This window comes from Agelaius phoeniceus, chromosome 19, assembly GCF_051311805.1.
Source record: "Agelaius phoeniceus isolate bAgePho1 chromosome 19, bAgePho1.hap1, whole genome shotgun sequence".
Lineage (NCBI taxonomy): Eukaryota > Metazoa > Chordata > Aves > Passeriformes > Icteridae > Agelaius > Agelaius phoeniceus.
In genome coordinates, this window is record NC_135283.1 from 11,068,317 (window position 1) to 11,354,668 (window position 286,352).

The window sequence follows — 286,352 nt, forward strand, 5'->3', positions numbered from 1 at the left end:
AAATTTTGGGGCTCCAGATTTCAGTTTTCCCCATACGCGAGGCTATTTTTGAGATCAGAATTTGGGTTTTCTCCACAAGTGAGGCCATTTTTGGGGTTCAGAATTTGGGGTTTTTCCCCATAAGTGAGGCCATTTTTGAGATCAGAATTTGGATTTTCCCCATAAGTGAGGCCAATTTCTGGGTCAGAATCTGGTTTTCCCCACAAGTCAGGCCATTTCTGGCGTTCAGAATTTGGGGTTTTTCCCCATAAGTGAGGCCACTTTTGGGCTCAGAATTTGGGGTTTCCCCATAAGTGAGGCCATTTTTGAGGCTCAGAATTTGGGGTTTCCCCATAAGTGAGCCCAGTTTTGAGCTCAGAATTTGGGGTTTTTCCCTACAAGTGAGCCCAGTTTTGAGCTCAGAATTTGGGGTTTTTCCCCACAAGTGAGGCCATTTTTGGGCTCAGAATTTGGGTTTTCCCCATAAGTGAGGGCATTTTTGGGCTCAGAATTTGGGTTTTTTCCGCACAAGTGAGGCCATTTGAGGGCTCAGAATTTGGGGTTTTTCCCCACAAGTGAGGCCATTTTAGGGTTCAGAATTTGGGGTTTTTCCCCACAAGTGAGGCCATTTTTGGGGTCAGAATTTGGGGTTTTTCCGCACAAGTGAGGCCATTTTAGGGTTCAGAATTTCAGTTTTCCCCATAAGTGAGGCAAATTTTAGGGTTCAGAATTTGGGGTTTCCCCATCAGTGAGGCCATTTTTGAGCTCAGAATTTGGAGTTTTTCCCCATAAGTGAGGCCAATTTTAAGGTTCAGAATTTGGGGTTTTCCCCATAAGTGAGGCCAATTTTGGGGCTCAGAATTTGGGGTTTTTCCCCATAAGTGTGACCAATTTTAAGGTTCAGAATTTGGGTTTTCCCCATAAGTGAGCCCATTTTTGGGGCTCAGAATTTGGCTTTTCCCCATAAATGAGGCCAATTTCTGGGTCAGAATCTGGTTTTCCCCACAAGTGAGGCCATTTCTGGGGTTCAGAATTTGGGTTTTCCCCATGAGGCCATTTTTGGGCTGCCCTCAGGAAGCTCCAGCCTCTGGACTGCCATGATTGTGTAGCTTTCTCATTTTTTGTACATTTTCCCACCCCTTATAGAAAAGTCAAGCCCAAAGGAGCAGCCAGACATTTTTCATGATTATTTTAAAATCCTTGCTGCTCTGGATGATGAACTTTTTTTATTTCTATTTTTTTTTTTTTTTCCCAGGGACACTGGCTCATCCATTTTTAATTCTTGATCTTGGCAGCGCTGGTTGAATTAGAAACAGAACAACTGATTTTAATGAGTGCAAGATTAATGCAGATGAGCTTGGCTGGGGCTGTGGTGCAGCTGAGGAGAGGTGATTGTCTCCCCCAGCTCCCTCCTTGGTGGGGCTGTCACATCCCAGCACCACTGGAGCAGGGAATATTCCCATCTCAGCTCCTCCCCTGCAGGAGAGATGCTCATTAACCAAAATCTCATAAAATGAGGTTTTGCTCATTAACCCCTGGCAGCTGCTCTGGGCCTTCCCCAGCCCTGCAAGGCACAAGGGGAGGAGGAAGGTGAGGATGATGTGCAGGAAGCTCCCTCTGGATGGGCAGGAGATTTTGGCTGTTGGGTGAGGCCACCACAGCTCCAGGAGTGGTTGTGATCCACACCTGTTGCCTGTCCCTCTGTGGAAAAATGCTGTTTTATTTTTGGGTAATACAAGCAGCAGATAGTGATAAGAGAGAGCCCAGGACATCCCTCACTGGGCTGAGCTCTCCCACTGCCCCACGTGAGCTCCAGCACTTGCTTTCCTACATAAAACCCCAATATTTGCAGAGTGAGTGCTTTTATTACCAAGGAAAAATGGGGGAGGCTGAGCTGAACTAATTCCATTTGATTCTGTGGGCAACTGGCAGCTTTTATATCCCTGTTTTATTTTTTTATGTGTTTCAATCAGGTGGTGCTTGCAGAGATCAGAGAGCTTTTTCCTCAGCTCTGTCCTTCCCACCAGTGTCCTCAGCATCTCCCCAGCCTGGCTGGGCTCAGCTCTGTGCTGCTGACTTGGCCAGGTGATGTCAAGAGAAGTCAGGTTGGGTTTTTTTGGCTTTTTCCCATTTCCAGCTCGTTACAAACCATTGTTGCCTTCCCGTCTGCCAGCTCAGAACAGGAGTGCTGCTTTAGCTCCGTGTCACCAAGGAGAAATTAAATATTGTCATTAAAAAATGCCAGCCTTGCATCATCTTCTCAGGCACAGAGGAAGAAACCTTTGCAATTAAATTCCCTCTGCTCCAGCAGGAGGGCAGAGGTTCCTCCTTTTTTTCCCCCTTTTCTGTGATGATGATATTCTGGGATTTTAGAGCAGCAGGGGGGGCAAAAAGCCTGTTTGATTTTCCTCATTATGTTAAGCCTGGTTTTACTTTCTGATTGCCAAAGCATGATAAATGGAACACAGATTACCTAGAGATTTTCAAAGATTTGCTTTCAATTTGATTTTTCCTGAGCCTTATTAAGCCTGCAGGTTTTATCTACACTTTGTTCTTCCAGTGGAGTAACATTACCTTGTATTAATAGCCATATTTTTTTTCCATTTTAAATGAAAACCAAACAGAGGCTTCTCATGCTTTGCTTTCGAATCCTATTTTAAAAAATATTGATCATGTGTGTATGTTGTTTTTCCTTTCCCCCTGACCCTGCTGGCTCTGTAAAGGACATTTCCCAGGGAAATGCTTCCAGTTGTGGATCTCTGGGCATTGCTGGGTGCACTTTTGGGGATTAAGGGATGCATTTCAGAAGGTGTAATGTATAGATGATTAAAAAAAAAAGTGCTTTCCAATAGAAAAGTAAGATTTAAAAGAATGAGCTGTAAAATCAGGGAGTACAGAGGAGCTTAGGCAGGGTAAGGTAACCCTTGAAGGGCTCAGGTGCACCTTGCAGGAGTTAATGCCAATGGAAGGGCTTGTGCTCCATGATTTCAGGAGAAACAGCCCCAAATCCGTGGCTTTAGGAGAAATGGCACAGCCTGAGTGCTGCTCTCTGGGAGAGCCTTGGAGGGTGGCAGGGACGTGGGGACAACACAGGACACACAGACAAAACCCACCTGACACACCTGGTGTGCTCCTTCTGCTGCAGCCAGGAAACCTGAGCCTCCTTTGGGGCTGTCCAGGGTGGGGCTCAGGCCAGGGAGGGTTCCAGAGCATCCTCCTCTCTCAGAGGCCTCAGGGCAGCGGGAATTGGTGATGGAAAATCTCCCTGCACCTGGTGTGGGAAGCAGCTCCCTTGTGTGACAGTGACAGGAGCTGCTGTGGCCTCTGAGTGCTGGGGATGAAACCAAGGCAGCTGCTCAGGGAGCACAGAGGGGGGAGAACAGAGCATCCTGGGGTGCCCCAGCCATGGAGCTGGTGCAGGGCTGAACCCCCATCCCTCCATGAGCTGAGCTGATGTGGCATTCACATTCTCTGGAAAATCCCTTTGCCCAGGATTCCTCTCCTGGGAAGATGAGAAGCCTCAGAGAAAAGGAAAACAATTCTGATCTCATTTGCTTCTCCTGTGTTTTGCTGCTTTGGAATGTGTTTGGAGATTGTTTACCCACAGGTGATTGTTCCATTGGGTTCTGCTGGGAGTTGTTTTCACTCTTTGGCCAATCAGGGCCCAGCTGTGTCAGGACTCTGGAGAGAGTCAGGAGTTTTCATTATTATCTTTTTTAACCTTCTGTAAATATCCCTTCTGTATTCTTTAGTATAGTTTAGTATAGCATTCTTTAATATAATATAGTATAATAAAATAATAAATTAGCCTTCTGAGCACATGGAGTCAAGTTCATAATTCTTTCCTTCATCAGGACACCCTGCAAATACAATAAGGGGCTTCTCAGGATGTTCTCCTCCACACACCAGCCCAGGAGCTGTGCTTGAACTGGAGACAGCTCTTCTGGAGAGGTTCCTGCTGTTCCTCCAGCCCCACTTGATGAACTCTAATTATAATCATATAATCACATTTATATTTATAATAGCATAATTATTATATATTTATCGAGATATTTATATATTAATAAATATATATTAATATTTATATTAATAAATTAATTTATATATTATAAATTATAATATATAATTTATATTTATTATATATTTATATAATAAATATAAATATGATAATATCTTTATATTTATATTTATATTTATATTTATATTTATATTTATATTTATATTTATATTTAGCTAGAGCAGCAAGCCACCTCAGCCCAGCCCACACTCTCCCCCTCTGCCACAAAATTCTTCATCTCCACTGCCCTTCCAGAGCCTCATCCTGTGTTAGAAAAGGCATTTCCCAGTCCTCTTTCCTTTGCATACACACACGTGGGGTGTTTTTTCCACTTGTTTACAAGAGAATGTTTTCTTTTTAAGAACAGGGATTGGTTTTGCAGCAGCTCCAGCCCCGCCTCACAAACCAAACATTGCCCAAGTGCTCCGTGGCTCAGGATGACGTTGTTGTTGCTGGAATGCCAGTGCTGAATATCCAAAATGTGTTTCTTGGTGGAGCCTGGGGGGTTTTGTGCTCTGTGTCCCCAGCTGTGACCCAGAGCAGTGGTGGGTCCTTGTGGCTGAGCCAGGGGGACGTGGCTGGACTTGGGGCTGAGCTGGGGAAGGATTTGGGTTTATTTTCACACAGTAACACAATAACCCAAGGGCAGCTCTCACCATCCTGCAGCAGGGGAGCATCCCCCCCATTTCTCAGGCTGGAGCTGGTTCCAGTGTGACAGGCACTGCACTTTGCTGCTGGTTCTGGTTTTACCTCAGCATTGCCTCTGCCCCCCTTTCCAACAGCATCAAGCACTTCTGAGAGAATGCAGAGAGCTTCCCCAGGAACATCCTCTCACTATCACCACTCCATGCAGGATGCCAGATTCCATGAAAATGCTCTGATCTGTTCTGACAAATCCTCCGTTCCTAAGTAGATAATAACCAGAAAATCTTCCTAAATAAATCCTGGTTTTGGATCTGTGCCCACACTTTGTTATTCTTTCCTTACCAATTAACTGCTCCTTCTTGCCCTGAACTGGAGCATCCTCCAGGGGGAAAGGAGACCCAGATTTATGGAGCTTGGTGTGGGACTGGCAGGAGAGTAATGGCTGCAAAAATCAGGGTCTGATCTGGCAGCACTGAGGCAGGACTGACCAGAACCTCTCTCCTCAGCTGAGCAGGGATTAAAGGCTGCAGATAGCCAGAATCCCAAACTGCAGCAGGAAGGGCTGGGATGTCTTCCCATGATACAGAATAAAAGAATGGTTTGGGTTTGGATAAAAATCACCTAATTCCACCCCCCTGGCCATGGGCATAGCAGAATTTCAGGGAAGCTGGCACTGGAGGAGAGACAGGGATATATTGGAATAACATCCATTTATTTTCCACTCTTTCCCTTCAGTATCAAGTGGATATATTTGATATTAATTTCCCTTTGGGCGAAGGGAATTCCAGAACCCGTCTGCCCCCAAACCTCTGATGCCACTGATGAGGTCAGAGCTCCACCACGGCCAGGCTGAGAAGGGAACATCCCTGCTGCTGCTGCTGGTGGCTGCTGCACCCCCGTGGCCACCAGCCACATCCCAGCACCTGTGGGGCGGCTTCTCCACCTCCTCCTTCCCAAAGCCCCCCAGCGGCGGCGCCGAGCTGCGGGAAAGGCCTGGGAATAAAAGTTGGGCTTGGGAAGAAAAGTTGGGCTGGCTCAGCTGGGCAACAAAACCAGAAACTCCTGGCGATGCAGAGCTGTGGGGGGCTAGGGTTTGGGCAGGGATGTGGGGATGGAGGGGATGCAGGGATGTGGGGATGGAGGGGAGGCAGGGATGGAGGGATGTGAGGCTGCAGGGATTCAGGGTTGCAAAGATTCAGGGATGAGGGGATGCAGGGATGAAGGAATGGAGGGATGCATGGACATGGGGATGTGGGGATTCAGAGATGCTGGGATTAAGGGATGTGGGGATGCAGGGATTCAGGGATGTGGGGATGCAGGGATTCAGGGATTCAGGGACTCAGGGATGCAGGGATTCAGGGATGTGGGGACGCGGGGCTTCAGGGATGCAGGGATTTAGGGATGTGGGGATTCGGGGATGTGGGGACGCGGGGATTCAGGGATGTGGGGATTCAGAGATGCAGGGATTAAGGGATGTGGGGATGCAGGGATTCAGGGATGTGGGGATTCAGGGATGTGGGGACGTGGGGATTCAGGGACACAGGGATGCAGGGATTCAGGGTTGCAGGGATATGGGGACACAGGGATGCAAGGATGCAGGGATGGAGGGATGTGGGGACTCAGGGACACAGAGATGCAGGGATGTGGGGCTGCAGTGATGGAGGGATGTGGGGATACAGGGATTCAGGGATTCAGTGATGTAGGGATTCGGGGACGCCAGGAGTCCGGGATGCAGGGATTTAAGAACGCAGGGATCCAGGGATGCACCGCCCGCTGCCACCAGGAGGTGGCACAGCCCGAGCGCGGATGTCACACCGGGTCGCGCCCCCCCGGCCGCCGGGACCCCCCAAAAAAGGAGCGCGGGGTGATTCATCCTTCCAGGAAAGCCAAGGAAAAGCCCCGCATCGTTTTTTCTGGGAAAGCCTTTGTGCGGAATTGCTCCCGCGTGCAAAACAAAGGAACAAAAAAAGGGCACGAACTCTGTTTGGCTTGGAGAGGAGGGGAAAAGGAGCCCGCAGCTGTCGGGACACCCTCTGGCCGTGTCCCCCCAGAGCCAGAGGCTTTGCTGGCCCCCATTCCTTGCTCCCATATCCCGGCTGTCGGGATTTTCCCTATGGAAGCTGCATCCACGGCTTGTGCCAGCAGCAGCAGCTCGCAGAGGTTTCCCTGTGACCATGTTCAGATTGAGGAAGAGAAGAGGATCTGACTCCGTGTTTCAAAAGGCTTATATTTTATTTATTATTTTATTATTTTTTATTATTTTATGATAATAATTTATTTTATTATTTTAAATTATTATTATTATAAATTATTATTTATTATTTTATGAGATATATTACAATAAAACTATACTAAAAGAATAGAAGAAAGAATTTCATCAGAAGGCTGGCCAATTAAGAAGCCATCCTTTGGTGAACAAATCTCTGTGACACGTTCTACCTGTTCCCAATGCCAGGTGCAGCAGGTTAAGATGAGAATTGTTTCTCATTCTTTTCTCTGATCCTCTCACAGCCTCCCCCAGGACGATGCCTGGCAGAGCTGTGTTTCTCTCTGTGCCCACAGAGCTGCTGCCACACTGGCCCAGATGGCTTCTGATCATTCCAAATGACCAAAACTCACCCTGAAAACACAAATGCCAGCACGAGGGGTGGATTCCATCCTCCTGCCAGTGCTGTCCACTGGGGTTACACACACCCAGGGGTGTTCCTGCTCAGCTGGGGCACAGCCCACGTCCCCCCTCACCTGCCCATGGAGCCATCTGCTGTCTGTGCCAGGATGGAGCTGCACAGGAACAAACCCAACATCTCCACTCTGCCTAGAACACGAGTTCATGAACTGCTGCTATCATTCAGGCCTGTTCTAATTGAAACATCATGTCTTACACAATCATCCCCTTCTCCATCCCTTCTTTCATTCTTTCAGAAACCATTTCCTGCTTTTCCCAGCTGGACACGCTGTCCTTCCTCCTGCTTTGAAGCAAATATTTTGTTGGGTTTGGCTGCTGCCACAGCCACACGTCCTCTTCTGCCTGATATTTGAGCCATCTGCTGTTAAAGGGAATATTTGGGGCTGGAAGTCTCCAAAGGGCTTTGGGGTGCTGAGATGAATCAGGAAGCAGCAGAGCAGGAGGAAAATGCATCTCAGCTTCACCTGCAGAGTAACTCAGGCTGAAATGCTTTACAAATTAAAAGCTGAGAGATGCTTTTCCAACAGCCTGGTACTCCCAGGCTGAGGAGCTGATCTACCCTGCTCCCCTCCACACGTGGACACAGAATCCAACCCCCATTTCCTCTTTCATCTCAAGTGAATGGAAAAAGAGAATTGGCCTCTGAGCTGTGGAGGTTGCCAGCATCTGCCTTGCCTCAATTCTGCTGCTTGGAGTGATGCCTCAGGTTTAGCTTTTCTATTTTTCAGGTTCTGTGCTGCTTCAGTGTGTGGCTCTGGGCTCACATCAGGGGATGCTGAGCTCTGTGCACAGAGCAGGGACACAAAACAATTCCTGCTCCAGCTGGGCACCAAGGACAAATGATCCAAATCTCAGCCCAGGAGCACAAACCCCGTGGGCTGGAGAGAGAAAAACAAGGATGGGACTGCAGGGGCTAAAGCTGGAATGGGACAATGAACTGCAAGGTGCAAATGGAGCAGAACTGATCCCAGGGAGAGACCCCGTGCCCGGCCGTGCATTTTGGGGCCATTTTGGTTCATCTTGGGTGCAGCCCTGGCTGGGCTCTTGTGGTGCCCAAGGTGGATCCATTGAGGTCTTTGAATAAATCCCTGCTTTATTCTTTAGCTCTGCCCAGCCTCTGTTCCAGCTCAGCCTTCTCAAGGCATCAATTAGGTGTTGGATCAGAGTTTACCCACACTCTGATCACAGAGCAGGGAGACAAAACAATTCCTGCTCCAGCTGGGCACCAAGGACAAATGATCCACATCTCAGAGCCCAAGAGCACAAACACCATGGGCTGGAGAGAGAAAAACAAGGATGGGACTGGATGGGCTAAAGCTGGAATGGGACAATGAACTGCAAGATGCAAATGGAGCAGAACTGATCCAAGGGAGAGACCCCGTGCCCGGCCGTGCATTTTGGGGCCATTTTGGTTCATCTTGGGTGCAGCCCTGGCTGGGCTCTGGTGCTGCCCAAGGTGGATCCATGGAGGAGATGCTTTGAATAAATCCCTGCTTTATTCTGGAACTCTGCCCAGCCTCTGCTCCAGCTCAGCCTTCTCAAGGCATCAGGGGAACATCTGGCTCTGCTCTGGGATGTAGCAGAGGTGATGCAGGGACAGGAGCTGTGCTGAAGGGGCTGGAGGTGCCCAGAGCAGGTGACACCCCCTGTTCACAGTGCTTTTCCTCCCAGGACACACACAAAGAGCTTTCTCCTTGCTGTCACTCCTCTCTCCTGTCATTCTGGGGTTTTTTCCCTCTGGGTTGTTTGGAACATGGGTGTTTTGTGTCCAGCTGAGCTCCAAGCTCTGGAGGTGTCTGCAGGGGGATCCAGGGAGCCTGTGAGGGGCTGCACAGGGCTGGGGATGTGCCAGGCACCTGCACAGGACACAGAGGCACAGCCCCACCTCGGGATTCCTCTGCAGGACACCAGCCCTGGGCTTGGCATCCCAAACCTCCCCCTCCTCTCATGCCGCAGGATTCGGCCTCAGCTGCTTTGGATCTTGCATCACTGATTTTTGGGAAGCTCCTTGGACTTCTCAGAAATACCACTTTTGTTGGGTTTGCTTCCTTGCACTTCGGGGGTGTTGCTTAATTAGCATTTAATGCTGATTTCATTCACAGTTTTGGGGAAACCTGGAGAACCCCAATATTCCTGTCCAGACACCAAACACCTCTTTGCTCCCCAAATCCCACAGGGTCAAACACTGTCCCCAAACTCCCAAACCTTGAGCCTGTCTCTCTTGGTCCTCAACCCCCCAAAAAAAAAACCCCAACAGGGTGAGTTTTTCTCACCTGGCCTGGAAGGCTTGGGCTGCTCCTGGCTGTCACTGCAGGGGGACAATTTGGGATGTGGTGCCTGGGGATCAGCACTGGAGGCAGCTGCTGAATGGCCCTTTGTGTGCTTTGTCCTTTGGCTGGATAAAGGGGGCATTATTAAATGTAAGAAATGAGAATCTCTCTGTTGGTCAGGCCGAGTTCTTGCTGGGTTCCTGCAAGGAGCAGTGGGAGCTGGGAAGATGGATTCAAATTTTCTAGAAAATTCCCTTGCCCAGGATTTTTCTCCTGGGAAGCCTCAGAGAAAAAATGAAAACAATTCTGATCTCATTTGCTTCTCCTCTGTTGTGCTCCTTTGGAATGTGTTTGGAGATTGTTTACCCACAGGTGATTGTTCCATTGGGTTCTGCTGTGAGCTGTTTTCACTCTTTGGCCAATCAAGGCCAAGCTGTGTCAGGACTCTGGAGAGAGTCAGGAATTTTCATTATTATCTTTTTTAACCTTCTGTAAATATCCCTTCTGTATTCTTTAGTATAGTTTAGTACAGCATTCTTTAATATAATATAGTATCACAAAATAATAAATGAGCCTTCTGAGCACATGGAGTCAGATTCATCATTCCCCCCTGCCACAGGGCACCCTGCAAATACAATAGGGAGGATGGATTCACCCCCAGGCATGGCCAGCAGGCTCTGCTCCAGCTTTAACAGCAAAGGAGCCTCGTGCTGGGCTGGGAAATAGGGAGAATAATCAGAGTTAGGGCCCTTCTGGGCTGGTTTTGTGCTGGAGCAGGAATCCACACCACAGCAGGATCTGCCAGCGCCTCCTCTCACAGGCAGAGCTCCTGGGGATGCTTCTCCTCCCTCAGCCCTCAGCTCAGGGGGGAGCAAACTCCAAGGGGAATATTTAAGGAATCAGTTCATTTCCAGGAAACCCTTCTCTTGTTCTTTCTTCTTCCTTTTTTTTTTCTTTCCCCCAATGGAAAAGTTAAGTCCTCATGAACTTTTTGAGAACTTTTGTTTGTTCCCTCTTGCTGGCTAAACTCTGCTTTGTGCTGGTGACAGAGCCCCTTTCTCCCAGTGCTGGCCTTGGGCCTGGAGCTGTCCCCTGTGTGCTGGCAGTGCCACCAGCCCTGTCCCCCTTCCCTCCAGCCTGAGGCAAAGCCCCAGCTCCAACAGCTCCATCTGGGGACTCTTTGGGGTCTTTTCCTTCTCCTCCTTGTGCACGAGGTGATGGAGTGAGCTCTGCTTGCTTCACCTTCCTCTGCAATGGAAAATGTCCAATATCAGGGGGAATAATCCCTCAGAGCTGAGGGAGGGAGGGGTGGTGGCTCCTTGGAAGGAACAGCAGCAGTGGAAGGAATTCCTCTTTCCAGCTCCAGAGATGCTCTCTCTGGGACAGGACTTGTTTGCTGGGGATTTTGGTGCTGTTTGAGTCTTTACATCATGCAAAGGTCTGCAAAGAGAGCAGGCCCATCATGCTGGGTGGTCAAGGGAAGGTTTCCCACATTTCTGTGTCACAGCAGGACCCAGAGGGCAGAGCAGAGTGGATTTCACAAACCCACTCAAAGCAGCATCTGCAGAGGCACAAACCACAAAATGCTGAGGGAAATGAAAACTCCAACAGCAACAGATCATATAAATGGTATTTATCTCTGGAGGCTCATGGCTTGAGTTCTCCACTGCTACTGATACCCCAGAGCAGCAAATAAAACTCTTCCCTTTCAGAGAATCCCCATTTCCTGAGGCTGAGTGTGTGAACAGGGGACACAAACATTTGATGACTTCATTTACCCATTTCTCAGGGGTACAGGGTAGGAAGGGAGCTGTTGTGCAAGCAACAGCTTTAAACAAGTAATAAACAAATATAATAACTATATATAATAATAATAACTAAAAATAACTATAATAATTATATAATAATAATTATCAACCATAAAGTAGTTAATAAACAATGCAATTACAAAAGTTTCTTTTTCATTATACCAAAAAAAAAAGGAAACAAGCAGGGTGTCCCTGAAGATGTGTCCTCCAACTGCCAAAATGTGTTTTGGAGCTGAGTGTGGGATGTGCACAAGCAGTGATTGCAACACAGCCACCACTGGGACTGCCTGGAGAGAACTGGAGAATTTTCTGGGAGAGTTTTAACCTTTGCAAACGAGCTGGGCACAGGGATAAAAGGAGGGAAGTCATTGAATAATTTGGGTTGGGAGGGACCATTAAAGATCACATCATCCAACCCCTCTGCAGTGAGCAGGGTCACTTTTAACTAGACCAGGTTATTCCAAACCAAATCCAACCTGGCTTTGAATGTTCCCAGGGATCCAGGGGCAGCCACAGCTCCTCTGGGCACCCTGGGCAAGCTCTCACCTCCCTCTCAGGGAAGACTTTTTTCCCAATATTCAATCTAAACCTCCTCTCTGTCTGCTTGAAACCATTCCCCCTTGTCCCATCACCCCCTGCCCTTGTAAAAAGTCCCTCTCCAGCTCTCTTTAGCAACTGGAAGGAGTTCTAAGGAATCCCTGGAACCTTCCCTGCTCCACCTGGGTGGTTTTCAGGAGAAGGACCAAGAACTACTGGCCCCAGAGTGGTGGGAGGGCAGGGCTGAGCATTTGCTGAGCCAGGTAACATCTCCCTGCCCTCTGCATCACCCCCATGCCCAGGGGAGGCAGCTGGAGCTGTTGCTCAGGGTCCCCAGCAATGATGACAGATGAGGATGAGCAGTTTGCTCTATAGAGACATTTATAGGAAGGGTATAAAAATCCTCTCAGGGAAGATTTTTTTCCCAATATTCAATCTAAACCTCCTCTCTTTCTGTTTGAAACCATTCCCCCTTGTCCCATCACCCCCTGCCCTTGTAAAAAGTCCCTCTCCAGCTCTCTTTAGCAACTGGAAGGGGCTCCAAGGAATCCCTGGAACCTTCTCTGCTCCCCCTGGGTGGTTCCAGGGGAAGGACTGACACCCACTCACCCCAGAGTGGAGGGAGGGCAGGGCTGAGCATCTGCTGGGCCAGGTAACATCTCCCTGCCCTCTGCATCACCCCCATGCCCAGGGGAGGCAGCTGGAGCTGTTCCTCAGGGTCCCCAGCAATGATGACAGATGAGGATGAGCAGTTTGTTCTATAGAGGCATTTATTGGAAGGGTATAAAAACGGTATAATTGCATTATAAAAGAATGCAAATTCCAGTAAGAACACATCACAGGCAGAGTCCCAGACATGGGTGGGACAGGAACCCAGGAGGGCAGAGCGTGTCCAGATACAGTGGTGCACCCAGATCCAGAGAGATTTTTCATCCATAGGGATGGATTGGGACCCTTTTCTCTGCAAAGCTTTCAGTCCTCCTGCTTCACCCTGCCTGGCTTGCCAAGGGCTTTCCCCAAAACAGGCACTATTGGATCAGGCAGCTTTGGAAGTGCAGCTTGGAGCAGAGCCCTGCAGGTGAAACACCTTCTGCAGCACAGAGGAGCCTCCTCCCCTCCCCATGGTACACTGAGAGTAGCAGTAAATGTGTGCACTTTGGTTAATACTGAGCAAGGCATAAATGAGCATTCAACAGTCCTCCTGCTGCAGCTGCTTCCAGTCAAAAGTCCCATCCAAAGTCAGATCAAAATTTTCCTTTTCCTGCTCTCGGGAGAGCTCCAGAAACACCTGAAATGGGCAAGGTAATGCTTGGGTTATTTATCTGTGATGCTCCTTTGCAGGAGGCACAGCTCTGCAGCCCTGGGAGGGGTCTGGGGAGGCTTTTTGGGAGCAGGACTGAGCCTCCTTTCTCTCTGGAGTAACCAGACAGGCATCCCCTGCCTGTAGGTATTTCCATACAGGTTTTTCCCCATAGATATCTGCTTTTATGGATGTAAGGATGTAGAGAAGCTGAGCCTCCTTTCTCTGTGGAGTAACCAGACAGGCATCCCCTGCCTGTAGCTATTTCCATACAGGTTTTCCCCACAGATGGTATAATTGCATTATAAAATAATGCAAATTCCAATAAGATGTAGGAATGTGCCCCCTTAAAAAGGAAATGTGTCTCCTTAAAAAGGAAAAAATCCCAGAAGTTTCTTTCCTCAATCAGCAAAAAAAGACACCTCATAGGACCTGGGAGACTTCACTTCATATTTAAGGACAGTCAATTGAACAGGAGCCAAAAAGTCCCACCTAAGCAATTTACTAGAAAAAGAAGAGAACAAATAAACTAATTGCTTTTATGAGGTGTTTTACCAGGAGCAAGAACCTCTTGCACCTGGCTTGGCTTTTCTCTGTAAAGAGTTCTGTTATTTTGCCTTTTATTAAAACTTTTTCATTTCCAACACTACCACAGAAGCCATCCTGCTGATTTTATGCCTTCTAAGGCAGCTGAGCTCTCTTGGGTGTGAGATAGATCTCCAAGAGCTTGTGAGACCTGGCTTGGGGAGACCATTGTATCACACAGGTTTTTCCCCACAGATATCTGCTTTTATGGATGTAAGGATGTAGAGGAGCTGAGCCTCCTGTGCTCTCTGGATTAACCAGACAGGCATCCCCTGCCTGTAGGTATTTCCATACAGGTTTTCCCCACCAATGGATTGACTTAGACATTCCTCATCTTTGCCACCAGCCTGGTACCAGCACCACTCAATAATCTGCTGTTTTCAGGGCACCCTGAGGGGCTGGGCATGGGTAGCTCCCTCCTTGGGTATTCTGTGTGCCTTCCTCGACCAAGGGGGGTTTGAGATTTCATCCACACTTGTCCCCACCATGAAAAATCCTGGCAGTAAAAAAACCAAACCATTTCCCACCACTTTGCCAGTAGAGAACCCCTCACCCACCAGCCTTGGACAGTTTTTTGGTGGAGCTGCCTTTTGGCCACTGCAACAGCCTGGGTTTGGCTGCAGCTTTTGTCCCTGCTCCTGCCTTTACAGCACAAATAAAATTCACCTGCCTGAGACAGAGTATTCAAGGAGAAGCTGTACTCCTCGAGGCTGCAGCTTCGTTTGGCTGTGGAGAAATGGGGAAAAGGTTGCAAATGAGCAGTTGCTGTTCTGCCTTTTGAAAAAGTCACCTGGTTTTGCTCTTACCTTCCTCCAGCTTGGAGAAGGACTGGGACAAGGGCAGGGCATCTCTCATTGGGACCTTGTAGACAAGCAAAGAGGGGAACCTTGAGGAAACAGGAGAAAAGGTGATTCTTGCTCTGTATTGAGGTTCTGGGGTCAAACCTGTATGGGTGTCCTGCTGCTGGGATCACAGGAGGGCTGGATGTGGTGACATTGTAAATCAGGGAGCTGTTCATCCCTCTCCAACTGTGTTTGGCCACCCCACCAGGGCTGTTCTCAAGGATGAGGCAGGGTTGAATCCCCTCCTCATCCCACATTTTGCAGTTACCTCTCCTGGCGGGCTGCACCAGGGAAAATCTTCAGAACCTCAGCGTGCAGAGCATCAGAGCTCTCTGCATCCTTGGCCTTGATTTCCAGGAGATATCCTCTGCCAAACTTGCTCTTCAGGTACTGGATGGAGCCAATGCACCTGCAGGGCAGGGAGGCACGGAGGTGACAGTGAAATCATTGTCACCTCAGCACCTGCTTCTTCCTGAGAAGGAAACCATGGCACACTTCATGAAATATATTGCTTTGTGATTTCAGGGTTTACCTCAGAACCTCGGATCCCTCCCTGATAATTCCCTGCCAGCTGTGTCAGTCACCTCTCCTTTCCCCTCCCAGCACTGTCTGTCAGTCCTGGAATTCCAGAAGGGCCTCGAGTGATTGGGCAGATTCAAAGGATGCCCTCTACCCCTGGGGGGCATTGGGCCATCCAGGTGTCCTTTGTCCCTTTGTCCCTCCCCTCCTGTCCCTGGTTGGTGGCTCCCTGCCCCTTCCCTGCCCCTCTCCCCGGGGTTAAAGGAGCAGCAGCCACGGGCTCAGGGAGTTCTGTTGGAGCTGGTGCTGCATTCAGAGGCCAGAAAAAAGCTCTGGATCCAAACCCTCCCTCAGAACCGACTCCTTTCCTTCACCATCCCCTTAAAGCTTCTCCACAGAGGGAAACCTGAGGAGCAGCCCCTGTTATGGGGGGAAGCTCCATCCCAGCACCACCAGAGCTCCTGCAGGCCTGGACTTGTCTGCAGTGCCAACTGCAACACCCAGCCAGGCAAAAGTGTCTGTGGGTGAAACACCACACACCCAGCCAGCCAAAAGTGTCCTTGGGGTGAAACACCACACACCCAGCAGCCAAAGGTGTCTGTGGGGTGAAACACCACACACCCAGCCAGCCAAAAGTGTCTGTGGGGTGAAACACCACACACCCAGGCAGGCAAAAGTGTCTGTGGGGTGAAAACAACACACACCCAGCCAGGCAAAAGTGTCTGTGGGGTGAAACACCACACACCCAGGCAGGCAAAAGTGTCTGTGGGGTGAAACACCACACACCCAGCCAGCCCAAAGTGTCTCTGGGGTGAAACACCACAGTGCCACTGTTTGGCTCAGCACCAAGGGCCAGACAAGCTCAGGCACGTCCTGTCTGGCAATATTGGCATTATCCCAATAAAACCCCTCGCAGGAGAGGCTGGAGGAGTGGGCTGGGTGAGCTCCAGCTCTGCCAGGTGCTGTCACCCACCGGAGCTGCCCGGACACCAGGATGGCCACACGGTCACACATGGCCTCTGCCTCCTCCATGTAGTGTGTGGTCAGGATGGCTCCTGACTCCTTGCTTTTCAGGGCATCCCGGATGGTTTTCCTGAGGATCAGAATGAAAAAAAAAATAAAAATAACCAACAAAATCCAACACTCCTTAGAAATATCATTTGGGGTGGTGTTTGTGGGTTCCCAGGATGAGGGAAGAGATGAGAATATTGACTCCATGTTTCAGAAGGCTGATAATATAATATAATATAATATAATATAATATAATATAATATAATATAATATAATATAATATAATATAATATAATATAATATAATATAATATAATATAAATTATATATCATTATATATCATTATATATCATTATATATTATTATATATTATAATATATAATATTAGATATTAATATAATATTATATTATATATTATACATAATAATATATAATTATTATATATTATATTATATTATATTATATTATATTATATTATATTATATTATATTATATTATATTATATTATATTATATTATATTATAATGATATATTAAAACTATACTAAAAAAATAGAAGAAAGGATTTCATCAGAAGGCTAGCAAGGAAAAAGAATGGAATGATAATAAAATCCCGTGACTGCTCACAGCCTCGACACAGTTGGACCTGTGATTGGTCATTAATTAAAAACAACCACATGAGACCAATCAAAGATGCACCTGCTGGTAAACCATCCCCAGACCACATTCCAAAGGCATCAGATTTTTTTCTGAGGCTACTCAGCTCCTCAGGAGAAAAATCCTGGCAAAGGTATTTTTCAGAAAATATGTCAGTGACATTCATTGTTCTTTGTCCATCCAAATGCCTTTCCCCTAAAATAAGAATAAAATTTTCACGTGCAGCAACTTTAGATTAATGAGTGCATGGTAATGCTTTGAAATAATGACAAAAAATACTTTTGACTTGAGTTTCTTCATGAATTCTCCCAAATCCCATTCAGGACTGCCCTACATCTTGCAAAAAGGATGAAGGTTAAATAGTTTTTCATCCCTGAGTTTGAGAGAAACAAGAAATGTATTTTCCAACAGAACCATTGCAATGTGAGGGACAGCACCATCTGTGGATGGGGTAAAACACTTTTCCTGTAACTTCAAGCTTCTCCTTTTGGCTTCCCATCCCTTTCCCATGGTGGGAACACCAATTAAATGTAGTGGTTTTGGTTTGCTAATTGGAGATTTCTCCAATTTTGAGATTTTCTGGCTAATGTACTAATGAGTGTGGTGTAATTAATTACTAATGTGCTCACTTCCTGCTGTGAGGTGGGGTTAGGAGAAAGGCAAAGGAGCCTCAAAACTTTAAAAGGGTACAAAGAAAAATGTATTGACACCAACTAAAAGAAAGAGTAATAAGAATCAGAATAAAGCTTTCAGAACACTTCTCTTTGTAACATTTTCCTGCTCACCAGATCCTATTGGGGATCTGGTGGGATCCATGCTGCCCGTTGGGATCCATGCTGGTGGAGGGCTCGTCCAGGAGCAGCATGGAGGGGTTGCCCAGCAAGGACAGTGCCACACACAGCTTTCCCATGGTGGGAACACTAATTTAATGTAGTGGTTTTGGCTTGCTAATTGGAGATTTCTCCAATTTTGAGATTTTCTGGCTAATGTACTAATGAGTGTGGTGTAATTAATTACTAATGCGCTCACGTCCTGCTGTGAGGTGGGATTAGGAGAAAGGCAAAGGAGCCTCAAAACTTTAAAAGGGTACAAAGAAAAATGTATTGACAGTAACTAAAAGAAAGAGTAAGAAGAATCAGAATAAAGCTTTCAGAACACTTCTCTTTGTAACATTTTCCTGCTCACCAGATCCTATTGGGGATCCGGTGGGATCCATGCTGCCCGTTGGGATCCATGCTGGTGGAGGGCTCGTCCAGGAGCAGCATGGAGGGGTTGCCCAGCAAGGACAGTGCCACACACAGCTTTCTCATGGTGGGAACACTAATTTAATGTAGTGGTTTTGGTTTGCTAATTGGAGATTTCTCCAATTTTGAGATTTTTCTGGCTAATGTACTAATGAGTGTGGTGTAATTAATTACTAATGCGCTCACGTCCTGCTGTGAGGTGGGATTAGGAGAAAGGCAAAGGAGCCTCAAAACTTTTAAAAGGTACAAAGAAAAACGTATTAACAGCAACTAAAAGAAAGAGTAATAAGAATCAGAATAAAGCTTTCAGAACACTTCTCTTTGTAACATTTTCCTGCTCACCAGACACAGCGCTGCCCGTTGGGATCCATGCTGGTGGAGGGCTCGTCCAGGAGCAGCACGGAGGGGTTGCCCAGCAAGGACAGTGCCACACACAGCTGTGACACAGAGAAAGGACTCAGCCAAACCTCCTGGCACTGTGACCACACTCAGCTGTGGACAGCACCTCCTCATTTATGGGAATTGTGCTTTATGAAATGTGGGTTTGGGAAAGGCTCAGTTCCATCGCCCCACCCAGCACGAGGCGCTCCCGGGTAGCTCAGGGCACAGCTTGGTCCCTCCACTCAGAAAGGGGAGTTTTAATTAGTGTTTGAGCATTGCTGTGCTCATTATAGGTGACCCAAAACACACCTTTCTGGTTATCCCAGGAGGTAATTTTCTGACTTTTTTGTTTAAGTAGTCTCGAAGCTCCAGAGCGTTCACAATTCTGCAGGGAAAATGAAAAAAGAACATTTTTATAACTCCAAATCAATACTCTCATCAAGTGTCCCCAAAATGACAAGAAAAAGGAACTTTTCTACCCTTGCTCTCGACTCCTGCTTGTTTTCATTAAACATTTATTGTGTTACTAAAATGCAGAGGGTATTTGAAGCAGAATGCACTGAAGAAGCCACAAGCTCTTTTCTAAACCCATCACCAGTGTCAACAGCATTGCAAATCCATTCCCCTTGCCAGTGTCAGCTCAGCACCCTTTCTTGTGGTGCCAGACTCTAACCTCAGAGATTTCAGAAAAGCTGCCTAAAGATAACGTTCTTAAAAGGGCATTAGTGATAAATTTATCCCCACCAAACACACTCAGGAAAATTGGAGGTTTTCTAAACCCATTCACTAAAGCACAAAAGCACTTTTGCAGCTGAGTTTCCTGATTTCTTTCCAAGTTTCCTCTGTGAATTTTGACTCTCTGGTCCCCTCCCCATGACTGAGGGGTGGAACTTGGACCATCCCAACCCTCCATGTGTGAAAAATGAGTATTTCATGATTGGTTTTTTGCAAGTATTAAAATGAACATTATATGTGTTATGTTAGAAGGTTATGCTGTATTAATTTTTTTAAGTAGTGTGTTAAATATAGTTCAGGTTATAACATAATGCTAAAATAGAAACTAACATAATGTTATATTATTTTATATTTTATATTATTTTATATTTATTTATGTTAAATATTTTAACATAATGTTAAAATATATATGTGAGATTTTTTTTAAGAAATGAATGAGGTACTTGCAGCAGATAGCAGCTACAGGACACCTAAATCTTTCAGAGAAAAAAGAATTTATTGTTCCCTTATCAGGAGAAACCAACTTCTTCCTGCCTTGCTCAGCCCTGAAGACATGGTCAGGATTCAGAGGAAGAAGTTGACACTGCCCAGACAGAATCTTGTGTTTGAATGGAATTTATGCATCATGTATGAGGTGTAGGAACATGCAACAGGCTGTTGTTTTTAAGGGTTAATCCTCTGTTAACGTGGGTCCTTTTTCAGGCTTATACTGCCCAGAAAAGTACCTGGACCGTCCGCAACTCTTTGTTCTATTGTCTCATATTGTCCTAATCCAAACAGTCCAAATTGCTATTACTCTAATTATATTACTACTTTATTATAACCCTTTTATTACTATCAAACTTTTACAATTTTGAAAGCAAGTGATGGTTGTTTTTCACACACATGTACCTGTGCACAGCAGCAGCCGCGTCCTCCTGGTGCAGCCCCTTGACGGCGGCGTAGACCCTCAGGTGCTGCAGCGGGGTCAGCTCCAGCCAGAGGGGGTTCTCCTGGGGGCAGCACCCCAGGAATGCAGGAGCCTGCTCCAGGGAGCCTCCTCCATCTCCCCTCTTCAGCAGCACCTGCACAACCAGGCTGGGCATTGTCCTCTCACACAGCCTTGCCCAGCGCGAGGCCGTGTTGGGGTTTTTCAGGAGCAGGGTGGGACTGCTGGGATCTGTTCCTTGAGCTTTTATCAGCCTCAGTACATGGTTGAGACAATGGGGAGATGGCAGCAGCTCACGTACAGCCAGCAGCAGCCAAAGATTTCTTTGTTACAGAGCATTTACAAAACTTTCTGGCCAACAGCTCATTGCTAAATCTTACAGACAGTTGTTCTAGACAGTCACTGACAACTGGAAGATGGCAACAGCTCATGTACAGCCAGCAGCAGCCAGAGATTTCTTTATTACAGAGCATTTTAAAAACTTTCTAGCCAACAGCACATTGCTAAAGCTTACAGACAGTTGTTCTAGGAAAAAAGCACATTAAAGTACACAAAAAGCACATTAAAGTACACCTGCTTCACAAAATGTTGGCTTGTCTGCTCTCTATTAACAATACACAATACTCCAGTATTAAGCTTAAAACCTTCTACCATAAACCTTAAACCTTCTACCTTTATACTCTAAAACCCTCAATTCATATGCTAGGCATATTTTTCTGCAGTCTTAAGGTCTATCTTAGCCAAGCCTAAAACTCAAACCATTGTTTCATATCCTTGCCTGCTGTACTGTTGTCATTTTTCTACTTTCAGACTCTGCAGTTGCAGCTAGCTCTGAGCTCTCTGCTCTCTGCTGTCACAGCTTTCTGAAAGTCTTCTCACCTTTACAATTTTTCCCCACCCAAGGGGTGGTTCAGGGGAGATTATGGGGTTTAAGTGAGGAAATCCATGGGGAGGGAGTGATTTCATACTGTTCATAAATATAAATATAAATATAAATATAAATATAAATATAAATATAAACATAAACATAAACATAAATATAAATATAAATATAAATATAAATATAAATATAAATATAAATATAAATATAAATATAAATATGGCAATTAGGGCAGATGCAGCACCTTATCAAAATTAGAAGTAGCTCACCATCACCTTATTAAGACATTATTTAATTTAATAGCACGATGGCACTCGATTAAAACCCTGATCACCAATAATGCTCTGACAAAAGCTGCAGCCTTGATAAAAAAGCCGAGGTGCAAGGTTTGGATTTTTGTCATGGGCCCATCCCTGGTCCCCAGGTGAATCCTACCTTCCCAGCAGTCAGGGCTGTCTCTCCAGTGATCATTTTGATAGTTGTGCTTTTCCCAGCCCCGTTGGGCCCCAGAAGTCCTAACACTTCTCCTGCAATCAATACACAGAATTTCTTAGGGCTATTCCCCATTCAAGAAATATAAATATATAAGAATAATCATAAATATATAATAAATATACAAGAAATAGATCAATGTATACAGTCCCACAAAAGAAAAAATAGAAAAGGAAGCATGCTAATATCAAAGCTCATATAAAATAAATGGTTTTGTTGTATAAAATACACACTCAGAGAGCCCATAAGATTTCAACTTAAAACTGATGCTGTGAATTGCTCCCAGGAGCCACTGCTAAAGTGGTCCCCTCTCCCCAGGATCTTTATTTTATCTTTATTTTAGATAATGGACAGTCCCAGGCCATCAATAGGATGCACCATTAACACATCAATCCCAGACTGAAGGTGCTTTAACGACAGAAAAAATAGATTTGACCTTTCTGTCCTTGCTCAGGTAACTGAGAATTAACTCTGGGTCCAACACAGGTCTGGCAGGACAGTTCCAGGTCTCACCTTTTTTAACACAGAAGGAAAGGTTTTTGGTGGCTGTTTTCTTCTTCTTCTTAAAAAGTGAGCCAGCTTGCTTTATTTCATATTCCTTGCACAGATTGCTGACTATAATGACTGATTCCTGAAAGTGAGGAGGAAAGAGCAAGATTAATTTATTATCTTGGCTAGCATCAATCCTTCAGTGATTTTTTTTTCCATTAGAAAAGGCAGAAAACTTTCTGAAGGTCTTTGTTTTATAGTTCACCACAAATATGAGGTGCAAGAGGACACTTTATTGGCAAGGTTCCTCTTAAGAGCTTTCTTCTCCTGAGGGAACCCACACTTTTGGAATTTTGATTTTCCCAGTGAGAACAACAGAGCCAGAGCCCTGCCCTGCACAGGTTTGTGTTTTACCAAGTAGAAAATCAAACAAAACAACAAGGACAACACTCAGGGGTACCTCCTCCTGACTGGGAGCCACCAGAGCATTTCTCACTGCTTCCCTTTCAGCTCTGACATCTTCATCTTCCTCCTCGAGCTCCTTGGGGTGCTGCTGGCTGCTTTCTTTTCTTGGGGAAATCCTGAAAACCCACCAGGTTTAGCTTAGGATTTTGTTCTTTACCTCTGTTCTCCACCAGTGCATTTTGGATAAACCAAAGAGGGAATTTCCCTGGGATTGAATTTATGCAATATTATAATGATTACAATTAAAATCATCATCATTATTGTTATTGTTGGGGATGATGATGATAATGATGAGGTTTATAATCTTTGGTTTTTACCAAAAAAAGAAGCTGGTACATCCCACAGCACAGGCAACATCCTATGGACATAACTTAAAAGCTGTTTTATATTATCACACCACTGCAGTATTTAAGAGGCTATTGAAGTCATCAAAAGATCACCAGTATTAAAAAATTATATTTAAAAATAGGGACACAAATGCAATGTTTTCAAGGAGAAGCAGTGGGGTGGGAGTTTAGATCTCATATGTGCATGTGTGTTAATACAAACCTAAATATGGGGTCCCGTCTCAGCACTGCTTTTCCATATTTTAACTCCAAAAAGCGAAGAAGAAGAACGAACAGCGCAGAATGGATGTAAGGCTGAAAAACAGAGGTTGCCACATTAACAGCCTTGCCTTTCCTCCCACCAGAGCTGGCACTGAGGTGGTGGCAGTGCTATAAAGTATGTGGGGGAAACAGAATACATGAAAATGGCCCATTAACACTGAAACTCTAGGTAATCAACACTGCAGAAAGCACTAAGGGCAGAAAAAACCCAATCCGTAAAATAACAGGACAGCATGAGGTGATCTGGGCTTATTTCATTTTGCTTTCCCCAGTTCAAAGGTGTGAAATTATTCTAGCACAGTGGGTAAAATGTCATCCAGACCCACCCAATTCCTCCTCCTGCTTCCTCATAACTGAGGAGGGGCTTTAGGATATGGTATTTCCTCATGGCAGGGAGGAATGATGAATCTGACTCCATGTGCTCAGAAGGCTGATTTATTATTTTGTGATACTATATTATATTAAAGAATGCTATACTAAACTATACTAAACTAAAGAATACAGAAAGGATAATTACAGAATGCTAAAAGATAATAATGAAAACTCGTGACTCTCTCCAGAGTCCTGACACAGCTGGGCCCTGATTGGCCAAGGAGTAAAAACAACTCCCAGCAGAATCCAATGAAACAATCACCTGTGGGTAAACAATCTCCAAACACATTCCAAAGCAGCAAAACAGAGGAGAAGCAAATGAGATCAGAATTGTTTTCCTTTTCTCTGAAGCTTCTCAGCTTCCCAGGAGAAAAATCCTGGGTGAAGGGATTTTTCCAGAGAATGTGACATTAGGAGACCCACATTCCTAAATAAAAGCAACGTTAAATGTTTTCTTACTGCAAAGACAGCAATCAGTACATGACTGCCTGAAGCCGAACTGAATGGCTCAGAGTCCCACAGGATCTGTAAGAATAAAAAAAATACTCAGTGAAGAAGTGTAATTCTTTAGTATCATTCTGTTTAATGCAGTAACATTCAGAAATGCTTTGAAAATCTGCAAAACTTCTGATTTTCCCCAGATGAACAGATACAGATGTTTGGCTTTGGGAACCCTGGTGCTACACCAGAACATGTCACAGCTCTCAGTACACAGAGCAGATTCTCCTTCCAGATGTTCTGTCCCAGGCAAACATCTCTGCTTTGGGTCCCAGTGGAGAGGAGGTGAGTGGGACAGGACAGAGGAGACTTCACCCCTCAGTAATTTATCATTTATCAGCAGTGTTGCACATAGCTGGGGGTTTTGTCAAATTCTCAGCTGACTTTCCACCACCCCTGTCAGCTGACATGGAGTAAAGCCCCTTGTGAGTATTCTAAATTTTAACTCAGGTTTGTTTTTTTTTCCAATGCAAAGACAGATCCGTGGCTTCAGATTTTCTCTTAGGATTGGTCAAGCCAAGTTGATTGACTTTGTGCTTGCTCCATCCTTGGCATTGTCCAAGGCCAGCTTAGATATAGCTTGGAGCAACGTGGTCTAATGGAAGGTGTCCCCTGACATGGCAGGGAGTGGAAGGAAATGAGCTTTAAGGTCCCTTCCAAACCAAACCATTCCATGATTCCATTCTATGACTCTGTATGGAAAAAATTAAGAGTTTTTACCTAACCTGCAGTCACAGCTGCACAAGAAGTCACCCTCAGCCCTGATGAGCAGCTGGGAAATGAGATCTGAGCTGAAAGAGTCGTTTAACAATGCGCTCTGGAAAATCCCACTCAGGATCAGCCTTCCCAGACTGCAGCGTGTGGTTACTCCCAGATTTTGGGGCAGTTACTCCCAGATTTTGGGGCAATTAACCCCAGATTTTGGGGCAGTTATCTCCAGATTTTGAGGCAGTTATCCTCAGATTTTGGTGCAGTTACCACCAAATTTTGCTGCAGTTACCAACAGACTTTAGGGGCAGTTACTCCCAGACTTTGGGGCAGGTACCATCAGATCTTGCTGCAGTTACCCCAAGATTTTGGTGCAGTTACTCCCAGATTTTGGTGCAACTACTGTCAGAGTTTGGGGCAGTTGCCACCAGACTTTGGGGCATTTACCAAGATTTTGCTGCAGTTACCCCAAGATTTTGGTGCAGTTACCCCCAGACTTTGGTGGGGGATGAGGACCCAGGGCTGTGTTTCAGGCCTCTCCTTGCCCAGAAGCATCACTCACATGGGAGTCAGTCCCAAAATCGATGGCAAAACACATCAGGGAGTACACAGGAAACAAGAAGGACAGAATATAGAGGGAGATGGGGCGGCCCAGGTTGTCGATGACACTGCTGATGATAACAGAAATCAAGCACACCTGAAAATAAAACAAGAGGGTGACTCAGCTGATGGGAAGGGTTAAACTGCTCCTTAAAACTGTGTGGGTCTAGCTCTGCAACTCTGTGTTGAATTTATTAAAATGGACAAAAAATTGAGGAAGATAAGACACAGAGAGGGCTCAGGAGATTCTCAGCCGTCTCTGTCTGAGGGTTGGCTGCTGCTTTGGGCTGCTGGGGAGACTTCTTCCCAGGGACAGGGCTGCTCCAGGCACAAAAGTCAAACATGGGATCCCATCCTGTTCATTCCCATCCCAATCCATGGCAATAATCCCCCTCCTTCCAGGTCAGGCTAGCCTGATGGGTCCTGTCCCAACACTTTACATCTCTTGGATGTGGGGTGTCAAGCAGAGTGATAAATTCATTTTTTGTCTCCATTCCTGCACCAGTTCAGGTTGGATCCAGGTATTCCCACATGTCACAGCAGGATTGTGGCAACAGAACACGGTGACACAAATTTAATACAGAATTGGCTGCTATGAATCATGCCCAGATTTTTGCTCCACATCTCTGCTTGGTGTTTTGACATCTAGCTCATCCTCAAGATCTCAGCATGTCTGCAATCCCTGCAGTGCATTATCCAACCATGTGCTCACCATTATCAGGATGAAAGACCAAATATCAGAGTTCCATCCTTTGCGAGAGTTGAAGGAGATCAGGTAGATTAAGAGAACGAGGGAAATTCCATAACCAAACATCCCCGTGACCTACAGGGAAAAAAAGGCCTTTGTTGGAGAAAATTGAGTGAGGTAAACCACCAGAAACCCATCTAAAGCAACAGGGAGCAGTGAAAATGATCACAGAGTAAGAGCAGGGCATTTAGAAATTACCACAATTTTACTCTGGGGTGTAAAGAATGCATTAAGACAAGATTTATTGCCTTTTATTTCCAGCTGGAGAAACCCAAAGGATAGGAGGTGAAACAAGAAGGTCACTAAGAGGACCAAGAGTGTTCCAGCACCACCTGCACCCACAGTGTCTCAGCTGCCCCCACACAAAATATTTTCCCTCAATCCCTTCCAAGCAAAGCACCAAGGACCAGAATGGGATGTACCAGCATGAAGGTGATGCTGGCGCTGCCAGAAATCTTGCTGTTCATGGCAAACTGGATCCCAAACATGGAGAAGAGCAGGATGCAGCAGAGTGGGATGTCCACCAGTGCCTGGCCACACCAGTAGGCCGAGGGAAAGAGCCCCGAGATCCTCAGCTGGGCACGAGCTCCCGTCTGGGAAGGAACAATTTTGAAGGGTAGTTTATTGCCCATGCATGGTTGGCCACCTGCACCCATGGGAATGGCCCCAGGAAATGAAAAGGGAATAAAATCTGTCACTGTTGTGATTCTGGGGTAAAATTCGACCCCCCTTTTGTCTTTCAATATTTGGTGCTGGCTGCAAAACTTCTCATGGGTCAAAACACGCCAAGGTGCCAATCACAGGGCTGGGCTCAGTTACCTCAGAGGTGTTCTCCAACCTAAATGATTCCATGGTTCTGTACTCAAACATTGTAGAGAGCTTTTTGGATAATTGGTTAGCTGAGAAAGGACATTTCGATGTGATACCGATGGATAAGGATAAGGGAAACAAGCTGAGAACTAAGCAACCAGTGTCCAATCACTGACAAAAGTCACAGTGACTTTCTCTGAAACGGGAAGACGGGGGAGAAAATCGCTTGCTAGAAAATGTAGATATCTTAGGTAGAGAAGCTAGAAGAATGCAAACATAGAAGCAAAATAATTATTAGAAGATAGAAGTAGGTGTGGTTGATCTAAGTGTGTTTTAACCAATAATGAGCTCAGCTTTTGCAATATGTATAAGCTTCATTAACACCAATATAAATATGTGTGAGTTTTCAATAAACTTCGAGATTTGCTATTCACGCATACGGTGTGTCGCATTTCTCCCGCCGTTCACGACAAAACATCCTTCTGGCAGCGCAGTTGTGATCCCTTCTGCCCACCCCAAACCTGCTCCATCCCAAGGAATTTACCTTGCAATCCTGCGTGTAGCCCATGGCAAAGTGAGGAGGAAAACCAGGGAATAACAGCAGCATATACACGAGGTACACGGACATAACATAATCCCAGTATTGTGGATTGCGCAGCTGAAAACAGAAGAACAAAGCATCTGTGGAAAATGCCTACAATTCATTTTACCGTTCATTTTACTGCGTTTCTTATGGATTACAGGGCAGTATGAACAAAAAGAGGGATTTGAAACCAAATTTGGGAAGGTTTTCCCAAAGCAGAGCCATGCAAAGTGCTTGCTGATGAGGACAGATGGGTGGTGCAGGTCCCACTTCTCCATCCCAGAATTGTGGGGAGCTCTCTCTTCCACCAACTGATGAGCCAAAGCTTGAATTATGTGCTGGAGAGAATAAAGAACCACCTGGAGAAACCCTCCCAGCCACCCTCTCCACCCAGCAGCCCTTGAGACCCACACGGGAAAAACCTGATTTTCCTGAAGTCAAATGTGTTGGTTCCAGAGGCACGGTGAAGGAAGGTGGATTTACATGTGATAAATGAATTAGTGAGACTTTAAACGGTTTTCTGACAGCTTCTGGCTTCACTTACAGATAAGAAGGGGTGGCTCCAGACCTGGATGTGCCTGGTGGAGTTGAGGGATCTCAGCAGGGCATTGCTGATGACGTTCACCAGCACTGGGAAGCAGTTGACAGCCTCCAAGTGGCACAGCACGGTGAACCTGTAGCTCTTCAAAGAGCAGGAAAACAAGGTGAGAACTCCTGGCTTTTCTCATCTGCAGGGAAGCAGTAGAAAAGGAGAACACCAGGAAAATCCAGCCCTGAAACAGCTTTACTTATGCCTTGTTTGCTAAAAAAAAAAATTATGAGGTATTGGAATTCTGTATTGCTATGCTAAAAATACACATTTTGAGGTGGAGGGTCAGGGAGATAAGGTCTCCTCTAGCAAGGACTTTACTGCTCAAAACACTTCCTAATTTTTGTACCTTACAAAAAGTCGACAGGGCCATCCCACAGAGAGAGCTGATGGAGGAACTTTGCTTAATTATTCAATTGTTGTGAGGAGACCGGAGAGAGAGGAGAAAAATCCTCACCTGATCTTCGCGGAACAATCGTAGAGCGCCGTTGTGTTCGAGCTCCTCTGTGATGTTTTCCTCCTTTGCTATTTCCACTGCAATATCCTGGCTCTGGAGCAGATGGATTAAGTCATCAATGTCTGTGCCTGGTGTGAGGACCAAAAACAGAGGAATTATAACACTGGAAAACAAAGGAGTCTTTGGCAATTTAATTTTTATTTTTATTTCTATTTGTTATTTTTATTTTTATTTTAAAATCCATTACCACCAAACAAAACCAGAAGAAATCTAATAACTGTGGGGATCAGCCAGCACATGTGTGCTGGATCATTGCACGTTAGTTTTTGGGAAGTTAATGGATTTCAGACTGAATTTTTGCATTGTCCTTTTTTCCCCTAGCCTCTCCTGAGTGCTACAAAATGAATTTTCCTTTGGGCCCATCTGATGAAGATACCAGCGTCATTCTCTGGCTAAATAACAGGAAATATCATTGACTCATGGGAATGTTGAAGATGAAACTCTGGAAGCAGCCCATTAATTTGACCCAGCATGAGTGAGCCTGGAGTGTGGTCCCTGCTTTGAAGACCCCACACTCTGAAATTGCTTGGATAGAGCCCTGGAATTGTGGCAGGGAGAAAACCCTGTCCCCACCTTATCTCCCTGTTGCACATCTCTCTCTCATCACGGTCTCACCAGCTGCTGAAGCCACGATAGGTTTCCTCCACAGCCCTCTAAAGACAATCCCCCCTCCCTCGTTAAAGCCTTCATCCCCCCTTGCACCCTCCTCATCTACACCCATCTGCTCTGTCCTGCGTTTTCCTTTGGAGCAGCTGGAACCCAGAGCTGGGGAGGGTGAGGAGAAGCCTCTCCCCCTCACCTGTGTGGTTGTAGAGCAGGAGGGTGGTGGTCTCCAGGTGGGATTTCTTCCCCAGGGGCAGGAAGTACCGTGCAGGGGAGAGCTGCCAGGCACCCAGGCTCTGCCAGCCTGACAACAAGCACAGTTGCAGCACCAGAGGAAGCAGAAAAACCACATAGAGCAGCAAACTGCGTTAAGAAAGAGATGAATAAACAGTCTGAAAAGAGATATTCAGCAGAAGTGTGTTCAGAATGCATTTGTGTGGAGGAAATGGTGGATGATATTCAGATTACCCAAAGCTCTGTTAAAAACTTTGGCAATTTTCTTAGAATCATGGAATATCCTGACTTAGAAGGGACCCACAATGATTGAGCTCATGGCCCTGACATCCCAAAAATCCCACCCTGGGCATCCCTGGGAGTGGTGTCCAAACACTCCTGGAGCTCTGGCAGCCTCGGGGCTGTGCCCATTCCCTGGGGAGCCTGGGCAGTGCCCAGCACCCTCTAGGAGAAGAACCTTTCCCAAAATCCAACCTAACCCTCCCCTGACACATCTCCAGCCATTCCCTCAGGCCTTGTCACCAATGACCAGGGAGAATTTTATTTCCAGAAGTCTCAAACCTTGATCATTCACCAAATGATTCAAAATTAAGCAGGGAGAGAACCTCAGATCCAGACTGCTCAACTTTTTAGGGCCATGAAATGCCTTTCAGACTTCCTTTAGATACAAGTTTCTCATAAATAAGCATCTTCCTTTAGTTCCTTGTGCCCCACCAGGAACTCCAGCTTGAACACCAGCAGGGCCAAATGAGTTCAAGCACTGGCAACATGAGAGAATTAAAAAAAAAAAGGAAAAAAAAAAAGAAAAAAAAAAAGAAGGAAGCCTGAAAACACTCTCTGTACCCACTGACTTATTTTAAAACTTCCTCCATTTGACATAAAAGTATTTCTAAATGATTCTTTTATTTGGAGAGAAAATGGGTTTCTCTTGCATAAATTATTCAGCATAGAAATGAAAATGCACAAAAGGGAGATTTTGTGTTACTGGCGCTGGAAAGCAAAAAACTTTCCCTTCCTCTGAGTGCAGATGACTGAGATCATTCCTAGCCAAGACCTCATATAAATCAATCCAAACTCATGGAAACAGGGGTGTGGAAGTTGTCCCCCCGGTGTGACCTTGTCCAATTCCAGACCTCCAGGAGATAACCCTGTAGCAATGGATTTGAACAGCTTGGGCTGCAGTGTGCTCCAGCCAAACCACTTTTGGTTGTTCTTGTCCGAGCCCTCTGGAATTCATCAAAGTTACTGGGACATAAATTGTGCTAAATTAAGAAAGAAGAGGCAGAGAAACAAAATGCCAAGACCACAAGAATTAGATAAAGGCTGTGAAAAAAGGGAAAGTCAGTGAAGCACTGGACTGTAACCAGCCACATATCCTGAAAAGTGCAGAGCATGTGGACAAGGTAGAGGCACCAATCAAGAAATGTGTGATTAGTGTGCAGCAGTGTTAGAATGTATAAATAGAGCACAATGTAAACAATAAAGTGGCTTCTGCTCAATCATACTGGTTAGCTGTGCAGGAGTCCTGCCCTCCTGCAGAACCCCCTTGGCACTTACATGGACCGCAGGTTCTTCACCGAGCTCTTGAGCTTCAAGAAGCGCACCCGTGCCATGGCAGAGACCTGCTGCCTCCAGAGGGGCAGGCCCTGCACTGATGCCATCCCGGTGTCCGAGAGCAGCAGGGAGCCTGGCCTGGCCTCCTCAGGGCATCCTGGGGCTGCTTCTCCCCACTCCTCCCCAGGGACGTGCTCATCTGCAGAGAGTTTCCAGGTGCACATTTATGTCCAAGGTTATAGAATGCAGGTGTCCCTGATGCGGGGAATGACTGGCACCTGACTCCATTGATTCAGAATGCGGAACAATTGCTTTATCAAACTATTGTCCTGGATTGTCAAGCAATTTCTATTCAATTTGCCATCTGTATGGCAGATGTTTTCTGTTCATTGGGCAGTTTTCCCTCTCTTCCACACCCACTCCTCCCTCTGGGGAGACATCTGCTGATAAGAGGCTGTTGAATGTCACTGCATGGCTGATAAGAACTACAGCATCCCATTGGGAGATGTGAGCCCAGAGGGAGGAGCCAAGCATTCCTACCTGGATATAATCTGGAGATTCTGGAGCACCAGCCAAGCATTCCTGCCTGGATATAATCTGGAGATTCTGGAACACCAGCCAAGCATTCCTACCTGGATATAATCTGGAGATTCTGGAACACCAGCCAAGCATTCCTGCCTGGATATAATCTGGAGATTCTGGAACAGCAGCCAAGCATTCCTGCCTGGATATAATCTGGAGATTCTGGAGCACCAGCCAAGCATTCCTGCCTGGATATAATCTGGAGATTCTGGAACACCAGCCAAGCATTCCTGCCTGGATATAATCTGGAGATTCTGGAACACCAGCCAAGCATTCCTGCCTGGATATAATCTGGAGATTCTGGAACACCAGCACGGCTTCTCCACTGGATTTCCCAGAGGAACAGCAGCTGCCCCTTCCACTGGATCTTCAGAGGAAGAGACTCCGCCCTTCTCCAGGATCCCTGCTCCAGCAGAACCACCCCTGGCACTGCAGGAGGGCTGAGCCACAATTCCAATGGTTCTGCTGCCAACACCCTGACCCACAGGGTGTCAGGCTGTGTTCTGACTCTGTCAGTGTTGTTTTGGTTTACTGCATTGTTCATTTTATCTTTTTATTTTCTTCCCTAGTAAAGAACTGTTATTTCCTTCTCCCATATTTTTTGCCTGAGAGCCCCTTAATTTAAAATTTATAGCAATTTGGAGGGAGGGGTTTTGCATTTTCCATTTCAGGGGAGGCTCCTGCCTTCCTTAGCAGACACCTGCCTTTCCAAACCAAGACAATACTATACTGCATTAAAGAGATACTATTCTACAAAGAACATTAAAGAAAAACCTGTGATTGTCCAAGACAGCCAGGACACAGCTTTGAGTGATTGGCCAAGGAAATAAAGCAATCCTCAGCAGAATCCAGCTGACAAATCCCTTCAGGTAAACAATCTTCTTAACACATTCCACAGGTGCAAAAACAACAGGAGTAGAGAATAGAGATAAGAATTGTTTTCTCTGTCTCTGAGGTTACTTGCTGCCATTCCCAGAAATATCCTTGGGAAGTTGTGCCTGCCTGCTCTCTGTGAAGAGAGCTGCAGCTACATAAGACCAGCTTCTAGGTTGGGATTCATGGAAGTTTAAGAGGCACCTTTGGAGGTTACTGCAGAGGAGCTGATCTCTTTGGCTGTGGGATGTAAATTGTACCTTTTTGATTGTCCATGGCTTCTCCCTCCAGCCTCAGGAACACGTCCTCCAGGGTTGTTATGCTGACTCCATAGTTGATAATTCCCTGCTCAGAGCAGCCGTCGAGGCCTCTGAACAGATCTGGAGGACAGGGATAAAATAAAGGCATAAGCACAGATATCCAGACCACTCTGGCTCAGCTGAGCCAACCTGGCTGGAGCATCTCCAGTGACAGAGAACTGCCAGGGCACAAAGGTGTGGAGGAACACAAAACTGCCAAAGCCATCCTCATGGAAGGTGCTCTTCTGCTTAGCACCAACATTTCAGACTGTTTTCATCCTCTGTGGGATGGTCAGGGTGAAGTGATTGGTACAGAGGGTGAGAAATGGGCATGGAACAGCAGAGGTTGTGTGGGGTTTTCTCTTATCTCTGTCTCGTCATTTAAACTGAACTCTCAGTAACACATGTGGCCCTGTTTAGCCTGCAGGATTTGTCGCTGCAAACAGCATAAAAGCATTTGTTGCACAATTTGATCTGAAATGTATGATAAAATTGTGGGGAAAACCCAAGCTGCATTGGTTTGGAAGTCCTGATGTGACTCCTGTAAAAAATCTCCCTTTGCATTTCTCCTTCCACACATTTGTTTTTTGTTTTTCCTCTCTATGAATAATCCTCAATTATTTTCATATACATTACCTGGGAATTCATTAATGTTTTCTAAAGGCAGTTTATATCTCAGTTCATACTGGGTGTGTCCTGAGAACGTGGCATTGGGGATGTACCCTTTCACCAGGGATGTCAGATTCTCCAGGTCACAAGACTCACTGACATGGATGCTGTTGTGTGGAAAAAAACACAGACACTTAGGTTTGGAATAAAAACAACCCAAACCCACCCAGACAAACAGCAGCCACCATTTTATGGATGCATTAAAAGAAAACTCCAGTATTCTTCATTCATTCCCTGCTCTGGATTAATTAACCCTAACCCTAAATTTTAGTGTTTCAGTTAATGGACCTGGACTTTAATGCAGGCAATTTGTTTGTTTTGATGACATCTGCTCTAGGGTTTCATGAATTCTGGTGGCCCCTTGTACTTGCATGTTGCCAGGTATTGTTGGGGCTTCAGGAGATACCTTAAATGATAGCAAATCCCCCATTTTTTCTTCAGGAACAGAGAAGAGCCAACACACTTCAGCCTCCCGTGCGAGATAAAAGCCTTGCGGTCTGGAGAAAGGAAAAGCCAAAGGAATTTCTAGTGCAGAGCAGCTGTGTCCATCTTTTGGGGCTTTGTGCTGCTGGGTTATCTGTTGTAGTGTGTTTTTATGCTATATAATGGTTTTGTCTTTGAATCCCCTTATTTTCCCCAAATGGTTTGCCCCAGGTTGTGTCCCCTCCCTTTATCTCTGTAATCCCTTTCCTTTGCTGAGATCATGCCCAAATCCCCACCCTGTCTCTCTGTCAGTCACTCAGCATCCCATCCCCTCCATCTAGAACATTCAGTCCAGGATGTGGAGTGATTACCCAGAGGCTAGGGGTCAGCCCCCCAAGTGTTACCCCATACACTGTCCTAAATGTTCATTCCCCAGTGTCCGTACCTTGAATTCACTTATTGGTCAGTAAAATGTTATCTACTTTCAGTTTCTACCTCGCTTTAAATGTAACCTTGGCACCTCTCCCAGGGCTCTCACCAGCAGGCCCCTTGAGGTTTGTAAAGGCTCCCAGGAGCTCCTGAAATAAACCTTGGATTAACCCCTGCTGAGAGTTGGCCCCCTTCATCTTCCGCCGTTGTTCCAGCATCTCCTCTGCTGCAGGAGATCAGCCTGGCTGCCTCCTGTACCCCCAGGGCAGGAGGCAGGTGACCCCTCCCTGCTGTCCACTGTCTTGGGGATGCTGGGGTTTACTCAGTTATCCCCCAGGGATGCCCCAGCGCAGCTCACCTGCCAGGATGTCAGCCTCGTCCATGAACTGGGTGCTGAACAGGATCACCCGCCCCGCCCGCTGCTCCTGCAGGAGGCTCCACACCCGGTGCCTGGAGAGAGGATCCAGCCCCGCCGTGGGCTCATCCAGGAGCAAAACCTGCAGGGAGGATGGGATCAGACATTCCCCATTGCCAGAGTGGTGGCGTGGCTTTGGGGTTTTGTGGAATGCCAGGGTGTTGGGGAAGATGAAACAAGAAAGCCTTATGAATATGATGGCCTGGAAAAAGATTTTGAGAATATGGAAACTATAAGTGAGATTGAAATGAAAGCAAGCTTTGAGATCCCTCAGTTATGAACAACTGGAAAACAATGGTGTGGCTGGCTGAAGGGAATCCTCTTTTGATGGAACAACACCCTCTGCTTGCAGACAGCTCCAAGGGTCAGAGCAGACCCTACAGCTTGGCAGAAGGGGCCCAAAGAGGAGTTTTTAGGGTTTAAAATGTAACACAGTATGGTAATGGAATGATTCTTCTAGGCTGTATGTAAATGCTGTAGGATTTGTGTCTTGGACTAGAGTGGTTAGTGAGAATTGGAATATTCAACACAGAAGAAGATTTATTGTATTGTAATGGGAACCTCACTCCCTTACCCTCTTACCCTCTCATCCTCTCTCTCTCATCCTCTGTACCACTCTCTTTACTTCTCTTGGGCCTGCTCTGAGCTGTGGCTGGCAGCTCCCAGCAGGGCCCTGCACCCAGGCCCTTTGCAGAAAACCCCAAGTTCCACAACCTGGCTGCAGAGATCTCTGGTCTCCGTCCGTCCCGACTGTTCTACCCCCGGCACTCCTACACCAGGGCACTGGGAATATTTCCCTGTCTGCTCTGGGGTGCCCTGACCCCCAGGGGAGCACTGACTTTGACCCTCACTCATGGAGAAAGTTTCCTAAACTCCAGAATCCATTAGGGTGTGAAGTAGATTGTAGAGAGTAGTGTAGAGTAGTGTAGAGGTGGGAAATTTAGATTTTAGGATTTTTAGTATGTTGTGGATGGGAGCAAGATGGAGGGCACAGGGTGTTGTCCTGGGCTTCTTCTTCATGCTTCTTCTTCCTCCTTCTCCATGGGTTTGGGTGACAGTTTGTAATTGGGTGGAAAAGTCTGCATTGCAGGTTTTTGGGGATCAGTTATTGGGTTAAAAGGGAAAATTATCTAGGTGTCAGCTCTTAATTGGATAGTTTATCTTTAAAAGACCTTGCAACAAGAGGTTGTTGGCCATTTTTGTGGTGCTTTTCCAGCGTGCTGAGCCTGGCATGGACAGCGTGCAAAACTCTGGATAAGATAACAATAAACAAGAACCTGAAGACCAAAAAAAAGATCCAGTGGGTCTCTCTTTCCTGACACAAAACCACTCCAGGAGGGGCTCCCCTGTCGGGGGAGGGCCCAGCCAGAGTCCCAGAAGTCAGGGAATTCACAACAGGTAACCCAACAGGGTTTGGGGTTCTGAAGGCAAGAGACCCTGGGCATCTTTCAGACAAGGGCAGCTGTTCTGGGGGCTGTGAGAGCTCAGGGAACTCTGCCTGCTCCAAAACTTGGCTGGCAAGGTGGGTTATGAATTTAAAAAACAAAAAAATGATGAAATGTATTAATTCTTATTATAAGCACTTTAAAGAAGTCTGAAATCCTGGAGCCAAATACATGCCCAAGGTTTTAATTGTGGTGGATCTGAGTATTTCCCACATCACAGAGCTATGCCTGCTGCTTTACCTGGGGGTTTCCAAGCATGGCTATTCCAATGGATAACTTCCTTTTCTGCCCACCACTCAGTTTTTCAGCTTGAGTATCTTGAATGTTGCTGATATCCAGCAGTTCCAGAATCTTTTGCACCTAGAACAGCAGAAGGATGTCCATTCTCAGCAGCCATTGTCCTTCTATCCTTTATTAGGGGAGATTTAGATTTAAATTAGCCATCAGAAGGAAATTATTCCTTGTGAGGGTGGGGAGGCTCTGGCACAGGCTGCCCAGAGAAGCTGTGGCTGCCCCTGGATCCCTAGAAGTGCCCAAGGCCAGGTTGGATGGGGCTTGGAGCTTGAATTTTCAGAAAACCCAGGTAGATTCTTTGACCTTTCCAGTGCAAAAGGAGTCTCTGTGGAATGGTGGGGAACACACACTCACCTCTTGCTCCACCTCTTTGGACTTGATGCCCTTGATTTCTGCAAAGGTTTTCAGGTTTTCTTTCACCGTCAGGACCTCAAACTGCGTGTTGAACTGTGGGCAAATCCCAATCATCCCCTTGATCTCCTCCCTGTCTCCCATTTCAGAGAGTTTGTAGTTGTATATGGTGGCAGAGCCTGTTCATGGGGATAAATGGTGCCCTGGGTTGGAAATGCAAAATGTGGCTGGGGGTAGCAATATTCTGGCAATATTCTATTGCCATCTGTTAGAGGTGGGGCAGTTCTCTGCTGTTCATTGGGCAGGTTCCTTTATCTCTTCCACAACCAATCCCTCCCTTCTGTTCATGGGCCATTAATCATTAATTAACTTCTTTTCATGGGCCACTGAGTGTCCCTGCATGGCTGATCCAATCCCAGCATCCCATGGGGAGATGCTCCGCCCAGGGGAGGAGCCAAGCATTCCTACCTGGATCCAATCTGAGCTTTGGGACAGCCCAGCAGCCTTTGCCCAGTGCATTGCCAGAGGAGCAGCTTCTGCTGCCCTGCATGGCCAGAGGGAGCCCAGGCCCATCTGCAGCAGCCCTGGAGCTGCAGAGGAAAACTCCCCCCTTGTGCAGGATCCCTGCTCCAGCAGAGCCACAGCTGGCACTGCAGGAGGGCTGAGCCCCCATGGGATGGGGCTGTGCCACCCCCTGACACACAGGGGGAGAGGGACTGCTCTGACTCTGGCAGGGTTGTTTTGTATTACCGCATTTGTATTTTTACATTTTCTTTTTATTTTTAATTTTTTTCTAATAAAGAACTGTTATTCTCGCTCCCACATCTTTGCCTGAGAGCCCCTTAATTTCAAATTTATAATAATTCAGAGTTAGGGGGTTTACATTTTCCATTTCAAGGGAGGCTCCTGCCTTCCTTAGCAGACACCTGTCTTTCCAAACCAAGACAATGAGATGAGGGGGGATGAATTGAGTTTTAGAGCTTTTGGATCAAGGCCATCCCATCCCAGCCTTGTCCTACCTTCCGAAGGGAAGCTGAGCCCACTGAGCACATTCAGCAGTGTTGTCTTTCCAGCCCCACTGTGGCCCAGCAAGGCGGTGATCTGACCCTCATAAATGTTTAAAGACAGACCTAGAACAAAAATAGCAATCAAGTCTGGGGAGAAATGAGGTTTGAATTGCCCTCCCTCACTGTCAAAGCAGGAGAAGTCAACAAGTACAAGAATTAAGTGATAATAATTAGCCAAAAGAGCACTGAGTGGGGCAAAGCTCTGCAAACATTTAAAGGCATAAGGAGTTGGTCTGTATTTACCAGAAAACACAGAAATAAAACAATTTTTAAAAATTAAAATATTTCTTCTCTTTAGTCTTATTAAAACCAGCAAATTAGTAAAACCTGAACAAAATAGTGATCAGTCACATCAATTAATATTTGACATTAATTTTCAAGCATTACAAGTGGATTTTTTCATTGACTGTTTGCACAATGGCGTTTCCTTGTCTTTAGCAGGAATCAATCTCACAGCTTTCATACCTCTTAAAGCTTCTGTCTTCTTGTCCTTCTTCTTATAGACTTTTTTAATATTGTGGAGCCTGAAAGGAAGGTAAGGAGGTTATCATTTGGGGATTGCTGTAAATGCTTTTCCCTGCTGCCCTTTTGCATTTTTATGGACCTTAAGTTACCATGACAGAAATGGCATGAAGAAAATAAGAGGTGCTGGGAAATAAAGCTGAGATTCAGAGGTTTGACAGGCTCTATGCCCAGCTGTGAATATCCCAATCTGGCACCAAAAATGGGGCACCAAGTCTGGCAAAGACAGGGCCAAGCCCATTGCAACACTTTCACAATGGGTGACCGTCTTCATTCTCCCTTTTGTCCCTAAAGGACATTGAAATTCCATAAGAAATAAAAAAACAACAAAACAGTTATTTTTAAATCTAAATTTACCTAAATTTCACCTTTAGTGACCAGTCTGAATTATCTTTTTATCTCTAATTTTTCTCTGTGAAACAAAATTCAAAGCCCAGCCCTTTTGCAAGAGCCTCACGAAGATGAAAGCAGCCTAGAAAAGCCCAACCCAAGCTGATGGAAGGAGCGGGGAGCCCTGAATCAGACACAAGCAGTCCCTTCTCCCTGCACCTGATGGCCTCTTTCCCCAGGAACTGGGGGGGCACAGGCTCCACATCATCCCCCAGGAGTTCCTCAGGGTTTGCTGTGGCTCTGGGCACGTCCCTGCTGGAGCCTCTCCTGCTCCTCATCCAGTACGAGGCCTTCAGGAAGAACAAAGGAGGGGCTGGGATCCCATATTTGCCTGCCAGGAAAGCAGAAAGATGGCCTGACATCAACCACAGGCACAGCCAAGACACCATCCTAGACTAAACTTTTAGTTTAGGAGTTTTTAGGAGTTTCAAATAGCACGAAATTGCTGCTTTTTCCAGTCAACCCCCTGCCAGGTTTGGAGCAGAACTAGAGGAGACAAGAAGCGTGGCTCCAGGGAATTATGTCATGAATTCAGTGGTTTTTGTAATGAATTAAAGTATTGTCCTACGTGTTATTACACTATAATCTCATCATTAAAAAGAAAAAATATTAAATAAAAAATGTTAAATACTTTGTTGTCGCTGATTCTCTGAATCTGGCGTGTGCCAGAAACAGAAAATTCACTCCATGGCATCATAAATTTCTTTTAGTCCAAACCTTATTTTGTTTGAGTCCAGGAAAAGAGAAGCCCATCATTTCCTTGATATAGCCCATGCAATCCATGTAAATAAAAATAAATCATTCCTACCTGGCAGAATTTTGTCAAAATACAGAGCCAGCAGCATATACAAGACTGAGTCAAACACCAGCAGTATGTAGGTTGAAAATAAAAAGTATGCTTCCTCCATAAGGTTGGAAAAGGAGAAACCTATTCCATATTTCTCTAAATCGAAAATCTGAAATAAAAGAGAAAGAAAAACAAATTTCAGGCTGGAAAAATATGCAAATGCCACCAAACCATGGATGCAACTCTGTTTCTTAACCCAGAAATCATCTGCAGTACTGACCAACTGTTCTTATTTTCTCTCCAAAGGGGAAGGGGAATGAATTTAATCCATGCAGAGATCTTTATGCTTTAATCCAGAATTTTCCAGAACAATCCAGAAATAGAAGAAAAATCACAGTTTTAGAGGAGACCAATTAAAAAAAAAACTGATATGGGCACTCTTAATGTGACAGAGTCACCACAAAAATGTTATAATTTACATAATGATTGATTTAACCATATGGCAAATTAACAAAGTCAGTCCCTTTTTCTGCCGCTGCAGAAATCTCCTCTCCCAGGCAGATTTTTTAAAAATACATATCAAGAAATCAAATATTAGATTACCAGAGCTAGCAAGAGCTGTGCAGCTATGACTAATGGAAAAGTGGGAAATGAATTTCAGCAGGGTGGGGATGGAGGAAGGGCAGCAGCAGCAGCAGGAATCAATCCAGAGCTGCATTTGCACCATCCCTGCTGCCAGGAAGGGGCAGGGGAGTGGCTGGGCAGCCAAGGATGCTGTCCCTGGTGTCCCTGAGCATAATGGGGCTGCTGTGTGCAGGATGGGGCCGTGTAGAAGCTGCAGACGTGCACAACAGCAGATTTTTTGTGCCAAGGGCCCTGCCTGTCTCTGCATTCAGCTGCTTTTGAGCAGGGGAATGGGATGGGAGTGTTGGAGCCCCTCTGTGCTGCCCAGCACAGCTCAGCTCACCTGGGGGCTGTGCACAGGAAGGGAAAGTGCCTGGGTGGTTTCCAGCTGGGTTTTTGAGCTAAGGGCAGGAATTCCTGCACCTTTCTCCACCAGCAGGGGAAGGAAGGAAGGTTCAGCTGCAGGGCTGGTGCCCCCATACCTTGACAATGCCAGTGTTGAAAGCAAAAGGACACATCAGGCCAAGGAACCATTTCAGGGGCTTGGGGACTTCTTCTATCAGCACTGCCAGGCTCAGGGACCCAAAGATGAAGATGATGAGGAAGCCTATGGAGCTGGCAAGCTTGGAGGTCCTTAAGAGGGAGCAGAGCATGAACACCAGGTGGATCTGTAAGGACAGGACTTTCCTTCAACCACTGAAAGAAATAAATATTCTTAACAGCAGCACTTCCATCCGCCAGGCACCAGATCTCTGCTGAGCTGAGTCTGTGTAATAAAATCCACTAAAGCCCTTCTTAGTGGGTTGATCTGAGTTTCCAGCTGGGTGTTTTGTAGCCAAGCAAGAGCCTGTCAGCCCTTCAGGCTGCAAATCAAATCTCTGCTGCTGGCCTAGAAAGCCACTCAGATGTTTCAGCCAGCGCGGCCCACAAAGCTCCTGAGCACCGCGCAAAAGGCTCTGGAGCAGTGCTCAGGCTCATCAACAGGGCAATAAATCATGTGGGGAGGAAATCTGGCTTTAAAGGCTGACTCACACAGGCCAGGCCATAGAGGAAGAAGAGGAGTAAGACTGCAGGGAAGCTGCTGGTGTAGAAGCGCTCGCGCAGCACCAGGGCCGTCAGCAGGCAGGAGAAGATCAGCACATAGAGGGAGTACAGCAAACTCCAGGACAGCCTGGGGAGGGAGAGGTGCCATCAGCCCTGGGGGTCATTAACACCTCTGCTTACAGCTTATCAGCATGTCAGAAGTGTTTAAATTGAAATATTAATTATTTCCCATGGCAATAATTTCTTTTTCACATCCTCGGGTGATCCAGCTTAGGAGGGAATGCCCCAGGGAGCAGAGGACACCACTGCCATGCTCAACCCTCTGCATGAGAAACTGAACAAAAGCACTGATCAGTTGCATCAATTAATATTTGACAATAATTTTCAAGCAATGCAAATATATGTTTTCATTGACTGACTGAAGTATTTGCACAACGGTGTTTCCTTGTCTCTACCAGGAATCAATCTCACAGGGTGCTGGAGAAAAGCTATAAACCCATTTAACTCATTAATTGGCTTCTCAAGTGCCTGTCACCGTCACATTCTCTGAAAAATCCCTTTGCCAGGATTTCTTCTCCTGGGAAGCTGAGAAGCCTCAGAGAAAAAGGAAAATAATATTATCTCATTGCTTCTCCTGTGTTTTACTGCTTTGGAATGTGTTTGGAGATTGTTTATCCAACATGTGGTTGTTTCATTGGTTTCATGTGAACTGTTTTGACTTAATGACCAATCATGGTCCACCTGTGTTGGGACTCTGGAAGCAGTCTCGAGTTTTCATTATCATTCTTTGTAACCTTCTGTCTGTATCCTTTCTCTATTCTTTAGTATAGTTTTAGGATATCTTTCTTTAATATAATATAAGGACATAAAATAATAAATCAGCCTTCTAAGAACATGGAGACAGATTCTCAATTCCTCCTTCATCCTGGGGACTCAGAATATACCACAAGTGCCCAGGAATGGGCTGATTTTTGGCAAATGTGTTCCAGTTAAAAAAGAGCTCACCAAAATGCAATGTCCTGCAGCCCCATGGTCTTCATCAATTCTTTGAGCTGCTTCTTTTCTCGTGTGACATTCCTTGATAAGAAATACATGAAGGGCAAGAAGCACATCACGATAACGACCATGAAGTAGCCGTACTCCAGGCTGACAGAGAAGATGATGCTCTGGGACTTCATTCTGGCACCAGCAATGGATTCCATTTCTTCCCAAACAGAATGATTTGTCTCCATCTAAAGGAATGCAAGGTCAACAGATCAGTGCTTTGCTTATTTCCTGCAGTGAGATGCATTTATACAAGGAATATTCTGCTTCATCCTCCCTGGAGTAACTTTTAAAAGCAGCTTTATTTTCTGACAAAGCCATCCCTTGCTATTCTCACAGCAGAGTTTGCCTTTCCTATATTATATTTAAAATGAAAGGATGTCTCCATCAGTTCCTAAATTGGATTTACCTCTATAATGGCAGCATCAATGCTGGACTGCAGGGACAGGAAACCTCTGTACCAGTACCTTGGGCTCTCACAGCTCTTCAAGGAGAAGTTATAGCAGGTGTCTGCAAGGCAAAGGGCATCACACTAATGAAAAGTGATTAATTTTCATTTTTAAATGTAATGACAAGAACACACTGGCACTGTGGGAAACTCTTCAAACCCACCCAAATTCAAACAAAAAAAAACCCCAAACCACAATTCATTCCATCACTTAACAAATGTGGATTATTCCCACCCTGTCCACACCAGGCAACCACCCTGAAATTCTCATTTTGTATTACCTACGTATCCAATGACTTCATTGGGAATAATCACATCTTTGATTGGAAACCTGAGGTGGTAGGAGAAGTTGTCCTTAAACACAACTCCTATAGTTTCCCTGTTTGAAATCCAGGCTTTCTCCATGGCTCTCTCATCATCCACTTCCACTAGTTTTATACCTGTGGAGTGCCAGAAAAATATTGCCGTGAGATTTTGTGAGTCTGGAACTGTGTCCAGAGGCACTGAGGGAATGTTCTTCTTTCTCAGCACTGCAACTCCTCCTTTTCCAGTTCTCACTTGTCACTCTTGTGCCAGGTTAGGACAGGAACAGGTGAGAGACAGGATTGTAGAAAAGGCAAAGAAGGCTTTATTCAAAAGAACCACATGGTTTTTATAGAGTGGTACGATAGATTCTATTCTATTGGCTAACTAACAGAAACATCTTTCTCATGCACTATCCTTGAGAGGAACAGAAAAATAAAGTAGAAAAACACCACCTGCAAATTGTTTATAGTCAACAAGTTATCACATCTTTCCAGCTCCCTAAAACTTCTCACAAGCTGCTGTGAGAAACATTTGTCGTTTCTCTCTCTCTGTCCCACGGCATCCACACTCACTGGCCATGGAGGCAGCTCTAAATACTTCAGACTTTACCAGTTGAGAAGAAATGCACCTCAAAAGAATACTTTTTAATGTGTTTTGGAAGTATTAGGGAATATTAGGTAAGGCAGAGCTTTCCAGTTCAGAAGGGCACACTGGCCTCACAGGTAGTTTAAATCCTAGAGAGGAAATATTTGTGAAAACTGAGGATTTAGGATGAATTTAAAACCATCTCCTGAGACTTTACCAGTTGAGAAGAAATGCACCTCAAAAGAATGTTTTTTAATGTGTTTTAGAAGTATTAGGGGATATTAGGTAAGGCAGAGCTTTCCAGTTCAGAAGGGCACACTGGCCTCACAGGTAGTTTAAATCCTAAAGAAGAAATATTTGTGAAAATGGAGGATGATCAAAGATGTTGGAGAACCGCTACGACACAGCGCATGCGCAACAGGTTCAACAATGACAAAATCCAATACCCAAAAAGCAAAACCCACCCGTCATGACGGAGCTGGAGGCCACTTTGCTCATGATGTGCCTGGTGGTGGCAGTGGCGGGGGTGAAGGTGACGGTGACCCCGGTGGCATTGAAGGCAGGGTCGTCCAGGTAGCCCAGGTGCTCGGCGGGCGCCTCGGGGTAGCGGGTTTGCGTCATAAACACAAACCCGGAGACGATGAACAGCAGGGGCAGGAAGAGCAGGGACAGAATCCACTCCTGCATCAGGGAGAGCGGGGAGGAGAATGCCATGGCAGTATAGGAGCGGGTTCTTTGTGAGATTAAAATGGGAGCAAGAGGAATTCAGTCGTTGTGGGATTCAAATGTAAATATGAGGGATTTGCTCACACCCGTTTCTTAGGTGGGCATGGAGGGATTCTCTGCATGGTGCCCATCACCTGCTCCAATGAGCCCATCTGTGCCCTGATTTGTCACAAATCAGACATAAATATCACCATTTTAAATAAAATTCAAGTCTCCAAGTGTTCATTACCAGGCAGGCTTCTCAAAAGTACTTTAAGTTCTAATTTTACCCAAAGAAGTTGGTGTCTAGGGGCATGCAGGGATTGGCCACTCTCAGTACTTAGCTGCTATTTTTGTTTTATTTTTAATTTTTTTCTTACCTGAAAGCTCTGCATCTTCATCCTCCACTTGATCAGGACATTTTTCCACAAGAGAATTTTAGTTTGCTGGAATACACTTATATTCCTCTGCACTGTCTTCATCTTTGAACCTAGAGACAATTTCTTTTTGAAAATTGCTTTCAAATACAACAAAAGCCAAACCAGCAGCAACTGGTTTTATTTGCACAGTCCTTGCAGATGTGCAGTGAAGCTTTTTCTCCCTTTTTACAGCAAGAATGAACTGGAGAAACTCAGATGTTGTGTGCTGAGCACAACCACCCCCGCAGGACAGGGTCCAAGAGACCTCATCACCCTCAACACACTCCAACCCTCACAGCTCAGCAGCAAACGCTGATAGAAATCAGAATTTCAGGCTTCCATGCTTCAGCACGGGGAGTTTGGGAGGAGTTCATCATTTATTGATGAAATAAAAAGGGACTATCACATTACATGACCTAATCAGCTTGGGTGGGCTCCATATCCAAGAAACAACAACAATATCGTCAATTAAAATCCCTAAAATCCTTTTGCTTGCAATTTTAATGTGCTTTAGGATCAACACCAAGAAGCGTTGAGCAACTCCTGGCTGAGGTGTGAGCTGAGCTCTTGTGGAAAACAGCATCTGCTGAAGGGAACTCAGAGCCATGAGAGAGCAAATTCTTGGAAGTGCGTGGGAGAGGTGTCACTGTCAGGTTGTTAATGAGAAATGAGATAAAACTGAGTGGCCACGAGCATGCACTGAGGTGTTACTCCAACAGACAGGGCAGAATCCTCAAAATGACACGATCCAAGCAAAACAAGGATTATTTTGCCTGGTTAATGCTGGTGGTGGGAACTGAAAGAAGTAAAGCACAAAGCTGCCTGTCAGATTTTTGCAGATGAGAAGTGTCCTTTTAACCATCCATAAAATATCCATGAGGACCTTTAATGAGCAAAAGGATTCAGTAGCTCCATGTAAAAGAGCTCTGCTCACACAGCCAAACTGCTCTGCTGTCACATCTGGAGATAAAATCTGCTTTTCAACAAAATCCTGATCTTCTCTAAGTGATTCAAGTGATTCTCAGGTAGAAAAATCGGAGCTGTTACAGATCTAATCCCTTCAAGCCTTCCTGTCATAGGGAAGGAAGGAAGATTTACATTGTCCTGTTCCCCCGGGGGACAATGCCTCCTGACAGGTGCTGACAGGCAAAACAGACTTTATCTTCCTCCAGATATTTCTATTCAGCCCTCAGGGGTTGAATCTTGGTGTGATGAGACAGCAGGCACTGAAATGCTGGAAAAGCAGCTGCAACAAATGGGCTGCAAACACTTGCCCTGGCTTTTGCCATCGTCTCTTAACAAAGTTTTTCCTCACTGATGGTCTCACTAAATCCAGGTGTATAAAAATTTGAATTTAGCCTGTGTAATTACCTCCTTGAATAAACTGTGGGTTTAAACTTGCTATTACTCGGTTGCTTTTTCACCCCCTAGAAGTGAAGATTAGGAGGTTGTGTGTCACCTGCACATATCCACCACTGCCACAGGGTTGGTGTCACAGCTAAAGCCCCTTGCCAGGTGGTTTTAGGAGTCCCATGGAGTAACCTCAGCATCCTAGGGTGGAGAGGGGCACACCAGGAGCTCATCCTGGACATCCCACATGTCCCTTGGGTGGTCACCCCTCAGTGCCCACTGACCCCGTGCTGCTGCAGGGTTTGGGCAGCTGGGGAAATGTGCCACAACTGATTTCTTTGCTCAGGAGAATTTTTTGAGAGCATAGGATGGACAGAACTTTTAAATCCAAACTTTAGCTTACACTGGAGGTAGGGAAAGAAATCTGCTCCTCGTATGTCCTGGATCATTTAAAATACTGAGCTGAAGCTGCTGCCTCCTTGTAGTGCTGAGAAACATTGGAAATAAACCTCTGCCATAAGCTGAGCTCCATTTGTATGTTATTTTATCTCAAAGCAAAGACTCTGTTGCCTTTAAAGCCCCCTAAGCTTCACCCAACCTATTAGAAAGATGCCCCGTGCCCCACCCACACATTGAACCCTCACCCAGTGTTATTAACAGCATTATCCTTTACTGGGGGTTCCATACCTTCAAAATAACATTTGTTATTTAGGTTTAGGAAGAATGCTTCAGCCTTACCTCAACAGGAAGGTTTGAGAGGAACCCAGAGCTTGTCCTGGAGGAGCAGGGGTGCTGAGCCTCCCTGGGCTGGACTGGCCCGAGACTCTCCCGAGACTCCCAGCTCTCCTCTGTCGTTTTTCTCCCCCCTCAGGCACTTCTGCAAAGGGCATTCCTCACACCATGGCTTCTTTTGTTGCCCTGGCTTTCTTCTTCTTCCTCCCTGGCAGGGCTCCAGCTTTATTTGTGTCAGAAGAAGCAAACAGAGCCCATTGCTGTTGAGGCGCTGGAGCCTTGTCCGAAAGGTTAACTCGGGACATTCTTGAGTGGTGGCCAAGAGAAGAAAACCCAGCCCCACAACAAACCACACAAAAATCCTTTCTCTGGCAAACTCTGCTGTGTTTCTCAGTGCAGAAAGAGGGGCTGAAGACAACAGTGATGTCACAGCACGGGCCGGGGAGGACAAAAGGTGGCAAACTCTTCCCGTGGCATCAGTCACAGAGCAGGAACAGCAGGGAAATGCTGCCTCCTGGACAGCAACAGCTTTCCCAGCTAAAAAACATCTTGGAAATGCTGAAATAAACATCTCCTGACTAACTCTGCGCTTCTAAAGGGGATGGGTTTGGTTTGAGCCCAAAGCAGCATCCCTGGGCTCATCAGGGCTGAAGGACCAGGGGTGGGAGGGAGCCCGAGCAGCTGGGACAGGATAAGTGGAGCAGCTGGATCTGCTTCCTTCTGCTCTGCCTAGCAGCATAAAACCACCCCTAAGGTTTAAATCCCATTCAGATGTGCCAGAGCGAGGCAGACAGCAGAGGTGCAGTAAGTCAGAGCACGGGATGGAGTTAAACCTGTCCCCAGAACATCTCCTGGGCATCCAAACCTTCTCCTCCTCTCCTTCCAAAAGGAAAAACAACAACCCTAAGGTGAAGAGGGGGAGATGCCAGGTGCCAGGCAGTGAATCTCAGTCTCTTCCCTGCCCACCTCCTTGGCAGAGCCCTGATGTTGGGAGATCCAGGGGGAAAACAGAACCCTGGGGTGTGGGTGGCTGCTCACAGCCCATCCGTGAGCCACGGCAGCCACCTGCTGGTACCTGCCTGCCCAGACACCATCCCTGCCTGCCCGAGGCACCTGCAGGGTCCTCCCTGCTCTGTCCCAGCCCAGCATCACCCACAGCATCACCACAGGGCAGCTCAGGGCATGCTGAGGGTCGTGCTGCTGTGGCCATCCCATGGCATGGCACTGCCCCTGGCCTCCAGTGGGTCCCCAGCCTTTGCCAGAGGGTGCTGGGGGAGAGGGCAACGGGGCACAAGGGGAAACACCTGGAGGCTCCTGTTTTCTTTAGTTTATTTTTTTTTGTTTTTTGTTTGTTTGTTTGTTTGTGTTTGGGTTTTTGTTTGGTTTGGTTTGGGTTTTGGGTTTTGTTTTTTTTGTTTTTTTTTGTTTTTTTTTGTTTTAATTTACTTTTTAACTCTAGCCCTAGGCAGGCAGATAATCCAAGAGGAGAAGCTGACCTGCTCAGACAGGGGCAGGCTGATGGAGCTTGCCCCCAGCTCCCCATCAGTTGCCCCATCCCTCCCAAGCACCCCGGGGTGCTGGTGAGGAGCCCCCCTCTCTTCCCAGTGACCAAAGCAAGGTCTGCTGTCCTTCTTCAGCTCTATTTTGGGTCAAAGCACACCTTATTTTGACTCTAATTAATAACTGGCTTTTGATGACGATGATATTAGAGCTGCCAGTTTTCATTACATTTATCCAGCCACTGCTGACTCCTTTCCTCTGTCCCTGGCCCCAGTGGGGAGGATGAGATGGGCCAAGTTGGCCTGAGCTGGAACTCACAGCAAGAGCAGCTTTTTGGGTCAAAATTTTGTGTCTCTCTCTCCCAGGAATCAGCAGCTGTGCTGGCCACATCCCACCAGGCAGAGGGTGGTTATTGTCAGGGCTGACAAGGCAGAGAGCTGGTGTCCTCCTGCCAAGGATAAGAGAGGTGTCAGAGCCTCCCCTGGGTTTGCTCCTGGTTCTCCCCAGGGACTGAGCTCCTTTCCCAGCCCAGTGTCCCTCACAACCTTGGGGTCAGGAATTCCAACATGACCCACCCTGAGCAGGGGCGCAGATGAGAGTCAGGCATCAATTTGTCAAAGGATAAAGGCTTTATTTATTAAAATAATAACTCTTTTCTTTTTCTCTGTGAGGCAGAACACCTGCAGGGCTGTGTGTGCTGTGACGTGGGTCACCGAGTGCTGGGGCTGCAGCTGACCACAGCTACCAGTGATTTCACTGATGAAATTCAGTAACACTGAAGAAATGCATGGAATATTTCCCACTGTGGCTCCAGGAGTCAGGGCTGAAGGGGTCTCTGCTCCACAGCCCCGTTGGATGCCACCTCCAGGTCGTGCTCCTCTGCATCCCTGGTGAGGTCTACAAACACCTGCAAGGGGACACAGTGGGGAGCACCCCATCATTGCCAGGGACTGGCTGTAGTTGTGCTGCTCACAGGTTATTCCTTCTTCTTCCACAGGCAATTCCCAACCTGGAGCTCCTGCACAAACCTACCTGGTGCAAAGTGTTCAGTGACAAGCTGTACTCCTCGAGCTTGAAATTCCGTTTGGCTGCGGAGGGATGGAGAAAGCATCCTTAAAAAGCAAATCCACAGAAACCATTTGAAAGTGATTTCCTTATTTAACTGGTGGTTTCCTTTTACCTGCTTCTAGCTGGGAGAAAGACCTGGACAGAGGTAGTGCATCTGCCACTGGAATCTTGTAGGTGAGCATGGAAGAAGTCCTGAAAAATTAATAAAAATAAAGGAATTCTTCATCTTGTGACTCAGCTTTGCAGTTTGGGGGGGGGGTTTGTAGGATAACTGTGCTCCAGGTAAATCACTGAGCAAGGCCAGCAGGAGGAAGAGAGCATCCCAACCCAAATCCAGGCTGCCATGGGCAGCCCGTGGGCACTGACCTTTCCTGCCGAGCTGCCTGGGGGAAGAGGTTCAGGATTTCGGTGTGCAGAGCATCGCTCTGCCCCGCCTCTGTCATTTTGAGTTCTAGGCGGTAACTTGTGCCAAACTTCCTTTTGAGATCCTCAAGGGAACCGATGTACCTGCAGAGGGGGAAAACATTGCTCAAACCACCACAGCCAGAGAATAAATCCATGGCTTGAGGGAGCTGAGGAGTGGCTGTACATCCTCTTCTTCATCAGCTCTTCATGCCATGCTACCTCCCACAAAACTGATTGTTACACACGTGGGAGCACCCAAACCAGTATTTGCCATTAGATTAGGAAGTGAAAAAACCAAACTAACCCCAATCTAACCCCAAAATAACCCCAATCTAACCCCAACCCCCAGATTAACCCCAACTAACCCCAAACTAACCCCAAACCAACCCCAAACCAACCCTAACAACCCCAAACAAGCCCCAGCCTGCAAACGACCCCCAAACTAACCCTGACTAACCCCCAACTAACCCAAACTAATCCCAAAATAACCTCAACCTGCAAACTATCCCCAAACTAACCCAAACTAACCCCAAACTAACCTCAGCCTACCCAAACATAACCCCAACCCCCAACTAACCCCAACTAACCCCCAACTAACTCCAGACTAACCCAAACTAACTCCAAACAAACCCCAACCCCCAGATTAACCCCACAATGACCCAGACTAACCCAAACCAAACCCCAACCTCCAGACTAACGCCAAACCAACCCCAATCCCCAGGTTCACCCCACAATGACCCAGACTAACCCCAAACGAACCCAAACTAACCCCAAATGAACCCCAACCTCCAAACTAACGCCAAAATAACCCCAACTAACCCCAAACAAACCCCAATCCCCTGATTAACCGCAAAATAACCCAAACGAACCCCAAACCCAAACTAACCCCAAATTACCACCAAACTAACCCTGACTAACCCCAAACTAACCTCAACCTACTCAAACATAACCACAACCCCCAACTAACCCCAACTAACCCCCAACTAACTCCAAACTAACCCCAACTCCAAACTAACCCCAACCCCTGGATTAACCCCACAATGACCCAGACTAACCCCAAACGAACTCCAAATGAACCCCAACCTCCAAACTAATGCCAAAATAACCCCAAGTAACCCCAAACAAACCCCAACTCCCTGATTAACCGCAAAATAACCCAAATGAACCCAAACTAACCCCAAACAAGCCCCAACCCCCCGATTAACCCCAAAATAACCCAAATGAACCCAAACTAACCCCAACCCCAGGTTAACCCCAAGCTAACCCAAACTAAGCCAAGCTAGCCCCAGGCCCAGCCCAGCCCCAGCTGCCGTGCCCACCGGAGCCGGCCGCACGCCAGGACGGCCACGCGGTCGCACATCGCCGCCGCCTCCGGCAGGGACTGCGTGCACAGGATGGCTGCCCTCTCCCTGCTCCTCACGGAGGCCTCCAGCATCCTCCTGCCAACAGAGGGACCACAGTCACTTCCCAGGAACAGCCACAGAGAATCTCCCGGCTCCTTTTTCTGCCCCTGCCAAGGCGGGGATTGAAGCGCTACAGGTGGTACTTCGTGTTCAGGTTTAGATGTTTGTTATTTCTTATCTATATTAAAAGTCATCAGTTCTACAGCATTCTACTAACAAGCTACACAATGGCTAACTATCTTTCTACACAAGGTGTTTTGAGGCCAAACGATCCAATTAAGGAATGATACCTAAATTATTTTCACTTTTAACCCAATAACTGGTCACTCAAAGTCCACAGACTTTTCTGTCCAATTACACAAAACCACCCAAACCCATGGAGAAGAAGGTGAAGGAGCAGCCTCCACCCTAAAACCTCCATCTTGCTCTCTATATATTACTGTATTCTAAAACCCCAAACTCTGAGTTTTCCACCCTGTGATATTACAAACTTCTAATCAAACTCCACACCCATAATCCCAGTGCTATCAATCAATTTTGGAAGCCTTCTCCACAGCCTCAGGTCAATTACAATATTTTCTTCTGGGTCTGTGCCCTTCAGCACAGAAAGTTTAAAATTCTCAGCATCCAAGACTCCAACACTGGTCTATGTCTCCCTCCCTAGAAACAACTTTTTAAAGTTATTAAAAAGCAGAGAACTATTTAAAAGACATCAGTTTTCTCGTTTAAAGATGACCTGGATGCCACTGCTATGTTGTGATTTGTCATGTCAGCATCCCTCCAAATTTTGCACTGATGAAAAGCAAAAGCAAACACCAGCCCTGAATGACTCAAGGGAGGACTTCCTACAAATTCTTCCCTTTCTTCCCTTGCTCTGAAGAAAACAGAAATTTGGGCTTTTGTACCAAATGCATGGGCTCAGCTGGTGCCTACTGAGATTTTTTTGGGGTGTATTAATGACCATTATGGGTTCATTTTTTGGGGTGTATTAATGACCATGATGGGGCCATTTTGGAGGTGTATTAATGACCATGATGGGGTCATTTTTGGGGTGTATTAGTGACCATGATGGGGTCATTTTTTGGGGTGTATTAATAACCATGATGGGGTCATTTTTGGGGTGTATTAATGACCATGGTGGGGTCATTTTTGGGGTGCATTAATGACCATGATTGGGTCATTTTTTGGGGTGCATTAATGACCATGATGGGGTCACCTTTTGGAGTGTATTAATGACCATGATGGGGTCATTTTTTGGGGTGCATTAATGACCATGATGGGGTCATTTTTTTGGGTGCATTAATGACCATGATGGGATCATTTTTTGGGGTGTATTAATGACCATGATGGGGTTATTTTTGGGGTGTATTAATGACCATTACGGGGTCATTTTTTTGGCTGTATTAATGACCATTATGGGGTCATCTTTTGGGGTGTATTAATCGCCATGATGGAGTTATTTTTTGGAGTGTATTAATGACCATGATGGGATCATTTTTGAGGTGTAATAATGACCATGATGGAGTCATCTTTTGGGGTGTATTAATGACCATTATGGGGTCACCTTTTGGGGTGTATTAATGACCATGCTGGGGTCATTTTTTAGGGTGTATTAATAACCATGATGGGGTCATTTTTGGGATGTATTAATGACCATGGTGGGGTCATTTTTTGGGGTGTATTAATGACCATGCTGGGGTCATTTTTTGGGGTGTATTAATGACCATGATGTTACAGGGCTTGCTGCCAGCTGAGTGAAGAGCTCAGCAAGCTCTCCCCATGCCCTGGGCATTGGGAAAAAGGGAAAAGTCAGACCTCCACTGTCACCTCTGCCTGCCCAAGAGTTCCTGCAAGGATGGGTGAGCTCATCCTGTTAAACCTGTCCCAGATTCCCCTTCCTGCCAGGCCAGGGCTGCTCACCACATGCGGCGCTGCCCTTTGGGGTCCACGCTCACGGAGGGCTCATCCCAAAGCATCACTGCTGGGCCTCCCAGGATGCTCAGAGCAAACGACAGCTGGAATGGGAATAACATCAGGTCAGGGCTCTTTTGTTTACCTGCAAAACTGGTGAACCTTAATCCCTGTGAATTTTTTCAAAGCTGAAGCTCTTGATTCCAAAGTACAAAAGGAAGAGGGATTTAAAAAAAATCCCACTTCAGGTGTTCTCAGTTAATGTTTTAATCTCTCAAAATCAGATTTCCCCAGAACCCCTGAGCCTGCCAAAGATGTCAAAGTGGTTTTCCATCCCATTTACTGGAAGATGAAGGTGGTGGGGCGTGAAGAGGTGATTGTAAATCCAATTTGTGGTCAGCACTTATTAAGCACACAGTGCAGAAGGAATGGGAAAAGGGGGTGAGGAGGAGGCAGGGAATCCTGCCAGGATGGATTCAAAAGGTATTGATGAAAATTAATAATGCCAGAACCCACTCAGCTGAAGTTTTTCTCTGCACCACGTCCAAGAAAGAGCGAGCAGGGTTTGGGGAAGTAGCAAATCCAACACGTACCTTTCTGGCTTCTCCAGCAGATAAACTCCTTGCTGGGGTCTTGAAATGCTTCAGGAGATCCAAGGTCCTTCCTATGCTGTGGGGAATGGAAAGGGAAAAACCTCAAATGACCATCTTGGTGTGCAACCTTGGTGGTCAGGGGTGCTGAGGAACACTGACATGTTTTGGTTGATATCCATCACCTTGGGTTACTTGGGGATTCTGCTCCTAACTTGGATGTTAAATGGAGGAATTTTTGCAGAAATTCAAGGCAGGAAGTGCAGCTAATGAGAGAAGTGTCGCTCATGCAACTAGCCATGAACTGAGACAAGTTTGATTTTTTTTTTTTTTCTGAATTTTCTCAGGTAAACTTGGACTACAATCTTCATAGGCAAGGGACTGAGAACAGTATAAAATAGCAGACCTCATCAGGAGAAGCCCCTCTCTAAGGGGAGAGGCATTGAAGATGTTGTCTCTTAACCACACGAGCCAGTTTTGTTAACAGAGAAACCCCTCCCCACCCTATAAAATCACAGAGGGATTGGGGTGGTGTGGGAATCAGAAACACAGAAACTTCCACAGACACTGAAGGATTTAATCTACAGCCTTGGAAGAAGCTTAGATTGATGCAAAAATACAATACACAGATATTAAGCAGAAAAAACATAAATTTATATTTCTATATATATTATATTTCATATTAAATTTATATTTCTATAGCTGTAGGTGAAAATATGCCTTAAGTAAGTGAGAAACTGTATTGATAAGATGGTGAAGGATTTATAATAAGGGTGGGGTTGTATGGAATAAGCTGAGAGTTTAGAAGTTATAACAGAAGCATTTGTGTGCAAGTGAGACAGAAGCCATAAGACCAAAGTATCTGCACTGCAGCAGGAGTAAGTAAAGGTGATAGATTAGAAAAGCAAAATAAAATTCTATAATATAATAAATTAATGGACAGTGGCAACTGTCCATTGGTTTAGAAAGTTCTATATTGCCTTGTAATGAAGAAACTTGTGACTACTCTTGAGCTATGGCCAAATGCTTGCTCCTCTAACATCTCATGGCCTCTGAGAACGATTTTTATCTGAGCAACAAATCATTCTGAGCTTGAAAACAGTCCCATCCCTTCCTTTCCAGCAGCGACAGACAGGCTGGAAGGCTCCCCACCTCAGGAGGGAGGGAGAACCAACAGATGAGATCATTTGGCTTCCTACCAGCTGATGGCAAGAGCAGCATCTTCCTCCCTCATTCCCCTGATGGCAGTGAAGGCCTCCAGGTGCTGCAGCACTGTCAGGTGTGGCCAGAGAGGGTCCTGCTGTGGGCACCAGCCCAGGGACCCTGGGCACGGGAGGGCTTCATCCTGGCCCCTGAGCAGCACCTGCACACACACACAGCACTGGTTGTAGGGTCACACAATCCCTTGGGTGGGAGGTATCTCAGAGCTCATCCCATCCCACCCCTAAAATGGGCAGGGACACCTTCTACCAGCCCAGGGCCCCAAGCAGCACCTGCACAGACACAGCTCTGCAGTTGTGGGCTCACACAATCCCTTGGGTGGGAGATATCTCAGAGCTCATCCTATCCCATCCCTACAATGGGCAGGGACACCTTCCACCAGCCCAGGGCCCCAAGCAGCACCTGCACAGACACAGCTCTGGCTGTGGGGTCACACAGTCACAGGGGGCTTTGGTGGGAGGTATCTCAGAGCCCATCCCATCCCAACCCTAAAATGGGCAGGGACACCTCCCACCAGCCCAGGGGCACAGGTGGGCTTCATCCTGGCTCCTGCACAGACACACAGCTCTGCAATTGTGGGGTCACACAATCACAGGGTGCTTTGGCTGGGAGGTATCTCAGAGCTCATCCCCTCCCACCTCCAAAACGGGCAGAGACATCTCCCACCAGCCCAGGTTGCCTCTGGGCATGGGGGGCTTCATCCTGGCCCCCAGGCAGCACCTGCACAGACACAGCTCTGGTTGTGGGGTCACACAGTTTCAGGGGGCTTTGGTGGGAGGTATCTCAGAGCCCATCCCACCCCTAAAATGGGCAGGGACACCTCCCACCAGCCCAGGTTGCTCCAAGCCCCATCCAGCTGGCCAAGGCAAGCAGCTGAGTGGTCAGCAGCCACTTGGGAGTGGTCACCCTCCATGAGCAGGGGGATGCTGCTCCATCTGCTTTTTCACTTTGGGTGATATTACCAACACCAGCCTGTCTTTTCCTTGTAATACTTTTCTATTTCCAACCTTCAGTCCCAAATCTGTAAGAGCAATGGCATTTCCCCTCCCCCAGCACATGCCATTAATCATCCTGCACGCAATTAATGATGGATTGTCACTGGCCCAACACTGCTCACATTCGTTTTCAATTTCCTGGTTTTGCAAGGCTGTTTATGGAGAGTGTTATTTTTGGGGTTTTTTAGATGTCAACAATTCTTACAGGGCTCAAGACATTTCACAATGGGTTTCCAATGCCAGCTGAAGATTTCCTGTTGCTCAAACTCTTAAATCTGCAACACTGACTTTGATGAACACTAGAATTTATGCTTGGCATAAATCAACACTTTTTCTCAGCTCTGTAAATATCCAGGACACATAAATTGTACATGAACATCCATACATCCCCTGGTTGTAGGAAGATTTTGCTGGCTTGTCTCATCACATTTTTAATTTATAAATGCATCAAGGTTATCTCTGCAGCTGCTCCAAGGAGCCACCTACCTCCCCAGCAGTCACTGCTACACCTCCAGAAATCATGTTCAGAGTTGTGCTTTTCCCTGCTCCGTTGGGTCCTAACAGACCTAAGACTTCTCCTGGAACAAATATGCAACTGTTAATAATATTTACTGGTCATATGACTGCTCCCCTGTATTCTATGTAACATTTAAAAGTACAGTAGGAGAAAGGGTTGTTTTATGCCCTTTCAAATTAAAACTTTGAATGCAGGAGCCCAGAGTGTCAGGTCTCAATGCCCACAAGAAAATTCTAACAAAAACATTGCCTCCAAACGAGGCCTTCCCTTTAGATTTTAGTCATTTATATTACAGGGAGTGCAGAAAAGTACTTGAACCTCTTTTAACACCAAAAGAGAGGTTTTTGACAGCAAGTTTCTTCTTTTTCTTGAAGATGGAAGTGGCTGTCTTGACTTCGTATTCCTTGCGCAAACTGTTGACAACAAGCAAGTCCTGTGAAGAGACAGAGAGGGAAATAAAAATTCTCCTCCTACCCCACGAGACAGCTGATCTGTTCTTACCATTAAGCAGGACTTTGAAAAAGAGAAAATTTCTAAATTAAAAAGCCATGAAACAGAGGTTAAAAAATAAAAAACCAAAACAGGAAAATATGCAGGATGGGAATAAAAATAACAGGGCCAACTAAAGTCCTTGTGGTGCCAGGGTGACCGTGGGCTGGACGGTGAGATCACATCTTCTTGGGATTTCTGCTGGTCAGAGTGACTCTGAGATATGTACAGGTCTCTTTTCTATCTGTTCTCATTCTCAAAGTTGTTTATTATTTCTTATTTATAACATTCTTTTTCTGACTCGCCGAGGTCAGGCCAGGTTGAGGCACACTGGCCAGCCCCAAAGGCAGTGCTGTCTTTTATACTAAAAACTACATGTAATTAATTACAACGACTTCTTAACACTTATCACTTATGTTGGACAGTGAGTTTCTACCTTAAACTAATCTAAAAGTGCCAACATCACTTAGAGCACGGAGGCTGGGAAGAAGAAAGAAGAACGATAAGGGCACGCTCAAATTCTTCTGTCTTGGGACTTCGAGCCCCCATTCTAAAAACCTCAAAATTCTACTTTTCACCTTGTGATAAATTCACTATCATTCCACTTAAACTTTTGTGGCTTGTAGATCTTCATATAAGGTTGGTAATTTTTTCCATGGGTCAAAATCAAAGGCGCAGGGGTCTTGGCCTCTGTGCCAAGGTCTCTGAGCCCCCGTCGGGGTTTTGAGTCCTCCGGGGCAGCCAGAGGGATTTCCTGGGCTCTGACAACATCTGAGCGCGTGAGCTAAGAAAGCAGAGGCAGATGTGAGAATGCAGATGATGGAGGATGGAGCAGAGCACGCAGGGCTGGGTGTGGGCTCACCTGCTCGCGCTGCAGCGAGGCCAGCGCGGCGCGCACGCGGTCCCGCTCCGCCCGCACCTCGGGGGGCTCCTCTCCGGGGGGCTCCTTGTTCTGCTGGGGCTCCTCCCTTCTCTGCTGGATCCTAGAGTGCAGCAGGGTCAGAACTAAGCCCTTTTCTGATCCACAGATGGGGCAAACTGAGGGGCGTTTTAAAAACTTTATTCCATTTTCAGTCTCATGAAGGCTGAGACAATACGGATGTTCTAATTCACAACATCACAATCAGAAGCCAACTATTTCCTAATTACAAAACACTATAAGCATTTCTTAACCTATCAACTTTGACCACACTGTATTATAAATGTCTTAACATCATGTCTAATCGTCTCAATGTCTAATCATCTAAAATTACTGTGACCGTGTTCACAGGGGTCTGAGGATGAGGGAAGAGACGAGGATCTGACTCCATGTTTCAGAAGACTTGATTTATTATTGATTATATATATTATATTAAAAATATACTAAAGGAATAGAAGAAAGCTAGCCTTCTGGGGAAATCCTAAGAATAGCAAAAGAAAGAACGATAACAAAGGTTTGTGGCTTGGACAGAGAGTCTGAGCCAGCTGGACTGTGATTGGCCATTAATTAGAAACAACCACATGAGACCAATCCCAGATGCACCTGTTGCATTCCACAGCAGCAGATAACCATTGCTTACATTTTGTTCCTGAGGCCTCTCAGCTTCTCAGGAGGAAAAATCCTAAGGGAAGGATTTTCCATAAAAGATGTCTGTGACAAATTACCCCTTCTGAATCCTACTACAATACATCTTTCATGGTTCTATTTCCCTAAAGTATCTAGTCTTATTTGCAAAACCATCTTTTAAAACTTATTTCTAGTTCAATTTCTCTTTTACCAATACCTATTCTATAACATTTGTAAGTCAGTATTCCTTATATCAAAGTTTACACACAGATACACACTATGTGAGCCTTCTGTCAAATCTTAAACATTTTCTACAAATCCTTTTCCCACAGAGGAGGAGAGATGCTTTCACTGGGAATCACTTCCAAAAAGGTTTGCATTTACAAGTTTTTTCCCAGTATAGAGAGGACATAAATGCATATTTATATCTAGAAATAAGTATAATAGTTTTCAAATTTATCTCCCAGTGCACAGACCGGGGCCTGAACTACCCACCACAGTGGCAGGAAGGAAATAAAAAAAATTGCCTCAAAGCCTCAAATTCCCTATTTTTTTTTTTTAATTTAATACTTTTCTGCCAGCTGAGGTTGAAGCTGGTGACACAAACATTAGAAAAGAACTTATGAAATGGCACCTTCCAGGCCCAGATTTTGCCAGGTAAGTGTTTTTGATAAGCCCCAAACCTCTGGGGCAGTAAAATGTGTTTAAAGGATCACACTTTTAGTGCTGCCACGTTTTAAATTTATTGCAGGGCTCCCACCTAAAGTGTGGTCCCTTAAATTTATTTACTTGGCAGCACCAATGAAACCCAAAATTTATTTGCCCTTGGGGAGCTCACAGGCTCAGAGCTGGAAGGGACACACAAGGATCACTGAGCTGTTCCCCTGATGGGGTTTGCTCAAGAATTTATTCCTGGGGAGGAAAAGCAAAACCTCACTGGCATGGCTGAGAAAATAAAGGCCAGCTTCAGCTTCTCCTTCATCTTTCATTATTGACTGGTTCCCTACTCCAATCATCTGGTCAAGGAGAATTAAAATACATGTGGCAGGTCTGCAAAGCAATTTGGGCATTTAACCCAATTACAAATGTTACCAAGTTTTACCTTTTTTGGGGCATTTTACCAAATTACCAAATTAACCAATTAACCAAAACCACGTAGTGTTTGGTAATTAAATACTTTTTATAAATCTTCTCTCATGTCACTCAGGTCATTTGTTGTTGGTGACACTTAAGCAGGGAGCACTTGGACACGCTGATCAAGATTTAGGAAAATTCTCATTCCTATTTGGAGCAACACTGACACCTTTGAAAAGGAGTTAAAACTTTTCTTTTTCAAATTGGAACTAAAATTTACCCCCTGTAAGGTGTTGTCCTGAAATCACAGCTATGACCCTTAAAAAAAAGCTGAAATCACAATTTTTATCCTCTCAAGGACACAGAAAAAGTTAAAAATACGAACTTTATCCACATGCTAACAAACATTTTTCACATAACACGTTTCCCCCCTGCTGTCAGGAGGCTGTGCAGCTCCAAGCCCACCCTGCAGACTGGGACAGCTGTGGCTCACAAGGATTCCCTGGGACCCACCTGAAGATGGGATCAAGCCCTGGGACTGCTTCCCCATATCTCATCTCCAAATAGCGCAGGAGGAAAGCAAAAATCACAGAGTGGACGTATGGCTGAAAAGCAGACACTCATTAGGTTTGGGTGCAGACAAGGTAACAACACACCCTGCTGATTTTAATCATAAAGGGATGCAGTAACCCATCCCATTAATTGCAGCTGTTGAAAAGGTCTGCAGGGGCAAGGAGCCAAATTGATGCTTTGCAGACATTGCTCTCTGATAGGCAGATCATTTGCAAAAGCCTTGATTTCCTACAGCAGCTCTAGCCCAGATAATCCACCTGCACCCCAGCAGAGGCCCCATGGGATGGGAGATCCTCTCATCCTTTTGTGGCAGCAGCACTGGCATGATCACTTTATTAATGATATCTCTGCCTTCTACATGAGCTCCACGTAAGCCCCTGCCCCATTTCTGCAGCATCCAAGGGCCACATCAGGCACAAGCCCAGGATTTCTTGGAATTTGCCTCCCCTGCCAACACTTAATGGGAAATTTTGACTACAAACCCCATCCTTTCTTTATGGGGAGAGTTTACAAGCCCAGTGCAAGCTCACTGCATCAGTGACAGTCGCCCCTGCCCAAGCAACCATCTCCAAGTCCCTCCTTACTGCAAAGACAGACATGTAGATGTAATTCCATGTCTCAAAAATGCTGAAATCGTGGTACATGAGGAAATTCTGGAAGAAAAGGAGATGAGTCAATTAGAAAACTCCTCAGCACGGTGTGTCTCAGGGCAGGGTCAGAGAAAGTGGGGCAGGTAGGGATGTTTAGCTTTTCTTCAGGATAGGATAAAGGAGCTTTGATCTGCATTTTTTCCTTTGGTTCTTACTGCCTCAAGGGGTTGTGGCTTCCTTGGCTACAGAAATTCAGAGGCCTCAAATCAGCCGGGTTAAGTTGACCTTTTCCGTCACTGCTTCTCTCTTCCCAGGTCTTTGGCCTTCTCTCAGCTCACTCCTTCCTGGTTTTCCCATTCCAACACTTTCTCCTCCCATCCCACCCCTGCTGCCAAAATACAGCCACTGTAACAGCTCTTAGTGACTAAACAAACCAAAAACATCCCAATCAAACAGAGGATTAACAGATCAAATCTTGGCCTCTTCTCTCACTCAACAGCCTGGAACTCCTTTTTCTTTTCCCACTCTCTCTTTATGACTGGGAATTTGGGAAGTGCCTCTTGCTTTGCCAGTTTTTGCACCATTAGGATAATTATTGAATTTAGTAGGATTTAGTCTTTTGCTTACTAGTCCAGAGAACATGATCCAGCCCACAGGGGGAAACATAGGAATCAGCATACAGATGTAGTAAAGCACTTCATGATGGTCACTGTGCATAAAAGCAACATAATTCACCTGGAATAAAGCAGAAAAAACTATTTACAGCATTAATGTATTATTGCTAAAAAAACAGGATATTTGTCAGTGATTCAGGTTATTCTGCTGAATATTGATATAAACTGAAATTTACTGATGGAAATTTGAAACAAAGCTCCAAGTGGCAAGGTGTGTAAATCAACCATTTCAGAGTGAAGCTGCTCCTCACTTACCAAAATGAAGGTTAAGGACCAAATGTAACGATTGCTCCGCCCCACGTGAAATTTGAAGGCCATTAAATAAACGAAGAGGACAAGAGATATTCCATAACCAAAGATGCAAATGAGCTGGAGAGAGAGAGACATCAGTGACCAGGAGGTGCCTCTGGACACATGACAACCTGCCCAGAGAAGCCCATTGCAAATAAACTCTCTAAAGCCAAATCCTGCAGTGAAATGAAGGCAGGGAGCTGCTCCCATTCACCCATTTTGCCCAGAGCTCACCAGGGTCAGCACAGCACGGGTCTCCAAGGGGCAGATGCGGGTGAAGAGCACCAGGAGCCCGAACATGAGGCACATCAGGCTCCAGAAGAAGGGGATGTCCACCAGAGCCTGTCCACACCAGTAGGCTGAGGGGAAGAGCCCCGCGAGCCGCAGCTGGGAGCGAGCCTGGAGCTGCAAAAACGACAAAAGTGAGAAAAGGGAGAGTCTAAAACATCAGCCCTGCTCCTTCTCTATTCCCTTGCTCCTCCCTTCCTCTCCTTTCTGAGCACTTCCAATTCTCAGTTCAACCATTTGTTTAAAACCACGTCATTCCTAAAATGAAAAGAAAATGAAATCATTCAGATCTCAAAAGCTTTATTAACATCCACATTATTGTGGATGCAGAGAAGTGCACTTTGGTATTGATCTGACTGATTTTCTCCTATCATCCTACCTATAAACCACAGAATCACGGAATGGTTTGGGTTGGAAGGGACCTTAAAGATCATCCCTGCCATGGCAGGGACAGCTTCCACTGTTCCAGGCTGCTCCCAGCCCTGTCCAGCCTGGCTTTGGACACTTCCAGGGATCCAGGGGCAGCCACAGCTGCTCTGGGCACCTGTGCCAGGGCCTCCCCACTGGTGCTCTCCGGATATTTTGCATTGCATTCACTCCTTGTGCTCTTTACCTTGTAATCCTCCACGCTGCTCATCGCAAAGAGAGGAGGCAAACCAGCAGCCAAAACCAGCAGGTAGGTGAATAAGCCAAAAAAAATGTAATGCTTCAGCTCTGGGTTTTCTCCCTGTGGGGGGAAATTCAGTCATCCATGGCTGATGCGCCCAGGGAAAATCTGGCTGGCTCAATGCTCATGGGATGGTTGAACACAGCAGTGAGCAAGAGCACTAATGGTAAATCAGTGGTGTTTAAGAACAGAGAACAAGGCAAAAAGAACAAAATAATGACTTTTAGCATCCTAGAATTTGCAGAAAGAATTTGGGTTACTGTAAATTGTTGAGGATGGAGACCAGCTTTTTGTTGCTGAGGAAAGGTGGGGTTTGCAAAGATCACTGTTGTATTCCCACCACGCTCATCAGCACGGGCTGGCTGGAAAGGACCTTAAAGCCCATCTCATTCCACCCCTGCTGTGGGCAGGGACACCTTCCACTATTCCAGGTGGCTCCAAGCCCTGTCCAAACTGTCCTTGGACACCTCCAGGGGTCCAGGGGCAGCCACAGCTTCCCTGGGCACCTGTGCCAGGGCTTCCCCACCCTCCCAGGTGGGGAAAATCCCGAGCTTGTGTCATCCATGGTCAGACAGTACATCCCTGATGCTGTGCTCAAGGGACAGCTAAATCCAGTCTGAACCAATCTGGCTCACTGGGAAGCCATCCCCCTTTGGCCTGTCACTGCCCTTGTAAACAGCCTCTCTCCATCTTTCCATCAGGGACTGGAAGGCCACAATTAGATCACCCTGAAACTTCTCCAAGAACAATCCCAATCCTCTCCAAACAGCGCCAATTCCTCACGGTACCGAAACCCCACAGAACCCTTGGGAAAATCCCCATTAAACACCCCCAGGAACCAGCAGCAGTGGGACCACTGCCCTCAGCCCTTGGGAGCTGCTCCCCCAGCGCCCAGGCTGCGCAGTCCCCATCCCTCCAGCTGCCCCAGGTGATGGCAGGGAGGGACCCTGACCGTGTAGAAGAGCTGGCTCCAGACGCGGAAGCGCGAGGTGGAGTTGAAGAGCCGCAGGAAGGTGTTGCTGAGGATGTTCACCAGCACAGGGAAGCAGTTGATGGGCTCTGGGCTGCACATCACCGTGAACTGGCGGCTCTGAAGGTGTCAAAATAAAAAAAGGCCTTCATGTCCCTGAGAGGCGGGAGCAGCACTACTGAAACTCCTTATTATACCAAAAAAATATTCTCCTTTTTCTGGTGTGTCTTGTATTTCCAGGGTCCCCAGATGAAGGCAGGAATAATGAATGGGGCTCCAGGCTCTCAGAAGGTTAATTTATTATTTTATGATACTATATTATATTAAAGAATATTAAACTATACTATACTAAAGAATACAGAAAGGATACTCACAGAAGGCTAAAAAGATAATAATGAAAACTCCTGACTCTCTCCAGAGTCCTGACACAGCTTGGCCCTGATTGGCCAAAGAGTGAAAACAACCCACAGCAGAAACCAATGAAACAATCACCTGTGGGTAAACAATCTCCAAACACATTCCAAAGGAACAAAACACAGGAGAAGCAGATGAGATAATATTGTTTTCCTTTTTCTCTGAGGCTTCTCAGCTTCCCAGGAGAAAAATCCCTGGCAAGGGGATTTTCCGGAAAACATGATGGCCACACCACAGGTGTGTTTATTTCTCTCATTTAAATACTTCTCAGGAAATCCTGTTGATGTGCAGGATGAAAGAAGGAAAAAAAATATCCCTCACCTTGCCTTCCAGGGATATTTTTATAGCTCCATTATAATTTGGAAGGCTTGTGATGTTTTTCTCCAAGGTTATTTCTGGGGTTATGTTTTGAATCTTCAAAGCAGCAATGAAATCCTCGATTTCTGATCCTGAAATCAAGTCAAGGACAGAAATTAGAGTCATTAGAGGAATTTTTTTTCTTTAAATAAAAAGGGTTTCATGTAAACAAGTACCTACTTGCAAAGCAGAGTTATGTTAAAAACCCCAAATATTGAGATTCTAAGCAAACACATATTTTGTATATCTTTTCTATTTATTTAAACTGGTCGAACAAAATATATGTGTTTCAAACTTAGTTTATTTATTGCCTTTTTTTAAGATTTCCTGGTTCATTACTCTTTTACATATCATCTAAATCATCACTAGGACTGCATTTCCTTTTGCTCAAAATAAAACATCTCTCAATGCACATTCCTTTGTATATCTGTGGCATTTGCAAGGTTGCTCTGTCAATTATAATAAAATTCACATTGATGCAGAAAGTGAGTCAGCCTCACATGTTGTTCCTCACCTGTGTCATTGAAAATGAGGAGGTTTGTAGACCTATTTTGAATTTTCTCTTTTGTGGGAAGAAAATACTGGCTAGATGTGATTTCCCAGCTGCTGGCGGTGTGCCACAGATGAAACAGCATTAAAACCATCAGTGGTGGAAGGATAAATATTCCAAACAACAGCAATCTAGATGGAAAAACAGACCATAAGTGAGGCCAGGGGAAATCCACCAATAAGTAATTGTGTTATTTATGGGGAAATTTAAAACTTAAACAAGCCAGAGTTCTCCTGCTAAGTCCAGACTGCCCTTGTTTTTGCAGCTTTGAAACATTTCCCACCTAATTCTCTGCTTCCAAACATCTCCAGCAGTATTTAAACCCCTCCTGAGCTGCTCCAGGGCTGCAGGGCAGGTGGGAGCTTCTGTACTTACATGCCCTTGAGGAACTTTCCATCGTGCTTCAGTCTGAGCAGGTGAATTCTCAGCACAGCACACACCTGCTGCCTCCAGAGCATCATCCCACTCATGGCCAGGATGCCCTGCTTGGAGAGCCACGGGAGGTTCTGGTCCCTCTCCTCGAGGTCTCCCTCTCCTGTGTGTTCACCATGAAATGCCATTATCCACAAAGAGCCTTCCAAGGACACCTTTTCATCCCCAACAATCATCAGGGATCTTCTGCTCTGAACAGAGGGATGCTTTGAATTGTTTAAATTTTTGTTTCTTTTTTTTTTTTTTTTTTTTAGAGAGACAAGAGTTACAAGTGCAGAGAAAAGGGGCCATAATTCATCCAGAATAGAATTTATACTGGTGAATGCAGACTGGCTGGTGTGGCAACACATCCAAGATCTTCACTGACCTTAGGAAGTGCCTTCTGCAAACTTTATCCCTTCCCACCTCCTGGTCTGGGCTGTACAACCCTTCAAAGGTAAATAAATACCCTTCCAACATGAGCCTTAATTCTCATACTTGAAACCCTTTGGGAAACCAAGACAGAATCATTTGGGCTTCTCCAAGATGATGTTCCTCACTGAAGGCAAGTGGGACCCAACTAAGCCACTCTAGGCCTATCAATATTGACATTTAGCAGAAATGGATTAGATATTCAATTAAAACACGCATTTAGATGGAACTTTAGGCATGGCATGCTTGCAGAAGGGAGTGAAGGCTTTACCTTCGGGATCGATGTCTTCCTCACCCTGCAGCTTCAGGAAAACATCTTCCAGGGTTGTCCTGGTCACCTCATAATTCACCACCCCCTGCAAGAGGCTGCTCTCCAGGTGGCTGAACAGATCTGGACAGGAGAAGCAACCAGGCTCAGCCCAGGTACCACAGCTCGTGCTGAGCACAGGCTCAGCAAGTCTTAATTAAAAAACTCGGCCAATTAACACTGGATGTTCCAGCATTCACGTCATTAATCCCCATGATGTAAAAGTCATCACTAATTTATTGTGTTTTAGAGGTAACTAGTGGAAAATTCAGTGGTTTTGGTTTTCATGGACCATCCTGAAAACAGAAGAGGGTCAGTGGATTTTAGTTTGTAGATTAGTTGGTGGATTTTCTTTTTTTTCATCTTCCTCATTAATATTAGCATGTGCACTGAAGGCTTTCTATAAAACTGATATTTATGCAGCTTCCTAATTCCACACATTATGGACCAAGGAATATAATTATTCCCTTCACAGTAATTTTGATTTCTGCTTTTCCCACCAGTGGGTTTCCCTTCAAAACCCTGGCACAGGGGCAGGTTTCTCACCTGGGAAGCTGTCAGTGTTTTCCAGAGGCAGCCTAAAACACAGCTCATCCCTCTTCTGTCCCTTGAGCACAGCATCAGGGATGTACTGTCTGACCATGGACGACACAAGCTCGGGGTCACACAGGTCATTTATGTGCATCCTGTTGAAAAAAAACCCCATTTGTTATAAAGTTAAATAAGAAATAAAAAAATCTGTGCCTCATCTGGTTGGAGTACAGAGCCAGTGGTGATCCTCCCATAGGGAAATCTCCAAAACTGGGCAGAACTTCAGTGGGAATTTTTACAGCCATCTGCAGTGCCCCTGGTTTTGCCATGCATGCACAAAATGGTTGAGGGTAAGAATTATGATCCTGGACAATGCTGCTAAACCAAGAACTAAGGAATCAAACTTCTAAGAAGTAAAGCAGCTTTGCATCAAAGCCATTGAACGTCACTCTGGCACCACAGATCACCTCACTCTGGTCCCCTTTCACTGCAGAGTCATTTTAGCTGCGTGCTCAGAGCTTTCAGGGTTGGGTTCCCAAGAAAGGCAGCTTCTTGTCCAAAGCAGGAACATTTTGGCAGCCTTAAAGGTCTTCTAAAATGAATTGTCAGGATTTCTACTACTGTCCAGATAAACTCTACAAAAACACAGACTCTACAAGAAAATATGAGAATGAGAAGCTTTTCACAAAAAGAATGATGACCAAAACAAAAGGTTTTACCTTAAGTGATAGCCAATTCCCCACTTTCTCTTCAAGTAGAGAGATGAGCCAACACTCTGTAATCTCCCACAGGAGAGGAAAGCTTTTCGATCTAAGGAGGAGGGAATGCAAAGGATTTAGGGGGATTTACAAGAGTGCAGCAGACTGACCTCACTCTGCTCCTTCTGAACTCAGCAGACATTTTAATAATAAATTGAGAGGAGTAAAGCCAGGCCAGCCCAGAAGGTCTTTTTTTTTTTTTTTTTAATATTTTTAAACCAATGCCTTTCTTCTCAGCATCATGGTTAATTATTTTAGTTCTGCATTCTTGTGGGTTTTTGGAGTATTTCCCACGCAGCACAGGAATGATAGGGAAATGGGAATAGCGGCAAGTAAAATAAAAACAAAGGAAAATTATGGAAAATAAACCAAGTTTTGCTGACATAGAGACAAAGCCAGATAATGTGGAAATACTTTCTCCTAGAGAGGAGCGTGAGCAAAGAAGACTGCTTTATCCTAGAGAGGAGCATGAGCAAAGCCTTGGAGGGACACATCAGCCCAGTTTTAACCCTCGCCAAGCTCGGCTTGGGTGGTCACTGTCAGAAAAAACACACCCAGCAGTGCCACAGGTGGGCTGTGCCCTGGAACCCCTTGGTGTGCACCCCAAGGTGCCAGCCGGAGCTCACCAGCCTGAGTGTCCGCCTCCTCCATGGACTGGGTGGCCACGAGCGTGGCGCGCCCGGCGCGGCGCTCCCGCAGCAGGCTCCAGACGTGGTGCCTGGAGCAGGGATCCAGCCCCGCCGTGGGCTCGTCCAGGAGCAGCACCTGCAAAGCACAACCAGGTCAGAACTCCCCACACCCCAGCCTGGGCAAGAGGTTTGGTGTGGCAGCAGCTCTCTGGCCACAGAGAGAAACACAACCTTCCCAGGCACCGTCCTGGGGAAGGCTGTGAGAAGATCAGAGGAAAGAATGATGAACAATTCTTATCTTCACCTGCTGCACCTGTTGTTGTGAACACGTGGAATGTGCTTGGGAGATTTGTTCACCAAAGGGTGGTTTCCTAATTGGCCAATGGTGATGGTGTTTTTAGTAAAGGACCAATTAGGTCAACCTGTATTGTGACTGTCTGTAAAGGCAATGGGTTTCTTAATAAGAAGAGAAGACTAGAATAGTATAATAAAGTGATAGAATTGTATAATAAAGTGATATATGTATCACTATTCTATACTATAGAATAATAATTCTATATAGTATATAATATATATTCTATATAGTATATATATAGTATAATGTATATACTATATATATTATATACTATATATAGTATATATATTATATATATATACTATATACTATACTATATATATATAGTATAGTGTATATATATATACTATACTATATATAGTATATATATTATATACTATATAGTATATATACTATACTATATATATAGTATAATAAAGTGATTGATCAGCCTTCTGAGACTCATGGAGTCAATGCTAATTATTCCCCCTTTGGGGATGCCACACTATGAGTTTTACAGGGACTTCTGTGAGCCAGAGAGGAGTTTGATAACAGGATCCATGTTCACCCCTGGAAGAATTTTCTACCAAGCTCCTTGACACAGAAACCAAGAAAGAAAGAAGGATAAATAAGAGAAACCTGCAACTGCCTGTTCCAATGAGCACTTTGTCTTTCCTGACCAATGAGTAAAGTGTAAACTTATGAGTTTGGTAAGAATGTATAAAAAGCATGCATGCTGGAATAAAAACAGTTTGAAGCCTTCTGAAAATGGAGTCTGGTGTTTTATATTGTGTCCATCTCAACTACAACACCAGCCCACGTGGCTCAGTTCCACACTTGCATCACTTGGTTTCATGCTTTTGATGGTCCCGTTCAGAGAAGAGAATGTACCCTCAAGGATGGCTCGTTTTTATTGCTCCTTCTTCTGTTGCAGTATTACCACCCTTCTAATTAAAAATATGGCTCTGATTGAACCAGATTCCCCAATCCTTCCAGTAAGGGAATAGCAGCCTGGAGTGGCAGGGGAAAACCACAACAGCCTCTGTGCCAAGTCAAAATGCAACGCTATGTCCCAAAACAACACATGTTGTGTGTGCATAACCACAGCCATTCCCTACCTGGGGATTTCCTAAAATTGCAATTCCAAGAGACAATTTTCGTTTTTGTCCCCCACTCAGGGCTTCAGCACAAACATCCTGAACGTCGGTGAGGTCCAACATGATGAGAACTCTCTGCACCTTGGGAACACACAAAGACAAGAGTCACATTTCCAGAGCACTGGTTTGAATCCCTAAATGGCTGCAAACATTACAACTTCAGGATTTCAAACTTACCTACCCATAATGGCTTTGCTTGGAGATAAATAAGACAAGTCTGAGTTTTAACTCGTGGCATGAGGATAAGAGAGCACTGAAAAACCACTTTGGCACTAAATCAGGTTTGTTCTCATTTCCACAGAACAAGATGCAGGTGATCAGATTTTATAAATAAAGCAAAAAGTGCCCAAGATGCCATAAAAGAGAAGTCAATGGCTGAGAAGCACATACCAACCTCTTCATCTACTTCCTTCCACTGAATCCCCTTGATGTGAGCAAAAATTCTCAGGTTTTCCTTCACTGTTAAGGCTTCAAAATGCAAATTAATTTGGGGGCAAATCCCAACCTTTTCCTGCATTCCTTCCATATTCCATATTTCAGAAGCATTGTAGTTGTAGATCATTGCAGAACCTGCACAGGGGGGTGAATGAAATATTTGACAATAATTCCAGCACCACAGATGCTTCCCAAGTGTTAAATTAAAAATGCAAGAAACAAAAAAGCAAAATGACCAGATAGCTCAAAGATTTAATACCTTTAAAAAATATTTCAGAGCACCAAAACCCTGCCTTACAAATAAAACCATATTTCCTGTAGGTGTGCAGCTGATGGAAAGCACCAGGTCATCCAGATGGAGAAATGGCCATGGTGCACACATGAAGGATCCATTATCCCTGGAGCTCGTGCTGAAGGAGAAATCTGCACTGCAAACAACCTAGCATGAATGACTGAGGGAAAACTTGGAGGTTTTTTGCTTATTTTCCCCTTACACTTGAACAAAACAACTCAGCATCCAGGCCCATCCATCTCACCTGCTGAAGGCTTGGAAAATCCACTGAGCACATTTAACAGAGCAGTTTTCCCAGATCCACTGTGACCCAGCAGGGCAGTGATCTGCCCTTCATACACATTCAAGGACAAACCTAGAATAAAAGGAGGACAACAGTAGATGGAAGTGTGTGAGAAGTGGACTTGGACCTGTAACTTTTGCCACAGGGGACAGAAGTGACATTTTTTAGAAACTGAGAGGCAAAACCAGATCCAAAAGCACAGGCTGGTTCTTCAGGAGTTAGGCCTAAGCTTAGTAAGGAATTATGTCTTGATGGAACTGAGGGAATAAATGTATTATCTTCAATATTTAATGAATTTTGACTTCAGTTTTATACAAGGTTCACAACATTTTATTTTAGTGTGGCTCAAAAAGAGTCCTCAGGAAGAGAAGAGCCCAGAGCTTTCCCAAGATGTGAGATTTCAAGACATATTTCAAAGCAGCCAGACTTTGTCCCCTCATTTTCTTTTTTAAAAAATACTTTGTCTTTCTCTGGGTTGTTCAGGTTGTGTTTGCTTGGTTTTTCCACTCAATATATACCTTTGAGGCCATATTGATATTTTTAGTATTTTTGTACTTTTCATTTTTGATATTTTCACTTGGAGTTCTTGTTAAACAAAGGCATTTAACAAATACCCCATGACTTTACTATGGCTGTGTCAAATATTTGCATTGGCAAGTTCATGGAGAACACAGCTCAGGCAGGGGCAGCAGATTTGGCCATAAAATCCCCAGTTTGCCCAAAATAGTTTACATTTTGAAAGGGAGGTTTGAGAGGGGATTTCTAGAGTGGTTCATCACTGCAAAAACACAGCTTTTAAGGAGATTTCTGCTGTTGCAAAAAATAATAAACAGTGATTTTTTTCCTGGAGGGAACAGGGAGATAACGACCTGGTAGAAATTTGCCAGTAATTTACCCCAGCAGAAATAACCATTGCACAATATAATTTAACAGGCCCAGAGGCAGAATTCAGAACAGCCAGTACATTTGCAAACACTTTGGGTTCTTATCTAGTGAAAAATGAATAAAATAATTACAAAGCCTCTCCTTACCCTTTAAAGCTTCGATGCTCTTGTTGTTCTTTTTGTATGTTTTTTTAATATTGTTTAGCCTAAAGAAAAGTAAGCAAGCCATTAATTATTGAATCACAATTTGGGGGCTGTTTCCTCTGCCTCAAATTAAACTTTGAAAACTTTTGGGGGAATATTTCCCAACCTCCTCCTCCAACTGGTCCTGCAGAAGGAATCCCTTGATGTAATTCATTTCAGGTACCTTTAAAGCAGGATTAGCTGTGCTTTTCTAACAGCTGTTTGAAAGGTTTCAAAGCCAAACTCGAGGAACATTTAGTGAGTGAAGGAGGAGGATATAAACGTGGATATTTAATTAGGAGTGATGACCTGGCTGTTATTTTGGCAGATTTCGTGGTGGCAGCCCCAGCCACGAGCCCACCCAGCCCTGCAAGCATGGACAGGGCAGCATTTTCTGCAGCACACTCTTGTGAAGATGCTGGGGAAGGGGAACAGACTCACTGCTGAGAGGGAAGTACAGGGCAGGGAGTTGAGGATGCCCCACATCCAATAAATGTTCAAATCCAGCTCCAGAGTGGGACAAAACACCGAGCAACCCCTGCCCTTCACACATCTGCATGAATCCCACTCACAATGCCAGCTGCCAGCCTCACACCCACCAGTGCAGCGTGGCTGTGCTCTCTGGAGCCAAACAATCCACTCAGAGCTGTATTTATTTCTCTTGCCCCTTACCTGATGGCCTCCTTGCCATCGAAGCCCGGTGGCATCGGCTCGGTGTCGCCGCCCAGAACGGGGTCATGGCTGCTGCCAGCTCTCACCCCCACGGACCCTCTGCTGCCCCTGAGCCAGTAGGAGGGTCTCAGGAAGAAGGCAGGAGGATGTGGGACCCCATACTTGCCTGAATCAGAGGCAGAGAAGGTGAAATATCAACCCCCAAAGCTCCCAAAACCTCCACCTGTCAGCTCCGATAAAGGCCCAGCCCAGCCACCGCTCCCCCGGCAGGGCAGGACGTGAACTTCCAGCAGAGTGGAAGAATTTATAAACTCTGCAATTTAAATTGTCCATATCTGTAAATGCAGGTGGGGAATAATCACACCCACTTACAACCTCTTTGGTCCCAAAAAATCAAACAAGTCCTGCAACACCCAACCCCAGTGGTGAGGGCTGTCGGAGCAGGATCTCACTGCAGGGTTGCTGTTTTCCCTCCTCCCACCACCCCTTTGGTGACTTTCCCTCTACAAATCAGGGAATTATAGAAGAAAAAGCAATGAAGTTTGCATTTTTCCCCTCACACTTTCACTCACCAGGCAAAACCTTATCGAAGTAGATGGCCAGCAGGAAATACAAGACACTGTCAAGGCTCAGGATGAGGTACAGGTTATAAAAAGGGTACAACTCTGGGCTAAATGGCCGTCCATATTTTTCTAGTTTTACCATCTAGGGGAGGAAAAAAAGCAAAAAAAAAAAAGCAAAATTCAGATGCAACATTTCCTTCAGACAGAAATACTTTGTGTGAGTTACTGCTGTGTCATCACAGCCATTTTCACTCAAAACCAATTCACTCGTGACCACGACGCTGTTTCTAAGGAGGGAAAGGGTTTATTCTGACCACAGGCAGCAGAAATGCCTCAGTAAGCTGAATTTCAAACCATGCAGAAGTTACAGAGTGCTGTTTGCAAAGGCAGCACTTCCAGCCCTCAGTTCCTGCAGCCCTTGGTACCCACCAGCCACATCCCACTGCTCATTTTATAAATTTAAACCTGTTGCAGTAAAATTCATGATGCACTTGAGTGTCCAACCATCTCTGCCATGATTTAGCACAGATTTTTTAGATTTTTTTAAGGATTTTTTGGAGCCAAGTTTTCTTTTTAAAAGCAGAGGGGTGTGACTGGGTTGTTCTGGTGATGCAAATTGTGGATTTTGCTGCTCTCTGGCAGAATTTTGGGGGCTGAGCTCCTGGGGATGCACTGGTTTTATTATGGACGTACCGTTGCAAGGCCAGCTGTGAAGGCAAAAGGACTGAAGAGGTTTAAAATCCATTCCAAAGCCCGTGGCAGTTTCTCAAACAGTGTCAAAAAGCCCAGGGCCCCAAAGAGGATGTGAAGGAGAAATCCCACAAAACTGGAAATGTTTGGCTGCTTTAGCAACGAGCTGAGCAGGAAAGTGAAGTGAATCTGCAGCAGAGAAAACCAGTAGTTAGCAGGATGCATTTCTGCTGCAATTAAAAATAAAACAACGTGAAAATAGGAGCAAAATTAGAGATCCTGCTGGGTTTCAGTTGTTCCCTCCAGATGCTCAAGGCTTTGTCTAGCAGCTCTGAGATTTAGGGCAGGTTTGTAAAGTTTATGAGGTTTATAAGACAAATCACTCCCAGCCTCATTTCTCCTTTTAGCGCCTCTCTTCACTCTGATTTTGAGTCAGAATCTCCCAAAATATAACGGTATAAAAAATATACAAAAAAATAACCTAAAACCTATAAAGCCTATAAAAATAACCTAAAAGCCTATAAAAATAACAATAAATCACAGCAGAGTATTTTTGTTACTTTCTCATATAATACCAGCCCTAAAAAACTCTGCAGATATTTTAATTAGGGGATTAAAAAAAAAAAGGAGCATCATATAAGAATACAAAAGCGAACTTACACATGCCATGCCATAAAAGAAATAAAAAAAATACAGTTCCAAGAAGCTGCTGTGATTAAAAACTTCACTCAGGGTGACCCAGGTCAGCAGGCTGGCTGTGATGGAGACATAGACAGTGTACAGCAAACTCCAGGATAACCTGCAAGGCAAGGCACAATTATTTCTGCCCCTGAGCATAATAACACTGCCATGACATAGCCAAAGTGGTTGGAATTCAAATATTCTGCATTTTCAACCATTTCCAGTTTCCAGAGTGGGCAGGTGCAAATATCAGAGAGGCACAGGAAGGGTCAGGGTGGGAGGGACAGGGAGGGTCAATGTCTCTGCCCAAAAAGGGACATCCCAGAGCTCAACAAGGCACAGAAATGTGTCCAGGTGGGTCTGGAGTATCTCCAGTGAGGGGCATTCCTCTCTGAGCAGCCTCTTCAGTGCTTGGTTACTGCTCAGGAAAAAAGTTCTTCCACAAATCCAGGCCTGGCACGTGCCCAGATCTCTGCAGCTCAGTGATGGCAGCAAGGGGACACAGAGAATCTGCAGCCAGGACCTTTTATCCGTGTGCTTTTCCAATGGTGGGAAATACTCATGCCCAGATGGGTTAGGAAACCTGTTTGGATAGACCCAGCATCCCTCCTCTGCTTCAGCATTTAGGGCTTTCTCCAGAATTTGTTGTTTCTTTGCTGTTTCTGCGTGTTCCACAAAACCCCCTCCCCACCCAGAACCCTGCTGCACCAGGAGGGCTCCTCCTCTTTTTTGGGGAGGAGAACAGCAACAAAACAACTACAAAAATGACCTGCCTCAGAGCCACAGGCGTGGAAACAGAGTCCCCCGACAAAAAGAACCCCAGAATGGTTTAGACACCTCAAAAATCCCCAAATTCCACCCCTGCCATGGGCAGGGCCACCTCCCACCACACCAGGCTGCTCCATACACTGGATAAAATAATCCCTGTAATTACACATCGATAAAATAATTCCAGCAATTACGCACTGATTAATTTCTGAGGCTTACCAGAAGGAAATATCCTGCAGACCCATTGCTCTCATCAGTACCTTCAGCCTCTTCTTCTCCTTGAGAACTTTCACTGATAAAAAGTGCATGTATGGGCAGTAGCTCAGTATGGCACAGATGATGAACCAAAGGTAATCCAGTTTGAACAGAGGTTTCATCACAGTTTGCAGGTGAACTCCAGTAATTGACTTCATTTCCTTCCACACAGAGTGGTTGGTTTTCATCTAAAGGAAATCGGAAATTAAATTAATTTCGGTTTTGCAATGCAATAGCCAACATCAGAACAAGCAGGGGGTTACAAGCATTAGAATTATTAGTTTGTCAATAATAGGGGTATATTTTTAAGCAAGTTACCAGTATTTAGTATCTTTTTGTGCTGACTTGCACTAAACACTATTAAATCCTTGTTCCATTCGCTGCCTTGAGCCATGAGAATGATCTGTCATTCTTTTAAATTTTGAATTACACTAATTATTTAAGAAGTTGATGACCACAGAAAATCAGAGCATCACAGGATCCCAGAATGGTTTGGGTTGGAAGGGACCCCAAAGATCCCCTTTTTCCACCCCCTCCATGGGCAGGGATCCCTCCCACTACCCCAGGGTGCTCCAAGCCCTGTCCAACTTGGCCTTGGACAATTTTAGGGCTGGAAAAATGAACTGGCTTGGTGGTTTTTGTGGTGCTTGGGGTTTTATTCCCCTCTATTTTTGGTTTAATCAGTTTGGGTTTTAAGTTTACACAGAACTGTGGGAAGAACAGCAAATTCCACCCTGAGCACACTTACTTCTATGACTGCTGCATCAATGCTGGACTGCACTGAGAGGAACCCCCCATACCAGTACAGAGGGACTTTGCAGTGCCTTGCTGAAAAATCCCAGCAGGTTTCTGTGGGGGAAACAAATTTTTAAAAAAGAATTAACCAATATTAATCAATACATTTCCATGTACATGTGCATATAAATACTGGTGCGTGACATGTGGGGTTGAAAATGAGTTTTATCTAAGTGTGAGGAAATCAAGACTTGGGGTTTACTCAGCCTTTTGTCTTTTAATGTGTTAAATCTCTGGCCAGGGACATTAATGCACACACAATTCTCATTTTCCAGGCATGATTTGATGTGTTAAGGTACAAAGGGGAGAGGGGCAAAAAGGCACTGGGTGATCTCTGAGCTCCCTTCCACCCCAAACCATTCTGGGATTCTCTGATTCTCTAACTGTGGATGACATTTATGTTCTTACAGCTTTTTTTTTCTCTGATTTTTTTTCCTTTTACAGACATAAAACCTCAAATTTTAACTCATGTTTTCCTCGAGCCATTTGGCACATGCAGCCTCCATCCCTCTGGGGTGGCACAGCAGCACAGAAATGCAGCTAAACAGTTTTTAATGCAAAATCAAAGCCTGGGGTTTCATTTATTTTGTTACCTATGTGCTCAAAGCCTTCATTTGGAAACATTGCTTTGCCCATTTGAAATCTGAGTGTGTAGGAGAAGTCATCCTTAAAAACAACACCAATGGTTTCCTCCTCCGAAAGTCCTTTTTCTTCCATTTTTGCCTCATTTTCCACTTCTTCTATGATTATACCTGCCATTAGAATAAATAATTAATATTGAAAAAAAAATAAAATAAATAAATAAAACCAGCACAGCTTGTCACAGACACATTTTATGAAAAATCCTTTCCTTAGGATTTTTTCTCCTGAGAAGCTGAGAGGCCTCAGGAACAAAATGTACCCAATGGTTATCTGCTGCTGTGGAATGCAACAGGTGGGTCTGGGATTGGTCTCATGTGGTTGTTTCTAATTAATGGCCAATCACAGCCCAGCTGGCTCATGTCTCAGACATCTTTTATGGAAAATCCTTTCCTTAGGATTTTTTCTCCTGAGAAGCTGAGAGGCCTCAAGAACAAAATGTAAACATTGATTATCTGCTGCTGTGGAATGCAACAGGTGGGTCTGGGATTGGTCTCATGTGGTTGTTTCTAATTAATGGCCAATCACAGCCCAGCTGGCTCGGACTCTCTGTCGGAGCCACAAACCTTTGTTATCATTCTTTCTTTTTCTATTCTTAGCCAGCCTTCTGCTGAAATCCTTTCTTCTGTTCTTTTAGTATAGTTTTAATATAATATATATCATAAAATAATAAACCAAGCCTTCTGAAACATGGAGTCAGATCCTCGCCTCTTCCCTCATCCTCAGAGCCCTGTGAACATGGTCACACAGCTCTTGTCTGAATATTCAGACAACAACAATGAAATTGGGCATCACCACCATTTTCCCCCCTCAAAAATCACATGGGACAAATGCTCTTGTCCCTCCCTGCCACGAGGGTGGGTCAGGACCACTGGAGCCACCGCAGGAACGTGGATTTAAGAGCTGTTACCCCTCAGTGATGAGCTGGAAGCCGCTTTGGCCATGATCCTGCGGGTGCTGCTGGTTGCAGGGGTGAACATGAGGGTGACCCCCGAGGCGTTGAAGGCCGGCTCGTCCAGGCGCCCCAGGGCCTTGTAGGGGAACTCCTGGGTGGGGTAGTACATGATGAGCCCTGCAGAGTCCCTCAGGATGTACAGGAACACCAGAGAGGCCACCCACTCCTGCAGGGGGGGAAGCGAGAGGAATGGCAGATTTGTCTTTACAAACCAGCACTGGGAGATGAAAGAAACAATGGTGAGGGTTCCACTGATGGATGAATGGAAAAAAGGTATTTGATTTTACAAATAAACTTTAGGTTTGCTGATAAATGAAATTAGGTATTGAATATAGGACACAACACGATGTGGACGTGCTGCTCTTTTCAAGATAAAAGAGAGGTTTTAAATTTCTGACTCCAACATTTATAGATTTCCAAAAGTGACAGTGGATTGGGGGGGTGACACCTCTCCAATGACAAACCAACAGTCCCTCAAATTTCTCCTTCTCTCTAAAAGAATGCAAAACAACAAGTTATTTCCATAAAGTGTGTGAGAAGGTTTGTTACAAGAATATAAACATCCAAAGGCTTAGAAAAACTTAAAAAATCAGGGTGACAGTGAGGGGCAGTCCATGATGAGCCCTGCAGAGTCCCTCAGGGTGTACAGGAAAACCAGAGAGGCCACCCACTCCTGCAGGGAGGGAAGTGAGAGGAATGGCAGATTTGTCTTTCCAAACCATCTGTGGGTTTGCTGGTGGATAACACCAGCACTGAGAGATAAAAGAAACAATGGGAAGGATTCCACTGATTGGTGAATGGAAAAAGGGATTTGAGTTTACAGATAAACTTTAGGTTTGCTGATAAATGAAATTAGGTATTGAAAGAAACAATGAGGAAGAAAAACCCCTAAATTCCGTAAGAATTAAAAATGAAAAGGGAGGGTTGTACATTAGAGGGAAATCTCTGGTATCAGGTGTTTTGGGAAGTCTGAACCTCTCAAGTACCTCAGAAATGGGGAAAGAGAGAAGGGAAATGTGGCTGGAAATTGGGATAAAAAAGGAGGCTGCATCCTCCAAAAATTGGAGAGACCCCAGGGGAATGCCCCATGGCCTTTATTAGAATAAAGTAAAAAGGACTCCTCTGTCTCCTTTTTGAATATAAACCTCTGCTGTTTGTGGACTAATTTTCCTAATGGAAGGAGGGAAATGCAGAGGTGAGGGCAGTCCATGGTCAGCCCTGCAGAGTCACAGAGGATGTAGAGGAAAACCAGAGAGGGCCCCATTCCTGCAGGGGAGGGAGGGAGGAAAGGAGGGAAGGAAGGAGGGAAGGAAGGGGGGGAATGCAGAGGTGAGGGGTATCCCAGGGAAGTGCTGGTGCCTCAGGATTTAGCTTTTCTGTTTTTCAGGTCCACTCCTTTAGGGTATCACTCTAAAACTCCACAGCTGCTGTTCTCCCGTTTTACCCAGACAAAAAATTCCTCTCCAGGCCTGGGAATTAAGGATAGCTCACTGCCTCAGGCCTGGGGAGATGGAAACAACAGTGAACTGGGGCTGGAAATTGGGAGTAAACTACTTCATTATCTGAAGCTGTAATTGGAGGATTAACCCCTGATATGTAAATGGACCAAATGTGCCATTGTCCACCTTGGGTGTACCCCTCAGAGGCTTCTGGCTGCCCAAGGTGTATTTATTGAAGGCCTGCAATAAATACCCACTTTTATTCCCTTAATCTTGCCTCTGTTTTAGGGAGCCACTGCAAGGCATTGGGGAGGCTCCTCCAGGACCCTTCTAACCCAGCTCAGGCCTTTTTTCCCCTGTGCACCAGGGAGAGCTGTTCCACAGGTGTGCTGGGTTTAAATCCCAGCAAGGTCTCAGATGGAAAACATGTTTTGTTAGTCCCAGAGCCAGCGAGGTCTGTGGATAATTTGACACTGGAGCCATGAATTGGACATTGTGTTCCTCTGAACAGGGCAGGATCAACAAGCAAAAGGCAGCAGCCAGCTCTGTCACGAGGCAGATCTGCAGTGTCACAGGAAGAAGGAACTGCTGACATTTCCCAGGGAACCACAGCTGAGCCTTCTCACATCCCCTCACACAAAAACAATGCAACGTGAAAATACTGGGTAGTAGAAATCCTGATTTCCCTTTGGAGGAACTGACACTTGCCTGGAAACTTTTTGTCTTCATCCTCCACACCAGAAGGATATTTTTCCACAGGAGAGCACAGGTTTGCTGAAATATTTGTGAGGCTTTCTTGGATGCCCCCTGCATTTTTCCAGCTAAGATGGGAAAGAAAATGATGTAATTTAGAACAAAACAGGTCACTGGGAGTTAAATAGCACTTCAGAGGAAGCCAGCAACATGCCAAGGGGGGAAAAGTTGTCTCCTTAACTTTGGACAACTAAAATTGAAAGGAAATAGGGCAGGATCATGCAAGGGAACAGAGAGCTGGGCTGGGCTCTGAGCTGCCTCTTCCACGTGCACAGGTTCATCCTTCCTCACCCAGGTTCATCCTTCATCATCCAGGTTAATCCTTCCTCATCCCAAATTCATCCTTCCTCACCTAAACTTGTCCTTCCTCATCCCAAATTCATCCTTCCTCATCCAGGTTCATCCTTCATCATCCCAAATTCATCCTTCCTCACCCAAATTCATCCTTCCTCATCCAGATTCATCCTTCCTCACCTAAAGTCGTCCTTCCTCATCCAGGTTCATCCTTCATCATCCAAATTCATCCTTCATCACCCAAATTCATCCTTCCTCACCCAAATTCATCCTTCCTCAGCCAGATTCATCCTTCATCATCCAGGTTCATCCTTCCTCACCCAAATTCATCCTTCTCATCCCAAATTCATCCTTCCTCACCCAGGTTCATCCTTCCTCATCCCAAATTCATCCTTCTCATCCCAAATTCATCCTTCTCATCCCAAATTCATCCTTCCTCAGCCAGGTTCATCCTTCCTCATCCCAAATTCATCCTTCTCATCCCAAATTCATCCTTCTCATCCCAAATTCATCCTTCCTCAGCCAGATTCATCCTTCATCATCCAAATTCATCCTTCCTCACCCAAATTCATTCTTCCTCATCCCAAATTCATCCTTCCTCATCCAGATTCATCCTTCCTCACCTAAAGTCATCCTTCCTCATCCAGGTTCATCCTTCATCATCCAAATTCATCCTTCATCATCCAAATTCATCCTTCATCCTCCCAAATTCATCCTTCCTCACCCAAATTCATCCTTCCTCATCCAGGTTCATCCTTCATCATCCAGGTTCATCCTTCATCATCCCAAATTCATCCTTCCTCACCCAAATTCATCTTTCCTCACCCAAATTCATCCTTCCTCACCCAGACTCATCCTTCCTCATCCAAATTCATCCTTCCTCATCCAGATTCATCCTTCCTCACCCAAACTCATCCTTCCTCACCCAAACTCATCCTTCCTCATCCCAAAGAGGCTTTGTGAAACAGAGAACCGCTCACTTTCCACGTTTCACTGCAGGAAGTGAATTTGTGTCTGGCCTCAGAGATGTGGTTTGCTGGCAGAGCACTGCTCACGTGCCCTGGGCTCTGAACCAGGCCCTGAATCACGTTACAAACACTGGGCAGATGCTAAAAATAACCCAAAACAGAGGCTGCCACTGCCTGCCTTCACCAGGCTGGTAAGAGACCAGTTTGTTCTGTTTTCACCCAGATATTAAGGAACTTCAATGCAGTTAGAGCAGGGCAGGATTAGAACAGCCACGTGCTCCTTCATATCCTCCTGAATGCTGAGCAGGGAGTATTTCTTTGGGATATTTATTTCAGCTCCAGATTGAACCCTGTGGCCAAGCAGCAAGAACAGGAGCAGGTTCACAGTGATGGGTTTCACCCCCTTCCCAGGGGAGCAGGGCAGGGAACCTCCCAGCATGTTTTTGTGGTTTAATCCTTTCAAGTGGCTGAAACCCAAAATCATAAAAACCCAAAATCAAAGCAGCCTCAAAGGCAGAGCCTCCATTCCCCTTGGACAGCATTCCTGATTTCATGGATTGGGCAGCTGGAGTTAATAAAGGGTTCCACTGCTCTGTTCCCTTCACTGCTTGTTTTTTGGAATAATTAAATATTTGTGTGCTCTGGGGGTAAGGGATCCAAGATCCCAGTTATCACAGGGCTTACCTTATCTTACTTTATCTCTCTTTCCCTCCCCAAACTTCCTCCCACGATTCCTCCCTGCTGCCTGCACTAAAAGTTAAAGGTAAATAGGAAGAGATTTCTAGGAAGTGTCACTTTTTTCTTTCTTTTTTCTTTTTCTTTTTTTGCTCAGGTCTGGGTTTCAGTCAGGAACTGAAAGCAGCAGCTCAGCCCAGGATGTTTGGGTAGTAAACAAAGCGTGGTGATGTTTGGATAACAAGGAAAACATGAAAACATGATGGTCTTTAAAGGATGCACGGAATCTCTGCAGTCACAACAAACAATTTTTAAATGATGAAGCAAATCTAAAGCTTTTTAGAACATTTTAACCAAGTTTCTGCCAGTTTTAATTTGCTTTTTGCCCGTGGAGCAAGGAGCAAATACCACTGGGAGCCAAATATGAAGCCAGGAATTCAAACAAGTGATGCTGCCTACAAAGGCTGTGGAATTTAACTTTCAGTCAGATACCTAATAAATATTAGCTATTATTAACTTTAAATTAGGTATCTAATTAATCTATTAGATAATTACCAAAAAGGTAAAAAAAACCAGCCAAGAGAGAATCCTCTGTGTGGTCTGAGGCTCAAAACTTCAGATGCAGAAGGCAAAATAAACACATCAGAAACTGGAGGCAGTGATGTTTGGGAAATTTAATCCATTCAAGAGCATCACTTGTAAAGCTGGATGTCTCCAGGGGCTCTTTAAGTGCATCCAAACTTCCTGCTCTCCAGGAACTCCCTGCCAAGGTGTTGCAATAACTTTTCCTGGATCCTGTGTGCAGCTCTGCTCCACCAGAAGCTGTCCCAGGAAGGCACATCCCATATAATCCCTTTATTTACTATCCCAGGGAATTCCTCTTTGGCACCTCTTCACACTGTTTTCCTCTATAAATTTAACTTTTTGAGGTCTGTTTGAAGGTGTCCTGCTCGTTGTAAAGGGGTTGGACTGGGCGAGTTTTAGAGGTCCCTTCCAACCCAAAGCATTCCTGGAGTTTATCATTTTAGTTCCTAAAATCAAGCTGCTCCTCAGGAGCTCTGGCAGGAGCCTCTCAATTTGGAGTTCAAAGGGAGAAATCCATGGTGCATCTCACACTTCCAGAGGATCCAGTGGCTTTCCCAGAGTCAAGGATGAATCCCTGCACACGGAGAGTGCAGAGCTCTTCCCATCCCCTCCTCTTTGCCAGTTCTTGCAGTTTTTTGTGTTTGCATCTGATAAACCCGAGACAGATTTGCACTGACTCCCCTCCAGCTCAGACTGGAATAGGTTGTTTTTTTCCTACCCTCAACTTGAAAATAACAACTCTAAGCCTGTCCCTAATCAAAGCCCAAAGCTTCAGCTCATACAGAGAAGTGAAATTTGGGGGTTTTGTATTTTTAGATGCCTTTAGTGACAGCAGGGCAGGAGGAGGAGGAGAGCAAAGGGAGGGATCATCACCCAGTGCTGAACCTGCAGCCACAGGGAGAACCAAAACCCACACACCCCCAGAAAAGCTGAATATTTTTGCTCCTCTTCCTGTAAAATATTTTGTTGTGAACTTGTAGTCCACCAGAAAACAGAGCTGGAGGGAAGCATCATAAAGCACTAATTAGGAAAACCTCATCATCCCCTCACGAAAACTCAAACCCTGCACGGAGAATTTTCCCATCCCTACTTCTTAATTAATTTTCCCCTGGAAGAAAGCAGAGGTCTGTGGCTGCTTACCTGCTGGTGTGTTCTCCATGGGGCCCAGGTCTCTCCTGCAGCTCTGGGGTGTTGGGGCTGCTGGTCCCTTTTCAGCCCCAGGGAGGCTCAGCCCGGTGGCCTTGCCCCTCTCCAGGCTGACGTCACCCGGGCAAACCCTCCCAAAACTTCTGCAGGGATGATCCAAACCCTCCCAAAACTTCTGCAGGGATGACCCAGCCTTGGAACAGCACCTACAACCAGCTGGCCCCGAGCCTGGGCGTGTTTACAGCACGCTCTGGAGGATTGCACTCAACCCTTGCAGATGTTCCCAGCGGGCAGCAGAGCTGGGGTGGCCTTGGATGGGGTGAGCCTTCACTCCTGAGAGGTGGCAAAATGTATATAATTTACATATAAAATACTTGGTAAAAATGTATATGATTTATATGTAAAAATTTATAGGAATTAATAATAATAAATAATAACAAAAATAATAAAAATAAGAATATATTAAAAATTAAAATAATATTAAAATATCTGCTGATATTTTTTCTGATCAGTTAAATCCCCCAAGCAGATGCTCCTGAGGATTTCTGAGAAGGGGACTCAGGGGGTCTCCAGCCCAGCTTCTCCAGAGGAAAAACTCTGCTGCCTTGTCCTCATTGTGCCCAGAGCCTGGCTCAGCAAATGCTCCTTCCTCTGCTCCCCAGCACCAACGGGGTTTTTAGTTCTTCCTTCTCCTTTCTCTGTTGTTTTGAGCGGTTTTTTTCCCAATTTCCACTCCTTTTAATTGCTTTTCCAGCAGCTGCCGCACAGCTGGAAGCAGGACGGAACGTGTTGGGAGTTTAAAAACAAACCATCTTTCCAGTGGGTCTGCATTCAGAGCAGGGAGGTGAGGAAATCAGAGAAGCCAAGGAATCCAAAGGAGCTGGGAGGGTGCATGGCCATGGCATAACTCAACGAGTTAAATGGATTGGACTGGCCCAGAACTTCCAGAGCTCCAGGACTGCGCCTGTGATTTGCAGAGCTGCCTCAAACCACAGCCTCGTTGCTTAACAAAAGGCTGGGGCTCTGCTGCAGCTGCTGATTTTCTCATTTTCAAGGCATGAGCTCATTTAGGAGAGCAGCAGAAGCGTTTTCCGGCATCCCCTCGTGTTGGGCAACAGGGGAGCAACAGGCAAAGCTCCTCGAGACTGCAGAAACACCTCACCAAAAACCAGCACTTTTCTGACCAAAACTGTGCCTCAGGGTGGGACCCAGCCCTGTCCTGCCTGCACATCAGCTGCAGAAAAGGATTTTCACAGAAAAACGGCACCTGCTCCAAGCACTTCCCATCCTGCTCCTGGCCCGGCTGCTGAAGTGGGACTCCAACCCCTCAAGGCTTCAGATATTAAAACATCTGCTGATATTAATATTAATAATTAGTAATTATTAGTAAAATTAATAAAAATGAATAATAATTTCAAATAAAACATTATAGAATTTAATAAAACTTTATATTTTGAGTTCAAAGGGAGAAATCCATGGTGCATCTCACATTTCTTTATATATAAAATATTTATATATATAATATTTATATATATAATTTTTATATATTTACTTATATATTAAAATTTTATATATACATAATTTATATAAAAATAATAATAAAATAATAAATAATAAAAATATATTAAAATTAAACAAATAAAATGGTATTTTACTATCTGCTGATATTTTTTCTGATCAGTTAAATCCCCCAAGCAGATGCTCCAGAGGATTTCTGAGAAGGGGACTCAGGACCAGCCCTTGAATCTGCCAGGAGGAGGAGAGGGGCTGGGAAGGGACCCAGACCCTTCCAGGGGGACATGCCAGGCAAAGGAAAAAGGAACAGCAAGAGCTCTGGGAAGCCCTTATCAAAGGGAAATTCAGCATGTTAAATCAGGGACTTTCTGGACATCTCTTAAAAGAAGCATTATCAGGGAACTAATTAATTTTACAGCTTAAAAAAAAAATAAATGCATGGCACGCTGCCCTTGCACACCATCAGAAACAAAGGAGTATGAAGTGCTGGGAACTGTCCCCAAGCTCGGATTAAACTTCTCTGGGGTTATTTCCTCTCCACTGAGGAGCTCAGGGAGCACAAACTCCTTTTATTTTGGAGCAGCCTTCACTGGGCCGTGAGGCTGGAGGTGTCCAGCTGCCCCCTGCCTCAGCAGGGTCTGTGCAGGAGCTGGCAGGAGCAGACAGTGCCCTCCATCCCTGCAGGGCACCTGCCACGTCCCACCCCAGCCAAAGCTCCCCATTCCACTGCCCCTCGCCCACTGAACTCACCTGGGCCACAGCTCCAAGCACAAAAAGGAATTGTTTCATTTCATCTGGGGTTCATTTCCCAGGGGCTGGAGGGGATTCAGCCCTGCAGAGGGACAGTGCCATGCCAGGACCACACAGCTGCCAGGGCGTCACTGCTAGCCCAAAGCTAGCTGTTGAAACACTGCAAAATTCCCCCAAATTCGGTTTAAAATATGTAAATACTGCAGCCTGAGAGCCCTGGCCATGCCCACAACCAGAGTCCCCCATGCTCTGCCTGAGCCCAACCACCTGAAACTCTGGTGCACCCCAGGCTTTGAGAACCATCCCCATTTGCAACACAGCAAAACAACCAAGAGTTTAACAACCCAAGCCATCTTTATTTTGGAAGTACTTCCAGCTGGGAAAGGAAAACCCTCACCTTTACAAGTACAACCAAGTGCTGAAAGAAAGGCAAGTGTGTAAAAGGAGCTGCAGGTGCCCCAGCAGCAGCAGGAGTGTCCCAAAGGTGTCACCTTCAGGCTGACACCCTCTGCTTCTGCTGCCAGAGCTCTGCGTGTTGGCTGTGCCAGAAATCTCACTTGCTGAACAGAGATAACTCTTAAATAAGGACATTTCTTGGGAACCTAAGCAAAACCAGACAGATTCTGAAACTCTCCACAGAAAATCACAGCCTTGTCACAAGAGCACCGAGTGAAGGTGTTCTCCAAGCTTTGGATCCATCACAACAGCCCTGCAAGGCAGCTCCAACCTGCTCACCTGGGAATGGGGACCCAAGGTGGCTGGATTTACCCCAAATCCAGTTTATCTCTGGGAGCACAGGCTGGGTGTGTGTTGGGTGGATGGGGTTTGGAATGGCACTGATAACAGCTGAACAAAGAGCTTCCAGTGCCAGGAATAAATCTGCTGTTCCCAGGGCATTCCCTGGTTTAATTTTGCCTGGTTTTTCCCCTATTCTGGCAGTTACAGACATTTTAGGACACTTTGAAACGCTTCTAACGTGAGGACAGTGATGTTTTGGGGTGGAATTTTTGCCCCATTTTGACACATGATGTCACCAGGCCAAACAGATCCCACCCAAAGAGGGAATTAATCAGTTGAGCCAAATTCTCTGTCCTTTCTGGAGCTGCACAAAAACCAGTGCCACCATCCACTGGGCTCCTCCAAGATAAACAACAGCACCAAACTGAGCTCATCTGGCTTCTAACCCAAAGTTTTCCCATCTGAAATGTGAGGAAATATGGAAACATCTGAAACAGACAGCACAGAACTATTTTACAGACTATTAACTCCAAGTGGAAGAATAAATTCAAGGCAGACACCAAAGCTGCTCACAGGTCACACTAATTCCCTAAATCCAGGTGACAAAAATGTGCTGGATTGATGGGCAGGTGACACTTGGCTGAAACACCACTGGCAAAAAGACACCAAAGAAATGTGGGATTTGGGAAAAACGCACTCAGCCTGTGTACACACCTGCATGGGGAAGTGCCAAGAGAATTCTGAGTCCCCAATTTCTCCAAATAAAGGCAAAAGCTCAGAGCTCCCAGCCAGCAGCAGGGCTGGGGCTAAATAAATGCAACACCTGAATTTGGGGTTTTTTTTTGTTTCTTTTCTGACAAGTTTCACCCCTGTCAGGCAGTGCTGGAGCTGCAGTTTGCTTGAATCTTGTCCTTTTAATCCCTCATTTCCAGGGCTGTGCTTCCCTGGGGTGTTCAGGGCTTTCTGTAGGGCTTGGGCTCAAATTTTAACTGCAACCCCAAAGTTGTGCATTTCTGTGCAACCTGTGGGTACAAAAGAGGAAGTGAAATTCTGCATAAGGAGTTCACATTTCCCTATGTAAGAAACTGATGGAAACAGATTTTGGCTGAACACACTGATAAACCATTATCAGACACATCACACACATTATTGCCTGATAATTACAAACAGCTGGGACACACAACTCCAAATTTACCCATTTTTTCTTTTTGAGTTTTCTCAAGAAAAAACAAGGTCTTTTCTAACTTTAAAGTGAAGATACATAAATGATATGACTTATGAAGCCAATGTCTCAATAGAAACACATCTCTGTATCTGTTCATTGCAGAGCAAAATGAACTGGGAGCAATCTTTAATTTCCCCTTATAAAACTAAAAAAAAAAAGTGATGATAGCTTTGCGTAGAAAAAACCAAAAAAATAATATATTTTCACACACATCTGTCATATCTCAGGCTAAAGGACCACATATCCTACTCTTTTTAGTGCTTCTATGCAAACCAAAGGCACCTTTCTTATGGGTGAGGCTGTGAACTGGGACCCTTTTATTTGGGGTTTGACAAAGGGGGTGACAAAATGGGTGACAAGATGGGCCCTGTGTTACTGACTGCAACCACAACAACGAGGGACTGGGGAACACTGGAGCTGATGACTGCACTGGCAAGGAAAATGCAACCCCCTCCAAAGCCCCGTGTGTGAGAGCAGCTGGCAGGACATGCATTGTCCCAGCCAGGGGAACAATCAGACTGCTCTGAATGGACACAGGGCACAACCACAGCACCCTGCCCACCCTGTGAGCCCCCAGCACGCAGGGCAAACCCCAGGGGCAGCCACAGCTGCCAGCCTGCAGGGCAGGGGGTGGCAGTGCCAGCAGCAGCAGCCAGGTCTGATCTGCAGGTGGGGCACCAAGCTGAGCTGGCCGTGCAGCCCAGGAGCCTCCTTGCACAGGGACAGGGACTCTGCAGAGCTTTCTCCCCTTCTCTTCTAAGCAGGTGCATCTTCAAAGCAGAAGCAGGGGTGGCTGGGCTGGGGAGGAGCAGGGGTGGGTGTGCAGGATGGGCACAGAGCCCAGGATGGGTGTGCAGGATGGGCACAGAGCCCGGGATGGGCACGGCCAGAGCCCGCAAACCCCGGGGCAGGAGGCTCCAGCAGAGACTGGCTCTGCTCAGACACTGAAGGACAGCCCGACCTGCAGAGCCAGGGGAGGGCAGCTGGGAGCTCCTGCACCAGCCACCAAGTGCAGGAGATGCTGTGGCAGTGCCCTCCTGCCCAGCAGCACCCGGGAGCAGCGAGGGGAGGAGGGTTTGGGCTCAGCCAGAGGAGCACTGGGATGCTCACAGCTCCTATTGCAAGGCCAGGATGGTGGGACAGGCTCAGGGCTCCCAAACCCAGCTGTCCTTGCCCAGCCCAGCTCCAGGAGCAGAGGGAGGATTGGTGCTGGCACCCAGAGGAGCTCAGAAAATGACTCTGTCCTCCTGTGTCCTCTCCCACCACAGGCTGCTGTTCAGGGTGCCAAAGCTGCTGTCCTCCTCCTCCTGCTCTTTAGCCAGCTCCACAAACACCTGGAAAACAACAGAGAAGGAATGGAATTTTCAGTTAGAAAACTAATAAATATTAGCTATTATTAACTTTAAATTAGGTATCTAATTCACCTATTAGATAATTATCAAAAAGGTAAAAGTACAGCCAAGAAGAGCCCATGCTCCTTGTAAGAACTTCCTTGGTCACAAATACAACTCATGCTAAAATCCTGATGAGTATTCAATGTATTGCTTCATCTCTGAGTAAGACATTTTTAGGATTTTGAGGTTTTTCTCCTTACTCCTACCCTCCTACCTCTTTTCTTCAATGAAAGGGAAGTTCAGCACTGAAGGACATTAATTGTCAGCAATAATTAATCCACAATAAGCAATTACAAGTCTCAGCTTCACCTTCCTTCCAGTTACAAACAGCAAATGTCTGTTCTCGGAATAAATCAGAGCAACTTTTCCACTAATTCCACACATTTGCTTTCTTCCAGTCACTGCAGTTGGCATCTTATTTTTAGAGGGGAAAACAGGAATAAAGAGGAGCTGGAGAGCTGGCAGATGTGATTGACTTTGCAAAAAGGGAATTTAGTTTCCCAAAAATGCCCCAACAGGCATCAGCAAAGCAGCTCCAGTGGTCTGAGAGCAGAGCTTGGGGGATGAGCTGCCTGCACAGGGTCCATCATTGAGAGATCATGGAATGCTCTGGGTTGGAAGGGACCTTAAAGTCATCTCACCCCACCCCTGCCATGGGCAGGGACACCTTGCACTGTCCCAGGCTGCTCCAAGCCCATCCAGCCTGGCCTTGGGCACTGCCAGGGATCCAGGGGCAGCCCCAGCTGCTCTGGGGATTCCATCCCAGCCCTTCCATCCCCACCCTGACAGGGAAGAATTCCCTCCAAATATCCCAGCCACCCCTGCCCTCTGACACCTTCATCTGGCAGAGTTTACACTCAAAAACCAGGGTTTAAACTCACACACCCAGAATTCAACACACCTGTTCCAGTGTTGCTTGAGAAAAGCTGTAGTCCTCGATGTTGAAGGTGTGTTTTACTGGTGAAAGAGTCAATAAGAGCAGATTTAGGGACACTTCACTTACTCTTGATTTCCCAAGAAACAGAGTTGGGGACAAACATCAGGAAAGGAAAATTAAGTTCAATAAATTTGGAACAGAAATGGAGGAGTGACATCACATGGCAGAAGTGTCAGTTATGGGAGACAAAAGGATTTGTGTGTGTGATGTATGGCAGGTGCTTCATTACCTTCCTCCAGCTTGGAAAAAGAATGTGAAAGTGACTGTACATCTTCTTTAGGAATTTTATACGCCAAGATGGAAGCAAAACTGCAACAAAGAAGCAAAACAAATTTAGCTTCAAGCAAAATACAAATATTAATACCCCATGGAATGGATTTGAACTCCTTTCCTGAAGGTTACTGCAGGAATTCTGATTGTCATGGTCACACAGGAGAAGGGCAGTGATGCAGCTCCAGGTGCATCAGCTGAGGATGGTATTTGCAGAGGATTGTATTTGCAGTGATCCCCATGGTGGGGAGGAATGATAAATCTGACTCCATGTGCTCAGAAGGCTAATTTATTATTTTATAATACTATATTATATTAAAAAATAATGTAACTGAGAGATGACTGTAAAGGCTGCTTCAATTCTGTTAGGCCACCTGTTGCAGTGGCCAGTTTATTCATCACTATTTCTGAATCAATTCCATTTAAAACTCCCAATCTTGTCCCTAATATCCCAGTTAGATCCTTTCTTATTCTGCTCCTGAGGTATACCTGTCTTTGTAACCACATTTTCCAGCCCTCAAAGGATGTTCTTAGGAAAGAGGAGCAGGCTGCTTGGATTTTTGAGATGTTAATTTGCATTAGCAACTCAACACGTTTGAGAGACCATCCTGGACTGAACAACAGTTGTTGTTCACTCACATTTTTCACTAGTAGGGGCCTATTTCGTACACTTCAGGTTCAAGTTTGGGTTGAGTCTGAAATATTTGAGTCTTAGAGTGGGTTGTATAAGGCCTTGCTGTTGTAAAAAGTGCAGTGTCTACTTTAGATTTAAATGAGAGCCTGATAGCATCCTGAGCCCAAAGGCAAGTCACTCCTACAGGCTGTATCAAGGTGAAATTACACCAACAGTCTGATTCACTTGGGCTATCACAAACTTCCTGGTTACAAATATACTGAACTATACTAAAGAATACAGAAGGGATATTTACAGAATGCTAAAAGATAATAATGAAAACTCGTGACTCTGTCCAGAGTCCTGACACAGCTGGGCCATGATTGGCCAAAGAGTGAAAACAACTCCCAGCAGAACCCAATGGAACAATCACCTGTGGGTAAACAATCTCCAAACACATTCCAAAGCAGCAAAACACAGGAGAAGCAAATGAGGTAAGAATTGTTTTCCTTTTTCTCTGAGGCTTCTCAGCTTCCCAGGAGAAAAATCCTGGGCAAAGGGATTTTTCAGAGAATTTGAATGGCACAGCTGAGACCACCTGAGACTGTCCTAAGTTCATGCTCCTCCACTCAGACTCATTCTTTTCTATTCTGCTTACTCAGGTTTGCTTCCTGGAGCTCCCAGAGCCCTGAGGGTTTGGATTTCAGCAGAGCTGGGCACATCCTGGAAGTTTGCATCACAGATTCTTCCTGCAACCCCCAGTGCAGCCCAGGGAGCTGCTCTGCCCTGCACAGGGAACTCTCCCCTCCCTCCCTCCCATCTCCCACGTTTGAGGAAGGATCCCAATCCCAATCCCTCAAGGATCACACTGCTCTGGATGCCTGCAGTGCCCTTGGTGGAGTCTCTGCAGCCACTGAGCCAAACTGGAGCTGCTGGTGGAACAGCAGCCAGCCCACCCTGGAACCGAGACCCCCAGAGGCCTCAGGCATTTCCAGGTAAGGGCAGAGAGTCAGAAACTTGTGTTTCAGCCCTTTCCCAGGGGCCCTGACTCAGGAGGAAGCTGTCAGGCAACAGCTATGCAGAAATCCAGTTTTGCTTCCTCTGTGCCAAACATCTGTGTGGGCTCCGGGCCCCCGCCCTGCCAGCCCGGGCTCTGCTGCTGCCTTCCAGATCCCTTCCTTTTTTTATTCCTCCTTTTTTTTAAAGCTGTGTGTAAATATTTACATTCCTTCCCCAGTGCCAAGGAGCTGCTGTGAAATCAGAGGGTTTGATTAATTTGATTAATATCAGTATTTTCTGGGTATCTGTCAAACCTCACCTCTCCTGGCGGTTGGCGTTGGGGAAGATGTGCAAAATCTGGCTCTGCAGATACTCCACCTGCTGCACATCTGCTGTTTCCCTTAATTTCATCTCCAAGAAGTATCCTCTGCCAAATTTGCTCTTCAGGTGTTGGACTGTACCTATACACCTATAAATTACAGGCAGAAAACACAAGAACAGCCTAACCTCACACAGATCCTTTCTGCTGGGAAGGATTCATTCAAGGTACCAAATTTAAGGTACCAAATTTATCTGTATTTTTAAGGGTTTATAAAGGAAAGTATCAGCACAGCTGCCTGTGCCCCCTGCCCCAGGGGGATCTGGGGGTACCTGAGCTGCCCTGACACCAGGATGGCCACACGGTCACAGACAGCATCTGCCTCCTCCATGTAGTGTGTGGTCAGGATTGCTGCTCTCTCCTTGTTCTTAAAGGCTGCTCGGATTGCCCTCCTGCAAAACACAACCCAAAGCACCCCTGGACAAAAACATCTGCCAGGGAACAGCAAATCCTGCCTCAGTAATCCTCATAATCCTCTATTTATGGATTAATGCTATTCCCACAGCAACAATTAACACCTGAGTTTCCTAAAGACAGCTCAAATCTGCATTCCTGATATTATTGTAAGGATTTCTTTCAACCTTCAAGCCTGTGATTCCCAAGTTGCTCTGGCAGACAGGTTGGGCTGATGCTCCCCTTCTTGTGAGACCCCACCTGCAGTCCTGTGTCCAGCCCTGGGGCTCCCAGCACAGGAGGAGCAGCTGGAGAGAGCCCAGAGGAGGCCGTGGAGATGCTCCAAGAGCTGGAGCACTTCTGCTATGGACACAGGCTGAGAGTTGGGGGTGTTCATCCAAACAGAAGCTCTGGGGAGACCTCAGAGCCCCTCCCAGGGCTTAAAGGGGCTCCAGGAGAGCTGGAGAGGGACTTGGGACAAGGGATGGAGGGACAGGACACAGGGAATGGCTTCCAAAGGGCAGGGCTGCATGGGATATTAAGCAGAAATTCTTCTGCTTCAGTGGAAGATATCCCTGCCCAAGGCAGGGGGGTGGAACTGCATCATCTTCATGGACCCTTCCAGCCCAGCCCAGTGAGTTATTCCCTGTCTGTGGCTGACAGGGAGGGATGGATAACTGTGCCCAGAGCAGGCTGGTGCCCTGAGCCACAGCACTCACCACATGTGCTGCTTGGCCTTGGGGTCCATCCCCGTGGAGGGCTCGTCCAGCAGCGTCACCCGCGGGTTGCCCAACATGCTGAGGGCAAAGCAGAGCTGGGGGAAGGCAGAGGGGCAGGGTGAGCACAGGGAGGGTGCTGGGGACCCCCAGGGGGACCCCAGAGCCCCCCTCACCTTGCGTTTCAGCCCCATGCCCAACTTCTTTGTTGTCTTCTGCAGGTGGTCCTTTAAATCCAGCACGCTGGCGATGCTGGGGAGGGAAGGACCAGGTGGGAAAGGTTGGGAGGGTTTGGCTTCCCCCTCACCAGAGAATGCAAAACAGCTCCTTTGGGAGAGCTCAGTTACAAATATTTGCGTATCAAGTATTAAAAGAAGCAGAGCAAAAAGCAGAATTGGAGCTTCCATACAGAGCCACGTGTCCTGGAGGAGCCTTGGTGACAACAGAAACAGCTCCAAGCTCAGGACTCCCCGTCCTTGCAGCTTCTACTGGTCACTGTCCCCATCCTTGCTACTTCTAAAGGTCACTGTCAGTACTTTAGAACCTCAGAAAAATAACTTTAAAAAAACCATGCACCAAAATGAAAAATCCCAACTGAATTTTGTCTGGGTGAACCTTCATCTCTTCATCTACGAATTCACAACAGCAGAATTTCAACCAAGCTTAAAATGGTTTAAAATGGAAACAAAAACTGCATTAGGAAAGGTGAGAAGGGGAAAAAAAAAACCACACAAAAAAAAGCCAAAAACCCCTCCAGCAATAAGGCTGAAGATAAAAAAAGCAACTTCAGTTCAAGCACAAAGATTTCTGTAATTAACAACTCACCGCTTGATGACCTCCTTAACATCAGACTGGCTCATGCCCTTGATAGCACCATAGATCTCAAAGTGCTCCTGCAGGGTGATATCTGGCCACAGAGGATTGGTCTGGGGACAGTACCCCACGAATTTCACAGAGTCATCCTCACTGCTCAGCCCCAAGGAATCATCTCCCATCAGGACCTGTGAGGAAAATGCCCAGACCTTAATCCAGAATATTGCAAATTTACAAATTCTTTTTGCGTAATTTTAGCAAAAAAACCCACATTTGCATGGATTTAGTAAAATGGCCTCAGAAGTGCTTGCAATAATAACAATAAAATGGAAGTGTGGGTTGATTTTTTGTGTAACTGTGGCATGGAACATACCTGCCCACTGGTTGGCTCAATCTCTCCAACAAGCATATTAATTAATGTGCTTTTCCCAGCTCCATTGGGTCCCAACAAACCCAGGATTTCTCCTGAAAAGGGACAACACAAACATTGCCCACGAGATCAGACAAATGGTTCCAAGAGCTGCTTTTATAAATCAAACAGCTCAACAGCAAGCAACTGAACTCCAACCTTTCTTCACACAGAGGGAAACATGTTTGGTTGCCACTTTCTTTATTTTTCTCCCCAGAAGAAATTCCTTCCTCTCATCAAACTCTTTGTGCAGGCTGCTGACCAGGATTGCTGGCATCTGGCAGAGAAGAGGGAGGTGGCTGCAGATCCCAGCAGCTCTGGAGAGCCCCAAATGTGGGGGAATTTGGGTTTTACCTCCTCACTCCTGGGGCTGCTCAGGATCTCTTTGACTCTCAGCCTCTCTGCCTTCACATCCTCATCCTCGTTCTCCTCATGAGGCACATCTGGGAACTTCCAGGGCTTGGCTTTGGTGGAACATTTCCTAAAAGGGAGGAAAGCAGCACGAGGCCCCCCCTGCTCAGCTCTCAGCTGAGGCTGGCTCAGGGCTTTGGTGCTCTGTCCTGGTTTGAAAGGAAGGGAGTTTTTTGGGATGCATGGTATGGTACAAGAGGGACTCCTCTCTTCTTGATGAACTGAGAAATTCTTGATGATCTGAAGGGTGGAGATGGGCTGAAAGTTGGTGATCTGAGGGGTGGTAACTGAACTGAGAATCCAAGGTTTTGTCTTACTGTGATGTATTGGGAATTTGGTGGGGGGAGGAGGAATGTTCTGGAAGGTTTTCATCCTGAGTTCTGTGTGTGTTTCTTTTTACATACAGTTGTAGGTTAATAAAGTTTTTTTTTTCCCTTTATTCCTAAGCTGGAGCCTGCTTTGCTGTATTTCTGGTCACATCTCACAGCAGACTCCAGGGAGAACATATTCTCATGGGGGCACTGGCATTGCACCAGAGTGAAACCATGATGTGCTCAAAGGCATTTGCAGATTCCTGCAGCTCATCCCAGAGCAGGAGGAGCTCAGGGACTGCCACTGTGTCACCTCCCTGCTGAGCTCTCTGTCCATGCACTGGGAATGGCAATTCCCTTGGTTTTACATAGGGAGCAACCTTACAAATGCCTGATTTTGCAGAGGAAATAATGTCGCAGACAACTTTTATGGAAAACCCTTTCCTTAGGATTTTTCCTCCTGAGAAGCTGAGAGGCCTCAAGAACAAAATGTAAACATTGATTATCTGCTGCTGTGGAATGCAACAGGTGCATCTGGGATTGGCCCATGTTAGATGTTTCTAATTAATGGCCAATCACAGCCCAGCTGGCTCGGACACAGAGCTGAGCTACAAACCTTTGTTATCATTCTTTGCTATTCTATTCTTAGCCAGCCTTCTGCTGAAATCCTTTCTTCTATTCCTTTAGTATAGTTTTAATGTAATATATATCATAAAATAATAAATCAGCCTTCTGAAACATGGAGCCAGATCCTCATCTCTTCCCTCATCCTCAGAGCCCTGTGAGCACGGTCACAGAAATAACCCCCCCATTTCTGCACTTCAGTGATAATCAGAGAGATTTTATTTCTCCCACTGCACACCCCAGTTTAACCCCCACCAGCACCTTCAGAACCAGTTTCTTTGGGCAGTATTTTGGATCAAAAGCACTCAGGAGACTCACCTGAAGAAGGGATCTGCTCTGACCGTCCTCCCCCCGTTCTTCAGCTCGAAGCAGCGCAGCAGGAACAGCCACAGCACGCACTGCAGGTAGGGCTGGGCAGACACAAACCACCCTGCTCACCACCAGCCAGGCTGGGGACCCTGGGCTGACCCCCCCACAGGGATGAGGGACAAGCAGCTCCAGCCCTGCACCACCTCACACACAAGTGGTGGTGTTGCCAAGAATATTAAATATATCATTACACGCTGCTCAGCAGGCACAACCAAAGTGGGTTGAGATTTAAAAGCAATTATTTGGGGTTTTTGTGCAGAGAGGGGGCTGTTCTTGCTCTGGAGCTCTTGCTCCATCAGCAGGGATTCCCATAACAATCACAATTAACACTGGCAGTGTTAATCAGGCCGTGGGGGCAGCAGATGTGGAGCTGGTGGGCACAGCAGCTCTCCTGGCTCAGCATCAGAGCACATCTTTACTGGTAAAGATGATGGACAGCAGGGCATCCCAGCAGGAGCCACAATTCCCCACAGAAACCTGGGAATTCTCCCTCTATAAAACCAGAGAATGCAATGCCATGCTCACAGCCAGAACTGCCACCAGCAGCCGGTCCCAGGGGTCGTGGAATCCCCCACTCTCACTCTTGCCTTTCCATGAGACCTGGGAATTCAGGGAAAAGCAAGGTCAGGTAAAGAATCACCTACACAGACTCCATTTCCTACACTTGCATCTCATTCAGGTGCTCAAGCACTTCCTGAGCTCTGCAGAGACTCTCCCAACAATAAAATCCAACAGCTCCATCCAAAGCCTGGGGCTGCTCCTGCTTTCAAGCCACCCACTCCCAATGAACCCTCATCCCATCCCTAGGCTTGCTCACCTGGCTTTCCTTGGAATATCACAGAATCATGGAATGGTTTGGGACCTCAAAGCCTCTCTCATTCCATCCCCTGCTGCTCCCAGCCCTGTCCAGCCTGGCCTTGGGCACTGCCAGGGATCCAGGGCCTGCCCACCCTCACAGGGAGGAATTTCTTCCCAAAATCCCATCTAACCCTGCCCTCTGTCAGCTTGGAGCCATTCCCCCTTGTCCTGTCACTTTATCCCTGGTTTCAAGTCCCTCTCCATCTTTCTTGGAGGCTCCCTCCACTCAGAGAAAGGAAATTTCATTAAAAACTTGCTGCTTGCCCCATTTTAAAACCAAACCACTTTGCTTAATAGGAAAAAGGGGATTTTCCTCCTTAAGTGGCTACACAGGACACACCAAGGACACCCACCCAACCCCAGCCACCTCCTAGGGCTCTGCAAAGGACCCTGCAGTCCCCTCACCTTTATGAAACAAATCAGGCAGCCAATAAGGGGATAAATAGGGATGAAGATGGAGAAGACATAGTGCAGGATGGTGGTTACCAGGTAATGGTCCAGGAAAAAGGACACCTCAGTGACCACTGTGCAGAGCAGGGCTGTCTGTACCAAAGGAAAGGGGAAAAATGTCCATTTTCATCCACTTCAGACACTCCAAGCATAAGTTAATTAATTGAAAGAATTTTTTCTTAAAGCTTTTATCACTCAGGCCATGGCAGTGAGTGAGATATTGGTAAAAATTTCCCATTTCTTGTGCAATAGGGACACACAAATCAACAAAACAACTGGGATTTTTTGCTGTGGCTTTGGAAATCACCAATCTTCCCACTTAGCCCAGCTCCAGGCCAAGTCACTCACCACTGAAAATATAAATGACCAAAATTCCTTCGTGTTCTGGACTTTTTTGAAGGTGAAGGAGACCACGTAGGTGAAGAGCACGACTGAGGGGACGTAACCAATCAGGCAAAAAATCTGCAGAGGCAGGAAAGGATTCTCAGGGAAGGTGCAGCAGGAATTTTTATGCATAAGGATCAACTGGAATTACCTCAGTGGGATACAGAACTCTGGATTTATCTTTGTCACTTTATTGGATGTATTTTGCTGCCTTGGTGCATAGAGAATGTATTACTAAAGACACAAATTAAATCATGTGTGGAGAGGCAAAAACTCCCCCTCTCTTCAGCTTCCTTTAAATTCTTTCCTGTTTTTAATTTTTTTTTTGTAACACAGGCTCCCATAAATGCTGACCTCGAGATTCTGGCAAATATTAAGAATTCCACCATGGCATTTTTGCAGAAATTCAAACAAGGGTAGAACAGCAGCCTCGCAGCCACATCCCAAACCCGATTAACTCTGGCAAAGCAGCTGGGAAAAGCTGATTCCTCTCAATTCCAGCCAGGATCACAGGGAATGCTGCTCTGGTGGTGTCCTGCACTAAATCCCAGCTGCAATTCTCTGCAGAGATGGGCTCTGCCCAAAGTCACCGTGCCCCTTGTCATCAGCAGCAGCCACCAGTCACAGCACAGAGCACAAGCAGGCTCAGGTTTGTCAGGTTTGCCTCATGTTGAGAGGAAAGGAGCATTTCCTTGGAAATTCCTGCTGGTTTAAGAAGCAACAAGGCTGGAAAAGAGCTTTGAGATGTGAGTCCAGCCTGTGACCAAGCAGAGCCCTCAGGGACAGAGACTCCAGCACCTCCCTGGGCAGCTGCTGCTGCTGCTGGGCCAGAGATGGCACAGAGTTGGATCAGAAGGCAAAGTGGTAAAAATTCTGTTTATCTCATCCTCTCTTCTTTTATAGCTTAGTTTGCTACAGGTGGACTTGACTGGTCATTTAATTAACACATTTCACTTGATGGGTTAATTAACAAGGCACCCATTTGTAAACAAATGAGGGAAAACAGATGATTAGAAAAACACTCCTTGTAGGTTGTTTGTAATGTTTGGTTATCATTGTTCATTTTTAGCTCTTTAAAGCCTCTCAGGTCGATTCTGGGAAAGCTTATTGAGCTTTATTTCTCTCTGACCAGGCTGTCACATCCCAGTCCCATCCCCATCCCTCAATTTAACCCCAAGCTCAGTGACCCCGATCCAGCCCAACCACACCCATGGCAGGTATTTAAAGCTGACAGCAGAAATAAAGGAGCATTTCCCAGGAAAAACCCTGGTGGTTTAAATCCCCTTCCAGTCCCAACCACCCTTTCTGTGAAGAAATTCTTCCTGTGTCCAACCCAAACCTCCCCTGCTTGATTTTATTCCAGTCCTGAATGAAACTCCCAACTTGGAGCCATTTTCCCCATGAAAAACTTTCTGTGTTTGTTCCAGAAGCATTTTTCCTGTGTATCCAGGGGGAAAAAATCAGCTGAATCAGGTAAGGGAAATAAAAAAGACTTGTGGAAAAGAAGATAACCCTGCTGTCAGCCCAGCCCAGACTCACCACAGCCAGGAACTTGCCCACGTAGAAATAAACACCATAGTGGAAGGCAAAGAGGCTGCCAATCATCAGGATGAGGATGAGGAAGAACAGAGGCAGGTCCACCACAGCCTGGCCAATCCAGTAAGCTGAGGGATAGAGCCCTGCAATCTTCAGCTGGGTGTAAGCCTTGATCTGCAGCAGGGGAAGAACACAGAGTTAATGAAAATGAACATTTTGTGAATCCTCCCCTGTGTTATGCTGTTATTGCCAAACGTGGCTTGGCACAGAAAAGCTTCTCCCAAATCTGCTCCACCCTTGGCATTGTTTTAAACCCCTCTTTGGCTCTTTCCAAAGAGGAAATCCCAGGATTCTGACCCCCCTGTTCCTCTCTGCAGGGACACCTGGGTGTTACCTTGTGGTTCTCTGCGTTGTCCATGGCGAAGTAGGGCGGCATCCCAGTGATGATGATCCCCAGGAGCACGGCTTCAAAATAGATCTCCAGCCTGAAAATGGTGTCTGGAAGGTCCTGGGGTAGAAATCAGATTGATTCAATGCCAGAATGTGACCAAAAAATTGCTACATTAGGAATTGGAACACAGCTGTGAATGCTAAATTGAAAAGTCTGTGGGTGTCAAGATCACCTGAGCTTCAAAATAGATCTCCAGCCTGAAAATGGTGTCTGGAAGGTCCTGGGGTAGAAATCAGATTTATTCAATGCCAGAATGTGACCCAAAAAATGCTCAATTAGGAGTTGGAACACGGCTGTGAATGGTAAAATGAAAAGTCTGTGGGTGTCAAGATCACCTGAGCTTCAAAATAGATCTCCAGCCTGAAAATGGTGTCTGGAAGGTCCTGGGGTAGAAATCAGATTTATTCAATGCCAGAATGTGACCAAAAAATTGCTAAATTAGGAGTTGGAACACGGCTGTGAATGGTAAAATGAAAAGTCTGTGGGTGTCAAGATCACCTGAGCTTCAAAATAGATCTCCAGCCTGAAAATTGTGTCTGGAAGGTCCTGGGGTAGAAATCAGATTTATTCAATGCCAGAATGTGACCAAAAAATTGCTACATTAGGAATTGGAACATGGCTGTGAATGCTAAATTGAAAAGTCCGTGGGTGTCACCTGAGCTACAGCAGGAAGAAAAACACCTGTGAAAGTTTTGGGAATATTTAGATGAGGAATAAATAAGAACTAAGGAACTTTTCAGAGCATTTGTCTCCTGCTGCAGGTCCTCTCCTCTCCCAAAGGCCCCTCCAGCTCTGCACAGACCAAGAACTGCAGGCAACCTCCAACAAACCCATAATTAATGAATGAATTAATGAATTCATTAATTATTAATTAATGAATTCACAGGACCATGGAATGGTTGGGGTGGAAAGAACCAAGGGGATCATCTCATCCCAAACCCCAGCTCCTTCCACCAGCCTGGGTTCTCCAAGCCCCACTGAACCTTCAATTCCTGACTCATCCTCCTCTCTCCAAGCCCCTTTCCTCCTCCCCTTGCACACCTGCAGAGCAAAGGGGGGATGCTCCTGTGGAGCTCTAGGACATGAAATAAAACTGTGTGGACACTGGGCTTTCCAAGGTAAAAAAAAAAAGAATGTTTAATTTCTGACTCCAACATTTATAAAAGTGACAGTGGATTGGAGGGTGACAGGGCCACCTCTCCAATGACACTGGACAAACAACAGTCCATCAAATTTCTCTTCTTCTATAAAAGAACATAATAAACCAGTAAGTTTTTTATATAAAATGTGTAAGAAAGTTCATTACAAGAATGGAAGCATCAAAAAACTTAGAAAAACTTTAAAAAAACCCCAAAAAACAACGTTCCTGCACTCCCCAGAGCAAAGTGCCAGCACCTTCCACACCCTCCTGAACCCTGCAGACAGCCCCAGACAGCTTTTCCTTGGTTGGTGGGGTGCTCCTGTGGAGCTCTAGGACACAAAATAAACGTGTCCTATAATATATAACAAAATAATACCTGGACTTTCCAAGGTAAAAAAAGAGAGTGTTTAATTTCTGACTCCAACATTTAGAGATTTCTAATAGTGACAATGGATTGGAGGGTGACAGTGCCACCTCTCCAGTGACACTGGACAAACCAACAGTCCATCAAATTTCTCCTCTGCTATAAAAGAACATAAACCAAGAAGTTTTTTATATAAAATGTGTCAGAAAGTTCGTTACAGGAATGGAAACATCACAAAACTTAGAAAAACTTTTAAAAAACCCCAAAAAACAACGTTCCTGCACTCCTCCTGCCCCCCAGGGATGCTCTGCCCTCTCCCCAGGGTGCCAGGGTGGTTTTTTGGGAGCTGCTGACCTGAACCAAGGGGTTGCTCCAGATCTGGATGCTCTCGGTCACGTTCAGGCTGCGCAGGAGGAGGTTGCTGACAATGTTCATCAGAACTGGCAGGGAATGCACCATGGTGCTGTTGAAGATGATGTTGAAAACATAATTCTAGGAAGAAAAAATACGTGCTGCATTAATGCCTCTGCTCTGAGAGGGCTCTCCTTAATTAAAACTGAGCTTTGGGATGAATCTTTGCATAATCAAGTGCCTTGCAGGAGGCTCTGGGCTGCTCTGGGTGCTTGGTACACACAGCCTAATGAAGGAAATCGGGAACAAATTCCTAATGAAGGAAATCAGGAACAAATTCCTAATGAAGGAAATCGGGAATAAATTCCTAATGAAGGAAATTGGGAATAAATTCCTAATGAAGGAAATCAGGAATAAATTCCTAATGAAGGAAATCGGGAATAAATTCCTAATGAAGGAAATCAGGAATAAATTCCTAATGGAGGAGATCAGGAACAAATTCCCAGCACGTTTCAGGAGCAGTGAGGCTCAGACAAATGGCACTCCAGACAATTCCAGTCTGGGAAACAAAACACAGCTCTGGGCTGATCCTGCTCATGGGTTTAAAACCTGACAGGCAGAGATGTGCAGGAGCAGTGCTGGCAGCAGTGTCAGGGGTAAAAATGGGGACAAGAGCCAGAGCTGGCACATTGTAAAGCAGCTCCCTTGCTGGGGATTAAATATGATCCCAAAGTTCAGATCTTCCTGTTACTGTGAGCACGTACAGCCCAAGAAACTGATTTTTCTTTACACACGAGAGCACCATGGAATTGTATTTCTGTCAAACTGTAATTCAGTCAGTACAAATTAAAAAAAAAAAATCATAAAACATTCCTCTGCCCAGTGTCCTGTGAAGTAGAATATTTCTCCTGGCTTTCTGTGTCCTTGTGGGGAAAAAAAAGGGAATAGAAGTTTGACTGGCTTACTGTAATTGTAATTATAGAATTATATAATTGTAATTATGGAAGAACATTTATTTTGCTAATATTCCCACTCCTTCCTCTTTGCAGCCTCTTGTATAAGCAATATTATATGATTCCATCAATTATATTATATTCCATCAATTATATTATATTCCATCCATTATATTATATTACATTCCATTATATGATTCCAAATCAGTATTATCTGATTCCATGACTCCAGAGCTGCTTTTCAGGTGAGCATTTCACAAAGCAGCCCCAGGAGCTGCTCTGTGGGCACAGCCCAGCCAGTGTGTGCCTTACCTGCCTGGACTGGAGGGCAAACACGTTCAGAGCTGCACTGTGAGGTGCCACTGAGACATAATCACTGTCATTGAACATCTCCCAGAGGATGTTCATGCTCCCCAGGGAGTGCACAATGTCACTGATATCCGACTCTGGGGACACAAAACAACAGGGAATCATTTAAACTGGAACAGACCTTCAGGATCATCAAACCATCAAATCCATGTTTTCCCTGGTGAGGGCACACCCTGAGTGCTGTGTCCTGTTCTGTCCTCCCCAGTTTAGGAGGGACATTGAGGACCTGGAGCACATCCAGAGTGGGCAGCGAGGCTGGAGAGGGGCTGGGAACACACAAACCCTGTGAGGAAGCCCTGAGGGAGCTGGGGCTGCTCAGCCTGGAGCAAAGGAGACTCAGGGGTGCCCCCATCACCCTCACAGCTCCTGAAAGGTGCCTGTGCTCAGCTGGGGCTGGGCTCTGACACAACCAGAGCACACAGCCCCGAGCTGCACCAAGGGAAATCCAGGTTGGATAGCAGGGAAAAGTGTTTGCCACAAAGGGGGATAAAGTTCTGGAATGTTCTGCCCGGGGAGGTGGGGGAGTCCCCATCCCTGGGGGTGTTTAACAAAGCCTGGATGTGGCACTGGGGGCCAGGGTTTGGGTGAGGGGCTGGGGCTGGGCTGGACTCCATGGCCTTGGAGGTCTCTGACAACCTGGGGATTCTGGGAATTCTGGGATTCTGTGAATCCTGAAATGCAGCCACTCCCCCTCCCTCAGCCATGTCCCTGAGTGCCACATCTCCCTGTCTTTTAAATCCCTCCTCATCAGCAGCCTGGAGTATTTTACACAGAATTATCCATGCACAGCTCAAACAGCTGCTGGTTTCTACTGCCTGGGTTCCTGCTGGGTACTTTTAAAACATCCTCAGTTGCAACAAAAAGGGATTTTCCCAGATGTTTTCCAGCAGGATTTTCATGGTGATTTATCTCAATGTTTCTGGCCACTTCTTTCACCTGAATCACCTTCTGACACAGCAAGAAAAAGGTCATGGAGATGGGAGGAGGATCTCCAAACCAAACCCCATGGCACAAACTGACAGTTTACCACCCCTGGGCACTTGGAAACTCTTCATCTGGGTTAATTCCAAGGGAAAAAGTTCACTCCCAACCCCAAAACCTGGGAGAAGGAGAGAGGTGGAGGCAGGAGCTGCTGCCCTACCTGTGGAGTTCTGCAGCAGGAGCCGACTCCTGTACTTGTGATTGTTCTCTCCAGGCTTCAGCAAGTACAAATCTGGGGAGAGTTTGATAGCAGCTACAGCATTTTTGATGATGTGGTGTATGAAAAACAACAAAATCTGAACTACAAGGAAAATGAGGAAAAGCAACAACCTGAAAGAAATAAAAGTTTGGGGTTTGTTACAGTTCAGTGAAAGCCAACCCAGTTTTATGTGTCTGCTATTAAAAAAAACCATCTCCCTCACCCTCCAAAAAACCATTTATAGACAGAAATTACAGCTCCACACTGGCTATTTTTTAAATGGAGAAAAATGAAGGGCAGGATGTGCTTTCCCTGGTGCCATTCAGGCAGGATTTGGGACTCCCACAAAGAGGAGGAGCCCCAGTACTCACATAACTCTGACACATTTGTTCTCCCTTTTCAGGCTGAGGAAGTGCACTTTGGCTATGGTGGAAACCTGCTTCTTCCACAGGGCTGAGTTGCTCATGGCTGGTGCCTTGGCCTCAGAGAGCATCAGCAGGCTCTGCTCCATGTCATCCAGGGACTTGGTGTCCACCTCCTCCTGGGCTTGCTGCGAGTGGAACACGCTGTAATCTGGAACAGGGCAGGGAAACAGGGGGTGATCTCTGACAGCTGGGGGGAAAGGGGCAGGAGGGGGAGCCAGGGGCCAGAGACCCCGTGCTCTGCCTGCTGTAGAGGTCACCTCACCTCACCTATCACATCCCAATCCCGTCCCATCCCACTCCATCCCAATCCAATCCAATCCCATCCCATCCCATCCCATCGCTATCCCAATCCTATCCCTGTCTCAATCCCATCCCCATCCTATCTCATCCCCATCTCATCCCATTCCAGCCATTCCACTCCCATGCCCATGCCCATCCCAATCCCAACCCACTCCATTCCAATCCTATCCCCATCTCAATCCCAATCCCATCCCCATCTCATCGCAATCCCATCCCATCCCAATCCCATGCCATCCCCATCCCAATCCCATCCCCTCCCCTCTCCATCCCAATTCCAATCCTCATCCCATCCCCATCCCCATCCCAATCCTATCACATCCCCATCTCATCACAATCCTATCCCATCCCACTCCATCCCAATCCCATGCCATCCCATCCCATCCCAATCCCAATGCCATCCCAATCCTATCCCTGTCTCAATCCCATCCCCATCCTATCTCATCCCCATCCCATCCTATTCCAGCCATCCCACTCCCATGCCCATCCCAATCCCAACCCACCCCATTCCAATCCTATCCCCATCCCAATCCCAATCCCATCCCACTCCATCCCAATCCCATTCCATCCCCATCCCAATCCTCATCCCATCCCCATCCCAATCCTATCCCATCCCCATCTCATCACAATCCTATCCCATCCCACTCCATCCCAATCCCATGACATCCCCATCTCAATCCCATCCCCATCCTATCCCCATATCAATCCCAATCCTAGACCCATTCCATCCCAATCCTATCCCCATCTCAATCCCATCCCAATCCTGTCCCCATCCCATTCCACCCCCATCCCCATCCCAATTCTATCCCATCCCACTCCACCCCCATCCCCTCCCAATTACATCGCATCCCAATCCCATCCCATCCTCATCCCAATTCCATCCCCATCCCATCCCAATTCTATCCCATCCCAATCCTATCCCCATCTCACTCCACCCCAATACCCTCCCCATTCCATCCCAATCCCATTCCATTCCATCCCAATCCCATCCCATCAAACCCCCATCCCAATCCCATCCCCATCCCCAAATTTAACCCCAAACCCAGTGACCCTGATCCAGCCCAACCCCACCCATGGCAGGGATTTCAAGCTGACCCAGCAGAAATAAAGGAGCATTTCCCAGGAAAAACCCTGGTGGTTTAAATCCCAGAACCAACAGGGCTGGGAAAGACCTTTGAGATCCCCGAGTCCAGCCTGTGACCAACCAGACCAGGGCACCAGGGGCCATCCCATAAACACCCACCCCATAAACACCTCCAGGGACAGAGTCCAGCACTTCCCTGGGCTGGGCAACCCCATCCAGTCCCAGCTGGGACTTGTGATTCAAAATTTTGCCACCAAAAGGTGCAGATTTGCCCCAGTTTTGTACCCTTGGGCTGTGTGTGCACCTGCATTACCCAGCACCTGCAGACCCAGCTGTTAAATCCTCCTAAAGCCACTCAGAAACTCTGTGCAGTCTCTCTCATTAGGGAGTAATTTCCATACCAGCTACAGAGTCCATATATTTACTCACATTAATAATTCTGGATCACACAGAAAGCTCCAGAACAATTAAAACAGCTCAATCCATTCAAAACTGACATTAAAAAAACAACTGACTCATTCTGGAGTAATATTAAGCAGTCCCAACTTTTCATTTGGACTGAAAGTTGATTTAAAGTGAGACAAGCTGAGCTGTTTCAGCCCTAAGTGCAGCTATTGTTCACACAAAAGGTTGAAAATTAATTTTACCCTTTGCACATTTATAATTTCTTAAAAGCAAATTCCATTAGGAGAACAAAGGGCATTTTAAAAGGCAAGTAAACCAAAAAGGGCATTTTAAAAGGCAAGTAAAGCCAAGCAGTCAGATGTGAGCTGGCTGGATGAAAAATTCATCAGTAAAAAGCTTTTCCCCTGGATGCTCCCAGAATCAGCCAATTCTGTGCCTTTTCCTGTGCTGGAGTCCTGGTTGCTGAGAATTTTAAACTTTCTGGGCTGGCAGACTCTGACCTCCAGGAGAACAGAGCATTTCACCTGAGGCTGTGGAAAATGCTTCCAAAATTAATTAACAGCACTAAGATTACGAGTGTGGAGTTTAATTAGAGGTGTGTGATATCACAAAGTAAAAAACTTAGAGTTAGGGGTTTTTAAATATAGTAATATATAATATATATACTAATATATTATATATATAGTATATATATTTATATATAATAAATAGTAGTATATATTATATATTATAGATATGGTAATATATAATATATGTAGTAATATATAAATATTATATTTAATATTTATATATTACTATATTATTTATATATAATATTTATATATGACTATATATAGTAATATATAAATATAATTTTATAATTTAAATATAATTTTTATATATAAATATAATTTTACATATTATATAATTATATAATATGTAAAAATTATATATAATTATATAAAATATATATTATATAAAATATATATAAAGTAATATATAATATATATAATATATATATTTTAAATATAGTAATATATATAAAACAAAATAAAAGTTCTAAAGCAGAAGCAGAAGTCCTTCTTCTTTACCTTCTTCTTCATGAGTTTAAGTAGTATTTTGTAATTAAATATTGAATAATTGGAATTTCGAGGCAGTCACACGATGCTCTTTGCAGTTCACAAGAGTTTGTAGGGTTTTTGTAGGATTTTTGTAGGATTTGGGGCTTTCCTGCTTCCTCTTGAATACTGAATATAAAATATTGAATATACAATATAAAATATTGAATATTGCATGTGAATATGTCAAAAGCCTGGGAAGTTTTGAGAACCAAAGGATGCCCAGATGCTGGAGCAGCTCCCTGTGAAGGAAGGGCATCCTTTTCTTTGTTCCCTCCTTCTGGCAGTGCCAGTCCCACAGGAACTGAGAGCAAAGCAAAGCTGAGGGCACAGCCCTGCTCCTTCCCACCTGCTTGGTCGATCTCTGCCTCCACCTCCAGCTTCAGGTAAACGTCCTCCAGCGTGGTCATGGACACGCCATAGGTGATGACCCCCAGGTGGGAATGGGTGTCCAGGTCAGAGAACAGACCTAGGGACAGAGGCAGCTCTGAAACTCTGCTCCAGCACCTGCCAGGAGCTCTTCAGGCACATCACACACATCCTGAAGCTCCTGCTTGCTGGGAAAATCAGGAATGTGGGAGTAGCCAATAAAGCAGAAAGTTGTGGTTTGAGAACCAAGGTGGGACAGGCTCCTTTGAGGATGAAATTTCAGGCTCTGTGGTCAGGAAATGGGGTTTTGGTTTTGCTGAAGTTGTGCTGCTTCTAAAACCTGGCTCAGCATCCTGAAGCTGCTGGGCTCAAAGTTTCCTCAGGGCAGGTTCAAGGGGAGCTCTCCTGGAAAAATCATACCCAGGACAGCTCATCCTACCTAAATCCCTGCCCAGGGACAAAGGAGCTTACACATAAAACCACTGAGTCACTCTATAAAAATAATTAATAGTCATTTCATATCTATAAATATATAAAAATGTATATATATATATATATAAGAATTGCCAGGTGTTTAAGGCCAGGTTAACCAGGCAGGAGATGCTGGACAGGGCACAGAACTTGAAGACCAATGTGAGGTTCAGAGTGGGAGAACTTCACAGCACCTTGGGTGAAAAATGTTCCTGGGTTTTTGTCAATCCTATGAAATCAGGACTTTAAAAAAAGGAGCTTCAGAGCCAAGGTGAAGCTGAAGGGAAATTCAAATGTACAAAATAGGAGGAGCACTTGGATATTTGACAATACTCCTCACCCCTCCACAGTTTCTCCTGTCCCAGCTGACAATGTGTGTTCCCAACCTCAGCTCCCCCTGAAATAGTTTGGGGGAATTGATTCAATCTCAGACTTTTTGCAAAGCTCATAAATCATTAACCTCAATGCAGCAGGGAAAAAAAAATCTTTATGGAATATCAACTGCATGTTCCCATCAATATTGATGCTCCCTTGGCTTCCCACACAGGATTTATTCCATTTATTTCTGGGAGGAGAGCAAGGAGCCCTGCCCAGGACTGCTCAGATAATTGCTGCCATCTAGTGAAATCCTCCCCTCTGCTCCCTCTCTCCATGGAATTTCAAGGCAGTCACACAATGCTTTTTGCAGTTCACAAGAGTTTGTAAGGTTTTTGTAGGGTTTTTGTAGGATTTGGGGCTTTCCTGCTTCCTGCCAGCCCTGCTCCTTGGACCCTCTGCAAGAGGATGGTGATTCTGCAGGACCAGGGGATGCTCAGGTGCAAGGGACTCCTCACCACAGAGGCATCTCCCCAGCCACTGCTGCTGGGCACCCACAACCCTCACACCTCACTGGAAGGGGTGACCAAACCCTCCCTCACCTGAGAAAACCCTCCCTGACTCACCACCAAACAATAATAAATATAAAAACATCAAAGCACAACTGACACTTTTATCAAGAACATCAGCTTAAAGCCACACTTAATAAACACCCCCTGTTGCAATCACTGATCCCTGCAACACAAAACCCCACAAATACCTGCAAACTTGTCCATGTCCTTGAGAGGGAGGGTGTACACGAGCTGCTCATCGTTCTGCTGGATCAGGCTGGCTGCAGGGATGTGCTGCCTGATCAGAGACGTGGTGGCCTCTGTGTTGCAGTAGGCATCAATGTGCATGCTGGAAAAACACAGCAGGAATTGGGGTTTAGAGCTTGGCCTGCTCCTGGCACTGCAGCAAACATTCAGTTGTACCACTGTGATTTAGATTTTCTGGTTTTCAGATTCTGTTTTTCTGATTTTCAGATTCTTTAGTGCGTAGTTCTGAGCTTCATATTAAATGTTGGTAAGCTCTGTGCACAGAGCAGGGACACAAAACAATTCCTGCTCCAGCTGGGCACCAAGGACAAATGATCCAAATCTCAGCCCAAGAGCACAAACCCCGTGGGCTGGAGAGAGAAAAACAAGGATGGGACTGCAGGGGCTAAAGCTGGAATGGGACAATGAACTGCAAGATGCAAATGGAGCAGAACTGATCCCAGGGAGAGACCCCGTGCCCGGCCGTGCATTTTGGGGCCATTTTGGTTCATCTTGGGTTCATTTTGGGACCATTTTGAGTTCATTTTGGGACCATTTTGAGTTCATTTTGGGACAATTTTGGTTCATCTTGGGTTCATTTTGGGACCATTTTGGTTCATCTTGGGTGCAGCCCTGGCTGGGCTCTGGTGCTGCCCAAGGTGGATCCATGGAGGAGATGCTTTGAATAAATCCCTGCTTTATTCTGTAACTCTGCCCAGCCTCTGCTCCAGCTCAGCCTTCACAAGGCATTAATTCAAGAATAAAAGGATCGTTCTGGGGGGTTCTTTCTTAGAGATTCCAACATAAAACAGTAAAAACAGAGATGCATAATGGCCCCTGAGAGGTACAAAACTGAGCACAGAATTACCTCAGGCGGTAACCAATGCCCCACTTGCTCTTGAGGAAGAGAGAAGAGCCGAGGCATTTCAGCATCCCTTGGGAAATCACAGCTTTACGATCTGGAAAGGGAAGTCAGGAGGCAGAAAATCAACAATTTCCTCCCAAATTCCCCTCTGGGTTGCACACCAGTGGTAGCCCAGGGCTGGGGGCTGAAGCTGGGCTGGGGCAGGGCTCACCAGCCAGGATGTCAGCCTCATCCATGAAGTGGGTGCTGAACACTGTCACACGGTTGGCTTTCCTGCTCCTCAGCAGGTTCCAGACGATGTGGCGGGAGCAGGGATCCATCCCCGCCGTGGGCTCATCCAGCAGCAAAACCTGGGGGCAAAACCACCAGGGCTGCTCAAAGCCACAGCCCCCGAGCTCAGTAACCCCTCCCCAGTGCAGCCACACTGCTCTCCACAGGGAAAAGCAAGGCACAGCTCTTCCCAGGAATATTTCTGGCTTTCACATCCTCTGAACCTCAGAAAAAAGGAAAAACAGTTCTTATCTCATTTACTGCTCCTGTGTTGTTCACAAGGGGAATGCATTGTGGAAGATTGTTGACCTGAAGGGAATTGATAACTGGATTCTGGAGTGAGTGTTTTGATTCACTGATCAATTGAATCCAAGTGTGTGTGTGTGGGCTGACAGTCACAAGATTCTGTGCAGTGGAGTGCAGCTGAGTGCTTGGCAGATTCAGTTTAGATGTAATGTAACATAACAGAATAATATAGTATAATAAAGTACTTAATTAGTCTTCTGATAAGATGGACTCTTCCTCATCATTCCTCTCCAATGTCTGAGAAAAAAACATCTGCTATACCCCAGCACACCCAGAAGGGTTTGTTTGAAACCTGCCAGTTAATTCCGGTAAAATAGGAAACAGCCCAGATGAACAAGGCAGCTTTTGTCACTGTGCTTTGAATACATCCATCTGCCCTTGTGACAAATGGAAAAATCCTGTGATAAATTCATGCCACAGCCTGCTTTATTCTGCTTCCAATGGAATTGTGTAGTAGAATCACAACTTAGCCATGGATTCACTCTTTCTACAGAGGGGTGGTTAAAAGCACACACCTGCTTTGAAAACCCCCAGGAAGTGTCACACACATCATTTTTAACCACAGATCTCAAAGCAGTCCCCATCCTCACAGGCCAGAAATTACAGAGCTGCAACACAAATGAGCTCTCTGGCTCTGCTCCAGCTCCCAGCTCCTGGATGGCTTTGGAAGGAAAGCATCCAATGATTTCCCTGCTGGGGGATAAATGCTACCTGCCAGAAATTACACACAGAACTTGCCATGCTATTTAGTTGCCAAAGAGATCAAACCCAAGGCTGCTGCCATTACTGAGCCTCAAGCACAAAGGCTAAGAGACAGCAATGACTGTAATTAAACCACAAATGAAGAAAAAAAGGTGCTCAAAGGAACAATTTCTGCATTTTGCACATTAGTTGGTTGTGACAAAAAAGAACAAGCCTTCCATGGATCAGCAACACCAAGCTGAGAATAATTCTGTCCCTCTCACCTTGGGGTTCCCAAGAACAGCAACTCCCACTGACAGCCTCCTCTTCTGCCCCCCACTTAATTTTTTGGCTTGATTGTCCCTGATGGGCTGCATCTCCAAATCCAGCAACACCTTCTGCACCTTGAAAACACAAGAAACACATTTACTGTTAAAAAAAAAAAAAAAGATAAAATTTTAAAACCAGATTGTTAACAATTAACATTCAAATTAACTGCTGCTGGTTCCCAGAGTGTTCTGTGTCTGAACTGCACAACCTACACACAAAGTTTAATGGTGTCTATAATTGGAGCTAGATGCCAGATTTAAAACATTTCATGAGCATTTCAATCTTAGGAAAAATTAAAAGTTTATCCTTGTCTAAAAATCTGCCTGTTACCTCTCTGTCCACTGTACCACACAGGAATATTTCCCTGCAAAAGGAAAACCCTGCAGGGATATTTTGATTTACAGGTTAAAAACGCTCATGTAAGACAACACCCGTGGCCAGGTGAGTTACCTCTTGTATCAAATCGTTCTGAGGGATGCCCTTGATGGCAGCAAAGATGGAGAGGTTCTCCTCCACAGTTAAGATGTCGAAGTGGATGTCGGCCTGGGGGCACACGCCTGCGATCTGCCGCACCTCCAGCATCTCGTCGATCTCCGACACCCTGTGCCCATAGACTGACACAAACCCTGAGGGAAAGGAGCATAAAATCCTCCAATGGTTTGGGCTGGACTGGGTTAAAGCTCATCTCATTCCAACCCCCTGCCATGGGCTGGTGTCTCAGGTTGAGAGGTGTAGCTGGGGGTGTGTGTCCAGTTTCATCCTGTCACAGCTGGGGCAGTTCTCTGCTCTTCATTGGGCAGGTTCCTTTATCTCTTCCCAACCAATCCTCCCTCCAGGAGATCTCTGCTGTTCATGGGCCATTAATTATTAATTATCTTCTGTTCATGGGCCATTAATTATTAATTATCTTCTGTCCATGGGCCAGTGAGTGTCCCTGCATGGCTGATCCAATCCCAGCATCCCATGGGGAGATGCTCCGCCCAGGGGAGGAGCCAAGCATTCCTACCTGGATCCAATCTGAGCTTTGGCACAGCCCAGCAGCCTTTGCCCCCTGCATTGCCAGAGGAGCAGCTTCTGCTGCCCTGCATGGCCAGAGGGAGCCCAGGCCCATCTCCAGCAGCCCTGGAGCTGCAGAGGAAAACTCCCCCCTTGTGCAGGATCCCTGCTCCAGCAGAGCCACAGCTGGCACTGCAGGAGGGCTGAGCCCCCATGGGATGGGGCTGTGCCACCCCCTGACACACAGGGGACAGGGACTGCTCTGACCCTGTCATTGGTTTGTGTTCTTTTTTTTTTTTGTACTACTATATTTGTATTTTTAATTTTTCTAGTAAAGAACTAGAATATTGGAATATTCCTATTCCCATATCTTTGCATGAGAGCTCCTTAATTTCATATTTATAATAATACAGAGGGAGGGGGTTTACATTTTCCATTTCAAGGAAGGCTCCTGCCTTCCTTAGCAGACACCTTTTCAAACCAAGACAACTGAAAACTCTCCACTGGAAGGAGCAATCAGCAGAGAGGGTTTTACAGCTCTGTGTGGACAGGAATTGCAGGTGGGCTCTTTCCCATGTTATCCAAGGAAATTTTGGTGCATCCTGGAATAGCCCCCCAGGCTGTCAGCCCTGGCTGTGGAGCAGGGCAGCCCCAGGGCTGCACTCACCATCAGAGGGAGGGCACAGCCCACACAGGATGTTCATCAGCGTCGTCTTCCCGGTGCCGCTGTGGCCCAGCAGCGCCGTGATCTGCCCCTCGTAGATGTCAAAGGACAAATCTGCTCCAGGGAACGACAAAAAGAGGTGTCAGGGTGGGGTCCTGGCCCCCTGAGCCAGCTCCTGCCCCTGGCTCAATCCCAGTGCTCACATTCTCACTCTCACACTCACGGTCCCACAGCCACTGTGGGGGGGCCACGCCTCAAAGGCACCCAGGGCAAGGAGGTGACAACATCAGGGAGGTGGGGCAGGGGGGATGCCATCACTTCATGGGCATTGGGTGATGCCAGCAGGCTTTCCTCAGGGATGAAGGGCTCAGTTTTGGTTTAGACACCACTGTGTGAGAGAGGACACACAAGCACACCTGGCATTTGTGCTCCAGGGCCCCACCCCTCCAAAAGAAACCAAAACCAGCCTGAACTGAAACCCAAAAGATCACTCAGCAACTCAGCTACTGCTCCTCTGCATCCCACCAGCAGCCAGAAAGCTGAAATGTTCTTACTTCTGAGAGCCTCCACGGTTTCCCCCTTTTTCCTGAATGTTTTCTGAACACAGCTGATTCTGAAAGAAGATATGTCATGGCATGAACTATTTCAGCACCTTTCATGGCATTTTCAGTCCTCAACACTCAGCAACAATCACAACAAGCCAACCAGACTGAAGTGGCACCAGATGGGTTAAAAACTCATTGAGGCAAGTCAAGAGACAGGGAAGGTTCTCCCAAAACTTTGCCCATTTCCACCCTGGCATCAGAAAGCTTTTCCTGGCCATCTTCTAAGGTATTTCCTGTGATGATAAACTGAATTATTTCAAATCTGGGTCTCTTTCACCTGGTGGAACAATGCTCTAGAGGCTTCCCAAGCTAGGAAAGGGAACAGCTACTCCCCAGCAGTTGCACAACACAACAGGAGATGCCACAGACACGACATGGAAGAGAGGTGACAGCAGAGTGGACTCCAAAGATGTGATTCCTGACAGCTCTTGATTAAAATCTGGTAAATTCTTTTAGATATAAATAGCAAGTATTTTATATATATAATATATATATATATTATAGTTATATTTTTATATATAAAAAAATATATTATATATATAATTGCAAGTATTTATAAATATATATAATATATTATATATATAAATATATATAGATATATAAAAATATATAAATATATATTTATATATTTATATATATGTTTATATATATTATTTATATATATATATATTATATAATGGCAAGTATATAATAGCAAGTATTTTATATATATAAATATATATATAATAGCAAGTATTTTTCTTTTCAAGAGAGGTAGAAACCTTCCTTCCAGCCCTGCTGGTTTTCCAAATGTAAAGAACAGCCAGTTTATCTGGAGGCACCAAATCAAGGATGGATTTTGGAAGCCTCATCACCCTGAACATGAGGATGGTGAGTGGATTATGGAGGGTGAGTAATGGGGAAGAGAATGAGTATGAAAGCAAACAAAACTTGCACATGGAGAGGTGGGAAGACTGCTGGAGCTGGTGGAGGGATGATGTGGGGAGAGTCCTGGATAGGTGAATAACACAACAACAGCCACCATGTTCTCAGGGAACAGCAGCATTAAAACCAGACTCCTGAACCTGGAGGTAATAAAAATACCTTTCACTACTTTTTAAGCTCCTATCTGGTCCATCTCTAAGATTACAACAACAAACCCCTCTCCTGCAGTGATTTATGCTTGGCTCCACAGCCCTGAGGACGGGATTTGCTGTGTGGAGGGCTCTGCAATCCATGTGCTGTTTGAGCCTGAGCACTGGGGAGTCAGGAGTGATTCTCAGGAACTGAAATTGCAGGTGAGCTGCTCGCCCCCAGATAGGGCAGGGCTGTACCTGATGGCTTCCCTGCCCTGGAATTCTGTACCTGATGGCTTCCTTGCCCTGGAATGCTGTACCTGATGGCTTCCTTGCCCTGGATTCTGTACCTGATGGCTTCCTTGCCCTGGATTCTGTACCTGATGGCTTCCCTGCCCTGGATTCTGTACCTGATGGATTCCCTGCCCTGGAGTTCTGTACCTGATGGCTTCCCTGCCCTGGAGTTCTGTACCTGATGGCTTCCTTGCCCTGGAGTTCTGTACCTGATGGCTTCCTTGCCCTGGAATTCTGAAGGCACAGGCTCCACAATCTCACTGAAGCTCAAGCTGCCGTTGATGCTGCTCTCATAGAGCTCCTTGTAGTTTTTCCTGTGCTTTGACCAAAAGGAGGGTTTCATGAAGAAAAAGGGCGTGCGGCGCAGGCCAAACTCCCCTGGGGACAGGACAGAAGGAACTCCTGAGCAGCAACCACAAATATTATATAATATATAATATATAAATATATAATATATAATATATAATATATAATATATAATATATAATATATAATATATAAATATATAATCTATAATATATAATATAATAATTATATATTGTATATTATATTACATTAATTATATTATATATATTATAGTAGTATAATATATATTATATATTATACTACTACACTAAATTACATTATATTACATTATATTATATATTTTATCTTATTGTATTATTATATCATATCATATATTATATAATATATTATATAATAATATATAGTACTGTAATATTATACTGCATTATATCATATCATATATTATATCATCATATATTATAATATATAGTATTGCTATATATTATATTATATTATATTATATTATATTATATTATATTATATTATATTATATTATATTATATTATATTATATTATATTATATTATATTATATTATATTATATTATATTATATTATATTATATTATATTATATTATATTATATTATATTATATTATATTCCTTAGCTCTGGGCTTTCAGCAGTAACCACAAATATTATATATTATATTATACTATCATATAAACTTCAGCTCTGGGCTTTCAGCTCCTCCCATAGCCAACCCACCCTTGCTCCTGAGGAATTCCATCAGCCACATTTCCATTTAAGCCACAACTCCCCGTCCCCACTGCTGGCAGCCTTCACTTTTGCTGAGTATTTAAATAAATTTGCAAATCTCCTTCTATTCCAGAGAAATCCCCAGTGCTGAATGAGCAGTGACTTAAATGTGGCAGGGAGAAAAAAGAGAGGCTGGAGGGGAACAGAGCTGAGGAGCTTAACCAGTTCTTAATCCCAAGATTAACAACTTTATTCTGTGTTTTAGGCTCAACTTCTTCTGCCACAGGGAGAGATCTGGAAGAGGCAGAGCAGCCTTTGATTTCCAGCCCTCCAGGAGGAAATTGGAAAGGTTGACCATCACCATCAAATTTTCTGAAAAATCCCTTTGCCCAGGATTCTTCTCCTGGGAAGCTGAGAAACCTCAGAGAAAAATGAAATCAATGATTATCTGCTTTGCTTCTGCTGTGTTTTGCTGCTTTGGAATGTGTTTGGACAGTGTTTACCCACAGGTGATTGTTTATTGGTTTCTGCTGTGAATTATTTTGACTTAATGGCAAACTGGGGCCAAGCTGGGTCAGACTCCAGAAAGAGTCACGAGTTTCATTTTTATCTTTTTAGCCTTCTGTCTGCCTCCTCTCTGTATTCCTTAGTATAGTTTAGTACAGCATTCTTTTATATAATATAGATCTTAAAATAATAAATTAGCCTTGTAAGAACATGGAATCAGATTCATTCATTCCTCCCTCTGTTGGGGGTCCCTGAAAATGTGTGAGTTGAGGTTGTAGTTAACTCAGGAAGGAAGTTTTTCCTCTAGAAAAAGGGGAAAATTAAGCTTTTTAAGAGCAGGCCAAAACTCTTCCTCACAGTTTTAACTATATATATATATAGTTAAAGAATATAAAGAATATATATATATAGTTGAAGAATATATATATATACATAGTTATAGAATACAAATGATTTCAGCCAGAAGTGTAAAAATCCGTGTGAAAACAGCATCACCTCCTTTCTCCAGAGAGTTCAGGAAGGAGATGGCAGCAGCTGGGGGAGCTCAGGATTCCAGGCTGATCCTCCCAGAGCTCAGGGTCTGTCAGGAACTCACCTGGGATCACCTGGTCAAGGTAGACAGCCACGAGCAGGTAAAAGATGCTGTCCAGCACCAAGAGAATCAGAGAGATACACAGAGGGTAAGGACCAGCATTGATGTTTGCAAATGTTGCCCCATCCTCATAATCCTCCAGGTGCATGACCTGCAGGGAGAGATGTCACACACCAAAAAGGCAAAAACCAGCACAGTGCAAAAAAAAAAAAAAAAACAACCCAAAACTTGGCAAAAAACTTGGCAAAAAAACCCCAAAATAATGAGAAAGTGACTGAGATCATAATGGACACAAAGAATAACAGCTCCTTTATGGTGCTATCATAATGGACACAAAGAATAACAGCTCCTTTATGGTGCTGCATATTAAACTGCTATGAAAAAAAGTTTTATAGTTTTAAAACATTTGCATATTTTAAAAACATTTGAATAGCTCTATTTTTAAATATTGCATATTTTAAAAATATAATTTAAATATAATAATTAATAAATAGCACAAATAAGAAATATTAATACATATAATAAATATAATAAATATAATAAATAAATAATTAAGAAATATAATTAAAGTATAATTTAAATATAATTTTTGAAAAATAAAATATCTATTTAAAACCCCCATCAGGGGCAGGTGGGGATTTACCTGTGCAACACCAATCAAGAAGCTGCACTGACACAAAGGGCTGAGGATCCACACGAAGGATTTGGGGAAATCCTCCAGCAGGACAATGTTGAGGCCCACAAAGCCAAAAACCAGAGTTGCCAGGAACTCCACGATTCCCACGTGCTTGGACTTCTTAAACAGAGGGGTCAGCATCAGGGCAAAGAAAACCTGAGGGCAGAGGGAAAAACAGACAGGAAAGTACTGTAATTATAATAACTGTAATAATAATAATGATAATAATAATGATATAGAAATTGTGTGGAAAAACTAAGGGAAAATACCGTAGTATAATAATAATAATAATAATAATAATAATAATAATAATAATAATAATAATAATAGTAATAATAATAATAAAAAAATAATAATAATAATAATAAGAAGAAGAAGAAGAAGAAGAAGATGAAGAAGAAGAAGAAGTGGAAAAACTAAGAGAAAATACCATAATAATAATGATGATGATGATGATATAGAAATTGCGTGGGAAAACTAAGGGAAAATACCATAGTAATAAAAACAATAATTAAAAAGAAATTGTGTGGAAAAACTAAGGGGAAATATAATAATAATAATAATAATAATAATAATAATAATAATAATAATAATAATAATAATAATAATAATAATAATAATAATATGTGGAAAAACTAAGAGAAAATACCATAATAATAATAATAATGATGATGGTGATGATGATGATGATGATATAGAAATAGTGTGGGAAAACTAAGGGAAAATACCATAGTAATAATAATAAAAAAGAAATTGTGTGGAAAAACTAAGGGAAAATACAATAATAATAATAATAATAATAATAATATAGAAATTGTGTGGGAAAACTAAGGGAAAATACCATAGTAATAATAACAACAATAAAAAAGAAATTGTGTGGAAAAACCAAGGGAAAATACAATAATAATAATAATAATATGGAAATTGTGTAAAAAAACGAAGGGAAAATATAATAATAATAATAATAATAATAATAATAATAATAATAATAATAATAATAATAATATAGAAATTGTGTCAAAAAATCTAAGGGAAAATACCATAGCTGCCTCTGACAATCATATAATTTCAATCATATAATTTATAATATAATTTTCCTGGTATAATCACTACAGCACAGGTTCATGGAATCATTTTCAGCTGGAAAATACTTTTAAGATCAAGTCCAACTGTTCCTCTTATCAATTCAGACAAGCAACTGGATAGATAAATATATTTATGATGTATTTTTTATCATTCTCTGACAGTTTATTAGGTTTTTTACATTAAACTCTGTAGTAACAGGAAATGTTTTGAAGAGGATCTGGAGTGAAGAATGGTTCTGTGGAGGGCTGAAAACTCAAAACCTGATGAGTTTTCATCATATATAAACTCATCATTAGAAACTCAGATATTTCAGGAGGGAAAAGCATTTTTCAAGGGGATGGGTGACACCTGTACCACATCCTAAAACCAGGAGAAAACCCCAGGAAGGGCTGGGACAGCTCAGACTCCCAGCACTGCTCAACCCCACAGGAAGAACAAATATTCTGGCAGAGGGAACAAATCAGGTGGGAAGGGAATAAAACAAAGCCCCAGGGCCAGGAATACTCACAGAGGAGACTCCATAGAGGAAGAAAAGGAGGAATATGACAAAGGCACTGCTCTGGGGGAACAGGGACGAGGCTGTGGCAATCACAGCCATCAGGATGGACATGACAAAAATCAGGCTCACGTAGAGCAGCACCCAGGACAGCCTAGGGATGGAAAAACCCAGAAAAATTAATGAATCCCCAGCCACACAAACAGCAAAACCCAGCACTCTTTAATATTCCACATATTCCAAAACCCAGCACTCTTTAATTCCACATATTCCAGAACCCAGCACTCTTTAATTCCACATATTCCAGAACCCAGCACTCTTCAATATTCCACATATTCCAGAACCCAGCACTCTTTAATTCCACATATTCCAGAACCCAGCACTCTTCAATATTCCACATATTCCAGAACCCAGCACTCTTTAAAATTCCACATATTCCAGAACCCAGCACTCTTCAATATTCCACATATTCCAGAACCCAGCACTCTTTAAAATTCCACACATTCCAGAACCCAGCACACTTTAATATTCCACATATTCCAAAACCCAGCACTCTTCAATATTCCACATATTCCAGAACCCAGCACTCTTTAATATTCCACATATTCCAGAACCCAGCACTCTTTAATATTCCACATATTCCAGAACCCAGCACTCTTTAATATTCCACATATTCAAAAACCCAGCACTCTTTAATACTCCACACATTCCAAAACCCAGCACTCTTTAATATTCCACATATTCCAGAACCCAGCACTCTTCAATATTCCACATATTCCAGAACCCAGCACTCTTTAATATTCCACATATTCCAGAACCCAGCACTCTTTAATATTCCACATATTCCAGAACCCAGCACTCTAAAATTCCACATATTCCAGAACCCAGCACTCTTTAAAATTCCACATATTCCAGAACCCAGCACTCTTTAAAATTCCACATATTCCAAAACCCAGCACTCTTCAATATTCCACATATTCCAGAACCCAGCACTCTTTAAAATTCCACATATTCCAAAACCCAGCACTCTTTAATATTCCACACAGGCTTCTACCCCAAGTTAATTTCTAACTCTGTGTCTCACTGCACCAAAGGGCAAGTGTGCAATAAAACATGAATAAAAAAGCTGTTTGTAACAAAACCTGAGTCAAAGAGCTGTAGTGAACATCCTGGGGTTGTTCTCAGCACACAGTGAGACCCAGGGCAGTCAAAGATGCACAATCAGGTGATTCACCTTTATTTTTTGCATAATTAATTCCCTGGTATGGGCAAAAGAGGGTAACAGAGTCGTAGGTTTCAATAATTCAAGGAATTCTGTTTAAAGTTTAATAGAGGCTGCTGGGCAGGGTAATAAAATCCTGCTCTGTTGAAAACCAGAGCTGTGAGTGTGGGAGCAACTCTGACCTCAGCAAACAGGGGTGGTTTGTGTGCAGGTAGCAGAAAATGACACATTTCCTCTGAAACAACTGAAAAATAAATCATTCCAACCACCCCAGGTGGATTTTCAGTGCAGGGTGAAAACCCTGCCAGAAAGGGCAAAGCCAAACCTGGTTTTATCCCCTCAGCTATCAATGGTTTCAAATTAACACATCATTTGGGAGAAAAATGAAATATTCTATTGCCCAGGCCAATTTTCATCAGGGTGAGGAAACAATTGAAAACCTGTTGTTGAGACTGCTCTGGCACATTCAAATTATAGAGCTGGGTTCATTTAATTGTGTGCCAGGCTGCAGGTTACCTGTTGAGCTTCTAGGGAAGGAGGCAGTGAGCCAAAAATGCTTAAAAAACTCCATAAAACCTCACACATGATGAGTTTAATCCCTCTAATCTGGTGTAGCTTTACATTAATAAATGCAGCAGGATTACTTATTAAAATATTCATATTTTCATGGTACTGCAAGTGTCTCTCTGTTTAATTGTACAGAATATCAATATTTTGTATTTATCAATATATGTATTATTTGTTAATACAAATAATTAAATTATTTGTATTTATCAATATTTAAGTGAATATTTTTCACTTAAAGACTGAAAACAATTTAAGAGCTGGAGGGTGCCATAGAAGAGGTTAACTAGAAATTTTTTTAACATAATAATTTTTAATATAATAATTTTTTTACATAGATTTAATTTTTTTTCCTTTACATATATTTAATTTTTTTCCCTTTACATATATTTAATTTTTTTTTTCTTTTCTAAGGAACAGGTTGTAGCAAACACTCACATACCAGAAGGCAGTGTCATGGAGTCCCAAAATTTTCAAGAACTCCTTCAGCTTCCTCTCCTTTTCTGCCACGATGTGAATTGCTAAATAATACCCAAAGGGGGAGAATGCAATCACCAGGTAAATTAAAATGATTGCACGAGGGAAATTATCAATTTCCACCACTGCAGCCTCTCCCATAACCATGGCTCTGGTCAGATCCAGCTGTTCCCAAACAGAATGATTTGTCTTCAGCTGGAAGGAAAAGGAGGAAAAGTTATTTTAACATTTTTCCTGATTTTTCAACCCCATCCCAACCCCTCCACCCTGGAGATCTGGAGAGCCCAAAACCTTCCTGACCCCAAATTCCAGGCCAAAAGCAAGACTGGAAAACACCTGAATGCCTGGGGATGAAATGAGGAAATGTGGAATTTCTGTCATTTAAAAAGATGGAATTTGCTGCCTGCACGAGCAGGGTGAGGGGAGGGAAATTGGGAAAAATTGCTGAGAAACAGTGACAGCAAAAGAATAAATTTTGCAGGTAAATTCTGCCTGGAATGGCATTTTGGGGGGAGCATTTGAGGAGGGTTGTGCTGGATGTTCAGCATCTCTGGGATGCAAATGGAGACACAAATCCTCAGAATCCAACCCAAAAGGATTGGGGAAATCCTGGACAGAACAGTCCTGGACAGAACATGGCCAAACCTGCCCCAAAACTTCTGCATTTTCATCAGATCCCAGCTGGGATCTGACACAGCATCTCTAGGCAGATGAAGGAGCCCGTACAATCCCTGGATCTGCCCTTTTTTGGGGTGAGGGTGGCATTTTCTGGGATTTTCCCAGTGGTACATGGACAAAACATGGCCAGACCCACCCCAAAACTTCTGCATTTTCATCAGATCCCAGCTGAGATTTGAGACACAGCATCTCCCAGGATTAGCAGATTGATTAAGGATTAGCAGGCAGCCCCTGGATCTGCCCTTTTTTGGGGTGAGGATGGGATTTTGTGGGATTTTATAGGATTTTCCCTGGACAAAACACAAGCAAACCCACCCCAAAACTTCTGCCTTCTCATCAGATCCCAGCTGGGATCTGACACAGCATCTCCAAGGACTGACAGATAGATTAAACAACCCAGGCAGCCACTGGATCTGCCCTGTTTTGGAGTGAGGGTGGGATTTAATGGGATTTTGTGGGATTTTATGGCATTTTCCCTGAGGTACCTGGACAGAAGAGTCCTGGACAAAACATGGCCAAACCCACCCCAAAACTTCTTCCTTCTCATCAGATGCCAGCTGAGATTTGAGACACAGCATCTCCCAGGATTAGCAGATTGATTAAGGATTAGCAGGCAGCCCCTGGATCTGCCATTTTTTGGGGTGAGGATGGGATTATTTGGGATTTTATGGCATTTTCCCTGTGGTACCTGGACAGAATAGTCCTGGACAAAACAGTGCTGGACAAAACATGGCCAAACCCACCCCAAAACTTCTCCCTTCTCATCAGATCCCAGCTGGGATCTGACACAGCATCTCTAGGCAGATGAAGGAGCCCGTACAATCCCCGGATCTGCCCTTTTTTGGGGTGAGGGTGGCATTTTCTGGGATTTTCCCAGTGGTACATGGACAAAACATGGCCAGACCCACGCCAAATCTTCTGCATTTTCATCAGATCCCAGCTGAGATTTGAGACACAGCATCTCCCAGGATTAGCAGATTGATTAAGGATTAGCAGGCAGCCCCTGGATCTGCCCTTTTTTGGGGTGAGGATGGGATTTTGTGGGATTTTATAGGATTTTCCCTGGACAAAACACAAGCAAACCCACCCCAAAACTTCTGCCTTCTCATCAGATCCCAGCTGGGATCTGACACAGCATCTCCAAGGACTGACAGATAGATTAAACAACCCAGGCAGCCACTGGATTTGCCCTTTTTGGAGTGAGGGTGGGATTTAATGGGATTTTATGGCATTTTCCCTGTGGTACCTGGACAGAATAGTCCTGGACAAAAAAGTGCTGGACAAAACATGGCCAAACCCACCCCAAAATTTCTTCCTTCTCATCAGATGCCAGCTGAGATTTGAGACACAGCATCTCCCAGTATTGACAGATAGATCAAGGATTAGCAGGCAGCCCTGAATGTGCCCTTTCCTGGGGTGAGGATGGGATTTTGTGGGATTTTATGGCTTTTTCCCTGTGGTGCCTGGACAGAACAGTCCTGGACAAAACAGTGCTGGACAAAACATGGCCAAACCACCCTAAAAGTTCTGCCTTGTCATCAGAGGCCAGCTGGAATCTCACCCAGCATCTCCCAGGATTAGCAGGCAGATTAAGCAGCCCCTGGATCTGCCCTTCCTTGGGGTGAGGATGGGATTTAATGGGATTTTGTGGGATTTTCACAGAATTCCCAGAATCCCCAGGCTGTCAGACACCTCCAAGGCCATCGAGTCCAGCCCAGCCCCAGCCCCTGACCCAAACCCTGGCCCCCAGTGCCACATCCAGGCTTTGTTAAACACCCCCAGGGATGGGGACTCCCCCAGCTCCCCGGGCAGAACATTCCAGAACTTTATCCCCCTTTGTGTCAAACACTTTTCCCTGCTCTCCAACCTGGATTTCCCTTGGTGCAGCTCGGGGCTGTGTGCTCTGGTTGTGTCAGAGCCCAGCCCCAGCTGAGCACAGGCACCTTTCAGGAGCTGTGAGGGTGATGGGGGCACCCCTGAGTCTCCTTTGCTCCAGGCTGAGCACCCCCAGCTCCCTCAGGGCTTCCTCTCAGGGTTTGTGTGTTCCCAGCCCTATTTTATGGGATTGTTTTGGGTGGGATTTTATGGGTTTTGTGGGATTCCTCACCTGGATGATGGCAGCATCAATGCAGGCCTGCAGGGCTGTGAAGCCTGAGCTCCAGTAGGTCACAGACTCGCAGCTCTTGCGCAGGCTGGAGCACGCGGCTGCAGGGGAAACAGGGAATGATCATCTCCAGGAGACCTCCCAGGAGGTGAAATTCCAGGTGAAAATCCCAAAAAATTGAGTTACAGCTGCTCCACTCCCTGATAACAGCACCAACAAACCCCACAAAACAATACACGCAACACCAGGTTAAAAAAAAGGAAAATTTGAGATGATTTTCCAGCTCATTCCCTTGCAGATTTACCTCTGGATTACCATTACTATATGGATTTACTATTAAATAGGCAATAATCGCCTTCAGGAGCCCTTCCATGCCACAATTCCAGGTGAAATTGAGTTACAGCTGCCCCATTCCCTGGTAACAGCACCAAAAACCCCCACAAACGCAACACCAGTCCAGAAACAAAAAACCAAAAAATGAAATTTTGGGATGATTTTCCAGTTTATTCCCTTGCAGGTTTACCTCTGGATTACCATTACTATATGGATTTACTATTAAATAGGCAATAATCACCTTCAGGAGCCCTTCCATGCCACAATTCCACGTTAAAATCCCAAAAAATTGAGTTACAGCTGCTCCACTCCCTGATAACACCACCAACAACCCCCACAAACCAATATATGCCACACCAGGCCAGAAAAGGCCAAAAAAAAGAAATTTTGGGATGGTTTTGCAGCTTTGTCCCCTGCAGGTTTACCTCTGGACTCGGTGTAGATGGAGGACATGGCGATGGAGTCGTGGAACCTCAGCTGGTAGGACATGGAGTCCTTGAACACCACCCCCACAAAGTTGGAGGGTTTGAGAAAACTCGCCTGCTCCAGCTCCTCCTCACTCAAATACTCCTCAGTGATGAGGCCTGGGAGCAGTAAAATAGAAATATGAAATATAAAATGAAAAAATATAAATAAATATAAATTATAAAAATATGCTGTAATAAAAATAGAAATACACTATAAATAGAAATACAAATCTAAATATAAAATTATAGTAAATATGTTAAAATATTAAAAATACAATGTTGTATTCCTCCTCAAAGGGAGGAGGAAATATGGGGAAAAAACCAAGATTTAAGGTGTCAGTACCATCCTCAAAGTTGTCAGAAGCCACTTTCCTCATGATCTCCCGAGCCAGGGCTGTGGGGGGGGTGTAGCCAATGACAAAATTCACCAGCACCGAGGGGTCCAGGGGGCCCAGGTCTGTGTTGGGCACCTCGTCATATTTCCTGTGAGGGTGCATCATGCTCATCAGGATCAGCCAGAAGAGGAAAAACAGAGGGAAAAGCACCTCCTGTATGGAAAAAATGGAATATTTTATAAATTTGGTATTTTTAAGGGTCAGAAAAATTCAGTATATGGTCATTAGGAGCAGCCAGAAGTGGAAAAATAGAGGGAAAAGCACGTCCTGTACCAAAAAAAAATTTGAATATTTTAAAATTTAGTATTTCAAACAATCAAAGAAATTAATGATGTACTCATTAGGATCAACCAGATTAGGGGAAACCATAGGGAAAGCACTTCCTGGACAAAAAAAAAATTAAGTATTTCAAAATTTAGTATCTGAGAGGGTCAAAAAAATTCACTTTATACTCATCAGGATCAGCAGAACAGGAAAAACAGAGGGGAAAGCACCTCCTGTAAGGAAAAAATGGAATATTTTATAAATTCAGTATTTTTAAGGGTCAGAAAAATTCAGTATATGGTCATTAGGAGCAGCCAGAAGTGGAAAAACAGAGGGAAAAGCACGTCCTGTACTAAAAAAAAATTGAATATTTTAAAATTTAGTATTTCAAACAATCAAAGAAATTAATGATGTACTCATTAGGATCAACCAGATTAGTGGAAACCATAGGGAAAGTACTTCCTGGACAAAAAAATAATTAAATATTTCAAAATTTAGTATCTGAAAGGGTTAAGGAAAATTCACTATATACTCATCAGGATCAGCAGAACAGGAAAAACAGAGGGAAAAGCACCTCCTGTATGGAAAAAATGGAATATTTTATAATTCAGTATTTTTAAGGGTTAAAAAAATTCAGTATAGGGTCATTAGGATCAGCCAGAAGTGGAAAAACAGAGGGAAAAGCACCAAAAATTGGAATATTTCAAAAAACCTCATCATATTTCCTGTGAGGGTGCATCAGGCTCATCAGGATCAACCAGATTTAGGGAAACCACAGGGAAAAGCACCATGTGCACCAAAAAATTGGAATATTTTAAAATCCAACGTTTCAAAGGGTTAAAGAAACTCATTGTGTACTGATTAGGATCAACCAGAACAGGAAAAACACTGGGGAAAGCACCGTGTGCACCAAAAAAATATGGAATATTTCAAAATTCAATGCTTCAAAAGTTTAAAAAGCTCACAATATACTCATGAGGATCAGCAGAACAGGAAAAATAGAGGGGAAAGCACCTCTGTCCCAAAAAAAATTGAATATTTTATAATTCAGTATTTCAAGGATTGAAAAAAGTTCATTGTGTACCCATCAGGAGCAGTAGAACAGGAAAAACAGAGGGGAAAGCACCTTGTCCACCAAAAATTGGAATATTTTAAAATCCAACATTTCAAAGGGTTAAAAAAATTCATTCTGTACTGATTAGGATCAACCAGAACAGGAAAAACATTGGGGAAAGCACCGTGTGCACCAAAAAAATATGGAATATTTCAAAGTTCAATGCTTCAAAAGTTTAAAAAGCTCACAATATACTCATGAGGATCAGCAGAACAGGAAAAATAGAGGGGAAAGCACCTCCTGTACCAAAAAAAATGGAATATTTTATAATTCAGTATTTCAAGGATTGAAAAAAGTTCATTGTGTACTCATCAGGAGCAGCAGAACAGGAAAAACATTGGGAAAAGCACCGTGTGCACCAAAAAAATATGGAATATTTCAAAATTCAGTGCTTCAAAAGTTCAAAAAAAGCTCTTTATATACTCATCAGGATCAGCAGAACAGGAAAAATGGAGTGAAAAGCACCTCCTGTACCAAAAAATTGAATATTTCAAAATTCAGTATTTCAAGGATTGAAAAAAGTTCATTGTGTACTCATCAGGATCAGCCTGAACAGGAAAAACATTGGGAAAAGCACCTTGTCCACCAAAAATTGGAATATTTTAAAATCCAATGTTTCAAAGGGTTAAAAAAATTCATTCTGTACTGATTAGGATCAACCAGAACAGGAAAAACATTGGGGAAAGCACCGTGTGCACCAAAAAAATATGGAATATTTCAAAATTCAATGCTTCAAAAGTTCAAAAAAAAATCATAATATACTCATCAGGATCAGCAGAACAGGAAAAACATTGGGAAAAGCACCGTGTGCACCAAAAAAATATGGAATATTTCAAAATTCAGTGCTTCAAAAGTTCAAAAAAACTCAAAATATACTCATCAGGATCAGCAGAACAGGAAAAATAGAGTGAAAAGCATCTCCTGCACAAAAAAAATGGAATATTTCAAAAACCTCATCATGATTCCTGCGAGGAGCCCCCTCACCTGCACACTGCTCTTCTTGGTCCTGCACTTGATCAGGCAATTCTTGAAGAGCAGAGCTCGGGTTTGCCTCCACACTCCTGCCTCTCTTGGAGCTCCTGGGGCCATTTTCTGGGCTGCTTTCAGAAGAAAAAAATACAAATCTTTTGTTAAATGACAAAAATAGAAATTTTTTGTTAAATTTCCCAAGCTGAGGCGGGCAGCTGCAGCGTTCAGCACCTCTGGGCTTGGATGGTCACAGAAAAGTTTCAGTTTTTGATGTTTTAATAACTCCTGATACAGGTTATGTGTCTGTCACTGGGGAACTGGGAATGGGAGAGAGTGGGAATGGGAGAGACTGGGAATGGGAGAGACTGGGAATGGGGAATGGGAGAAACTGGGAATGGGAGAGACTGGGAATGGGGAATGGGAGAAACTGGGAATGGGAGAGACTGGGAATGGAGAATGGCAGAGATTGGGAATGGGAGAAACTGGGAATGAGAGGGACTGGGAATGGGAGAGATTGGGAATGGGAGAGACTGGGAATGGAGAATGGGACAGACTGGGAATTGGGAATGGGAGAAACTGGGAATGGGAGAGAGTGGGAAAGGGAGAAAATGGGAATGGGAGAGACTGGGAGGGGGAGAGACTGAAAAAGGGAGAAACTGGGAATGGGAGAGACTGGAAATGGAGAATGGGAGAAACTGGGAATGGGAGAGACTGGGAATTGAGAATGGGAGAGATTGGGAAGTGGGAATGGGAGAGACTGGGAATGAGAGAGACTGGGAATGGAGAATGGGAGAAACTGGGAATGGGAGAGACTGGGAATGGGAGAAACTGGGAATGGAGAATGGAAGAGACTGGGGATTGGGAATGGGAGAGACTGGGAATGGAGAATGGGAGAGATTTGGAATGGGAGAAACTGGGAATGGAGAATGGCAGAGATTGGGAATGGAGAATGGGAGAGACTGGGAATGGGAGAGACTGGGAATGGAGAATGGGAGAGATTGGGAAAGAGAGAGACTGGGAATGGGAGAAACTGGGAATGAGAGAAATTTGGAATGAGAGAAACTGACAATTGGGAATGAGAGAAATTGGGAATAAGAACAATTGGGAACTGGGAATGAGAGAAATTGGCAGTGAGAGAAACTGGCAATGAGAGAAGCAGAAATTGGGAATGAGAGAACTTGGGGATGAGAGAAACTGGCAATGAGAAACGGCGAATTGGGAATGAGAGAAATTGGCAATGAGAGCAATTGGGAATGAGGGCAGCTGGGAATCCAGCTGGGAATTTGGGCTGAAGATGCCCCAGGACGCCTTGGAGCCATCCCTCAGGCCCAGGGCAGGACCAGCTCTAGCCCAGCTCCCTAGCCCTGAGTTAAGCCCAGCTCCCTAGCCCTGAGTTAAGCCCAGCTCCCTAGTGCTGAGTTAAGCCCAGCTCCCTAGCCCTGAGTTAAGCCCAGCTCCCTAGTGCTGAGTTAAGCCCAGCTCCCTAGCCCTGAGTTAAGCCCAGCTCCCTCGCCCTGAATTAAGCCCAACTCCCTCGCCCTGAGTTAAGCCCAGCTCCCTAGCCCCGAGTTAAGCCCAGCTCCCTAGCCCTGAGTTAAGCCCAGCTCCCAATCCCTGAGTTAAGCCCAGCTCCCTAGGCCTGAGTTAAGCCCAGCTCCCTAGCCCCAAGTTAAGCCAGGTTTATTTCCATTTTCCCCCAGGTTTATTTCCATTTCCCCCGTGGATCCCAGCCCCAGCAGTTTCTGTGGAGCAGCACTGCAGGCTGAGGCAGGAGCAGGGAGAGCTGCCCTGGGGCCAGCTGTGCAATGGGCTGTGAGTAACCCCCTTCCCTGCTGGAGCACAGCCAGCACCACTCACTCCTGCTTTTGAACCTCTTCACCACTGCCCAGGCTGCACATGGCCGTGGGGAGAGGGAAAAGAAATGAAATTATTAAATGGGATTAAAGAGGAAATGTTCTTCCAGGAATGGCTGCACGTACCTGGGGAGGGATGGGAGCTGCAAGGGTTCTTCTCTCCTGGGTTTTGCCGCCCTTTTTGCTGCCTGAGGTTGGCAGTCAGGGCTCAGTGTCCATCTCCCTCTGCTTCCTCAGCTGGGACATTTCACCTGGGAGGGTGAGACAACACCAGGAGCTGCTCAGAGGGCACAGGGGGCACCAAGGCCACCAACACCAACACCAAACTGCTGGGTCTGGCTTCTCTTCTGCCTCTGGCAGGGACCGAAGCTCTTGAGACGGTAATTCGTGCTCACACTCAGGTGTTTATTGCTTATATGGATAAGAAGAAAGAAGATAAGATAAGAAATAAAGATGGGAATATGGATAAGAAATAAAGAAGATCCTTTATTTCTTATCCATAAGAATAATTTCTTATCCATATTACAGTCTCACAAGGGGTGAGTTCTGCAGTATTTCACTAACAAGCAACACAATGCCTAACTAGCTCTCTCTACAAGGCCTTTTAAGAATAAACTGTCCAATTAAGAAATGACACCTCAATTATTTTCACTTTTAACCCAACAACCAACCACCCATGCCCTGTAATGTGGATTTTTATCCAGTGACACAAAACCACCCAAACCCATGGAGAAGAAGGTGAAGAAGAGGGAGCAGCCTCCACCCTAAAACCTCCATCCTGCTTTACATCTATTACTGTATTCTAAACCCTTAACTTCAAGTTTTCCACCCTGTGACACCACACACTTCCAACCAACTCCACACCCATAATCCCAGTGCTAATAAATTTTGGAAGCTTCTCCACAGCCTCAGGTCAGTGCAGTGTTCTTGTGGGGGTCAGTGCCTGCCAGCACAGAAAGTTTCAAATTCTCAGCAACAAGGACTTCAACAAGAAACTGAGTAATTCCTCAACCCTTCAGCCAAAACACAGTGGAGAATGTGGAATTTATCCATATTCCAGCTCCCAGCACTCCTTCCAGAGCAGGCTGATGGTGCTGGTGCCTGTGCAGAGCTCTGGGCTCTCAGTTATCTGTCAGACACCACATGGCTCAAACTTCCTTCCCTGCCTGGGTTCTAATGGGGAAATCTTTTTTTGGAGCACAGACACCACCTCAGGAACGGGACACAGGAAGCTCCTCAGATGTCAGCACCACTATAAATACACAAATATTTTATCCATAGAGCCTGTCTGAGCATGGGAGGGGTGAGAGGAGGGAAAAGGGGCAAAAAGGAACCAAATTCCCACTCCCAGGCTGGCTCTGGGGTCCTCCATGGAGCAGAGACCCCACGAGGGATGTGGGATTCAATCACTGCAATTTGAATTTCTGGGAAGGAATCCCACCTCCAGCCTGGAGTGCTGCCCTCACACTGAGACTACTTCAAAAATTTAAAAGAAAAAATATTTTGCTTAAAAAAACCCAAAAATCCAACTACAAAAAGCTTCAACACCAAGCTATGACAGCAACCAAGCCCTGCAGGAAAAATGAGTACAACTCCTCTGGATATTTTCAGGCAAAAAACCTTTCCCAGTGACAGCAGAGTGTTTGAAAAATAATCAAAAGCAGCAGTTCTTGCTTACAGGTCATGAAAATCACCGTGCTTCTCCCTCTGCTCACAGCATGCCCTGCAAGTGCCACTGTTTGCACATTCCAAGAGCAGTCCCAGGAATAAAATGCACCAAGGGCCCTCCTGAGCACAAGGGTCTGACCCAGGAACCCCTTCCCTCAGCCACAATATTTTAATTAAATAATAATTATAATATTGATTATAATATTATTATTAATAATAATAATAATATTTTCATTAAACTCCCAAACCTGGCAAAGACGATTTAACAAGATTCAACCACCAGTGCCAGTTACTGTTTTTCTCCAATTATTTTCTATCCACTTCCAAAACCCAAAACACTCCCACATCTCCACTGGAACTCTGCCATGCTTTCATTTACGTCAGCCAGGTTGGAGGAAGGGTCATCTGAAGAATGTTAATTAATTTTTCATATTACACCTGCCACCTCCACGTAGGCTACAGAATGATGAAGGACACCGAAGAAGCATCACTTGAAAGGTGAAAAATTGTATTTGGGGGAGGAAAAAAAAAACAACCCAGACCCTCTTTGAAACTCCAGATGAAGGAAAGGAACACAGAGGCCCAGCAGAAAAAGCTGCCAAGGCATTTGAATTGATTAAGAGCAGAAAAAATGCAGATAGTCTGTGAGGATCCTGCTCAGCTCAGGCAATGCCTTGTGATTTGTGCTGCTGTGGCAAGCGGGTGACACACAAACCCTTGTGGGCATCTCAATCTAAGCCATCTCAAGGGAATGGCTGGCTCTGGGCTTCAATTCCACATCAGAGATGCCAGTGCTTCTTAAATACTGCTCAGCTGATCCCTGGGAAGCCTCCCTCCCTTCCCCAGGCACCAACCTGGCAACGGGCTGTAAAGGTCACACGCTGACTTGGTGCTGCACAGCACGTTTGCCTTGTCCCTCAAGCCAGAAAAAACCACCCAAAAAACCCCAAAAACCCAAAGAAAACCAAACAAGAAGGGTGTCAGCCACAACTAAATGAGCTGTGGCTCGAGGCAAAAACAACTCATGAGTGAACAACCCTGTGGAACGGCAGGAAAATGAGATTATTGATCTTGCTGCTACAAGACAGCAGCCGAGGTGGTCCTACAGCAAAACTCTGCTGAGCTCTTTACATCATTGAAATTGTGACTATAACAACATTTAATAACATAAATACTTTATGTGGTAAGTTTAAAAAAAGGGCTGAATTTTCTCCCTTTTCTGAGTTTTCTCCCTGATATGAATTTTCTCCTGTATCAGCCCCAAGGGGAACCCCCGCCCTGCCCAGGGCTGCAAATCCCTTCCCTCCAAACTCATCCCTGCTTCCCTGAGGGGACAAGGAATGACACGGAGCAGAGCCAGGTCGGGCTGTCCCTGCACAGCTCCTGCAGCATCCTCAGCATCCTCCTGCATCCCTGAGCATCCCTGAACATCCCCAGGCATCCCCCTGCATCCCTGAGCATCCCCCTGCATCCCTGCACATCTCTGAGCATCCTCCTGCATCCCTGAACATCCCCAGGCATCCTCCTGCATCCCTGCACATCCCCAAGCATCCTCTGAGCATCCTCCTGCATCCCTGAACATCCTCCTGCATCCTTGAGCATCCTCTAAGCATCTCCAGCATCCTTCTGCATCCCTGAACATCCCTGAGCATCCCCAAGTATCTCCTGCATGCCCGAACGTCCCCGAGCATCCTCCTGCATACTACTGCATCCCTGAACATCCTCCTGCATCCCTGCAAATCCCTGAACGTCCCCGATCATCCTCTGAGCATCCCCAACATCCCTGAGCATCCCCCTGCATACCTGAGCATCACCGAGCATCCCCCTGCATCTCTGAGCACCCCCAGCATCCTCCTGAATCCCCGAGCATCCCCCTGCATCTCTGAGCATCCCCAGCATCCTCCCGCATCCCCAGGGCGCCCCAGCCGCGGGTGCCCCGCGTGTCTCGCAGGGAGGACACTCCTGCTTTGCACATCTCCCTTTTCCCCCGCTCGGAGTCCCTGGCAATGCGCTTTTCTCACCGTTCAGCGCGCAGCCCCGCCGGCTCGGCTGCCCCAGCCATCGGCACCCGCGAGTAATGACGCGCACCCAGGTGCAGCCCAACTCCTCCTCTTCCTCTCCGCTCCTTCCCCTTCCCGTCCCACCCGAGCCGGAGGGGCCGGGCCCGGCCCCTGCCACCGCCCCCCGGCCCGGGACCGCCCCATGGCAGCGGAGCCGAACCCCCGAACCCCCCGAACCCCGCCAGTACCCCTCCGGTACCTGCCGGTACCCCCCAGTACCCTCCGGTATTCCCTGGTACCCCCCGGTACCCGCCGAACCCTGCCGGTACCCCCTGAACCCCACCGGTACCCCCCGGTACCTCCCGGTACCCCCCGGTAACCCCTAGTACCCCCTGAACCCCGCCGGTACCCCCGGTACCCCCCGGTACCTCCCGGTACTCGCCGAACCCTGCCGGTACCCCCCAGTACCCTCCGGTATTCTCCGGTATCCCCGAACTCCGTCGGTACCCCCCGGTACCTCCCTGTACCCCCCGGTACCCCCGAACCCCGCCTGTACCTCCCGGTACCCTCCAGTATTCCCCAGTACCCCTCAGTACCTCCCGGTAGCCCCGGTACCCCCTGGTACTCCCTGGTACCTTCCGGTACCCCCGGTACCTCCCAGTACTCCCCAGTCCCCCTCGGTACCCCCCGGTACCTTCTGGTATCCCCCAGTACCCTCCGGTACCCCTCGGTACCCCCCGGGCCACCCCACAGTGCCGGCCCCTCCCTGCTGCTGACCTTCCTCCCCTCCCGGACACCCCCGATCCAGGGGTCCCCCTCCACCCCTCCCGAGGGCTCGGGACCCCTTCCCTGGCAGGGACACTGCTCCCCAGGGCCCTGTCCCTCACAGGGACACTGCTCCCCAGGGCCATGGTCCCCTTCCCTGGCAGGGACACTGCTCCCCAGGGCCCCGGTCCCCTTCCCTCACAGGGACACTGCTCCCCAGGGCCCCGGTCCCCTTCCCTCACAGGGACACTGCTCCCCAGGGCCCTGTCCCTCACAGGGACACTGCTCCCCAGGGCCCCGGTCCCCTTCCCTCACAGGGACACTGCTCCCCAGGGCCCCTGTCCCTCACAGGGACACTGCTCCCCTGGGCCATGGTCCCCTTCCCTGGCAGGGACACTGCTCCCCAGGGCCCCTGTCCCCTTCCCTCACAGGGACACTGCTCCCCAGGGCCCCGGTCCCCTTCCCTCACAGGGACACTGCTCCCCAGGGCCATGGTCCCCTTCCCTGGCAGGGACACTGCTCCCCAGGGCCCCTGTCCCCTTCCCTGGCAGGGACACTGCTCCCCAGGGCCCCGGTCCCCTTCCCTCACAGGGACACTGCTCCCCAGGGCCATGGTCTCTCACAGGGACACTGCTCCCCAGGGCCCCGGTCCCCTTCCCTCACAGGGACACTGCTCCCCAGGGCCATGGTCCCCTGCTCTCACAGGGACACTGCTCCCCAGGGCCCCTGTCCCCTGCTCTCACAGGGACACTGCTCCCCAGGGCCCCTGTCCCCTGCTCTCACAGGGACACTGCTCCCCAGGGCCCCGGTCCCCTTCTCTCACAGGGACACTGCTCCCCAGGGCCCCTGTCCCTCACAGGGACACTGCTCCCCAGGGCCCCTGTCCCTCACAGGGACACTGCTTCCCTGGGCCCCGGTCCTGTTCCCTCACAGGGACACTGCTCCCCAGGGCCCCGGTCCCCTTCCCTCACAGGGACACTGCTCCCCAGGGCCCCGGTCCTGTTCCCTCACAGGGACACTGCTCCCCATGGCCCCGGTCCTGTTCCCTCACAGGGACACTGCTCCCCAGGGCCCCTGTCCCCTTCTCTCACAGGGACACTGCTCCAGAGGGCCCTATCCTCTGAGAGACCCCCCCTTCCCCAGGACTCGCTCCTCCTGGGCATCCCTTTCTGCTGCTGACCCCCTTGTCCGAGCACCTCCTCCTCATCCTCCCACAGACCCCTTTCCCAGGGACCCCATCCTCCAGGTGACCCCACCCCTCCTGGCGACCCCTTTTTCCAGGGACCCCATTCTTCCTGAGGTCCTCTTTTCCAGGTGACCCCATTCCTCCTGAGGACCCCTTTCCCAGCACCCCATCCTGTAGGTGACCTCACCCCTCCTGAGGACTCCACTCTCTGGGTGATCCATGATTCCCCTCCCAAGAACCCAAATCTCTGGATGATCCCCCTTCCCAGGCACATCCATCCTCCAGGTGCCCCCCTTCAAGGGACATCCCCTTCAAAGGATTCTTTCCCCTGTGTGATCCCATTCCTCCTGAGGACCCCATCCCTCTTGAGGACCCCTTTTCCAGGGACCCCATTCTTCCTGAGGACCTCTTTTCCAGGGACCCCATCCTCCAGGTGACCCCATTCCTCCTGAGGACCCCAATCCTCCAACCTCTGGGTGATCCTCCCTACCAGGGACCTCCATCCCCCCCTTCAAGGAACCCTCCCTTCTAAGGATTCTCTCCTCTGACCCCATCCTGATGCCTCATCAGCCCTAAAATCACCAGCCAAAGGAGATGAAAATGAGGAAAAAAACCAATTACCGTATATTGAAGGTCCTCTGGGTACACTTTTGGCAGAAAGCACACGTGGCACAGGGCTTTGACACTTTTATAAATTTAGCAAATCAGCATCATTGACAAGAGTCCCTAATTAAAAGTACAGCTGATGAAGGAATTCCCCTCTTGGTTCAGCCCCCTGCTGGAGCCTCCCCCTTGCTTCCAGCCCCACATTGTATCTAAATACATGGGAAAGTGAAATGGCCTTGGCTGGCTGAAGAAGCGAGATTAGAGCAGCATTCCAGGAATGTGTTTGTCTCACAAAGCTTTGGAGTTAGCTAAGAAACTAAATAACTATACAACAATAGGCAACAGAGCCACAAATACCTGAAAAATACATTAAAAGCAAAAATCTTGGGGCACCAATCTCTCATGAGGGCTTCACTTGCAGGGACCACATCCTCCAGGTGACCACCTCTCCCAGGTACCCCAAATCCTTTGTGTGACCACCTCTCCCAGGTACCCCCAATCTTTTGTGTGACCACCTCTCCCAGGCACCCCCAATTCTTTGTGTGACCACCTCTCCCAGGTACCCCAATCTTTTGTGTGACCACCTCTCCCAGTACCCCAATTCTTTGTGTGACCACCTCTCCCAGGTACCCCAATCTTTTGTGTGGCCACCTCTCCCAGTACCCCCATCCTTTACGTGACCACCTCTCCCAGGTACCCCCAATCCTTTATGTGACCACCTCTCCCAGTACCCCAATTCTTTGTGTGACCACCTCTCCCAGGTACCCCCAATCCTTTGTGTGACCACCTCTCCCAGGTACCCCCAATCTTTTGTGTGACCACCTCTCCCAGGCACCCCCAATTCTTTGTGTGACCACCTCTCCCAGGTACCCCAATCTTTTGTGTGACCACCTCTCCCAGTACCCCAATTCTTTGTGTGACCACCTCTCCCAGGTACCCCAATCTTTTGTGTGGCCACCTCTCCCAGTACCCCCATCCTTTACGTGACCACCTCTCCCAGGTACCCCCAATCCTTTATGTGACCACCTCTCCCAGTACCCCAATTCTTTGTGTGACCACCTCTCCCAGGTACCCCCAATCCTTTGTGTGACCATCTCTCACATCCTTTGTGTGGCCACCTCTCCCAGGGACTCCATCTTTGTGTGGCCACCCCTCCCAGGGACCCCCATCCTCCAGGTAACCCCCTCCTCCAAGGGATCCCCTCTTCCAAGGATTCTCTCCTCACAGGAACCCCATTCTCCAGGTGATCACCTCTCCTGAGAACCCCCACTCTGGGCACCCCATTCTCTGGGTGACCCCCTCCTCAAGTGGATTCTCTCACAACCTCAGTTAATCATGCCCTGGGTTGGAAATATGTGCTGGGACATTTGAGGCTGGGCAGGAGCTGCCTCGCTCCATCCACTGCTCCCAGCTCCTGCCTGCATCCACAAGGTCACCAGGATTTTATTCCATCCCCCAAAATGTAATTAAAGCATTGAAAAGGCTGCCCTGAATAGCAACACTGAATTCCTGCCATCTGCAAAGGGGTGCTGGTTCCTGTGATGCTTCCCACGGAGTTATTCCCCCTCTGGAATCTCTGTCACCCTCTGGATGGACCTTTTGTGCCTCTGGGATGTGATCAACCCCACGGAGCTGTTTGTTCATCTCCCTGTTCCCATCATTGGGAGCACAATCTGAGCACAGCCCCACCTGCTCTGATGTTCTAAGTGCCTCCTGTAAGCTGCTGGGAGAGGCTGAGCTGAGCAGGAATCCTGAATCCTGCTCATCCATGCTCAGGAAAACACCCAGAAGCTGCTGGGAGAGGCTGAGCTGAGCAGGAATCCTGAATCCTGCTCATCCATGCTCAGGAAAACACCCAGAAGCTGCAGGGAGAGGCTGAGCTGAGTAGGAATCCTGAATCCTGCTCATCCATGCTCAGGAAAACACCCAGCAGCTCCTGCTCCAGCAGGGATTCACTGCTCAGATCCCTGCAGGGCTTGGGAATTCCTTGTCTGGGTTGGTTTGTGCACGAGGATCAGCACAGCAGTGACCAAGCTCGGTAAGCACAGCATGGACTCCACGTTTTTATCTTGGAAAATGGAGACCAGGACACTGTGTCCTCATTTGGGAAGAAGAAAAGGCTCTCACAGCCCGGTATTAAGTGAAAAGCACTGTTTGCACAAGGAGGTCTCAGCCATGCAGAAGCATTTGCATCCCCTCCTTCCCCCACAGCAATGGTTGGGAATATCCAGGGGTGAAGGTCCCAGAGCCCTCATTAGGCCCAAGCCCCACAGCAGTGCCTCAAGTTTGAGCTTTTCTACTTTTCACATTCTGTGCTGCTTTAGTGTGTAGCTCTGAGCTTCATTTTAAGTGTTGGTGAGCTCTGTGCACAGAGCAGGGACACAAAACAATTCCTGCTCCAGCTGGGCACCAAGGACAAATGATCCAAATCTCAGCCCAGGAGCACAAACCCCGTGGGCTGGAGACAGAAAAACAAGGATGGGACTGCAGGGGCTAAAGCTGGGATGGGACAATGAACTGCAAGATGCAAATGGAGCAGAACTGATCCCAGGGAGAGACCCCGTGCCCGGCCGTGCATTTTGGGGCCATTTTGGTTCATCTTGGGTTCATTTTGGGACCATTTTGGTTCATCTTGGGTGCAGCCCTGGCTGGGCTCTGGTGCTGCCCAAGGTGGATCCATGGAGGAGATGCTTTGAATAAATCCCTGCTTTATTCTGGAGCTCTGCCCAGCCTCTGTTCCAGCTCAGCCTTCACAAGGCACAAATCTCATGGAAACTTTCTTTATTTTCCTTAGTTTCCACCTTAACCAAGAATATTAGCTCAAAGGACTCTAATTAAATAATTGCCAACAGAATACTGAGTAAATACAATGACATAACTATAACTTGAATTAAAAAAAACCCCAGAACTTTTTATCTTCACCCCCCCCCAAGCATTAAACACAAGAAAAGCCCATCTGGGGCTGAATTCCTCTGGTCACTTTGTTGTGGTCTCTGTTTATACTTCAAAAGTTGTAACTGCTCATATTCATGTTCTACTTCTTCCTGGCCGAGTGGAAATTGGAACGAGAGGGTCTCCAGGGTTCCCTCCTGATGCTGGTTTGGCTTTTGCCTTTTATTCTTTTCTATATTCTCTGTATTCTTCACACATATATTTGTAACTCAGTATGGTATTAGTGGCTCTTTTTCCCAGTACTTTTCCATGGCCTTTCCTTAGACAAAACAGATTCCAGAGCTCCAAGGCCCCAGTGCTGTCTTGGTTCTTGGGAACCAAGGCTGAGAACAACTCTTGGGGGTCCAGAAGATCTGGGGGGACTCCAGAGAAGGGGCCTGACCTGGGGGGAATTGAATCACCACTTGTCCTGCTCATTGGTGCTTTTTAACAATCATGCTAATTTCCTAAATCCTAGAAATGTGTGCTCATCCCTGTAGGGGTGGGCCATGGTGCACAGCTTTCCATGATTGCTCCTGAAGGCCTTCATTAAAGATTTGCTCTTTTATTACCTCCTTACTAAAATTATTAATCAAGTTTCACTTCCATGTTAGAGAAAGGCAACATCCAAGCCACTCCATGAATCTGTGATTTGATGCTCTACTTGCCAAGTTTGTAACTCCTTGGAGTTCAGGGTATTTTAGCCCAACAGCTCCTCCTGAAGAGGTTCAAGCTACAACCCCCCAGGACAATTCATAGCAACAAAACGTGAGGGGTCTGCACAGAGCACAGGAGGTGGGTGCCCCAAAACACCTGGCTGTGTAATTTGGGAGGAAAACATCCTCTAAAATATCCCTGGCAGGTGGGTGAGACCCCCCTGGCACTGGGTGCTGCTGCAGCCAGGGAAACACCAAACAGAACCAGCACCTGAGAGTCCAATCCAGCCTGCAGCACAGGGAGAGAACCTCCAGAGAGCCATTAAACCTAAAGCCCTGCACTGCTTTTCATCTTCAAAGCACCTTCAAACCAGCACCTAATTAATTTTTACAGCAGCCCTGTTTGCTCAGGTGCCTCAAACATCATCTCTGTTTGTGGGTACAAAGAGCCAAAGGTGGTGGAATTTGTTCCAGACCAGAAGGAGTCTGTGCTGAGGTGGAGGTGGCTGCTGTGTTTGCACCACAAACCTGTCCAGGTTACGCTTCCAAGCAAAAGGAGTTCAAGACAAAGAGGAGAATTTAATCTCTTTAAGTGGAACAGGGATCTAAACAACTCCACCAGGCAGTGGCACCAAATGATGGCAACTTCCAGTGGCTACAAGAAGGCTGAGGGAGTTGGGGTTGGTCACGCTGGAGCAGAGGGAAATTTCTCCAGTCCTCATCACTCTGGGCTGATGGACTCTGTGCATCCCACCAGGGTCACAGCAGCACAGGCAGAATTGGGCCATCTCTTCCCTTTCTCTTTAAAGGATCTCCTTCCAGGGGGATTTCATTGAAATTGAAAGTTGTGCTCAGGTGCTCACCTCAGGAACTGAGCAAACAGGATATCAGGGAAGCACAGCTCAGTGCACTGCAGAGGAAACATGACTGGCTGAATTTCCTTTCTTTCCTTTCTTTTCTTTCTTTTTTTCCTTTTTTCCCTTTCTTTTATTTTTCTCTTTTCTCTTTCTTTCTTTCTTTTCTTTCTTTCTTTCTTTTTCTTTCTTTCTTTCTTTCTTTCTTTCTTTCTTTCTTTCTTTCTTTCTTTCTTTCTTTCTTTCTTTCTTTCTTTCTTTCTTTCTTTCTTTCTTTCTCTCTCTTTCTCTCTGTCTTCTTTCCTTTCCTTTCCTTTCCTTTCCTTTCCTTTCCTTTCCTTTCCTTTCCTTTCCTTTCCTTTCCTTTCCTTTCCTTTCCTTTCCTTTCCTTTCCTTTCCTTTCCTTTCCTTTCCTTCTTCATTTCTTTCTGTGACTCAGCATTTTGAAAGTACAGTGGAAAAAGAAAAAACAAAAAAAGGGCATTAAAATGACAAAGGACCATTCCCAAAATCTTGGGAGCATCCCTGCTCCTAATGTGGAAACCCTGTGCTGGATGTGGGGCAGAGCAGGAGGGAGGTGCCTCCATCCAGCAGGGCAGGCTCAGCTTCTTGCAGGGAAATCTGGGAGGTTCTGTGCTGTGCACAACAACTTCAGACACAAAGAAATGGCCAGCAAGGGAACATTATCCTGGGGTTTCAGGCTGGTGGATGTGGCCCTTCCATCCCCTCTCCCTGCAAGAGCACACCTGCTCTGACTGCCCTTCCCAGCCCTTGCAGACGCCCAGGAATGCTGGAATGATTTTGTGCAGTGGTGCAGAAGCTGCAGGTAAACTGCAGCTGCTCTTTCACAGCTTCTTTTTGCTTTTTTATCAAAGCTTTTGCAGGGCCCTTTGGGAGCCAGAGGCCCATCACAGAAATTGCTTGGATTCAAATGCAGAGAAACCCAAATTATATTACATTTTCCTTTGGACTTATGAACCAACTTTAGCCCTGTTCCTGCCTGTATCTTGTGACTGTTTAGAGCTCTTTTTCTTGTGCACACAGCTGGCTCAGGCACTTGCTGAGATCTTCTCCACATTTACTGGAAGTGATGTGTTTGCATCAATAAACCTGTGGGTAAGCACAAGGACAATGCATTTGCATCCTCTCCAGCCCAGATTCCCAGCAGGAATTCAGAGCACCTCATTTAGAGGACTCCCTTTTTTCTGGGAGCTGGAAAGAGGCTGAAATAAACTGTGCAAAACCCAAATTGCTCCAGCATTTACTGCTCCAACTGCAGCTGCACCAAACTGCAAAGGGTCCTTTGCCACTGTCAAAGCTGCCAGCTCTTGGACACCAAAAATATCCTGATATTCAGGCCCAGGGCATCATTAACAAGTACAATTTATCCCTGGATTTAAAGGAAAGGTCTCAAAACCCAGCTGAGAATTGCAGCATTTTGCACCTCTAGGAGTGATTATGCAAAATTCAGTTCTTTAGGAGTCAGGTTTGCACACACCATGCAGGACAGGGTTTTACTCCACGCCCTCACCCCCCTTCTGGAACAACATCCAGGCTGGCTCAGAATAAAATTTCATAAAAGAAATTTCAATCTTGGCCTAAGACTTGGCACGAGGAGTCCCAGCCCAGAATAGATTTTTACGGGAAGTTAAAAACCTCTGGGAGAAAAAAAAAAAAACACCAAAAAACAAGCTTTAAAGTGAAGCATCAAGAGAGCTCAACAAGAGCCAGGGCAGCAGTTCAGTGCACAATATATACATTGTGTGCAATGCATATAGAATGCCATAATTACACCCAGATGGGTACAAACATAGATTCACTCTGGCCATGAGTAATACCTCATGATTGCAGAAAAAAGAAGCCAAATGCCTATTTTAAATCAGAAGAGTTTGAGAGGGGAAAATGTGACCTCTCCTTGATGGGATGTGACAGAAAATGAGTATTTTTTTGTGTCAGAACCACTGTTGAGTGTGGCACTATCCCCTGGTCCTGCAGCCACCTGCCCACCTCCAGCTGTGTTCCCTTCCCAGTGGTTTTCCTGGTTGGATTATTAAATATGATTTCCTGCTTTAAAAAAGCTCCTGGCTGGCTCTGCACTGCAGCACACTCCAGATATCCATGTCAGTGAAAGGAGGAGAAGTTTCCTGCTGTCATCCCAATAAAAAGATCCCTTCAGACAGAGGTGCCACCTGTCCTTGCTTAGCACTGGAGCTGCTCAGCCTCGTTCCACCATGTTTTAGAACTTTTTTGCAGTGGGGCAAAAGATGCCTTCAGTTTTAGCTTTTCTATGTTTCAGGTTCTGTGCTGCTTTAGTGTGTGGGGCTGGGCTCACATCAGGGGATGCTGAGGCTCTGTGCACAGAGCAGGGACACAAAACAATTCCTGCTCCAGCTGGGCACCAAGGACAAATGACCCAAACCTCAGCCCAGGAGCACAAACCCCGTGGGCTGGAGAGAAAAAAACAAGGATGGGACTGGATGGGCTAAAGCTGGAATGGGACAATGAACTGCAAGATGCAAATGGAGCAGAACTGATCCCAGGGAGAGCCCCCGTGCCCGGCCGTGCATTTTGGGACCATTTTGGTTCATCTTGGGTTCATTTTGGGACCATTTTGGTTCATCTTGGGTGCAGCCCTGGCTGGGCTCTGGTGCTGCCCAAGGTGGATCCATGGAGGAGATGCTTTGAATAAATCCCTGCTTTGTTCTGTAACTCTGCCCAGCCTCTGCTCCAGCTCAGCCTCCTCAAGGCATCAGTTCCTGCTCTTCTTTCCTCTCCCTGGCTGCTGGTGAGGCCTCTTTTTCTGTCCCTAAATATCCAGGTTTCTCCTTGCCTTGCACACTCCATACTGGGAATTTTGAGGCTGGCTGGGACCCCAGCATTGCATCCACACTCAAAAAACTCATTCTGCATCCCTGGGAACCCAGAGCAAAGAGTAGTTTAGGACTAAACCCTTGACTAAGTTGTTGAATGAACCTGCAGCTCATTTTGCTGAAGAAAGGGTGGCATGAAGGAGTTGGGGACAAACAGTGAGAAACTGAGTCCAGAGGGCAGAGCAGTGCCTTGAGGTGAAACCCTGCCCCAAATCCCAAATCCCAAATCCCAAATGCTGACATCTTCTAGGAGTGAGGGGTGCAGGGGACTTGGGGGATGGCTGAGGTCACATCTTCACCAGTGACCCATGCAGGGACCCATGCAGTGCCACCCAGCAGTGCCACTCATCAGTGACCCAGCAGTGTCACCCAGCAGTGTCACCAACCAGTGTCACCCACACAGTGCCACCATCCAGCACTGACCCACACAGTGCCACCCAGCAGAGCCACCCAGCAGTGTCACCAACCAGTGACCCACACAGTGTCACCCAGCAGTGTCACCCAGCAGTGTCACCCAGCAGTGTCACCAACCAGTGTCACCCACACAGTGCCACCCATCCAGCACTGACCCACACAGTGCCACCCAGCAGAGCCACCCACTAGCATCATCCAGCAGTGCCACCCGCCAGTGTCACCTACCAGTGTCACCCACCAGTGTTGCCCACCAGTGCCACCCAGCAGTGTCACCCAGCAGAGCCACCCAGCAGTGCCACAGCTCCAGCTCCCTGGCCCAAGCAGGGCCAGGCAGCCTGGGGGCTCCTGAGTGGGAGTTAAAGATGTCTTGACTGCAGGGGAGCCTTGATGGGGTCATTTTACCCCCCTGGAGCTGCAGGGTGACAGGGCTGGGCTCTGGGGGACTGGGGCAGAGTTTGAATTCCCTTTACTGCTCCTGGCTTTGGGATGGAGTCACTGGGCACTCAAACAATGCCTGCTGAGTGAGCTGCAAACGTTAAAGCCAGGGGGGCTGAGGGTGGTGGATCTGACCCTAAAGATGCAGCAGCCAGCCAGGGGGGCTGAGGGTGATGGATCTGACCCTAAAGAAGGAGCAGCCAGCCAGGGGGGCTGAGGGTGGTGGATCTGACCCTAAAGATGGAGCAGCCAGCCAGGGGGGCTGAGGGTGGTGGATCTGACCCTAAAGATGGAGCAGCCAGCCAGGGGGGCTGAGGGTGATGGATCTGACCCTAAAGATGGAGCAGCCAGCCAGGGGGGGCTGAGGGTGATGGATCTGACCCTAAAGATGAAGCAGCTGCTGTCCCTGCAGGGCTGAGCAGGCTCAGGGCACTGCACGGAGCCTGGAGCTCGGGATGTGACCCTGAGAATGCACAGACACAAAAGGGCTGCTCTGAGGGCTGCTCTGAGTGCTCCCAGCTGCCCCAAGGGTGCATTTGGGTCCATTACTGCAGCAAGGCAAGCCCAGAGTGTGTTACACACAGAGAGGGCACAAAGGAGCAAATGCAAACGCTGAAACAACCCAGCAGTGTTTGCAGAGTTAAAACCCACACCAGCAGCCAAGGAAAAAAGCACCACACTCAGCTCTGTCCCAAAGTGGGACAGGGGGATGGGACCTCTGACTTTCTGCAGCAACACAGAACAAGGTGACCACAAAAAGAGATGTAACTGGTAAAATTTCAGGGTTTTTCTAAGAAACAAAACCATCCCCAAGAACAGGAGTGCAAGGCTCAGAGGGAAGGACAAGCAGTTTAAGACAGGCCATGTAAAAACACCTTTTCCCCCAACCCCAAATCAACGATTTTAGAATGGTGAGGTTGCCTTAGTTCACCTGTGCATTCATTGCATATTTTTCTAAAAATTTAAAATTCCTACCTGGTTTTCCAGCTCTGTCCTTCCTCTTTAGGTTAACACACACAAACATCACCCTCACCCCTCCTGGAAGAGCATGCTGGACTCATCATTATTGTCCAGCCAGATTTATGGCTCTAAAACCTTCTTATTACTAAGCTGAAAGTCATTTTTATTTACTGGCCTCTGCCTCTTTTATGAGCTGCATGTGCTTTTTGGATCATTTTATCCTCTCAATTCAGCTCTTCAGCTAAAGAGAGATTTTACCAGGATATCACCCTGTGTGTGCTGGGGCAGCACAGTTTGTTTAACTCCAGAGAATCCCAAGTTCTCCTGGGTTTTCATCCATCAACTCAGGAAAAAAAACTGGGAGTTAAGGGCTGCAAGAGGAGGAGGAGGAGGAGACTGAGGAAATTCAGACAAAAGGTAAGATGGGGCTGAACTGCAGGGGCTGTGTTTGGCTTTAAATTCCTGCAGGCTGCAGCTCCCGGGGAACAAAGGAATGCAGGATATCAGCGGCAGCACTCAGACCCCGAGGAGCAGATGGTGCTGCTGCCATCAGCACAGCTCATTGTTTCTCACCTCCTCTCTCCCCCAGCCACATTCTCCTCCCCAGCATCTGCCACCCTCTGTTTGCTTTGGTTTTGCTCCCAGCTCCTGGCCCAGACATCCCTTGGGAGGGTCTCTTTTCCCAGCTGGGAGAACTTCCTGCACTTTATTCATCCTCTGCAGCAGAGAGCAAGGGACTTTAGGGTCATTATTCCAATTATTCTGAATTTCCAGCTTGTTCCTGTGCCTTAGGAGCATTAGGGAATAGTTGAATTCTCTTGTCCAGCTGCTCTGTGGGGACTGGCCCCTACCTGAGCTCAAAAATAATGAGAAATTTCATGAGGTTCTGTCCAGAGGATGGGATCACACTTGATATTCACTTTATATTCGAATAGACAAAGTTTTGGACAACTATCTTTTACTTCATTCTAAAGAGTCTGCAGACCACTTTGCAAATCTGGAAAATAATGGGGATTGTTTTCTGTACTGGCACAGTTTCTCCTAGCAAGATATAGAAGAGAATAAATAATAAATAATATGTCATTGTCTCGTTGCCTCTCACAGGACAGACCAAGCCAAACTTCTCTACACTTGTTCCAAATCATCCTTCCTTCCTCACAGCTCCCATTCCCATGAAGGAGGGGATGGCTGAGAGCAGAATAAACAAATAAAAACATAAACCAGAACCAGAGAAACTGAAATAGCCACTGGATCGTTCAGCACAGGAGCTGCTGGAGCCTGCCCCACCTCCTGCTCCATAAAGTGGGATCACCAAGCTCCTCTGCTTGGTTTCTCCATTTGCAAAGTGCATTGTTTTGGGAAAAAACAGGGCTTCTGTCTGTCCCTGCACAGGGCTGTCATCCAAAATACACAACAGCTTCAGAGCAAAACCTACGGCCCCTTCTCTCCCCATGACACGCTGGGAAAATCCTGATTTAAGCCTCAAAACCTGGTTTTGGTGTTCAAGCATGCACCAGGAGGTACCGCAGGTGTTCTGGACACAGTTTTGCTCCTGTTTCCCACCACCTGTAACAGCTGAAAATCCCACGTGAGCAGCATCTGGATTTTCCAAAGAATTCCTTGTGAAGGGAGATGGAGCAGGGGGAAACACCCCCCTCCTCAGAGAGATGGGATAGGGAAACAACCCCTGGCAAAGCTCCTGCAGGAGGGAAGCAGGAGAATTTGGGGGGGCTGGAGGTCACTGCTGTTCGTGGACAGAGCTCTGGGCTGAATTTCTGGCCCAGTGTTTGTGTTCACACAAACACTGACACTGAAGCCTCCAATTGTGTTTTCCTGGACAAATCCAGCTTGCCTCTCGAGCTCCCTGATCAAACCAAGGCTGGGAACAGCCTGGTGTCTAAAACAAACAACATTTTGGGGCAAACCTCCTGTTTACAGACACAGAGAGGAGATTTTTCAGCAGTGAAACCACAGAAATTGTTTGTCCAGTTTCTCAGCTGCAAATTAATTCCTCAGCAATGAAAGATTGAGTTGGGAGGGGGAATAAATAAATCAGAACTCGTAGAAAATTCAAACTACAGCAGGCAGGGAGTCCTAAGGAAGAGAGTTATGGCCAGACACAGATGTAAAAGTTTGAGTTCTTCAGTCAGCTGTGCAATAACTTTTTTCCTTTTTCCCCTTTCCTTTCCTTTCCTTTCCTTTCCTTTCCTTTCCTTTCCTTTCCTTTCCTTTCCTTTCCTTTCCTTTCCTTTCCTTTCCTTTCCTTTCCTTTCCTTTCCTTTCCTTTCCTTTCCTTTCCTTTCCTTTCCTTTCCTTTCCTTTCCTTTCCTTTCCTTTCCTTTCCTTTCCTCCCCTCCCCTCCCCTCCCCTCCCCTCCCCTCCCCTCCCCTCCCCTCCCCTCCCCTCCCCTTCCTTCTGTTCATGGGCCATTCATTATTAATTATCTTCTGTTCATGGGCCATTAATCATTAATTATCTTCTGTCCATGGGCCAGTGAGTGTCCCTGCAGGGTTGATCCAATCCCAGCATCCCATGGGGAGATGCTCCGCCCAGGGGAGGAGCCAAGCATTCCTACCTGGATCCAATCTGAGCTTTGGGACAGCCCAGCAGCCTTTGCCTAGGGCATTGCCAGAGGAGCAGCTTCTGCTGCCCTGCATGGCCAGAGGGAGCCCAGGCCCATCTGCAGCAGCCCTGGAGCTGCAGAGGAAAACTCCCCCCTTGTGCAGGATCCCTGCTCCAGCAGAGCCACAGCTGGCACTGCAGGAGGGCTGAGCCCCCATGGGATGGGGCTGTGCCACCACCCTGTTCTGACTCTGCATTTTTATTTTATTTTTATTTTTTCTCAAATAAAATAACTATTATTCCTATTCCCACATCTTTGCATGAGAGCCCCCCCTTAATTGCAAAATTATAACAATTTAGAGGGAGGAGGTTTGCATTTTCCAGTTCAGGAGAAGCTTCTGTCTTCCTTAGCAGACACCTGTTTGTTCCAACCAAGACACTCGGGGTGAGCTCACTCCATCTGACCTGCCTGCAAAGAAAAAAATTAAAAAACATGGATTCAGAACTTCAATAATGGATACGATTTGAAGAGGTTTGAAGTGGTTTGAAACAGTCTGAAGGGATTTGAAGCTATTTGCAGCAATTCGAAGTGATTTGAAGCAATCTGAAGAGGTCTGAAGCGGTTTGAAGGGATTTGAGGAGACTTTAGGCAGTTTGAAATGGTTTGAGGTGGCCTAAAGCGATTTGAAGTGATTTGAAGAGATTCTAAGCAGTTTGAAACGGCTTGAAATGGCCTAAAGCAATTTTAAATGATATGAAGAGGTTTGAAGTGATTTGAAGCCATTTGAAGCCATTTGAAGCAATTTTAGAGCGGTTTGAGATGATTTGAAGCGGTTTGAAGTGGTTTTAAGCACTTTGAAGCGACTTGAAGCCATTTTAAGCGGCTTCAAGCGGTTTGAAGCGACTTGAAGGGGTTTCAAGCAGTTTGAAGCGGTTTCAAGCGGTTTGAAGCGACTTGAAGCGGTTTCAAGCAGTTTGAAGCGATTTTAATCGGTTCGAAGCTGGCGAACCCGGCCGCGCTCTCCGCGCCCCCTGCCGGCGCCTCAGCAGGGGGATGTGAGGCCTCAGGACTACAGCTCCCATGCGGCCCCGCGGCGGCGCCGCGCGCGCGCAGTGCGCTCCCCCCAGCCCCCCCCCGTGCGCGCCGGAGGCCGGGGCGGCCGCCCCGGCCCATCATGTAGGTGCAGCCGCGCCGGCCCCGCGCCAGCCGCGCAGGGACCCCCCCCGCTCCCCCCGGCCCGGCCCGGCCCGGCCTGGCCCGGCACGGCGCGGCCCGGCGCGCCCCGAGCCCCGCGCCGCCCAGGCGGGAGCGCGCGCGGCGTTCCGGGGGGGGAGCGCGCGGCTCGCATCTTTTGTGTGTGTGTGTGTGTGAGCGCGCCGGGCGGCTCGCCCCTCGGCGGGGCCGCGCTCGGGGGACGGCTCTTTGTGCGCGCGCCCTGCCCCCAGCCCGCCGGGGGACAATGTCTCAGCCCCGAGGTGAGAGAGCGCGCGTGCACGTGCAGCCCGCGCGTGGGTGCGCGCGTGCAACGGCCGCGCGTGCATGCACGTGCACGCTCGTGCACGCGGCTGCGCGGGCGTGCACTCGCGCTCGTGCAACTTGCGGGGTTTGGGGAGCGGGGGGGCGGGGGGGGGGGGGGCGGCCGGTGCGCGCGCAATCGCTTGTGCAACTTGCGGGTGCACGCGCGCAACCGGGCACGCAGCCGCGCGTGCAAACGCGCGTGCACGGGCGCGCGTGCACGTGCATGCACGGGCGCGTGTGCACCGGCGTGCACGGGTGCGGGTGCACGTGCGTGTGCATTCACGGGTGCGTGTGCACGCACGGGTGCATGTGCATGTGCATGCACGGGTGCGGGTGCCCGCGAGTTTGCACGCCCGCCTTGCCCGGGGGTCACCGCTCCCGGTGCAGCTCCCGGTGCAGCCCCGGTGCAGCTCCCGGTGCAGCTCCCTTGGCACCCCCGGTGCTCGCAGCCCCCGGTGCCCCTCGGCTGCCTTTGGCACGGCCCGGAACGAGCGGGGGGTGTCGCAGCAGCAGCAGCTGCAGCCGGGGCTCGGGCGCGGGGTTAAAACAAACTTTTAAACAAGTCCGCGAGGGAGATGAAAGGTGAAACTGGAGTGGAGTTACCGGGAATTAAATATATACCTATGTTTCCATGGGAAAGTATTGTTCTCGTGCCAGCGCTGAGATCATTTTCCACCCATTTCTCTCCCCCCCCCCCGTTTTTTTTTTAATATTTGGTAACTTTTGGTCACACCAGCACGCCCCGAGCGTGCAAAAAAGGCAGGAATGGAGCGTTTGGAAGTGCAGGAATTGGGTGTTTGGGAGCTTCAGAAAGGCAGGAATGGAGCAGTTTGGAACTCTGCAAGAACGGGAGCGTTTTGGAGCTGCAGGAATTGTTTAGGAGCTGCAGAAGGGCACAACTTGTGAATTTAGGGGTTGCAAAAGGGCAGGAATTGTGCATTTTGGAGCTGCAGAAGTTGAGAATTTAGGAGTTGCAAAAGGGCAGGAATGATGAGTTTTGGAGCTGCAGGAATTGTGCATTTTGGAGCTGCAGAAGTTGAGAATTTAGGAGTTGCAAAAGGACGGAAATTGGGCATTTTGGAGCTGCTGGAATTGAGCATTTTGGAGCTGCAGAAAGGCAGGACTAGAGCATTTAAGAGGTGCAGGACTGAAGCATTTAGGGACTGCAGAAGCACAGAAATTAATAATTTAATTGCAACAGGGCAGGAATTGGACGTTTTGGAGCTGCAGGAGTTGAGTATTTTGGAGCTGCAGGAGTTGAGAACTCAGGATTTGTAAAGGGGGAGGAGTTATGCATTTTGGAGCTGCAGGAATTGAGCATTTTGGAGCTGCAGAAGTTGAGAATTTTGGAGTTGCAAAAGGGCAGAAATTTGGCATTTTGGAGCTGCAGGAGGTGAGTATTTTGGAGCTGCAGAAGTTGAGAATTCAGGATTTGCAAAGGGGAGGGGTTATGCATTTTGGAGCTGCAGAATTTGAGAATTTCGAAGTTGCAAAAGGGCAGGAATTGGGCATTTGAGAGCTGCAGGAATTGAGAGTTTGGGAGTTGCAATAGGGCAGGAATTGAACTTTTTGGAGCTGCAGAAGCTGAAAATTTCAGAGTTGCAAAAGGGCAGGAATGATGAATTTTGGAGCTGCAGGAACTGAGCATTTTGGAACTGCAGCTGAGAACTTAGGAGTTGCAAAAAGGCAGGAATTGGGCATTTTGGAGCTGCAGGAATTGAGCATTTTGGAGCTGCAGAAAGGCAGGACTAGAGCATTTAAGAGGTGCAGGACTGAAGCATTTAGGGACTGCAGAAGCGCAGAAATTAATAATTTAATTGCAACAGGGCGTTTTGGACGTTTTGGAGCTGCAGGAGTTGAGAATTCAGGATTTGCAAAAGGGCAGGAGTTGAGTATTTTGGAGCTGCAGAATTTCAGAGGTTAGGAGTTGCAAAAGGGCAGGAATTGGGCATTTGAGAGCTGCAGGAATTGTGCATTTTGGAGCTGCAGAAGTTGAGAATTCAGGAGTTGCAAAAGGGCAGGAATCGGGCATTTGAGAGCTGCAGGAATTGAACATTTTGGAGTTGCAGAAGTTGAGAGTTTGGGAGCTGCAAAAGGGCAAAGCTGAGCATTGAGGAGCTGCAAAAGGGCAGGAGTTGAGGCCTGAGGAGCAGCAGGAGGGGATTTGGGAAGGGGACAGCAGTGATTTATTTCTGCCAGCGTGATGGTGGTGGTGGCAAAGGGAGCTGGCTCTTTGCTTTTTAACTCGCTGCTTATTCCAGCCTGCCTCTGCCTTGTGCCCTTGCAAGGGCGGGGGGGCAGGCTGGGAGGAGGTGGAGAATTTAATATTGCAAAAATGCTGCGGGAATGCAACAGGGAGAGAGCTTTAAGGAGGAGTAGCTGTGGCCATTCATTGTGAAAATCCATGCCCATGACACAGATGCAGCTTTTGGAAGTGCTTGGGCTGGATGTTACAGCTTGGCTCTCCCTGCATCCTGCAGCCCTCACACATATTTGGGATTTTGGGGGTGAGAGGCAGCGTGTGGCCTGGCAGGAGCAGGTCCCAAAGTGAGTTTGGAGCTCGTGTTGTGTTTATTTACTTATTTATTTATTTATTTATTCATTTATTCAAACTAAGCCTTCCACAATAATCCTTGCAAGGGAGGACGTTGGGAATGAGGTGCCTGCACAGCTCTTGCCACACAGTTTCCCTTTGTAAAAGAAAAATGTAAAGTTGTTGTATAATTTATTCCTAATTTGGGTTTGCTGCAGTCATCTTTTCCAGCTGAGCAGGGAATTGTAAAAGTTTCCGATGCAGAGAGCCAAGGAAGTTTGATAATGCAGGATTGAACCCGGGGGTACCCAGAGCCCTCTGCCACTGCCGGGGGGCACAGGGGGTCCCCAAAAAGCCTGGGGGTGGCCAAGGCTGAGCGTGCAGAGCGGTGACAGGCAGGGAGCTGTGCTGGTGGCCCTGCAGGGGTGCCCAGTGTCCCCCAGCAGGGCCTTCTGCGTCCTCCCCAGTACCAGGAAAAGGGAGGATGGAAGTAGCCAACCCACAAAACATGATCTCAATGAATGGCATCATTCTTGACTCCCTTTGCCGTCCTCCTCGCTCTCTGCAGCACCAGTGCCTGCATTCCTGGCACAGATGACTTTTCCAAGCTCAGCTGTTCAGGCCCAGCTTTTGCTCAGGAAGGGGTTTCAGCTCTGGGCTTTGCAGCAGAGGTGTCGTTCTTTGGGATAATCTGAGTTTTGGGATCGGCTTTCATCGTGTTGCACGGGAGGTTCCTCAGCAGCTCTGTGGAAAGTACAGCCCAGAGCCTCAGCCAGCTGCTGAGCCCTCTCTCTGCTTTGAATCCTTTCCAGAGTTGTTCTGAGAATTTGCCAGAGATTAATTTTTTTTTTTTGATGCAGCGTGGCAGGGGAACATGTGAGCAGCAGAGCTGTTCTTACTCCCTGCAAGGAATCCCACCTGGTTCAGGTTCAGGGAGACCCTACCTGTGCTGTGCAAAAAAATGGAAGGGGGGGGGATCAGCTTCCTGCACAGTCTGTAAAGGGTAAAACTCCCCCTGGAATTCAGAAATAACACTTTTCTTCTGGCCCTTTCTGCAGCAGGAACGAGCAGATGCCTCCAGCATTGTGCTCTCGTGGCTCTGAGCCACCTTACCTGCCCCTGAGGGTCCACCCAAGTACAAAACTCACCTGAAGTCAAAGGCACCCCTGCATTTCACCCTCTGCCTGTTCATTCCCTCTTTCAAGCTGCAGACTGGTATCATTTGTGGGATGTAGCAACCCACAGCAAATCAGCTTTTCCTGAGCACAGCAGGTTCCTGCAGCTTGTTCCTCACCTTTGGAGATGGGGCTGCTCTGGCCAGGAGGGCCTTGGTGATGATGGGAGCTCAGAAGTTGAATCCTTGCCCAAATCCAGCCCATTTGGCTGTCATGACTAATAGGATATTATTTTGGAAGAGGAGGGGGGGTGAAAAAAAAAGAGGAAGTCCATATTCATTTCAAGCCAAGCACAGTTTGAGGCTGTAAATCTGGACTCTGGTGACAGCAGATATATTCAGGAGTCTCCCAAAATCCTTCCAACAGGGGGAATTATTCCCTGGCAAAGCCCACATGGGAGCAAACACCTGCAAATATGCAAATTTCTCCATTGCAATAAGAAAAGGGAAGGGGGAGCAGTACCCAGGAGAGAGCACTGATTCATAAATACACTGAAATGATGTTTGAACTAAGTATTGCTGCCTGTTGATCTCACACCTAAACCTCAGGCTCTTGTTTCAAACACAGTTTTCAGTGCTCCAGCTGCAGAGGGAAGCTGAGATTGTGAGCAGCACATCCCACGTGATGCTGGCTGAGCATGCACCCTATGGACTTTGACCAAAGGCCCTGCACCTAGTCCAAATACCAGAGTTTTATGTGAAACACTCATGTTTTCCCCAGCCAGAAGTCTCAGTGGAGCAGCTGTAAAGCTGAAATATTCCTTGTTGTTGGGTTTTTGGGTTTTTTTTTTTGCAGCCCTAGGTAGGTGGCAGGTTGTTGCTGGTGTAGGATTAACCTGCAAGCAGCTCCTGTGGGTTGTGCAATGTGAATTTTGCCTCATCAGCACCACCTCAGCTTCTCCCCACTCACACTCTGCCATGACACAGGCACTTGGCAAGGGCACAGCAAAGCTGTGCCACGGTCAGCCAGGTGCAAGCCTAGCAAAGCCTGGACTAGCAGCAAATTTCAGCTGGAGCTGATGATTTATTCTTAATTAATTTTGTTTTTTTTTTTAAGGGTGCCCTGTTGAATTAGTTTGAGTGCTGGAGGTGCCTGTGTGCCTGCTTTGGGTTAAGAGCGGGGCAAATATTTATAAAGAGGTTTAAAAATCTCATGCAATGCCAGGCTAGAGAAATTACCCAGCTTGGGAAGAGGAGAATGTGGCTGGGGCAGAAAAGTGGCTGGAGATGAACCAAAGCTGTGCCCAGGTGAGGGCTGAGACACCTGGGTGAGCCCCTGCTCTGCCCTCAGGACGTGTCTGTCCTGTCCCCATGTCCCAGCAGGTCCCAACATGTCCCAACACCACTGCTCAGGCCAGCAGCTCCCTGCTGCCACCCAGGAACATATTTAATATTTAAAAGCTCCAGCTAGGAGCAGTTCTAGCAATAAAAAGTGCAAAGTTGCAGGAAGAAGGGAGCAGAGAGCTGAGTGCTCCTGCCAGGCTCCTTTTTATTGTGGTGTTTAAGTCCCCAAAACCTGGGGGCTTCCTTAGGGCTGAATTCCCTCCCCTGACACATCCACAAGCTGCTCAGGTGGGGCAAATGATGCTCCATGAAAACCACAGGAGTAATTTGGAGACATGAGACACTTCACAGGGAACGTGGTTACTGCAGGTTTGAGATTCTGGGCCCCCTGGTTGAAAATACACAAAGGGATTAAAAAGTTGCCCTTTCCCCCCCAAACAGTGCCTGTGTTTGTTGTCACTTGGGCTTTTTCTCTTGCTGAAAAGAGCTGTGACAGCACCTCTAGAAGCCTCTCCAAAAAGGATTGAAAACCAACACACCTGAAAAAGGCAGGAAAAAGAAGAAGTGTGGGAGTTGTGTTGGCACAGGAGTGGGGATGCTTCTCCAGCCCTCTGCAAATGCTCTTGGAGGCCCAAAGCTCCTTAGCCTGGTTCTTGTGCTGGTTCCCAGCCCTGCCCCAAGGGATTCACCCCATGAACTTTCATTCCTGATGCTGCTCCAGCTCCAGGGGCAGAGCTCTGCCCTTCCCAGGGGGTGCAGGCACAGGGCAGGTCACAGCTGTGGTGGCAGCAGTGGCACAAGCAATTCTGGGCAAGAATTATTCACCAGGAGTCCCTTCCTGCTGTCTCTCACGTTTTTGGGGACCATTTTGGGGTGCATTTACAAGTTGGCAGCATCATTAGATGAAATCTTGAGTCAGCCTCCAGTAGCCAGAGGAATTGCAGGAGTGTTCTTTTGGTTTGGGACGTGGACAGAGCTATAATTAAAGAGAATAAAAATCTGTTTCATTACCTGTGGAGTTCCTTAGCTCCCTTCCTTAGGGCCTGTCTGGGAGCAGTTTAAGGGATTAGCATTATCAGCTGGAGCAGTGGTAGCAGGGAAGCAGATCCAGGAGGCTGGAGCTGTGCCACCTCAGGTATTACTATGGTCTGTGGTGGCCAAGTGGTGAAGGCCATTGGGTGCCATTTCCATAGCTGCTCATTGTGCAAAAACTGGGGTTTTTTTGGATTTTGCTTTTTGTTTTTTGTTTTTTTTTCTTTGCTTTTGTCTTCCAAATCCACAATATTCTGCACTTGACAAGTGTGAATGGAAAACTGACTGCTGCTCAGTGGCCTTGGCTCAGTGAAAAGCAAGTTTGGAGAGGGGAAGTCTGAGCCTGGTGCTTGTAGGGCTTTCTCCTGCCTCAGAGCCAGAATTAAACCCATCCTTCCAATCTCCCCATCCTTTTAAAATGGGGATTCCAAACACAGAGGGTTCATCCCACCAGGACATGGGGTGCTGAAGCATTTCTGAGTCTCCTTTCCTTTGGCCATGATGCAGAGCAATGCTGCACATCCTCTGTGGGAGCTCCAGGAATCCTCTGGTGCTGTCAGAGCTGTGAAAAATCCCTCTGGATCTGCATCCCAAGCTCAATCAGGAGCCTGGATTTGGAGGGACAGGGTCAGAGATGGCATCAGGAGAGGCTCAGGGCCAGGAGCTGCTCTGGCTGCATCCCCCAGTTGATGTTGGAGCAGTGCCTGTGGCTTTTTGGGCTGCAAAATCCGAGTCCTGTGAAGCCCAATGCAAACAACCTCTGCAGCTGGGGTAGGGTTTCAGATTTGTAAGAGAAAAAGCATTTTTTTTTTCCCCTACTCTAGCAGGAAAACTGCACAGAGCTGAGCTGATCCAGTTTCTTGCTGGTGCTGTTTTGTTAGCCTACTTAGCAATTTTATCATCAAGGCTGGGTTTTCTTAGCCTGCACCCAGGCAGATCAAAAATCGTGAGAAGAACTGAAGCCACTTTTACTGCATTCAGATTAAAAAAAAAATAAATAAAGAAAAACCCCAGCAGAAGTTGCAGATGAGATGCCAAAGATAAGGCAGCAATAGAAAATCAGTGCAGGAGTCAACACTTGACTGTGTCTGCAAGAAGAGGCCTTTAATGAAGGCTGAATCAGCACGGACTTGGGAGCTGCTTTTGAAGGAGAATCTTTTTTTCTAAACAAAAATATGTAATTGCACTCCATGAGAAATGCTTATCAGTGCCAAATGGCCCCAGAGCGTGGTGTGGCTGCTGTGTGCAAGTCCCAGGCCTGGTGGTTTTTGTGCCTGTGCTCCTCCTGCAGTGGGGCTGATCCCTGACTGCCTCACTCCTGCCTTTTTACAGGGCTTATTCCACACTCAAGCAACAAGTTATAAAAATTACAGCTCCTCTCTGTGGTATCATTCCTCCTATGAATGTTTATTGCTTCTGCAGTAGTTCAAGGTCAGATATAGAAAATGGCTCAAAAGTCTTTTGTTGTTCTGAGAGCTCTAAAGTGATGGAAGACCCAATCCAGCAAAGATAAACCTTTCCCAAAGAACCAAAAGGGGAAGAGAGAAAGACTATTTTATAAAGGCAAACCAGGCATTGATTCCTGACCTTTTAAAGTAGGTTTGGATTAGATATTAAGAGAAAATTACTTCCTGTGAGGGTGGTGAGGCACAAGGACCTGTAGATATGATGGTTGTCTTGGCATATTCCATAGATCCTAAAAAACTTAGATTTTAACTCTGTTCACTATTTTATGCCTTATTTCAGCCAAGAACTCCTTGTCTCAGCCTGGTTTCTCCTGGTAGGTTGTTAAGGGATTGTGGTTTCCATCTCTTAGGAGTTAAAAAGCAGAAAGCACACGGTGCCTAGGGAGGCTGTGGCTGCCTGGAAGTGTCCAAAGCCAGGCTGGACAGGGCTTGGAGCAACCTGGGACAGTGGGAGGTGTGAGATGAGTTTTAAGGCCTCTTCCCATTCCATGATTGGGTGATTTTTCCCTGGATTTGCTCTGTTCTGTGTGCTCTCACACCTTTGGTGTGCAGCAGAGCCCGCTGCAGTCACTGCCTCGAGTCCCTGCAGGTAGGAGGGGAACAGTCCCAGCCACAATCCCTGCCACAATCCCTGCCAAAATCAGGGCACACAGGCTCAGAAGGTCCTTTTGGCAGCAGCTCTGCCCTCAGGGTTGGTTTGTGCAGCCCCAGGCACAGCCCTGGGCACGGCTCCTGCTCCTTGCAGGGCACCTCTCCAGCGCTGGAGTCAGAGCCACGCTTCCCAGCTTGGATTTCAACCCCTTTTTCCTAGGACTGCTTTAATTACCTGCAATTAGGGTCTCTAGTGCTGCAAAAAGTATGAAGAAATAAAAGCCAGTCTGGCTTTGTGAGGGCTGGGATTGATTTCTCCTCTCAAGCAGCTGATGCTGTGACCTTTTCGAAGGGAGCTGTCAGCCTGGGACTGTGGGGTTTGTGCATGTGACTGCCCAGGGTTAAAGCATAAATAGGGGATGTTTAGTTTTATCCCAAGGAGAGGAGCACCTGTAGGAGCTGAGAGCAGCTCAAGGAGGAGACAGGGACTTCACATGCTGTCATTGAAATGCCAAAACCCCAAAAGTAGATTTGTTTAAGCACTTGACCAAAAGGCCTGGAGCAGAACTCCCAGGCACAGCCCTGAGGTTTCAGGGGGTCACCCCAAACCCTGCAGAAGCAGGTCAGGGTCTGGCCAGAGGTGCAGACACAGCTCTGACCATGATTTCCTCACAGCTTTGGCAGCAGCAGCAGCACAGGGAAGCTGCTGCAGCAGAATCTGAGCAGCACTGAGGTTGGGATGGGGAGATGAGGATGAATCCTGCACTCAGTCCCCTCTTGCAGGTTTGCTTCTCTGAAGAGAAGGATGCTGCTGGTTAATGCAGAAGTTCCCTCCCAAGCAGACCTTGGTACTTAACTGTGTTAATTAAATGCTTTCAAAAACCACAAGATTGACCTTCACTGCTTGCCCACAGATTTTTCTCTCATTTAACAAGCAGAGGGCTGTCAGAGTAGCCTATTAAAGGAGAAGAAAGGCAATGCTCTAATACTGTTGGGTTTTGACCTGTTCCAAAGTGTTTTTCTGCTTTTTAACTCCTAAGAGATGGAAACCCCAATCCCTTAACAACCTACCAGGAGAAACCAGGCTGAGACAAGGCTGAAATAAGGCATAAAATAGTGAATAGAGTTAAAATCTAAGTAAGTTTTTTAGAATCTATGGAATATGCCAAGACAGCCATCATATCTACAGGTCCTTGTGCAGCAAGTGAGCTCTGTTCTGTGACATGGAATTGTCCTTTGGGAGAGACCCTCTGGAAAAAAGTAAAGTCAAATAACAGAGGCTCTGACTTCCTTACCTTTCCCAAGGACACCAGCAATTTGCTCATTGCTAATAAAACTCTGGAACACATCTACAGAAATCTTTGGATCCCTGCCAAGCAATCAGTTTTATAAATGAAGCAAAAGAGCAGATTGTGCATTGCAGGGAAGGACATCCCACATCCCAAAGCAGCCCCCGACTGGAGGGAGAGCCCAGAATAGCCCCTGGCAGCTGGGGAGGGTGACACAGATGCTGCATTCAGAGATGATGAGAAACAAGTTGATTTCTGGAGCAAGAAATGAAGAAAACCCTTCACTGAGAGGGTGATTGGGCACTGGGATCACCTGCCCAGGGAGTGGTGGGGCCACTGTCATGTCACATGTCACTCAGGGCCATGGCTTAGTTGATGAGGAGGTGTTGGGTCATGGGTTGGGCTTGATGAGCTCAAAGGTCTTTTCCAGCCTGGTTCATTCTGTGATTCTGTGAAGCGAGACCAGGCTGAATTCACATGGTTGGGCAGAGGGAAGGAGCCCAGGGCTTGCAGCTCTGTCCCTGTGGGGGGACAGCAGGGGAATGTGCCCTGGCCATGTCCCCTTGCTCAGAGCCACCTGAGCTGGGCAGCACCTCAGGCTTCCTCAGCTCCATTCGTGTCCCCAGGCCATTTATTGAGACAGGAATAGCTTAAGGTACCTTTGTGCAGTGAACAAATGGGTTGGTGAAAGGATTTTGGGAGGCTTTGAGGTCACTTAGTGCATGTTTTTGTTTTTGTCTATATGTGTAGAAGGTTGATGTAAAATGCTATCCAGGATACAATGTGAAGTTCACTTTAGGAGAGACAAATAAGCCTCTGGCCAAGGCAAGTTTAGCTTGAAATGCAGGAGAACACTGTGACAAAAAATGTATCTTGGAAGTGGAGTTTTAATTTTTCAGCAGGATCTAAAATTCTAGAAAATAAATATGTCTTCTACACAGCCATTTAAAATCAAGTAAATTCAGAAGAGACTTACAAGGAGCCAGCCATTCCTTTTTTTTTTCCTTTAGAGCCAGCCATGCCTTTTCTTTTTTATTTTTTCTTTTTTTTTCCTTTAGAGCCAGCCATGCCTTTTTTTTTCCCTTTCTTTTTTTTTCCTTCCCCTCAAAAACATTTGGTGCTTCCCCCGCAAAAAATCAGGAGCTTTCTGTCTGATAAGGGGCTGGAACAGCTTCCTGCAGTAGGAGAGAATTTCTCCTCTGGCTCTTCCTGCACAGAGCCAGAACAATGCCAGCACTTCCAGCCTCTCTTTACCTCGGATAATCTCATTTAGGGTCCATCCTGTGCGAGCATCTCTTGCCAAGGGGGGCTGCTTTTCCAGCAGTTTGCTTTAAAAAAGGTTTTTAAAAAGGGTTTTTTAAAATGGCATTGCCACAGCAGAAGAGAAGGAGCAATCCTGAGGTTCACTCAGGGCTGATGCATAGCAGGGCCCTGTTTGGAACTGGAGGGGCTGAATAATTTTTTTCTTTTCTCTTAATGGAGAGGCTAAATAGGATTTTTTTTCATGTCTTCATCCTGAAAGTGCACGTGGTAAACTCAGAACATCTGAATCCTTCTGCAGGACTCAGTGGGACTGAGCGTGCTTGGTCGGGGTTGAGCTCACCCATAAAAGAATTTACAAGGTTGGGATGTATTTTGTCCTGGTTGCTAAGTGGGATGGACATTATGGATTTGTGTTGATGATTTATTTCATCCTGCTTCTCTTGGTTCCTTTTTTCTCCCTGTTTCTGCTTTCCTTTTCCCCCAATTCTGCTTTATCTGCTCATGGGAAGCAGTCTCCTTTTTGGGAGTGTGTAAGTGAAACTACAGCCCCAGACCCCACATGGGGAGGAGTTCTGTGCAGGCTTTGGCAGAAAGGCTCCTGAAGGGAGGTTTGTATTTCCAGCTTCTGCTTCAGAGATGTGACCTGGTGGGCTTTGATCCATGTGGACATATGCAGAGAGAAAAAAAAAAAACCCTGCCCACTTGTGTCACTTTATTGGGAGGACAAGAGTTGCTGTCACAAGTCTGTCACAGTGCTGTGCTGTCATGGATTTCTTCAGTGTGTTTTCCAAATTGAGATAAAACTGCATGGTAAAACCTGGGGAAAGGCTTTTGTTCTTGATAAATGCCTTGTGTTCTTTATGTGCCACACAAGCAAATGTGCCTTCCTCAGCCTGGAGGAGGATGAGGAGAGATCTCAGCACTTGCAGCTCCAGCCCTGGGTGCAGCTCCAGCCCTGCTCTGTGGGACAGGGACAGGGACAGGCAGTGCTGGGGCTGAGTCAGGGCATTGGGATGGATTTTTGGAACAGGTTCTTCCCCCAGGGAATGGGCACAGCTCGAGGCTACCAGAGCTCTGAGGGACAGGGTGGGGTTTTGGGGTGTCTGTGCAGGGCCAGGGGCTGGACTGGATAATCCTGAAGGGTTCCTGCTGGGTCCCTTGCAGCTCAGGTTGTTTTTAGGATTTGAGGGCGTTTGAGAGGGTGTGCTGGGAGGAGTGGAAGGCAGGATTGGGCCAAGCCAAGCTGCAGGGTGGAAAACCAGTGAAGGAGGTGGCTGGCAGGTCGTGCTCTCTGACCTCTGGCTTCAACAGGTTTGAACTTGAAAAAGCTTCCCTGGAAGCTGCATCCACCTTGCCCTGCTCAGCCTGGAGCTCCTGGAGCTCCCTCCTGTGCCAGCAGCACCCAGAGCTGCTGCTGCTGCTGCTGCTGGAGCAGCTCCACTCCTTGGCTCTCTGTGCCCCTGGGCTCCTGAGCAGCCCTGGTGGCTGCTGGCAGTGCCACAAACAGGAGGGAGATCCTTGCCAGGAGCTGGGCCAGTGCCCAGAGCTGCAGGGTGCGACACTGAGGGGTCACAGCTTTGGTTTCCTGCATTTCCTGTGGTTTCCCCCAGCAATGGTGCTCCTGTGTGTTTTAAATGCCCCACAGAGGGGTCACAGCTTTGGTTTCCTGCATTTCCCGTGGTTTCCCCCAGCAGTGGTGTTCCTGGGTGTTTTAAAGTGCCCACAGAGGGGTCACAGCTTTGGTTTCCTGCATTTCCCATGGTGTCCCCCAGCAATGGTGCTCCTGGGTGGTTTTAAAATACCCCATAGAGGGGTCACAGCTTTGGTTTCCTGCAGTTCCCCTGGCTTCCCTCTGGCAATGGTGTTTTTAAAGTGCCCCACAGAGGGGTCACAGATTTGTTTTTTCTGCAGTTCCCCTGGCTTCCCCAGCAATGGTGCTCCTGTGTGTTTTAAATGCCCCACAGAGGGGTCACAGCTTTGGTTTTCTGGGTTTTCTGCATTTCCCCTGGTTTCCCCCGGCAATGGTGTTCCTGGATGTTTTTAAGTGCCCCACAGAGGGGTCACAGCTTTGGTCTCCTGCATTTCCTGTGGTGTCCCCCAGCAATGGTGCTCCTGGGTGGTTTTAAAACAGGTCCCATAGAAGGGTCAGAGCTTTGGTTTCCTTCATTTCCCATGGCTTCCCCAGCCATGGTGTTCCTGTGTGTTTCAAAGTGCCCACAGAGGGGTCACAGCTTTGGTTTTCTGGGATTTCTGCAGTTCCCCTGGCTCCCACAGCCATGGTGCTCCTGGGTGGTTTTAAAACAGGTCCCATAGAAGGGTCAGAGCTTTGGTTTCCTGCAGTTCCCCTGGCTCCCACAGCAATGATGCTCCTGGGTGGTTTAAAGTGGGACCTCCAGGTTTGCTGGAGGCATTGCCAGCAGAGGGAGCTGGAGTTGGTTCCTCCCCTCTGTGCTGGTCAGAGCTATAAATTTGCTTAAAAAAAGGTTAAAATTGCTTACTTGCTTATTTTTATATCTCAGTTATTAAATATGATTCTTTATGCAAGTAAGCTCTTGCATCCTTAAAGAATAGCAAGAGAGCTGTGTGATGGTGTGGCACAAAGGCAGGATAATCAAAGCTTTGACCTTCACATGTTGAAATTTAATCACAGTATTTGGCTGAATGAATCCCAAGGACAGAATGCAAGGAGGCAGATCCTTTCCCACCATGCCAGAGCTGCTGGTCTTGTGGTGTTCCTCTCGTGAAGGAAAACTCTGGGCAAAGTTGCCACCTCATTCCTGGCCTGCACATGGATTAACACAGCCCTCCTGCTCATCAGGGCCTTCTGCAGAAGGTGAAGATGCTCCATAAAGAAATAGCTTGTGGCACATCCCTCTGTTTCCATGAGTATTCCCATTTGGCTCTCAAAGTTATTGCTATTTAATAAATCACAGAATGACCAAATCAATGGGCACTTTTCTCCCATTTTATCCCAAGGTATCTTTACTCATGAGCAGAAAATTTTAACACCCAAATTTTACATGCAGAGCATCAGCAGGAGATATCTGCTGGCAGAGTAATTGAAATGCCCAAATTTACAATATGCTGAACAAACCCAGTCTGTGCTTGGTAAAACAAAGCTCCTGTGGCTGCCTGGATGCCCTGGGAACAGAAATAAAACTGCACCTCACATTACCCTGGTGGGATTTAATTCCAGCCTGCTGGGAGCGTGGTGGCACCAGGACAGGGATCCCATAGGGAATAAAAAAAAAAGGAATAAAAACCAGGGAAGGTGCTCAGTGAGCAGAAGCATCCCTGGGGGGAATGGGGCTGCATGGAATGTGGTGCTGTTCACAGGGGACCCAGGATGAGGGAAGAGATGAGAATCTTGACTCCATGTGTCAGAAGGCTGATTTATTCTTTTATGATATATATATTATATTAAAGAGAATTATATACTAAAAGTATACTAAAAGAATAGAAGAAAGGATTTCATCATAAGGCTTGAAAGGAAAGGAAAGGAATGATAATAAAATCTTGTGACTGACCAGAGAGTCTGAGACAGCTGGACTGTGATTGGCCATTAATTAGAAACAACCACATGAGACCAATCCCAGATGCACCTGTTGCATTCCACAGCAGCAGATAACCATTGGTTCCATTTCATTTCTGAGGCCTCTCAGCTTCTCAGGAGGAAAAACCCTAAGGAAAGGATTTTTGATAAAATGTGTCTGTGACAATGCAGCATAAATCTCTGTGCCTGCTCCTCTGGGGACAGTGACAGCCCAGAGGGGCTCCCCAGGTGAGCCCTTCCTGACCCAATCACACCCTTGTGATATCCAAGCCCTGCTTCTCTGCTTTTCCCAGGTTTAAACCTCCTGACCCCTTTAGGCTCAGCACTTACCTGTGGTGCTGTTCACAGGAGTCCCAGGCCGAGGGAAGAGATGAGAATTGTGACTCCATGTGTCAGAAGGCTGATTTATTCTTTTATGATATATATTCTATTAAAAGGAAATGATGTATTAAAACTATACTAAAGAATAGAAGAAAGGATTTCATCAGAAGGCTTGAAAGGAAAGGAATGGAATGATAATAAAATCTTGTGACTGACCAGCGAGTCCGAGCCAGCTGGGCTGTGATTGGCCATTAATTAGAAACAACCACATGAGACCAATCCCAGATGCACCTGTTGCATTCCACAGCAGCAGATAACCATTGTTTACATTTCATAAAACGTGTCTGTGACAATGGAGCCTAAATCTGCTGCTTTGGCACTGCTGGAGGTGTGGGAGGTGTCCCCTGTGCCTGGCAGAGCCCGGCCCCTGCTGTGCCCATCTCCTGCCAGGTGCTCTTTGGCACAGGAAAACAACAGACACAGAGGTAGGGCAGCAAAAGCAGCTTCATCCTCCAAATCCTCCTGCACAAAAGCCCTTTTTGTTCCCAGGGTGAATTCCAAAAGCTTTTCTCCAGTTTTGATCCCAGCAGACTCCCACTGCAAGAAGACAGGCGAGGGCTGAAAACAAAGTGGCAGCAAAATGAAAAGTTCCTTGTAAAAAGAAAAAAGCCCAGCCAGGGCTGGAGGCTCTTTTCTGACAGCTTCCCTGGCCTGCAGCTCCTGTGGATTTCCTGGTTTGAGATGAGCAGGGAAGAAAGCAGGCTCTGGGATGGGGAGGCAGGGGAGCTCTTGGCAGAGGGAAAATGGGGTGTGATTGGTGGTTTATGGTGTGCTGCTGCCTGGGGGATTGTGCCTGCCCAGAGCTCCAGCGCTGGGATTTCTCCAGGTACAGGGGAAGGGGGAGGCCCTGAGGCTCAGTGGCCTCTGTTGCTCTGTGGGATCTCCATCACCCTCACATATTTCCCAGAGCAGCAGGAGGATGTGCCCATCCCACTGCTGGAAGGCACCAGGGATGCAGCTCCAGTGACCCCGAGGAGCAGAAAACCAAGTCCTTTAGGAGGATACCTCTAGCATTTCCCTCAGCCTTGAACCTGATTCCTTGCAGCTTCCCTGTGGTGCAGCAGTGGGTGATTTTTAAGATTTGAGGGTGTTTGATGGGAGGAGTGGAAGGGAGGCTTTAAGTTAAGTTGCTGGGTGGAAAAGCAAATTTAAGCAGAGGAAGGTGAGAGGGAGTGAGAAGCTTTGGTCCTGGTGCCTGTCAGGCTGTTGGAGAGGGACAAAGATGGAATTCTGCATTTTGTGGGCTGCATCCTTTGGCAGCTGCTGAAATGCTCATCCATGGAGGTCCCTTGCTCTGCTGGATGTGACTCAGAGCCCACAGCAGCAGGGGTGGTTTAGCCTGAATTCCTCACTGCACACACCAGGCAGAGGGGACACACTGACAAGGCTTGTGCAGCTCTGGCAGTTGGTGAGATCCTCGTGGGTCCCTTCCCATGGGGGTATTTGTGACTCTCCATGTCACCCATGGCCATGCATGGGGTTATCAGGGCTGAAATTTGTGGGTGCTCCATCCCTTACAGCACCATCTCCTCCCATCTTCATCTTCATCCCAGGGGTCTGAGGCTGTGCCTGCTCCTCACAGAGCCCCTTGAGCAGCTGGGGTGAATCAGGAGAGAGCTGAGCATTCCCACTTGTAGCAGCTGGGAGGAGGCTGTGTGGGATCCCCAGGGCTGCTGCTGGGCTCAGCCTTGCCCCAGGTTTGGGTGGAATTCCCTGGGATCAGGTGCTGCTCCTGCAGGGTGGTGATGCCACCCTGTGGTGTGCACAGAGGTTTGGGGGGAGCTGTGCCCTTTCCCCCAGGCCATTGGAGCTGGGTTCAGCACAGTTGCAAGAGGGATTTTCACATTCCCACCTGCCATGGCCTGTGCTGAAAGCTGGGGGGAGCAGAGCACTCCTGTGTCCCATCAGCACCCATGGATTTGGGGCTGCTCTGCAGCTGCTGGCTGGGTAAGGAGAAATAAACCCAGGGCACCCAGGGCAGGGTGGCAGGGCAGGGCTCAGGCTGCCCTTGGCACCTCTGCAGGTGCCAGCACCACTGCTGGCAGCAGCTCAGCAGCAACAGGACCAGGGGCCCCACACTGTTCCCTGCACAGACTGGAAGTGACTGGGCTGGGGAGGGACAGCAACTGTGAGGGACATTCACTGGGGAGGGACAGCAACTGGGAGGGACAGTCACTGGGAAGGGACAGCAACTGGGAGGGACATTCACTGGGGAGGGACAGTAACTGGGGAGGGACAGTCACTGAGAAGGGACAGCAACTGGGGAGGGACAGCAACTGGGAGGGACAGTCAGTGGGGAGGGACAGTCAGTGGGGAGGGACAGTAACTGGGAGGGACAGTCAGTGGGGAGGGACAGTAACTGGGAGGGACAGTAACTGGGAGGGACAGTAACTGGGGAGGGACAGTCACTGGGGAGGGACAGTAACTGGGAAGGGCCATTGTCTGGCAGAGCTGTTTGTTGTCACCTCCCCATTAGCATCATGTGGCTGCTCTCTGCCGATCCCTGAGTGTACAAATGGGCACTCAGAGCCCCATTTCCTCTCCCCCCTTTCCTTTCTTGCAGGCCAGCACTGGAATGGGGTAGGGGAAATGGGACAGAGCCCAGTGGGAAGTGCAGTCCATGGTGCTGGGATGTCCAGGCCAGTGTGGGAGCCCATGGAACTGCTCAGTGAGGTGTCAGTGACTTCCCCAGGACACAGAGGATCCTAAACACCCACAGCTGTAGGATCATCTCCACCAGCCTTCATCTGCACACTGGCCCTGGCTGCTGGTGTCCCACAAAACCTGCTGGATGGCTGCTCCAGCCTGGGATTGTCCCAGAGCTCCCTGCAGGAGCTGTGAGGGGCTCAGGTCTGTTTGGTGGGGGGTTCCAGAGCTGCCTCAAAGCTGTATCAGCTGCCCGGGGTCCCTGCAGCCCCCTCCAGGGCATGTCTTGCACAGGATCCCACCTCTGATCTCTGTCTTTGCACTCAGCGGGTCTGAACTCCTCTGAGATTTGGAAATGCACTCTTATCAGAGGGACAGACAGAGTCTGGTAACCAAAATGTGCAGATAAACAAGGAGAAATGGCATCCTCTGGTTTCAGTATTGTCACGAGTAACCCAGCAGCCTGCAGCCCTTTTGCAGGGTGTGTTAAGAGGAAAATGGGCAGAGTAAAAGAGATTAGCCCCAATCAGGAAATTACCTTCAAAATGGAATTACTGAAATACAGAGCTTGCTGAAAGGCAGGCAAATAGCTCCTGATATTTGCAGAGTTTGGTGACATTTCTGTCCATGTCTGCACCACAGGAGCCGCAGATTGAGTCTGCTGGAGTCCTTATTGCAGAGCTCCCTGCTCTGCCTGTTCCAGCAAAACAGTTCCAGTTTTCTTCTGCTGCTCTTCAGAGCTTCTCCTGCTGGAGGCCGGGCTGAGGCAGGCACCAAGCCCTGCCCTTGTGATTTTACCTGGCAGCAGAGCTGCAGATCTTTGTCTGGGCCGTGTGGGTGCCTCAGCAGGGACACAAATAACCCTGGCTCTGCTCAAGGCTGCCCCAGTTCAGCGGGTGCACCTCACCTCTCCCTGCTCAGCCCTGCTATTTTGGTTTGGAGCCTCTCCTGCCCAAAGAGTTCATTACAGCTTGTGGGGCTGAGTCAGAGCAGCGAGTGCAGCCCTGAGGTGGAGAGAGCCTGGGGCAAGGGGTGGAGCTGGGACAGGGGCGGCTGCTGGGGCACATCTGGCTGTTAGGGACATGGATGGGTGCTGGGGCAGGGATGGGTGCTGGGGACATGGATAGGTGGGTGCTGGGACATGGAGGGGTGCTGGGGACACAGAGGGGTGCTGGGGACGTGTGGGTGCTGGGGATATGTGGGTGCTGGTGCACATCTGGATGCTGGGACAGGGATGGGTGCTGGGACAGGGATGGGTGCTGGGACAGGGATGGGTTCTGGGACACATCTGGATGCTGGGACAGAGGTGCTGGGACAGGGATGGGTGCTGGGGACATGGATGGGTGCTGGGACACATCTGGGTGATGGGACACATCTGGGTGCTGGGACAGGGGTGGGTGTTGGGTTCAGGGATGGGTGCTGGGGCACATCTGGATGCTGGAGACATCTGGATGCTGGGGCACAGCTGGATGTTGGTGCACAGACACATGCTGGGGCACATCTGGGTGCTGGGGCACAGACAGGAGCTGGCCATGGCCACCCTCAGGACAGGACAGTGAGTTGCATCCCCACCTTTGCCTGTGGGTGCTGATGGTGTCATGGGGGGTTTGGGATCAGCTGGTGCCTGGTCAGTGGGGTCACTGTGCCAGGCCATGCCAGGCCATGCCAGGGATTAAGCTGGGATGCCAGTGCAGCATCCTCTGCTCCTGTGGTGTGCCAGGGTTTCAGGGTTTCCTGTTGTGCTCTCTTGGTACACGTTGTAAAAATTCACCACAGCCATGAAAGTGCTCTTGGTACACTCTCTTGTAAAAATTCACCACAGCCATGAAAGTGCTCTTGGTACACTCTCTTGTAAGAATTCACCACAGCCATGAAAGTGCTCTTGGTACACTCTCTTGTAAAAATTCACCACAGCCATGAAAGTGCTCTTGGTACACTCTCTTGTAAAAATTCACCACAGCCATGAAAGTGCTCTTGCCTTCCCTGCTGCCTGACCCAAAATATGACTCCTAAAGACAGAAAGGAAAATAAATACTGCTTTAATTCATGCACGAAGGTGTGAGTTGCAGTGTGGACACCGTGGGGCTGGTGCTCAGGGCTGGATGTGCCAGCAGCTCCATGGCACCCAGAGCAGAGGAGGAGAGGCTGGAGCTGGGAGCCACCTCAGCCCCAGGAGCGTGGCAGGTTCAGCTCCATTCCCCTGCAGCCCAGAAGTGTTGTTAAGGAAACACATCTCAGTTTTGCTGTTTCCAAGGAGCTGCTGCAAACAGCCACGAGGCAAGGCACAGATAAAGGAGGTGTGGGGAATGTCCCTGTCCTGCACCACCATCCCTGGGCCATCTCCATGGCTTCCAGCACATCCAGCTGCAGTGGTGGAGGAGCAGCCAGTGGCACTTCGCCACTTTCTGGCAGGGCTAAGGGAGAGCAGCTCCCTCAGGTTTCAAAGAGAAAAATAAAGCACAAATCCACCTCATCCCGTCCCTTTTTGCTGGAAACTTCTACAGCTTTTAAACATCTCTCACATATTAAATTCTTTTTGTGGCTTAATGAGGGGTCCTAAACCAGATTTTCAGACCCACTTTTCTGTACCATTGGTGCTTACATGAACACCTGGATTTTGCTTTTCTCCAGAAATTGGGGCTTGGCTAAAACTCTGCATTTACAAACTGGATGGTGGGCACAGCTCAGCCACTCACCCAGCCTGTCCCTGGCACAAAGGGCATTTAGGCACCTTTACCAGAATGTTGCCAAGGCACACAACCCAGCCAGAGGGGCAGAAGGGGTGAGAGAACCTTCTAATCTGAACCTTCCCAGGCACAGCTTGGGGCTGTTTCCTCTCATCCTGAGATGGAACCTGCAGGAAAGGCTTTGTAAAGGTGGCACCTTCTTCAGCACCAGTTCAGTATTTACTGTGAGGTTTTGGGGTTTTCTTTGCTAAAAGAAAGTGGATTTTAAGCTTGTGCCTCCCCACCACGGTCACCAAACCACTGTCACCAGCACCCCCCTCCCTGTCACCTGCAGCTCCATCCCCAAAGGCATTTAAATCTACAATCCAGAGCCTGCTTCCACAAATTTCAGCGGGTTTCACCTCTTTGGAGCCTGTGGGAGGAAGGTGGTGGTGCAGAAATCACTGTGGAGGTGACACGTGGGGATGTGGCCGCCAGGGTTTTGTGCTACAAAACCCACCACAAGTGGCTGCTCGAGGAATGTTCCCCTTCTTTGTTCTCTGGGAGGGCTGGGTTTCCATTTCAGCTGGGGTGGAGCCAGCAGGAGCCCTGGTACAGCTCCAGCAGCAGGGCTTCTCCTCAGGCCCACTCACTGAGAGGAGACTTTGTCATCTCTGTGTGTGTTTTCATTTTTCAGCTCACAGGGAGCCCCGCGCTGTGCTCGTGGCCCTTGTTTAGTCAGGAGTGGGCAGGGTCTGACCCTGGGGACACCAGGAATGCTCCTCTCACACTGGCCTGGGATGTCCCCACGTGTGGGGGAAGAATTGAATTCCTTGGGGGAGAGACCTGGGCAGGATTGAGGGCTTCAGACCTTGAGCACTGGGCAGTGGTGAGGAGCTGGGGCAGGTGACAGACAGGACATCCCCAGCCCTCAGCTGTGCCAGGATGCTCTGAGAAACAGCCACAAGAACTCACAAATATAAATAATGAACCTGTGAGATGATTTGTAATACTTGCTAAAAATATTTTTTTTTCACTTCTTTGTTCGTTTTGTCAAAATATATTTAAATACAAGGGTGCTACACCTACAGCAGCAGTTGCTCATGGTGACCCTGCTCTGTCCTGGGTGCTGCTTTGAGATATCTCAGTGTTTGTGTCCAGGAGGGTTCACAAGTGAATTTCTCAGAGATTTGGGCATTTCCAGGTGTCCTGCAAGGCTTAAACTTTTCTCTGATAGCACCAAACCCACCATTGTTGTTGAAATGTGGGCTGGAGCAGAGCTGTGGATAAAAGAAGCCCCTTGCACTTGCACACCAAGGCTTTGCACGAGGAACTTCCTCCTGCTCAGCATCTCCAGGGTGGCTGGGACACAAATGAAATATTCTTAATTCCTTGGTTTTGCCAGAACCATCTGGGTTGGGAGTTTTGCACCTAAGCCATGGCCATGGGTCCTGTCCCTCTGCAAAGTGGCGCTTCAGGATCAGGTCAGACTTGGGTTGTGGAGCCTTGGGAGCTGCCAAAATTCACTTTTCTTCCATGGAAACCCACCAAACATTCCCAGTTTGCCCTCGTTTTTGAGGTGGGAGTTTGCTCACACAGAGACTGCAGCTGATAGGGGAAAACCAGATCATTTAGCTTTCAAAACCTTCCAAGAAATCACACAAAAAATCCTTGGGAGAGACAGGAATCATAAATGAGCCACTTTTATCTCCTAAAATATGGGAGAAAGAGGCATTTCCTGCCTGTGAAATTTTACCAGCAAGTTCTATGACTAAGAGTGTTGCTTGAAAGGAAATGTTGCTGCATGGCTATTGAACACATTTTTAATAATAAATTGTGGTGAAGACAGAACTAGTTAATATCCTTTGAAGGAAATAGGAGCTTTTTGTGGCAAGGAACCATTTATTTTGGATTATATCACAAAAAGTTTTTGACTGCAGTGAAAAGTCTGGAGACTGGGATTTTCCTTCAGAAGTCAAAGTTTATTTTCTGTTACAGCCCATGCGGGCAGCAAATTCTTCTGTCCTCCCTTTCTTTGTTATTCTCTGCTCTTTTCACTGAAATTCTGAAGTTTCATTTTTCAATTAAATATTGCTGTTTAATTGAGGGGGGTTAAAGCACCCATCCCTGTGCTCTGTCAGTGGGAAGAGGTTAAATGGAAAATGTGGTTTCCTCCCCTCCCTCAGGAACTGGCTTTGAGACCTTCACAGCAAAGTGTTTAATGTGTTCTCATTGAGTCAGGGTTTTTTTTTCCTGTCCCAATTCTGCTCTCAGGTCTGGTTTGGTTCTTGGGGTTGGTTGGGCCCTGCAGGAGCAGTCGGGGTCAGTTCTGGGGCACAGGAGCTTCCAGGGGTGCTGCAGCCAAGTGCTGCCCTCAGAACCCCAAAATCAGGGAATCACCGAGGGTGGAAAAGCTCTCCAAGCTCGTGGAATCCAAACAAGAACCCCAAAATCAGGGAATCATCGAGGGTGGAAAAGCTCTCCAAGCACATGGAATCCAAACAAGAACCCCAAAATCAGGGAATCATCGAGGGTGGAAAAGCTCTCCAAGCTTATTGAATCCAAACAAGAACCCCAAAATCAGGGAAGGAAAAGCTCTCCAAGCTCATGGAATCCAAACGAGAACCCCAAACTCAGGGAATCATCGAGGGTGGAAAACCTCTCCAAGCTTATTGAATCCAAACAAGAACCCCAAAATCAGGGAAGGAAAAGCTCTCCAAGCTCATGGAGAACTTGGAATCCAAACAAGAACATGGAATCCAGACAAGAACTTCATGGAGAACTTGGAATCCAAACAAGAACATGGAATCCAGACAAGAACTTCATGGAGAACTTGGAATCCAAACAAGAACATGGAATCCAAACAAGAACCCCAAAATCAGGGAATCATTGAGGGTGGAGAAGCTCTCCAAGCTCATGGAGAGCTTGGAATCCAATGAAGAACATGGAATCCATACAAGAACCCCAAAATCAGGGAATCACTGAGGTTGGAAAAGCTCTCCAAGCTCATGGAATCCATACAAGAACCCCAAAATCAGGGAATCATTGAGGGTGGAAAAGCTCTCCAAGCTTGTGGAATCCAAACAAGAACCCCAAAATCAGGGAATCATTAAGGGTGGGAAAGCTCTCCAAGCTCATGGAATCCAAACAAGAACCCCAAAATCAGGGAATCATCGAGGGTGGAGAAGCTCTCCAAGCTCTTGGAGAGCTTGGAATCCAAACAAGAGCTTGGAATCCAAAGAAGAACCCCAAAATCAGGGAATCATTAAGGGTGGAAAAGCTCTCCAAGCTCATGGAATCCAAAGAAGAACCCCAAAATCAGGGAATCATTGAGGGTGGAAAAGCTCTCCAAGCTCATGGAGAGCTTGGAATCCAAACAAGAACGTGGAATCCAAACAAGAACATGGAATCCAAACAAGAACCCCAAAATCAGGGAATCATCGAGGGTGGGAAAGCTCTCCAAGCTCATTGAATCCAAACATTAACCCAGCACTTCCAAGGTCACCACTAAACCACGTCCCTGTGTCTGTTCAGGGGTGGTGATGCCACCACTGCCCTGGCCACTCTTTTGGAGAAGAAATTCCTCCTTATTTCTGATCTGAACCTCCCCAGGCACAGCTTGGGGAAAAACCCCTCAATTCTCTGCTCCCAGGAGCTCCCAATCCCACACAGGAAAAGCAAAATAGAAGCAGCAGGGTCATGGAGAGCACAGAGCACAGCTTGAGGCTGTTTCCTCTCATCCTGAGAGGGAGCTTGCAGGAAAGAATTTCCAGGAAACTTGCTTTGTAAAGGTGACACCTTCTGCAGCACCAGTTCAGTGTTTACTGTGAGTTTTTGGGGTTTTCTTTGCTAAAAGCAAGCAGATTTAAGCTTCTGCTTAATGTCACAGACACCCTGGAAGTTTTGTTTATCAAAACTGCATTCTGGAGATGTCTCTCAGCATCACTCCAAACCAGGCTTGGTTCTTTCTCCCTCAATTATTCTTCAAACTTGGCTTTGGAGTCAAGTGCTTGTGGATGTCTCCATGTGCCAAATTGCAGGGAGAGCTCTCAAATGAGCTTTAGCTCGAAGGCTCAGGGACCAGCAAAGCTCCAGGGCTTGTTTACACAGAAAATTTGTGTTTTTTTGGGTGCTGGGGAGCAGATGCACCATCCCATCTGCTGAGCCACCAGCAGAGCCCTCTGCAGAAGGAGCCACATTTAGACTTGGAGCTGTGTGTGGTGGTTCACCAGGGCTTTCCTTATTGCAGATCCCCAGGGATTGCAGGAAAATCCCCTCTGCACTGCTGGGATGTGCCCCAGGCTGGAGCCCTGTGCTGTTATTTGGTGTCTGAAGCACCTGTGTGGATTCCTGGTGCCTGCCTTGGGTGGCTTTTGTCTTTCAGTCCCTGACTCTGTTATTGAACCACCTGCTTTGCCCAGATTTGCAATCTCCAAAAGCTCAGTTTCTGTGTCAGGTGGGGCTGAGAGGGGCCACAGGCAGCACAGATAAACACACACGGTGGTTTTGTCCAGGAAACAAAGCTAAAAATAGTCATGATTCACAAAAACACTCTGGAAAATACTGGTTTTCTGGTGCATGGAACAGGTACCATCCCATTTTGTGTGTTATTAAGCTGCCCCCGCATTTGGAGCTCCTGTGCAGATGATTTTAATGCTCCCCAAGCTGAGTCTGCTCTGGCAAACTGGAGGATTTTATTTTGACACAGAGACACTTGCTTGGCAGTTCCTATTGAACAGAACTGATCTTCAGACTTCCAAATATTCTTTTCCTTTTTTTTAAGAAAAAAAAAGCCTTTTAAGTGTGTTTGTGTTGGGGGAGAAAGTCAGTGGTGTGAGCTGGACTCCTGAATTCTGGAGTGAATGGGGATCCAGGTTCCTGCATCCCCTGCAGCCTGCTGGGGTGGCTCTGCTGCTGATTTTGGGTTTAAAGCAGTGCCCTGCTCAGGATTGCTGCTGCTTCCTGCAAACCACTCACAGACCTTGGCCCCAGAGGCTTGGAGGGACGAGTGCTTTGCATGTTGGAACAAAAGGAGCTCAGAAATTTGGCCTGATCCAGTTAAAAGCCACGAAATCGCCTGATTTCAGCCCAGGATTCATTCAATAACCATAAAGTCAGCACAGCCTCCACCACCCACACACCTCTGGCTGCTGCAGGTGCAAATCCTGGCCATGGCAATTCCCATTTCCCATCCCTCCTCCTGCTGCCATCATGGAATCCACGTCTTCCTCAAGCTGCTGTTGTTGCTTTCTTCTTTCTTGAAAAGAAAACCCCAAAGAATGGTAAATTCTGCCTGTGCCTTGGCAGCTCCGAGGCACGGACAGATTGTGCTTCAAAAAAATGGCAAAGTTTCAAAATATTGTATTCTGTGAAGAAGAGACAAGGAAAATAAACTCCCCAAAATGCAGATTTTATTTCCCTAGGAGGAAAGGCTTTTAGTGTTTATTTGGGTTTGGCTTTTTGCTCCCTGGTTCTGCTGACACCACTCGTGAACCAAGATAAGATTCAACACTGCACAACCTGTTCTGGGTGCAGTTCAAGTCAAAATTCCCAGTGGATTCATTTTCTCCCTCCCTCCCACAGCAGGTTCCTGAGCCTGGGGACAGCCCACAGGGTAGTGCAAGCAAAGCCTTGAAGGATAAATGGAACAAAGTGAATAACAGAGCAAATTTGTGCCCGTTTCTTGTTTGATTTCGGTCGTGCCAGTGTGACTGCAGCAAAGTGAATCCTTGGGGTTTGCCAGGAGGAGCTGCTGAGTGCTCACAGGGACAGTTCAGCCCTAAAAGAAGCAGTTAGATCCTCCACAGGCAGTTTGGTGGATTTTTGTGTCTTCTTTTCCTGTGCAAAATCAGTTTGAAGATGCTTTTCCTGCACCTGTCTCATTTCCTTGAGGATGCAGAGAGAGGCTGGGATGGCAGCTTGGGAAAGGCCGGAGGAGCAGGGAATTTGTTTGCAGGGAATTTGTTTGCAGGGAATTTGTTTTCCTGCACTGCCAGACCTGTATTTTTGAGATTCCTCTTTTTGGATAAGGTGCCAGCATCCAGAACAGCTCTCCCATTAAATATCCCACAGGTCTGAGGTGCTCCTGGCACAGCTTGGGCAGGAGAGGGAATGTGGAGCACCCAGCACCAGAGAACTCTGCAAATCAATGTGGATCCCAAACAGTGCTTTGGCTTCCCAGCCCTAAATTCCAACACAACCCAAGGAGGGCAAAAAATCCCAAATTTTCTACCCAGAGTCCCATTCCAAAGAGTCCCACTCATCCTGAATGGAAAACTCAACAGAATAAAACTTTGCTGCAGATCTTCAGTGTTCAAACCACATTGGCCTGCACTGCCAGACCTGTATTTTTGAGATTCCTCTTTTAGGATAACATACCAGCATCCAGAACAGCTCTGCCATTGAACATCCCACAGATCTGAGGTGCTCTTGGCACAGCTTGGGCAGGAGAGGGAATGTGGAGCACCCAGCACCAGAGAACTCTGCAAATCAATGTGGCTCCCCAACAGTGCTTTGGCTTCCCAACCCAAAATTCCAACACAACCCAAGGAGGGCAAAAAATCCCAAATTTTCTACCCAGAGTCCCATTCCAAAGAGTCCCATTCCAAAGAGTCCCACTCATCCTGAATGGAAAACTCAACAGAATAAAAATCTGCTGAAGATCTTCAATGTTCAAACCACAGATGGAGGAGAACTCTACAAACCAAAATGGTTCCTCGATCCCCACCATGGCCCAGGAAGGGCCAAACCCCAAGATGCCCCCTCAAAGAGCACAAATCACCCCAAAATCCCCACTAAAATTTGGTCTTTGCAGGATTTCACTCCTGGGCTATGCTCCTTAGCACGTCCATGACTGTGTAGGTGAAGGTGGTGAAGCCCAGAATGAGCAGAACCCAAAACCCCACCAGAACCCAGGAAGGGAAAAAATCCCAAATTTTCCACCCAGAGTCCCATTCCAAAGAGTCCCACTCATCCTGAATGGAAAACTCAACAGAATAAAACTTTGCTGAAGATCTTCAGTGTTCAAACCACATTGGCCTGCACTGCCAGACCTGTATTTTTGAGATTCCTTTTTTAGGATAAGAGGAATCTGGAGAGGGAATCTGGAGCACCAGCACAGCAGGGTTTGCTCCTCACTTCTACCTCTTGGATACGACCAAAAAACTGGAAGGAAAGGGGTCAAAGAGCAGGTCTGCTCCCTGTAGGAATTCCCTCACTGGTTTTTAGAGCAGTTTTCCCTTCCTTACACACCAGCTTTTACTTTTTGGGAAAGCTCAGAGCTGTGCTTTGTGCTCTCCATGACCTTGCTGCTTTTATTTTGCTTTTCCTGTGTGAGTGTGGGAGCTCCTGGGAGCAGAGAATTGAGGGTTTTTTCCCCATTTTTTCCCCTGTGTGCATTTACAGCTCTGTTGATTTCTAGTCCCAGCAGTGAGTGTGCATAGGGGTTTCCAATAAATGCTGTTCCCACGAGGTGTCAGCTGGGTTCTTGCAGCCTGCCCAATACTGGAATGACTTTGTCAAATTTTGTCCATTTTTTTGGAGCAGATGAAGAAAAAAAATACTAAAAAACACCAAAAAACCCACTAAAATTGGAAAAAAAAAAAAAAAAAAAGCCTCCACCAAAACCCCAAACCCAAACAACAAAAAAATCTTTTAAAAAAATGCAAACAAAAACAAAATTAAAAAACCCGCAACAACAACAACAGCAACAAAACAACCCAAAACCAAAACTCTAAAAAAAAAAAAAGCTAATCTGAATTGATTAATTGATTCATACAGGTCATTTTCCACCCTGGGTGCTGCCCTTTGATCCAGCACCCCTCTGGCACTGGGATGCACAGGCATCTATTGATGTGTCAAAAGGAAAAACAAATTCAGACATGTATAGGTGAACTTTGAGAGAGAGGATTGGGAACAGAGAGGGAAAATCCTGCTTAAATAAAAGAGTAATTAATAGAAATGGTTAGATTAAATGTGCTGAATACCTCAGTTAGATGCTTGTGCCATTTTTGGGGGGGATGGAACAAATTTTAGGTCGAGTATATGGATGGACCAAATTGTAGGTGAAGTTTGAGAGAGAGGGTTGGGAACAGAGTGAAAATCCTGCTTAAAAAAAAAGATTATTTAATAGAAATGGTTGGATTAAAAATGCCGAATACCTCAATTAAATTGTGCCTTTTTTGGGGGGGATAGGCCGAATTATAGGTGAAGTTTGAGAGAGAGGGTTGGGACAGAGAGTAAAACTCCTGCTTAAAAAAAAATAAGAGTAATTAATAGAAATGGTTAGATTAAAAATGCTGACTACCTCAGTAAGATGCTTGTGCCTTTTGGGGGGATTTTATCACCCAGGCAAGCAGGCAGATGTTTCCCTTGGGGTTTGGTGCCATGAGTGATGTTTCCAGGTTGTCTTCTCCCAGGGGCTGGATCTGTGCAGTCATAAAAAGCTTCTTGTGTTTCTCAGCTCAGAAAACTTGGCTGGTCAGTGGGAATAGAAACAAATGGCTTTGAAGCCTCCAAACTGGAATTCTCCTTTATTTTTGCTGGGTTTGCATAACTGTAGTGACCAGGAGATGAAAGGTGCAGTTAAACAGAATCACAATCTGCACTTTCAGATGCAATTTTCAGAAGATGTTTCATCCTGCCAGGGTTTGAAGTTCTGTATCTGGAATGGTTTTAAATCTGAGAAGCGTTTGAAGGGTTCCTATGTGGGTAGGAGCAGAAATACCTTTCCCTTTGCATGTTCTCCTGGCCTGCCTTTGCCAGAGCTCTTGCCTGTTTTCTGGACCAAGTTGGCAGGCAGAGCTCACAGGTTTTAATGAAACCCTGCTGAACAAAGGCACTTTCTGTTTGAACTCTGTGCCCTGAGTCTGCCCCACCAGCCTGGCTGGGCATTTCTGTTAAATGAGCTCAACAAATACAGACAAGCTGTGTTTTGCAAATTAACCCCAAACAAATCATCCCAAACAACAACAACCACCAAAAAGTGCCTTTCTTTAACTCTGCCTCTTTCTTGTTTTCCAGGCAAGAAGAGAAACCCTGGGCTGAAAATTCCTAAAGAAGCATTTGAGCAACCACAGACAAGCTCCACGTAAGTCTGCAAGCACTGGGGCAGAATGAAAAGCAAACCACGAAGCTCCAGCTGCCCTCCAGCCTTGGCTGGCACTTGGATGGAGCTTGGAGCACCCTGGGATGGTGGAAGTTGTCCCTACCCATGGCAGGGAGTGGAATTAAATGACATTTAAGGTCCCTTCCAACCCAAACCATTCTGGGATTCTGTGACAATTTCTCAGCCCTTGCATTTCCCAGCGGGTCTCAGCCCCATCATTCAGTCTCTGTGTGCTGCTGGATGAGGCAGTAAAAGATAAAAAGATAAAGAGCAAAAGAAAAAGATAAAAAAAGAAAAAGTTAAAAACCAGAATGAGCCCCCAGTTTCCACTGGTGTGGCACTTTGGCACCAGTTTGAGCAGCAGGCATTTGGTCAAGGCATGAAACTCATGCCGTTGCCTGCTCAGCCTTGCAGAGGGAATCCCTCTGGTTTTGGGGCCCTTTGTGCATCCCCAGCCTGCCTGGCTTTCTTTGCTTCTGTGGTTTGAGTGTTTTTATCCTGTCAGCCCGTGCTGTGTGACTGAGGTGATGATTTGCAGCAGCTTTGGATGCTCCTGCCCATTTAATGCACTTTTCCTGCAGGCTGGCAGGGATTTGGTGCTTGCCTGGATTTCCCAGTGAATCCCTCTGGGGTCCTGCAGGGGCAGGCTGGGTGTGAGAAATGCCAGCTCCAGTTGCTTTTTTCCCCCTTTTTTTGGGGTGACTTTGTGGATCTGCTAATCCTGCAGAGCCAGGAGGCTGCTCAGGGCTGCAGGGAAGGTGTGAGGGGATGGTTTGGGGGCTGGATTTAGTCACTGAGGGAAAATTGATCTTTGTAGGGAATATTTCAAATCTTTTTCCTTTCTTTTTCATGCAGGCCACCCAGAGATCTGGACTCCAAAGCCTGCATCTCTATTGGTGAGGAGGTAAGAGTGAGAGACCTCTGGGACCAGAGACCATCCTGGGCTGGCTGCTTGTGCTTTGCTTCACTTCAACCCCCCAGAAAGGGCAGAAAATTATAATTAACATTATAATTTATATATGTTAACATATAATTTTTATATATATATATATATATATATATATATTTATATGTAATTTGTTTATATATATATTTATATATATATTATAATTAACATTATAATTTATCTATGTTAACATATTTTTGTATATATAATATTTATATTTTATATAATTTATTCATATTTATAATTAACATTATAATTTATATATTTTAACATATAATTTTATATAACATATTTATATTTATATTTATATTTATATTTATATTTATATTTATATTTATATTTATATTTATATATAATTAAAATTATAATTTATATATCTTAGCATATAATTTATATATATAAACCATTATAATATTATAATATTATCATTAACATTATAATGTTAATAATTGTTATCATTAACATTATAATGTTATAATTAGCATTAAAAGCCCATTTTACCTGAAAGAAAAAGCAGCTGCTGGAGGAATAAAAGCTGAGAAGCTCCAGCCTGGGAGCTCCTGAGCTCTGGGGGTTTGTGAGCCACGTGCAGGCAGAAGTACCAAAGTGCCCCCTGGTTTTTGTGCTCCTCAGGCAGGGCTGTGTGGGTGGGAGCTGGAGCTTGGCACTGCCCAGCATCACCCTCTGCCTCCCCTGGCACGTGGGCTCCCTGCATATTTTCCACCATGGAAATTCCTTCCTTGCTGCACTGAGGTGCAGCTAATCCCCTGGAAATGACCATTATCCAGCAAGGGGCTTGCTAACAGGGTTGTTTTACTCTCCTCTGAAGTTCCTTTGCTGGTTGAAAGCCTTCACCCAAAATATTTCTCTTTGCTGATGTTGAAGGTCATCTCCTCCAGGAGTTGAGCTCAGGGTGAATGCTCCTGCCCTGGAAGGAAATTATTCTGGCAGCATGGAAACCAATTCACCTGGATTAGAAAATATATCAGGGAAAAAAACAAACCCTAGGACAGTGATTTTGATAGGAGGAAAAGGCACAGCAGAATTCAAAAAAAAAGCACTTTTAAAGCTGGACAATAAATATGCAAAAGATAGGCCTCGGTGTCAGTGGGGTAATTTATGCAGTGAAACTCTAACCCAATAATGGTTTGAAATGCCTGATTTTGGAGGCTTTCCTTTCATTTTGGGTTTTGTATTTGGAGCAGAGGCTGGGAGGTGGAAAGAGGGTGCAGCAGAGGGGCAGAGCCAATCCCTGCTCCAACAGGAAGGAATGGCCCTGCCGTGCCAGCCCTGCCCAGGATGCTCCGCAGCACTGAGGGACCCGGTGGCCCCGGCGAGGTCCCTCCCACCCTTCCCCTGCTGGGACCGGGGTGTTGTGACACTGGCCCATCAGCAATGTCCCCTCAGAGCTCTGGGGCCACCATGGTGCTGGCTGATTGCCCTGCATTATCTTTTTATTTATATAAATATAAATATAAATATAAATATAAATATAAATATAAATATAAATATAAATATAAATATAAATATAAATATTTCTTTATTTATTTGTTAATTGTATATTTAAAAAATATCTTTATATGTATGATATACAATTTATCTATTAAATCTATTACTTAAGATATAGAAATATAGTATTTTATTATTTATATAGTAGCTATGTAATCTATATACTATAATTTATCTATTTAATATTATATTGTTTAAATATGTAAATATAAAATAAATAAAATATAAAATTACATAAAATATAATATATTATATATAACTAATGAATATTATTTTTATTTTATTATTTATAATCTATATGTAATTTATATAATTTATCTATTAAATATTATATTATTTAAGAGATATAAATATAATATCAATATAAAATATATAGATATATAAATTATATAACTATATTGAATATTTTATTATTTATATAATATCTATATAATCTATATACTATAATTTATATATCGAATACTATAATATTTAAAATATAAAGATATAAAATAAATAAAATATAAAATTATATAAAAATATAGTATACTATATGTTATACATAACTATAATGAATATTATTTTTTATAATTTCATTATTTATAATATATTTTATATATAACAATAATGAATATTATTTTTATTTTATTATTTATAATCTATATGCAATATATATAATTTATCTATTAAATATTATATTATTTAAGAGATATAAATATAATATCAATATAAAATATGTAGATATATAAATTATATAACTATATTGAATATTTTATTATTTATATAATATCTATGTAATCTATATACTATAATTTATATATCTAATACTATAATAAATAAAATATATAAATATAAAATAAATAAATAAAATATAAAGTTATATAAAAATATTGTATACTATATGTTATACATAACTATAATGAATATTATTTTTTATTATTTCATTATTTATAATCTGTATGTAATATATATAATTTATCTATTAAATATTATATTCTTTAAACTATATAGGTATAAAATAAATAAATATGAATATAAATATGAATATAAATATAAATATAAGTATAAATGTATATTATATAAATTATATAACTATATTGAATATTATTTACTATTTTATTATTTATTTTATATATATATTTATTTATTTTTATTTATATTTATATATAATATATATAATTTATATCTATAGAAACTCCCAAGGTTGGGAGTTTCTCCCAGATGGGGAAGGGATGCACAGCAGGGGGAGCATGTGCCAGGCAGGGCTGCACTGGGGGGGCTGCAGGGCTGCACTGGGGGACAGCAGGGCTGCATTGGGGGACAGCAGGGCTGCACTGGGGGACAGCAGGGCTGCACTGGGGGACAGCAGGGCTGCATTGGGGGGGCTGCAGGGCTGCACTGGGGGACAGCAGGGCTGCATTGGGGGACAGCAGGGCTGCACTGAGGGGGCTGCAAGGCTGCACTGGGGGGGCTGCAGGGCTGCACTGGGGGCTGCAGGGCTGCACTGGGGGGGCTGCAGGGCTGCACTGGGGGGGCTGCAGGGCTGCACTGGGGGAGCTGCAGGGCTGCACTGGGGGACAGCAGGCTGCACTGGGGTGGCTGCAGGGCTGCACTGGGGACAGCAGGGCTGCAGTGGGGGACAGCAGGGCTGCACTGGGGGCTGCAGGGCTGCACTGGGGGACAGCAGGGCTGCACTGGGGGGGCTGCAGGGCTGCACTGGGGGACAGCAGGGCTGCACTGGGGGAACAGCAGGGCTGCACTGGGGGACAGCAGGGCTGCACTGGGGGGGCTGCAGGGCTGCACTGAGGGGGCTGCAGGGCTGCACTGGGGGGGCTGCAGGGCTGCACTGGGGGACAGCAGGGCTGCACTGGGGGCTGCAGGGCTGCACTGGGGGGGCTGCAGGGCTGCACTGGGGGGTCAGAGCTCAGCACAAACCCTCAGGGCTCTGCTGCCTTGTGTCCCCCAGAACTTTGAGGTGAAGGCCGATGACCTGGAGCCCATCTCGGAGCTGGGCCGGGGCGCGTACGGCGTGGTGGAGAAGATGCGGCACATGCCCAGCGGGCAGATCATGGCAGTGAAGGTACCCTGAGCTGGGGCATTCTGCCCTTCTGGGGGCTGGGGTGATGGGCAAGAGGGAACAGGAAAGCCTTATCAATAGGATTGTCTGGCAGAAGATCTTGAGAATGTGGAAACTATAAGTGAGATTGAAATGAAAGCAAGCTTTGAGATCCCTCAGTTACTGAACAACTGGAAAACAATGGTGTGGCCAGCTGAAGGTGATCCCCTTTTGATGGAACAACACCCTCTGCTTGCAGACAGGCCCAAGGCTCAGAGCAGAGCCTACAGCTTGGCAGAAGGGGCCCAAAGAGGAGTTTGTAGGGTTTAAAATGTAACACAGTATGGTAATGGAATGATTATTACAGGCTGTATGGAAATGCTGTAGGATTTGTATCTTGGACTAGAGTGGTTAGTGAGAATTGGAATATTCAACACAGAAGAAGATTTATTGTATTGTAGCAGGAACCTCACTCCCTTACTCTCTTACCCTCTCATCCTCTCTCTCCCTCTCTTCTCTCAGTCCTGCTCTGAGCTGTGGCTGGCAGCTCCCAGCAGGGCCCTGCACTTGGCCCTTTGCAATAAACCCCCAGTTCCACAACCAGAAGAAGATTTATTGTATTGTAACAGGAACCTCGCTCTCTCATCCTCTTTACCACTCTCTTTACCTCTCTCTCCCTCTCTCTTTACTGCTCTGAGCTGTGCCTGGCAGCTCCCAGCAGGGCCCTGCACCCAGGCCCTTTGCAATAAATCCTAAATTCCATGACCTGGCTGCAGCGATCTCTCATCTCCGTCCATCCCGACCATCCTAGATACAGAAAAAAATAAAAGTAGCTACAAAGGTGAACAAGGAGTTTAGAATGCAGTACTGTAGGCTGGTGTCTCATAACATGATTGGCTAAGAAAGCTCACACTGCAGCATGAGTCCATAAGACAAAATATTGAAGGATTGGGTCAATATTGTATTTGCAGGGACCCTCATGGCAGGAAGGAATCATTAATCTGACTTTATGTTCTGAGAAGGTTAATTTGTTATTTTATGATCTATATTATATTAAAGAATACTAAACTGAACTATACTAAAGAACACAGAAAGGATAAGACAGAAGGCTAAAAAGATAATAATGAAAACTCATGACTCTCTCCAGAGTCCTGACACAGCTTGGCCCTGATTGGCCAAAGAGTGAAAACAACTCCCAGCAGAATCCAATGGAACAATCACCTGTGGGTAAACAATCTCCAAACACATTCCAAAGCAGCAAAACAGAGGAAAATCAAATGAGATAAGAATTGTTTTCCTTTTGCTCCGAGGAGTTTCCCAGGATAAAAATCCTGGGTGAAGGGATTTTTCAGAAAACGTGAATGTGACAGACCAAACCCATAAACATCCTTGTGAACACCTGATGGGTGCTGGGCTGGGGATGTGCCTGTGGCAAAGTGGTGGCAGAGGGGTGGCACAAGGGGTGCTGGGGGTGCTCAGGTGTGGTGCCAGGCCCTGGGGCAGCCAGCCTGAGCTGCTGTTAATAATTGTTATAATCAACATTCCTGCAGCGCATCCGAGCCACGGTGAACAGCCAGGAGCAGAAGAGGCTGCTGATGGACCTGGACATCTCCATGAGGACAGTGGATTGTCCCTTCACTGTCACCTTTTACGGGGCACTCTTCAGAGAGGTGAGGCTTCCTGGGGCTCAACTCCCACTTCTCTGCACTTCCTGCAGCTGCCAGGGGTTTAATCTCCACCTAGACATGGAGGTTTTAGTCCTGGCCTAAGGATGTGGCACTGTGGTTTTGGGACAGCCTGGTCCCATAGTGTTAAAATTGCCCTGGCTTGGTTTCATCCACGTGAAAAGGAGGATTTATTGAAGAGCTTGAAGCACAGCTCTGCAGAGCTGAACTTTTCCTGGCTGGGCATTGGGAGCCTCAGTTCCTGATAATTTTCTGGGCTCCTAAATCACCGTGGCTCTGCTTTGGGAAGGGGATGCCCTAAATGGTAGGGAATGTGCACAGCAGCACTGAATTCCAGAGCAGGGAAAAGAGAGCCCAGGACAGCTTTGAATGGGTTTAAAAAAACAAAAAAAAAAGGGAAAGAGGAAAGGGGAAAGGGGAAGGGAAGGGAATTTCAAGGAAAGGAAAGGAAATTTCAAGGAAAGGGAAAGAAAGGAAGGGAAAGGAAAGATGTTTTGTTCAAATCTCTGGGTATCTTCTTGCTTTACTTTGCAGGGAGATGTGTGGATTTGCATGGAGCTCATGGATACCTCACTGGACAAATTCTACAAACACGTCATTGACAAAGGCCTGACGATCCCCGAGGACATCCTGGGGAAAATTGCAGTCTCTGTGAGTAGCAGCAGGGTGAGGAGGGCAGGGAAAGGGGTTTCTCCTCCAAGCCAGGCCCTGCCTGAGCTGAGCTCCCTGCTCTGTGGGCACCAGGAGGAGGCTGGTCCATGTGCCAGCCCATGTGGCCATTCCCATGCCTGGTCTGATGTTATTTATAAGCCATAAATGTGCCCATCCACACACAGGATGGAGAGCTGGCCCACTGTGAGGTTTGGGGGAGCTCCTGCAGCTCCTTTATGGTTTACAAGCCATATTTGTGCCCATCCACACACATGTTGGAGGTTTATAATCCATAAATGTGCCCATCCACACATATGATGGAGAGCTGGCCCAGTGTGAGGTTTGGGGGAGCTCCTGCAGCTCCTTTATGGTTTATAATCCATAAATGTGCCCATCCACACACATGATGGAGAGCTGTACCAGTGTGAGATTTGGGGGAGCTCCTGCAGCTCCTTCATGGTTTATAATCCATGAATGTGCCCATCCACACATATGTTGGAGGTTTATAATCCATAAATGTGCTCATCCACACACATGATGGAGAGCTGGCCCAGTGTGAGGTGTGGGGAGGCTCCTGCAGCTCCTTTATGGTTTACAAGCCATATTTGTGCCCATCCACACACATGTTGGAGGTTTATAATCCATAAATGTGCTCATCCACACACATGATGGAGAGCTGAACCAGTGTGAGATTTGGGGGAGCTCCTGCAGCTCCTTCATGGTTTTTAATCCATAAATGTGCCCAGTGTGAGGTGTGGGGAGGCTCCTGCAGCTCCTTTATGGTTTACAAGCCATATTTGTGCCCATCCACACACATGTTGGAGGTTTATAATCCATAAATGTGCTCATCCACACACATGATGGAGAGCTGGCCCAGTGTGAGGTTTGGGGGAGCTCCTGCAGCTCCTTCATGGTTTACAAGCCATGAATGTACCCATCCACACAAATAATGGAGAGCTGGCCCACTGTGAGGTTTGGGGAGGCTCCTGCAGCTCCTTTATGGTTTATAAGCCATAAATGTGCCCATCCACACACATGTTGGAGGTTTAAATGTGCTCATCCACACACAGGATGGAGAGCTGAACCAGTGTGAGATTTGGGGGAGCTCCTGCAGCTCCTTCATGGTTTATAATCCATAAATGTGCTCATCCACACACATGATGGAGAGCTGGCCCAGTGGGAGGTGTGGGGAGGCTCCTGCAGCTCCTTTATGGTTTACAAGTCATGAATGTGCCCATCCACACAAATAATGGAGAGCTGGCCCACTGTGAGGTTTGGGGGAGCTCCTGCAGCTCCTTTATGGTTTATAAGCCATAAATGTGCCCGGTGTGAGGTGTGGGGAGGCTCCTGCAGCTCTGAATGTGCCCATCCATACACAGGATGGAGAGCTGGCCCGGTGTGAGGTGTGGGGAGGCTCCTGCAGCTCCTTTATGGTTTACAAGCCATATTTGTGCCCATCCACACACATGTTGGAGGTTTATAATCCATAAATGTGCTCATCCACACACATGATGGAGAGCTGGCTCAGTGGGCGGTTTGGGGAAGCTCCTGCAGCTCCTTTCCCTTCTCACTGAGGTCCTGGAGCCCTCAGGAAGATCCTGGGCACCCACCAACCCTCAGGCTGCTGGCAGGGTGCAGGACTCCTGGGGGATGTGGTTTTCCTGCCCTCCTGGCAGGCCTGGGGGTGAAGCCAGGTATCATTTCCTCCTCCTCGTGGTGCTGCCAGCTGGGACTGACTCTGGGTTTGTTGTTTCAGATTGTAAAAGCACTAGAACATCTCCACAGCAAGCTCTCTGTGATCCACCGAGGTGAGTGCCAGGCACACCCTGCCCTGCTCTCAGCCTGGCAAGGGCTCCCAAAATACCCCAGATAAAGTCAGCTTCTGACAGCAGAAATGCTCCCCAGCATCTCATGACTTCAGCAAAACCCAGGCAGAGGAGTGGCTGCTGTTTGCTCCTTAAAATTTGCCTGCTGCTCCCAGTGTTTCCCTGAGGGGAGGAGGAAGGGCTGTTTCCCTAAAGCCATGACTAAACCCTCTACCCATGGTGTGCTCCATCACCTGGGTGAAATTCAGGGCCTTTTTCCTTGACCTTGGAAAGCCTTGGAGCAGGCTGTGCCCAGGTTTGTGCCCCTTCTCCATGGCTCTGTGCTGGTGTGCAGTGGGAGGGGACAAAACACCCCAGACAGAGTGAGCCTTTGACAGCAGAAATGCTCCCCAGCATCTCATGACTGCAGCAAAACCCAGGCAGAGGAGTGGCTGCTGTTTGCTCCTTAAAATTTGCCTGCTGCTCCCTATGTTTCCCTGAGGGGAGGAGGAAGGGCTGTTTCCCTAAAGCCATGGTGTGCTCCATCACCTGGGTGAAATTCAGGGCCTTTTTCCCTGAATTTCCTTGGAAAGCCTTGGAGCAGGCTGTGCCCAGGTTTGTGCCCCAGCTCCAAGGCTCTGTGCACTGGGAGGGGATGTTGGAGGCCTGGTTACTGCTGGGAATTTGAGATTTTCTGTGCTGCCAGGCTCTGACCCCCAGGAGAAAACTGCATGGATGTGAGGCCTTGGAGAAGGCTTCCAAAATTAAATTATAGCACTGGGATTGTGGGTGTGGAGTTTGAATAGAAGTGTGTAACATCACAGGGTGGGAAATTAGAGTTTAAGCTTTTAGAATATAGTAATATATAGAAAGTTTTATATATATAAGTGTGTAAGTTTTATATATAAAACTCCACAAGGGATCTCCCTGCCAGCCTCATCCTCCCATCCTCACCCCTTCCATGAGCTTCCCTTTGCAGCAGAGCAGTCTGACACCTAAACCAGCCTCAAATCAAATCATAGATCCCCTCCTTAAACCCTTCTTATGCTTTCCCCTCTGGAGGGTCTCAAAGCTGCTGTGCACACTCAGAAACAAACCTGCAGTGGCTGCTTGACACCTTTATTTTTAAAGGGTCCTTTTCAATTTGTCCTGAGGAGGAAGGACAGAGTGCCTGGGAAGCAGCAGAGTTCAGCTGGAGCTGGCAGTGGCACTGCCTCTGTTCTTCCTGGGGCTGGGGCAGAGTTTCTGCCTTCTGTCTCACTCCCAGGAGGTGGAAATCCCTCTTGGCTGCTGGGTTTCTGTGTGCACTGGTTTGATTTCCAGAGAAAATTGTCTTATTTCAGCCTAGTGACAGATGGGTGGGGATTTTGGATACCTGATTGCAGGATGCTGATTAGAGAGCAGATGTTAACGAGCTGTAAAGCCACAATTCTAATAAGCAGGGCTCAAACACAGCTCCTGGCATCCTTCAAAGGGTGTTGCAGCTCTTCCATTGAATTCTTTATCATGTGGAGACACAGGATCTTCAGCACAGATCTTCAGGATCTTTTGCTCCCTTTGGAGCATCCCAGAGAAAGCAGGGTCACCTGTGCTGGACTTCCATTTGGGATTGGCCTCAGAGAGAGCTCCCTGCTCTGCAGGAGAACACCTCTGTGCTCCCCTGGCTGTCACCTCCTGCCAGCTCTGGGTGCCTCAGTTCCCCTTTTGCTGGGGATTGGAGCTGCCCTCAGGAGCCTGAACACACAGGGATTTGTGTGGCCACGATGGGAAGAGACAAATCTGGCAGCAATAGGGAGAGGAGACTCTGGCCTGATTTCCATGGGGTGGGAGCTCCCACTCTCCTGCTGCTGCTCACGCTGCAGTCAGGCTTTGTGTCCTTAAAATCAGAGCCCAAAGGTGTCTGAGCCTTTGATCCTTGTCTCAGTTTGCTGCTCTCTCCTTCCCCTGCAGCCCTTTCACCCTTTCCTGCCCCACATCCTTCCCCTGTGGGTTTTTCGTTTTGCTGGCACGACTGCAGACCTACAGGGCATTGCCAGAGCTCCAGCCCTTTGCAGACACCCCATGGAATCACCCACGGGATCACCCCATAGGATCACCCCATAGGATCACCCCACAGGATCACCTCACAGGATCACCCCATATGATCACTCCATATGATCACCCTACAGGATCACCTCACAAGACCAGCCCATAGGTTCATCCCACAGAATTACCACATAGATCACCCTACAGAATCACCCCACAGAATTACCCTATAGAATGACCCCATAGGATGACCCCACAGGATCACCCCTATGATCACCCCATAGAATCACTCCATAGAATCACCCCACAGGACCACCCCACAGGATCACCCCACAGAATTACCCTATAGAATGACCCCACAGGATCACCCCATAGAATCACTGCACAGAATCACCCCTATGATCACCCCACAGAAACACCCATAGAATCACCCCCCAGGATCACCTGACAGAATTACCCTATAGAATGATCCCACAGAATCACCCCATGGGATCACCCCATAGAATCACTGGCACAGAATCACCCCTATGTTCACCCCATAGAACCACCCTATAGAACCACCCCGCCCAGCCCCTTGGAGCTGCTCCCTGTGAGCTCCCTGCTGTCCGTGACCATTCCCCGAGCACTGGGATGTGCTGGTGGCACTCAGAGTCACCTCCTGCTGCCCTGGCTCAGGGATGGGGTGTGTGGGTGCAGGGACACTGCCAGGACACTGCCAGCCCCACGGGGGCTGCCCTGGCTCAGGGATGGGGTGTGTGGGTGCAGGGACACTGCCAGGACACTGCCAGCCCCACGGGGCTGTCACTGCACACCCCACAGCACAGCCAGTGGCTTTTGGCACGCCTGGCCCTGCTGGGCCCTGCTGGGCTCCTCGTGCCCTCTGTGGCTGCTGTGCCTTGGCCCAGCACCCCCAGGTGACAGTGACTGTGCTCTGTGTTCCTTCTTGCAGATGTAAAGCCCTCTAACGTGTTGATCAATACGCAGGGGCAGGTGAAAATGTGCGATTTTGGGATCAGCGGGTACCTCGTTGACTCTGTGGCTAAAACCATGGATGCAGGATGCAAACCCTACATGGCTGTAAGTGCAGCAGCTGCCTGGGGAGCAGCCAGAGGAGCAGGAGCCTGGGGGGAAGGAGCAGCAGCACCTACCCTGGGGATGCCTTTGGGGAGCCTGTGTTTGTGTTTGCAGGGAGCCCTGTGGCAGGGAGGAGTGATGAATCTGACTCCATGTGCTCAGAAGGTTAATTCATTATTTTATAATACTATAATATATTAAAGAATCCTATACTAAAGAATACAGAAAGGATACAGACAGAATGCTAAAAAGATAATAGTGAAAACTCCTGACTCTCTCCAGAGCCCTGACACAGCTTGGCCCTGATTGGCCAAAGAGTGAAAACAACTCACAGCAGAATCCAATGGAACAATCACCTGTGGGTAAACAATCTCCAAACACATTCCACATGTGAGCACAACACAGGAGAAGCAATCAGATAATTATTGTTTTCCTTTTTCACCGAGGCTTCTCAGCTTCCCAGGAGAAGAATCCTGGGTGAGGGGATTTTTCCAGAAAGTGTGAATGCCACAGTAGCCCTGAATTCAAGGGATACAATTCCCTTGGGAGGGGAGGCAGATCTGATCTGATGGCTCATGGCTCAGGTCACATCTCCTGGGCATGCCCTCCTGCTGCCCTCTGGCCTGCATGTGGCCTTGGGGAAGGTTCTGGAATTGCTCCCCAGTGCCTGGTGGCCATTTACCCCGTGGGGACAGCAGTGCTTAGCATGGGGAGGAAAAACACCCGGGGCTGGGTGCCTTGGGCTGCTCCTGGGAGCTGCTGTGCAGGATTCACCCTGTGTGGGGCCCTTGACCTCAGCAGAGCTGAGGCTTGGCAGCCCTCGGTGCCAGCTGTGCAGGGCAGCTCCACCAGCCCAGCCCTTGGTGCCAGCTGTGCCAGGGCAGCTCCACCAGCCCAGCCCTCAGTGCCAGCTGTGCCAGGGCAGCTCCACCAACCCAGCCGTCGGTGCCAGCTGTGCCAGGGCAGCTCCACCAGCCCAGCCCTCGGTGCCAGCTGTGCCAGGGCAGCTCCACCAGCCCAGCCCTTGGTGCCAGCTGTGCCAGGGCAGCTCCACCAGCCCAGCCCTTGGTGCCAGCTGTGCCACTTTCTGTGCCCCATTTCACTGCCCACCCCCTGTGAGGATGGGAACCAGCACCACCAGGAGGGTGAAGGGGCTGTGTGGGCCAAGGGGGCTGGGCTGGCACCTGAGAGACCCTCCCTGGGCATGGGCAGGGCACTGGGCACATCCCTGCTGCTCCTCACCCCCCTTTGTGTCTGTTGGCAGCCGGAGAGAATCAACCCAGAGCTGAACCAGAAGGGATACAGCGTCAAATCTGACATCTGGAGCCTGGGCATCACCATGGTACGGTCACCTGGGGGTCATCTGGGGGTCACCAGGGTCACCTGGGGCTGCCATCACCATGGCAGGGTCACCTGGGGGTCACCAGGGTCACCACTGCTGTCACCTGAGGATCATCATGGTGGGGTCACCTGGGGATCACCATGGTAGAGTCACCTGGGGCTGCCAGAGCTGTCACCAGGGGATCACCAGGGTCATCTGGGGCTGCCAGGGTCACCTGGGGCTGCCATCACCATGGCCGGGTCACTTGGGGATCACCATGGTAGAGTCACCTGGGGCTGCCAGGGCCACCAGGAGTGCTCGGTGTGGCTCGTGGGTTCATTCTCCTGCCCACAGCAGCACTGGTGGCACGGGGTGAGAAGGGGAGGAGCTCAGGCAGGTGGCACAGGGTGAGAAGGGCAGGAGCTCAGGGAGGTTGCACAGGGTGGAAGGGAGGAGCTCAGGCAGGTGGCACAGGGTGAGAAGGGAGGAGCTCAGGCAGGTGGCACAGGGTGGCAGGGGAGGAGCTCAGGCAGGTGGCACAGGGTGAGAAGGGAAGGAGCTCAGGCAGGTGGCACAGGGTGAGAAGGGAGGAGCTCAGGCAGGTGGCACAGGGTGGAAGGGAGGAGCTCAGGCAGGTGGCACAGGGTGAGAAGGGAAGGAGCTCAGGCAGGTGGCACAGGGTGAGAAGGGAGGAGCTCAGGGAGGTGGCCCAGGGTGGAAGGGAGGAGCTCAGGCAGGTGGCACAGGCTGGAATGGAAGGAGCTCAGGCAGGTGGCACAGGGTGAGAAGGGAGGAGCTCAGGCAGGTGGCACAGGGTGGAAGGGAGGAGCTCAGGCAGGTGGCACAGGGTGAGAAGGGAAGGAGCTCAGGCAGGTGGCACAGGGTGAGAAGGGAAGGAGCTCAGGCAGGTGGCACAGGGTGAGAAGGGCAGGAGCTCAGGCAGGTGGCACAGGGTGGAATGGGAGGAGCTCAGGCAGGTGGCACAGGGTGGAAGGGAGGAGCTCAGGCAGGTGGCACAGGGTGGAAGGGAGGAGCTCAGGCAGGTGGCACAGGGTGAGAAGGGAGGAGCTCAGGCAGGTGGCACAGGCTGGAGGGGAGGAGCTCAGGCAGGTGGCACAGGGTGGCAGGGGAGGAGCTCAGGCAGGTGGCACAGGCTGGAAGGGAGGAGCTCAGGCAGGTGGCACAGGGTGGAATGGAAGGAGCTCAGGCAGGTGGCCCGGGCTGGAGGGGAAGGAGCTCAGGCAGGTGGCACAGGGTGGAAGGGAGGAGCTCAGGCAGGTGGCCCGGGCTGGAGGGGAAGGAGCTCAGGCAGGTGGCCCGGGCTGGAGGGAAGGAGCAGGAGGGAGGAGCCGCGGTGTCAGCCCTGCAGCCGCGGAGCTGCCGGGAGATGGCAGCATGGGCTAAGGCAGGATGGCTGCACAGCCCGCACTCACAGAGGGAGCAGGGACGGGGGGGATCCCAGGCAGTGTTTTGGGGAACCCATCTGCTCCCAAAGCCCAGTTTGCTGTGCAGGGTGGGGCTGGTTGAGCTGGCAGCCGTTCCCAGGGATGACAGGGCTGGCCTGTGGAGCTGCCTGGGGTTCCTCCTGTTTGCTGGGGGGGATGAGCAATGTGCTGTGCTGAGGAAATCATGGAATCCCACAATGGTTTGTGTTGCAAGGGGCCTTAAAGATCATCCCATTCCACCCCCTGTCATGGACAGCAACAGCTTCTACTACCCCAGGCTGCTCCAAGTCCTGTCCAGCCTGGCCTTGGGCACTTCCAGAGATCCAGGGGCAGCCACAGCTGCTCTGGGCACCTGTGCCTCACCACCCTCACAGGAAACAACCCCCTCCTAATATTTTCTGCTCCCCTTCTGATCTATATCTCTCTTCTTTTAGTTCCAAACCAGTCCCCCTTGCTCCATCACTGTTTGCCCATGTAAAATGTCCCTCTCCCACCTTTGTGGAATCCCCCTTTAGGCACTGCAAGGGGGGGTCTAAAATCTCCTTGCAACGTTCCCATCTCCAGGCTGAACAACCCCATTTGTGTGGAGCCACAAAACCACACCCAGGGTGGGCATGGGGTCATTCCAAACCCATGGAGTGGGTGGGTGGGTGGCTGTGAGGTGTCCCCCTCCTGACAGAGCCATCCCAAACCTGTGGGGTGAGTGGCTGTGGGGTGTGCAAGGGGCTCTAAGCTCTCCTTGGTACATTCCCATCTTCAGGCTGACCAACCCCATTTGTGTGGAGCCACAAACCCCCCCAGGGTGGGCATGGGGTCATCCCAAACCCCTGGAACAGTCAGGGGCCGTGGGGTGTCCCCTGTCCTGACAGGGCCATCCCAAACCCCTGGGGTGGCTGTGGGGTGTGTCCCCTCCTGACAGGGCCATCCCAGGCCCCTGGGCTGGTGGCAGGGGGGTGTCCCCTGTCCTGACAGGGCCATCCCAAGCCCATGGATGGGTGGGTGGCTGTGAGGTGTCCCCTCCTGAGTGTCCTGTGTGTTGCAGATCGAGCTGGCCATCCTGCGCTTCCCCTACGACTCCTGGGGCACCCCCTTCCAGCAGCTCAAGCAGGTGGTGGAGGAGCCCTCACCACAGCTCCCAGCAGAGAGGTTCTCAGCAGAGTTCGTCGATTTTACCTCGCAATGGTAACAATTCCCCTCTTCCCCCTCTCTTTGCTTGGCCCTGCTCACCCTCAGCACGTCCCCACAGGCAGCTCTGAGCCCCAGTTCTGGGCAGAACCTTCCCTGTGCCCTCGTGCCTGGCACACAGCAGTGTGGGGAGTCTGTCTGAGGGGGTTTGGGAGGGGCACAGGGGGTTCAGGAGGGGCACAGGGGGTTCAGGAGGCTTCTGGCTCTGAGTGTGGAGGGACAGCAGGGTGTGAAATGGCTGTGTCCTGTCTGGGGGGATGTCACAGGAGGGACAGCCACAATACACAGAGTGCCACCATACAACCTCAGAAAGCTTCAACCCATGCAGAGAAACACCAGAAGGCTTCAAGCATCCTTGTTGTTGTTTAGCCCAACCTTTTGCACCCCTGATGTTCCCGCACTGCCCCTGTGTGCCCTCTGCTCCCTTGGGTGGTTGCTCAGCACACCTGGGCACTCCATGGCTCATTGCTGTCAGTGCTGCTCACCTGCTGCTCACAGCTGCACCCACTGGGGATGGGGCTGGGCCACAGCCCCACTGCCAGTGACCCCAAACTGTGCCACACACAGCCCAGTGACCCCAAACTGTGCCACACACAGCCCCAGTGACCCCAAACTGTGCCACACACAGCCCAGTGACCCCAAACTGTGCCACACACAGCCCCACTGCCAATGACCCCAAACTGTGCCACCCTCATCCCAATGGCCCCAAACTGTGCCACACACAGCCCAGTGACCCCAAACTGTGCCACACACAGCCCCACTGCCAATGACCCCAAACTGTGCCACACACAGCCCCACTGCCAATGACCCCAAACTGTGCCACCCTCATCCCAATGACCCCAAACTGTGCCACACACAGCCCCAATGACCCCAAACTGTGCCACACACAGCCCCATCCCAATGACCCCAAACTGTGCCACACACAGCCCAGTGACCCCAAACTGTGCCACACACAGCCCCATCCCAGTGACCCCAAACTGTGCCACACACAGCCCCATCCCAGTGACCCCAAACTGTGCCACGCACAGCCCCAGCCCCAATTAGCACAGTGTGGCACACACAGCCCCATCCCAATTATCACAAGCTGTGTGCACAGCCCCATCCCCATCTCCCCAGACTGTGTTCCTGCAGGGACACAGCTCTGAGGGCAGGTTTTGCCCCGTGCTGGCCCCCTCTGCCCAGTCCCTGTCCCTCTCTTCATGCCCTGGGGCTGCTGCTGTGCTTTCCCCAGCCCTGGCAGTAGCAGCAGGAGGATTTGGCTGTGCTGTAGGACAGGGCTGGAGCAGCCCTGCACAGGGAACTCAGCCCCTGCCCTCACTGTGGCTCCCTGCAGGGCTGGGTGTTCCAGGAAAGCCCCAAAATGCCACCCAGCCCAGTGCCAGGCTGTGCCACAAAGGATGGCAGATGGACAAACAGAAATGTGAGACTGTTGTGAGCTGCCAGCACCAGGGCCAGGGCTCTGCTGTGCCCCAGGGAGGAGCTGTCAGCTGCTGCTGCCTGGGGACTCTCAGTACCCGTGTTTAGATTCTTCAGAGTCGTGTTCCAGCCTGTTTCCATGTCCCTGAGCCCAGCTGCTCAGCTCCTGCCCCACGCTGGGACCGTGCTCACGGGGCTCTGAGGATGAGGGAAGAGACGAGGATCTGACTCCGTGTTTCAGAAGGCTTGGTTTATTATTTTATGATATATATTACATTAAAAGTATACTAAAAGAATAGAAGAAAGGGTTTCAGCAGAAGGCTGGCTAAGAATAGAATAAAAAAGAATGATAACAAAGGATGGTGGCTCAGACTCTCTGTCTGAGCCAGCTGGGCTGTGATTGGCCATTAATTAGAAACAACCAACATGGGCCAATCAGAGATGCACCTGTTGCATTCCACAGCAGCAGATAACCATTGGTTACATTTTGTTCCTGAGGCCTCTCAGCTTCTCAGGAGCAGAAATCCTAAGGAAAGGATTTTCCATGAAAGATGTCAGTGACACCACGCTGGGGACACCTGCCCTGCCCACTGTGCCCTGGCTCTGGGGGAGCTGCCTTGGAAAATCCCTCCCACAAGGTGCCCCCCATTCTTGCCAAGCCCACGCTGAGGATTTGGAGCAGCTGCTGTTCCTCCAACAGTGCTGCTGGCTCTGCTGCTTCCCTGTTGTGCCAGGCAGGCTGCTCCTCTCTGGGGATTTGCTTTTCCAAGCTCTGTGTCCTGCATCTCGGGCTGTGGCTGCTTTAGGATTTACATCCACAGCCACTCTGGTGATTCCTGTCTTTGCAAATCCTGTCCTTCAGGATCACTGGAGATCCCTGACTGCCAGCAGAGTGGCATGGGCTTGGAATGGTGAACTTGGCACCAGTTTTGTGCAGAGGGCTTGGAATGGTGAACTTGGCACCAGTTTTGTGCAGAGGGCTTGGAATGGTGAACTCGGCACCAGTTTTGTATAAAGGACTTGGAATGGTGAACTTGGCACCAGTTTTGTGCAAAGGGCTTGGAATGGTGAACTTGGCACCAGTTTTGTATAAAGGGCTTGGAATGGTGAACTTGGCACCAGTTTTGTGCAAAGGGCTTGGAATGGTGAACTTTGCACCAGTTCTGTGTTATTGGGGTCTGGGAATTCCTTGTGACACCAAAGCAGGTCACAGTCACTCTGTATCAAGGCTGGCTTAGGACTGTGTTTATTCATCTTCTGCCTGATGTCTGATCAGCTGTAGGCACTGCAGGAAGGTCCTGGGATATCTGAGTCAGGATCACATCCCAATATAACTCTTCATTCCTGAAAATTTACATTGATTTCAGTAACTTATCACCAGATTTCCTGCTATTAGTGACCTGGGCATGAATTGGTTTTGTAGAGGGTCTAAATTAAGGGAATTGCACCAAATCTGGACACAGCTAACCTTCAAATTCACCTTGTCTTGGCTGGGGCTGCTCCTGAGCTGGGAGGATGTGACACATCCCGAACCTTCGGGCCGGCGATATTGGCACGTACGGGCCCCGGGTTCCTCTGTTCATTCACAACATGACACTAAACACGAGCCCTCTACACACAGCAAGCAGGAAATATCTATTCAGTGTGTGTCCTCTGCTTCCTCTGGGCCCCAGCAAATCCTAGCAGAGGTTCTCACTTTTGTTTTGCTCAGTGTGACACCTTTTCCCCGCCACCGCCGCGTACGTGTGCGAAGATCTTTTCAAGTTGCTCCAAGTTTCTTTCCCCTAAATACACTGCCAGGAAGTGAGTAGAGATTACGTCCTGTCTTTTAAAAAGCTATTTTCTGCTGGAGGGAAACCAAAATAACTTCCAGCTACAACCCTCCAGGGCCATCTGTTGTAGGAGAGGAGAAAAAAAGGATGTCCCATGGAAGCGTCCCCGCTGATAACAGCATGGTGATAAACAAACAGCTGGGCACGTGCTCTGCAGCCACTCAGTCACTGCTCCCAGGCACAGCTCAGAGCCTCAGTCCTTCCCTGAGTCACTGGCCTGCTGGAGAGCACCCAAACTCCCACTTGTGCCTGGCCCCCAGCAAGAGGCAGCGTTTTGAGTGGTGGTTTTGGTGGCTCCAGGTCTCTCGGTGGACCTTGAGCTCTTCTACCCAGCACTGTCCCTGTCCTCAAGGCCTAAATTGTTTCCTCAGCATGGAGAAGTAGCTGAACTTGTTCTGCAGAGTCTTTAAACCCTAATTTGGTCATGGTGTTATCTTATTGCAGATAGAATGTCAATTCTAATTTTTGTTTTTTTCTCTCCCCAATTAAAGCTTGAAGAAGAATTCCAAAGAACGGCCAACATACCCAGAGCTTATGGTGAGTGTGGCTGCATCAAGCAGTGTGTTCAGAGCTGGAGAGGGTCACAGTGAGGTGCTGAAGGCAGAGATTCCAATACTGATGGGGTTTTGGGCTGCTTTGCATCTCTTTTTTCACACCAGATGGGAGAATTGTGACATTGGGAGGGTGGCTGCAAAGCAGAGATGCTCTTTGAAATCTCAGCCAGCTGCTTTTCCACCTTTTTTGGAAATCAAGGGAGAAAATACATGTTAAAGCAGGTCATGGACAAGAATGAGGCTGTGAAGAATCAGTTGGTGAGGCTCAAATCCTTCTGTGGCGTTTGTGTGATCAACTCCAGCTCCTCAGTGTGCCCCAGGTGCTCCACAGCAGCTGCAGGAGCCCGGTGGCCAACGGGGCTTTGCTGCCCTGGTGCTTTGGAGAGGAGGATTTTGGACAGAATAATTCCTGGATGTTGGGGACAGGGATGAGTCTGTGACTAATAACTCCAGTTATTGAATTTCATCTGCTGCCTAGAGACTGTTTACTGGGAGGGATAACTGAGGAGTAACCAAGGAGGAAAATGCCAATAAAGGCTGGCGACAGGGGAAATGCAGGGCACTGCTCTGGGCTGCAGCTGGCAAGAACAGATTTTTCTGCTTGGGCTCCAGAGTTTCATGGCCTCCCCTTCTCTCCTGACTTTCTGGTATTGATCCTGGTGCTCCTAAAGGCTGGTAAAAAGCAGGAGAGCTCAGAAAGTTGATGTTTCACTCCTGCGGGCATTTAATCCTTTTTAACTCTCACACAACTCACAGCTTTCTAAAAGCAGGGAAGTGCCTAAATTTGTTATTTCTGAAGATCCTGACCCTGCATTCCCACCCCTGTCCAGTCTCAGTGTCAAGATCACCTGGATTAAGGGTGGAAAGTGCTGAGGGATTTCTTTAGGCACTCATATTCCCTACCCCACAATTTTGGGATGTACACTCTGCCACCAGAGGGTCAGACCCATCACCACCTCACACCTCCTGCTCAGAGGGCAGAAGGGGCAGGTTTAAGGTGGTTTTTACCTGCAAGTCATGCTGGAAATCCACCACCCTGAGCTGTAAGCAGTGAATAATTCCCGTGGCATTTGGTGCTGGGCCCTGTAATGCAATTAAACTATAAATAGATCTGATTGACACACAGCTTGCCCCAGACTGGTTTCAAACAAAGAGAGGCCTGAGATTTATGGCTTTTCTTTTAAAAAAACCCCAAAACTTTATTTTTTTGGGGGCTATATCATTGAATAAATCCATCTGTATATTTTAAGCAAACTTCTGAACTTTGCCAAATGGCCTTTTATCAAGAAAGGTTCACTGAAGCAGCTCTGTCTGCTGCAGCATTAATACCCATTGGCAAGGGAGTGCATTTCTATTGAATTAGCTTCTTGGATCACCCCTGCAGAGTACCTCAATGCTGTGGTATTTTATGGCTGACATGGATGTTGTGAGGTCCTGTGGTTGAGGGTTGCTGTTCTGTTGGGGTTTTTTCCTCTCTCTCACAGCATTAAGTTGTGGTGCTGGATTGGACTTGTCATGTAGACCAAGACTGCTCCCTTGCTTTCCTGTGGGATTGAGGTTTCTCATGGAAAATGTGACTCTGTGCTATCTTGAGCATCAGGAAAGCTGATAGGGGTGCTTAATTTCATTTAAAAACCCCCTTTCCTCAGGTGAAGTGGAGCATGAAACTACTGTGGCAGTGGTGGCCTGCACAGCCTGCCTGGCACGGGGCTCTGTGCCACCCCTGGCACATTATCTGGGTGTTTCCAGGCTGTGCCCTGGGTGTCCCTTCAGTGGGGAAGGAGGAAAGGTTGACAGGAAAGCCTCACAGATCTGTGTGCTGGGCAGAAAGATTTTTGAATGTGGAGTCTGATGGAGGAATGGAGATGGAAGCAAGTTTTGATATAGAAGAAAAGAATTGCTGAGCCAGCCCTGCTGGATAACCAAGGAGGCAAAGGGTATTTTATGTTAGTTAGAAGGGGATTTTATGACTCAGAGCAAAGGATAAACCCACCCCAAACAAGAAGATGTTTTTACCAAGCAGAAAGAGAGCACAGGCAAACAAGGCAGCAAATGTGGCAAGGAGAAAAAAGGTCTCAGAATTTTCCACTGCAAGAAAACTGAAAAACAACTTCCAGCTTGAACTGTGATGTACTGACTGTTAGTGATTGGAGAACAGTGACATGAATATGGTAATTATAGGAGTTATGATAGGCCATAGATAAAAGTTAAGGTATGGATTGGTTCTACTGCATGAAGATGCTCAGCAAAGAAAATTATAGAATGCATTGTAACCAAAAGAAAAGTTTATAATGCAATGTAACCAAAAGAAAAGTATAGAATGCAATGTAACCAAAAGAAAAGTATAGAATGCATTGCAACCAAAAGAAAAGTTTATAATGCAATGTAACCAAAAGAAAAGTATAGAATGCAATGTAACCAAAAGAAAATTATAGAATGCAATGTAACCAAAAGAAAAGTTTATAATGCAATGTAACCAAAAGAAAAGTATAGAATGCATTGCAACCAAAAGAAAAGTTTATAATGCAATGTAACCAAAAGAAAAGTATAGAATGCAATGTAACCAAAAGAAAATTATAGAATGCAATGTAACCAAAAGAAAAGTTTATAATGCAATGTAACCAAAAGAAAAGTATAGAATGCATTGTAACCAAAAGAAAAGTATAGAATGCATTGCAACCAAAAGAAAAGTATAGAATGCAGTGTGACCAAAAGAAAATTATAAAATATATTGTAACCAAAAGAAAAGTATAGAATGCATTGTTACCAAAAGAAAAGTATAGAATGCAATGTAACCTAAAACTGAGCTATTCCTATGTTAATAGCCATGGGCATTATGACAATTCCTAGAATTGGAAAATCTCTGCCCACCTAAGGAAAGATGTCGTGGATGTTTCAGAACTAAATCCTGCTTTCAAAATTGTTGCTTGAGATTCATTTCTCCTCATGTTTTGCAGATTCTTGGTGGCTGTCTTGGCTAATAGCCCTCCCAGCTGTTCTTGCACCTCCCAGACTTGCTGTGGGAGTCCTTTCATGCTCTAGAAGAACAAGTTAACAGCCTCCCCATCCCACCTCTTTACGTTTTTGCACAAGCCCAGACACCCCTGAGCTTTGATATGAAAAATCCTTGGTCCTAGCAGTGTTTCATCCCACCTACTCTGCCACCTTTGGGACATTTTTTTTTGGTTTGCATTACTGGGCTAACATGAAGCAAAATGTGTCATTAATTATTAGGCGAGCAAAGCCATGAGGCTTCTTCTCTTTTGTAACCAAAAGAAAAGTATAAAATGCAATGTAACCAAAAGAAAAGTATAAAATGCACTGTAACCAAAACCAAAGGGTCTCCAGGCCTGCCTGCAGCTGGAGCTGACAGCTGTGGGCACAGCTCTGTCACCCACCACCCTGGGCTGCTGTAACCTCTTGGAGGGAATAAACTGCATTTTGTATACATTAAACTGCATTTTGTATACAATAAGCTGCATTTTGGAGAGCCCCTGGAGTCCCACACCCCTCATTTAGGCTCTCACAGGGTGTGAAAGCAGGGATGTCATGCTGGGATTATAACAAGACATTGGGGTCACCTCAGAGTTACTCAGGACACTTCAATTCCTGTGACTGTCTGACCTAGGGAGACCTCAAGTTTTGCCTGGATCTTTGCCTCAGCCCATTCCAGCCCTGTTTCCCACATAATTGTGCTTCCTCTCCCTTACTGGAGTGTCTTTGGATCACTTCCCAGCCACTCTGAGCTGCCTCATCTGTGACTTTCCACTCAAGCCCACCTTGAAAAATCTCTTTTCTTTGCTCTTCTTCTCCCTCCACTTGGCCACTGCCAGGAAACAGCCAATGCTGAGGGGCAGCTTGGAAAAACCCTGGAAACCCCAAATTACCTTTAAAAATCTGACTTGAAATGAGAGGACTGGAAATCAAAGCCTTGTACAGAGCAGAGATCACTGTGAGCCCTGCAGGGCCCTGGCTGCCTTTTGGTTCCCTCTGACCCCCTCCATACAAATAAATCCAATTATCTGCCAGGACAGTGGGTGTCAAGCAGGATTTTGGGGGTTTTTAGGTGGGATCTCAGCTTGGTGTGTGTCTGAACCAACCAAACTGAATTTCTGGTCCTGGTGGAGAGGGGTTTTGATGCTCTGGGTGGGATTGGGTTGTGTTTTTCCTCCTCACCCATATTTTTCCATTGGTGCTGAAATGTCAGCAGGGTTTTCTGGCAGGCTGTCTCCCCATGTTGGTCAGGGTGAAGTGGTTAAACACACAAGAGGGGCTGGTTTTCCAGTTGGGGTGGCTTTCCTGTGTGCAGGAGCCTCTCCTGCTCTGAGGAGGGGCAGCTCAGGGAGGAAATGAGGCTCAGGAGTCGCCAGAGGGTAAAAATACACAGACAGAGCTGAGGGAAAACCACTGCAGCCAGCAAGGTTTGCCCTGCTCCAGCTGGATGGGTAACCATGGGCTGTCTGGGGGGTGTTTTGGGGCACATGGAGAGGGTTTTCTAAGCCTCCCTTTTTCCTCCAGAGCTGCCTACTCAGCTCTGCCAGCCAGGGCAGGGTTTGGGGGAATCCAGCCTGCTCCAGCTGGATGGGTAACCAAGGGCTGGAAGGTGTTTTTGGGGCACATGGAGAGGGTTTTCTAAGCCTCCTTTTTTCCTCCAGAGCTGCCCACTGAGCTCTATCAGCCAGGACAGGGTTTGGGGGAATCCAGCCTGCTCCAGCTGGGTGGGTACCCATGGGCTGGAAGGTGTTTTTGGGGCACATGGAGAGGGTTTTCTAAGCCTCCCTTTTTCCTCCAGAGCTGCCCACTGAGCCCTGCCAGCCAGGGCAGGGTCTGGGGGGTATCGAGGGGGGCATCACAATTATTCCATGGAGCAGCCCTTGTGCTCCCTGATTTTCTCAGCTGTAAAAACCCAATATTACGATGCTAAGGACAAAACCTTCTTCACTGTCTATAGAGGATTGTCTGCAAAGCTTTTATGCTCATTGTGGTGAATAATAAACTTTGCTGTTTTCCTCTCTCTTTGCTTTCCCAGCAACATCCTTTCTTCACCCTGCACGAATCCAAAGAGACAGACGTCGCCTCTTTTGTCAAGCTCATCCTGGGAGACTGAGAACTGGACTTGGAAAAGAATTGCCCTTCTGTGGACTGGTGGGTGCAGGGGAGGGGCACGTGGCAGGACTTGTCATGCAAGCACCAACAGAAAGTGTTTTGTTTTGCTTTGGTTTGGTTTTATTCTGAGAAACCCCCTCCTCGCCCGAGTTTTTTGAAAGGGTTCTTTGGTATCCATAGTGACATAGAACGAGCTGGTTAGTGGAAATGAATTTTAATAAGGTTGGTAACCTTAAAACAAAAAGAAAAACAAAACAACAACAACAGCAAAATATTTTTTTTTTGAATGAGTGATTTACATATTTAATGACAGTCGAGGTTCCTCTTCCTAACTTGCTCCTCATCCCCCTTCCCTTCCCCTTGAACCAGAATTTGCTTTGTCATGGTAATAGGTGCTATGGTAGTCATGAAGTTGTATGTAGATTTATATTTTGTCCCTTCCATTATTTTAATATTTATGTTAAGTGCTTGATGGAATAGATTTCTGTTTTATATGAGGATGAGTGCGTGGTGATGATGATGATGATGATGATGATGATGATGATGCAAAATGAGGCCACAGCAAGCAGCACTTGTAGGGCTTTGCTGGGGAATAGGTGTCTGAGAGGAGGAGAGAGCAGAGGAGAAGTGTCCCTGTTGTGGAATACATTTAATGTGCATCATAAAAGGAATTGATGAGCAAGACTTGCAGCTCAGCTGCTCAAGCTGTGCCGGGGAGGAAGGCCCTGGTGTCCCCTGTGTCACCTCCAGACACACACTCTGAGTCCAGCTGTGCTTCCCAGCCCCATCCCACCCCCTGCCCTGCTGGAGAGGCAGGCTGGGAGCTCTGGAGTCCCTGGGACAAGGGGAGGGGAGGAAGGAGGTTGTCAGAGAAGTTGCACAAAGAGGAGGAGGAGGAGGAGGAGGAGGCTGCCCTGGTCCGTGCCCGCCTGCCCAGCAGCGTTGCAGTGCCCGAGGCTCCCTTGGGCTGGGGATGAGCTGCTTTGGGCCTCAGTGGGAGCCGCTGTCTCCTCCTGGGGTGGGACAGGGTGCACAGGGTGTGACACACCTGAAGGATGGGATGGTTTAGTGCTGCTTTCCAGGGCTCCTGGCACTGCTTTGGCAGCGATCCCTCCCTGCTGGCCGCAGGGTCTGGGAGTGCCAGCGCTGCCAGGAGCCCCTTCTGGAGCTTGGACTGGGCTGTGTCAGCCCCAGATGGGCTCCACCAGCAGCACTGGGCTCTGCCCCAGCTGCACGTGGGAGCTGCAGCCTGGGAAACCACGCAGGGACAGCACAGCCCACCCTGCCCAGGAGCTCCCTGCTGCTGGCCAGGCCCTGGGGACAAACGGGGGCAGGAGAAGGAGGCTGGGGAGGTGGGACAGGAGCTGGAGGTTGCTCTGCCCTGCAGTCAGTCACTGTGTGAGCAGGGGCTCTGTGAGTGTTGCTGAGCCCAGGTGAGGCTGCTGGCTCCAGGTTAATGCTGCTTTGAGCCACACCTGCCTGAGCTCCTCTGCCTTTGCCCTGGCTCCTTCCCCCAGCCCTGCACTGGGGCCTCCTGTGCACTGTGGGCGGCTGCACAAGTGCCTCGTGCCCCTGCCCGCGCTTCCATCCCCACCCCTGGCTGGGGCACGGCCCCTCAGAGCCAGGTGTGAGCAGAAACACACCCTGCCCTGCAGTGCTGCACCTGTGAGCAATGGCATTGCAACCCTGCCCTGCAGTGCTGCACCTGTGAGCAATGGCATTGCACCCTGCCCTGCAGTGCAATGCAGAAACACACCCTGCCTGCAGTGCTGCACCTGTGAGCCATGGCATTGCACCCTGCCCTGCAGTGCTGTACCTATGAACAATGGCATTGCAACCCTGCCCTGCAGTGCTGCACCTGTGAGCCATGGCATTGCAACCCTGCCTGCAGTTCTGCACCTGTGAGCAATGGCATTGCACCCTGCCTGCAGTGCTGCACCTGTGCAGGGTGTCATGGAGCCCTGCCCTGCAGTGCTGGACCTGTGCAGGTGTCACTGACCCTGTGCAGGTGTCATTGAACCTGTGCAGGTGTCATTTCACCCATCCTGTAGTGCTCAACCTGTTCACAATGTCACTGAATGTGTGCAGGTGTCACTGAACCTGTTCACAATGTCACTGACCCTGTAGAGGATGTCACCAAATGTGTGCAGGTGCCACTGGCCCTGTGCAGGTGCCACTGGCCCTGTGCAGGTGTCACTGGCCCTGTGCAGGTGTCATTTCACCCCACTCTGCCAGGGCAGCAGCTCCAGGCTCTGCTGGTGCAGGTCGGAACAGCCTGAGGGGATTTTGGGAAGGGATCCCCTGGCAGGGCAGCATTCAGAGCAGGGCTCTGGGGTGGTGGTGGCACCTCCAGTGCTGGGGACATGCCAGCCCTTCAGAGAGGCACACAATGAGTGACACTGCCAGGGCCTGGGCTGCCACTGTCATTGCCACCTCAGGCTGGGGTGTCTGGCACTGTCACTGCCACTGCCACCACAGCCTGGGGAGCTGCAGCTCTGCCCTGGGCTGGTACTGGCACTGTCATTGTCACTGTCACAGGCTGGGGTGTCTGGCACTGTCAGTGCCACTGCCACCTCAGGCTGGGGTGTCTGGCACTGTCACTGCCACTGTCACCACAGTCTGGGGTGTCTGACACTGCCACTGTCACTGCCACCACAGCCTGGGGTGTCTGGCACTGTCACTGCCACTGTCACAGGCTGGGGAGCTGCAGCTCTGCCCTGGGGCTGCCACTGGCACTGTCACTGTCACTGTCACAGGCTGGGGTGTCTGGCACTGTCACTGGCACTGTCACTGGCACTGTCACAGCCTGGGGTGTCTGGCACTGCCACTGTCACTGCCACCTCAGGCTGGGGTGTCTGGCACTGGCACTGTCACTGACACTGGCACTGACACTGTCACTGTCACCTCAGCCTGGGGAGCTGCAGCCCTGCCCTGGGCTGGCACTGACACTGTCACTGCCACTGTCACAGCCTGGGGTGTCTGGCACTGTCACTGGCACTGTCACAGCCTGGGGAGCTGCAGCTCTGCCCTGGGCTGGCACTGACACTGCCACTGTCACTGGCACTGTCACTGTCACAGCCTGGGGAGCTGCAGCCCTGCCCTGGGCTGGCACTGGCACTGACACTGTCACTGTCACAGCCTGGGGAGCTGCAGCCCTGCCCTGGGCTGGCACTGACAGGCAGGGCAGCATTTCTGGCATTTCTCCATGCTGCTGCAGAGCAGGGGCTCGCAGAGGGCTGGCAGGAATCAGGATGCCATTCCCAGGTCATTGGGGCTTTAGGGAGGAGGTTCCCCTTGCTCAGCCCTGCCCCAGGAGCCTGCCCAGCCCTCGGGGAAGGACAAGCTCCACGTCCCAGCCTGTGCCCAGGGGAACCTTTCAGGTTACATTTTGTGGCGGGTGAAACACGAGGATGTTTTACTTCACAGTGTAATTTTAAGAGGCCTGGCCTGGCTCATGATCTGCCCTCTCATATTCCATGGTGTGTGTGTGTGTGTGTTTTTGCTCTCTCTCACTTTCTCAGAGTCACAGAGCTGTTTTGATTGATTGTCCTCAGCTGCAGCTGAAAGTCCAGCCAGCCAGTTTATAGACTTGGTTCCAGCATCAATTCTCACTTTGAAAAACATGACATTTAAAACCACCCTTTGGTTTTCCTACATATGGATCTGATGCTTTTGTTCAAGATTGTTTTTGCTGCTTTTCCCCTGCAATATAAGTCTGATTTGGACACCACATCTCCTTGACCTCAGAGCACCTTCATTTCAGTGCCATGGTAATTGACAGGTTGAATTTATGAGACACTGTCAGGGCTCAGTATTAATAGCAGATATTAATGTCACCAGCGTTTTCCAATGGAGAATTAATGGCAGTGTTGTCTGTAACCCTCTGAAAGGATTCCTCCCTGCCTCCACACAGGCCCTGCTTTTCTGCTTTCTGCTCTAATCCCTTGGTTTTAATGACATTACAATAGGGCACTCAGCAAATCCTCCCCTCCCCTTCCCTGCTCCTGCTCCACGCCTTTGCTCCTTTCCAAGGGGTTTGTGTGAGCCCAGAGTAAGCGTGGAGCTGTGGGAGGGTGGGAGGTGCTGGGAGAGTGCCCAGTGCTGAGGGGAGCTGTCCCTGCCTCCCTCGTGGTGGACACAAAGCTTGGCCTGACCCAGGAATTCCTTAGAGAGAAGCCTGAGCTCAGGGAGGAGAGGCAGGCACTCCTGTGTGCCTCAGAGCCCTGCTGGGCTGCAGGATGAGGCTCAGGCTCTTCTCTCTGCTGTTTAATTGGCACCTCTGTCAAGATGAAAAGCCTTTGGTTGCTGCTCAGGTTCTTTGTTTGGCCAAGAAACCTTTCCTGAGAGCCTGGCCCCCTGAACGGCCCAGGGATGGAGGATTAGGGATGTTCTTCACCCAGGTGTTGTGTGCTCACCCAGCACAGGGTGTGGGATTGCCCCACACTGGGTTTTTAGAGAAGCAGGTCTCAAATGCCATCAATCTGAAAGAGCCCCAAAGGCAGGGGGCAGAGAGAGAGCAGAGCTGCTGGGGGCTGTGGCTTTGCAGGGCAGGGAGGGCCTCTCCAGGCTGCCAGAGCCCCAGGGACCCCAGGTGTGATGTCCCTCTTCCTCCTCCTCCTCCTCCTCCTCCTCCTCCTCCTCCTCCTCCTCCTCCTCCTCCCCTCACTGCACAGCCCCTGCAGTCTCCAGGATGCTGCAGGCCTTGCCATGGTGGAGCTCTGAGGTGTCACTGGTAGCAAAGATGTTTTCTGTGTCCCCAGGAGCCCTTTGGACCCTTCAGTCTGAAAGAGGAGCTGGAGGGCATTTTCTGGTTGCTGTTTTTAACCACCAGGTTCATGCTGCTGCACTGGGTGCAATGCCCATCTTTCCTGGAGTTCTTCCAGGTGTACAAACCTTGACACAGATATCTCTGTACTGTATTTCTCTGCTTTTCCCTGACTTTTGATGAGTTTACTGGTGACAAAGAGGCAACTCTGACTTGTTGAAGAGGTGGAACTTCATGTCTGGAGGCAGGTGTGTGATGCAGGAGGGAGTTGATGGGTCCCTACTTGAAAAAATCTCTAAACAACAAAAATCTCAATTCTCAACCCTGCTGCACCTTGTCCAGGTGGGAAGGGGCTGAGGGCACAGCCTCAGCTGGGGTTTCTCCATGCTGGTGTGTACCTGCACATTTCCCTTCTTCCCTACACCTTCTGGAAGAGGAAATCCTGCTTGGCCAACACAGCATTGCTTCAGTGGCTGCTCTGGTGTAGTTCAGACAAGCTTCCCACCAGCTCCCATGTTTAATAAATCCTTTTTACTCAAAACAACCCCCCAAAAAGCCAGCCAAGATGCTCCATATTTTTTTTTCCCCCTTTCCATCTTGTTCCTGTTAGAGGAACTCTGGGGGCCTGTCTTGGTGCTTTCACTCTTTCACATGCCAAAGATCCCTCTTAGTTATGCTCCTGCCAAACCAGATCTTACAGCCTTGCCTCTCAAACCATCCACTTCCCTGCTCCTTGGGGTTCCTTTTGTTGCTGTTGCTTTTTCATTGCATTTCCTTGTGTTTATTGACATGTCTATTGTTGAGCTTCCTGGACACATGCAGCTCTCTTTTTTTGGGATGCAGGGAAAGACAAATAGTTGCCTTCACTTGTGTGCCCCTGCTGTTGGGGAAATACTGTCAGGGCTGTGATTCCTCCAGATGGGATGGCTCATGTGGAGCTGGGGTCATGGAGGGTGTAAACTGGCACTGCTCCACTGCCTTGGCTGGAGTAAAGCCAGTTTGGTCCAGCTGAGAATCTGTCCTGAGTGTCTAAACAGTTATTACACACTAATAAAGATTAATGAGCACAAATCCCCACGGATTCGACATAAAATGGCAATTTTGCTCATTAATCTTTATTGCCATGTTGTTGTGGGTGGTGTTAGAGCAGGCTCCCCCCTCTGCTCTGGATGTGCCCAGAGGAGGGGGCTGAGCCTGGGGAGAGGAAGGCTGGGCAGAGCACACAGAGCACACCAGATGTCCACATTTCCCACCCTGTGTCCTGGTTTCCTTGAAAGCCCTTAAGCAGCAGCAGAGGATGGATCCCAGAGCTTTCCTGCTCCTCTGGCCTCTGGCCTATAAAACCCAGGTTGTTTCTGGTGAGAAGGGATCACATCTCCTCATTAATATTTCAGCTCAGCCGTTGCTGGAGCAGATGGAGAATGTGAAATTTGCCCTGTGCTCTGCAGAGCTGGGAGATCTCCCCTGGCTCATGGCTGGAGGAGTGGCAGCTCTGTTGAAGGCTGAAAGGACTCTGCTCCTTCACACAACCCCACTCCATAAGAACGGTGGCTTTTGGTAATAAATAGGGCCAGAAAAAGCTGCATCTCTGAGCTGAGGTGTTTGCAGCTGAATAAACACAGCCAGGAGCTGCTGCTGCAGTGCTGCAGGCACAAAGCTCCATTGCTGGGTAAATGGAAAGGACTCTGAGAGTGCAGTGAACTTCAAGGGTGGATGGAATGGCCTGGGGGCAGAGTGAGTGCTCTGTGGGCAGCTGCTGTCAGTCCTGTCTGCCAGGGGGCAGCAGGAGAGGCAGGACACAGCCTGAGAGCAGCCTGGCTGCCCTTGCCCTCCCCACATCTTCCTTCACACCCACATTTGTGGGTCCCACTCATCCCCAGAGTAAAACCTAAAAAACCTAAAACCCAAAAGAAGCCCAGAGGGGAGAGCCTGCAGGTGACCCAAGGCACGCTGCTGCTGCTGCTGCTGCTGCTGCTGTGTGGCCATAAAAAAAGGGAAAAGCCTGGAGAGTTTTTCCCTTTTAATAAAAGGGAAAAGGCCTGGAGGCCTCTGGAGCTGAGAGAGAAGAGGGGAGGCTTTCAAGGTGGTCTCCAACCAGCTTAATGTGCTGGAAATCCCCATTTTCAGGCCAGCAGGAGGAGGGAGTTCCCCAGGGACAGCCAGGGAGCAGCTGGGGCTGCAGGATGGTTGGGGATGGTTCTCCCTCTAGGAGAGAACATTCAGCCATCTCAGAGTGTCCCAGAACACCTCAAAACCTTCAGCACTTTTATGGTTTTGGGGTTTTTTTTTTAGGGTGGATACTGTGAAAAGTCAGGAAGGGCCAGGTGTCCTTGATTTGTGTCCTTCAGAGCAGCCCTGGGATGCTGCAGAGCTCTGGGACACCTGACATCCTGGGCACCTTCATATCCTTATTTTCACATCAAAATATTTCTCATCTTTTTATTTTCCTGGGCAGGCAGCAGGAAGGGGAAGGGGCCTGCAGTCCATGGAGTGCTTTGGGGGAGGAAGGAGCTGCCTGTCCCCTCCAGCTCCCCGCTCCCTCATTCCCCAGCTGGGAATCAGCTGCAGGAGTGTGTTTGCTGCCCTTTGGGGATGCTGGGCAGCTCTGGAGCTGCAGCAGCCCTGCTCTGAGGTGGCTGAGCCCAGCCAGCAGCCAGCAGGAGCCACAGTCCCTTCCTTGGGAGGCTCCTGGTGTTGGGAGGACGGGGCGAGCGTCCAGCGGCCGCGAGGTTCTGCGGGGATAAACCGGGAGAAGTTTGGAAGTGGAGATGGAAATCTCAAAAGCTCAGACATCCTTTGGCCATTTCCAAAGCTGCCTGGTGTTAGCCAGACCTGAAAACCCTTCCTAGGAGTTGGATTTTGGAGTATTTTGATCTGTTACTTTCGCTTTTGGGCTTAGCTAAATCCAGGAAACTCGCCGTGGTGTAATTTTTGAATCAAGACTAAACACACCCCAAAGTATTCCTGAACCCATCAGGAAAGCTGCTGCTTGGTTTATCTTCCAGGAATAATTCAGGCCAGCTCAGGCTTGAATTCAGTCTGGTTTTGCCCCTAGATAATGATTGTTTTTGAGGAAATAATGAGAGCAGGCCATGATCTTTCCAAAAGGCTTTGACCTGACGCACCAAGCTGTTCCAGGAGGTGGATGGAGATAAATTCAGTGAGAGGGGCCAATGTCTGGAGGCTGGAAGAGCAGCCTGGAGTATCCATGGCCTCCAAAAACTCACACAGACACATTTTCCCCAGGAATTGTGGGATGGAGGTGTTGGGTTCTGCCATATCTCGGGATTTTTCCCTCTAGGAGAGAGCATTCAGCCGTCTCGGGGTGTCCCAGAACACCCAAAAACCTTCAGCATTTTTATGGTTTGGTTTTTTTTTTTTCAGGGTGGATACTGTGAAAAGTCAGGAAGGGCCAGGTGTCCTTGATTTGCACAGCCAGGGTGAAGAAATGTGGATTAAGTGCCTGGTAAAAGCCAAAAAAGGTGTGTTTAAAGATAAATCCCAGTCTCTGTCACAGCTGTTGAGCCAGGATCGAATCTTCCCAAATCCAGGTACAGCTGCAGAGCTCTCCATCCATTTTGAGCCCAAATTTAGTCCCAAATCCTGCATAAACACCTACAGCATGGACTGTGCCTTCTGGGGGGCTTCTCGCAGGCTGGGGCTCAAAATCCAATATCCCCCAAGCCAGGATTTGACTTTGAATTTTCCCTTTAAAATCCATGTGTAAAGTGAATTTCCAGGGCTCGGCCGCTGTTTTTATTTTGGTGAATCCAGTGGTTTGTGCTTGGTGAGAGCTGTCCCTGTGCCAGGGGCTGCTGGAAATAGTCACAACATCCAAAAGAGCTGGAATTCTGCATTTTTTAATAGCAATACAACGAGGGGAAGCTGCTAAATGGAGCTTCTTGTAAGCTGGAAATGTGTTGGAGTAAAATTTGTCATTTCTTGTAGGAAAAAAAAAAACCTAAACAACTCTCTAAAATTGTCCAAAATCTTCAATTTAAGGATTTACAGTTTTATTGGCAAAGATCCATGTTTAGCATCAATGTATGGGATTTCTAGACTTTCTGTCTTAAGGTGTGAAGTCTGCTTTTTCTGGAGATGGTGGGAAACCTGTAACAAGAATATTTCTACATCATTTTGGCTGGGAAAAAAACCCCCAAACACCAAAAAATGAGCAAAAAAATGGAAAAGCATCCAGATCCCAGTGGTCTCTGGTGTTGAAGAGGGCACATGAACATGTTAGGAAGGAGAAGACTTTCCAGCTTGCTGTAATGCAAGTCCTTTTTTACTTTATTTTTAGGATTTTTTTTTTTTTACAGTAACATCATTTGGTTGCTTAACTGTGAAAGTCTCTGCTTTTCCATCCCTGTGGAAGGCTGATATTCTTTCTCATGTTCTTCTTATTTATTATTTATCCCTTTCTGGTACTATCCAAGAGGTGCTGAAGGTATCTCCCAGCCTGCCCTCGAGCCATGTGGAATCCCTGTGGTTTCTCCTACCAGCTGGGATGGCAGTAGACACCTAATTATGATTTTAAATTATATTTATAGCAACTTAGATGATTTTTCTTTTAGTGTCCTGGTTTGCTCTAGAATTAGGGATGGGGATAAGGAATCTTGGTTTTAAAAAATTATAATTTTTTTTTTTTGAGTTTTCTTTTAACATCTTGGGGGCTTCTGGAGAAACCTGCTCACTTTTATGTTTTTAGGAGGGAAGAACGAGGTGGGTTTCTTGGTCCTTTGGGAGGGGATTGAGTAGCACCAGGGTTCAGTTTAGCTGGTAAAATGCTCTGTGTCCCATCATTAAAACCACCCTGAATTCTGACAAAACAACCACTTTCCACCTGGAAATCAAAATCTGGCTGATGCCAAACTTGGTTTGTCCAAGGCTCGTGCCAGGCTTTTCTCTGTCAGATTTCCATGGAGTTTGCTGAGCCCTGGGTGCTCAGGATGGGCCAAGGCAGGGCTGGGGACAGCCAGGTGCCACCTGTGGCATGGAGGACACCTGGTCCTGCAGGAATAACCCAGCAATTCATCTGCAGCTTCTTATTCTCCAGGGGATGTCCAGGGGAACCCCTGAAGTGTGGGAGAGAATCAGGACTGGGGGCTCAAAACCCATCAGGTTTTTGTTCTTTTTATTCCCTTTCTCCCCTTGGAAAGGTGCTTCCAAAGCCTCCCCAGCCTTTCTGCTAAACAATAACAGAATCAGAGAACCACAGAGTCATTTAGGGTAGAAAAACCTTGAAAATCATCGAGTCCAACCAAAAACTCAGCACTGCCAAGGCCACCACTAACCCATGTCCCCAAGTGCCACATGCCCACACTCTAAGCCCTTCCAGGGAGGTGACTCAAGCCCTTCCCTGGTGCAGCTGTTTTCAGACAGCTCACGCTGCTTCTCTGGTTTGTTTTCTTTCCCCAACGTATAAGAAACGTTGGGTAGCAGAATGTGGAATTGATTAGAAGTTCATAAAGCAGGGACCTCAGAAGGATGTGGGTATAAATGCTTTTCAGGCATCCGAGGTGAACTTTAAATGGAGCTTTGGCCCTCATTTGCTTTCTGCTTTTCAAAAACCATTTATGAGAAAGTGGAGCTGTCAAAGCCATGCATGAACTTTGCCTTCTTGCAAATAACTTGTCTCAAAGTAAATTGTCCAAATGCACAAGAAACTTGTCTCAAAGTAAATCCAGTAGCTCTACAAAGCTGGAATTGTGTGCATTAGAGGGTGTGAGAGGTGTGTGTGGGTGTGTGTGGTGTGTGTGTTGTGCTTGGTGTGCAGGGAGTAACTCAACCATTTTGAGATTTACAAAAACACAATGCAAGTGCTTTTAGAAAAAAACAAAAAAAAGAAAAAAGGCAGCGTAAAATATTTATTTCTTGGCAGAAGTACATCAAGACCACATCTCCCATCCTTCTTTTAATTGCTTGGTGTTTGTTTGTGTTGTCTCAGGCTTTGCTGGTTTCCTCTGCAGGGCTCTGTCACCTCACACAACCCCTCTGTCAGCCAGGGCACGGGGCAGCTCCAGCCCCTCAGGAGAGCCCTGGGGTGCAGGCAGGGAGCGAGGGCAGAGGTGGTGCTGGCTTAAAGGCAGCACAGAGCAACGTGGGTGATTTTCAGTTTTCAGCCTTGTGGAGGGAGCTCTTTCCTTGTGAGAATCCAAACCACCACAGCCTGGGGCAGCACCCAGGTCACAGCCCTGGGAGGGTGCTTGGCCAGCCAGAGCAGCTTGGAGGGGGTGAGGTGGCACTGGCTGGGCTGTGGGTGGCACTGGCAGGGCTCTGAGTGGCACTGGCAGGGCTCTGAGTGGCTCTGGCAGAGCTATGAGGTGGCACTGACAGGGCTGTGAGTGGCACTGGCAGGGCTGTGAGTGGCACTGGCAGGGCTCTGAGTGGCACTGGCTGGGCTGTGGGTGGCACTGGCAGAGCTGTGGGTGGCACTGGCAGGGCTCTGGCACTGGCAGGGCTGTGGGTGGCACTGGCAGGGCTGTGGGTGGCACTGGCAGAGCTATGAGGTGGCACTGGCAGGGCTGTGAGTGGCACTGGCTGGGCTGTGAGTGGCTCTGGCAGGGCTCTGGCACTGGCAGGGCTGTGGGTGGCACTGGCAGAGCTATGAGGTGGCACTGGCAGGGCTGTGAGTGGCACTGGCAGGGCTGTGAGTGGCTCTGGCAGAGCTATGAGGTGGCACTGGCAGGGCTGTGGGTGGCACTGGCAGGGCTGTGAGTGACACTGGCAGGGCTGTGGGTGGCACTGGCAGGGCTGTGGGTGGCACTGGCAGGGCTCTGGCACTGGCTGGGCTGTGGGTGGCACTGGCTGGGCTCTGAGTGGCACTGGCAGGGCTGTGGGTGGCACTGGCAGGGCTGTGGGTGGCACTGGCAGGGCTCTGGCACTGGCTGGGCTGTGGGTGGCACTGGCAGGGCTGTGAGTGGCACTGGCAGGGCTGTGGGTGGCACTGGCAGGGCTGTGGGTGGCACTGGCAGGGCTGTGAGTGGCACTGGCTGGGCTGTGGGTGGCACTGGCTGGTTGGCAGTGCCCTGTGGGCTTTGCCCATGGTCTGGAGCTGCCCTGGGCGGGGTGGGTGCTCTGAGCTCCCGTTCCCAGCCAGGTGCAGACGCTGCCATGTCCCACAGTCAGGCACTGCCAGGCTCACTGCTTGTCCCTGTCCCCAGAGCCCTTCTGAGGTCACCTGGCTGCCCACCTGCACGTCCCCTCCCCCTGGCTCCACCTGCAACACGTCCCTGTGCTGCCTTCAGCCATCTCTGCTGTTCCTGGTGCTCTGGGGATGGGCAGGGCTAGCACAGTGACAGTGGGACTGTGTGTAAAGTTTGAGAGGCTTTTACTCCATGTTGTTGTTTTCATGAGATGCTTTCAGGATCCGTGCTGAACTGGTATTCTTTAACCTTCACTGCCACAGATTCTTTCTTCCCTTTCCTTTCTTCACTTCAATCAGATTGGCAAAATACATTTGGCTTTAAAAAAAAAAAACAAAAAAAACAACCCAACCAACCCCAAACCCTGCTGATGGGGTAAGTTACTCCTCTTTACTGTGCTTTGATTTGATTTCTCAGGATACTCAGAGATTTATCACTGCTGCTGAGAGGGGACAGTTCACCTTTTTGGAGACTTCAACCACTGTAACAGTTTTCCAGATGTGTGTGTGCGTGTGTGCGTGTGTCAGCCAGCGCTGTGCGTGCGTGTGTTCTGCTGAATATCGTGTGCATCTCTGAAATGCTTCAAACAACTGCCTGGAAGTCAAAAACCAACCACCTCTTTCCAGTCATATGTTTGCCGTGACTTTTCATAACCACACTTGAAACTAGTGGTCTTGGATGGAAATATTCAAAGAGCAGGGCATCTTTATAGCAATGGTATGTCAGTCGAATTACGGGAAATGTACACAAAAATAAATAAATGAAATTTAAAAGTAACATTCTCTCAGCCTACCTGTGTTTCCCTCAGTGGAAGTGTTACCAGTTGTGTCAGGACACGCTTTGGGCTGCTTTTGCCATTCCCATGGGAGGTTTTTGGGGATCATCTTACTCCCAACAGCTTATCATACATTACTGAGAGCTCAGGAATGCTCAAGCTGCTCGACAGGGATAATTGTCAGCGCTGGTTTCCCTTTCCCTGCTCGGGCTGGCGGGGGCAGGCGCAGCCACATCCCGTCCAGCCCACATCAAAGGCACGGCCCGCAGGGACGGCAGCAGCGCCTTCCTGCCCCCAGCCCTCCCCAAAATCAGCTTTTCCAGGGGCTCCAGGGGACCCAGCCCCGTGCCCAGCATTGATCCAGGCTGGGCTCTGCTGGGTGGAGGCTCAGCACCTCCTGGCAATGTGGCCAAGGGCCGGGTGCCGGGCTGGGCTGCAGGACAGATGTGCTGCTTTGCTGTGTTTCTGCACTGCCCTGCCAGCCCCATCTCTGTTACCTGCCGTTCTTCCCAGGGTGGCTCTCAGGCCACTCTTTGTCCTTTTGTCCTGATGCAGGGCCAGTGTTCACCCTGAGTTCATTGTGTGAGCCAAACCGCTGTGCTGGAGTGGAGCGTGTTGGGCTGGTCGTGCTGAAACATGAATCGCTGCTTCCCTCCTCCTCCTGTAAATAAAATTATCCTTCCATTTATGTTAGAACTGCAGAAAACAATATCCCAGCTCCCTCTGCTGATCCTGCAGTCCCAGTGAGGGCGAGAGCACTGGCTGCAGAGCTGATGTGCTGCGCAGCGAACTCCAGAGACCCAGCCTGGTTAATGAAAAGCTTTGAGGGGCACAGGTTTGAAATGCAGCTTTGTAATGCAATTATTTGGGTTGATGAAATAGCAGATGCTGTTCCCTCTGCTTCCCCTGCCTGTCTCATGTATGAAATTGTGAAGTAATTCCTAACATCACATGGAAGTGAGGAAGAGAACAGGAAAAATTGAGATGTGAGGAAAATCAATGTTTGCCACCTGGAAGAAGCACGGATGCCTGGGCTGAACACTTTGGGATTGCAGCAGGAATATTATAACCCAGCAGTGGGAATGCTGGTGATGCAGAGATTGCCATAAAAATGTCTGAAGGGAAGAGCTGCAAGAGGCACAGACCCATTTCTGAGAATCCTAAACTGAACAGCTGCTGAAGCTCTCCCTGCGCTGCACGTGCGTGTGTGTTCTGTTTAAAAGGAAGAAATTAAGAGCCATATTTTTATTTTATCAAATCAAATTACCCCTGTATGCTCGGAATATTTATGCATCAGTGCTTTTTTTTTTTTTTATTAGGGCTTTATCTCACTGTAATCAATTCCAAATACTAACCTATTTTTATCGCTGTAATGCAGCAGTAATTTATAAGATGTAGACGGAACGCACACGAGATGCCAAAAGCAATTTTATGGAGCCTCTTTTGTTGTCATCTACAATGCATCAGCTCTTGCCTTCAGCCTCCCATCAATTTTAAAAGCCCCAAGATGAAAAAAAAAAAAAAAAAATAAAAAGGAGCAAGTACAGCGAAGCAGCTGCCAAGGCCTGGAATAGCCTGAGATCTGTGTGCACCTTTGGGATGGAGGTTGATTGACCACGGCACAATAATAAAAACTGTGCTGGGCTTTGTAATGTAATTATCTGGGTTGAAAATGGCAGATCCTGTTTCCTCTGCCTCCCCTGCCTGCTCCATGTATGAAATTGTGAAGTCATTCCTGTGTTATCCCAGCTAACATCACAGGGAAGTGAGGAAAAGGACAGGGAAAGTTGAGGTGTGAGGAAGAGAAGAGGGAAAGTTGGGGTCCTTGGGGCTGAATTGAGCTGCCCTTCTTCATCTTTTTTCCTCTCCTTTGGGAGCCCCCCTGGATGGGCACTAGGATTGGCTTCCAAAGTGCAGATATGCCAGGGAGCATTCCAGAATCCCCATCCCATCCCCACACCAACCAGCTGCCTTTGAGCAGCTTCCACCAAGCTCTTGTGCCCCTGAGGGGCACCTGCAACAGGAGCAGCCATGGTTGTGCTCGTGGTTGAGGTTCTCCAACTCCTTCCAGTCAAGATCTTGCCTGTCAGACATCGCTGCTGCTCTCCCAAATTTTCCTGGTGTTATCACTCCCAACACAATTTTGGTTCCAGTTCTGGCTCTCTGGTGCTGGGAGTGATGGTGAAATCAATATAATCATGATGAGACAAGTGGGGATGGCTTCAGACTCATAGAGAGTAGGGTATTGGGAAGGAATTGTTCCCTGTGAGGGTGGGCAGGCCCTGGCACAGGGTACCACAGCAGCTGTCCCTGGATCCCTGGAAGTGCCCAAGGCCAGGCTGGATGGGGCTGGGAGCCACATGGGATAGTGGAAGGTGTCCCTGGACTGGCTGATCTTTAAGGTCCCTCCTGACCCAAACCATTCTGTGAGTTCATAAATCTGTGAAGATCTTGCAACGTTTTTGAAGCATACACTGCACCCAAAGGTGATGCAGTTTATTGATGTTAAACACACAGATGTTTAATTCTGTTTCATTTACTTGCTGAATCTTACTAATAGACACTTGGAAGCATCTTGAGACTAAAAGCACATCCCATTTAATACCCAGTGATTGCCTTTAAGGCATGCATATAAATAGGTCTCTTTCAATAGGCTTCTATTAACCACAGGCACTGAAAATAAATGGAGGAACATTACAAAGCATTGACAAATTATTGATGGCAAACATTACCAAGCCACCTTTGTTGTTTGCCTGCCCCTTTCATATTGGAGGGCTTTTGGGAAATAACAATCAAAGCAGCCCCTCCTGCAGGAATCATTACTAAAGCATTTTGCATGCAGATTACTTCAGGCCTCAGCTCCGTGCTCGGCTGGGTCAGGAGAGGAAGGCCAAGATTTGCTGATTGAGATCAGATGGCTGGTGGCGAGAAGGAATCTAGATGACTTAACTGGAGGGATTAGACTCAAGTCTTTTGGCTTCCACTTGGCTGTTTTATAAACTGCACGGCCGGGCCGCGTTCCCTCGGCGTGCGCGCGCTGCGCGCGGGGCGGCTCGGGGCACCAGCCAGTCCCTCAGCGCTGGCAGGGCAGCCCTGCTGGGTGAGAAAGGCAAAACCAGTGCAGGTGGAAGCTAAAATTAGCCCCAGAGCTCCAGCCCTTGCACCTCCAGCCAGGCTGAGCCCGCAGCGCTCTCCAGCCCTGCCGCGGTTTGGTGGGTGATGCCGCAGGGCAGAGCCGCTCTTCCCAGAGCTCCAGACACTGTTCCCAGAGCTCCAGCTGCTGTTCCCAGAGCTCCAGCCCCGTTTCCCTGCCCTCCCCATGGCCTCTGAGGTACCCAAACACAAGCAGTGTCCCCACAGCTGGCACCTGGCTGCAGGGTAAGGAGCCATCAGGGGTTTTTGTTGCAGGCAGTTTGAAGCCTCACCCATTGGATGAATCCCCACGGGAGCAGATGGAGCTTTCTCCTTTCTCTCAGAGCCTAACCTTTAATTTTACAAGGCTGATTGAAACCAAGAGTGGAAATAAAAAGTCAGAGCTGCTCTGTTTTCCTTCCCCTCCCTTCCATTATCTTCTTTCTTTTCCATCCATCCTCGTTTCACATGCCTCTCGGATTGCGTCCCCCTGGTTTCCCAGTTATTTATTGACCCAGACCTAATTCCTTATTTCCAGAAATGTGTCATGAATCCTGCCTTTGAGTCATTTGCTTTTTGCTTTCCAGGCTCATCTCTTTGACCACGTTTTCCTGTGAAAGATAAGGATGTAGGGTTTGTGGAGTAATCGCAGCAGGATGCCTGGGCTTCATTCATGGATCTGTTGCCACTGGCTCATTATGGAAAATTAGGAGAGTTATTTCACCTTTCAGTGCCTCACCTCAGTGTCACCATCTGTAAAACAAGGCTGGTAATTGTTATCTCTTCCTCACAGGAGAACTGGGGAGCTTCACTAATGACCATCTGCTAAATGCTCTCAGAGCCTCACATGAACATTTCTACTGAAGTGCAAATTATTATTAGAAACCAGGGATTGTTACTGGATTGATATCAAATCATTGTCGACAGCTTCTCTGCAGGGAAAACTTAGGCACAGCCAACAAGAACAAGCTGCATGTTTTGAAGTTGTGCAGTTGATTATGTTGGCTTTCATCTTCTGGTAAGAGGATCCTCTGCCATCTGAACTCTCTGATCTCTGGGAACACAATTCATCCAATCAATCTGGAGGAAAATAAACCTCTGCAGACAAAAACATTAAGTATCCACCTGAGATCAGATGAAGATGGAAGATGTTAATTAATTCCCAGCCCCCAGCCCTTAACTCTTGCACAGCCAGAGCTTCCCTGGCCCAGCAGGCAGTGCTGGGGGAGAGCACAGGACACATCCATGGCCCATCCCAGGCTTGCAGAGTCTCCTGGGCTCCGTTTTAATTGGAAACATGCAAATATTTAATGATTAAATTGGTGCCACTGAGGGCTCCTATGGACAGTCTGGGGGTCACGTGCTGATCTCGTGGTCCACTCGGAGGCTCCATGTGCCAGCAGAGATTCCAGCTGTGGCTCCATTCCAGATGTGGTGGTTTAACCCCAGCCCCAGCAGCTCAGCCCCACAGAGAGAGAGAGCCAGAGGGGTAAAACTGAGAAAACTCTTGGGCTGAGATAAAGACAGATTAATAATTAGAGCAAAAGCCACACATGCAAACAAAGCAGAACAAGGAATTCATTCCCCACTTCCCATGACAGGCAGGGGCTCAGCCATCCCCAGGACAGCAGGGAGGACAAAGGCCACCACTCCAAATGTCCTCTCTTTCCTCCTCCTTTGTCCCCTGAGCCTGACATGGGTGGCCTGGGGTGTCCCTGGGGTCACTTGGGGTCAGCTGTCCTGGCTGTGTCCCTTCCCAGCTCCTTGTGCCCTCACTGGAGGGGCGAGGAGCAGAAAAAGCCTTGACTGGGCAAGCACAGCTCAACAATAACAAAAACATCCCCAGGTTGTCAACCCTGTGTTCAGCACAAACCCCAAACACAGCCCCACAGTGGCCACTGGGAAGAAAATCAACTCCATCCCAGTCAGAACCAGTCCAGCAAGGAGCCATCCTGGGCTGGGGGACATCCCTGCACCTCTGCTGACCCTGGCCCAGTGAGTTTCCTCCTTGCTCAGCCTCAGTGCTGGCAGCTGATGGGTTTAGTTGAACCTGGAGATGACATTTAGGACATACAGACAAAGAACCCCCTGGGACCCCTCTGGGGTGTGCCCCATGTGCCCTGGAAGCTCCACTGGAAATATTACAGGGTGTTGGTAACAGTCTCACTGCAGTGAGTTCTGCAATTCTTCACCTACAAGACACAAAATGCCCAAAATCTTTTGCTACAAGGTCTTTTAAGGCCGAATTATCCAATTAAGAAATGACACCTAAATTATTTTCACTTTTAACCCAATAACTGATCACTCAAAGTCCACAATGTGGACTTTTCTGTCCAATTACACAAAACCACCCAAACCCATGGAGAAGGAAGAAGGTGAAGGAGAAGGTGAAGAAGAAGGAAGAAGAAGGTGAAGGAGAAGGAAGAAGAAGGTGAAGAAGAAGGGGAGAAGAAGGAAGAAGAAGGGGGAGAAGAAGGTGAAGAAGAAGGAGCAGCGCCCACCCTAAAACCTCCATCTTGCCCCATATCTATTACTGAATCCTAAACCCTTAAACTCTGATTTTCCACCCTGTGATATCACACACTTCCATCCAAACTCCACACCCACAATCCCAGTTCTGCCATTCCATTCTGGAAGCTTCTCCACAGCCTCAGGTCAGTGCAGTGTTCTCTTGGGGGTCAGTGCCTGGCAGCACAGAAATTCCAAAATTCTCAGCAGCCAGAACTCCAACCACAGGGAGCCAGAGGAGCCTCTCACCCTTTTAGTGCCTGGCCTCATCTGCGTTTTTCAGGAGCTGGGGATGAGAGGGGAGGATGCCTGGAGGCTAAAACCCATCACGGGGCATTCAATCGGGACAAACATCCCTATTGACAGCAGAAATGGGGCTGGGGCTGTGAGGAGCAGAGAGCTCAGCCCTGCTGTGGCACCAAAGCTGACAATTTGCAGCTGGAGAGGTTCAGGAACAGCCCCCTTCCCCCACTGACACCATTATGTGCCATTAGGGTCACTGTCCTATTTTGCAGGGTTTAAGTAAAATAAATGTGGTTTAATGATGCTGCAGTGTGAAAGCATCATGGGTGCTACACTCACACAACCGAAGCGACACTGAGGGGAAAATGGGTGATGTTTTTGGGATCTGCCAGGGGAATATCAGCATGGAAAATTGATGACTTTGGGATTTTGAGAGGTGCCAGAGGAATATCAGCATGAAAAATGGGTGACACTGAGATTTTGGGAGCTGGCAGGGGAATATCAGCATGGAAAATGGGTGACACTGAGATTTTGGGAGCTGGCAGGAGAATATCAGCATGGAAAATGGGTGACACTGAGATTTTGGGAGCTGTGAAAATGGGTGACATTTTTGGGGATCTTCCAGGGATAAATCAGCATGGAAAATGGGTGAGACTGAGATTTTGGGAGCTGGAAGGGGAATATCAGCATGGAAAATGGGTGACTTTGGGATTTTGGGATCTGCCAGAGGAATATCAGCATGAAAAATGGGTGACTTTGGGATTTTGGGAGCTGGCAGGAGAATATCAGCATGGAAAATGGGTGACTTTGGGATTTTGGGAGCTGTGAAAATGGGTGACATTTCTGGGGATTTTCCAGGTATAAATCAGCATGGAAAATGGGTGACACAGATTTTGGGAGCTGTGAAAATGGGGTGACATTTTTTGGGATTTGCCAGGGATAAATCAGCATGGAAAATGGGTGACTTTGGGATTTTCAGAGCTGTGAAAAGGGGTGACATTTTTGGGGATTTCCAGGTATAAATCAGCATGGAAAATGGGTGACACTGAGATTTTGGGAGCTGTGAAAATGGGTGACATTTTTGGGGATTTACCAGGGATAAATCAGCATGGAAAATGGGTGACTTTGGGATTTTGGGAGCTGCCAAGGGTAAATCAGCATGGAAAATAGATGACTGTGGGATTTTGGGATATGCCAAGGGAATATCAACATCCCTGCACTGCACTGGGTCTCTGGAGACAGGACTTGATTCTCTCCAGCAGTGCAGAGCTTGTTGAAAATGGAAAAAAAAAAAAAAAAAACCCAGTAATTTTTTAATTAAAAAAGGATAATAACCTCTTGTATTAAAACTGTGAAAATCAGTCCTCTACATTTAAAAATGGGCTTGTAAAAGCATATGTGCCTTTTGGCTATTTCCTAGAATATATAGCTTTGGTCACATGGCTCTCATTAAGACACCAGAAAATGTTGTAAACTGGCATTTATAAGCTCACCATAGGAAATTTCTGTATTTTTATTTTGAATTTATAATCCCACTCCAAGATTTGCTGAAAGATATAAAACTTTACTTGAGGTTTTGGAAAGGGAATGATGTCTGAACAAAACAGTCTCCTTTTGGTAAAAACTCCCATCTGTTCAAGTTCTGACGTGTTCTTCAGGCAAATAAGATTTTTTTTTTTCCCTACATGTATTAAAAAAAACCAACAAAGCAGATCTGGCTAAGAGTGCAGTCACTGATACTTTAACTGTTAATATTTCATAACATTGCATTTTTTAAAGGTAAAATTACTTAAAATACATATAAACACACTCACTCCCATCTCTGCAGAGCTGAGGAGGCTGCTGTGGATCCCTGGGTGAATTTAACACCGAAAACAGGTGAGTTTTGGTCACGAAATAAAAAGGAACATGAAAATCAAGGGAGATTTTAACCCCATTTTTTTACACTGAGGTTTGAATAACACCACCCCAGCTTGTAAATAACATCAGCAGATGGAAACTCCCCTGTTTCCCCCGAGCTCACATCTCTGGGCACGGATCAAAATTAGAAATAAAACAAACTAATTCACTCCTACAACGCTGAAACGAGGGTTGATGCCCACCATCCCTGAAGATCCGAGGGATTTGGAGGCAGCAGGTTGTCAGAGCAGCCTGCAGGGCTGCTTCCAGCAGCTCTTTCCCAAGCAGGCTGCAGGTGGCAATACATTTATTCCTGATGCTGCCTCTGCCTGAAAGCTCCGGGAGGAGGAGGAGGAGGAGGAGGTTGCTCTCGAAGAAGGAATCCATGGGCAGGGAAATCTGACTGCAGGGAAAGGGGGCAGGAGTGCTGGAACCCTGGTTATTGGGAATTTTGCATTTTCTGTGCTGTCAGGCACTGACCCCCAAGAGAACACTGCATTTGACCTGAAGCTGTAGAGAAAGCTTCCAAAATTAAATGATAGAACTGGGATTATAAGTGTGGAGTTTAAATAGAAGTGTGCAATATCACATGGCAGGAAAATTAGAGTTTAACCTTTTAGAATAAAGTAATACATATATATATATAAAGCAATTAATACATATATAATATATATATGTAATATATATATATGTAATATATATATATTACATATATAATGTAAAGCAAGGTAGAAGTTTTAAGGCAGAAGCTACTCCTTCTTCACCTTCTTCTTCATAAGTTTAGATAGTATTATGTAATTAGATAAAAAAGTCCACATTGCAAGCCACAAGCAGTTAGTTATAAAGTTAGAAGTAAAAATAATTTAAGTGTCATTTTTTTAGTTAGACAGTTTATCCTTAAAAACCCTTGTAGAGAGATAGGGCTCAATTTTTAGTTTGTTAGAGTGAAGTGCTGTAGAACTCACAATTTGTGAAACTGTAATATAGATAAAAACTAATAAATATCTAAGTCTGAACAAGAAATACTCTCTAGCACATTTAATCCCAACCCTGACCAAAAAAATATAAAACTCAACATCGAGGAGGAGATCAGGTGGGTTTGCTCTTGGTGGGAAGGGCTCCTTTCTCCCTGTCGCCCTCCCAGCCTCTCCCCAGCCCTGGAATTCGTGTGGTGCCAGGAGCTGAGTGGAGAAATCAGCTGGCAGATGGGCAAAATATATCCTGAAAGTGGAAAAAAATGAAACAAGGCATTTTAATCCCCCTTCCCTGACCCCACTGTTGAGCTGTTCCCCCAGGAGCCAGAATCCAGACTGGCAGCTCTCCCTCCTTCCTCAAGCAAGATCAGGCAGAGTAAAACTCAGATTAATTAATGAGGTGATGATTTATAACATCTCACAGTGTCCACACAGCAATCCCACTCCTGTGGGTGCTCCAGCAGGGCTTTCTCATCTTTTTGGGGTTTTGCTGCTCAGCCCTGGGGCAGCATTTTAAATCCTGGGAGATGGAGGGGACAGCCTGGCACAACAGCCTGGGAATACTGGAGGGGACAAAAATCCCTTTTCCATGTGGAGAAATGCTCCTGGAAATGGGGCAGCTGTGCCAGGAGGGCAGGAAAAGGCTCTGATGTCACCCAGGAGCTTGGGCAGAGCAGGGATTTCACCTGCCTGAGGCACAGGGGTCTGTCTGGATGAACAAAATGAGGCTGGGGAAGGCTCAGGTTCCACAGGTTCTTGACATCATCCCAGAGCAGGGACTGGTGCTTTCTGCCTTTTTGTGTGGGCTCTGAATCTTTCACCTCTCCTCTGGAAAATGGCCCTAATTTGCTCTGCTGTGGGAACAGGATTATTATTAAATGGTGGCAGGGAGTGAGTGCTTTAAAATAATATTGCAGAGCACTCTCTGTGCTCTCCTCAGAACTCCAGCAACAGCTTGGCCAGCCCTGAGTGATGCCACGGGTAATTCCCCTGGTGGAGCACGCACAAGAGGGCCAAAAAAGCCCTTTTTGACAGGAAACAATGCCCTGTTTCACTCAAAAAACAAGTGTTTGAAGCAAACCCTTGGTGAAGCAGCCCAGTGACACAACTCTGGATGTGTCACTGCACCTGGAAATATTCCTGAGAGCATTCCCTGCACGCTGAGGCCTCACTCTGCTTTCTCCACCTCACCCTGAGCTTTTTTTGGGGGGGTTCCCATCACCCCTGAGCCATATCTGTCCTCATAGACTCACCTGGGTTGGAAGAGACAAAGATCATTCAGTTCCACCCACACCTTCCACCAGCCCAGGCTGCTCCAAGCCCTGTCCAGCCTGGTCTTAGGCACTTCCAGGGATGCAGGGGTAGCCACAGCTCTAGGAAAACCATCCCAGCCCCTCATCACACTCACAGGGAGGAATTCCTCCCCAGCATCCCATCTAACTCTACTCTCTGTGGGTCTGAAGCCATTCCCTTTGTCCTGTCATTCCTCACTCCTGCTCTACATCCTTCTGGGAGTGAAACCTGCTCATTAACACCAAGATTTTATTCAGGCTCTGAAACCTGCTCATTTACACCAAGATTTTTATCAGGCTCTGAAACCTGCTCAGATTTTAATCAGGCTCTGAAACCTGCTCATTAACACCAAGATTTCAATCAGGGTCTGAAACCTGCTCCTTAACACCAAGATTTTTTTAATCAGGGTCTGAAACCTGCTCATTAACACCAAGATTTTAATCAGGCTCTGGGTGGTGGATGGGCAGGACACCTCAGCAGCCTCCAGCTTTCCTTTGGGAGCTTCCAAACTGAAGAACAATCCTGGGGTGAGCAGCTGGGGATGGAGATTTCCTTGGAAGGAATTTCTGTGCTGACACCAGGAGGATGGAGGGGACAGACCCAGACCCAAAATGTGGGTGCTGCCTCTCTTCCCTGAGCCCATCCCAGGGAGCAAAAGGGGAAATCCAGCAATACCTCTGGCTTATCAGTGACAGGACAAATTGATACCAGACTTTTATGAGGGTGGGGAAACGTCTCTCCATAAAAAGAATCTAAATTTACCATCGTGTTAACAATTCTGTAAGAGTTTTTGGCAACTCCTAATGGAAATTTCAGGAGCAGATGGAAATATTTGGAAACGTATAGAACACATGAGCCTGCAACATCCATTTTTATTTTCTCATTGGGAGTGTGGAGTGGTTTCAGGTTGCCTTTAAATTTTTTTTTTTTCCTTTCTTTCTTCTGGATGCTAAGAAAAGCAAGAAGGGAAGCAGGAGAGGATGGATATAGTCAGGAGGGGTTTTTTTTTTGGTGTTGCTGACTTGATTCCCCTGTGTGGTCTGTGACAGATTTGAGGGAATGGCACCAGCATGAACAACCTGGTCCTGGTTTATCTGGGAGCCGAGCAGGAATGGAAGGGCACCTGTGAGGTCCAATTCTCCTTTTCCAGGTTAATTAAGGTGGATTGCCTGTATCCACCTCCCAGGCAGCACGTGGGGTTTAATTAATGAGTGTAAAACCAGTCCCAGTGTTCTCTGATGGACGATAATGTCATGGGCTGCCCCTGATGCCCAAGGGCACAGCCTCCCTCGGAGAGGAAAATCCCTGGACAACACTGAAAAGGTGGATCAAATATTTCCAATCCCTGCTGCCCACAGGGCAAGAACAGCTTTTGCTTTTTAGGTGTTACAACCCATCCTAGAGCAGGGAGTTTGGTGCCGCAGGAGGGGAATGAATAACAGTAATAGACACACACAAAAGCTGAGGGGAAAAAAGCTCCCAGCTGCCAAATTTCTGGACCTCTGCTGATCAGGAATAATCAGAAATGAAGGAGTTTTTCCACTTCTCTGCTGTCTGAGCAGCACAAGGGCCAATGCACGGCCTTCCCTGCTGCTCTGCTCTGCTCTGGTGGGTCAGGGTTTTGTGTGGGGAGCTCATCTGGAACCCGAGGCGTTTCCCGAGCTGTTTACATTGTCCCGCTTCCACCGGAGCTCGGCGGCTCTTGGAACATCCATCCCTAAAGCCTTTAATTAGGAGAGACTTCTGGGGCTGGTGGTCGAGGCTTTTATTGTGCTTGGAAGAGCCCGGAGCAGAGGCCCCCGGGCCAGTAGCGGCTCCACAGCGATCCCAGCGCTCCAGGATGGGGCTGGGGCAGGAAAGGGAGGAAACGGAGCTGGGTGATGACAGAGGGGCTCCTCTCACAGCCACCCGAGCAGCCCTCGGGGACAAGGAGCCTGCAGCCCCCAATATGTCCTGCAGAGCTTCCCCTGCACCTCCTTGGAGCCGCGGCCTTGCCCGGCACTGCTGCCACCCCTGGGCTCTGCAGGGACAGCGGCAGCTCGGTGACATTGTCCAGGTCATGCCTTAGGGTTCTGCTTTGTAATTTGTAATCTGTAATCCTGTAGCTCTTCAGTGTGTAACTCTAAACTCCATGTGCAGTGGGAGCTGCTGCTTTCCCAATTTGGGCAGACACAACAATTCCTGTCCAGGCCTGGCAATCAAGGACACCTCACTGCCTCAGGCCCTGAGATGGAAACAAAAGGGAGTTGGGGGCAGCAAACTTGGGGTAAATGACTTCATTAGCTGGAGCTGTAATTGGAAGATGAGCCCCCAATATGTCCTGCAGAGCTTCCCCTGCACCTCCTCAGGAACCGCGGCCTTGCCCGGCACTGCTGCCACCCCTGGGCCCTGCAGGGACAGGGGCAGCTCAGTGCCATTGGCCAGGTCATCCCTGGTGCCTCAGGGTTCTGCTTTTTATATTTTCATCTATTTGTAATCCTGTAATTCTTCAGTGTATAACTAAACTCCATGTACAGTGGGAGCTGCTGCTTCCCCATTTGGGGCAGACACAACAATTCCTCTCCAGGCCTGGCAATCAAGGGCACCTCACTGCCTCAGGCCCTGAGATGGAAACAAAAGGGAGTTGGGGGAACAAACTTGGGGTAAATGACTTCATTTGCTGGAGCTGTAATTGGAAGATGAACCCCCAATATGCAAATGGAACAAACTTATAAAAGTGTCAAAACCCGTGACCCCCTGTCCATTTTGGGTGGGCTTTGTCTGCCCTAAATGTACCTGAAGGCCCTTCAATAAAATAAACTGCGTTTTATTCTCTGAATTTTGTCTAGCCTCTGTTTTTAGGTAGCCCTAAATGGCACCATCCCTGCTGGCCCTTGCCTCCTCTGTGCTCAGTTACACACTCAGCCCATCCCCTCTCTGCTTTCCCTGCTCAAACCCTTTTTCCATAGCGGGATTAGCGCGAGGGGTTTGGGTTCAATTTTCCTGCCTGTTGGCCGTGAGACAGGAGCACGCCTGCCCAGACCTGCAGAAGTCGTTCAGGTCCTAAATCCTGTCGGTTGTGTCCCTTCCCAGAGGTTTCTGTGGCACAGGGGCACGGGCTGGGGATCGTGGCAGGCTCGTGCCCCTCCCAGTGCTGTGGGAAGGTGACACTGGTTTGGTCCTGTCACCTTTTCCTTGGCCCAGAGGCAGAGCCACAGCACCTTCAGGATGCCATTTCTCCCGGGAAAAGGTGCCTTGTAAAACACCCAGGAAGCATTTGGAGTAATTAACCATGCACTCTTCCTAATTTCGCTGTGATCCCATGCATGACAGGGAAGCTGTTGGGATAATTCCTTTTTTATTGACTAGTAGGGAATAATTGGCTTAGAATACCTGATAAATATTCAGAACACACTTGCAACTGCTCCGAGCAGGTTGGAACCACATGCTCATGCAACTTTACCAGATGTTGTGTACTCCTATTTGTACCAAATCATAAAAAAACCCCAACAAATTCTTTTTTTTAATTTAAAACAGGCATCAGATATAAAAACTGAAATTAATAAGATTCTATGGGTTGAAAATAACATGCCCATGAAACCATCTGATGGCAAACATATTAAAAAAACTTCTGTTTTCTTTGCAGGCCACTTTTTATGTCTGTAAGACTTGATGTGAAACCACTTGAAGATAAATGTGAAAGCAACCCAAATTCATTTTATTTGCAAGCGTGAGGCACCCAGGTAGGACATTAATAATAAAAATCAGTTGGGTTTTTAAAAATTAATCCTTTTTTAGTCAGCCAAGGAAGGGGTGTTATTCATAATGCAGGTCTTGCCTGGACCTGTGACTCAGGAGCTGGCAGTGACTCTTCTCTTCCTGCTGTCCTTCCTCTGAGCTGCTTCACCTTTTGGTCCAGACCTTCCTGGATGAGATTTTATCAGCCAAAACTGTTCCCATCCAGCTCTGTGAACATGGAGTGAGGGCTGAGGGAGCTCCCACCCTTGGCCACCGTCACGGAGAAGATGCTGGGGGAATAAAGCACCTCTGAGCTAAAGGGGAGCCCCAGGAGCTGAACTGGAGGGGCCACAGATACAAAAATGAGACAAAAAAGGGAGTTTTCTTACCCTGTGGGCTGGACCAGCTCTTGATCTCTGATCCCTCTGTCCTGTCTTTTATTAAATCCATTCCTAGAGCTACATCAAGTCCCTCCAGTGCAGCTGGAGCTCTCCAGACTTTTCCTCTCCACTTTGGTCTTCTCCTGTCAGCACAAATACTCCAAGGCAGAGGGGACAAGTGGTGTTGGAAAACAGACAAATGAGAAAAAAAAAAAACAACCCAAAACACAAATTTCCCCTTTCTCTGGATGTCTGGAAAACTCTGACCTGCTGGGGGGATGGAGGGAGGTTAAACACCCTCCAGGTAGTAGGGTAAGATGAGCCTCCCCAGGCTGAGGAAAATGATGCTGGGTGCTGAGTGTTTGACAAAAAACTGGCTCGAGTTACACCAAATTGTTTCCTCATCATCAGTCAAAATTACCATTCCCTTCCTCCTCCTCCTCCTCTGCCTCCTGAAATGCAAGAAGATGAAAAGAAGAAGGGAGGGGGACAAGAGGAGGGGATGGGGACAGCTCAGGAAGTTGGGGTGGGGAGCTCTGACCACTCCAATGCCTGCCCTGTTCATCCTGCAGGGGATTTGGGAAGAGCTGGGGCCGAAGCCTTGCTGAGGATTCACACCTGGCCTTTGCAGGGGGGATTTTTCTTTTCCCAGCTCCAGTGGATGCCAGAGTGCTTCCCTCACAAAGCCCAGCTGGGGTGAAATGCAAAATTCAGCTTTGCCTCCCGTCCCTCGTGCTGCAGGCTCTGCCCAGGGATTGCTGTGGCTGCTGCTAATTCACGTCAAGGTCTACAGGAATAACCATGGAAAATACTTGGCATGGCTCAGGCCCCCACAGAACACAATTAAATATATCTCACTATTATGCTTTGTCTAAAATTATAGCCCCTAAATACCTCTCATGCCTCTCACAGCTGGTGGGTCTAAATTTAGGGGTTCCCTGTGAGTGGCATGGTGGGATCAAGCACTCTTGTGGGAGGGGACACTCAGGTCAATCTGTGGCCACAACATTTTGCTTTCCCAAATCCCTCTGTGAACTTCCACAGCTGCTTGAAGGCCCCTCAATTGTGCAGGTGTTGCCCAGCCACTGGCACAGCTGGGAATGGGGTTGTGGTTCTGACTCATCCCACCACTCACCCACCCATCCCAGCACCCCTGGGCACAGCTCTGCCCCTGCCCAGCAGCCCCAGGGAAGGAAAGGGCTCTTTCAACTCCTCATTTCCCAGTGGGACTTTATTTTTCTTTCCACCACCTCTTGACCTTGGATGTGGAAATAACGTCCAGAGAGCTGAGAAAGTTCTCAGCATCTTCTTTCCTTCCTGCAGACATCAAAAGGGGACTGTGGGCTCCATCAGAGATTACATCATGGCTGGTTTTGATCCTCTCAGCAGAGGAGACATAAATCTTCTTCCTTTTCTTTCTCTGTTTGGGTGTCGATTCTTTCCTGTGTTCTGAAGTTTCTCAGGAGAAAATGTAAACGGGTTTCATAAGCTGATTTTCTGCCCACAGATTTTTACCTTGGTGATTCTCACCATTGCTGCTGGGTGGAAAAAGGATTGACAAGGGTGCAGAAAGGGCAGCAGGAGTTGTAACAGTGCTGATTCAGTAGAAGCCCAGCTGTGCTGCTGTGGTGGGGAGAAGCCCCCAGCAGTTTGGTAATGCTGGTAATGCTGGTGTCAACTTTTCAGCGTGGCCAGGCTCCCCAGATAATCCCTGTCGTGGACATCTCTGGCATTAACTGGGGAAGCCTCACTAAGACTGGAAGTGCAGGGCAAAATTCAGTATTTCTGATTTTACTGCAAGGAGAGAGCCTGGGCACCCCATTCTCACAGAGCTCCCAGTTTGGCTGTGGAGCTTCTTCCAAAATCTGCTGGGTGATGGAGCAGAAATGGGGCCCTGGGGTCCTCTCAGGTGAGGATCACCTGGCCAAGGACTGTTTAAAGTACCCAAAATCTTACACCTCTAGCTGGGAGCTCCTTTCCCAGAGGGGTCAGCTCCTACCCCTGCCTGCCCCAGGTTCCTCATTCAGAGATTCCTTTCCATCCCTGATGGAGGTTGGAGGAGGGAGGAAGGTAAAAAAGGTGAATTTCACAGACCAGGAGTGAACAGGGCCAGATCTGCAGCTGCTGGAGCTGTTCTTGAGCTGCTCCTGGAGCTCCTGTATCCCCAGCACCTTCACCTCCCATGTCTCATCCTCTGTGTGAGTGACTCCTGCCTGGACAGGCTCCATTGGGACAATACTGATAGGTTTGTGATGTCTTTTTAATCTGCTGGAGAAGCTACTAAATAAATATATTCCACAGAGGAATTTCTCTTTTCCCGTGTGCGTGTCGGAGAACTCGCTCTGCAGGCAGCACAGGGGTGTGGGCCTGGTCACCATCACCATCATCATCATCATCATCAAATCACAGAATCTCTGGGGTGGGAAAAGAGATTCAGATTGTTGTGTTTAACCACTCACCCAGCGCTGCAAGGCCACCACTAAACCCTGTCCCCAAGTGCCACATCCACACATTTCTGAAGCATCCAGGGCTGGTGACCCCAGCACCGCCCTCCATCCGTGCCCGGAGCTGCCGTGCAGGCTCAGCTCGGCCTCCAGCCCAGGTGTCCAGGCAGAGAACACACAAACTGCACGCAGCAGCCCCCTGGGGACACCTGGGAACACGTCCCCTGTCACAGCTCCCTGCCACAGCTCCGTGTCACAGCTCCCAGCCCTGTACAGGACACCCAGGAGGGGACACACAGCCTGGCATTGCCCACACCAGCCCTTCCCTGGGCTGCTTTCAACCTCCGCAATGCAAAAATTTCACTGATTTACAGCCAGGAGCGTGGAAAAGAAAAAAAACACCATGGGAATGGGGCAGGGGGGAGGGAAGGTCATTCCAGTTTCTTCCTGCTTGCAGCTTTCAGATCCAGGATATGGCTGAATGGCAGCCTCCACGCTGCATTTATTTTTAAGCCACTGATAGCTGGTGGAGTGACCTCGCTGTGCAGCACCAACATCAGCCAAGGAGCTGTTTTTTTCCGGCCCTTCGACGTCAGATTGCTTCCTTTGACACCTCTGAGAGCCAAAAAATGGGAAGCATTCTCTTCCCAAGGTGACTTTATTTTTTCCCCCCTCTGTGATAGCGCTGCTGGGGCTCGCTCTCAGGCTGGGGGCTGTGGAGGCGTGGATGGCACTGCCCTGGGGACACGGCCCCTGGGGACAGCTGGAGGTCACTGCTTTAGGGCAGAGGTGCCTAAATTATCTGATCTTTAGGAAAAAAAAATTGCCTTGGCTGGAGCCAGAGTTGGGGCAACTTGACCTTCATTTAAAAGACTCTGGAATGCACTCGTGATTTTTTTTTTTTTTTTTTTTTTTGCATTTTTTTCCTTTTTTATTTTTCCTTTTCAGGGCAGCTGGGGCTTTCCAGGATATCCCAGCTCCCATCTCCATAACCTGTTTACTGAATTCTTAGATTTAGTTTCCCAAGCTCATTCACAACTTAGTGCAAACAACTGAGCGCTGCTCGAGGATCTGAACACCAGGAAAATGCTTCAGCCCCATTTCTGAAAGCATTTTAAGCACAGAAATAACACAGAAATAACACTAAAATACCCCAGAGTTTATTTGTGACTACTCCAGCAAATTTCTTGCCTAATTTTGCCTGTTCCTAAACCATGGCTTTGCTCTGAGTTCCTGATTACACCTCACGTTATCAGTGTGGGAGATGTCTCTGTCCATTCCTCCACTGCAAACTGGAACAGAGGATTTTATTAGAAAATAAAGATGGAACTGGTTCAGCTCCAGGTGCAGGTGCAGGTCCCAATTGCAGCTTCTTTTTTCAGAACCTCTGTGAGCAACCTGGTCTAGTGGGAGGTGCCCCTGCCCTGGAACAAGATGATCTCTTTAAATCTCTTCCAATCCAAACCATTCCATGATGATTCCGCCAGAAAATTCCTTGGAATTCAACAGGAAGATTGGCTGGAGGACACCATCATGTGAGTAAATGAAACTGCCCAGTGCTGCTCTGCACAGACCTCCAGGGCTGAAAAGGGAGGAAAAAGGGTCCCAACCCCCAGGCTGGGACGTGCTGGGTGCCCATCCCCAGCTCTGCTTTGTCTCTGTCTTGCCTCCAGCACCTCAAAGCCACAAAAATCTGCCTGACAGGGATCCTTCAAAGGCTCTTCCTGCATCACTCACCAAGGAGAGGGCACCAGGGCTCAGATAGGGATTTCTGAGCTCAGAAATGTCAGGAGGAAGCGATGGACTCGGAGGAAATTCTTGCGACGGTCTCGGAGGAAGCGGGAGATGTGAAAATACACGATGTATTTTCCTCCCACAAGCTGTGTGCTCTGTTTTTATTATCATAAACCTGGGCCTGGAGGATGTCAGCTTGTTTATTTATTTGTTTAAATGAGGTTTCGCTCCTTGTTCAAACATTCCCATGTTGGCAGCTGCTGCTCTGCCAGGCCCTGGCCTCCCCTCCTGGAACCAGGGACGTGCCAGCCCAGGCAGTGTCTCCAGCAGGTGGGAGGTGCTGAAGGTGGGGGAAATATTTGGGTATCCCCCCCAGGGTATCACTGGACACTCCTGGGATGGTGACACCACCATGTCCTGGTGCGGCCTCCCCGGGCTCAGGCCTCCTCTCCAAACTCTTGGAGTACAATCAGGAATATCCCATTTGTTGGCCTGTCCCCCTGAGTTACCATCTTCCTTCTCCTTCCTTGCCACCTCCCCTGTGCAGAGCAGCTCCTGCAGGTGTGTGCTGGAGGGGGGTTCCACCAGTGCCCACTTTTCTGTCGTTTGGAGCTGTTCTCTGGAAAATCACACCGCACTTCTGCATCCTGAGGGCTTTCCAAGGGCTGCCCAGGCAGTGCTGGATGTTGTGGTGGTGATGGCCCCTTCCACCCTGAGCTCCCCCAACACTTGGGGCTGTTTCCAGGGAGTCTGAAGGATTCCAGGAGCCCCAAATAACATCGTGCTCAACCCAGGTCCTGCTCTCCCCACTGTGGAGGTGAAGGGGACTTTATTTATCACCTCACACTGCTCATCCCAAGACCCTTGGCTGGGGGGCTCCTCCCCTGGACATGGGGCTTGTCCCCCTGGCTGATCCCGGCCTCTCCCACGGGGTCACTCTGCCAGGAAGCCGCTCTCACCCCGGGGAGCCTCGGGAGATGCACCTGGGAGGAGAAGCACTTTGCTGGAGGAAGAAAACAGGATCTCACATATAAACAACATCCTCAATGGCTCAGCAAGTGAGTCGCTCTTTCCAGAGCCTGTTTTCGAGCTGCTGTCGTGTCCCCCATGCCCCACCCAAGCTACAAAGGGGAATTAAACCAAGCAGGAACCACCAGAGCCCCCAGGATGGGGCTGTCCCTCTGCTTCTTCCAACCATCCATCCCTGGATGGACCCAGTGAGGGCAAGTGCTGCAGAGATGGAGGGTAAGAATAACTCCTGCCTCCTTTCCAGAAGATGTTTGGGGCTGGAATGTACCTGTAGGATGGGAATTCCACCTTCCAAGCAGTTCATGATTAATCTAAAACTTACTTGGGGCTGAAATAGGCACATAGGACAGAACATCTCTTGGGACAAAGCTGGGGCTTTCCCAAAGACTCACTTGTGTTCCTTCCAGAGGATTCCTCACCAGGAAGAGAGTTTTTCTGGATTTTGCATCCAGGTGGTAGAATCTCCACGTTTCTGGAATGAATCCTCTGGTATTCTGGACTCTTTGGTCATGGCACCAAGCAGAGCACCCCACACACACACTGAATTTTGACTAATTAAAAAAAAAAAAATAAAGCAGGCAACTTTTATTTTTCCCCATTTATTCCTTCCTCCTCTCCACAAAGCTCAGATAACTGAGGACAGCATTCCTGTCAGCCCAATCAAAGCTGATTGTCAATCCCAACCAAAGCTGATTGTCAATCCCAACCAAAGCCCCTTCCCCAAGGGATCCCACTGGACCAACTGGGGCATGAGGACATCCCAAAGGGTTAAACTGCTGCCCAGCACAGGAAACCTGCAGGCAGAGCCAGATTCCCAGGGAGGAAACCTTGTGTTTGTGGTGTGAGAGAAGGTGAGCGCGGCGTTACCGCGGCTCGCGAGCGGAGCAGAGGTCAGCGGCGTATCCTGCTGCAAACTTCCTGAGCGACCTCCGAGGAGAAAACAACAACCCTGGCGTGGCATGGCATGGGATGGGACATGGAGGGTTTGTTTTTCACTCTGATCACCTTGGACCTACTTTCTCACCCTGGCTGGTGGTTGCACGCTCTGTCCTGCCCCAGCTCCAGCTCCTCCTGCGGCCCCAGCGCTGGATCCGGGCATTAAAATATTTTTTAAATGTTTCTCTGGTGTGACTGGTTGTGTTTTTATGCCCTGGATTGGAGTAGAGAGGTAGAACTGGAGAGAAGGGGAAAAAATGAACTTTTCATGCTCTTTGAGAGCTCAGGAGGAGCACAGGAGCCCCACAACAGCTCAACAGAACGAAAATCCACCAAAACTTCCTGTATTGTCTTTTTTTTGCTTCTGAATCTCAGGACAGGGAGCAGAAGGCTGAGGGGTAATTGTGGGAATGCTTGGGGAAAACAGCAGTGGGACTCAAAGTGTCTCCCTGCCTACCCCAGCCAGCAAAAGGGAGCAAAACTTGGGAGAAAAGTTGCCAAAAAGGGAGCAAAAGTTTCTCTGCTGCTCCATCCATTCCTGATTTGCATTAAAATGAAGGTTTTTACAGTTGGGTGCTCTTACAAAGAAAAAAAAAACAAGATAGAAAATGCCCAGTATTTTATGCCAAAAATGGTGTTTAGATAGAAATGGCTTAGAAGTTTCAAAGCTGAAGTGGGATGTAAATATTCATATTTCAATATTCATAAAGTGTGAGAAATCATTTCATTCAATGCAGTTTTTCTGTGTGCTTCTCTAGAAAATATTTGGGAGAAAGAGGAGGCTCCTGGAGTTTGAAATTTTCTTTTTGAGGACATGGATCCAACACTCAAAGAGGACGAGCTCAGCTGTCTTTTTGGGTGTCTGTGGGAGGAACATCCCTGGTGGGATTTTAGTGGGGGTTGAGATGCTGGGGTGTGCTGTGACACTGCCAGGTGTGTCCTCCTGTCCCCACAGCCAGGTCCTCCTGTCCCTTTCCTTTCTTCCACCTTCCCTGTGAGGCTGGGGAGGCCCTGAGGCTGCCCAGGGCAGCTGTGGCTGTCCCTGGATCCCTGGAATGTCCAAGGCCAGGCTGGACTGGGCTTGGAGCAGCTTGGGACAGTGGAGGGTGTCCCTGCCATGGCAGGAGGGGGTGGCACAAGATATTTTTTAAGATTTCTTCCAGCCCAAACCATTCCACGATTCTGTCATCCATTGATCATCCTGTGAATGATCTAAGATGGAAAGTCCAAGGATCCCAGGTCCAGCTGCTTTTGAAGAAGCTCCAAGAGACTTCCAGGCTTCCCAACACCCACTGACACCCCAGGCATGGCCAACTCCAGCAGACTGAACCAAATTGCAATTCCTTCTTTTCCCTTCCCTTGGGATGCAGCCACAAGACCCATCCCTGGGCCACCACCATGGGACTTCCTGTGCCCTAGGGCTGGACAGGGACAAGCTCTGGAGGCCAGGGATGGCAGCAGTGGCACCCCTGGAGCACCACTGATTGGTTTTGCTAAATTGGAATCTGCTGATCCCAAGGGTGGTTACACAAAATGCCAATTAGGATGCGGTCGGCATTGTTGCACGGAAATGTTTTCCATTATATTTTGCTGTCAGCAAATGCTGGTGTGAAACCAGTCTGCAGCCCTCATGTGGCCACCACGAGGAGGTTGAGGAAAGCACTGGAGTCTCCCTCCAGGAGGATTTGTTATCCTGGTCACCCAGAGTGGGAGCAGCATCTTTCCCATGGGCAGCGGGATGGAAAATTTTGTGTTGGAAAGGAGAAACTTGTAGGAGCGTTGCGGGGTAGAATGGTTGGGATGGACGGAGATGAGAGATCTTTGAAGCCAGGTTTGGAACTTGGGGTTTATTGCAAAGGGCCTGGGTGCAGGGCCCTGCTGGGAGCTGCCAGCACAGCTCAGAGCAGGATTGAGAGAAGAGAGGGGGAGAGAGGATGAGAGGGTGAGAGAGTAAAAGGGTAAGAGAGTGAAAGGGTAAAAGGGTAAGAGAGTGAGGTTCCTGTTACAATACAATAAATCTTCTTCTGTGTTGAATATTCCGATTCTCACTAACCAATCTAGTCCAAGATACAAATCCTACAGCATTTACATACAGCCTATAAGAATCATTCCATCACCATCCTGTGTTACATTTTAAACCCTAAAAACTCCTCTTTGGGCCCCTTCTGCCAAGCTGTAGGGTCTGCTCTGACCCTTGGGCCTGTCTGCAAGCAGAGGGTGTTGTTCCATCAAAAGGGGATCACCTTCAGCTGGCCACACCATTGTTTTCTACTTGTTCAGTAACTGAGGGATCTCAAAGCTTGCTTTCATTTCAATCTCACTTATAGTTTCTATATTCTCAAAATCTTCTGCCAGACAGTCATATTGATAAGGCTTTCCTGTTTCATCTTCCCTAACACAACCCCACAGGACCCACCAAGGACCCACCAAGGCTTTCCTGATGAGTGCCCCCAGCTCTTCTCATCTATGAATGCTGCTTGTTGCCTCTCCCAGTCGTGTTTTTCACACCATTTCTGTGAGGATAAAGTGCTGATTCACAGGAAACAACTTCCAGTCGTGTTTTTCACACCATTTCTGTGAGGATAAAGTGCTGAGTCACAGGATCCAAGGAATCCTGAGCAGAAGAGCCGCAAGGGACTCCTGTTTGTTAAGATGTCTGGGATGCTTCCTATTAAATAATAACAAAATGCTGCAATAATAACTTGGCAGCTCTCTGCCCCCGCCAGGCTGATGCTCAGAGTGAGTTTGCCTTCCTAAAATTCCTTTAAGTGTCTCGACAAATTGCAGGGGAGGAAGGAAGGACACTTCACTCCTGACTTTTCCCTGATGAAGTTGTTTTAGTGAGCCTTGAGAAGATGGGGAGGAGGAGAAATTCCTCTTTGAGTCATGTTCCTGGCAGTGGCCATGGTGGGTGCACAGTGGATTTGAGGATAAAGCAGGGACAGGTTGTGGATCCCAAAGATCTGGCAGGTGCAGATATGTGGTAGTGGCTTTTTTCACTTTGTGGGGAAGGATTAAAAACCCCCCCTGTGTTTAAAAATTAAAAGCAAAACTGCTGTCAGCATCTACTTCTGCATCTCAATTTCTGGATCTCACGTAACAGTCTTCAGCTATTTTAACTGATGTATAATTATAAATCAGTTTTAATTTAGATGTAGTTTAATGAGCATTAAATAAGTTTTCATGGGCATATCTTGTGGATGTTATTGTCGTTTCATTGTTAATTAGAGAAATTTGCCTGCTGAGCTTATCAGAGCAGCTCTCCTGGCCTGGGTGGCACCAGCTGTCCCTGCACACCAGGCTGGCTCTTCACAACTCTCCACAGCTGGAAAATCTTCCCAAAATGTTACAATTTCCCCCCTGAATTCAGGCTGCTGGAAGTTGTACCAAATAAAAGATCAGATGCATTGTGCTGACCCCAGAATGAGTTTTGGTTTGGTTTTTTGTTTTTTTTGTTTGTTTTTTTATTTTTTTAAATGAGGAATGCCATACAAAGGGTTTGTTAAAATGTTACTGCTTCACTTTGGAAACCCTCCAAACAATCTGATCTGAAATTCCAGCATTTCAGTCCATATTTGCCACATATTCTGCATTTCTGCTTTCCCTCCATTTGCTCCTTAAATGTCAGGGAATTTTATGTTCCCTTTGAGGTCACCTGTGTCAGGGGGACATGGATCTCCCCTCTAACAGAGGAATAGAGAGGTTGGTTTGGCTCATCCCTATGCAGTGAAGGCTCTAAAGCCATAAAAGGACTTTAGAATGAATCTACAAATAATGGGAGGATCTGGAAATTATGGGAGAGGGCAAAACTGACCCTGGGTGCAGTGGGGAGGTTTTTTAACCATCAGAGCAAGAGGAGCTGGAGGAACCTTCAGCCACAGAAGAGGAAAATCAACCAAATGTTAAAGGTGGAGCTGAGTCCCTTTGAAAATGTGTGTGTGCAGTGGGATGGGGTGCAGGGGTGCAGTGCCCCTGCACATGCCTGGCTTCACAGCTGGCCCAGAAATGGTTCCAAAACCAAAAACTAAACAAACACCATCGTTTACTCTGTCCTAAACTGGGTTGCAATATGGTAAAGGGCAATTTACCACTGATTTAATGTGATTAGGATTTTTTTCCCCATGAGCTCGTGCCTGTCTTTTTATATTATCTGGAGGATCAGTGTGGAGTCCTGAGTCAGGAAAAGAGCTCCCCTCAATCTATCCCTTGCTTTGACTTCAGACTGATCCATGCATGTGCTTAACATTAAGGTTCTGCTTCCAGGCTGTCCTGAATAATAGGCTCGAGTGTATTTTGAGAACTCATTTTTACTTTTTATTACAATAATAACTTCTGCAGTGACATGAATTCCAACAGGGAGCCCTGAGGAATAACATCCCCTTCCAAATGGTTTTCCTCTTTACACTGGAATTAGAGCACATGTGAGCAGAGCAGCCCATTACAAGACAAAGCACTTTCCAGAAGGTGAATTTTCCTCAGCCTCACAGCAGTTCCTTTATAGTCAAAGATTAATTCTATTACCAAGTTCTGCTGCTGCAAATTGCAGTCAAATGGATCATTAATGAAGGAAAGCAGGGACCCTGCTAAGGAATTGCTTGTGAAGGGTGCAGCTCTTGGAGGTGCTGAGCTCCTGGAGCTTGGGTTGGCCTTTCTTTCCTTCTTTCCCTCTTTCCTTTTCAGATTTCCCGCTGGAATTCCATGAGATGAGGTGTTTGCAAAGCTGTCCTGCTGCCATTCCGACAGGATATTGCACTGCTCCCAGAGCAGAACCACCACCGGCGCTCAGCCTGGGCTTCCACTGAGCAGCCACCCCCAGGGCACCTGGAGATTTCTCATAATTCCCTCTGTGTCTAATGGGAATTGCCATCCAGGCCCTAAATACACTGACACTGCAAACCCTGCCTCGATGGGAGAGAGGAACAGCCCCAGGCAAGGCCGGAAAACCAAGGAAGGTGGAAAACAACAGGAACTCCAGGGAAAATGCTGGGGCGATGCCTCAGGCACAAGGTGGGGCTGTTGGGGTGTCTGTGCAGGGCCAGGAGTTGGACTTGTGGGTCCAGTCCAGCTCAGGATATTCTGGAATCCTATGGAATGCAGATCCTTCCTCTGCCACTCCTGGAATTGGGTGTGGGGTGGGATGAGTGGTGGCTCCCCTGGTGTGTGAGGAGGAGGAGAGAAGGACCTCATCCAACCAGGGTCACTCTTGCATCCCTTCAGCTCTGCCATTCACATTCCTAAAAATTCCTCTTGATCCATGGCAGATTTGAGACCAAATTTGCTTTTTTTGTTGGATTTTATTTATTTTTTTTTTTAGAAAGATTCCTTTCAGTGTAATCTAAGAGGAAAAATCAAACATTTACTTTCAGGCTGATGTTTTATCTCCCAGCTCTCAGTGTTCTGACAACCTGAGCCACGTCTGCTCTGCAGGAAGGAGCTGATACACTCAGCTTACTCACACTCCCCTCTCAGTGTCTTCAGGGGAGAGCAATGATGACAAGATTTCCACTTAAAACCAAGCTGCAGAAAGCAAAACGAAATTCAGACTCAGCTCATTTTATCTGTGCTTTAAAAAAGAAACAACAACCCCCAAAAAAGCCATTTTAAAAAAACCCCACAGCAATGGGAGAAATGAGCAATATTTGCCAAATAAAATAAGTCACTCTCTGCTTGCATTAGTCAGGAGGAGAATAAACTTTTAGATGGGCACACAGTGAAACAACTCCCCAAGAGTAATTGGAAAACAATGAGTCAAGATTCCTGCTGGAGCTCGAACTATGCTGTGATTTCCTGGGAAACAGCACCTTGCTGCTGGTTGGTACCTGGTACCTGGAAATGGGGACTTATTTAAACCAATTTTTTACTGCAATCTACACAAGAGATGGAGCTGATGCCACAGGTTGCAGCTTTTCTATTTTTCAGATCCTGTGCTGCTGTGTGTGGGTCTGAGCTTCATATTAAATGTTGGTGAGCTCTCTGCACAGAGCAGGGACACAAAACAATTCCTGCTCCAGCTGGGCACCAAGGACAAATGATCCAAATCTCAGCCCAGGAGCACAAACCCCGTGGGCTGCAGAGAGAAAAACAAGGATGGGACTGCAGGGGCTAAAGCTGGGATGGGACAATGAACTGCAAGATGCAAATGGAGCAGAACTGATCCCAGGGAGAGACCCCGTGCCCGGCCGTGCATTTTGGGACCATTTTGGGTTCATTTTGTGACCATTTTGGTTCATCTTGGGTGCAGGCCTGGCTGGGTTCTGGTGCTGCCCAAGGTGGATCCATGGAGGAGATGCTTTGAATAAATCCCTGCTTTATTCTGTAACTCTGCCCAGCCTCTGCTCCAGCTCAGCCTCCTCAAGGCATCAGAGTTTGGGTGGAGTTCAGTGCTTTGTGTCTCTCTCCTGTTTTTGGGATCCCACCTGGGCACGTGGTGCCAGAGGCCGAGCAGGAGACGCTGGGGCTCACCTGAGGAGCCCATGGTGGTGCTGCAGAGCCTTTCCTGCCAAACCTTTCCTCTTTCCCCAAAATCAGAGAGACTTCTGGGCTGGATAGAGCAGAGCAATGGCCAGTGGAGCATCTGTGAGCCCCTGGCAGTGCTGAGTGCTGGGGAGGAGGAGCAGCTCGTGGTGAGGAGCTCCTGGAATTCCCAAGGAAATTGCTCATGCAAACTGTGCTTTGCAACACCAACTTCTGGGGAGTTTTTCACGGTGATGGTTTCACAGGGAGGCTGTCTTTGCAGAGGTTCTGCCAAATTTTCCCCAGGACTTCTTCTCTCTTTGTTGTATTTCTCAGTATCTTTGGGATTTCTCCATATCTTTGGGATTTTATCCCAGAAAACAAAGCTGTGTTGTCAGCAGCTTCCCAACCCCCACCCCTGCAAGATGCAGTTGCATAAACTCAGGTTTAGATTCAACATTTAGCAAAGAAATTACATTTCCCAGCCCTTTGAACTGTCCTGGAGATTTAAGAGGAGTTTAAGGAGTTAAAGGGAGGCAGCATCCTCCAGTGCATCTCCCTGGCTCCCCCAGCACTCCCAGTGCACGCTGGAGACCCCAAAACCACCAGGACCTCATAATTACTGTTCCCATTCTCCCTGTGGGATCCCAGCCCGCCTCCAGGGCATTTTCCAGATACTTCCCATGGCAGCTGGGGGCTCCAGAGGGCTCCCACATTGCTTTTCCCAGTGGAAATTCCCCACTTTCCACCTCACAGATCCCTTTCTGAGAGCCCAGGGATCTTCCCTCCCCTCCTGCTTGTTGCTTTGTGTGTTTTGGCAGGTGCCTGCTGCTTCTACAATGGAGAAGCCTTTGTGCCTCTCCAGACAAATTCTTTGTAGGTGCAACTCCAGCAAAACCTTTGAAGTGTTGGGCTGAGAGGTCACCCAAGGAATGTCCATGTTTGTCATCAGGAACCGGGGCCAAGTCCTGCTCACCTCCCAAAATAACGCCTTTGAAGTCGGGAGAAACGCTTCACAGGCACAAGGGGAAATTTTGGGCACTGGAACATGAAGGTAAATTTCACATCGTGACCTTTTATTCTTTTTCTTCTTAATTTATTATCTCACAGAAGATTTTCCTCCCTCCTTTCCCCCCCCCCCCCTCCACTTTTTTGCCTGAATTTGACACCGATGTTGGTCAGGCAAAAAGTCAAACACCCAATAATCATTGGAAAACAGGTCCAGGAGAGTTCAAAGGGCTGGGAAATGTAATTTCTTTGCTAAATGTTGAAGCTAAACCTGAGTTTATGCAACTGCATCTTGCAGGGGTGGGGGTTGGGAAGCTGCTGACAACACAGCTTTGTTTTCTGGGATAAAATCCCAAAGATATGGAGAAATCCCAAAGATACTGAGAAATACAACAAAGAGAGAAAAAGTCCTGGGGAAAATTTGGCAGAACCTCTGCAAAGACAGCACCAGATGCCCCCAAAGAGGAAATTACAACATGTGGCAGCTGTGGTTTTTTGGTTAAGCAACTTTTTCTCAAAGTTCAAAGCATCTGGGGAAAGTAACTGCTAACAGGGTGAGACAGATTTATGGAGCCCACACATGGCAATATTTTGGTATAAAATTAGTAAAAAATTATTAAATCCCCTAGATGAAGAGATTAATTCCTCTGAGTTTGCATTCTTTGAAGAGCAATCATATTTTGACTTTGTCAACTGGAAGAATTGAGTAATTTCTTGGATTAACTGATCACAAGAGTTGTAATCCATAATAAAAGTCCAGACAAAGCTGCCAGATCCTTTGTTTCTCAAAGGATTTGGGTAATGAGTTGATTTGGCATTAACAGAATGCATCCCAGACTGCAACCCCATGCCCTGGATCTAAAGGGGGGATTCAGGAGGATGAGGCACTTAACCAAAGCCCTCAACATCTTTTTCTAATATGGGGAAAATGATTGTTTGTATGAGTGGCTGGATTGGTCAATTTGGGAGAAAGGTTTTGTATAAATCTCTGGTGCATGGCATGAGCACTGCCTGGACTTAGGTAGCCAGGCTCCAATGAGATATAAATATATCAAAACATATATAAACCCCTAGAAATGTCCTTTTTAGCCACAAATAGGACAATTTGCAGCAGTTCCCACTGCAGGTTTGTGTTTATTCTCTCTTTTTACAGCACTTCTGTGGTTTTATGCTTTGTGTTTCAGTGAGAGCCAGAAGAGACCCTGACCATCTGCTGCCAGACTCAGGGCTTTAAATGCCTTGTTTAGAGCTAATAAAGCCCTAAATTAAATTCCTAAATGAAGTTAAAGCTCCTGGAGCTTGGGGAGGCTGTGGGTACCTGCAGGGATGGCAGCACGAGGTGTTTCCCTGCCTGGTGCCCTCCCTTTGCAGCAGCTCCTGCTCCTCCAGTGCTGGCACGTGCTGCAAGCCAGATCAGGGAAATGATGCTCCTCAAAATTAAACCAAATGTTCTTTTGCTGCTGGGCTCTTTCTGAGCCAGCTCCATCCCCAGGCTGCTCTGTGGTGCAATCTCTGGCTGTGCTGGCGCAGAGGAGCCTGGCTCAGGGTGCTGGGAGCTGAGCAGAGGGCTCAGGACCAGCCCCGAGCACTCCAGAGTGTGAAATCGTGGTCAGGAGAAGCTCCAGGGGTTTGGGGTTTACTGTCTTTCCCCTCCCTCCATGTCTGCACCGAGTGCAAGGGGTGACACTGTAACAGGAATTATTAAATCAATTTAAACCCTCCTGGATCCTTCTCCAATCCTCGTGGTCCAGCAGGGACCTCTCTGCAGCCAGCTCATCACATGAACTTTCTGTCAGATCTTCCAGGAGGCTTTGGGTTTTCGTCCCAAAACCTTTGGTGGGCCTGACCCACGCTCTCACACCGAGTTAACCCTTCTGCTGGTGAGGCAGGGCAAAAAACCTGCAGGTACCCCAGAATGGGGAGGGATGAGGAGATGCTGAATGTGCTTTTTAACCCTTTCCTCCTTCTGACCTGCCTGTCCTGGTATGTAGTGACCATCACTGGTGTGAAGTGACCACCACTGGTATGTAGTGGCCATCTCTGGTGTGTAGTGGCCATCTCTGGTGTGAAGTGACCATCACTGGTATGTAGTGGCCATCTCTGGTGTGAAGTGACCATCACTGGTACGTTGTGGCCATCCCTGGGGTATAGTGACCATCGCTGATGTGCAGTGACCATCCCTGGTGTGCACTGACCATCCCTGCAGTGCACTGACCATCCCTGCTCTGCACTGACCATCCCTGGTGTGCACTGACCATCCCTAGTGTGCACTGACCATCCCTGCAGTGCACTGACCATCCCTGCAGTGCACTGACCATCCCTGGTGTGCACTGACCATCCCTACAGAGCACTGACCATCCCTGGTGTGCACTGACCATCCCTACAGAGCACTGACCATCCCTGGTGTGCACTGACCATCCCTGCAGTGCAGTGACCATCCCTGCAGTGCACTGACCATCCCTGGTGTGCACTGACCATCCCTGCAGAGCACTGACCATCCCTGCTCTGCACTGACCATCCCTGGTGTGCACTGACCATCCCTGCAGAGCACTGACCATCCCTGGTGTGCACTGACCATCCCTGCAGTGCAGTGACCATCCCTGCTCTGCACTGACCATCCTTGGTGTGCACTGACCATCCTTGGTGTGCACTGACCATCCCTGCTCTGCACTGACCATCCCTGCAGAGCACTGACCATCCCTGCTGTGCACTGACCATCCCTGCTCTGCACTGACCATCCCTACAGAGCACTGACCATCCCTGGTGTGCACTGACCATCCCTGGTGTGCACTGACCATCCCTGCAGAGCACTGACCATCCCTGCAGAGCACTGACCATCCCTGGTGTGCACTGACCATCCCTGGTGTGCACTGACCATCCCTGCAGAGCACTGACCATCCCTGCAGTGCACTGACCATCCCTGGTGTGCACTGACCATCCCTGGTGTGCACTGACCATCCCTGCTCTGCACTGACCATCCCTGGTGTGCACTGACCATCCCTAGTGTGCACTGACCATCCCTGCAGTGCACTGACCATCCCTACAGAGCACTGACCATCCCTGGTGTGCACTGACCATCCCTACAGAGCACTGACCATCCCTGGTGTGCAGTGACCATCTCTACAGAGCAATGACCATCCCTGCAGTGCACTGACCATCCCTGCTCTGCACTGACCATCCCTGGTGTGCACTGACCATCCCTGGTGTGCACTGACCATCCCTGCAGTGCACAGACCATCCCTGCTCTGCCCTGACCATCCCTGCTCTGCACTGACCATCCCTGCTCTGCACTGACCATCCCTGGTGTGCACTGACCATCCCTGCAGTGCAGTGCCCACCCTGGGGTCACCACACCACAGTGCCCCACACACACCTGTGGCCAGGGCCCCTCTGCTGCCCCATCCCAGGGGCACACAGGTGTTCCCACATGGAAATGGCACTCCCAGCAGGCAGGAGAGGCTGGAGGAAGCCGCAGTCACGCGAGCTGCCTGTGGTTTGAGGAGCAAGTGCCAACATCTCTCACTCTCACTGTCCCAGCATTGCTCCCAGGGCAACCTGATCTGCCTTTAATCTGCTCTGACCACAGGACAAATGGTTTGAATAAAACCCTGCCTGAGTCACTCCACTCTGGCTTTTGGGGGATGCACTGAGGAGCGATGGTTTGCTCTGCCTGAGTGACAACATCAATGGAAGAGAAACATTTTTGTTGTGTGGTAAATAAGAAAAAAAAAAAAAAAGAAAAAAAAAGAAAAAGAGACATAGAGAAATTTGGGTGGGTTGTTTGTGCGTGATGAAAGGAAAATTAAGGGAAAGAGAGAAGTGACTTTTCTTGGAAGATCAAGTAAAAGTAGGAACAGATAAACAGCTGCCACAGGGAGGGTGAGTTCACAGCTGAGCTGTTTTCTGAGAGCAGGTAAACATCCATGCATTCACTGAACCATGGGTTCACTGGGGTCCTGCCTCTGCCTGGGCAAGGAGAGGCAGGCCCTGAGCAAGGACAATGTTCCAGGAGAGAGGAAAACCAAGAGAAATGTCCTGTGCTCTTGGTGGCACAGCTGGCTGCGGTTTCCATTGGCATTTGACTCATGACTTTGGGGAGGTCATGGATTGGGCACAGGGATCAGAGCCAGTCCCTGCCCAGGCTTTGGTTTGCAGTAAAATGTGCTGGAAGCCCCTGCTCTGACTCTTCCCCATCCCCACATCTCATCCAGGCCTTGTTGTCACAAAAATCCCCCTGAGAGCTGCGCAGTCAGACTTGGCTGGGGAGCCCAAGCGCTTCCATCTCATCACCCTGAGCCTCGTGGGAATGTGGGAATCTGAGCTCCTCTGAAGGCTCTGAAGGGATCAAATCCTGGCAGATTTCACACAGCACAAGCCACAGAGCCCACGGGACAAGCTCTGCCTTTTTCCCCTCTTTCCTTTTTAATGAGAACACTTCTAATGATTTTTGGGGAGCTTTAGGTAATATCCAGCTCTCAATGAGAATAAGAAATTCCCACTGATTTTTTTGGGGGTGTAGGAGGGTTTTCATATCCAGCAATGCTTCTGCAAGGAAGGATTTGCCATGTGGAGCATTCTCTGCCTTTGTCTACAATTCCTTGTAGAAAGGATCTCCCCACCTTTGCTGGTCTGGCAGCTCTGGACATCCTCCCTGATTCCCTGCAAAAGCCATCAGGGAGTGGAGCTCGAGATCCCATCACCATTTTCTCAGGACATGTGATTGCACAGTATTTTTAGGGTCATTTCTCTGTTGATTTTTATCAAAATGCTGTTCAGGACACATTCCTAATGCCCAGAGATCCAAATGAAAATTTGGACTATTGGTGCCTTTACAGGAAGCAGTGCAAGGAGAAGAATGTTCCCTTTGATGCTGATCAGTTGTGAGCGTGGCCAGGCCCTTTTGGAGCTGATTCCACAACTTTTCCTTTAAAAGTCAGAAAATTGTTTTCCCAGCATTTCAAATATTACGGGACACAACATTTTGGTGGGAAAGAAAAAGGAAAAATGGGGAAAACGTGGTGCTTTTCCACTCTCTGAAAGAAGCCATAGCCTCAAAAAATGGATGGCGAGTGCAGATTTGAAAATGCTGAACTCCAACCCCACAACATTTGCAGATCCAGCGTCAAGGAAGAGGCTCTGCCTGGTTTTTCAGCTCTTTCCCATTTGTAGCTTTGCAGACACGGGACACACTTATGGATTTGTCTTCTGTGGTGTTTTGGGGTTGTAAACAAAACAAAGTCAGCAAAGATCACGAGATCCCCACGTACTTCCCTTGATTGTCTCTGGATTACGTTGGTGAAGGTGAGTCAGTGTTTATCGATATAAAAATATAAGAAACAATGCAGGATCAGAGCACTCTGTTTTCCCACGTGTTCATTGTCCTGTCACTCGCTGTAAAATCCCTCTGATGGGGAATTCATGAGGGGACACCTGGTTTTTTGGCAGAACCTGCCTTTTATTTTTAAATTCTAAGTATTTTTAAGTATTCTCTGAACGTGGTTGCAAAGGCAGGAAAGCAAACCCTGCCCTGGCAGGTGGGAGAGGCGAGATGTTTGCTGGGCAAAGGCAGTGCTGGTGCTGCAGATCCAGAAAATCCAGGCTGGCTGCCTTTAAGGACTGAACTCAGGCTTCTTTTGTGTTTTATCTGCAGTCCAGCAGTGGGAATGTGGGATACCCCTTCCCACAGGGCTGCTAAAGGGGGATATCAGTGTTTCTTTACCCTATAAAAGAGAAAATATCCCGCCACGATGCCCAGTGCAGTACTGAAGCGTTCCTTGTGTGTTTGCAGGGCTTATTTTTTCCATCTCTTCTTTATTTCCTCACTCATTGACTGCTCCAGTAGCCCGAGACACTGAAATCTTGCAGCCAGATTTCTAATTTGAGAATCTCTTTGCTGTTACTACAAGAGCAGCCGGGCTCTGAGCAACTCCCCCTTTCCTCTGCTGCTCCTCAGAGCTCCTGGAAGCAGAAGTTCTGTTTTGCAAGATGTTTACACTCAGCAAACACACGGGGAAATGGTCATTTGCAAAGCAGCTTTGGCCAGAAAGCAGCAACAGCCACACCAGTGAGTCCAAAAATAGCTGGAGGAGCGAGCAGAGGGAAGGAGAAGCGGTGAAGTCTCGAAATTTGTCACCCAGTGGGAAAAACAAACTCGCTGCCCACGTCTTGTTTTGCGCCTGGCAGACAGACAGACAGACAGACAGACAGTCCCAGCTCCAGGGGGTGAATTGCAGAGCTAAAAGGTGACATTAGCTCTGTTTTGGAACAATTTGGCATCACGTGTAACCTGGGAATGCCGTCATCTCTGAGTGAACAATCCACGGGGACAGAAAAGGCAAAGGGCTGCGGGTGGGATCCAAATCACTTTTGGATTCTTCCTTTAATTCCGAGTCACTTCCCAGCCCCAGGACCCGGGAGTGATCCCACAGCTCCTTTGGGGGTGGTTTGTTTGGTTTTTTTGGTGGTTGTTGTTCTGGCAGGCAGTGGAGCTGTGAAAGCTGAATCCAGGCAGAGCAGAAAGCACAAATTCCCCCTGCTCCTCACAGATGGATCCACCAGCCCTCCTCTCGTTCCCGTGCGTGAAAAACATGTTTATCCTCTTGTGAAAATGTAAAAAGTTTAATGAAGGATAATAGGAGATAAGGATTATAGAATAAAGGTTATTATGGCCAGGTGCATCTTGGCTGAGATATCTTCAGAGATACCCCTTAAACAGTTTTTCGTTTTCATCAGCCTGTTGCATATTCATAGATTCCAATGCATAGTAAAGTTGTTTTTTTTTAACTAATTTATGTATTCTAAGAATTGTTTAGTATGGTTCTTCTTTGGGTCTGCTTTTTTAGAGTGTGTGTATTTTTTGGTTGTGGTTTTAGGGTTTTTTTATTACCACTTTTAGTTTTGGCCCCAGCCCACGCTGTCTTCAGATGGGGAGTGCTGATAGTTGTGTCTTCTTCATATCTTTATTTTGTATTTATGTAGTAGGTGCCTTCTTCATATCTTTATTGGATGTTATCTCATCCAAGCAGGTATTTTAACACTTATATCAGCTATTTTACTATTATGTCTAAGCTTAATTAACAACAGAAATAAAAACTATCTCTCTAGAACAAAGTTACTTTAACACCACATTGAGGGGAATGACAGATTTGTCTTTACAAACAAGCTGGTGGATAAAACCAGCACTGAGAGATAAACAATGGGAAGGATTCCACTGATTGATGAATGGAAAAAAAAGATATTTGCTTTTACAAATGAACTTTAGATAAATGAAATTGGATATTGAAAGATCAAAGAAACAATGGGGGGAAAACCCCTAAATTCCATGAGAATGAAAAGGGAGGGTTGTACATTAGAGGGAAATCTCTGGTATCAGGAATTTCAGGAAGTTTGAACCTCTCAAGTACCTCAGAAATGGGGAAAGAGAGAAGGGAAATGTGGCAGGAAATTGGGATAAAAAGGAGGCTGCATCCTCCAAAAATGGGAGAGACCCCAGGTGAATGCCCCATGGCCTCTCCCTTTATTGGAATAAAGTCAAAAGGGCTCCTCTGTCTCATTTTTGGACAGAAACATCTGATTTTTATGGATTAATTTTCCTGACAACACAATTAAAATTTATTTTAATATTTGCAGAAAGCCAATATTATAATATGTATTTATGACACTGTGGAAGTGTTTCTATGGAGGGCATCCAAATTTATGACAAATTCTGCTCCTTTCCAGGCAAACAGGGACGTGTGGTTTGGGGGTGAGCAGCTTCCATCAGGTCTGCACTGCAGGCCTGGAGTTAGGGGTGTAAATAACAACCTGAGGTGGCAGAAAGGATCCTCTGGAGAGGGTCCTCAACCCCAATTCCCACCGGATCCAATGTGACAGGAAAATTAATCCACAAACAGCAGAGGTTTCTGTCCAAAAAGGAGACAGAGAAGTCCTGGAACTTTATTCCAATCAAGGGAGAGGCCATGGGGCATCCCCTGGGGTCTCTCCCATTTTTGGAGGGCACAGCCTCCTTTTTATCCCAATTTCCAGCCACATTTCCCTTCTCTCTTTCCCCATTTCTGAGCTGCTTGAGAGGTTCAGACTTCCCAGAACACCTGATCCCAGAGATTCCCCTCTAATGTACAACCCTCCCTTTTCATTTTTAATTCTTACGGAATTTAGGGGTTTTTCTTCCCCATTGTTTCTTTCATCTTTCAATGTCCAATTTCATTTATCAGCAAACCCAAAGTTTATTTGTAAAAGCAAATATATTTTTTTCCATTCATCAATCAGTGGAATCCTTCCCATTGTTTATCTCTCAGTGCTGGTTTTATCCACCACCAGACCCACAGCTTGGAAAGACAAATCTGCCATTCCTCTCAAATGCAAGAGGGTCTGAGGATGAGGATGGTGATGATGATGATGATGATGATGATGGTGACCATGGGTATGAGGTGAGGAGCAGGTTGGTCTCACCTCAGTGGAACCTCATGAGATATTTGGTGATCTTGGCATCACGCAGGCCTGGAGCCTCCAGGCTTGGAAAACAGGAGGCACCTCTTGGTGGAAACATTTTTGTATCAGGTTCATCCCCACAAATGAGGAAATACCAAAAAAAAAAACCAAAAAACCCATTTCTTGCTATTCTTTTAGCCAGCCTGCCAGGTGTGGGAGGGTCCTCAGAGCTGTATTTTCCACACCTGGATAATTTGTTTTATTTCCTCACAAACAGAGATGTCCTGAGTGCAGAAATTCTGGTGCAGCTGTGACATCAGATGGCTGGAGGTGACATTAGGATGCCATGCAGAGCATGACAGCACCAGGATTCATCAGCACCACATCCCACCTGACACAACAACGAGCTTATCTTTTGTAGAATTATCCTCAGCTTTAAAAAACAAAACAGAAAATATGGGCCAGAGCAGCAGAATAATCTCAAAACAGGATGTTCTTAAAGTTTCCATCGAAGATCAGCTGCTTTTTAATTAGTCACCAGAGGGACAGAGAAGAAAGTTGCTAATTGTGAAAACATCATAAAAATGCAAACACTGTGGCCCAGTTTTATGATGGCAACACCTTTCTGTGGATGCAAGAGTGAGCCTGGATTGGCTAATGAATGGAAAAATCTTGGGATTTTTCTTGAACCGCTCACCAAGAGGCATCTGCAGTTATAAAATCAACTATTTCCTTTGGAAAAAGAATGGAAATATTTGACAAAAATACCATCAAGATTGGTTGTTTGGGCTCATTTTGTTTTGTGTTTTTTTTTAAATATATCCCAGGAATAATCAAGAGGTGCAGTTTTTTTGAAAGAGAAATCCTAAATCAAGATGGCTTTATTGAAAACTGTCGGTACTTTCAGCATTTTATGATGCCTGAAATCTTCTTTCCAGCTGCTTTTGTTTGCTGGTTCTGCCTTTTAAAAGGATTCTGTGATTCTATGGGTGATTAAGGCAGATAATGAGCTCCACTCAAGTTTGTGCTTTGGGAAATAAGAAGAGGAGCAGGGAAGGTGCCTGAGGAATTTCAGGCCAATGATTTAAGCTGGTTTCTCATTTAGATTTCTTGAATTTCGGAAATCCAGGCTGACCTCTCTCAGGCCTGACTTTTCAGAAATGCTCTTGGAAAATGGAGGTGCTGAGGATTCCTTTAAACAAACTAAAAGTCTGTCTTGTTGGCCACAGAATTCAAATTGTAATTCCCCATTTTTTTTACCAACCTGAGGGATCTAATAATTTAATGTTTTCCTGATGAAGTGTTTAAAAGTATTGTGCTTGTTTGTTTGTTTGCTTTGTAATTTTGAGGGGAAATACATTAAAATAGTCAAGAAAGAAGAAAAACAGCTGTTGAAACATGGCTTTCTTTTCTTATGAATGCTGTGAGGGGTTTGACACCTATTTATGGGATCATTCAAAGAAATGTGGAATGTGGCAAACCCTCCCCAACCCAACTACACGGAGGTGGCAGCTCTGTGGCAGCTCTTGAGGCCACAGCTGAATAACTCAGCTCAAAATAACAATTCCCAAATATTTCCCTCTCAGCATTCAGTCCCACTGAGGGGAAAAGGCTGGCCTGGAAGTGCCCCAGGCCAGGTTGGATGCAGCTTGGAGCAACCTGGGATAGTGGAAGGTGGTGGAATGAGATGGATTTTGAGGTCTCTTCCAACCCAAACCATTCCATGGTTCTGTTAATGCCCTCGAAAAGCTGTTGTGATTGCAATGGGTCTCCTTGGGAGGGAATTCCCTTCTCCTGAGCTGTGTCACAGATGTCTGACAGGCTGGTGAAGGATCCCATCCACGATGGGACTGGGGACAAGTCCACAAACTTTGTTTATTCCTTCATCATTTGTCATCGTTGCCTGCAAGTCTGAAGGAATCTGGTGGGAAAAGGAAGCAAAGCAAATGTGCCACTCCCCATCCATTTACCCTTCACAAAACAGCACCTGGGGCTTTGATCCCAAGCTGGGAGTCTGATAAAAATGATCTGGTGGGTCCTTCAGCAGGATTGTGACAGATGAGGCCGGGTTCTCCCTGTTGTGTCCTTCAAGGCCAACACAGCCTCCAGCCCTTTGTTACAAACCAGAGTCTGTGCAGAGCTCCAAAATCACGTTTTCTGCACCAGAAAAAAAATGTTTTCTGCAGATAAAACCATTTATTTTCTTTATGGCTCTCAAACTTTTCCTTCTATAACACAATATAATGTATTTATTCTAAAAAAAATACAACGAAACCAAAAAATTCAAAACAAAATCCATCCCGAACAGGAAACTCTAAACATTTTGTTCTGAAATAGTCAAAACAGAATATTTTGACATTGTCAGAATTTTTCCCCTCAGGTTCTCTTCCAAAACAAAATTCCAGAGGAAAAAAAAAAAACCCAACATTAAATTATATTTAACTTCCACCTCAGCCTTGCAGATTCCAACAGAAAAGTGGATTTTTTAGCAGGAACTTTTGCAGTCAGCACTTCCACAAAACCATGCAGAACAAATGACCAGGTATTTTAGTTTGATGGGTGCTTTTATGGCTTTGTGTGTAAATAAGTTGGATAGTAATTAATCAGATTAGAAACCTTGCTAAAGTCAGTTTGCATTTTAATTCAGCTCCTGCTGAAGCAGGAAAATAGATGCAGTGGGTGATCAGATTAATATTAATGAGCATAATTACCTCTCTGCTCCAAGGATGGCATCCTGGTAGTGGTAATATCCTTGTTAACCAAGGAAGGTCGTGGAACTGATTTACACCTGTGTGGGGATGCAATGGAATTTACAGAAAATTAATTAACTGCTGATGTTGAATTCCAACATGAAAATACCCACGGATATTTTTATTTTTTCCTCAACAAGGAGTGATCCTTGAGCTGTGGGTCAGCACCTGAAGGTGGCCCTGGAAGGACCTGCAAAGTCTGCAAAGCTTTTCCAGGAATGGCTCCACGAGCTGCCTCCTATTATTGCCCACATTTGGGTTGGAAACGGAGCTTTGCCAGAGGCAGGCTCACAATATTGCACAAAATTCCACCCAATGAGTGGCAGGCTATAAGAAAAACAATATTGATGTATTTTTCCCCCCGATTTGTGGTTTCTTTTGTCCACAGAGTGTTTTTTGTCTCGCAATGACGTCAAAGCAGAAATTCTCTTGCAAAATGACAACTGGAAAATAACCCTGAGAAGATATTGGATTTCCTACCTAGTAATTAACTAACTCGGCCTTAATGGAACCTATTATATATTTTACCAAGCCTACAGAAGATTAGTAAAACAAAAGTATTATTTTCCTTTGTATTGATTGCAGTGCTCGAGGCAGAGGCAGCTTAAGACTTCACAGGGATGAGTTTTGTGTTCCTAAAGTATCCCTAAGCTCCATCATCATCCTCATGGGAGGTGACAAGGACCACACGTGTGTCACACACAGGGGATGCCCCAGGGTGGGGACAATGATGGTGACTCAGTTTGGTGACAGGGATCTCATCCTTCACAACAGCAATTCACTTTTTTTTTAGGAGAAATAGCCTCGTGTTTTCCCAACTCTGCCCACTGCCTGTGGACAGACCCTCAGCTGTTTTTCCCATTTCCTGCTTCCCAAAATCAGGCAACGGGAAAAGCACTCCCAGCAGCGGCCAGGAGGAGCTGGGACCTGCTGCATCCCAGGATTCCAAAGGAGATGCTGAGGCAGGGATGCCATGGGAAGGTACCCACCTTTAGGACGGGGTGACCCAAAGAGATGCTCTCCCACGGTTCCTTGTACTTTTATGTTAATAACCCCAGTTATTAGGCTAATAACCCCAGTTATTAGGCTAATAACCCCAGTTACATCTCTTTTCTCCTCCCCATTCTGGAAGTTTCCCTGTTGGTCTCCATTCCCTACCTGTAGGAACTGTAGGGCCTGGACAGGATTATTTGCAGGCACTTTTCTGCTGGTAGCTCCCCCCCTGGATCCCCGCTGGTTGTTACCCTACAACCCCACCTCTGTTCCCTTTATCCATTGGCCTCAGACCCGATGCTCCCCCTCTCTTGTCCCATTTAAACCCATGTAACCCTCCTGTGTTACTGGCTCTTTGTCCCTGGACCCTCCAGTGTGTGGGGGCAATAAATACAGCTGGAACTCCACACCTGGAGCCCCTCCTGCTTTTTTTTCCATTGACCTGCCCTCACCACCAGCAGCGTGTGGTGGCACCAGTTGTGGGTTTCTCTGGGTCTGGATTGAAGGCACCTGAGACAGTAATTCATGTTCACACTCAGGTGTTTATTATTTCTTATCAACAAAACAGCCTAACAACCATGAGTTCTGCAGCTTTTCATTAGAAGGCACAAAATGGCCACAATCTCTTGTTCTAAGGTCTTTTAAGACTAAACTCTCCAATTAAGAGCTGACACCTGGATTATTTTCCCTTTTAACCCAATCACTGATCCCTGAAAGACCTCAATGTGGACTTTTCTGCCCAATTACAAAATGCCACCCAAATCCATGAGGAAGAAGTGTGGGGGCACCAGTTGTGGGTTTCTCTGGGTCTGGATTGAAGGCACCTCAGACAGTAATTCATGTTCACACTCAGGTGTTTATTATTTCTTATCAGTAAAACTGTGAGTTCTGCAGCTTTTCATTAGGAGGCACAAAATGGCCACAATCTCTTGTTCCAAGGTCTTTTAAAGCTAAACTCTCCAATTAAGAGCTGACACCTGGATTATTTTCCCTTTTAATCCAATAACTGATCCCACAGAGCCCACAATGGGGACTTTTCTGCCCAATTACAAAATGCCACCCAAACCCATGGAGAAGGAGGAGGAAGAAGCATGAAGAAGAAACCCAGGATGACACCCTGTGCCCTCCATCTTGCTGCCATCCACAGCACACTAAAAATCCCAAAACCTCAATTTCTCACCCAGTGATGCACCTACACTGCTCTCTATAATCTATTTCACACTTTTGTGGGTTCCAGTCTATCTTGAAGTGTCGGAAGCTTTCTCCATGACTGAGGGTCAAAGTCAGAGCTGCCCTGGGGGTCAGGGCACCCCAGAGCAGACACAGAAATATTCCCAGAGCCCTGGGTTTGCACAGCAGTGGGAGCATTGGGTGCACCCTGAGCTGTCCATCCCTTTCCAGAGTGAGACACTCTCAGGAGGGTGGTGGCTTTGGCAGCTCCTGCCAAAGGAGCCTTTGACAAACCCTTTCCGCGTGTGAGAATGGAGCTGTGGCCACCAGAGCTCAGGAAATGGTAAAGGTAAATGGTCCAGGTCACTCTGCCCATGGCAGGTGGTGGAACTTGTAGGGTTCCTTCCAGCCCATTCCATGACTCCAGGATGAAAAGCAGCATTGAGGAGCATTCCAAATGGAAAAGGGAGGGCTCCTCTCCACGAGTGCTCAGTGACAGCTTCAAACCTGTTCCTCTCCAGCCAGCCTGGCAGAGGTGCACCCAGCTTTCGAGGGAGAGGAAATACAAAGTTCTTCCTCATCCAACCTGGTGCTTTCTCTTTAGCAGGCAGGCCCCTCTCCCTCTTTACAATAATTTTCCATGGTGTAGAATCAAACTTTATCTTCCATTCTTCTCCTCCATTCTAACAATAACAGGGAGACTTGGGAGTGTGGCTTCCCAAGTGATTCATTCACTGAACGCTGTTGACTGGGACTTGACACCAAAGGTAAGCAGCAATTTGGCTTTTTTTTTGTCAGAGATAACAGTTCTTTTGCATGGGGATGAGCTCATTATGGGCTGCAGGACTGGGACACGATTATTTGCAGACACTTTTCTGCTGATAGCAATGAAGAGATGAGGCAAAGTAATGGGTTGGGGCAGAACTCATTAAATGTGGAGTCAGAACAATGGGCCCTCCCAGCCTTTAACTCCTTAGATTCATCTGGATCTTTCCATCTCCACATCCTCCGGCCACTGGAGACTAAAACAACAATGGGCCGAGGGCGGCAAGAAAAGCCAGGCAATTATTTCAGTTCGTTAGGAATTTAATGAAATTCTCCCCGTCTGAGGCAGATAACAGCACCAGGAGTGAATTGGGTCTCTGAGGCTCTGACGTGGGAGCCCAAAATGAGAGAAGATCAGTGAGTAACTGCTCCCCTCTGGGGGCTGGCTTCAGGAGGAGCCCTAAATTCAAACACTGCCACGCCTTGAAGGGTTTATCAGCATCTACCCACAGCTGCTTGGGGTGCCCACAATTCAGCCCCTAAACACAGACTCAGGCAATTGTCTGGGCCTCATATTCAGCTGGTACAGGTTCTTTTAATGACTCCTGGATTGCTTTACATGGCTGTTTTTTTTTTTTTTCTATTGGCCCTGCAAGTGCAAAAAGGCTGCTGCAATAGCCAATTCTTTCTCTTCTGAAGTTTACTTTATCATCTTTGTCTCATTACTGCCCATCATTTCTTATAGGGCCTTTATTCAGAAGATCAAAGTAGAAGGGTTTGGGAAGGGAGGGGAAAGAAAGGAAAAAACCTTTCCTAGAAAAAAAAAAGAGCAAATAATTCATTGAACTGCATGGATTTTATTATTTATGCACCATACTTGGGAATACTAACATGAGCTGAAAGAGAGAGAAATTAAAATAGAGATGTCTCTGCTGTCAAGGGGAAAATTCCCTCAGCACCTCATTTCTTTCCCACCTCTGCCATGCCTTAGGGAGGAGGGTGCCCAGAAGAGCAGAGCCAGATTAGCAAATGCAGGCTGAGGGGATGGTGGCATTGGCTGTGCCACTGCTGTCACTTTGTCAGAACCCAGGAGATCCCTCTGGCTGCCCTGGAGGGCTCGAGCCCCTGATGGGGGCTCAGAGACCTTGGCACAGAGCCCAGGACCCCTGTGCCTTTGATTTTAACCCATGGATAAAATTACCAACTTTATGTGAAGATTTACAAGCCACAAGAGTTGAAGCAGAATGATAGTTAGTTTGTTACAAGGTAGAAAAATAGAATTTTGGGATTTTTAGAATGGGGGTTCCGAAGCCAAGATGGAGGCATTTGGGTTTGCCTTGTCCTCCTTTCTTCTTCTTGGCCTCCACCTTCTGGGTGATGGTGGCACTTTTGGATTGGTTTAGAGGAGAAACACACTGTCTAATACAGGTGAGGAGCATTGGAAAATGATTGTAAATAATGTATAGGTAGTTTTTAGTATAAAAAGATGACACCACCTCAGTGTGCCATGGACTGACCTGCTGAACAGGCCTCAGCAGGTCAGAAAAAAGAATGTTATAGATAACAGGTGTGGGATCTCAGCACATCGTTCCCGATGTCCAGAGATGCCAGGAGAACCCTTGGGGGTCTCAGAAATCCTGGAATGTTGCCAGGAGTGTTTGGTGGCTTGATTTTGATCCGTCCACAGAAGTAACAAGAGTCTGAGGACAAGAGAATCACTTTAGAGTACAAGGTGTAAAAGAGACACATTTAGAGGGTGAGATATAGACTTTAAGGTTTTTGGTACAGGGGGGTTATGGAGACAAGATGGAGGGATCAGGGCGTGTCTCGTCCTTCTTCTTTCTTCTTCTTGTCCTCCATCTCCTGTGATGATGTTGGCACTTGGGGATTGGTTCATGGTGAAGGTGCACTTGCTAACATGGGTGAAAAGCATTGGGAAATAAAGGTAAATATTGTGTACGTAGATTTTAGTATAAAAAGACATGACCGCCCCGTGGGTGGTCAGAGAGTGCCTGTGACTGCCTGCAGATCAGACCTCTGTTGGGCAGACAGAAAATTTTGTAGATAAGAAATAATAAACAACCTGAAGATCGAAAAGCTGAAGAGTCCAGACTCGTCCTTTGAATCGCGTGCCACCCAAGAACCACCCTACCCGTGTGGGGCAGAGACAGACAGACAGACAGACGGACCTGACAAACAGGAAAAGGAATGTTATAGATAAAAGCTATAGATATCTATTATCTATAGATAGAGAATAACCAACCTGGAAAACCAGAGCTGAGGAATCCTGACTCCTTCTCCGATCTTGGGGCTGGGAAAAAGAGACTTCCCAGCACCTTGGGGTCATCCTGCTCACAGAGACCCCAGGATCCCTCCTGCTGCAGGGCAGGGGTGGTGTGGCATGGGTGGCAGTGCCAGGCATGGGCACAGCTCCACCCTGCTCATCCTCGCACTGTGGGAGCTCAAAATACCAATTTTGCCTTTCAGGAGCTTTTTCCTGGTGTAACTCTCCAATTCTTTCTCGTGCCAAACGTTACAAGAGCCATTAACAATTAGCATTTCTGTCAGAGCAGTCTCAGGTGCCCTTTCCTGGGACACATCCCCTGAGTTCCCACATTCTCTCATTTCCAGGTGCCCAGGCTGCCTTGCACCTCAGATTTTGCCATATCTGAAGCTACCCTGGACAAAGCAGCCAGTCCAGCCCTGAGACCCAGGGAAACACCTCCAACTTCTTTTATCAATTCCATCACAGTGCTGACCACAGCAAGTTTCCAAGGGTTTTTACACTCCTGTCTGAGCCTTTTTTTCCCTTTTTTTTTTTCTTTCTGTTCTCTCTGCAGTTAATACAACTTATTTTTTTCCTTAATAATTTAGCTGAGGTCCCATGGACAGAAGAATTTTGTCCCCCCTGCAACTGCAACCTGCACTTAGAGGTTACTCAGGGGTCTCCACTGAGGGAAGATGATGAAGACCTGCAAACCTTGAATGTTCAGTGAACAGCTGCGTCCTTTATAGAGAATAAAATTCACAATTTCACTGTTTTAGGATCCTCTTCATTTTCCATCTGCTTGTTGAAATTCAGCCTGAATCCCAGCACTCACACCCAGGCAGGGACCTCAAAGAGGACACACTTGGAGGTGTTTGAGGGATGGCTTTGGCCTGGGAGTGACACCCACCCTTCTGGGATCAGGGACAAGCAGGGGTGATGCTGCCCCAAAACCCCACAGCCCCAGCTGCAGGTTGCACACACAGCCCAGCAAAGAGGGGAATTCTTTTTTCTCTCTGTTGTTTCTTGCAGGTGAATTCCTCAGCCATCTGCAGAGAATTTTCCCTTCATGGCCAGGAGCACATGGCCCAAGGACTGATGGGGGTGTGGGTTTAACTCCCCCCTTCCTTCCCCAGGCTGAACAAAACCTTTGATTGAGAGATCAGATCTGGGTTTTGCAAGAAAAGCAACTTTGAGGTGTGTGTGTGAGAGTGTGTGTGTGTGAGAGTGTGTGTGTGTGTTTCTCTTTTCTTTCCATCATACTAATGAAATTTGCAGACACAGAGAGGAAACTGAGAGTTATTTATAGGAGTGAGAGGAATGTGAGGCCTAATTGTGCTTAGTCTATTGCTCAGTTTGTGATCTGTTTGCTATTACCCTTCCCAGTCCTGCTCACAGCTCCTGGGGGGGTTAAGTGGAACACAGGCATCTGATGAAGGGAGAGTATCAGGTGGGAATATTTGCAAGCTTTAAGAACAAGTGAGACATGGAGGCAGAGGAATTTTTGGGGTTAATTCAATTGGGAAATTAGGATTTGTTAAAATGTTTTTTTTTTCCTAGTTCCTTTTTCCCAGTTTCAAGGTTTCTGTGTCCCTGTCCGTGATGTGCTGGGGGTGCATGCACAGGGTGAGGGTTTAGGAGCTGAGGCTCTGCCCTCCCCTCCTTTGCCTCCCTCACCACTCATCCCAGCTCTGAGAGGCTGGGGATAAAGGGCTGAAATGTTCTGTAGGAGCAGAGCTGGTGAATCCTTGCACTTTTCCACGTTGTTTTACACAGAGACCTCTCTAGCTGGCCCCTAACCCACAGCAGCCTTGGGGCATCCTTCCCACTGCATCAGGAGTCCCTCTGCTGCCCACGGCCCCCTCTGTGTGTCCTTTGCTGCCCCACATGTGAGAAATGACCTTCACTTCTAAAAGCTTAAAAGATTTATTAAAATCTTATCAAAAATACAACAGAAGGCTGAATAGAGAAAATATTGTAGCACTGGGAGCGAAGGATTTTTTCCCACCAAAGGGAAAAAAAAAAAACAACAAAGGATTTTTTTGTGCTCATCCACACAATGGAAGTTTCACCTTTTAACCCTTTAGTCCCTCCCAAAATTTTGTCAAGTGATTCCTTCTTCACTGTCCAGTGGTGGAGATCACTTTGATTGGGGGTCTGTTGCCCTCCCAAATGTCCCAAACCCCATAATAACAACACAAGGTAGGTGAAATATAACTATACATCTATAAAACTTCTCTTAACAAATACATAACATTTGCCTTTTAATTGTGAGAGTCAACCCTGGCATTGCTCATCTGTCACACAGACATGGGGGACAAATGGCACCAGGGGCAAGGGGCAGCCCCAGGGTAAAGCTGAGCCTGGGGACATGAGCTGCTGAGCTGAGCCTCATGGAAAAAAGAGGAAAAGGCAGATGTGCAACCTGATACAGCTGCTAACATCTGCCAGGCAGGAGTGGGGCACCCCCTGAGCTGCTTTCTGCTGCTTATCGCCGTCCACTCGTGCTGGAAGATTCCATTCCTGCAGGTTTGGAGAGGCTCTGGAGGATCCTGTCACCTCTCCTGGGTCAAGGTTGGTTCCTCAGCTTTCCAGACAAACACTTTTCCCAGGATGTTTTGCCAGATTCCATGGTGACTCACCCTTGTCACTCCTCTTCACCGGGACAGCGACACTGAGAGGGAAAAACAAATGGTGTTTACTGCCATGCCCAAAATGGGCTTTGACACTGCCAGCAGGGTTTGGAAAGACAGAAATAGAGGAGTGATTATGGAGTGCATTGCAATTAAGAGACAGCCCTCAGGATCCTCCTCCAGATGGAGCCTGGCTCCATCCAGGCTGCCTGCCCTGCATGGGATGGGTGAAAGCTGCTGGAGAGCTGTGAGGGATGCAGGGCTCTGCTCCCAGCTGGGCTCACCCACCAGCCTGGCCCTTCCCTGTGACCGTGTTCACAGGGGGCTTATGTTGAGGGAAGAGGTGAGGATCTGACTCCATGTTTCAGAAGGCTGATTTATTATTTTATGATATATATTACATTAAAACTATACTAAAAGAATAGAAGAAAAGGTTCTCCTCAGGAGGCTGGCTAAGAATAGAATAGAAAGGAATGAATAACAAAGGTTTGTGGCTCGGGCTGAGAGTCTGAGCCAGCTGGGCTGTGATTGGCCATTAATTATAAACATGCAAGATGGGCCAATCCCAGATGCACCTGTTGTATTCCACAGCAGCAGATAACCATTGTTCACATTTTGTTCCTGAGGCCTCTCAGCTTCTCAGGAGGAAAAACTCCTAAGGAAAGGATTTTCCATGAAAAGATGTCTGCGACACTTCCCAAAAGGATTCAGGGACAATCAGTGGCAGCAAACCCAAGGCAGGGATGAGGAGCTGCATTTTTCCTCTCTGGCTGGTGAACCCCAGCCTGCCCAGCACACACCCAGGGCTGGGACCATCCTCTGCTGTGTTCCCTGCAAGCAAATACAGAACAAGAAGGAAAAAGGCTCAGGATATACAGTGGCAGGTGACATTTTGGGCTGAGTCGCTGAGAGATGTCCCCTGTGCATTGCCATGGGAAGGATCCTTCTCCACCTTGCTGGCATTTCCCTTCAGGCCCTGCTCCTAACTCTCAAATAAATTGACTTCATGCAGTGGGAGAATGAAGAACTGTCCTGGTTACCACATTTCTGCTAGGCCACCAAGGAAACACTGCTTTAGGGTGTGACATTTGGGGTTTTTGTAGGATAAACAGGAGGAAATACCGGGCAGGTGATCTGCAGCCAGGCCCTCCACTGAGAGTAAAACACGGGATGCCAGTTGGCCTCTGGCCAGTGATTTGGCCACTGACCAACTGGCTGACACTCCTGCCTCCCATGCTTCCCTCCTGGACCCCTTGGGAGGGGGTTTTACAGCAGCAATGAGTTTATTCCTGGGGTAAACAGCAGAGATTGGAGGGGAATTGCAGCAGGGAGTTCTCTTCCTGTCGCAGCGCGAGGAACCCGCTGGGTGCCAACTGGATGTCAGCCCTCCCAGCGTGAGGCCAGTTGGCAGCTGCTGTGCTTTTGTCCCTCTCAGGGCTGGCAGAGGGACGTTGGGAAGTGTGGGAATGGGGATCCCAGCAGCCCATCCCTCAGCAGGGTGAGCTGCAGGCCCAGCAGGGAGGGCATGCTGCAGGCAGGACACGGGGTGAGCTGTGCTGGGAGGCAGAGAACCAGCCCAGGGTTCAAAAGGGAATCACTGCAGCAAACAGCCCTGCCTTGGGGAAAACAGCACCTTCAGTTGGATTTCAGCTGCACATGTCAGAAAAAAGACAAGTCTGAAATCAGAAATTCAGCCTGGGCAATCTGCTCTGTATCGTGCACTCAATTGGCTCAGGGGGATGCAACAGTTGGCATCAGATAAATAAAACAGTTTGTTTTATTTATCTTTTTTTAGGGGTATTTTTATTTTTTTTTGGTAATCAATTATAAATCAAATTCTCTTATCTGTCTCCTGCTGGTAACAAAGGCTCTGCAGTGCCAGGTTGGTGTGTTTGTGTCATTATTTGAGCTTGTGATGTCAGGGGTGTCACTGGCTGCCTGAAATTCCAGGCCAGGTTTTGGCTGCTCACAGCTACAAACATGCAGGGTTTGAACTTCAGCTTGCTGGCTTTCCCAGCATCCTTCCTATTAATTAGCCCTCAGGAATTAATAATTCAAAAGTCTTTCCTCCTGCTGCAGCCTTCTGACACCAGTGAGCGTGGCTGTGCTGTTGTGGATAACAATGGTGAAATACTCACAATTTAATATCCTTGTTCTCTCCCAGCAGTGAGGCAGAGCCATCCCAGGCTCCCAGCTTTAAAATTCAGCCTAGCTCAGCTTAGGCAGCCTCCCCCTGCTTTGGGTGCCTGAGCTCAGGGGTGGCTCATGAGCTTTGTCCCCATTGTGGCAGGGCCACCACACAAAGGACAAACCAGTTCCCTTTCTTTTCCATCCACTGCTGGAAGTCTGCAGGAAAAATGGGAATTAGGATAAATGCAGGATTGGGTTTGCATTTGCTTTCTGCTCACTCTGTATGGCCACACTCACACCAGAAGACACAAGTCCCAGCAGCACCTGGAGGGAATTGAGATGAAGGAAATCCCTGGGAGGGAATTGTGATGAAGGAAATCCCTGTGATGACCAAGCAAGAAGAAAATCTCCTGGAAATCTGATGGACATCTGGGAATAGGAGTGCAAACACAGCACTGGGATTGAGGGAGGAGTGACCAGCCACACTCTCAGCTCCTCACACAGTGGGTGAATAAATCCCAGGGAGGAGCAAGAAGAACTTCCCCCAGGATAGAAGGGCAGCTCCATTCCTCCCATGGACACTGGGAATGCTCTGTCATGGCTCTGTCCCCTCCCATGGACACTGGAATGCTCTGTCATGGCCCTGTCCCCTCCATGGACACTGGGAATGCTCTGTCATGGCCCTGTCCCCTCCATGGACACTGGGAATGCTCTGTCATGGCCCTGTCCCCTCCATGGACACTGGGAATGCTCTGTCATGGCTCTGTCCCCTCCCATGGACACTGGGAATGCTCTGTCATGGCTCTGTCCCCTCCCATGGACACTGGGAATGCTCTGTCATGGCCCCATTCCTCCCATGGACACTGGGAATGCTCTGTCATGGCCCCATTTCTCCCATGGACACTGGGAATGCTCTGTCATGGCTCTGTCCCTCCCATGGACACTGGGAATGCTCTGTCATGGCCCCATTCCTCCCATGGACACTGGGAATGCTCTGTCATGGCCCTGTCCCTCCCATGGACACTGGGAATGCTCTGTTCTGGCTCTGTCCCTTCCATGGACATTGGGAATGCTGTGTTATGGCATGTGCAGGAGCCTTGCCCTGAGAAATGCACAGGCTGTTCCAGGAACTTCCATGAAAACAGCAACAACAGCAAAAAAATGATGTAGCAAACACAAAGCAAAGGTCAGAGGGTGCAGCTGAGAGGCTTTGCTGTCCCTAAATCCACTCAGGAAGAGCTCAGGTCCTGCCTGGTCTCCTTTGGCTGCTCAGTGAGAAATGTTAATTTTCCCTGTGTTATTCTGTCCACAGCTATGAATATTCACAATATATTGACAACATGGAAAGAAAAAAATAATTTGTTTAGTTAGAAAGTACCAAAATAAAAAGTGTCTCTTTGTTTAGGATGAGACACCTAAACTGCAATCAACAACTTCTCTTGAGTCAGAACACCATGAATCATCCTCTGAAATCAGATCACATTCAAGACTAGTTTCTCATGGTATTACTGAGGAATTTCAGATATTTCCATTGGGAATAGAGTTATTTCTTTAATCACCTCAAGGTTAGTTTGTTTAGTCCTATTTTTTTCTTGTATAATGAAGGTTGCCCAAAGGTAAGGAATGCTGAGATCTAAAAGTGGAGTGGAAAAAAAAAATTTGTGAGATCAGGACAATATTTAGAGACCAAAGTGAAGTGGAGACATAAATTGGACTATTTTATCCTGGCAGAAAGTTCATAAAGGCTTATGACCATTTGTTAAATACTACACAAAATTAGATCAAGTCACTGATAGGAGCCTTCTCCAGCCAGCTGTACATGAAGCAACGGAGAACTGGATTTGAACATGGGTTTAATGAGTTTTTTTCTGTTATCAGGGAGAATAACAAGTGTCAGGAGGGCTGTGGTGGATGTCAGGAAAGGTTCTTCCCCCAGAGGCTGCTGGAGCCGCAGGAGTTTGGGGTGGGATTGTTGGGGTGTCTGTGCAGGGCCAGGAGCTGGATCAATGGTCCTGTGGGATATTCCACCATTCTCCATCTCTGTCATTTCTGTGTCACCTCTTTGCTGTGAGGCACACCAGCAAGCACCCAGCTCCTCCTGCTGTGCGTGTGTGGGGAGAGGAGGCTGTGCCAGCTCTCATCCCACCCAGCAGAGCCGTTCCAGAGCCACCCTGGATCCCCCCTGCTCTGCCCAGGGAATGGCAGCAGCATCCAGAGGGTGATTCACCCCAGCAGGGCACCAACCACCCTCTGACACAGCCAGCTCCCACCACCAGCCACTCCAGAGCCTTTACAACAGGCTCTAAACAGATATTTAACTTTAAATTGATAAACTTAGGTGAAATCAGTCCCCATCCAGGGGGATTTTCTATCCCAGGTCCATTAGGCATCTCCCATCACTGATTTCTTTGGGAATATCCTTCAAGTCATGACGTGTGTTTAGGCAAAATCTTCCCTGCTGCTTGGATGATGGCGGGAATTTTCTCAAGTGTGATTTTTTTTGGGTTAAATCAAGCATTTGGCCAATCTCACTGAATCAGCAGCTCTGAGCAACAGCAGAAAGCGGAGCTCCGAGTGCAGGGGTAGAAATTTTGATGCAGAGGGTGAATGATACATGGAAGTGAAAAGTATCCTGCTATTTCCACCTCCTGCTTTTCAAAGGGAGAGAAGGAGAGGGCGAGGAGGCGCTCACTGAAAATCCCGAGTTAGGCTTTTTAATAACACAGATTTCTCCCCCACTTTTCTCCCCTCCTTTCCCTTCACATAGTGAGAAACTTCCCGAGGTTGCCAATGGCACTAAAACAGCCCGTCCACTTTCAGAATTTCAGTCACCTCTTAAACACTTAGAGGCTGAATTGAGTGAAAACCCGTTTTCAGAAGAGTTTCCAAGGAAGTAGAAAGTTTCCACACCCTGAATCTTGCACTCAAAGAAGTGGAAACTGGCTGGTGGCTGCCAGCAGTCTGAATAGTTGTATCATGGGCTGCTGAATGCTTTATTCGGTCATAAAAGACACGAACATGCTTGGTGCTCCACTAAAACACACAAATACCCTTTGAGAAGTGTGGCTGCACAATATATGACTTGTGAATTCTTCTCTCCTTGCATTTTCTTGGCATAACGTTGCTTTTCAGCTGCCTCGTACCAAATAAATTCTGATGAAATTGCACAGCTTGTGTTTTGCAAAATTCAAGCGTTGCAATCACAGCGAGAAAAAGAGAGAGGAATGTGCCTTGTACTAAAGACACCTGGCTGAGAAAATCTGTAGCCCCAACTGTTTGGGAATGACTAATCAGGGACCACATGCTATGTGAACTTTAACTGATCTTACCTATTTATGGCTTAAAATGTAAAGCCTGGACTCCACAGAGTGCTACAAAGCAAAATAAATGATCAACAAGACATTGAGTTGAGACTCTGCACTGGAGATCACAGATTTGGAGGCTCAAATTTGAAATAAATCTGGAGCATTTTAGGGGTGCTGAACCTTCCCACTCTGCAGTGAGGAGGGTGAGATTTGTGCCCAACTTTTCCTCTTTCCTTCATGTGGGAGAACCCAACTGGGGAACCAGGAGTGACTATTTGGAGGATTAATTCCCCAGCTGGTCAAAATATTCATCTCTGGGTAGATTTTATTATTGATTGGGGTCTCTTCTCCCAGCTTGCAGCTCAAAGGGTGTTGAGTGGCAAATGTTGGCAAAAGGTATTTTTTGGCTGGAGATTCATGGTGAAAGGACACTGGAGAGCTCAGAGATGGATTTGGCCTTCTGCAATTCCCTAAGACCTGACCATACCAAAGGAACTGCACAATAAACAAAATGTGGAGTTTAATAAATCTTTCCTTGCTGTTCATACTTTGAGCAAGAAGATTTGCTGCTTACAATATTCCAATTAATGGCTGCTTTAATGCAAGGGTAAAGGTAATAAAGGAAAAGACAACATTGAATTTTAAAATTCATCCTCATTCAGTGCTTCAAATCTATGGAAAAGCTCAGGGTGGGACATTGTGGTGTTCCCACTGTTTGACCCTGCTTGATGATCCTGCATCCATATAATAACATAAAACTACATTTATCAACCCATTCAACCACCTCCTGTCAAGGATTTTATTTAATTTCCAGTTTAGTGAAGAGTGTAAATAAAAACAAAGCTGTCCAAGGTTTGAGAGTGAAGTTGCTTAGGGGTGCTGGTTAAAACACTGGAGAGTGTTCCATGATATTTTGGGATTCCTCTGTGCTCAACACTGGTATTTGCTGCCAAAGTCTTGTTATCATTTTGGTACAGCACAGTAAAGTTGAATTAAATTATTCTAATTAAATGGTTGTTATGTAAAAGCTCTTAGCTTTCTATTGCCTTTCATATTATACAATAGAAAGCAGTTATTATATAAAGCAACCAATCAAAGACAACAAATCCCCTTTCCAGAAAATCCTTCTCCTTCTAAAGTGTGATCAAATGCTAAAAGCTTTTGTAATGAGCAAATCAAGTTTGTGAACGAGATTTATTTCTCTACAAACTAACTTATTTTCCATTTCAGTCCAGAAAAAGAAATCATCACCTTTTCCTGTTGATAAATTTTGGGATCAAAATGCCAAGTCATGGGTGGGTTAGGAAAATCTTGTTTGTAATCAAAGGCTTGGCCAACTTCCTACATTTTTTACATTTTAATTATACACTGCATTGGCATCCTGCTATAAAGACATTACTTTGTGGAAACTCCCAACTATTTACATGACTAAGAACTTAATTGAATCAAGAATTTTTGCTCTTTCTTCTGTCTTTTGATTTTTTTTTTTTTTAATTTAAAAAAAGAGCCATCATTCCCATTTCTTGCTGTGGAAAACATTCCTTTGCTCCTGTTGGATTTTGGTAGCAAACACAAACAAGACTTTTGTCCTCAAGCAGCGTTTCATACACTTTGTCTGATGTCTCAGGATCTCTGTCTTTCAAGGAAATGTTAATTACTGCTGCCAAATGAGGTTAACAATTCCTACAAACCCCACAAAGGTGCCCAGGATTTGAGGTTTTCCATTGGCTGGAAGGGTTCAATATGGTTTGGTACCTCCTCAGGAGCATCAATCCCCTCCAACCCTGCATGTCAGAACTGGGATTAGCTCAGTTTAACAAATTTGTTGGGGAAAAGTGATCTCAGATCACCTTTCCCATGTGGCCATGTGGAAGGAAAAGAAAAAATGGATCTAATTTTGGTCCATGAGGGGCATCAGGAAAACCCAGAGCTGTTCTGAGTGAGGCTGTGAAGGCAAACGTGGGGCCTGAGGGCATCCAAAGGGCAGCAGAGCACAGAGGAGATGCTGGATTTTCATTTCTGTGCCTCAACACCATCTCCACAAAGGATGGATTATGGATGGATGGATGGATGGATGGATGGATGGATGGATGGATGATGGATGGATGGATGATGGATGGATGGATGGATGATGGATGGATGGATGGATGGATGGATGGATGGATGGATGATGGATGGATGGATGATGGATGGATGGATGGATGGATGGATGGATGGATGGATGGATGATGGATGGATGGATGGATGGAATCCATGGAAGGATGGATGGATGGATGGATGGATGATGGATGGATGATGGATGGGTGGATGATGGATGGATGGATGGATGGATGATGGATGGATGGATGGATGGATGGATGGATGGATGGATGGATGATGGATGGATGGATGGATGGATGGATGGATGGATGGATGGATGGAGGGATGGATGATGGATGGATGGATGGATGATGGATGATGGATGGATGGATGATTCCATGGATGGATGGATGGATGGATGGATGATTCCATGGATGGATGGATGATGGATGGATCCATGGATGGATGATGGATGGATGATGGATGATGGATGGATGATGGATGGATGGATGGATGGATGGATGGATGGATGGATGGATGATGGATGGATGGATGATGGATGGATGGATGGATGGATGGATGGATGGATGGATGATGGATGGATGGATGATGGATGGATGGATGGATGGATGGATGGATGGATGGATGATGGATGGATGGATGGATGGATGGATGGATGGATGGATGGATGATGGATGGATGGATGATGGATGGATGGATGGATGGATGGATGGATGGATGATGGATGGATGGATGGATGATGGATGGAAGCAGAACCTCTGCCCCATGCTCATCACACAGACCCAGCAGTGGCTCAAATTTGACCTTCCCAGAATGCATGATCCATGTAATTTAAATCTCAAGAAGTAACAAAAAAAATCAAATTGTAAGGTGCTCCAAGCCTCGTGTTTCCAAGCATTCCAAAGGGAGCTGACAACACCAGCTCCTTTGAGCAGAGTGCAGTGAAAATTATATGTCTGCCTAAGAAAAAGAGCTGTAAGTGCTTTTCTCTTCTCCCCATTAGGAGACAAATTCAATTTCTGGTAATTACAGCTGTGCCTCCCTTTTTCAAGCTGTTTCAATGGGTTCAGCACACTTCTCTTCTCATTAGTGCTGAGAAACTCAAAATGAAAGGTACTGTTGAATTGGAAAATATTATTATTACAGTAAAAGTCACAAGGAATTGGATTTGTACAAAACTATAAAGCAAAACACACTGAGATGATTCATTATGCATCACATGGAGAAAGACGTAATGTTGTTAATATGGGAGAACAGATGTGTCTATGTATTTTAAGTATCTCTTTTTCTTTTCTCTGAAGAAAAGTTGTTTTTTTTAACCAAAAAAAAAAAAAGAAAGAAAGAAAGAAAAAAAAAAAAAGAATGAAAGCCAACCTGATCTTGATTACTGGTACTATTGAGACAGTTCACTGGGAAATGAAAGCAGTCACTGCTGTTGCCATTAATCTCATTTTATGTTAGTTTGGCTTTTACTGCAGAAAGTAAAAACTCTTGGGTTTTCTTTCCTCCCCGGTCCCATATGTGAGTTAAAGCAAAACTGACAAGCAAGTCCTTGACATAACCTCACGCAGGCTGTGGTTAGGAGCTCTCGAGCAGCCACAGCCCAGATGTGATTTCCTCACTTTATTCAAATTAATTGGGCTCAAATTAAAAAGGCAGCGCTTTGTTTTGGTTTGGTTTAAAGAGACAAGGCTGGGGGGCAGTCGTCGCCTCGTTATCTCTGGTTTTTCATGGTACGGTTGTTTGGATGTGGGTGTGAAGGAAAGTTCATCCTTTTTCCATTCTGTCAGACCTCAGGCATTTGGTGCAGGGACCCAAAAGCTGGAGAACAATCCCCTGGGATTTCACTGTGGCTGCACTGCCACCTTGCCTTTGGGTCTGAGGCCACTTTGTCCCTGTCCAGCAGAAAAATCCTCCACGCTGAGGGGCTGAGCTCCCTCCTGCAGACACGACATCATTCAATATCCTTTGTTGCACAGAGCAGGGGAAGGCAGATCTATAGAATTTATATGATTTTAAGGAAGGATTAAAAATCCTTCTGGATTTTAGAATGATACATTTATGCAATGGAGATGCTCCTTAGGAATCCCAGAGCACTTGTTTGAAATGCACAGGATTTTTTTCTGTCTGTGTTACAGAAGGGACTGCCTCCTCTATTTACTAAGGAGCAATGTAGCCTCTTTATTTCTGCTTTTAATATCCAAGTTAAAGATGAAAATTCAATAAGTTAAAGAGAATGCTGAGCAGCAAATGGGTGAAGAAGCCATGTGGGGTGCAGGGATCTGGCTCTAGAAATGGTTTAGGGGAGCAAAAGCAATTGCAGAGTCTGACCTTGCAAAAGAAAAACACTGGAAAACATAAAACATCCTCTTGGCTTGAGAAACCTCCCATGGCACTGCTTGGTGACCCTCATGATTGCTGTCATTAATTAGGGACTATTTTATAAGCACCCAAAGACTTCCTAGGTCTGAGCCACTGTCGGAAGTGATGAGTTTTTAATGGCAACAGCATGCTTGAAAAATTCCCATATTGTGGAGACAGACACATCCCTGGGGAGCCCAGTGCCTGCCCTCTCCTGGCTCAGATTTTGGGGTTAATTGGGGTGGCAGAGAGCTCTGAGTCCCCACAGCAGGGTGCAGACATCTCTGTGCTTGATGTTTGGTTTCAGAGCCCTGCAAACAGAGCAGGGCAAGGTTTAGCTCTTACAAATCACATTAAACCAGGGGACACATTTTATTATTTGGCAGCAAGTTTATCTTCTGTGCTGAAACTGAGCCCGAAACAAGATTCCCACTTGGGTTTGTTTGCTCACTGGGAAGTGCAGATAGAAATGGGAGGATGCTGCAAATGAAAAGTCTGTTTAGGCCACATAATCTCCTTCATTAAAGTATCAGCGATGCTGGATAAGGCTCACTCGGGAACCTATTAATGGAAACACATCTGCTGCGTTCATAATAATAAAAGGCTGGCTGTAAAGTGATTAATTGCTGTTAACAGAAGCAGGTCCAGCTTTGGGAAGGCAAATATGTGGCACATTTGGATGTGCACAGAAGGCTTTGCACAGATGAACACAGCTCTTGCTAAGCTCAGCTTGCAGCACTGCAAGGACAGCTCAAAGGCTTGGGATGGGTCAGGTCAGGCCACTTCACCTCTGGCTGAAAATCCCACCTCTCCCAGGCCTTCCCAAGTTAGGAATGAACTGGAAAAGGAGCATCACTGGCTTTTTTTTTCTGCTTCAAATGCATTTTATTAGCAGTGCTTGTATTACAGTGGTCACAAGGGACCCTAATCAAAGTGGGGCCCTCCTGGGTTAGACACTGTCCAGGCCCATAATATAAACCAGCTCTTCCTTTTGGGATCTGAAAGGCTTGCAGATAACCAGAGCTTGGGAAGGGAAAACCAGACACAGAGTGGGGAAATGCCACCACCTGCCTGGAGTTTAAGAAGACAACTGAGAGCTCATGGGCCTGGGGTTTGGATTTCAGGCCTTTCTTGAGGGCTGGGGAATGATGGATGAGATCCTCAGAGCCCTGAGCAGAGCCACAGCTCCTGATGCCTGCAGAGGGCTGGGAGAGCCAAGAAACTGGGCAGAAAAGCAACGAGTGCTGTTGGAAAGATGCTGGGGATGCCTGAATGGGGAGCTCAGACCCATTCCCAGCTCACAGGCACTCTGGAAGCAGGAATGTCATACCCTGTCAGAGGGAGACAAAGCCTGAGCCAGACTGGCAGGAAAATAAGGCTCGTTGCCAGCACATTGATTAGAGCTGAGATGAAGATAAAAAGGCTGGAGATCCAGTGCTCAGTCTGGAATTGTGTGGTTCTGGGGAAGATCTAATGTATTCATGCTGTCAGGTCACATACATTAGGCCCAGAAACCTGAGGTTTGCTTTCTTCTTTTTTTTCCCCCTTTTTTTTTGGAAGCACTTGGAGCAAATATATTGAATGAGACATTTGCAAGCATGGAGCCCATTAATAACACAAGGCCAGTGCAAGGCTGCAGCCTCATTCATGCTGCTCTGGGGAGCCAAGGAAATTAAAATCCTCTCCGTTTCTTTTCTGCACTGGGGAAATCAAAGCCAAGCCCTGAGAAGGGGCTGATTGGAGACAGGTGAAATGTCTGTTTGTTTTTAAAGCCTTACAGCTCTCATTTCTGATAGTCCCTGGGTTTTCCAAGTGCATTGTGCAGATACCAGAGGAGAGGTGGCTGGGAGAGAAGAAAACCAGCCTGAGGAGCAGCAGAGGAGCAGGAACTTTTCAGCTACCAAAGAACAAAAGACTTTCCAGCAAAGGCTCCTTGCTGACAGCTGCTGGAGGTGCCCAGCTTGTGCTTTACCCCTCTACAGTGTTCCTACCGTGTTCCTCATGCCACAGACTCGCAAGTCTGCGAGTTTGCACTCTGATTTGTGCTAAAACCACAATAAAACCTTCCAGGAGTCTCAGAGAACAAGGAAACAATAAAGCAGACAACAATTATCCAGTTCTGCAGATGATATATTGTGCAGATAACAGGAACTCATGGATATATGGAGGTTTTATTGCTGGATGTAAGACACATCTTATTTAAGGTGCACAAAGAGCCCTGTCTGTGCACCCACAACCCTCAGCACTGCTCCTGGGCCAGGCAGCCCCAGTAAATCTCCATGCAGATGTCCATTAGCTGAGTATTAAGTGGGCAGGCAGACATCAGAATGACTTTGTCACGAATGTGATGTTCTCATCTAAACAGATCTAAAGGGCCTTGTTTTATAACTGCTTCCTGCAGTCAGCCTCCCATGATAGCCCAGACTTGCTAACGTTCCTTTTATTGCTGCCATCTGATTGTATAACTCTGCACTGATAGCAGCTCTTCATATTGCATCGATTAGGCAGAGAACAGGAAAATGAACAAAATGTACTCATTCTGTTTATAGTTGGAGCTATAATTTTGTGGCCCTCCTTGGACGCCTCAGCAGGAGAATCAGATGCACTTTTCTCCCCGTTTGGCAACGCTCTCCTGCACTGGCTGGGAGCTGGGGCCAAGTTCACTCAGCTCCTGCTCTCACAAAAGGGTTTTTCTTGGGATGTGGGAGATGGAGAGGGCTCCCAGGGCAGCTGCTGGGACACAGCAGGAGCTTGTGTTAAATACAGAGTTTCCAGAGGAGACAGGCTGTTCATCAACCCTGGATAATCACCAGTGGGGTGGTTGGGAGTGAAGGTGCAGGTGAAGCATGAGAGAGGAAGATGATGATGGTGGTGATGAATTTGACGCAGGTTCTCTTTGCCCTCCTGATGTCTTGAGAGTTCACCTAGAACAGAGGCTGGACAGAGTTAAAGAATAAAGTAGGGATTTATTAAAAGGCCTCAAAGGACACACCCTGGGCAGTGCAAGAGCCCAGCCAGGGCTACACCCAAGATATCAGATTCAAGGTGACCCTTGTGGCAGGGAGAAATGATGAGAAGGACTCTATGATATCAGAGGGAAAATTAATTACTTTATTACACTATAATATTTTATATTATATTACACTACATCTGAACTGAAACTGCACAAGCACTCAACTCAACTGAACAAAATCTTGTGACTGTCTCCTGACCGATTCTGGTGTGAGTGTTTTGTTTTCTTCACCAATGCAAACTGAGATTGGTCAAGAAAACAAAACACTCACACCAGAATCCAATCAAGCAAATTCCTTCAGGTAAACAATCTTCCAGCACATTCCACATGTTCCAAAACACAGGAGCAGTAAATGAGATAAGAATTGTTTTGATCTCTGTGCTTTCTCCAGGAAAAACCTGAGAGACAGAGAGAATTATGTCTCTCTCTGTTCAGAGAACGTGAATGCCACACAAGGTGGACTCAGAGTCAAAAGTTTTCACACTTTTCTAAGTTTTGGTCCATGTCCATATTGGGGTTAATTGTCCAATTCCAGCTCCAGGTTATGCAGTCCCACCCTCCCAGTTTGCTCTCCTCAACTTGCTGGTTTTACACTTTTTGGCTATTTTGGGCCTTTTTGTTGTTTTCACTTTTTGGGCCTGAAGCTGCAGTGGTGTCCTCGGTTCTGGGGCTGCAGAAGGATTGTTCTGTGTGACTGAGCTGTGAGGAGAACTGCTGACACTCCATATGGAGCTCAGAGTAACCAAAATGCAGCCCAGAACGTGGAAAATATGAGAGGTAAAACTTCAGGCATCACTCCTAATTAGGAACACTTAAGGCATCACTCTTAATTAGGGATTATTTCTCTTCATCACTGGGGTCACAGACTGCTTTAATGGACAAAACCTGACAAAACCCCACTCCTCTCAGTGCTGCCAGCCTTGCCTGCCCTTGATTTGAGGGGCTGAGATGGACATTTCACTCATTTTCAGCTGGAAAAAGCTCCTTTCTTGCTTTGCTGTACTTTGGTCAATTCAGTGGTGAATGACTCAAGGTTACTCTGATTAAATTAGAAGTCTCAGGTAGTGTGAATCTGATCTTTTGAACAAGAAACAGAGAATAAAAAGAAAGTGATACATTTCTCTCTCCTCTAGAATTCCTGCTTAAATGGAATTATTTTTAATAAAATCACTTATTGGTTTCTGGGCCATAGAGTGGAATCTCTTCTACATGGCAAGAAAAATTCTTTTCCTGGAGTATTAACTACTTAAGGGTTGAGTGTCAGTCTTGCACCATTTCCCTCAGGTAGAAAGATTTTAAAAGAAAGCAGTTTGGTAAAACTCTGTAAAATTGAGAGTGCAACTCTCTGCAAACTGGGCTAGAATAGGACTTTTCACTGGGTTCAGAGCCAAGCCAAAATCTCATATGAGGCTAATCCCAAAATGAGAGACCACCCTGGTTTACCCTCACCCACTGCTGCTGGAACGTGTGCACCAAAGGTTTTGTGGGAATGTTGCATTTTCCTGTGTCACTATCAAATTCCTCTGTTTATGGCTGTGTGAAAGGGGTAATTAAAGCACAGGAAAGCTGAACCCAGCTTCCTCAGTTTCCCTGTTTGCTGAACTTTCTTATTCAACCCAGCAATGCTTTTGTTTTGTTTCTTTGCTGACAGAAGTTTCTCCAAAGGAGGTTTCATGGCATTTTTAGCCAGGCCAAAAAAAAAAAAAAAAAAAAAAAAAAAAAAAAAAAAAAAAAAAAAATCCCAATTTTTGCAAAATTCCATTAGCCAATATTAACCTCATGATCTACTTAAACTGCAGGGAGGGAGATAAGGCTAGACAACAAAAAAACCCCAACCAATTAACAGAATTAGGCAGTAATGAGGAGGCCTAGAAAGGTGTAGGATGTCACTTGTGGATGTCCCAGTGATGCCAGCCCAATTCCCATCCATGGGAATGGAGCTGCCCTCAGGCAAGCTCTCAACCACGGCCTCTCAAGCTGTGTCCACTCCCATTTCCCCAGTCAGGGCAAAAAATTTGTCATTGGCAAAATCAAGATGAAATCAAGCCTGAGTAATGAGAGTGGAGATCTGATGCTATCCTGGCACAGAGATCCATTTCCTGCTCTGACAGATTTAGAAGTGCTCAGGTTCCTGCTGGGACTGGAAAGTTGTTTCAGAACATCTTTCCTGTGATGCTCAGAAAAGCATGAGCAAACCTCCTGCATGTTTCCCCCCTCTATTTACTCACAACCAGTTTGATTTGTGGCCAACATTGTCCTTTAGCTTAAATAACTCTCTCTCCCTTCCCTGGGGGTTTACCTGGGCTATTTATAGCAAGCAATCCCTTTCCTAGCCTTTTCCTGCTTTTCCTAGCCTTTTCCTGCTTTTTCCTAGCCTGGACAAAGCTATTTTAGCTTCTCCTCCCCTCCCTGGTTGCCCCACATCTTCCTCTGCGCCTGCTCCATCGAGGCCCTGGTGCTGTGCCCCCCTCCAGGGGGGACCTTCCCTCTCCCACCTGCATTTTCAGCTCTCCTGACGCTCATTTATCCCACAATCTCCGATTTTCCTTTGCCATTCGTGGTTTTCTGAGCCCTGTTCATCACAGCAGCCTCTGCCATTCGTCCCTTGGCTCGTTTCCATGCCATCCTCTGTCACTGTCCCTGCTGTCCTCTCCAGGCCACCTCTGTCAGCAGGAGGAGGTGATGGCCCATGGGACAAAGACATTATTTGGAGTTTCCTACTGCCACAACAAAATAAAATCCCTGATTTATCCCTGAAATCCTATAAATAGGCCACTGGCACAGTCTGGGCTTGTTATCTGTGCTCCCTTTAGAGCCCAGATTTTTTTGTCTCATCCTCAGACTCGTGCACACAGGGAAATTTTGGAGATGTCTGGTTTTCTTCAGTGGACATAAAGGAGGCCAGGGCACAAGCCCAGATTACTCATTTAGCTTTGAGACACCCTGAAGTCAGATAAGGTTCATTTCACTTTTAAGCATCCCCATCAACAAGGTAGTGATGGCTTTTAGGTCCATCAGCTCCAGGTGCTGAGCTGCAGGTCAGGAGCTGCCTGACAATAAATAAATAGGTTTTTTTCTGAAGCTGAGATTGTCTCTCATTCATTTTGGGCACCTGCATGTGAAAAGAGAACGAGGATTTTGAATCTCCCCATCATTACCCAAAATCTGCTGATTTTAGGCTGTTATCAAGTCAAGGAGGTGATGTGACATTGCTGAAAATGCCTTTAATTGTGAGGAAAAAGCCTGGTGGGGTTGAGGCTGGGCACTGTTAGCCCTGAGTGAGAAAGGGCCTTGCTCTGCTCTCACACCAGACCTGGGCTGTGGCAGCACCAACCACACCTGGGCATCTCTGCTCTCCTGAGGATGGGCCAGTCCTCAATTCCCCCCATTTCCTCAATCCCCCAATTTCCTCAATCCCCCAATTTCCTCAATTCCCTCAATTTCCTCAATTCCCCCAATTTCCCTGCACCCTGCCCTCTTGTCCCCACAAAACCTGGTACCTCAGGCCATCAGGTCACCCCCCAAGGTAAGTGACAGGCACAGAAATCCTGGGGCTTTTTGTTCTGATGGAATCTGGGCAAGAAAAGGCCCTTGGAGCTCACGATGGAAAATATTTCTGAGAGCAGCTACTCCAGGGCAGCAGCTCTGCTCAGCAAGCACAGGAATTATTTTGGAGCACAATAAATCTCTGTAGTTCTGCAGCCTCACTTGTCAGCTGGACCATCCCCAGCCCAGAGCCTGGCAGCTTCAGCTGTTCCTGGTAGGAATTAATTCAGTTTTCCTTTTTTCCCCCCATTGCATTCACCTTCCATGCCATGGATGCTGTAAATATGCAAACTGACAGCATTTTATTTTTTTTTTTGTAGTGCAAGAAAGATTTGTCTGTGTGTGAATGGGAACAGCTTCATCCCTGACATCAACTTTGCAAGTGCCTCAAGTTGGGAATCAACCTTGAAACCTCCTGCTGTGGATTTGGGGCCTTTTCCCTGAATATCCCCCAAACAGATGCCTGAAAAAGAAAAAAACCAAAAAACCAACAAAATCCTCCTGGAGGTGTTATCACAGAATCCCAGAATTAACTGGGTCAGAAAAGAATCTTTGAGATCATCAAGTCCAGGCATGGGCAAAATGATGCTTTCAGGGAAAGAAAAAGCATGTTAAATGTTAAAGTTTGTTAGCAAACCTGAGCCCACTGGCGAAGGACTGGCTCCATTTGGCTTCCAGGCAGCTTGAGGCCAGGTGTGAGTTCAGAACTCAGATGTTTTTGGATAAATTCAGTGGGAATCTGCTGGCATAGGGAAAATACACCCAAATATTCCAGGGTAGATTATTAGAGAATGGGGGAAAAAAGCTACAGATGCCTTGTAATTAATCTTGTGCCCTGAAATTTGCCTATGCTGTTTCTTTTCTTGTTTCACCTTGGTTTAAATTCTTCAGCAGGAGTGGAAAATGAGAAGGATATAAACGTTTCAGTCCTCAATACATTTCTGAAACAAAAGAAAATAAACCCAAATTGTTTTCAGCCTGACTGTTCATAGGTGTCACCTTGTTTTCAGATCATGAGTTAAATACAAGTCCAAATATTAATTACTGTGTAACTAAATATCCCTTTTCTTTAATTCACTACACCTCCAGCTCATGCTTTAATTTCGCACTCCGACTGTTTAGAAATCAATATTTCCATTGGATACATGGGATTTAATTTCAAGTGGGGAAGCAGTGGATATATTAATTTCAAAAAGCAATTATGGGAGCATGATGGCAGATGTTCTCCTGCAGAAACTTCTCTTTATCCTTCACAGAAAACACGAAAACATTCTTGGGAAAAACCGCAGCCTATTTCAATTGCAGCCATTTTTTCCCGCTCAGCTTTGTCGGGGATGTCTTTAAATAGGAAGAATTTCTTTCTATAGATGGCTGGAGTTAATCATTTCCCCTTGGAAACGCACCGGGAGACACGTTGGGAAGAGCAGCGATGGGAATGGGAATGGGAAGGGCTGGGAGTGGGAGCAGAGCCTGCAGTCCCAACCCACGGGGCTGAGCATGACCTAGGAAGGAAGCAGAAGGATGTTTCCGAAACCCATAGCACACAATAATTCACTTTAATCTTCCGTTGGTGTCTTGCCTTGATGGAAGCGAAATAAAAATAAAAGGGCTCCGGGTGAGGTTTGCTGGAGCCTCCTGGGTTTGTGGCTGTCAGCAGGAGGAGCAGCTTGGTCTGACAGTCAGTGAAGAGCTGCCCCAAGGATGACATGGGATGAGCCGTGCTGGGCCACACAAACCCTTGATTTTCCCTTTGGGAATAGATTGGATCATGTTCTCTTCCAAATGTACATTCCCTACTTCCAGACCAGCAGCAGGGAGGTGCCTGCTCCCAGAGCTGTGGAGCCTTCATCCCTCAGTACCTTGAAATGGTAAAAAAAACCCCACTAAAAGAACTTCTGAGCAGATAAACCTCATGTTCCACTCAACAGAACCCATTCCTAGCAGGAATTTTGGGCTATTAACTCAGACAACATTTTCAGGCTGTAAAAGCATCGCATCACTAAACTCCTGAAATCTTCCCTGTGTTTTGTTGTTTTGTTTTTTTTTTCCTTTGTGCATCCCAAATCCCACCAAGCTGCCTGCTGTAAACCTGAGAGCAAAAGAACCAACAGCAGAACATTCCCTGGTTCCTTGCTTTTGCACAGCCTGAGAATGCAGCTCGTGTTACCAGCCCGGCGAGCGAGCGAGCGCCGCTGGCCAGGAGGAGAAAAGCAAATCGTTATTTAAGACATCATCCAGCTCCCAAGGGGCCTCATCACCTCCGACAGATTTGTGAGTCACTCAGAGGAAATATTTTACTGCTATCCTGTTTGCTCAGCAGGTGGAAGGGAAATCGCTCTCACAAACTCTGGAAAAAAAACTGGAGCAGGACTTGGATTTCAGCGGAGCCTCGGCGCGTTCGGCCGCGGCCTCACAGAGGGTTTCATTTAGTGCCAGCAGCTTTCTGGAGATCTTGCAGAGGAAGACAACAAGACAAGATCCTTGGCATGAATACCTTTTTTTAACCCTGTCCAATTTTTGTGCTACTTCCCAGCTTTTCATCTGTATAAAGCTCTTTTTTTCTTATTCATTTTTCCTCTTGTGCTTGAGAATTTTCGATTCCTCTCTCCAGGAAATGTTGCTGCTAGATGAGAATTAGTAATTTTTTTAAAAACTACAGGGGAAGACTTAAAACAGACTTGGGAAGTTTATTTTTTTTCATCTCACAAAAGAGATGAAATTCACCCCTAAAGAAACCAGAAATTGCAGGCATCTCTCTTTTTCATAATCCAGTGAAAACAGAATAACAAACATTGCTGAGGAGATCTGAGAAAATTATTTCCCAATAGGATTTTAGGAAATTTAAAAAAAATACATATATAATTTGTACCAAGAACAAATTATATATGTATTGGAAACACATCCACTTAAAGAGGTATAGGGCAAATTAGAACATCCTTCACTCCCAGAAAATTAACCCTTCTGCTGGAGCTTTTGTCCAAAATTCTTCCAAGGTGTTGTGCTCCTTTGCCCAGGAATTTACCAGGGTTCAGCAAAGGGAGAAGTGACTGCAAAAATGGGAAATTGTGGTGCTGAGACACCTTGCTGGGAGCCCTGCTTGCCCCCAACCTCCTCAGTGGTGGGAACACCACAGGCAGGAGAATTGAGGGTTTTGGTGTTGCCCTCTCTGCTTTCCCCTGGGACAGAGGATCCCTGAGGTTTTCCACCTTGGTGATGGGAAAACCTCAAGTGTGCACAGAAACCACCCAGGAGGGGAAGGCTGTGACTTTTTGAGGCAATCCTGTAAGAGAGAGAGAGCCCTGAAAATCAGAGAATCCTTTAGGCTGGAAAAGAGCTTTAAGATGATGGAGTCCAACTATTAATTTATGTGCACTAAACATTCAGAAGACACCAATAACACTTAGTTGTGGCTTAAATATCCATCTTGTATTACTGTTGTTGGTCTTTAACCTTTATTATTTCAGTCCTCTAAAAGGTGAGGGTGGGCCAATTCGACTCCCTAACCATGCCTTGAATATAAATTACCTTTAAAGACCTTTTAGAGCCAATTTTTCTCACTGTTTATACATTTCAGGTTCAGCAGAAACCCCTTTCACAGCAACAACGAAGAAACGAACCCATTGTTCAGGGAAGTGTATAAAAGCTCTAAAGTTTCCTTAAAGATGTTCCAGAGTGATACCTGATCCGAGACCTATAGGAAATGTTTGAAAATATTCTTAAATAAATGAAGTCACTGGGTCAGTTCCAGCCAAGCTGAAGAGAGAACAATGCATAATTTAGAGATGGACCCTGTGCCCCTGTCATGTGCTTGTTTCTCCATCCAGAGGGAGGGTTTTGGAAAGCCCTGCAGTGTTTGGACACTCTCTCACACACATTTCATCTTCAGCTTCCACCTGGGACTCTCAGTAGCCACGCAGCAAAGAGTGCAGTTGTTTTTGTGGTTTCCTTCTGGCTCGGCCCACAGGGCTGATGCACCAGAAGTCTTACGAGAAATTCTGCTTTGTTGGGATTTCCTGCATGATTCTGCACACAAAGGCAGCTCAAACGATTCAGCTGACACGGTGATTGGAACCTGGAGATGATTTTCCCAAAACACATCGATTTGGGAACCTCTGCTTTTCACCCACTCCTCTTTGTTCCATCCTACGTACTTCCTGCATGATATAATTTGGATCTATTTTTTAATGAACCCTCATTAAGGGCTCCAAAGTGCCATTGTGTTCTGTTAAGGCCCTGCCAGCCCAGGCAGAGCTGTAATTCATTTGCCAGGAAGAGATTTCAAGTTCCTGGGATTTAACAAGTGCCTGTGCATCAGCTGAGCTGTAGGAAATCTCCACATGTGCTTTTTTCTCCCCTGGTTTTCTGCATCTGTGGCAAATGCAAACCAAGGCATCCTGTTTGAAGCTTCTGTGTGCTGGATGTTACGTTGAAGGAAACACAAACCAGGCTTAGAAATGTGGGAATAACTCATTAATCATGGAATGGGTAATGTCCCAGCTATGACACAGTGACCCCTTCACCTGCAGATCTTCTCCTCAGTTTTCCTCTTTCATCAGCAAATCTTCTCCTGGGTTTGGGTTGGAAGGGCCACCTTGTTAGGGGATTAAGGGATGACCTGACTGGGTCAGGCTGCTCAGGACCTCATCCAGCCTGGCCTTGAACAATTCCAGGGATGGGAATCTGTGGGCAAATGGGGCTGCATCTCCTGCCTGGAGCGTGAAACACACCCTGAAGTCTCATTTAGCATTGATGAGCAGAGGCAACAACGTTTTACCCCCAACATCAGCACCCTAAAGCTGCAGCTCGAGCTTCCTGACCAGCTCTGAGCCCGGTGCCCACCCAGCCCACCCCTCTGACCCTCCCTCTGAATATTCCCTTGTTCACACAGTGATCAGCAAACCTCAGTAATCCCAAACTGCTCTTACAAAGTACAGGCTGGTAAACCCAACCAATCCCAACCCAGCTGAATCTTGGACTGGGAGATTTGTCAGATAAATCTCTTTCACTCACTGATGGATGTGTGGGGCATTTTCATGATGCTGGTCAGACCAAATCTACTCCTTTTGCTGCTTTCTTTCCTCAGTGTCACCTGCACCCTTCTCTCCCAGGACCACAGCAAATCCCTGCCCCAGCTGGGGACAGAGAGCACCAAAATAAGGGGAAAAATGCACTTGAAAAACAAAGTTAGGACAAGGTTATGAGTGAAAAAAATATTTAGCCTGCATGACGAGAAAAAAACCTCTTGGTTGGAAAAAATACCCACAAAAAGTCTCCCCAAACTAGCCCAAACCCATGGAAACAACCAAAAAACTCAGATTCTGTGACAGAACTCACTGTGATTGCAGTGAGTGGAGGTCTCAGCTTCGGGGAGAGGGAAGAAACACTTTCCTCCTCAAAATCTCCTTCAGGATTTATTTTTCAGACTTTTCTAGAGTTGTGATTGGCATTGGCATCTCCCCCCGCCAAATAAAGGGCTGGAATTGAAAAAAGCCAGCTGGCCACAGTAGCCCAGTTTAATTGCAGCAAGACATGGAGCTGAACAAATTAAATCTGAATTATTGCACTATTACTCCAAAGGATTTACTGGACACTCTGAGTCACAGCGTGGTTCAGTCTTTTGTCTATGCAGACTTTGCAATATTGTGATTTTTTTTTAGCAGGAGGATCAGCAAAGGAAGTCAGACCGGTGGTTTTTTTTCAAGCCCATCAATCCCACAGAAGGTGAGAAAGCCCCATGGAAGCCCCTCTCCATTTGAGCAGCAATATCCTTCTGAGGAAAATTCTTTCCTGATCCTTGCTTTAAAGAAGTTATTTGAGATTAATGTAAAGACCATTTGTCATTTTGGTTATAAGAAATGCTAATGGCTTTAGCAGCATTTTGCATTTTCTGCAAATCCAGCCTGTATTGCAAACTTCTCTGTTAGGCACAAGATAGGAAAAAATGGTCTCCTCTAATCTGAATCACTCATCAATTCCCTGCTAATTGTCAGATGTGTTTATTGCACAGGAGAATTGATAACCTGTAATGAGATGTGATGGATTTAGCCAGCTGTGTTTTTGCAATTCCAGGCTGGTGTGTGTCCAACAGAAACCCAGGGAGTTACACGAGTACAAAAAAAGAAAAAAAAAAAAGAGGAAGAAAAATGGAGAAAAAAAAGCCCAGTAGTGTTGATTCAGCACTGGTGTATTTTCTTCTCCTGATTATTTCTGTAATAACAAGTGTCTGATAAGTGGGTTAAAGACTGGCTGAAGGAGATGGAATTGGAAAGGAATTGCCATTGTGTTTGTTGATATTCCTCCAGTTAATTTGAAATGTAGGCAAGTCATGGAATGATTTAGACTGGCAACACATTTCATGAGCCTTTCCTTCTGGAGCTAAAAAAAGAGAACACCCTGTCTGGACTGGTCAGCAGGCAACGTGTTTAGATAAGGAAGTGGAGTCAGAAGGAATAGTCCCAACATGAGGAATGAATGGAGACAGGATCTGCAGCTGGAAAAATGTCTGCACGGCCCAGGGCACTGCAGCAGCTCCCTGGAGAAGTCAAAGCTCTGGACACAGATCCCTGCCCTTGCCCATCTCTCACGTGATGTCCCCTCCTCTCCAGCCTAAAGAGCCTCCAGCTCAGGCACCAAACCTGCCCATGGCACTGAGCACGGCCAGGGAATGGCAGGGAGGAGCCAGCTCAGGAGTTCACATCCCAAAATTGAAAATCCCAAAAAGTTCGCATCCCAAAGTTTCTCCCCATGGGGGAGAAACTCTGCTCCTGATGCATCAAGGGTCAGGGGCAATGTGGCGACACCTTGAAGGTGTGGTGGTGTAGAAGAGGTTTCACAGGGACTTCTGTGAGCCAGAGAGGAGTTTGATCAGAGGATCCATGTTCACCCCTGAAAAAATTTTCTACCAAGGTCACTGACACAGAAACCAAGAAAGGAAGAAGGAGAAATAAGAGAAAGCTGCAGCTGCCTGTTCCAATGAGCACTTTGTCTTTCCTGACCAATGAGTGAAGTGTAAACTCATGAGTTTGGTAAGAATGGATAAAAAGCATGC

The 286,352-nt window shown here is 47.2% G+C and overlaps 4 protein-coding genes across 8 annotated transcripts; 1 reads left to right on the plus strand and 3 right to left on the minus strand.

The window, feature by feature from the left end:
- Nucleotides 1–12,739: 12,739 nt before the first annotated feature.
- Nucleotides 12,740–46,811, minus strand: LOC129127969 (ATP-binding cassette sub-family A member 10-like). Its single transcript, XM_054644964.2, has 39 exons — nt 46,742–46,811; nt 44,615–44,724; nt 43,994–44,210; nt 42,920–43,078; nt 42,600–42,700; nt 42,152–42,378; nt 41,135–41,273; nt 40,585–40,770; nt 39,500–39,647; nt 38,851–39,022; nt 38,245–38,303; nt 37,732–37,842; nt 36,716–36,891; nt 36,308–36,427; nt 34,566–34,704; nt 33,762–33,852; nt 33,323–33,462; nt 32,648–32,767; nt 30,936–31,131; nt 29,341–29,507; nt 28,482–28,609; nt 27,980–28,117; nt 27,397–27,510; nt 26,465–26,635; nt 26,007–26,117; nt 25,257–25,391; nt 23,948–24,013; nt 23,058–23,149; nt 22,504–22,624; nt 22,068–22,185; nt 21,498–21,589; nt 20,146–20,318; nt 18,829–18,904; nt 18,481–18,575; nt 16,202–16,321; nt 14,978–15,118; nt 14,674–14,753; nt 14,538–14,593; nt 12,740–13,270 (listed from the first exon to the last, which is right to left on the minus strand). Exons 2-39 carry the CDS (start codon nt 44,714–44,716, stop codon nt 13,172–13,174), a joined length of 4,896 nt encoding a protein of 1,631 aa, XP_054500939.2. The 5' UTR covers nt 44,717–44,724; nt 46,742–46,811; the 3' UTR covers nt 12,740–13,171.
- Nucleotides 46,812–48,845: 2,034 nt separating this feature from the next.
- LOC129127977 (ATP-binding cassette sub-family A member 9-like) lies at nt 48,846–83,392 on the minus strand. The gene is made up of 39 exons (XM_054644974.2): nt 83,337–83,392; nt 79,630–79,742; nt 77,438–77,648; nt 76,482–76,640; nt 75,842–75,942; nt 75,058–75,281; nt 74,050–74,188; nt 73,393–73,578; nt 72,709–72,841; nt 72,137–72,302; nt 71,429–71,487; nt 70,359–70,469; nt 69,782–69,957; nt 69,349–69,468; nt 67,894–68,032; nt 67,229–67,319; nt 66,525–66,664; nt 65,943–66,062; nt 65,204–65,363; nt 64,793–64,959; nt 64,243–64,370; nt 63,490–63,627; nt 62,484–62,597; nt 61,817–61,987; nt 61,547–61,660; nt 61,245–61,352; nt 60,612–60,680; nt 59,968–60,059; nt 57,697–57,817; nt 56,664–56,778; nt 56,315–56,406; nt 54,812–54,975; nt 53,616–53,691; nt 53,032–53,126; nt 51,028–51,147; nt 49,670–49,810; nt 49,416–49,495; nt 49,268–49,323; nt 48,846–49,142 (listed from the first exon to the last, which is right to left on the minus strand). Exons 1-39 carry the CDS (start codon nt 83,353–83,355, stop codon nt 49,053–49,055), a joined length of 4,818 nt encoding a protein of 1,605 aa, XP_054500949.2. The 5' UTR covers nt 83,356–83,392; the 3' UTR covers nt 48,846–49,052.
- Nucleotides 83,393–85,942: 2,550 nt separating this feature from the next.
- Nucleotides 85,943–134,218, minus strand: ABCA5 (ATP binding cassette subfamily A member 5). 4 transcript variants are annotated; one of them, XM_077188132.1, is made up of 41 exons: nt 134,098–134,218; nt 130,535–130,659; nt 128,571–128,683; nt 126,157–126,361; nt 125,772–125,930; nt 125,017–125,114; nt 122,197–122,426; nt 119,981–120,122; nt 118,354–118,542; nt 117,714–117,861; nt 115,719–115,949; nt 115,567–115,657; nt 114,172–114,230; nt 113,621–113,731; nt 112,408–112,583; nt 111,912–112,031; nt 110,582–110,720; nt 110,374–110,464; nt 109,469–109,608; nt 107,903–108,022; nt 104,617–104,818; nt 104,207–104,376; nt 103,009–103,142; nt 101,747–101,884; nt 99,831–99,944; nt 99,440–99,610; nt 97,865–97,978; nt 97,472–97,609; nt 96,734–96,808; nt 96,158–96,249; nt 94,848–94,974; nt 94,653–94,770; nt 94,458–94,549; nt 94,097–94,272; nt 93,448–93,523; nt 93,275–93,369; nt 92,435–92,554; nt 92,103–92,252; nt 90,131–90,210; nt 89,866–89,921; nt 85,943–88,904 (listed from the first exon to the last, which is right to left on the minus strand). In XM_077188132.1, exons 3-41 carry the CDS (start codon nt 128,673–128,675, stop codon nt 88,797–88,799), a joined length of 5,100 nt encoding a protein of 1,699 aa, XP_077044247.1. In that variant the 5' UTR covers nt 128,676–128,683; nt 130,535–130,659; nt 134,098–134,218; the 3' UTR covers nt 85,943–88,796. The 4 variants fall into 4 exon arrangements, with proteins under 4 accessions (XP_077044247.1, XP_077044248.1, XP_077044250.1 ...); XM_077188133.1 differs by having other exon boundaries at nt 128,571–128,686; XM_077188135.1 differs by lacking the exon at nt 115,567–115,657 and having other exon boundaries at nt 115,781–115,949.
- Nucleotides 134,219–149,464: 15,246 nt separating this feature from the next.
- On the plus strand, nt 149,465–229,863 carry MAP2K6 (mitogen-activated protein kinase kinase 6). Of its 2 annotated transcripts, XM_077188419.1 has the most exons (13): nt 149,465–149,791; nt 178,734–178,800; nt 179,674–179,722; nt 183,219–183,332; nt 184,859–184,978; nt 185,528–185,644; nt 187,401–187,452; nt 190,424–190,551; nt 191,813–191,890; nt 194,357–194,496; nt 198,239–198,284; nt 203,331–203,446; nt 229,767–229,863. In XM_077188419.1, the coding sequence occupies exons 1-12, from the start codon at nt 149,776–149,778 to the stop codon at nt 203,406–203,408; spliced, it is 1,005 nt and encodes a 334-aa protein (XP_077044534.1). In that variant the 5' UTR covers nt 149,465–149,775; the 3' UTR covers nt 203,409–203,446; nt 229,767–229,863. The 2 variants fall into 2 exon arrangements, with proteins under 2 accessions (XP_077044534.1, XP_077044533.1); XM_077188418.1 differs by lacking the exon at nt 229,767–229,863 and having other exon boundaries at nt 149,466–149,791; nt 203,331–203,905.
- Nucleotides 229,864–286,352: the final 56,489 nt, after the last annotated feature.

What these genes read in the sequence shown, in the direction of transcription:
- LOC129127969 (XM_054644964.2), bottom strand. Translation starts at nt 44,716, where the DNA reads ATGAAGACAGTGCAGAGGAATATAAGTGTATTCCAGCAAACTAAAATT. An exon ending in CAGCCCTGACTGCTGGGAAG is followed by an intron (nt 20,319 to 21,497) that starts GTAGGATTCACC and finishes CTGGTTGTGCAG; the next exon opens with GTGCTGCTGAAGAGGGGAGA. An exon ending in GCGGCTGCTGCTGTGCACAG is followed by an intron (nt 18,905 to 20,145) that starts GTACATGTGTGT and finishes TTTTCCCTGCAG; the next exon opens with AATTGTGAACGCTCTGGAGC.
- LOC129127977 (XM_054644974.2), bottom strand. An exon ending in CTTCGATAAGGTTTTGCCTG is followed by an intron (nt 72,303 to 72,708) that starts GTGAGTGAAAGT and finishes CCTCTGATTCAG; the next exon opens with GCAAGTATGGGGTCCCACAT. An exon ending in GGAGGCGGACACTCAGGCTG is followed by an intron (nt 67,320 to 67,893) that starts GTGAGCTCCGGC and finishes CCTCCTCCTTAG; the next exon opens with ATCGAAAAGCTTTCCTCTCC.
- ABCA5 (XM_077188132.1), bottom strand. Translation starts at nt 128,675, where the DNA reads ATGGCCCCAGGAGCTCCAAGAGAGGCAGGAGTGTGGAGGCAAACCCGA. An exon ending in TGGGCAAGTTCCTGGCTGTG is followed by an intron (nt 97,979 to 99,439) that starts GTGAGTCTGGGC and finishes CTGCCTCTGCAG; the next exon opens with ATTTTTTGCCTGATTGGTTA. An exon ending in CTGGTGTCAGGGCAGCTCAG is followed by an intron (nt 92,253 to 92,434) that starts GTACCCCCAGAT and finishes TGTAATTTATAG; the next exon opens with GTGTATAGGTACAGTCCAAC.
- MAP2K6 (XM_077188419.1), top strand. An exon ending in ACGGGGCACTCTTCAGAGAG is followed by an intron (nt 184,979 to 185,527) that starts GTGAGGCTTCCT and finishes TTTACTTTGCAG; the next exon opens with GGAGATGTGTGGATTTGCAT. An exon ending in GTCGATTTTACCTCGCAATG is followed by an intron (nt 194,497 to 198,238) that starts GTAACAATTCCC and finishes CCCCAATTAAAG; the next exon opens with CTTGAAGAAGAATTCCAAAG.